This window comes from Rhinatrema bivittatum, chromosome 11, assembly GCF_901001135.1.
Source record: "Rhinatrema bivittatum chromosome 11, aRhiBiv1.1, whole genome shotgun sequence".
In the NCBI taxonomy this organism is placed as follows: domain Eukaryota; kingdom Metazoa; phylum Chordata; class Amphibia; order Gymnophiona; family Rhinatrematidae; genus Rhinatrema; species Rhinatrema bivittatum.
In genome coordinates, this window is record NC_042625.1 from 66,528,053 (window position 1) to 66,816,410 (window position 288,358).

Consider the following 288,358-nt stretch of genomic DNA (forward strand, 5'->3'; position numbering starts at 1 on the left):
CTAGAGAGATGTACAAATAAGGGTTAACAAGGGATTGATCTTCCCTTGAGAAATGTTCAGGTGATGAGGTGTCACTCTGTTCTCTATATAATGTTAACTAGCGGTACCCAGCCACGCGTTGGAGTGGCAGAGTCAGGTTCTTTACCCTCCCTCCCCCTTCTGCTTGCTCATTTACCTCAGTCACTCATCCTCCTCCCCTGTCCCCACTCCAACTCTCTCCCCTGACACTCACCTCTCCCCTCATTCTCCCTCCCCTGACACTCACCTCCTCCCGCCTACTCTTCAGATCAGAAAACCTTTGTCTTTCTATTTCTGTGGGAACTCCCCCCCCCCCCCCCAATCCCAACCCTTTAAATCAAATAATAACCCCCCCTCCCAAGACTTGGGAAATTAAAGTTGTTGGTGCTACATGTGGTCTGTCCCTGGGCGTCTGTGCGCGTTATGTAGCCAAATAGGGGAGTACCTAACCAAATTTGCACTTCCAAATTTGTTTTGTGGTCTGGGGAGGGCTATTTTGGTGCATTCCCAACATCGTGCAAGTTTAGTGTATGTATTTGTGTGTGAACCTCCCCCTTCTCCCAAAAAACAACCCTATGAGAAAAGTTCTCTTAAACTAACCACCCCACACTCTCCTGCCCCCCCTCCCCCAGCCCTGTGAAAACCAGTAACCCACCCCTGCCCCCCCCCCCAGAGTTGCTGAATGAAACCTGCCCCCCCCCCTCGTGACCCCTCCCCAAGATGTTCGCAATAAATTCATTACCACCCTCCAGACCCCCCGAGACCTGATAAAAATGTCAGTCGGTGGAGCGGGCTTTCAGGAGCAGTCCGGGAGCGATGTATTGGCGTTGGTCCATCGGCTGCGAGCACTGAAACGGGTTCCGACGGCCTTTTGCCCTTACTATGTCAGTGGGGTGGAGCAATGGCAGCGGTAGGTCCTCTGACATAGTAAGGGCAAAGGTCCGCTGGCTGCCAGTCCTGAAAATGGCGCCGAGGGGCCATTTTCAGGCAGAGCCAGGGAGGAGAGGCGGCTGAAAGTGAGGGAGAGGATCCAAGAGAGCCGTGAGAGGATAGGGAACTTGGCCTCATGTCTTCTCTGCCGACTCAACCTCTGCTGCAGGCCCCAGCAAAACAAAAAAATAATACTAAACTAAATAGAGTACTGAGGCTTGCAGCCTGGATTCCCATAGCAAGAGGCACAATTTTCCATAGCAACAGGCAGCTCACAGATACACTGTTATCCCAGGGCTTTGCCTGGACCCCCTAACCACTAATATGTGAGTATAAAGTTTTTTTTATTACACTGGGCAACAATGAAAGTGTTACTGACCTAAAAAGGTCCTACTCTGTAGTATCTTGATGTGCTGAACACGAATATGACCATGAAAAGTTTTTATTGGCTCTCGTTTTGAAGATATTTAATATAGTTCACTTTCTATGTTTAGTCATGTAAATTTATCCAGTAGGACTGTAACAACATCCTAAATGAGCCTAGAATGATGTAATATTGCATAATACCATCATGCACACATCATCCAGAGTTTATTACATCATTTTCTGATGCAATGCAGTTCTACTGCCATGCTGCTGCTGAGTAAGCTGACGTCAGCAGTGTACTATATGAAGCCCAGTCAGAAAGGGTGAGCATTTGAAATATTCAAGCTGGTTGACTACTGCTGGACACTCCGCAGAGATGCTCCCTTCGGGAGCATCTCTGCGGAGTGCGGAGGGGAGAGGTGAGTACAAGAGACAAGCAAAGAAATCTAAGACGTAGTCTATGACTTTATTTTTCAAACGGTATTAACCGTAGGTCTCCTACTATTGGCATACAATTCAAGAAGTAATTATATTATTGCATATTACAAAAAAACTAGAGCCAATTTTGCATTATCACAGTTACATTCATGTTTAGCACATGGAAATGTATAAGAATTGACTAATTTCATTTCCGTAACATGACTTTTGTGAAAATTTGTTGCCCGGTGTTATTTACAGCAGCTGCTGCAGCTTTTAAACTCTTGAGGAGGGAGAAGAGAGAGTGCATGAATAACTGGGCATTTGTGTCAGCAGTCACGAGTCTATGTAAGTGTGTATGTGTGACTGATCATATGTGTCAGCATCTGAGAATGTGTGATCATGTGAGTGTATGACTATGCGTGTGGGAGTATATGTGTGACTGATCGTGTCAGTGAGCATGTGAGAATGTATGTATGACTGAATATGTGTCAGTATGTATGTGGGATTGTGTATCAGTGTGTGAGAATATATGTGTGACTGATTATGTGTGTGTCAGCATCTGAGAGTACATGTGTGATCGTGTGTGTGTCAGCATATGAGTGTATGTGTGACTGTGTGTATCAGGGAGTATGTGGCTTAGAGAATGCTTGTATATGAAAGCAAAAAGGGGCAGATTTTCAAAGGGTTACGCGCGTAACCTCCGAAAAGCTGCCCCTGCACGCGCCGAGCCTATCTTGCATAGGCTCGGCGGCACACACAAGCCCCTGGGCTTGCAAAAAGGGGCAGGGCATGGGCGGTCCGAGGCGGGGGCGTGGCGTGGCCTGAACCTCCAAGCACAGCGGCCATTTGCCGCTGTGCCCGGGATCGTGGGCAGGCGTAACTTCTTCAACAAATGTAAGGGGGGTTTCTAGGTAGGGCTGAGGAGCGGGTTAGGTAGGGGAAGGGAAGGTGCAGGGGGGGCGGAAGGAAAGTTCCCTCCGAGGCCGCTCCGATTTTGGAGCGGCCTCGGAGGGAACGGAGGCAGGCTGTGTGGCTTGGCGCGCGCAAGTTGCACAATTGTGCACCTCCTTGCGCGTACCGATCCTGGATTTTATAACATGAGCGTGCATGTTATAAAATCGGGCGTAGATTTGTTCGTGCCGGGTTGAGCGAACAAATCTGCGCCCGCATGCAGGTTTTAAAATCTGCCCCAAAGAGTCTATGCATACTCCCAACAATCTCAAGGTGTTTGGAATCAAAAGCTCCTAGGGGAGAGCAGGGGATTTTTTAGCCTTATTGGTTTTAATTATTGGGTGTTTGATGTGTCTGTTGTTTTGAAATATTTTATTCTGGTTTGGAAAATTTTTAAAAAATTTGTTTTTAATTATTGGATATTTTATTCAGTTGTATTGAAATATATATTCTTTTTATTAATTTGATTTTACTATTATGATTGATTTATATTTCTTGATTTTATTGTTTGCTGTTCTATGAGAAATGGTGGCTATTCTGTTTTTCCACTGTTGCACTGCATACAGTGCTTGTTGAGGTTTCCGGTTCAGTTTTGGTCTGTACATTTCTATTTATACTTTATGGTCTCTTTATTCTGTGTTTGGTGAGGGTCTTTCTGTGTTCTTCACATGTGACCAATATGAGGTATTCTGCTAGCATGTAGGTTCTGTGTAGTTTGCTATAGATTCCTTTCTTCTGTTTTCCTAATAGGAGATGTATTGGTATTTTAGGGCCTGGTGTAATAGTGCATTGTTACTGTTTGAATGCTAACTGTTTTGGTATGGGAGGTTTGCTATATTGTAATTGTAATGCAGTTTACTCAAGGCTTTCTGAGGGCCAAGTCCACACCCAACATGCAAAACAGTAGGCCTAATACCATATGAGCGCCAAGTGTCTTTTTTTTTTTTTTTGCAAGTGCATGTAAATATAATATACACTGCAGTGCTTGTAAATATAATATACATGATACTTTAATTATATTTTTACCTCAGAAGACTCTACTTTGAATGAGATAGATTTGTATGCACTGTGTCCATTATATGCAAATCTCTCTCATGCATATTCATTGTGGATGTCTTGAAAACCTGACTGGCTAGATGTGGCCCAAGCTCTGGAATTTGCTGCCAGAGGATGTAGTTAGTGAAGTTAGTGTAGCTGGGTTCAAAAAAGGTTTGGATAAGTTCTTGGAGGAGAAGTCCATTAACGGCTATTAATCAAGTTTACTTAGGGAATAGCCACTGCTATTAATTGCATCAGTAACATGGGATTTTCTTTGGCCTCTGTTGGAAACAGGATGCTAGGCTTGATGGACCCTTGGTCTGACCCAGCATGGCAATTTCTTATGTTCTTAAGGACAGGGTTGAGAACTCCTATGTTAAAGTGCACACGAACTTCACAGAACAATGATCAGGTACAATACATAAATCATTCCATATACATACTTTTTGATGTTTTCATATGTAAAATGCTCACCTTGCTGGCATTCAGCTTGGCAAGTGTCTAATTAGCCAACCCCTCCCACTGCAATTTCCTATATAGTGCTTAGCACCAACCTTTCAGCTGTAGTGAAGCTAACCTGGATATCAAGCCCCTCTTGTAACATCCTGGCCTACTTCTTCTTCACCAACCATCCCAGATTCCACCACTTGTGGCTCAGCTCATTCACACTACAATTGTTTTGGTAAATTGAATTCACACTGTGGTGAATCTTCTCCCAGATCTGCTCCTTAAGAACATAAGAGGCATTATGACATTTTCCATTTTATTAACCATTCCCTTCCTAATAATTCCTAACATTCTGTTTGCTTTTTTGACTGCTGTAGCACACTGAGCTGACGATTTTAAAGTATTATCCACTATGATGCCTAGATCTTTTTCCTGGGTGGTAGTTCCTAATATGGAACCTAACATCGTGTAACTACAGCAAGGGTTATTTTTCCCTATATGCAACACCTTGCACTTGTCCACATTAAATTTCATCTGCCATTTGGATGCCCAATCTTCCAGTCTTGCAAGGTCCTCCTGTAATGTATCACAATCCGTTTGTGATTTAACTACTCTGAATAATTTTGTATCATTCACAAATTTGATAACCTCACTCGTCGTATTCCTTTCCAGATCATTTATATATATATATATATATATATATTGAAAAGCACTGGTCCAAGTACTAGGGATGTGAATCGTTTTTGAATGATTAAAATTATCATCAGATAATTTTAAAATCGTCCAAAATCGTTTGAGTGCACAATACAATAGAAATGCCCCCGATTTATCGTCAGGGGCATTTGGATTGTATCGTTAAATAGGACGCGGGAAAACCGGCACACCAAAAAAACCCTAAAACCCACCCCGAACCTTTAAAACAAATCCCCCACCCTCCCGAACCCCCCAAAATGTTTTAAATTACCTGGGGTCCAGTGGGGGGCTCCCGGTGCGATCTCCCTCTCTCTCTGGCCACGGCTGCGTTGAGAAATGGCACCGGTGGCCCTTTGCCCTTATCATGTGACAGGGCAAAGGTAGCGCCGGCGCCATTTTGGTTCCTGGCTCCCAACGTCACGCGTGCAGATCGCCCCCGGACCCCCGCTGGACCCCCAGGGACTTTTGGCCAGCTTGGCCTCCTGACCCCCCCACAAGACTTGCCAAAAGTCCAGCAGGGGTCCGGGAGCGACCTCCTGCACGCGTGACGTTGGGAGCCAGGAACCAAAATGGCGCTGGCCCTTTGCCCTGTCACATGATAAGGGCAAAGGGCCCTTTAACTAATAGATCAGAAATTTCATTTTTTAGTTCCTTCAGTACCCTAGGATGCATACCATCCGGTCCAGGTGATTTGCTACTCTTTAGTTTGTCAATCTGGCCTACTAAATCTTCCAGATTCACAGTGATTTCGTTCAGTTCGTCTGACTCATCACCCCTGAAAACCATCTCAGGAACTGGTATCTCCCCAACATCCTCGTTAGTAAACACAGAAGCAAAGAATTAATTTAGTCTTTCTGCAATGGCCTTATCTTCCCTAAGAGCCCCTAATGGTCCAACCGACTCCCTCACAGGTTTCTTGCTTCAAATATATTTTTAAAAGTTTTTATTATGAGTTTTTGCCTCTATGGCCAACTTCATTTCAAATTCTCTCTTAGACTGCCTTATCAATGTTTTACACTTAACTTGACAATGCTTATGCTTTATCCTATTTTCTCCAGATGGATCCTTCTTCCAATTTTTGAAGGATCTTTTTTTGGCTAAACTAGCCTCTTTCACCTCACCTTTTAACCATGACGGTAATCATTTTGCCTTCCTTCCACCTTTCTTAATGTGTGGAATACATATGGACTGCGCCTCTAGGATTGTATTTTTAAAACAATGTCCATGCCTGTTGAACACTTTTAACCTTTGCAGCTGCACCTTTCAGTTTTTTTCTATTTTCCTCATTTTATCAAAGTTTCCCTTTTGAAAGTTTAGTGTTAGAGCTGCAGATTTACTTATTGTCCTCCTTCCAGTTATCAGTTTAAATTTGATCATGTTATGATCACTGTTGCCAAGTGGCCCTTCCACTGTTACCTCTCTCACCAAATCCTGCATTCCACTACGATTGGAGAAGTGTGGTTGTGGTCCCTCTTCACAAGAGTGGTAGCAAAAAGGAAGCTGGAAACTACAGGCCGGTTAGCCTCACTTCAGTGGTGGTAAAATTAATGGAAACTGCTGAAGGAAGGGATAGTGAACTATTTACAATCAGGAGGCTTGCTGACCTGAGGCAGTATAGATTCACCAGGGGATGATCCTGTTAAACCGATCTTATTGATTTTTTTGATTGAGCAACTAAAGAATTGGATTGAGGAAGAGTGTTTGATGTAATATACTTGAATTTCAGCAAAGTTTTTGATATGGTCCCACATAGGAGGCTTGTGAATAAAATTAGAAGCTTGGGAGTGGATGCCAAGGTGGTGGCGTGGATTTCAAACTGGTTCGCTGATAGAATTTACTCTGAAGAGAGAACCATGTTAAACTGAGTGCCACAGGAATCAGTTTTGGGTCTGGTTCTGTTCAATATCTTTAAGTGACATTGTGGAAGGGATAGAAGGTAAAGATTGTCTATTTGCAGATGTTACTAAGATCTGCAACAGAGTGGACACATCTGAAAGAGAAGAGAGAATGAAAAGGGACTGAAGATTTGGCAGCTGGGATTCAATGCCAACAAGTAAAGCGTTATGCATTTGCAGTGTGATAATCCGAAAGAGCTGTATATGATGGGGAGTGAGTCACTGATGTGACTTTGAGGTAATAGTATCTGGCTATCTGAAGATGGCAAAATAATGTAACAAGGCAATAGCAAAAGCCAGAAAAATGCTGGGTTGCATAGAGAGAGGAATAATCAGCAGGAAAAAAGAGGTAATAATGCCGTTGTACAGGTCCTTTTTGGGGAGGCCTCACCTGGACTACCTTGTTCAGTTCTGGAGCCTGTATCTCAAAAAAGATAGAGACAGGATGGAGGCAGTCCAGAGAAGCGCAACCAAAATGGTGTGGGGTCAGTATCGAAAGGCTTATGAGGAGGGGCTGAAAGATCTAAATATGTATACCGTGGAAGAGAGGAGGTGCAGGGAATATACGATATAACCTTCAAGTACCTGAAAGGTTTTAATGATGCACAAACACTGTATCTTTTCCATCGAAAAGCAAACAATAGAACTAGGGGTCATGAAATGAAACTCCAGGAGGAACAATTTAGATCCAATGTCAGGAAATATTTCTTCATGGAGAGGGTGGTGGACACATGAAATACCCTTCCAGAGGAGATGGTGAAGAAGAAAACAGTCATCAAATTCAAAGGTTCATGGGATAAACACTGTGGATCCCCAAAAGCTAGAAGACAGACATTTAGAAAAGAGTGCATGGAAGTTAGCTGCATGGTGCAGGAGTTATTACTCTTAACAGAAGGCATGGGAATTACTACCCTTAACCTTAATGCTTTTGACGCAACTGCAACATCATTCCCCACTTTGGCAGGGAGGGAGGTGGGGAATTGGATACAGGCGACAACCAATATGGGCTCCGACTTTTACAGACTGGGCTACTGACACAGATGTAAGAGATAAAGCACAGGATGGCTTCTATGGCCAAGTCCAAAAGCAAAGAACATCAAGCAGCATTATCTGAATTATCAAGAAAGTTCTTCACCCAGTAAAAATGTTGCTAGCAGTAATTTGTTATGGGTTTGACAGTTGCTTGGTTTTGATTGATTGTAAATATTACTATCCTTATCATAAGGCTTGGGGGTAAGTGCACGGAGTAGCAGATACTACTATAAAAAGCTTACAGAGCAAACTGGCTGGACCATCTGGTGCTTTTCTGCCATCATTACTATGTTACTATAGGGCCAGCACCCAGGATTTCCTGTGACACAGACTGATGACATCAACACTGCTCTAACAAGGAAGCTGTCTCCTCTGGGCAGGTGCATGAGCAGCAGGTTCTGTTTCTTTGTTGCTCTATGTCTGACTGTTCCTGATTCCGACTAGCGTTTGAGCCCTGGCCTGGTTCCCAATTGTGCTTCTGTCTAATGCCTACCCTGATCCTTGCTTGTCTTCTGCTTCTGAACAGATTCCACCTGCCTCAACCTTGTCTGCCTGACCATGTCTTTGCCTCACGAATCCATACCGTGCCTTAGCCCTGTCAGTCAGCAGTACCAAGGTCCATTCTTCCAAGCCCATGACAGTTTGTTCAGGCCATGGTCCCAGCTAACATTCCCCTTTCAGAATTTCTACGGACTTCTCACAGACAGTCCAACAAGATTTTCCACTTGTGTGGGTGGAAATCCTGCTTAAATTGTCCGCTCTGGAGTTCTCCAACTTGGGTAGGTAGGTTGCCTGAAGGATGATGGAGTGATCCTCCGCCCATTCTAGGATGCACACCACTTCCCTGCACAACATCCAGGAACTGGACCCTCTTTCCTTGTTTATTTAGAACATTGCAACCTGACTGTGTGGACCATGACAGTTCTTCCTCGTAGGAACTCTTCGAACGTACATACAACATTTCTGATTGCTCGGAGTTCTAGGAGGTTTATCTGTTGGAGGCTTTCCCAGCGGGACCAGAATCCTTGTGTTCGTATGTGATCCAAATGGGCTCCCCATCCCTTGCTTGATGCATCCGTGGTGAGGATCAACTGATGAGTCAGGGGAGAAGTGGGGCCCTGACAGAGAGAGCTGTGGGGTGTAACTGTTACGCGTGCCGTCTGCGGCAGACCCGCAGCACGGCCCCCTCACCTCTCTATAGTAACTCCACCTCCTAGTTCCTCCTCTCTGGCAGCAGTGGGCCTCCAGCTCCGTCCTCGGGCCTCCCCTGGTGCCTGCGGCGTGGCTGCTGTCCCTGGCGTTCCCAGTTCAGCCACCGCGTCCATTGCTTCACGTCAGGCCTCTCCGCGTGGCCTGCGGAGAGACGCTGCTACTCGGCGCCACGCCCCTCAGGCTCAAGCACGCATCCTCAAGGCTTAAATAGGGACCATGGCGGGAACTTAGCCGTGGCCCCGGATGATGACGTCAGCAGAGCACTGGTTCTGAAGCCCGGGCTCTGCTCCCTAGCTTTGCCTTTGCAACAGCTCTCCTCGCTGGTCGAGTATTTGTTGCCTCCTTAAGAGATTCATCTCGTTCCTGTGTTTCTGTTCCTCGTTTGATCCTGGTTCCTGTCTCCTTGTTCCTAAGTTCCTGCCTTGCACCTTTCTACGGATTGCCTACACGGACTTTGATTCTGCTTCACCTGCATCGCCTGACTACTCCGTACCCTCTCTCTAGACCCAGACCTCTGCATTGCCTGACTATGCTTCTAGATTATCTCCGTGATCAACCTCAGCCTTGCTTGCCATGCTTCCAGATTGCTGCCAGCCCTGATTCAAGCCTGTTCCTCGACGCCTCTTCTGCTTACCTCCTGGACTTGGTCAATTCAGGCTTCGGCCTGCTCTTGGTTGGGCGCCCCCTGTCTGCCTTTGTTCCTTAGGTGCCCAAGACTTCAGGACACTGCCTTGTCCAGTGTAAGACTATACCACCTCTCTCCTGCTGTCTCTGGGCTGAACTCTATCTCCTCATCAACTACATACAGAAGCCCACTTAAGTCCAGCTGGCCCCAGCACCCAAAGGCTCAACCCGTGGGGAACGAGGGCTGGTATTGGTGAAGCTCCAGCTGGCCTCTGGTTCATCAGCCCTCTCTGCTTGCCGACGGTGGGGACCCGTAGGTCCCTGCCTACAGGTTGCGTCAACCCCACCTCGGCCCAAGAGTCCACCTCCAGCGCAACAGTAACCACCAGTCCAGGTCCAATGTCATGCTTCGGGTTAGACATTCTCGTTGGGACAGCGGATGTGAGACCTGTGTCCATTGAGACTTGAGCCCCCATTGCAGGTGCCGTATGTGCAAACAAGTATGTGGCACCACATAGATGGCTGCTGCCATGTGGCCCAGGAGGGTCAAGAGCTGGCGGCCAAGGTGTGGGTAGAGTCTCTCAGCTATACGGCCAGGGTGTGCAGTGTGTGGACCCTGTCTGCCAGAGGGAACACTCTGTCCTGAGCTGTACTTATGTGGGCCCCAATAAACTGCAGGTTCTGTGTTTGTTGGAGTCTGGACTTCTCATAACTGATAATCAAGCCAAGCCCCTCCAGGCACTGGATTGTAGTCTGTAGTCTGATCTGAAGGGTGGCAGGCCGCGGTGCCACTATCAACCAGTCTTCGAGGTATGGGAACCACTGGATTCCTTGTTTCCTGAGGTGGGCCATTGATACCGCTAAGCATTTGATAAAGACTCTTAGGGTAGACAAGAGACCAAAGGGGAGTACTTTGCACTGAAAGTGGTGTTTGTTGACCTGAAAGCACAGGTATTGCCAGGAGGAATGTGAGAGTACATATCCTTGATATCCAGCGATCACATGCAATCGTTGGGCTGTAGGACAGGAAAAATGGACGAGAGATGTCATCTTGAACTTCTCCTTTTTCGGGTATTTGTTGAGAACTCCTAAGTCCAAGATTGGGCAGAGTCCTCCCGATTTCTTGGGGATGAGGAAGTATTGGGAGTAGAATCCCTGGTCCAGCTGTGAGATGGGGACCCACTGGATCGAATCTGCTGAAGCCAGCATTAGTTCCCTGAGGTGGACCGATGCGGACTCACTCAGTGGGGAAGAATCGGCATGTTCTTGAAATGCAGGGAATAGCCCTCCCTGACTATATTGAATACCCAATGGTTGGAGGTGATCGCTTCCCAAGAGTGATAGAAATGGGAAATCCTCCCTCCTACTTGTAGTGGTAAAAATGACCCAGGTGCCCCTAAAAACCCTGGAGTAGGCGCTGTTGCCTTTGGCTTTTCTGTGTGCCGCAATTCTGCTGCGGCTGTGGCAGCTGAGACCGTTCAGAGGGTAAGGCGGCAGGCAGTATGTGGAATATGGCCTGTACAGTTATCTTTAAAGTAGGCCTTCCTGTACGCTGGGTAATACTTCTTAGTCGCAGATTGCTCTGTGGGGGACACCAGCGACAACACCGCAATGTTCTGTTCCTTTAATTGGGCCACAGTCTCAAGGAGCTTGTCCCCAAAGAGTTTGCCCAGGAGACAGGGAAGGTCAGTCAACTTCTCATAGACGTCCTCTCAAATGGTGCTGGCCCGAAGCCACACCATTTGTCAAGCGGCTATGGCTCCTGCAGTGGTATAACTGGATGTCTCAAAGGCCTCATAAAATTGTGCACAGCAAATGCCTTAGACCCTCTTCTAGGTTGTGGAATTATTGCGGTGGGGCTTCCTCTAGAGAAACGGCAGCAAAGAAGGGCTTGTGCAACTGAAGACATTCATAAAGATATTAGGTGATATAAAATTGGTGTTGCTGTATTTTGGTGTTCAGCATCCCCGCCTGGAACGCTCGTATGCTGAAGTCATCCAGGCATTTACAGTCATGCCCTGGAGGGGTGTTCGAATGTAGGTGTGATTTTTTTAGCCTTACTCATGGCCGATTTGATCACTACAGATGCGTGCAGTAGCTGGACTACGCTATAAAATAGAGATTTATGCATCCGGAACTTGAGGTCCGTCTTCTGAGAGGTCGCTTGCCCTGAGAAGGGAGACTCCCAAGCCTTCGTCATGACCGCATCTACATCTCGTGTGAAGGCAAGGCGGTTGGCTCAGCTGGCACTTCAAAGATCTTTAGTATCCCTAAAACTTCAGCGTGAGGGTCTGGCACCTTTCATGTTTCAATGTTGATTCTGGAGCCCATCTTCTCCATGAATTTTGAATAGGAGAGGTCATCCGGAGGGGAGGCTGGCTCAGGTTGCTCCTCTGGTGGGTCACATGGGTACCCTGTTGAGGAACCCGGTGATGTAGGGGGTGAGAGGGAGTGTCCCAGAGCTGGGCTGCTAGATCGGGGGTTGGGACTGATGTCTTCTTGCGGAGGCGAAGGTGGTCTGCCCTGGGGGGAGTACTCACATGGCATAGGGTAGAACTTGCTGCTCCCCTGATCCTCCATGGGGGGACAGGAATTGGGTCAGGATCTTAGAGATTTGTGACATCGCCTGAGAAGCCAAGGTCTCTCACCCAGGACAAGGTGATGAGTCCCCTGCTGAGGGATTTCTTGGCGATAGTGCTGCCAGTATGATTTCAGAGTCAAAGCCTCGGGCCGGATCTTTACCTGTTCTGTTGAGGCAGACCTCGTGTCACTTTCAGAGGGGCTCCTGCAAATGTCCTGCCAAACCCTTTTGCCTGGAGACTGACGACAAAACAGAGTAAATGCAGTCCGAGGAGCAAGAGGAACCCGTGGATCCATAGTCAGATGCCGGCTCATTGTCTGAGAAAATGAAATCATCTAAGTCAGGGATGATTGCCCCATGTGGCTCCCCAACCATGGCTAGATTCTGGGAGGACTTTGGATCCTGCTCATCTGTAGGTGTTTTCTACATCAAGCTGCACAACGCAGTGTGGGCCTGTGTTGGCGTTCATGCCAATGGGCCATCCCAAGTCGATCCCAATGTTTTTCGGCGATGGTGCGCAGAGTGACGAATCCTCCTTGTGCTTCGATTTCAACGCATGTGTTGACAGCACTTCACGCACATGGTGCTTCGTGGTGAGTGGCGCGTTGGCCTCGCGCAACGCATCAGATGGCTGCATCTTGGCTTTGGCTCTAGACGACGCAGAGCGCCTCGGTGCGTCCCTGATGCTTTCCGTGCTTGGATGGTCTGGGGGTGTTGAGGGGTGGGGGGCTGGCCCAACTATTTATCTGGTGGTCCCACAGAGGAGACCCTTTTGGATTTCATGAGGCGATCCAGACGGGGCCCCAGAGAGGAGTGGGCCAACAAGTGCTCCGAACTGGGGGCATAAGACCCGAGTTACCTTCTCGTAGTCGGGCGATATTGGTAGCGCGTTGTCACTGGGCCCGGGGGGACATGCAGCTGCAGTCCCGACATGCCGCCTGATCGTGGTCCGGGCTGAGGCACAAATAACAATAGTTGTGCCTGTCAGTAGCAGACATTATCTTGCCACACTGGCAGAATTTAAAGCCAGGCAGTCTCGGCAGCATGTTTTTCTTCTTCTTTATCAATTTGTTCAGCAATGGTGCTCTCTGAGGAGAGAGAGAAAAGCTCCGCGTGCAGCTTGCAGCACGGAAACAACAGACTGAGGAGAAAATGGGACCGCGTGGGAAAGGATGCACAGCCACACATAGAGCAAAGCTCTGTCATCTTGTCAAGCTCTGCCTAGCCATCCCAGAGGGACATCCCAGACAGCACGGCTAATTCAGCCTGCTTATCTGCAGGAAAAAGTGATTTGTCAGTCCGAGTATACAATCAGATTCTGTACAGCCTAGTGATCACATTACTGCAATGGTATTTTTCATTGAATACAAACACATTAGGAGAATAAAATAATTAATGTTCTTAAATTTAAATAATTTATTGAAAAATATATTTATGTAATTAATAACATGGGAAAACATCAAGTTCTTATGGGGTAATCTGTGAATCTACATTTATTTCTAAAAGATTTGACTTAATCATCGTCTTCATCATCTTCATCCTCTTCTTCCTCCTCTTCCTCCTCTTCCTCCAGTGCTTCTTCCTGGGCAGCCTTCAGTGCCTGCTCTTCTTCTACTGTTGGGTCGCTCATCTCCATGATTTCTGGGCCACTACGATACTCCATCATCACTGCTGGTTGTGGCGTCGGGCTGTAGTTTTCTGGGTTGTACTTCAACCCCCAACCAATATAGACGTTCTCAAATTTCCTAAGAAAAATACATAAAGATTAATGGCTTATTCAGCTGTCCTTTCTCATCTCCTGCTGTCTGCTGCCCCCACAATTCACTCCTCTAATAAATATGAATGTTAAATTCGGAATGGCTAGGCCAGCCTGAAGATCCAGTGGTTAGCATTCTGTACTTGTAACTAGGAGATCTGGGTGTCATTTCTGGCTATGGTCCACATGCTTCAGGCTGGCTGGAACTGCTGCTAGACTAGAGGAAGAGCCAAGGTTTATTTTTGGAGAGGCATAGAGTAACTGTTCAAAGCGCATGCTGTAAGTAGCCCTTGTGAAAGTTTGATCTTCTGCATTACATAATCTATAAAAGAAGGGATATAGGGGAAAATGGAAAGTAGTAGTCTATGCAACATAGCTAGCTTCTCAATGAGAGTCAAAAGGGAAGGAATAATAAGGCAGATCAGACATGGTGACTCTCTGATGAAAGGTAGATAGGAAGGAATAAAGAAAGAGGCCATGCATGATAAGAACATAATAAGGCTTGCCATACTGGGTCAGACCAAGGGTCCATCAAGCCCAGTATCCTTTTTCCAACAGTAGCCAAGCCAGGTCACAAGCAATAGGCAGGATCCCAAGGGGTAGATAGATTCCAAGAATAAGCAGTGGATTTCTGCAACTCTCCCTTAATAATTGTTAATGGATCTTTCCTCCAGGAACTTGTCCAAAACATTTTTTTTTTTTTAATTATTATTTATTTCTCAAAAATTTTTACAAACAACAAGCAGAGTAAAACTTGTACAGATATATGGAGTTTACAAGAAATCAAAAAGAAAAAGAAAAAAAAAAGAAGAAAAGAAACTTTACAAGTATCAATATCATAATTTCTTTCTCCATATTGTTCTAAGTCCACTATATTGGGGGATCAAAGAATAAGAAATATACAAGGCATAATATGTCAAAAAAGACTTTGAAATTATTAACGAACAATCTAGGTTAGCCTTCCATCTATAAGTCATAGAGCATATTGTCTTACTGAGTATTGGTATCTCCCTTGACTGGTTTAGTTTTCTCAGATATAAAGATTTTCAATTGTGACGGTTGAAAAAAACAGTATTTGATCTTTTGATATTCAATGCAACACTTACATGGATACTTTAATTTATACAAGGCTCCCATTGCTAATACTGATGATCTTAAATTAATAAACTCTTTTCTTCTTTTTTAGGTCTCTTTAGTAACATCTGGGAACATCCTTACCTCCATTTGGCAAAATTTTTCTTTTATATTTCTAAAGAATAATTTCTGTACCCATTCTTTATCTGTTGTTAACAAGAAAGAGATTAACAATGTAGAAGGTTGTGCCATTTCTAAACTGGTAGATTCTAATATTTGTTACATTTAGCGGCAAAATTGATTGATAAGCTTAGTCTTTATCCAAAGAAGCTTTCCAAGAAGCAATATAATATACTTGAGTTAAAGGGGGGAGAGCTTGTTGGGGAATTTTAAGAAATTCCAATGCAAACCTATTCCACATTTCTTTAGCTGAAAAATTTGATATTTTGGGAAAATTTACTAATCTCAAATTTTTACTTCTCAACTGATTTTCAGTATTTTCCATCTTTCTAGTAAGATATTGATTTTCTTTTATAACAGATTCATTTAAATTTCTCAACTTTTTTATTTCCTCAGAATGATTTTCAATAGAATGGTCCCTTAATTTATCATCAGTAGTTATCTTATTGACTTTCAACTCTATTTTTTCTATAGTTTTAACTATTGGTGATAATTGCATTGATACATTCTTATTTAACGTTACCAGTGTTTCCCAAATAATTTCTAAGGGGAAATTTGGCGGTCGCACAATTGGCAATAATATAAATTTTTCTTTATCTACACCAAGTCCTTGGGACGATAACAGTTCCTCATCGACTTTCCCCCCTGTGGCACTAGTAAAACTAGTTTGTACAGCTCTCGGGTCCACAGCTGTTCCTGAATCGCCTTCCAATTCACCACTGTTCCCAAGCGGCTCAGACAATTCTTTATTTGGACCAGTTCTTAAATTTGCTGGATTCACAGGGGGGGCTCTATAGTTCGGGGATAATGAGATCTCCAGTTCACGAAGGTTTACTGTGCCTTCCTGCAAACCCTCAAGTGAAATATCACCCGGCATTAAGGCTCCCCTTCTGACGTGGGCATCCATAGGGCCCAACACCGGACTCGCTAAGTCGGATTCAATAGCAAGCCTCTCCTTTGCCCTACGTTTCCGGGCCGAGTGAGGCATGCTATAACTTTAACATATAGTCAAGGAAAATAAATACTTAGCTTGAGATGTTCGTGTGACTTTGTCCCCCAATGGAGAATGAGATACGATAACAAAGAGACTTCTAAATGAAACTTGGAAATCCAAAGGAGTCCAGACGAGGCCAGGCAAAGCCTTACTAGCGTGCGCGCCGCCAACAGCCCGATCTTATAGGGCCCCTTCCGGCTCGGCGTCCAATCACATACGGCAGGTGGGAGGATGGTACTTGCGTCAGGGCACTGACTGGCGTCTTACTCTGAGATTTCCAACCGAGGAAACAGGTAATCTCTTCGTTCTCAGTCCCCCCAAAACATTTTTTAAACGCAGCTATACTAATAGCTTTCACCAAATCCTCTGGCAATGAATTCCAGAGCTTAATTATGCATTGAGTAAAAAAATGTTTTCTCTTATTAGTTTTAAATGTATTACCCATTAACTTTATTGTGTGTCCCCTGGTCTTTGTACTTTTCAAAAGAGTAAACAACTGATTAACATTTACTCATTCCATTCCACTCATTATTTTTAGATCTCTATCATATCTCCCCTCAGCCATCTCTTCTCCAAACAGAAGAGTTCTAACCTCTTTAGCCTTTCTGCATAGGGGAATTGTTCCCTCCCCTTTATCATCTTGGTCGCCCTTCTCCATACCTTTTCTAATTCTGCTATATCTTTCTTGAGATGTGGTGACCAGAACTGCACACAATATTCAAGATGGAGTGATAGAAGCATTATAGTATTCTCTGCTTTATTCTCTATTTCTTTCCTAATAATCCTTAGCATTCTATTTGCTTTCTTGGCTGCTGCTGCACACTGAGCAGAAGATTTCAACGTATGTTCAATGATGACACCTAGATCCTTTTCCTGAGTGGTGACTCCTAATGTGGAACCTTGCATTTTGTAGCTATAATTTGGGTTACTCTTCCCTAAGTACATCACTTTGCACTTGTCTACATTAAATTTCATTTGCTATTTGCATGCACAGTCTCCCAATTTTGCAATGTCCTCTTGCAATTTCTCACAATCCTCTTGTGATTTGACAACTTTGAGTAATTTTGTGTCATCGGCAAATTGGATCACCTCACTTGCTGTTCCCATTTCCAGGTCATTTATAAATATATTCAAAAGCATCAGTCCCAGAACAGATCCCTGGGGCACTCCACTATTTACCTTTTTCCGTTGGGAATATTTACCATTTATACCTATTCTCTGTTTTCTATCTTTTAACATAGGACATTTTCACAATGGCCATTATTCACATGACATCATGAGCTGGAAGGCAACATTTTTGTTCTTACAGGCTACTATTCCTCTTCCTGTTTTTCCCTCTCTTCTCTCACCCCTTCTCTCTTCCTATCTGCTCCCTCTCCCCCCACCCTGTTTTTTTTAATTTCCTCCTTCAGTTATGTTGTAAACCGGCATGATGTACCCACGAATGTCGATATATAAAAGCTAATAAATAAATAAATAAATATTCTTTCCTTGAGTCCGACCAGACCAGACCAGATGAATGGGTATTGATCCCTTAACAACAGATGAAAGCAGAGAAAAAAATTATTTGGTGATGTCATCCTTTATAGGGAAGTGTGCCACCTGCCGCTCCTCAGTATTTTTATATCAAAGCACATCTACACATTAAAATCTAAATTTCACCCTTATGAGCAGGGAGTATCAGACAGAGCCCAGATCCCAAAATATACATTAAAAACTTTCCTAACCAATTCAGCTCTGCAAGCAAATATTTATTTATTTAACATTTTTCTATACAAAACTTCATGACAAGCTTCATTTCAGGCCGGTTTACATCAAACATAGGGATTAACTGAACATAACCATATAACGGGAAGGCCGAAGCGCAGGTACAAATAACAGGGAGAATGAACTTGGGGGCTAGACTAGCCAGGAAATAAAGGACAGAGAAAACTGGAGAATGAGAACATATGAATGTACAGTGGCTGGGTCGGTCATTTAGTCTATTGGGCTAAATGAAAGAACTGTTGCAATGTTAGGCTTAAGGGAAGGCTTGGATGAAAAGCCAAGTCTTGAGTTTTTTTTGGAAGGTAATCAGGCAGGGTTCCAGTCTTAGATCAGTCGGCAAGTTGTTCCAGATGATGGGGCCAGCTGTGGAGAATGCCCGTTCTTTCGTGGAGGTTAGACGGGAGGATTTAGTTGGGGAGACTTGAACGGTTCCTTTGTGTGCCGCTCTGATGGGTCTTGCAGATGTGTATGGTTTGAGTGGGATCTGAAGGTCTAGAGGTAGTTGGTTGTGTATGGATTTGTGGATAATGGTGAGTGCTTTGTGCAGAATTCTGTATTTAATAGGAAGCCAGTGTAGGTTTCTGAGTATAGGAGTGATATGAGTTCTCCGGTTGGTGTTGGTTAATATCCTGGCTGCTGAGTTCTGGAGCATCTGTAGTGGTCTAGTGGCAGAGATCGGGAGTCCTAAGAGGAGAGTGTTACAATAGTCAGTTTTGGAGAATATTGTTGACTGAAGGGCAGTTCTGAAGTCCTGGAGATGGAGGAGGGGTTTGAGTCTTTTCAAAACTTGGAGCTTGAAGAAACAATCCTTCGTAATATTGTTGATTGATTTTTTTAGGTTCAAATGGTTATCGATGGTGACTCCTAAATCTCTAAGATATATACACACAGTAGGACATGCTCCAGGCTATCTAGAATTGGGTGGAATCCTGGACTGGTCTGGTAGGACTCAAAGAAAATTAGCAGGTAAGAACCAAATGTTTCCTTCCTTACTGCCCCACCACACCAGTCCAGATGAGTGGGATGTGCCCAAGCCAGCCTTACTATGGGATATGCCTGCTGTCAGAATGCCCACTCCAAAGGAGGGAGATTTTTGGGATTGAATATCCAATTGTTGCATTTGGTGGTCCATGGGCCCCCTATGAACCACTCCATTTACCTATGGCCTTGAGTCACCTCCATGGCTTCCGACACCGCCAAGGATCCCCCGTGCAGCCATGCAGCAGGCTGCTGCATTCCGTCAGGCCAGATGCTCCCAATGTGGCTCGCAACAGAATGCCGCCAACACTCTCCTTGGCCTCCCCTAGATGCACGTGTGCCCGTCACCATATTTAAAAGGCCCGCAGTGGGAAATACCCCACGGTGCCCACTAATGGCTTCAAAGGCTCTGTCCTATAAAAGTCCCTCACTTCCCTACAGTCCTCACCTCAGCAATAAGTCTTCCTACTGTTTAGTAGTGTGAGTTGCTTCAGCATTCCTGTCTTCAGGTCCTGTGGTCCTTGTCTTCAGTTCCAGCATCATCTTCTTCAATTCTTCATCTCCTTGTCTGCCTACCTATCCTGCTCCTTGCCTATCCATCCCACCTTTCTCTTGGGACAAAGCCCCGGTATTGACCTCAGCCTGCCTCCTTGACATTTCTGAATGCCTTCTGTCACTGACCACTGCCTGCCTCTTGGACATTCCTGAATGTCACCTGCAACTGACTACTGCCTGCCTCCTGGACATTTCTGAACACTGCCTATCACTTCCTGGACATTCCTGAACTCCACCTGCCACTGACCCCAGCCTGTTTCCAGAGTCGCCTGCACTACATTCTCTCCAGCCTTGTAATCTACGGATCTCCTTACCATCAGCAGAGGCCCCCACCTAAGACCTGACAGCCCCAGCACTCAAAGGCTCAACCCGAGGGGAATGTAGGCTGGTAAAGGTGAAGCTCCCAGATCAGTCCAAACAATTGGGATGCACCTACGCTTCCCTAAACTGGGTGTGAGCCCAAAAGACCTGCTTGCTACACACTCTCCCCAAACACTGCTGAATCCGGACCCGAATATCCGGCTTATAGTGCTTGGTAAAAGAATGTAAAGAAGACCAAGTTGCTGCCTTGTAGATCTTCTGCGGTAACACCAACTGACATTCAGACCAAGATGCAGCTTGTGCCCCAGTGGAATGAACCCGAAGGCCTACCAGAACCTGTAGTTTCTTGCTAATATAGACCGAGGCTAATGCCTCTTTAATCTTTCTTTTGAAGCCTTCTCCCTCATGGTACGACCACTAAATAACACAAACAGATGACCTAACTTGTTAAAGCCATCTGTGATCTCAAGAGAGCCATGCGCATAATCAAAACATGAAGCTCCTGAACATGGGGAAAAGAAGAATTCAACTTCCTAAAAACCATCCATTCCATGGATTGGCTCAAAAAGAATGAAGAAATCATCATCGGTAAAAGTGATGGTACCATTCTAATGGAAACCCCATCCTCAGAAATTGAAGAAAGGGATCCCTCTACATGACAAGGCCTGTAACTCCAAAATATGCCTCGCCAAGCAATTAGCCACCAAAAATACCGTTTTCAGATAAGGTCTTTTAATGACACCCTCTTTAAAGATTCAAAAGGAGAGTTGCACAAGACCCTTAAAGCCAAATTTAGATTCCATGGTGGAATCAGCCATCAAAGCAGGTGATGGTACGCTGTATGCCCATCTCACTATAACTGGATAAAATACCAATGAAATCCCATGTATCTTTCCTCCAAAAAAGGCTAAAGTCACCACTTGCACCTTAAGGGAGTTGAAAGCTGGAACCTTTTGTAATTTTTTCTGAGAAAATAAAAGGATCTGAGGAACTGAGGTGGGATGAGTTCTACCTCTTCCTACCAGGACTCAAACACCTTCCAAACTGGCATGTATGAAAGGGAAGTCAAGGGTTTCCTACTTTGAAGCAAGGTTGTAATGACCTTTTCTGAATAATCCTTAAATCTCAACCTTCTCTTAAAATCCAGACCGCGAGACAAAGCAATATACCTGCTCCAAAGTAATTGGACCTAGACACAGCCAACCGAGAATATGACTGAGCTTTAAGGGCCCCTCCAACATGATATTCATCAGGTCCGCAAACCACAGCCAACTGGGCCACTCTGAAGCCACCAGGATCATCCTGCCTTGTTGATTTTCTATGCTCCTGACTGCCTTCCTAGCAAAGGCCAAGGAGGAAAAATGTACAATAGAAACTCTTGAGGCCATGGCTGGAAAAGCGCATTGAGGTCTTCTGAATCTGCCTCCTGTCTTTGACTGAAGACCCACAGGGTCTTGGTATTCAGTCTTGTTACCATCAAATCCCACTGGGAACTCTTCAAGTTGTCTTCATTAATGACCCTGCCTCGTGCATCAATTCCCACTATCCAGGTTCCAGAATGTGCCTGCTGAGAAAATCTACTTGCACCTTCTCCATTCTGGTCACATGAGATGCTGACAAGAACTGCAAATATCAATTTGCTCAACGGATCATCACCACCTCCAAGAAAACTGCCGGTCTCTTGGTTCCTCCTTGTCTGTGGATGTGTGCCACCAACAAAACTCTCCTTGCTTTGCTGTGGTTTAGTGAAAAAAGGAACACCAAAACATTCCTGATCGCTCTAGTTTCCAAACAATAGATGGACCATGAGACTTCTGTTGACGATCACAGGCCTTACACAGCCTGACTTGGACAAATGGCTTCCCAACTCCTCAGACTGGCATCCATGAGTACCATGATCCTATTTGGAACATCCCACTCTGTGCCTCTGGACAAACTGACGTGTAAGAGCCACCGGGGCAGACAATCTGGCATCCCCAATAAGGGTAACCTAACCTTGAACTCTCTCGACTGGGGACTCCACAGAATCAGAAGGGTCCTCAAATGTACAAATACCAAAGAAACCAAGTCCAGTGTAGAGACCATGGAGCTGAGGACCTGACAATCCCAGACCCTGGGAATCCTCAGACACAACAAAGGATGAATTTGCCCCTGTAGTTTCAGCATCCTGTCAGAAGCAAGGAACAGCTTACCGAGCCCAGTCTCAAAATGTGCCCGCAGGTATTCCAACTTGGTGATGGCATCAGCTTTCTCTAGGCAAACTTTATGAAAGACTACCAAATCTTTGACTGTATAATGAAAATGGGGAGATGCTAAGGAAATCCCTAAAACAATGAGGCCTTCTCCTTTTTGAGCCAGCTTCTTAACCCCTGGCCCCACAAGCACTTGAGTAATCATAGAGAGCACCCTTCTCTCTGATAAAGATGGCCCAGCTTTGGCACATCCCTCGAGCCAAGGGATTATATATTCCCTTCCAGATATTCTCTATCCTCAACACCGTCTCGAGGCGGAGCCTCCAAATGCGAATCAGAAAGCCTCCTTTTCCAGGTACGGGGACAATCAAAGGACTTCCCAGAAAAGATCAGTCATCTGGGAAGACCTGCTGGAAGCAGCACTTTTTTTTACTTTACTTAAGGCTTTGTGCTACCAATTCCTGCACTAGTCCAAACTCTTGCAGCTAGGGCCTTCCAGCCCACACACTGTAAACCAGAAACTCCCTGCAACAGGGGGAGATTAGCCCTTTCCACTCCTGAGTTCCCCAGAACCATGGGACTAGGACAGAAAATGGACACCATTCCCACTATGCAAGAAATCCTTGCAGAACCTTTACTGGAGCTCCGGTGCTGCAGATTGTTATAAGCATCAAATATATATATATATATATATTTTTATTTTTTTTTTTTTTTTTTGGGCTGCGGTATCAAGACAGCCCTTCCTACCTACCACCTACATATGCATGATCTAGACTGAAGGGTTACCACCATGAACTGAGCTCTTCAAACCCAAGGCAGGCTTTTCTGTGGTCAGTGGGGGCTGCCATGCTCCCAGCGCTGCTTGGAAATGAAAGAAACCTACTTGGATTCACCTCTCTCCTTATGGACCTAGTATCCCTGGGAATAAATTTACATCTCCAAAGTCCGACTGCAGGTTTTGCACCTCTACCATCTGCTGGAGAGAGAGAATATGGAGCAACTGTAGGTGGCACACTATTAAGTACCAGAAGTACTCTAAAGCTTTTCTTCTCTTTCTCTACCTGCTGGTAGGGAAGAAAAACCAAATTGACTGGTCTGATCTGGAGGACGATAAGGAAGTTTGATTTATTTTGGAAAATAAATATAAAATAAAAATGGCATGGTTTTGGTTTGCATGTGGCACATTTAAAACTAATCGGAGAAAGTTCTTTCTTACTCAACACACAAATAAACTTTGGAATTTGTTGCCAGAGGATGTGGTTAGTGCAGTTAGTATAGCTGTGTTTAAAAAAGGATTGGATAAGTTCTTGGAGGAGAAGTCTATTACCTGCTATTAATTAAGATGACTTAGAAAATAGCCACTGCTATTACTAGCAACAGAAACATGGAATAGACTTAGTTTTTGGGTACTTGCCAGGTTCTTATGGCCTGGATTGGCCACTGTTGGAAACAGGTTGCTGGGCTTGATGGACCCTTGGTCTGATCCAGTATGGCATGTTCTTATGTTCTTATTACAATCGTTTATTGCTTTTATTTATTTAAGTGTTTTTATATACCGATAACCATATGCATATCGTATCGGTTTACACAGAACGTATAATAACGATAGAGAAAATATATAGAACAATATAGTTACATGGCAAACAGAGAAAGGTGCATAACATTATATGCAGAGTGAGCATAACTGTTGATATAAGCATGTATATATTGGGTACTATATACAAGGTTTGGTTAAAAATTTGGTTACAATGCATGCTTAGAGTGCGGTAAATATCAAAGAAACTAGAGAAAGGTGCATTACATTATATGTCGAGTGAATACAACTGTGGATATAGGCATATATATATATATATATTGGATATATATACATTGTTTGGTTAAAAATTTGGTAACAAGCATGCTTAGAGTGTGGTATATATCATTAAAACAAGCGAGTAGATGGCTGTTGGGGTAAAATATATGTAACGGAAATAAGACTTGGTGACAAGGTATGTTCAGAGGGCAGTAAATAACATTATAAGTAGAGCGTAGATGGCTGGGGGTAATGGTAGGTATTATGGGTAGGCTAGCTTGAAAAGACAAGTTTCAATTTTTTTTTTAATTTGTGTGAGCAGGGTTCAATGCATAGGTCCAGAGGCATAGAGTTCCAGTTGATGGGTCCTGCTATTGAGAGTGCTCTCTCCCTAGTGGAGGTTCATTGTGTAGTTTTAGGAGAGGGAATGTGAAGGGTTCCTTTATAGGCAGATTTGGTTGGCCTATTGGAGGTGTTGAAATAGAAAAAGTTGTTTAGCCAGGTGATGTTCTGGTTGTGTAAGGTTTCGTGTATAAGGGAGAGAGTTTTGTAAAGAATTCTAGATGAGATCGGGAGCCAGTGTAGGTCTCTTAAGATGGGTGTGGTGTGGTCTTTTCTACGGGTGTTGGTGAGTATTCTGGCAGTGGCATTCTGTAGTAACTGGAGGGGTTTGATGGTGAAGGCGGGGAGGCCTAGTAGGAGAGAATTACAGTAGTCTATCTTGGTGAAGATTAAGGTTTGAAGAATGGTGCGGAAATCATGGGTGTGTAAGAGGGGCCTAATTTTCTTTAACACATGAAGTTTAAAATCGCATTCCTTTAATGTGGATTTTATGAATGCTTTAAGGTTCAGATGGTTGTCAATGGTAACACCCAGGTTGCGTACTTGTTGAGTGATGGGGGTTAGGAGGATTGATGTGCTAGTAAGTGTGGGGTAATGTGTGGTGGGATTGTGGGAAATAATGAGTTCAGTTTTGTTGGTGTTGAGTGCCAAATTGAGGTTAGATAAGAGGTGGTTGATCGAGTTGATGCAGTTGTTCCAGACTCTTAATGAGATGTCTAGTGAGTCGGTGATGGGGATAATAATTTGGACATCGTCCGCGTATATGAAGTTGGGTAAAAGGTAGCAGAGGGGTAGCAGGTAGATGTTGAAGAGGGTGGAAGAGAGGGCAGAGCCTTGGGGTACTCCTCGGGTAAGTTTAATGGGGTCAGCTTTGCTGTCACTTAATTTGACCTTGAAATGTCTGTTTTCAAGCTATGATTTGAACCAATGATGGGCAGTTCCAGATATGCCTATGTTAGTGAGGTTGTTTAGGAGGATCTTGTGACTGACAGTGTCGAAGGCAGAGGAGATGTCAAGCATCGCTAGGAGGAAGGCTTGACCATTATCCATGCCTTTGAGAATGGTGTCTGTGAGGGATAATAGGAGTGTTTATGGAAACCAAACAGACGGGGATAGAATGTTGAGTGTGTCTAGGTATTCGGTGAGGTGGAGGTTAACTACTTTTTCAGTGATTTTGGCTAATAGTGGTAAGTTTGAGATTGGGCGATAGTTCTGATGGGTCGTGGTTAGGTTTTTTTTTAGGATGGGTTTCACAATTGCTTGCTTGAGGGAGGAGGGGACTTTACCATGTGTGATGGAACAGTTGATAATCTCTGCGAGGGTTGAGGCTATTGTTTTGGGGATGGTTTGTAGCATTTTGGTGGGGATGTTGTCTAGGGGGTGTGTGGAGGGTTTGATTTTCTTTAATAGGGATTCGATTTCTAAAGCCGATGTGGTTTCAAGGTGTTCAAGGTTGGCAGTGGTATTGGAGGGGGAGGGGTCATGGTGAAGGCTGTATCAGGGGAAAAATTTGCTGTCAGTTTGGTGACTTTGTTATGGAAGAAGGATGCTAGGTTGTCACATTTGCTTTTGGAATCTAAAGATGGGCTGTGAGTGGGGGAAGGTTCAATTAGGTTTGATATCAGAGTGAATAGGGCCTTGGAGTCATATTGATAGTCGTGTATTTTGCGTGCATGGAAATCACATTTTGTTTTTAGGATGGTAATCCTGTATTCATGCATGGATGTTTTGTATGATGCGAGTAAAGAGGGGGATGGATGCTTTCTCCATTTTCTTTCCTTGATTCTCAGGTTGTTTTTGAGTTTCTTTAGTTCTGGTGTGAACCATGCTTTTTTATTGCTATGGGACGGGTTTACATTTATTGTTTTTAGTGGGCAGATTTTGTCTGCAATGTCTTTGGTAGTGTCGTTCCAAGAGGAGATAGCTGATTCTGGGTTAGTGTGGTTAATCTTGTTTAAGATGTCAGACCATGATGCGATAAGGTCTTCTCTGGAGCAGGGTTTGCGAAATTGGAAAGAGTGAGTGGGGGGTGGGGGGGGAGTTGGTTTCATTATAGAGAGGGTGGTGTTTTTGAGGGTGTGGTCTGACCATGGTACTGAGGTGCAGGTGGGGGTATCGGTGGTGGCTATGTTGGAATTTGTAAAAATGAGATCAAGTGTGGGTCCTGCTTTATGGGTTGGGAGGTTCATGATTTGCTTATCTCCCATGGCGTCAAGGGATAAGAGGAAAGCTTCGCATGAGAGGGAAGGTGGGCAGGAGTCGACATGTAGATTGAAGTCACTGAGTATGATGGAGGGTGTGTTGAGATCAATGTTGTCGGCAAAGAATTCAATGAGGGGGATGTGTCATGCTCTAGTACACTGGGGGGGGGGTTGTATACTAGGCATATCTGTAGCAGTGGGGATTTGAAGAATCCAAGCTCATATTTGGGGGGTAAATTGACCATTTGGGGGGTGAAGTTAAGTTCTTTTTTGGCTGCGAGGAGAAGGCCGCCCCCTCTTTTTTTGGGTCTGGGTAGAGAGTAAATGTTGTAGAGATGTGATGGTAGTTGGTTTAGTAGCGCTATGTCTATATGTTTGAGCCAGGTTTCTGTGTCTGAGCAGATGTCTGGCTTTGATTCTAATAAGAAGTCATTGAGTATGTGGAGTTTTTTCACTAGGGATTGGGCATTGAAGAGAGTGAGTGAGAATAGTGTGCGTCCAAGGAGTTGTGTGAAGGGGGAAGTCATGATGGGTATAAGGGATCTTGGTTTAAGGGGTGGGGGGTTTTCTATGGTTGCGATATAGGTATTGTATGATGGGGATGGGGAGTGGATGCATCGTTGAGAGTGTGAGGTGGGTGTGCTGTGGCGGTGTGGGTAGGGTGTAGAGTGGAGTGGTATGAGGTGCTGCTTGCGGTGGTGGAGGGGAGATGGGGTTCACGGGGAGATCCAAAAGACACAGGGGTGACACGAAGGGGCGCACTAAGGGGCAGGCCCCTTTGGTCACGCCCCTTTTATTAAGAAGTTTAATTTAGCACTAAGCAACTCATGATAAGGCTAGAATGTATGTGTTTATTTTATGCATGTAAATACCACCATTCTTTTTTTTTCCTGTAATGTGCCAAAGCTTTAATTAATAAATTTAAACTAAAAAAAATAAGATTTCAGACTGATAGTATGTTTTGGAGGGAGTAACTGGTCTGCTTTTGCTTAATTTTTAAATAAACATCTATGAATACAAAGATTTGGAATTGGGTGCTGGTGGGGGATTCTCATCATTTGTAATGTCCTGTAATTGCAGAGCTGACCCTACAGAGTGTGGAGCCCATGATAAATCAGCAAGCCCAGGGCCCCTCCCTCTGACTTGTTCCTTTTTCTCATCCCCTACACCTCCCTCCCCCCCTTGGCATGATCCTTTCCCATTCCCACTAATTTCATTTTTAGTCACTGAGACCGACCGCTGCTATTGGTCGGTCTCAGTGACATAGTGAGGGCATAGGGCCGTTGGCGCCATTTTGTTTACTGGCAGCCGACGGCCCTATGCCCTCACTATGTCACTGAGACCGATCGCTGCTATTGGTCGGTCTCAGTGACATAGTGAGGGCATAGGGCCGTTGGCGCCATTTTGTTTACTGGCAGCCGACGGCCCTATGCCCTCACTATGTCACTGAGACCGATCGCTGCTATTGGTCGGTCTCAGTGACATAGTGAGGGCATAGGGCCGTCGGCTGCCAGTAAACAAAATGGCGCCGACGGCCCTATGCCCTCACTATGTCACTGAGACCGACCAATAGCAGCGGTCGGTCTCAGTGACATAGTGAGGGCATAGGGCCGTCGGCGCCATTTTGTTACTGGCAGCCGACGGCTCACGCCCAGGAGATCGTTCCCGGACCGCTCCTGGACCACCAGGGACGTTTGGCAGGTCTTGGGGGGGTCAGGAGGGTGGGGGGTTGCAGGAAATTAATTTGTCAGGTCTTGGGGGGGGGGGGGGTTGTAGGAAATTAAGTTGGCAGGTCTTGGGGGAGTCGGGGGGGGGGGGGTGTTTGTTAGATTTTTGTTTGGTTTTTTTTTTATATTCGCTCCATAAGACGCACATACATTTTCCCCCCACCTTTGGGGGAAAAAAAGTGCGTCTTATGGAGCGAAAAATACGGTACTTTCCCTCCCCCTCCCAGTAGGTGGAAAGCAAACGTTTTACCTGCATCTGCTTATTTCCTTCTCTGTCAGCTTCATTCTTAAGTCTGAATGCACTGTGCCGACAGATTCCACAGAACTACAGGGCCCTGCGCATTCCGGCTTCAAAGTGAAGCTGGCAGAGGAAGAGAAGACAGATGCAGGGAGGGAAGGAGAGGGGACAGGAACATGTGATGGAGAAGGGTAAAGGGAAGATGCTGCTGCCACTGCAGGCATGCAGCACAGCAGGAAAGGAACTTTGCCACAGTCATTGTACCATTCTGCCAAAACGTGCCAAGGCACAGGGCCCCCCAAAGGGCAGGACCTGTGGCGGGCACTCTGATTCGCTTGGTCTCCAGGGATTGCTCTGTATAAGTGGCAGGTGTGTTGCAGAGTGAACTCTGGAACTACAGAGAAGACTTCTCATAACAGGTCTTCCCTGGCTCAGCTGCAGGGAAAGCTGCCATGAAGGCTGTGGGGTTATAGTTTTTTCATGGAACAGAGCTCTCACCATTGAATGCTCACTTTAACTTAGTCAGTTCTTAAACCACTGACCTGTACTGGATTTGTTTCTTTCCAATTTAGGATGCATTTTTCCATAAGTAGCTTATTATCTGCCACATCTTTCTGACTCCCAGATATATTAAAAACACTGAGACTAGGTTTAGTTATGTCTTTCTTAATAGATACTGAATGCTTACTTGTTAAAGGTGAAGGCATAGGCACCAGGCCAGAGATTGGACCTCAGGATAGCAAGTGCATACTGAGGAATCAGGTGAGAAGAAAGCCTGGCTGTCCAAGGAGGGGTTTGGTTAATTTCTATAAAGAAAAAAATGACATTTAGAAGTGTTCAAAATATACACAGACCATAAAAAAAAACCATTAGGAAAAAGGAGAGGGGACAATGACAGAGAAGGCAGAAAGAAATAGAGCAGGAGGAAACAAGAGAGAAAGCTAAGTTACTCACCTGTAATAAATGTTCTCCATAGACAGTAGGATAAATCAACCACATGAGTGGGTGACATCATCCGAAGGCACTGGGAAGAAAAGCTCTCTGAGAGCTCAGAAATATGTGAATCTCCTTGGTCCTTATAGCAAGCCAGTCATCAACTCTAAAATGGGAGATGGGAGGGACTGTATGTCCTGCTGTCTACAGAGTACAACAGGTGAGCAACTTAGCTTTCTATGTAGACAAGGAGGATAAAGTCAGCCACACAAGTGGGGTTTCCCAAGCTGAAGGTTACAAATTATAACCTTTGTATTTTTCATCATGTCTCATTAAGACTGAAAACATACATCAAGAAACAGAATATAATGTCATCTACAGTGGTTCACAGCCACAAACAGTAACTTGATTCCTGAGTATAATTAAGAAATGACATCCTCTCCAGGCCAAGACCAATAAGGGTCCCCACGCTTCTATGTAGATCTCCTATTGTTCCCGTAACAAACAGGTGAGTTTTTTCATTATATCGATATCTGCTACCTTATTCTCCCAATAGGCCATGGTCGGAGATTGCTTCCACATATGGGCAATAGTAAGTCATGTAGCATATGACCCACCAGTTTTTGGCTTCCCCGAATGCTGAATTTATCAGGCCTCCTTGTCCCAAAGAAAACAAGGAGGGATCTGTCTCCAACTACTATCCACACATTCCAGAAATACAGTCTTTCATTTCTGTCCATACCCCTTCCTGCAATCTTTACCAAAAGCACTAAATTTAGAAAAAAAATGGGAGTGCGGTACATATGGTTCAGTAATTTGTTCAATTCTTTCCCTTTACAACATATTGTAATTTGTCTTGACCTCTTCCATGTAGATTTCCAATCTTTGTTATTGAAATCTTTATTTAGATCTAGATTCCAATGATGTACAAGATTAGGAGAGGTCTCTGGTTCGGTCAATTCAGCCCTAATAGATACTGTACATACAATACAGAAACCAGATGGCATGCCCTTTCCCTGTTGCACAGCACCTCCTCCAACCCCTCACATTCCTCCAAGGCCAGGTCCAATACATGCGCTTTCATAAGATCGTTACGTGGCTGCTCATAATCACTAGGTATCTGGTGGAGATAGGAATCTGGAACTCCTCCAACCAGATCAGTAAATGATTTAAGGTTGCCGTCTTCCGAGAGTTGACCAAGGCACCTCAAACTGGCCATAGCCCATTACTCCATATGTGGGAAGTATAAACACTGAGATAGCTGTGGGTTTTGCACTAATGAGGCCATATATGTTCTAACTTTAACCAATGATGGAATATGACATTTTACCGACTTCCATATCCTCAAGGAATGGGCTATAATTGGATGGTCTCTAAGGATGGACCTGAGTATATTAGAAAAGGGCATATGCACCAGAGATGCTAGGCTACAACCCTTTTCCGCACCCCGCCCCCCCTCCTTCCACATTACCAAGGCTGCAAAGGATCCATACCCAACCAGGCACATAAACGACCAGGCGACATGCCCAATAATATCATTGAAATGCTGGGAGCCCCAATCCTCCCACATCTCTGTGCTTTACCAATGCTATATTTTTCAATCTTTGAGATCTACCTCTCCACAGAAAACTAGTCACCCCCTTGAGAAGCCGGAAGGCTGTTACTGATATATCACAAGAAAGGTGCAGAAAAGAGTATATAAACCAAGGAAGTATAGACATTTTTAACATATTTACTCTGCCAACCTGACATAGAGGAAGGGAGATCCAGCCTCCCAAATCTGTTTTTATTTTTTAAAGTAATGGGGGATAATTAATCTCATAGAGATCCATATTCAAACACAGTCCGGCTAGCAAAGTTAACCAGATAAACTTATCTGGCTAACTTTGGAGATATATTCAATAGTGGAACTGCATTACTGAATATAGCTGGCTAACTTTAGGACAGCTCTTTGACTCGACCGGAGTTAGCCAGTTAACATAGCCGGCTAATTCAACTCTTCCCAATGATGCCCCTGGAGCACCCCTAAGTTAGCCAGTGTCCAATCACTGAGATATACTTTCCGACACGATCTCCTTCCTTTTTTTTTTATTTGTGAAAAAAATTTTTATTTTGTACAACACACGGGGAGGTAGATCTTTAAACAATACACGATCGCGTACTTTTGTTGGCGCACCAGGCACCAACAAAAGTACGCTGGATTTTATAAGATACGCGCATAGCCGCGCATATCTTATAAAATCCTGGATCGGTGCGTGCAAGGCTGCCGATTTTGGGCAGCCTGCGTGCGCCGAGCCGCGCAGCCTGCCTCCGTTCCCTCCGAGGCCGCTCCGAAATCGGAGCGGCCTCGGAGGGAACTTTCTTTTTGCCTGCCGTCCCCTTCCCCTCCCTAACCCACCCCCCCCCGGCCCTATCTAAACCCCCCCTTACATTTATTTTGTGATTTACGCCTGCTAGAAGCAGACGTAAATCTACGCGCGCCAGCGGACTGCTGGCGCGCCGTCATCCAACCCGGGGGCTGGTCCGGAGGCCTCTACCACGCCCCCGGGCCGGCGCCATGCCCCTGCCCCCGAAACGCCGCGTCATTAGGCCCTGCCCCCGACACGCCCCTTTTCAAAAACCCCGGGACTTACGCGAGTCCCGGGGCTCTGCGCGCGCCGGCGGCCTATGCAAAATAGGCGCGCCGGCGCGGGAGGGCCCTGCTCGCGTAAATCCGGCCGGATTTACGCGAGCAGGGGGTTTAAAATCCGCCCCACTGTGTTGGAACTTATTAAATATCTTACAAAAAATAACTTTATAATCTCTTTTCAAAAACATTTTTTTGGGGGTGAGTTGAAAGTTTCATATATTGATATAGGTGTCTCTGCACCACATTGTGGGTATTATCATTAACTTCCATCCACCTCCGTGAGTATTTTTTGAAAATTTTTAAAAAATAAGTTAGTCTCAAAAGAGTATTTTATATAACATTCATTAAGCGATGCATCTCTCTTGAAATAAATTTTAAATATTACCTTCTTGTTTTTGCTGAAATCTTTCAAGTCATAACTAAATCAAGAAGGTAATATTTAAAATGTATGTATTTATTTATTTTTATATACCGACATTCGATCGAAATATCACATCGGTTTACAGGAAACTTAGAGACAGGGCGGGGGCGCCCTATTTTACATTATAACATGGTAGATTAAAACTAAAACTAAATTACATTATAACATGGGAACAGTAACAGGGTAAGTTATAACTATATTACATTATAACATGGTACCATTATAACATGGTAACAATGTTCCCAATAACATGGTAGGCATTCAGATATGACTTAAGTGACAGGAGGGGTTAAATAGTTGAGGAGAGGAAGGGGGTAAGGTAATTTAACATAAATAGTATATAATAGTTGGTGGAGGGTGGGCAGTGGCGTGTAGGGTCGGGGGGGGGGGGGAATCAAGAGAGATGCATCGCTTAATGAATGTCATATAAAATACTCTTTTGGGACTTTAACTTATTTAAAAAAAAATTTAAAAAAATACTACGGAGGTGGTTGGAAGTTAATGATTATACACCTATATCAATATATGAAACTTCCAACTCACCCCCAAAAAAATGTTTTTGAAAAGAGATTACAAAGTTATTTTTTGTAAGATATATAATAAGTTCCAACACAGTGTGTGTTGTACAAAATAAAAAAAATCACAAATAACATAAAAAGGAAAAAGATCGTGTCGGAAAGTATATCTCAGTGATTGGACCGCATTGTTCCACTTTTTTGATTAATTATAATTTCTGAGTTAGCTAGCTAAATGCTTTTGAATATGATCTTCATATAATTTTGAGAAATTCCTGGAAATCTCAAATGGCTAGATATTTAAATTCATTTTGAGCTTTGTGGAACAATTCCACCCCCTTGTATTTCCCCTTGCACAGCCCACCCTCATGAGTTCAGATTCTAAATAATTAACTACGTAGCTTAAGGAACCATAATAATCTAATAATTCCATTACAGAGAGCATGGATCTAGATAGATTAGTTAAACAGAGAAGAGCATCACCTGCATACAGAGATATTTTGTTGCTGTAGCCTCCCATTTTAAATCCCTGAATACTGCAGGATTTACCTAAGCAAGCATAGTAGTTAGCTAGCATAGCAGTTAGCTAGTTAGTAGTCCGCATAGAACCATCCACACAGAAGTTTAAAGAGAAGCTAAAAACATGGCTCTTCAAACAAGCCTTCGATTAAGCACCCTTCATGCCGTGTTAGTCTCTCCCCCCCTCCCCCCCTTATTGGACTTCCTACTTATATTCGCCTCTCCATAACCTTACCTCCCTCTCTTTCTCTGCTTCCCTGCCCCCCCCCATCCTCCTATATGCCCCTCTTGCCCTCACCCTAAACATGTGTTAAACATGCCTTGCAGCCTTAGTCTTCCTCCCTTTTCTACCTTCTTTCTTCCTCGCGCCCATTATAATTTTCTCTCCTCCTTCTCCTCTCCTCTTAACATGACTATAGCTTAGCGCAATACATATACATTGGTTTTCCCTTCATGCTACCAATGTCCTATGTAAATATAAATGTAAAATGTCCTATGTAAATATATGTAAATATAAATGGTTTGCATTATATTTCAGTTATGCTAGACCTCATTACCTCTTTGTTTCTTTTAATCCAATACTATATAATCACAATGTTTATTGAAAATATTTCATATGCTATATCTGTTTATGCGTTACTTTATATTCACAATGTTCCTTGTAACTCTATATGTTATAATCTCAATGTTCCCTGTAAACAGATACGATGTGTAAATGGTTATCGGTATATAAAAACCACTAAATAAATAAATAAATATTGGGAGTTAAATCTTGACCTTGACTGGCTATATCAGTCAAGCCTACATAAGTCTGCAGAAAGCTAAAGCTGAAAACACCTGGCATATACCCAGATTAGTTCTAGTAAACCTTTTTATTAAGAATTAGATTACAGACACAATATAAATTGTACCTAGTATTTACAGGCTATTTTATAGTGATTTAATAGTAGTATTTCTATCTGAATTATTATATGATTGCTTTCATTTATACTAATGCAGTTATTATTTTGATTATAAATTATGTTAAGTTTAAAGAATATTTTAGGTAGTAGTCACAAAACATTTATGAGAAATAGAGAATATAACCAAAACATATAACATTTACCATTTTAGAATGGTCCAGAGAACATATGCAAGAAGTTTTTCTCATCAGTAACTTGGCAATATTTCAGGAAAGTTAAACAAAGAAATCCCTTCTGAGTTTGTGTAGTCCAAAAGGTATATAACTCCAGTACACAACAGAATTTATGAATTCCTGCTAGGCGCTACAGAATCGCATGACCAGCTTGGCAGAGACCCAGAATTCCCTGTGTAGTCCAATCTTCCATAAGAGAACCACTTGGTTACTAACAACTGAAAAGTTTTGGAAGGCACTTTTCAGAAAGGTGGTAACTTTTGCTAGACCTTTGTATATAATTATACCCTATTAATTGGGGAAATTACTCTTACTTATTTTGCGGATATACTGTATATATTCTGTTTTCTTATTTGTCTCAGGTATTCTCATAAATTCTTGTTTTGTACAAATGTTATACAGAAAAATATAGCTTTTCATTATTTCACATAAGACATAGTAAATATTGTTATTTTCTTGGTCTCTCTATGTGATACAGACCACAGGGCAAATATTCCATACTATCAGGGTCCATTACACTGAGCAATGTCAACATTGGCACAAGGTGTCTTGCCTGGGGGTAGGGAGATGGATTAGGTTATCTCTTAATGTTCCCTCCAGCCCCATCTCTCCATAATACTAAGAAAACTAAACAAGAACAGAGGGGAAGAAATGGACAATATGAGAAAATGAATGAAAGGAAAGGAGAAACAGAGGAAGAACAGAAATAAAGCAGCAATGGGAGACAATAAGAAAATACTGTTAAAGAGAGAAGTCTTGAAAGGGAGGAAAGGCGGCGAGATGGATGGATAGATAAGGAAAATGCAGTTTGGAAAATTAGGGTGATCATTACCTGCATCTTCGGAGAGAGGTGTTAGAAGAGGGGGCCCCACCTCTGGTTCCTGTTCTCCTGTCTCATCCTTCTCTTCTTCTTCATCTTCCTCTTCTTCAAGCTCCTCCTCAGACTTCTGGTAAGCATTATACCAGACACACCGACCCTGAAAGCAAAGTGGAAGGAGTTAATGCAATTAAAAAGGCAGAAGAAAATAGTATTTAAGGATCTTCTAGAACACTACATGAAAAAGTTGTAGCACTTAAGGGTATGATATGAAACTCCAGGGGTGTAGACTCAGGAATAATGTCAGAAAATCATTTTTCATGAAGACCGCGGCAGGTGTCTGTAATGCATACTTGAAGGAAGAGGTAGAGACAAAAACGGTAATGTAGAGATCCATATTCAAAAGCATTTATCCAGATAACTCAAACATTATCTGGCTAAATGAAGATTTGGACATTTATCTAGCCAACTGATAAGTTAGCCAACTAAGAACCTGATTCACTAAGGGTTTTTCCCATAGACAAAAATGGGAGAAAAATCTTAATGAATTTGGCCCTAAGTTAGGGGCGTTCCAGGGGCATAACAGGGAGGAAATGAGTTGACTGGATAAGTTCTGCCCAGGCTAGGTGGAGGGAACCCCAGACAGGCTCTAGGCACTATCATACTGGCCTGCTAGCTGCATCCTTCAAAGAACAAATTAGACAGACATACCAAGAATGTTCACCAGCGTTGGGTGAAAAATAGTGAAATGGATGAGAAATGCCAGCCTGCCACTCCTGGCTATGGGTGCTGCTACCACTCTTAGCAGTAGTGGATGCTTTCACCATCCTATAACATAAACTTTAACAATACACTTAACTTCCACCTTCAACTGGAAGGTGAACCCAGGCTGGAGAACAGATGACTCAATCAGCTCCAAGGTTAGGAACCTGGAAGCAGTTCATCCAATTCCTGGGGAGAAAAGACAATTTTCAGGTGTCACACCTCCATGTGGCAGCTTCTTAAAAACAGGTCCAAAAGGCACCAGATGGACAGGTGGCACCCAACCTATAAAGAAAAGGCTAGCTTTTCATGGAAATCAGTTGAAATAAATCCAAGGACACTTTTAATGCTGTTTATGAACCATTTTTTCCAATTTTTATAGCAATAGGTTTTATAATTTTTTAATAAAATCAAACTCAAGCATAAATACATTTTTTTTCTGTTACAAAATACAGAAAACATAATAAAGAGACGGGAGAATAAGGCCATCCAATGGAATGGCAAATGAGATGAATAGTGGCTGAAATTAAAGCCCTAACATTTTTCTGTATTCACTGGTCTTCTTGCCTTCCAGGCCACTTGTCAGGCCAGGTCATCTTGTTAATAGATGATCTTTTAAATAAAAGAAATGTCCACATGATGAACATAATATATAAGTCCTACAATTTTAGGACAATGAAACATAGTGCAAAATGAACATATTAATCCTTTACCAAATTGGATTAGGAAATAAACAACACATGAACTGCAATATAAATTTCTTAATATAAGAATCCAGAAAGCATGAGATGGTGGCTTGATCAGTTCTTGTTCATAATGTACTGGACAGGGCTTATAGATGGTCACCCCATTAAAAGGCATGCAGTTTATTTAATATTCTGTGGGTAGACCCAAAGGATGATTATATACCACTGCATGCTTCTGGATATTCCTTCCCAACTGTATTTGTTTCATTCTTCGGCTGACTTCCTTGTCATAGTCTGGGTGATTTCTCACAACTCCGGGTTGGAGTTTTTAATGATCCTCCTATCCACTTCTTCCCGGATTCATGCTCCATGGTATTCTTCCACATAGTTCATGATATATACAGGCACTTATGGAGAGTACAGGCCAAAGTTGGACCTCACTCACTTCCAAATTAAACGTTCAGCCTGAGATGCTCTTAAGAGGCTTCAGGAGTCAGTGGACCTTGCTGGGCACCACCCAGAATTGTTTTTTACATCAGGATGTATTGCTTGTTCCAGTAAATCCTTTCTTGGCAATATCCCTGTCACTGAGGATGGTAAAGAGATTTCACTGGTGACTGAAGATATCAAGAAAGTGGAGATGGGAGATGCTATTTCTTGTTGAGAAGCATCCCCAGATGAAAACTCAGAGCTGGATTTCACAATATACCCGACCATTGTTTGTTCAGCATACTCTTGATAGATTATGGGCTCTCAGGCATAAATGTTAACTTTAGGCAGAACTACTGAAAATCTTGTGTTGCCGGCACTAATTGCACATTCCATTTCTTGGATTCCACATAACAATCCATTCGCTGGAATGATGGGGAGCTGAAGTAGCTGGAATGAGATGACAAAGAGTCAGGTAATATTCCTTGCCCTCTCCTGGGAGAATCATAGGGGTGGTAGGTTATACGCCTTCTGGGCTTGATACCAGTCAGAGGCCTCCTAAGCAATGATCTACCTCGGATGCTCAAACTCTCAGCCTCCCGCACTTTAGGCCAGTGATGTTCTGCAGCTCTCTCAGGTGGTGTTGCTTCTTTTATAACCAACGCCTGTTCCTCTGCCTCCATTATATCACCCCAAGAGGGGGCTGACACCTCCTCTAGCACCTCCTTTCATTTTCAGGGAGGCCTGGTTTCACGTGCTCTGTTTCTTGTGCTGATGACTGTGCTTCTCTTACTGCCTCTGTAGCCTCCGTAGATTTTATTGGGAAAACCTCCAACAGTTTCTGAAATATGATTATAGCATTTCCCACGCTGGGAAAAGACTAGCACTTCTTTCAAGCTGCTGATTACCAATTATGTACTATGATCCCCACTACTGTCTGACACTTCAGAGGGGGACACGAATTGCTCCCGCTGGGCCACATAGTGTAATGCCACTACCAGCTGCTGACTTGAGATGGGTGCCGGGCAAGTGCTACTTGGCTTAGCCTCTTAGTACAGCAAGTAGGAGCAGCTGCAACATTGGAGGATCACCCGTTATGGATGCTGAAGAGTAAAACATTTGCGCGTTCTAAGGCCCCCATAGACTACCATCTTTGTAGGATATGTTTAATCCTCCCCTTCAGGATGAAGAAATTTGTGGCCTCACTCCCAGTTGATGATCCTTGACTGGTTGTGTGATTCTTTGACCCTCGGACCCCGATGACAGGCTGGGTCCTTTGCCTTCTGGGCACGGCAGCAGAGAGCTGCCTCCTGCCCTAGTCTTCAAGAACTTGGCCATGGTGGCATTGCTCTCCTTCCCCGCAGCAGGTGAAGAAAAAAATTGTTTTCAGCATTCGCTTTCACTCGCAGCCTTACAAGCAACTCACTTCGCTCTATTTCCTCACAGGCCACTCCATGTGCATGGTTTAGAACAGCATGGTGACATGCATACGTACTGTCGCTAGGCCTCTTGATGACATCATGCACCGATGTGCTGCCTTCCCCCATGTAAGGGTTTGGCACGCTCTCTCTTGTTGCTCACAGTTTCAGCGGGAATGGCGGCCATGTTTTGCAATTTCATGGTTTTTCTCCCAAACTCAGCACAAGTTGGTGCAGTCGAAAAACAGCAGTTTCCATATCCAAATCTTCCCAAGTCACTCCCTGCTCATTTCCTAGCCCCATGTTCCTGGGTGCCATTTTATGTAACCCCCACCTCAGTGTGCTTTATCCTGCATGGGTGGAGCCATAAAAGAATTTGTTTCTCTTTGGGGCTGGAAAGACTCACTAGCTAGCTCTTCCACATTCCTTCTTACTCCCAGGGCCAGATCTTTTGTAGGTGTGGCGTGGGGGGAGATATATTTCCAGGGCCCAATGTGACAGGGGTGACCCTTTAGCACATTTTGTCCATTGTGTTCTCTTGGGGAAGGTAAGTCCTTAAGGAGGGTGCAGTTAATATTAAAGAAATATTCTGAAGTCATTGGGATAGTATCCAAAATTAAAGTCTTTACTGTTTAAACAATGGTGAAGAATGACACAATAAAAAACTCAAACTGCAGAACCACAGAATTCTCTTGTTTTCTTTTCTTACAGTCTCTTCCCTCTGTCTGTGCAGGACTCACATATCAGGGCCAGGGAAACATCTTGGATTAGGTAAAGTGGAGCTTACAGGTGGATAGAGTCTCTAGACTGATCAAAAAACCCCTTCTAAGATGATAAAAATGTTAAAGAGACTATGGCACAAAGAGTAAATCTCTCTCTCCCCAGGGTGATGAAACTCTATGGATAAGTGTCCACAGTTATGTTTGACTTTCCTTACTCACAGTTAGCAGATCTTCTGGATCTCTTTGGTTCTTACAGTGTCTCTTTATTTCTCTTTTGATCCCTGGTGGAGGGAACCCCTTGAAGCTCTAAAAATGAGTATGCAGCTCTCTTTGCTTCAAACAGGAAGGAAGGGCAGCCAAAACTTCCTCCTGAATCTTGAAATCAAAGTCTTTTTGTCCCCAACTGAATTTAACACAGGAGTTTCTCCTCACAGTGGGTCACCACCACTTCAGGGGCAGGTCTTCCCTATCCCTGGGCATCACAGACACAAGATTTCCCAATCCCTGAGTCCAAGAAAGGCCCAGAGGCTCCTGCCACTTAAAATCTTAAATTCTGAAAATAGACCCAGAGGGAAAATCCCAACTAGCCAGTGAGTAGTCTGGAAGAGGAAATCCATCCCGACCCTGGTCAGGACTATCAGGCAGGGCTTGCCTGGCTCCTCTGACTGGGCCTGAAAAACAACTTATGAAAAGCTCATAACTACCTCTTAATTCTCAGCAAGCCTAAAGGGACTGCTTCCTGAGCTCTCTGTAGAGAGCTGCTATACAGACTCTCAGAGGGATGGCCATTCCAGACTGCTCAAAGGGAGGAGCTGCATTTGAATGGTAACCTCCCCCTCACACTAACCTGCATTTCTCTAGCTGAACTAGGTTTTACTGGTGACGTAACCGTAGGGTCTGTCACACATAAGGAGAACAAGTACGAATGCTGAAAGTAGAATGTGGGCATAAAAGTTTCTGGATGCAGAAATGGAGCCAGATTATGAAGATAAGAAGGTAGGACCAAGCTCTGGCAACTGACTGATCAAACTGCCTCAATATAAATACAAGTGTTGCACCAAGTCACTGGCTGCAGGAATTTCAGTAGCCGGAGCAGTAGAAGGTAAACAAACAAGGTGCTGGCATAAACTGTGAAAAATGGAAAGACCCCCGTAGATTCACTAATATGATTTTTGTAAGCAATATCAGTCCAGATGAGCAATCTGGCCCAGTCATTCTGATAAGCAGAGACAAAACATCTAAGGAACTGCTCTAGGTCTTGACTGGTCTTCTTTGGAAGGTCATTTGTTTGGGGATGGTATCCTGATGAAAATTGCAAGTTGATAACCAGATCTTTATAAAAGGTCTTCCTGAATATGGCAATGAATTGGGGACCTCAATCCAAGACCACAGCGGTTGGGATTCAATCAAAATGGACTATTTTCCTACTAAAGATGATGGCCATTTGAGAGGCTAAAGGCAGCTTAGAGATGGGAATGAAATGCTCCATTTGGGAAAAGTGGGCCACTACCACCAAGATGTCAGTATAGTCCATGGAAATCGGGAGGCCCGTGATGAAATCTGGGAGAGATGAGTCCATGGTACAGAAGGAATTGGAAGTGGGTGCAATTTATAGAAACATAGAAATGATGGCAGAAGAAGACCAATCGGCCCATCCAGTCTGCCCAGCAAGCCTCACACTTCCTTTTTTCTCATACTTATCTGCCTCTCCCGGCTCCCAGCAACCCCTGGCTCCACTTCCCTTCCATACCCACCACCAATGCAGAGAGCAGTGATGGAGCCGCATCCAAGCGAAACATCAAGCCCAACCAGCCAGGGGTAGCAACCGCCGATTTAGCACGAAGAACCTTGGACCTAGTACATACTGAACAGACCAAAACATAAGTTTTACAGTCCCTGCACTGGGAAGACCACCCTAAGACCTTGGAAATCAATTCAAACGTTTTCTTAATCTCTAGATGTCTGCAGAGTTTCTAATTATGCCCCTATTTTAAAACATCTGGGCAGCAAGTGTCTGGAACAAAGGTATGCCCAATAGGAACCCTTACGGTAGGTTCCTGGACTGAAAATTCCAGGTTAATTTTCTCCATCAGATCACTCTTCACTGTATTTTTGACAATCCTAGAGGCTAGTATAATAGGGCCTTTATCGCAAGATTTTCCTCAGAGAAAAACTTTCGTTTCAACGCATCAGCCTAATCAAACTTTGACCCAGGATGATAGGAGATAGTGAACTGAAAACAGATGAAGAACAAGGCCCACAGGAGTTCAACTGTTTCGCAGCTTTAATATAAAAGTAAATGTTTGTGATCTGTAAGGATTGTAGTGGAAAGTTGGCTCCTTCCAACAGGTGTTTCCACTCTTCCAAGGTCACTTAATGGCAAGAACTTTGCAGTTTCTCACATCATAGTTGTGTTCCATAGAAGAAAACTTTCAGGAGAGGTAACCACACGGGTGGAGCTGAGAATCTGGATCATTGCTTTGAGACAAGATTGCACCTGTGCCAACCTTGGAGGCATCTACTTCTAAGATGAAAAGCTTGGCTGGGTCAGGGTGAAGCAGGATTGAAGTTAATGTAAAGAGTTGCCTCAGCTTTTCAAAGGTCTGCTGAGCTTGAGGATTCCAAGAATTCTTTGGAATCTTACACATAAGAGCAGTAAGTGGAGCCATTATCTTAGAGAAGTTTTAAATGAAGCATTGATAATAGTTAGTAAAGCTCAAAAAATGTTGGCGCGCCTTGAGACCCACAGGTGTCAGCCAATTAAGAACTGCGGTTACCTTATACAGATCCATCTCAAACCATTCAGCCAAGATGACATATCCCAAAAAGTTAACTTGCTTCTGTTCAAACACACATTTCTCAAACTTGGTGTAAAACTGGTGTTGCTGAAGATGAGAAAGGACCTCTGCTACATTCTTCCTATGGGTTGCCAGGACTGGGGAGAAAATAAAGATGTCATCAAAATGGACCACTGTATACTGAGAGGAGGTCTCAAAAAATATCATTGATAGTGGGAGCATTACATAGTCCAAAGGGTATGACTCTGTACTCATAGTGCCCATCCCTAGTATTGAAGGCAGTCTTCCACTCATCACCTTGTCAGAGCCAAATGAGGTTGCAGGCCCCCCCACAAATCCAGCTTGGTAAAAACCTGGGAACCCTGGTGACTAGCAAAGAGTTCAGAGATTAGCAGTAGAGGATAATGATTCTTAACTCTGATCTTAATGCAGCCCTGATAACATTGGTCTACAGCCAAAATGCTTCAGAAGTGAATGTAGTCAAACTTTATTAAATCTGGATCACTGAGAACGAAAATGATACTTAAAATTGTTGCTTGGCTTTAGTTTTCAAGATATGCTACTCAGTCAGTATATACGACCTTTGATTTGGGAATTGCGGAGGATAAGTGAGTTATGAAGGGAAAGGATCTCAGATTAAATAAGAAATGACTGTTGAATCAAGGAAGATATTGTTAACACCCTTTCTCATCAGGCTGGGTCTGATGGAGAGCTTTGTCAAGGCCATGGACAAAATTAAAACAGCTTTCAAATACCTCACTAGTAAATCTCCAAGTGTGAGGCAGTGCCCCTATTTTCCCCCTTAAACCAGTGCAGGACAAGGCAGGGGGCCTGGTCCCCTTTAATTCCCCTTGTGAGAGAGAGAGTTCTGTGGGCAGGGCCCAACAGAGGAGGAACAAAAGCTGGGACCCAGGTGGGTTAATCAGAACAGGCCCAGGTCTCCAGGAAGAAGTCAGCTCCTGTAGAATATTGCTGTCCAAACACTGAGCTGAGACGAAGCTGAATTGGGAGTATTTAAGTACACTGTTCTAAAGTGAAGACAATCTACTGTTGTGTGATTGTGAAGCTATAACAAAGAGAAATGTTTTAAGAAAGGCTGGAGTCAGACTTTACTCTTGATGCCTTGGGAGTGTCTCAGCTTCCTTTTTGCTAAAAACATCTGCAAAAGCATGGTACAGCATTGGAAAGCATGTGTTATTTCTACTACTGAGGCCATTAGAGTGGAAGCTGTAGATCTCGGGTTTGAAATGTAAAGAAGAAGAGACCAGACAATCTGTCCTGAATGCCAGTCAATGAATGGGTTATGTAACTAAAACCATGGTAACCCTAGAAGAACTGTAAAGGAAGATGATTCAAGGACCTAGATTGAAATGGTTTCCGAGTGCCACATACCTACTAGAAAATTCAGGTCTACTGTGATCTGTTGATGCCCCTCCTTGGTTCAGGGGCTGACCATCAGGACATGCTAGAGAGATAAAGTTCCTGGATGGAATAAACGAAAGTTTTATGGAGCAATTGGTTCAGAAATCGATGAAAGAGGGAGAAATTTTAGATCTAATTCTCAGTGGAGCACAGGATTTGGTGAAAGAGGTAACGGTGGTGGGCCTGCTTGGCAATAGTGATCATAACATGATCAAATTTGAATTAATGACTGGAAGGGGGACAGTAAGTAAATCCATGGCTCTAGCGCTAAACTTTCAAAAGGGAAACTTTGATAAAATGAGAAAAACTGAAAAAATGAGAAAAACTGAAAGGAGCAGCTACAAATGTAAAAAGTGGCATGGATATTGTTAAAAAATACCATCCTAGAAGCACAGTCCAGATGTATTCCACACATTAAGAGAGGTGGAAAGAAGGCAAATGATTACCGGCATGGTTAAAAGGTGAGGTGAAAGAGGCTATTAAGCCAAAAGATCTTCACTCAAAAATTGGAAGAAGTATCCAATAGAAGAAAATAGAATAAAGCATAAGCGTTGGCAAGTTAAATGTAAGACATTGATAAGTCAGGCTAAGAGAGAATTTGAAAAGAAGTTGGCCGAAGAGGCAAAAACTCACAGTAAAAACTTTTTAAAATACATCTGAAGCAGAAAGCCTGTGAGGGAGTCAGTTGGACCATTAGATGATCGAGGGGTTAAAGGGGCACTTAGAGAAGATAAGGCCATTGTGAAAAGATTAAACAATGTCTTTGCTTTGGTGTTTACTGAAAAGGATGTTGGGGAGATACTCATTCTGGAGAAGGTTTTCATGGGTAATGATTCAGATGAACTGAATCAAATCACGGTGAACCTAGAAGATGTGGTAGGCCTGATTGACCTGGACCGGATGGTATATACCCCAGGGTTCTGAAGGAACTCAAAAATGAACTTTCAGAACTATTAGTTAAAATTTGTAACCTATCATTAAAATCATCCATTGAACCTGAAGACTGGAGGGAGGCTAATGTAACCCCAAGATTTAAAAAGGGCTCCAGGGGTGATCCAGGAAACTACAGACCAGTAAGCCTGATTTTAGTGCCAGGAAAAATAGTGGAAAGTGTTCTAAAGATCAAAATCACAGAACATATAGAAAGACATAGTTTAATGGAACAAAGTCAGCATTGCTTTACCCAAGGCAAGTCTTGCCTCACACATCTGCTTCACTTTTTTGAAGGAGTTAATAAACATGTGGATGAAGGAGAACTGGTAGATATAGTGTATTTGGATTTTCAGAAGGCATTTGACAAAGTTCCTGATGAGAGGCTTCTAGGGAAAGTAAAAAGTCATGGGATAGGTGGCAATGTCCTTTCGTGGATTACAAACTGGTTAAAAGACTGGAAACAGAGGAAAAGGGTAAACAGTGGAGTGCCTCAAGGATCTGTACTAGGACCCATGCTTTTCAATATATTTGTAAATAATCTGGAAAGGAATATGACGAATGAGGCAATCAAATTTGCAGATGATACAAAATAATTCAGAGTAGTTAAATCACAAGCAGATTGTGATAAATTGAGGGAGGACCTTGTGAGCCTGAAAAATTGAGTATCCAAATGGCAGATGAAATTTAATGTGGATAAGTGCAAGGAATTGCATACAGGGAAAAATAATCCATGCTGTAGTTACACGATGTTTGATTCTATCTTAGGAGTTACCACCCAGAAAAGAGATCTAGGCGTCATAGTGGATAACACATTGAAATCGTCGGCCCAATGTGCTGTGGTGATCAAAAAAGCAAATGGAATGTTAGGAATTATTAGGAAGGGAATGGTGAATAAAACAGAGGATGTCATAATGCCTCTGTATCGCTCCATGGTGAGACCGCACTTTGAATATTGTGTGCAATTCTGGTCACCGCATCTCAAAAAGGATATAGCTGCACTGCAGAAAGTGCAGAGAAGAGCGACCAAAATGATAAGGGGCATGGAACAGCTGCCCTATGAGGAAAGGCTAAAGAAGTTAGGGCTGTTCAGTTTGGAGAAGACACGACTGAGCGGGGCAGGGGCGGATTGGCCTATCGGGGGATCGGGCATCCCCCGGTGGGCCGGTCGCGCTAGTCACGTGGTCTGCTGAGTGTGGCCGTGACAGAGCCGCGCTCGGCAGACCACGTGGCATCTCCTGGGCCGGCCTGGGCAGCGAATCCCCGTGCCGGTCTTTAACGGGAATCCGCCGCTGGAGGGGGGATATTATAGAAGTCTACAAAATCATGAAAGGACTTGAACAAGTTAAGATAAATCAGTTATTTACTTTCTTGGATAACAGAAGGACCAGGGGGCACTCCATGAAGTTAGCAAGTAGCTCATTTAAAACAAATCAAAATTCTTTTTCACTCAGCGCATAGTTACGCTCTGGAATTAGCTCCTAGAGGAAAAATCCATAAACTGCTATTAATAACTTGAGAGGGAGAGAGAGATAGACTATTTGTAAGGCCCTCATAGTAGTCAAGCATTTATATCTCTATAGGAGGTCCAGCTAATACATCGAGGTGAGGTATTCGGGGTGGTTTAGGGGCCAGTTTTACATGCAGAGTGCGATTACAAACTGCACAGTACACCTCGGTGAAGATTTGAAGTAATTTGAAGTGAGGAAAGTCTCACAAAGATGATATTTCTACAATGTTCTTTCATCCTAGCTTGATGGACTCTGTAACAGGGTACCATCAAGCTAGGCCCAGATAAAGTAGAAATCTCCCCAGAGGCTCTCTCTCTCTCACTCTACTTCACTCTTCTTCTCTTCCTCGCCCAGAAATGGCCAAAATGCAATTTGCAAAATTTATCGTGAATTGTGTTACGGCCATTTTGAGCATACTGCACAGCTTAACGCCAGGAAAAAAGGTATAGTTATTTCTGGCACTAAAATCGAGCACTAGCATGCGTTATTCTATCACACGGTGCGCTATTGTCCCTCATTGTAATTAATCCCACCCAAACCCTTCCTTAATCCCACCCCTTCCAAAAATTTGCATTTGCGCAGTGCGATAGTACTATTATCACATGCGTTATGACGTTAACACATGCATAACGCATTTTGATGAATGACCCTAAATGTTAGACCCCAGGGCCATAATTCTCTGCTTCTTTTCCAGAAATAATTTCTTGCGGGTTTGGGTTTCTCTAATCAGATCTGGAAATACTCATAATCTATGTCCCAAGAATGTTTGTTGCCTTAAATGCAGGGATAAATGCAAAATCCATTGCAAATCTGATTTGCAGGCATATTCTATAAAAAGAGTAGCATTGTCCTGAATAGTTACAGCAGAAACTGATTTCTCCAAAAACTATTAAGTCAAAGGAGGTAGCAGTTGGTTTTCCAATAGCAGCTTCATCAGCAGAAGCCTTCTTAGAGTCCAAAAGGTAATTGATCTTAGTAATCACAGGAATTGTTTCTTTGGAAACTTTAAGGAAATCCAAATAAAATCGTTTAAACATCTTCAAAAGCGCCACCATGGGACACCTTGGAAAATTAAGGAATCTGAGATTAAACCTTTTAGCTTGATTACCAAGATTCTCAATCTTCCAGAAAAGAGTTCTCTCAAGGTTACTGAGACAAAGGAAAGTTTATAGAGACTCTTCTTCTGAGTTAGACTAGCCGCAGAACATGCCCTGGCTCTAGCAAAACCTCTGTTGTAAGGAAGGGAGCTTCAATGAAATGGGTTTGCTTCACAAACCTTTAGGTACAAATATAGCCTCAAAGCAAGACTCTTTGGAATATTTATTTATTTATTTATTTAACATTTTTATATACCGACCTTCATGAAAAAAATTCATATCAGATCGGTTTAGATGTAACAAGGGGAATAACATAATCAACCATTTAACAAGAGGCGAAAGTTACATATATGACTATATTAAAAAAAACCAAAAACAACTAAACACCTAACAATAACTAAAGGAATTTCTGCTTCACCATCAGAAAGTCGTCTCATCAGCTGAAGGCAGAGAATATTGACATATAAGGTTCCACACATAGTATAAATAGTAGTAGTGGTGTCATATATTTTAAAAAAACAAAACCTTTGCCTCTATCATCTGGATTGGGGTAGCAGAAAGACAAGGATTAGATCTTTAAGTTTGTCCCATAAGCCTTAGAACAAACCATTGATCAATTTTGTAGCCACCATCTGAACCAACTCTAACCATTAATATCCTTTTGAAGGTGTGGTCCCCAGAATTGTACACAGTACTCCAAATGATCACGTTATCCATATAACTTTATCCTTAATTGGCTATATTCAACTTATAGCCAATTAAGTGAGAAAAAAACCCACACACTCCTGGTCCAGCAAGTTCAATTCCTCGTCCCTATGCTATAAATAAGATGGCTCTGACAGCAATGCTAGATGCCGCTGGGAGTACCAATCCTGGTGGTCTTTGAGGTTTCAGGGTAGGGCAGAAGGGTGTAGATAGGGGTTGCAAATGGGTATAGGAGGTAGTGGGTAGAGTTTAGGAGGCGGCCAAAAGCCAGCCTGGGTTTCTAAAATTGGGGGAAGTAGACAGGGAACGGGGCCTCAGGCCATTATGGTTCACAACTTATTTCTCTTCTTGGGGGAGTGAGGTTTGGAGAAAATTCAGCATTATGACCCGACCTTATTGTTACTTATTTTGGAGGGTGGGGCAGCGGGGCCTGCTGACGCACAAGGTTTTCTTGTTTATTTTTAATATAGCTGATTAAGACTAAAAATATGCAGGCACATGACCCAAACAACTTTAAAACAGCTTTGGCCAGAGAGCGCTGATACTCAGCACTATCTGGCTAGGTTTAAGCCCCACGCAGGAACAGCCCCATCCCACCTCCTTTTTTTTATCTGGATAATAGCTTACTCAGCTAAAACGTATTTGGTCAGTGGGGGGGGGGGGCGGGGGGGGCACATATTTAAACCCCATATTTGTCTGGCTACGTTCCAATTAAACAAAGCTGCCCTCAAAAATGTTCCAACTGCACCGCCAGAATGCCTCTCTCCAGTTTACAGTAAAGTACCCACATAACTGGGTGGGACGCATACTATTACACACACATTTGAGCCCCGGGTTATTTTCTAACAGCCAGTTATGAGTATAAAGCCCAGTATTATGTATGTAAATGGCTCTGAAAATTCAAGCCTACCTGCAGAGTGTTAGGCTAGGGGAATGTGCATAGCATCTGTAGAATGTAAAGGGACAGTGTAGGTAAGGGAAGGGGTCCCCTCACAACACATGCATAGTATTAGGAAGAAGCATCACCTGCATAGTACATGCCACTTTGGCCAAAATCAAGCATATATGTGGTCAATATTCAAAAGACTTGTCTGGGTAGCTTTTCAAGATTTCAATATTTCTCCTGCTGCCCAGCTACATTTTGTCCATGTAACTCATTACCCAGTCAAAATTAACCAGGTAAAAAGAAGCAGCTCTGGAGGCGTTCCAGGGGGAAGGGCTTCACTTTAGTCAATGAATATTAATAGTCAACGCTAATTAGCTACAATGAGCCTGGGAAATCTGAAGAAAAAAAAACAACTGTTTTAAAGTTAGCCAGGTAATTTTAGCCAAGACAAGGAGGAGAGTAACATGTGCAGATTTCATTTTCAAATCTACACATGCTATTTTCAATGAAAAACGTACCCACACAATAGGCAAGCACAAATGTTCACAAGTACTTTGTATCTATACCAAGCTAAAAGCAAATGTGTATTTTTGCTTTGGAAATTGGTGCAAGGTCTGCAGGTAAAAAGTATCACAGACTTTACATCTTGAACAAATCAGATTTTATTATCTTTCCTTCCTTACAATTCCTCATCTGCTGCAGGGGGAGGAGCTATGTGAGATGACAATGGTACGTGAGCCATCAGATGGGGAGCAGCATTTTGGTCACATAAGTGATGCGACTGACTGAATGCCTCATTTGATATTGAAGCGATGTAGAATATAATTTTATAATTTATGCTAATTGTCATCATCCAATATACCGTCTGTCATTGTTAAACTTTATAGAAGGCAGAATCAATTTTATATTGTATCATATATTTTGTCATTGTAAAGTTTGCTTTTGTTTTGCCTATTATATATGTAATAATGTAAACCACGCCAAACAATTTTATAGAGAAAGCAGTATATAAAACTTTTCAAATAAATAAACAAATAAATAAGGTGTATTATCTTTATTGTTACCTGCGGTAGAATATGCTGGATATGGTGTACCCAATTAGACAAGTTCTCCACCATCTCTAGCGAAGAGATGCCCTCAAATTCAGGATTCTCTTCATAGCTGGAGCGGACCATGCCTTCCTCTTCCTCCTCTTCTTCTTCCCCGAACTGGTAAAAGCCCAGAGGGCTTACCTGTGTGCCCCCTGAGATGCGGGCAATCTGTGCCCGCAGGTAGTTCATCTCGTTGCCTGGGAAGGGTGGGTAACTCACTACGGGGGAATCTAGTCGCCCGGTGAAAAACTTGCGGATTTTTCTTGCTGCCACAATCTGTGCTGGTGTGACCATCGGCAGCCTCACCCAGGGTGTCCCTGGCTCACTGCACACCAGGTAGCTGAACTTATTGGTGCCTGTCCGGTTTTCCTCTTTTGGGATGACAGGTGGAGGTTTGTAGGTGGATTTTGGCGGCTCATCTTCGTGCTCCTCTTTCTCTTCTTCGTCTTTCAATTCCCCTTCTTGCTCCAGCTCTTCAGCTTCTTCCTCCTGGTCCATCTCATCCTCCCCTTCCCGGTACTCCACTTCTGCTATGACATAGTTGAATTCGATGCCTAGAATTTTGCCCCAGAAGCGGCATTTCTGGATAGGCTGGCTTTCCACCAGTTGCTTTAAGGCCAGGTATATACGGCAAGTCTCATCTCTGCTGAGTCCCACTCCAGCTTGCTCAAAGTTATAGGCCAATTCTACCACATTGGGAAGGGCAGTCTCCATCTGCCAGAAAAAAAAAAAATTGTTAAGAGCGTCTCATCCACTCAATTCTGCATCTTCCAAAATCAGTACCTTTTGTTGTCAATATGCAATTGCTAAAGCTCTCTTCCCCCTCAGGGATAATGAACACTGTATTCACAGCATACCCAGCTCTGACCAAGTCAAGAACAAGAAGCCTGGCTAAGGATCTTTTTATGGGTGACGTGTTTTGTTCAGCAAAAGTAAAAATTAGAATAATATTTTGCAACAAATGAAGGGGATAGAATTTGAGATGAGAAGGAAGGATGTGAAGGGGCACAGTTACAGTGTGTGTTTTTGAGTAGGGAGAGGATCAGGTATTGTGTGCATTTGGGGTGGGAAGGGGATAAGATATTCTTTTTTTTATTCTATTTTCCTTATTTTGTAACAATACAGCTTTGACACAAAACACTAGAGCCTACATCCCTCCTTAAATTAAAATCTCCAAGGATGCAACGTTACATATATAATATCTATCAAGTCAGTCCACTCTTTCATGATTAAATGAAGTTTTTCACACCAAAAACAGATATTCAGAAGCTTGTAGGCCAGTGGGTATTTTATTTATTTATTATTTTTATTATACCGAGTTTCATGATATGCACTTTGAGAAGATTTGAGAATAAATAAATAAATTTTATTTATTTATTCTCAAATCTTATATTCCGCCTCTTCCAAGAAGACTCTGTTCAGTGCAGATATTTTATAGGGCCTGTATGCAAATTTTCAAAGGGAATCTCCTTGCTAAATTTCTGTATAACAGAACAGATACTATTGGCAGTACCTTACAGTGTCTCATAGATATAACACAAAAACAACAGTGCTCACAGCCAGCATCTCAATTTCTAGAAGTCACCATAACACACCATCAATGAGTTATATGGTAGCCCTTAAAGCTCACCATCTCCTCCTCTTCCTGTTCATCTCCGCCTGCCTTCAGGAAGAGAGCCTTGTGCTTCTCAGCTAACTCGTAAGTTTCTAGTACAGGATACTGGTCCCGCAGGGTGTCCAGCTTCTTCTGGAATAGCATCCACTTCATGTCCTTACTGATATCTTCAAAGATGTCCACCACATTATCTGGACGCTCATTTAGGATGCGGGTCAGTATCCTGGCTAAGTGATCATACCTGCAAAGAGAAGCAAAAACCATAAAAGTCATTACAACAAAGAAATCCACTTGGCATCAAAGATGTACACCCTACTCATCCATGAAACACTTACAGATTGAGGCCAGATTTAGTGCTGGTCTTTAGCAGAAATGCTTTAGCATTCTGAACCATTAACTGGTAAACATTTGGAGCCAATTCCTCAGATGAACCTGGAACAAAGCCTGGAGCCAGAACAGAGGAACCTGGAGGTAAACCCATGCTGGTCCCTGAAGCCTCAGCGGAGAAGACATCAGCTGGGGCCGAGATGGAACTTGGAGACGAAAATGAGACCTTGGTGGACCCAAAAACGGGAGTAGAAATAGAACCTGGGGTCACACGTGGATCTGCTCCAATAGGAGAGGCTGGAGGCAGACCCACACCCGAAACGCGAGGGGAGTCCGGAGCCGGCTCTGGTTCCTGTTCCTGCGCCTGCTCCGGGTCGGACATGCTGATCTCACAGCCGCTTCCTCTCTCACGAGTGGACTCGGACCTCGCCCCTCGCCCGATACAGGTTCAGCGCTGCTAGCCTCCCTGCCCCTCCTTTCTCAGAACCACTTTCACTCCCGCTGCTGCTCTCCAAGGCAACGGTATTCAGACAGGAGGCGGAGCGTCGCCAGGATAAACCAAGCGGTCGCCAGGGGATCACGTGACAGAGTAGGAACACTGCCCCGATCACGTGAGAGAGCAGGCGCTGCAGCTCGCAGATGGCTGGAGCGACCGGAGGCGACGCTCTTTTGCCTCAACCCTACCGACTCCATGGCTTCGCTATGCCAGTATGGAAGACGCAAGTGTACACGGCTCCACCAATGTATCTCTCTTCTGCCCTGCAGCACCTTCCCCTACCAGACCTTTAATCAGCCCCTGCCCCCAGCACAAAATCAGCATTCGGGATGCAGGAGACAGTACTGCCCGAACGCATGCTAGTCCAGTACTAAAACACACAGTTCACTTCACCACGTGATTCCGCTGTCCCTCTCCGACAGTCTAACCTGGTCAAGGTGGCGATGGGTTAATAATCACAGATTTGGATGATTGCCGAGGCCTCTGTATTGCTGAAGCTGTTTTTCAGTCATTTCCCTTTTCCGTACTTTGTTTTGTTTTATTGTTTTTTTTGTTGGGATTTTTTTTTTTTGGCGGGGGGGGGGCGGGTTTAGGCCTTCCAGCCTTCAATAATTTTAGGACTGCTCTATAGTAGTACTACAGCTTGTGTAGTGATCGGAGGCAGAAGCATGTAAAGTTAATTTATAAAACTAATGGGCAATTGCAGTATTTTTACAGTATACTCATACATTAGTGCTTAGTGCATAATACAAAACTAAATTAATACAATTTCACAACAGACACAATAAGTGTTTAATGGTTGGGAGCTTCAAATGTGGTTGCTAGATTTTATTTATTTTTTCCCTGCTCGTGCAGGGGGGTTGTACGCACGTTTTCCTCCCCTTACTGCATAAGGGGTAAGGGAAACCGCGCGTCCAAGAGCGCACTGTACTGTATCTGCCAGTATGTCTGTACTCGTGAATGCAGCCTCCTCCTAATGTACATATTCCACCAACTAACCATACATATGATTGACTCTGTTATGATACTAACTCCGCTTATGTAACCCATCCTATACCGTTTGAATCTTGTAAACCATTATATCCATGTTTCTCGTATGTAATTCGTCCTATACCGATCAAATCTTGTAAGCCGTTATGATGGTGACACCGAATGAAGATATATAAAACTTGATAAACAAACAAACATAAAAATCATGCCATACTGGGTCAGACCAAGGGTCCATCAAGCCCAGGATCCTGTTTCCAACAGTGGCCAATCCAGGCCATAAGAACCTGGCAAGTACCCAAAAACCAAATCTATTCCATGTTACCATTGCTAGTACTAGCAGTAGCTATTTTCTAAGTCAACTTAATTAATAGCAGGTAATGGACTTCTTCTCCCAGTACTTATCCAATCCTTTTTTAAACACAGCTATACTAACGGCACTAACCACATCCTCTGGCAACAAATGTCAGAATTTAATTGTGTGTTGAGTGAAAAAGAACTTTCTCAGATTAGTTTTAAATGTGCCACATGCTAACTTCATGGAGTGACCCTAGTCTATTATCTGAAAGAGTAAATAACCGATTCACATCTACCCATTCTAGAGCTCTCATGATTTTAAACACCTCTATCATATCCATCCCCCCCCCCCAACTACACTAAAGATGCTTAGCTGAGGGAGGGACCCACTGATGTCAACTCAGGTCTGCAAGCAGTATGCTACTTTAAGAAAAAAAAAACTTCCTCTCTTTTTTTTTTTCCCCTCTTTTCTCTTCACACAGTCCCCAATTGGGGAGAATATGGGTGGGCTGATGATGGGGCAGGGCTCTATCTGTGCCATTAGCTTTTACTTTGGCTCCAGCAGCTGGTACAGGTACATAACCCACTTGTGGGGACTGGCCTGACTGAGTCTAGAGGAAATTTTGTTAAAAGACCCTTACTGAAGTCATAGTCGTCTGTTGTCAGCAGCAGAGGCTAGTTTGCGTTAGAGGCTATGTTTACTAACTTTTCAGGCGCTTTGGAGAGACGGACACATCGCACGGGCGAAAGCGGCCCAATTGCACGCACAGGGCCCGCTTTTGCCCGTACAATGCGTCCGTCTTCACGGGCAGCTGGAGGCAGGGGAGCCGCGGTCGTCTTCGCCGATGTCCGTCTCCAGCGGGGGGGCTGCAAAAAAAGTAAGTTGCTTCGTTGCTTTACACTGCCAGTCCTCTCTCCCCTCCTCCCGAAGCAAGGCTGCTTTTTGGGAGGAGGGGAGAGAGGACTGGCAATCCCGAGCATAGGATTGCCCGTCCTCTCTCCCCTCTCTTGCAACTTTTTTTTTTCATTTTTTTTCCCCACTTTCATTGCTTCGGGAGGAGGGGAGAGGACTGGGGCTGCCCCAGAGACCAGCACCCATGGAGGCGGCCAGGGCAGGTGAGCGGGGGCTGGGGGAAAGTTTGCCGCCTACCCTTACCCCTGCCTCTAACGCAGGGGTAAGGGTAGGTGGTAAGTTAGCAGGTTAAACGCGCAGCAAAACGGCAGGGTAAAAAAGCGAGTCGGGGTGCGCGTTACGGTATGGGAGGGAATAGCTAATTCGATCGTTTGCATGTAATATACATGCCACGTGCGGAAGGGGTTACCCGGGGATTTAAGGATGCGGTAAGAGTAGGTTAAAGGGGATTGTGTATCGCAGGAAGGGCTAACGCGGCCGAAAAGTGGGTAGAAAGTGGGTTAGGAGCAGGGTAACCGCGGCCTCACTTTACTGTATTGACCTGTAAGTTTGTTGTGCTTACACTGCTCCCGCAGGATGAGACTCCTGCAACTTGGACCCACCGGAGGTACGCCCTCTGCACCAGACTGCTGCTCACTGCAGCCTAATGGCCACAGCAGAAACCTTAAAAATCCGCTTGAGATGGAGCTCCAACTTTCAATGCTGCACATACCTCAATAGTTTTCTTGGTGACTGCCGACACAGAGGCATCCACCTTGACAGAGACAACAATTCTAAGGTAAAGGATAGAGCTTCGCCATAGCTCCTCCAACTTGCAGACCGAACTCAGGAGTATTCCCACTCCCAGACTTGTGAAAGGGAAAAGCCTTAGCCGGCCTTGTCAGGCCATCCAAAATCAGATCTGCTCCCGCCATGTCAGACTCTTCCTGCGGCACCTTGATTCCAAACTCCTGAAGAAGCTGTGGATTCAGCAGTCCAAGTTACTCTCTGCAAAAAAGAGGCAAACCATCTTGGGATGGTCCCCTTTAGCCACAGGCATCTCCTGCGGATCCTGGATCAAGTCTAGCGCGTCTTGCGGTGGTATCTCCTGGGACTTCCCCAGGGGCCTCCTGCTGATCCTCCGAATCATACCTATCATCCTTTGGGGCCCCAGAAGCCAAGCCAAAAAGATACAGAAGTCCCTCAGTGCACTCTCTCTTAGGAGGATTAGACTTTGTGCTTTAGCCAAGAAGCACCTTACCCCCCAATCCTACCCCCGCCCCCCCCCCCCCCCCCCCCCCAATGCTTTCCTGCCAGAAAAGCCTTGTGCATCAGTAGAATAAACTCAGAGGAAAAAACTTGAGTCCTCAGATTCATGATCCTGAGGGGATCCAACATCCACAGGCCCCATATCCAGAGGGAAATTTTCCCCTTCAAGGTCAGTACCCAGCAGCAGTGGAGCAGACAAGCATTCACCTCATGTTTCTTTGCCATCCTCCCTCAGGCTGGTTTCAATTGTGCCAGGAAATTACTCAAGAATCAAGGTCATGTGGCTGTTCTCATCTCAGGGTAAGCAGTTCCAACACACTACTTTGCTCGCTCTGAGGTGGGGTTTAAAAATGATCCAGGCCATTATCAGCTCTGCTCCATTTCTGCATGGAGCTAATACTGATTTAAATAGCTGGCTCTACTCTGCTTACTGGGTCCAAGTAAAAAGGTGACAGAACACCATTGTGGGTTATTCCACCAGACATGAAGTCCTGGGTAACAGACACAAAAAGAGGTTGAATTAGCACAAGTTTGAACTTGTGAGTTGTAGCGCTTATCAAGGCTAACACTTTTATGATTGACACTATTGCTCATAAGTTTCAAACTTGTGCTAATGCAACCCTTTTCTGTGTCTACTTTTTGTTCATCAGTATTTGCTTCAGTATCACCCCCTTCTCCTCCCGCTCCATGTAGAAAAGGAGAGGGGGAATAATACAAGGGAAGAGGCTGGATTAGGGAGCAGCGTGGCTGTTCTCTGTTGTCTGCTCTAGGCTCACCTCCTTTTTCCTGCAGGCTGCTTGGAGGAGAGAGGCTGGAGTAGAACGCCCCTGCTGCTCTGCCTCATAAGTCTGAAAAGAAGTGGCATAACTGCATGCCAAGACCGTTCCCGCACAAATTATGCCCTAGATGTGCGAGCTTCAATTTTTATTTATTTAAAGTCTTTTATATACCGGAGTTAGTAGGGACATCACACCCGTTTACATTTGAACAGCAGGTTAGAAAATACATTTTAACAGGGAGTAGTAACTGGGAGGGGGATAACAACAGTGCAGCATGGAAGATAGCTTAAAATAACATCATCAAAAGAACCTGGAGATCCTTAGCAGAAGGGTAGTGGTATCTTAGTATATCGGTGCAAGAGAAGACATTAGTTGGGGGTGATTATTCAGGGTATGCGCATTTGAATAGCCAATTTTTTAATTTCTTTTTAAACTTGATAGCACAGGGTTCAAGGCGCAAGTTTGGAGGCAGGGAATTCCAGAGTGAAGGGCCTGCAACTGAGAGGGCACGGTCGCGTGTGGACGTGAGGTGGGCTGTTTTTAGAGAGGGTACAAGTTGAGTGCCTTTATTGACAGTTCTGGAGGGCTGGGTGGAATGGGGGAATTTAACAGGAATGTCTAGCCAATTGGAGTTGTGAACATAAATGGATTTGTGTACAATGGTTAAGGCTTTGTAGTGAATACGGGAGCGGATTGGGAACCAGTGAAGATCTCTGAGGATGGGGGTGATGTGCTCATATTTGCGGGTGTTTGAGATGATTCTTGCTGTTGCATTTTGCAGCATTTGTAGAGGTTTTATCGTGGCATAGGGGAGCCCTAGGAAAAGTGCGTTACAGTAGTCCAGTTTGGTAGAGATGGTGGCTTGGACAACTGTACGGAGATCTTGGGTGTATAGCAGGGGTTTGAGTTTTTTCAGGACATTGAGTTTGAAAAAACCTTCTTTAAGTATGGAGTTAATGTATTTCTTCATGATGGTACATTCAAAAGATTCTGGCCTAACATTTCAGTAGACCTATACATTTTTAAAAGTGAGCTGAAAGATTCTGGGGCTTTAGAACTCAAGACCTTGTGAATCAGCATAAAGACCTTAAAGCTGATCCAAAATTGGTTTTAGAGTCAGTGAAGGAATGCTAGTATAGGCAATATATGATCACTTAATTATGGGCCAGTTAAGATTCTTACAGCAGCATTTTGTATCATCTGTAAGGTGCTGTTAGTCAAAGCTGGAGACAGAATTTGTGTAATCTAATTTAATACAACTCATGCACTACTGTTCTGAAATTGATGGCAAAAAAGGTTTTAGTTTTTGAAAACGACACTCCTAAAAAAAGGAAGTCTTATAACATTCTTTATTTGGGGGGGATGAAAAAATAAGGACCTGTACAAGTAACCCCCAAATTACATACTTGTTCCAAAATGGGAAAATCTTTACCCATGAAACAAAAGGAAGGAATAATCGTAAAATGCAGTAAAATTAATATTTCTGTTTTGCCAACATTTAAGGCTAGTCTGTTTTCTCATAGCCAGTTATTAGTAGATGTCAGGCATGTCATGACTGGAACAAAAATTTGTATTATCTGCATAAAGATGCAGATATCAAGATCTCTGAAAAGTTTGAAAAGCAGAGATATATAAACTTTAGAAAACTTTGCTGATAAGGCAGAGCGCAGACTGCTGAAAATTACCCTCTTATTGGCCAGATTATAAAACCTTCAATATAGGACAATCTTTTTATATTCAAGGCTATAATCACGGTCTCTTCCCCCACCTAAGCCTGGTGGTACTCCACTAAGCCTGGCAGGACATAGTGGCACAGCATTTGCTGCTCCTTAAGTTCACCAGATGCTTTCTCTTCCCCTACCTGGGCCCAGCAGTATGGAACAGCAGTCCAACCTGGCGTCTTGTGCAGCAGTCTTCAACACTGATGGGATGGGCTCCATCGGGGCTGTTGTGTGGCAGTCTTCAGCCCCAGCTCCACCGGGGCACTTGAAAACCAGTCTTCAGCAGAGATTGCTTTGGCTATAATTATAAGACGATGTAGGCTTTCTGACATACATGTTTAAAAAAACAAAAAAAAACCCCCACCTTGTAAGTGGGCCTTTTTTATGTTGTTGTCATCAGACAGCTTCATCTTTGATGATTTGTGATTTAAGTCTGATCTGGCTGTGACTAAAGCAGGACTTTCAAGACTTTTGGCCTGGGACTCATCTCCACTGCTCAGTTTGGATCTCCTATAAAGGTGACTTTATTGGTGAAGAATTTCAATAAGGGCACAATTTTGAAAATTGTCCAGTCAGCTGTAAAGTCTGTGGAACTTTCAACCCATGGAGTTTGCACCAATTCTCAAAGTATAAGCACACCCCTTTGAAAATTCCTAACAAAAACGGAACCACAGAGATTTTTATCTGTCCGAGAGTCCTTTTTCTGGCCAAAACAGTTGTTGCCTCCTCTACAAAAAAGTGGGTAATGTGCCTACTTTTATCTACAGAGTAGGCAATAGCCCTACTACCCCAAACCAAAAAATACCTGATACTTCACTTTCAATGCAAACCCAGCATAACTCTCTGCTTCAACGGCAGGGGAGGAAATTTTGACAATTCACGCATATCCAGCATAGCCCTCTGCTTCAACGGCAGGGGAGCAAGAATGCAAAGCCAGCATAGCTCTCTGCTTCAACGGCAGGAAGTTTGACACTTCACGCATATCCAGCATAGTCCTCTGCTTCAACGGCAGGGGAGCAAGGCTGATACTTCACTTTCAATACATAGCCAGCATGGCTCTCTGCTTCAACGAGAGGGGAGAATGAAGAAAGGTTGATCTATATTCAGGCAACAACCAACAAGGACTAAATTACATAGTCTGAATAAACAGATAAGCATGGGTGTAGCTTGCTTATTGCGGTGGTTAATACCCCTAACTAAATTAAACTATTTCACTTGGATGCAGTTCCAACACTGCTCTCTACATTAATGGTGGGGGTGGAAGGGAAATAGAATAAAAAAGGTTACTAAGAGCCAAGAGAAACAGATAAGTATGTGAGAGAAAAAAAAAGTGTGGAAGCTTGCTGGGCAGACTGGATGGGCCGTTTGGTCTTCTTCTGCCGTCATTTCTAAGTTTCTATAATGGCCTTTTACACAGGCTTTTGAAAATTGCACTCTAGGTTCCCTGTTCTGGGGTAAAAGGGGAACTCTCATGAATAACATCCATTTGGTTTTCGTGTTTGCATCTATATTCCATTTTTTTTAATATAATCTAATTTGAATTTTTCCCGATGCAGGCTGTTTGCCTAAATATGACCATGCTGGGAATTTTCTTAGTTTTTCAGGTTTCATTTTTTGTTGTCTTTAATAAGTTGTTCATTTTACCTTTACTGGCTGTTTTATTATTTTCAAGCTTTTATATCCTTTACTAATAATTTTATGTGGGACTATTTTAATACTTTAAAAAATATTTTCCCTTTTCACCACTTCTTGTATTGCTTCTTGTTAGCTTTGTAGTTGACTTTCAACTTGTTAGCTATCTGTGGAAATATAACAGGCATGTGAATCTAAGCTGGACATTCTTAACATCCAATCCCTCCTCTCAAAGTTCAACAGATATGTACAAAATGCCCCTTTTGCTATACCAGACTAACACGGCTAGCATGTCCCAATGAGAGACTCACCCAATCAATCGGGCCGATACAGAACAGTGCGCTCCATCGGAGCGCACTGTTAACCCTCGATTGGACGCACGTTTTCGACGCGCTAGTGATACCCCTTTATTCAGTAAGGGGTCGAAAATGCACGTCCAACCCTCCCTGAACCTAATAGCGCCCGTAACATGCAAATGCATGTTGATGGCTCTATTAGGTATTCCTGCGCGATTCAGAAAGGAAAATGTGCAGCCAAGCCACACATTTTACTTTCAGAAATTAGCGCCTACCCAAAGGTAGGCGCTAATTTCTTCGGGCACCGGGAAACTGCACCGAAAAGCAGTAAAAACTGCTTTTCTGTGCAACCTCCGACTTAATATCATGGCGATATTAAGTCGGAGGTCCTGAAAGTTAACAAAAGTTAAAAAAAAAAAAAAATTTGAAGTTGGCCCGCGGCTCGAAAACCGGACGCTCAATTTTGCCGGTGTCCGGTTTCCGAACCCGTGGCTGTCAGCAGGCTTGAGAACAGACGCTGGCAAAATTGAGCGTCGGCTGTCAAACCCGCTGACAGCCGCCGCTCCGGTCCAAAAAGAGGCATTAGGGACGCGCTAGTGACCCTAGCGCCTCTGTTTACCGCCGAGCCTAATTTGCATACTGAATCGCGCGCACAGGAGAGTGGCCTGTGCGTTCGCCGAGAGAGCGGGCATTCACCCACTCTCCCGCAGACTTTACTGTATCGGCCCAATAATTGGTAATTAAAATTTCCCATTATTGTGTTATCTAATTTGTTAGCTTTCCACAGTGTCTCTCGTCAGTAGTATATCCCCACTGCTATGGTCTTCCCCATCACAAAGGAAATTCTATCCATAGATATTTCAAAGTGCAATTTGTCTCCTGCACTACCCTTTATCCTGTTTGACTCTATGCCATCCTTAAAAGTTCCTGGGGATTATTCCTATTGCCCCTATCAGGCACAATCCAACTATTTTGTGTGTACTTTTCTTACTCAGATGCATATTTGGCACTGTGCAGATCTATGGTATATATGGCAGAAATGGAATGCAATGGAGAAATTACTTACCTACTTTCGTTTTCCTTAGTGTAGACAGATGGACTCAGGACCAATGGGTATAGTGTGCTCCTGATAGCAGTTGGAGACGGATCAGTTTTCAATCTGACATCAGCCCTAGTACATATACCCCTGCAGGACGCCATGCTCTTCAGTATTCTCACTTCGAAAAGCAATTGTGGATATATGTGTGACTGAATAACTTGATTAACTTGGTTAACTTTGATTAACTTGGTTAACTTGAACTGGTTGATGTGGTTATAGCTGGAGACCGCCAGTGCACTCAACCGAGAAACGCCATCACCCGGTAGGTATCGGTATCCTAATTAGAGCGAAGCTTGGCTTACCCGTGTTTGTCTTACTCTCTGGGATTGTCCCCCAAGGTTTCCGTGATTATCGGCAGCCGTGGGCGGGATGCTGAGTCCATCTGTCTACACTAAGGAAAATGAAATTATCAGGTAAGTAATTTCTCCATTTCCTAGTGTGTAGCAGATGGACTCAGGACCAATGGCATGTACAAAAGCTACTCCCGAACCGGGTGGGAGGCTGCCTGTGGCCCACTTAGTACTGCCCTTGCGAATGCTGTGTCTTCCCGAGCCTGAACATCCAGGTGATAGAACCTAGAGAAGGTATGAATGGAGGACAGATCTCGGCGGGTGACAGCATCTTGGTTTCCGCTCAGGACACTGCCTGGGCTCTAGTGGAATGGGCCTTGACTTGTAGAGGTTGAGGCTTGCCTGCCTCTATGTTGGCCGCCTTGATAACTTTTGATCCAGTGGGCTACAGTTGTCCATGAGGCCGCTTCCCCTTGTTTCTTCCCGCTGTGAAGGACGAAGAGGTGGTCCGTCTTTCGTATGGATTCCGACCTTTCCAGATATCAGAGTAGGAGTCTGCCGATGTTAAGATGGCGAAAGCGGCGAGATTCTTCCAAGTCCTTATGCTCATCTGGCGATGGCAGCGAGATGGTTTGGTTTAGATGGAAGTGAGGAACCACTTTTGGGAGGAAGGAGGGGACCGTGCACAGCTGTATGGATCCCAGTGTGAACCTGAGGGAGGGTTCTCGACAGGACAGTGCTTGAAGCTTGGAGATGCGCCAGGCCGAGCAGACGGCCACTCGGAATGCAGTCTTCAGTGTTAGTAGTCGGAGGGACAGACCGTGGGTGGGTCTGAAGGAGGCTCCTGCTAGGAAGTCTAGGACTAGATTGAGATTCCATAAAGGTACCGGCTACTTCAGGGGTGGTCAGATCTGCTCAGGAAACGGGAGACATTCGGATGAGAGGCTAGGCTGCTGCCCCCCACCTTGGCTCTGTAGCAGGCCAACGCGGCCACCTGCACCTTGATGGAGTTCAGACAACCCCTTCTGTAAGCCGTTTTGCAGGAATTCCAGAATTGTGGGAATTTTGACTGTCCGCGGGAGGATGTCTAGGTCTTCACACCAGGCTTCAAATATTCTCCATATTCGTATGTAGGTTAGCGATGTGGAAAACTTGTGTGCTTGGAGCAGAATGTCAATCACCACCCCCGAGTATCTGCTCTTCTTCAGGCAGGTCCTCTCAATGGCCAGACCGTAAGAGAGAATAGAGTTGGGTCTTAGTGGAGGATCGGGCCTTGTTGGAGCAGATCCCTGTGAGGAGGTAGAGGGATAGAGCTCCCTGTCAGTAGCCTTTGCATGTCTGCGTACCATGGCCTTCTTGGCCAGTCCGGGGCCACTAGAAGTACTGGTCTTCTATCTTGCGGATGATTCCACCCAGTAGCGGCCACAGTGGGAAGGCATATAGCAGGATTTCCTGTGGCCAGGCCTGGACGAGAGCATCGATCCCTTGGGATTATGGTTCCCATCTGCGACTGAAGAAGTTGGGAACTTGGGCGTTTGACTGGCGTTCCCCAGCGGTTTACTATCAACTGGAAGGCTGTGTTAGACAGCCTCCATTCCCCTGGGTCTAGACTTTCTCTGCTGATGTAATCCGCAGTGACGTTGTCTTTTCCCGTGATGTGGGCGGCTGAGATCTCTTGTAGGTTTGATTCTGCCCACGCCATTAGGGGGTCTATTTCCAGGGACACCTGTTGGCTTCTGGTTCCTCCCTGACGGTTGATGTAGGCCACTGTTGTGTCATTGTCCAACATGACCGATTCGCTCCGGAGTCTGTGACTGAACCGTAGGCAGTCTAGCCTGACTGCCGGTGCTTCCAGTCGGTTGATGTTCCAGCCTGACTCTTCCTTGTCCCATTGCCCCTGGGCAGTCAGTTCCTGGCAGTGGGCTCCCCACCCTCGTAGACTCGCATCCATGGTAAGCAGGATCTAGGTCGGCGGGGATAGCCTTACTCCCTTGCTCAGATGGTCGTCTTGTACCTACCATTTCTTGAGAACAATAAAATAGATGGAATAGTGCCCAGTATTTTGTTGTTGCTTGGGTACCGGCATTATGGCCTTTAAGGTGAGCAATTTGGTCAGCGTGGTTTCCACTGCCGTCCTTCTTGGAGAAGTCGTGGCAGGGATATTTCACAAATTTGTCCGGAGGAATGTTGTGGAAGTCCAGATAATATCCCTCTCGAATGATGGTTAGGACCCACTTGTCCAAAGTTATCTCGACCCATCTTTGGTAGAATAGGGCAAGCCTGCCCCCTATGGCTTCTTCCTGGATGGGCCAGCTGATTTTCATTGCGGGGTGTGGCTGGGGCCTGGGCCTCCTCCCCTTCTGTTGTGCTTTTCCAAAAGGACTGGCCCCTGCCTGCAGGGCGAGATGTTTGATATGTACTTTTGTACGGTTTGAAGCACCGTGATCCCCTGCCCTTAGATGTTTGGGGCGATGGGCTCTGGGCTTCTCTTGATCTTGTCCTCCGGTAGCCGCGGTAGTGGGGATTTGCCCCATTTGTCAGCTAACTTCTCCAGTTCACTTCCGAACAGGAGGGTTTCCCTTAAAGGGCATTCTTGTGAGTCTAGTCTTGGACGTTGCGTCGGCCGACGAGCTGGGAGCCAGAGTTGCCTTCTGGCTGCCACGACGGACGAAACACCTCTGGCTGCAGTGCGTACCAGGTCGGAGGTCGCATCAGTGAGGAATGATACTGCTGGTTCTAGTGCTTCTACAGGCATGGTGGCGTTCCTGGTCTTAGATAAACAGGCGCGTGTCACCACGGCACAGCAGGCAGCGATCTGTAGCGACAGCGCTGAAACGTCAAATGAATGTTTGAGGATGGATTCCAGATGTCTGTCCTGGGCATCCTTGAGTGCCGCTCCTTCCTTGACTGGGATAGTAGTGTGCTTAGTGACCGCGCAGACCATGGCATCCACTTTGGGGAATACCAGGAGATCTTTGGCGGCGGGGTCCAGGGGGTACATGGCTGCCAGGGTCCGGCCCCCGGAGACTCCCATTCCAGATCAATCAGCTGTTGGATGGCTTGCAACAAAGGAAAATGGTGGGAGGCCTGACTGAGTCCCTCGAGGAGGGGGGTTCATCTTCTGTTCCCCTGTGGCACTTGTGCCTGGGATAGCGAGCTCTTTCAAGCTGTGCGCCATGAGGTCTGAAAGCTCGTCTTTGGTGAAGAACCGCCTCATGATTCGGTAGGGTTCCATTCCTGGAGGGATTTCTCCTTCCTCCAGGGAGTCTTGATCCTCATCCGAGGTGTCTGTGTCCCCAGTGCTGGGGCTTTTGGGCGGGCAAGGCACTTCTCTGGGTTTAGAGGGTCCCGGGATGTCAGGGTCCTCTGGGGGAGGCTGTGGCTGTGTCATCGGGGGCGCCGGTTGCATATGGACAAAGGGATGTAGGCCTTTGAAGAACTCTACCCAGGAGAAAGATGCTGGGTCTAAATTGAGAGGCGCTGCATCCCCAGGGAGCCCTGTTTGAAGGAGGCTCCCGCTGGGGGTAGCGAGGTCCAGTATACTGTCGGTGTATCCAGATCCCACTACCTGGGGAGGACCTTGGGCTGGATCACCCAGGGCCTCCTCGCACTGTGTACACAAGGCTGTGGCCTCTTCGTGCTGCAAAGCTCTAATGTGGCATGCTGGGCAGAGGCCCTGTGCCTTAAGCTTCTTGTCCGGTGGTGCCATGGTTTGTGTGTGCTGGAAAACTTCGGTTTGTGCGTTCAAGCATACGCCGTGAAGCTGAGTTATGCGCTCCGAGTGCGCCGAAGTTGGGCGTGTAGGTCGGATGCGAGCGCCGCTGTGTCCTCGGGGTTTACTTATGCGCCGGTGTTCGCACAAGTGATTTTGTGCGCATGGCTTGCCTCTGTGCGCACAGAACGAATCGGCGGACAGGGCAGCTATCAAATGGAAAATGGTGACGGCGACCACCTCGGAGGGTCTCCATGTGGGAGGGCCCTCGTATCGAACTGGGTCTAGCCCGGATAGGGCTGATCAACCTGGTAGCACTAATGCCGGCTGGCGATCTGTGCGGCTATTCAAGCCTCTGAGACCGGAGACTTAAGAAGTTTTCTACTTTACCTTGTCTTGGCATTTCCCGGTCTCGTTTTGGGCTGTCTCCAGCTGCGGGGGTAGAGGGAAAAGTACCTTCATCGCCGTGCTCAAATTTGCACCCGCTGCCTCTCAGCCGCACCCGATGCCGAGGGCTAAGTCCACACCGGGGGCCGGCTGCTAGACCAAAGCCTACCTCTGAGGGATCGCGGAAATCACCTCAGGAATCTCAATTGGGGGAGGGACCTGTAGGTATCACCGCAGGAGAGCGGGGCTCATCTGTAGAGGTAAGTTTTCTTTGGTTAGAATACTCTAATGCTGTGCAAGCTTGTATAGAGTCCCGAACTGCTATGGAGACGGAAAATACTTAACAGCATGGCGTCCTGCAGGAGTATATGTACTAGGGATGACTTCAGATTGAAATCTGATCAGTCTCCAACTGCTATCAGGAGCACACTATACCCATTGGTCCTGAGTCCATCTGCTACACGCTAAGAAACATATTAAATCATTTAAAGATCTAGTAGAAAAATTCTCAATCCTAAGTGATGGTGAACTTATTTATAACTCAGGCGAGCTTTACAAAGATTTGTAGTCCTGGGCAGGACCCCTAGAAGGCTGAATATAGTACAGGCTGCTCAGACTTGCATTTAGCTCACTATTAAAATAACTTCTCTGCTGTTCCACCAGCTATAAAGCCACAGCAGTGTGGGAACTATTGCATATGGACAAATGCCTTTAGGCCTTTTCCAGAAGATCTGAAAGTATCTGACTGTTTGGAACCAAGAACACAGATGTGACCTACATCTGACTGATGAACTACATGTCTTTAGAGAAAGCAAACAACTCATTTGTCTCTCCTTTGAAGGCAGATAATAGAAGCATAACCTAGCCATACTGCAAGCCAAACAGGGCAATGCTGGCAGGATGGAGGTGGTTGCATACATTCCAGTAAGGCTCAGGGTCTTAGGAGGCTGCAGGTTTGCACAACAGCCTCACTAATTTTGGTGACTACTTAGATTATTAAAAAGCTTGATAGTAAGACCTGTGGGAAGACTCTAGGTTGGATTAAGAATGAGAACTTGTATGCTCATCTATCCAGGATGGTAGAGAACCTTGGTACATTTCTGGCAAAAATGTGGAATATCAAACTTATCACCAGATGAACATTATTTTTATCAGGATTTGGAAACAAGACTACATTTCTTGTTGCTAATAGCAAGGTAATGCAGTTTTGTGAAATTATACTATCATCCTTTTCTAGGGAGCCTATTGTAGCCAAATGCAGAAAGAACAAAGCCCATAAAAAGTCCAAAGTTGTAATGGGAGCAAAATCAGCCTGGCTTGATCTGTGTCCTGTATCATGGAATCATATGATTCCTTCACTCTACACTCTTATTGACAAGGGGAAACAGGACTGCAGATCTCTACAGATCCCTCTCTAATGCAGTAGCAGAAACCTGAGCTGGGCCAAAATATGCAGATTACTATTTTTTAAATAATAAACACAAGCCTAATGATGCTGAATGTTACACAAAGAGAAAAATATAGAGTCAGATTGAACAAATTTAGCTCTTTATTTGGAAAAATGATACATAAATCTTTTGTTGTGATAGGAGAACAGAATATTAGGGTGAATTCCTGGATGTCATTGATACCGATAGATCCTTTCCCTACCCTACTATACCCTCTTCCATTATCTTATCAGGAAGTGTCCTCACAGCTTACACTTTCTTGCTTTTCCTCTGCACCCTGCTCCATTGGTTCTTCCGATTGGTCGGTTGGAGGCATGCTTTCTGCTGCAGCTTCAGAGCTTTTGACTTCTGCCTCATTTGCAATGCTTTCTTCTGAGGCACCAGTATCACTGGCTTCTGCTTCCTTGGTGGCTTCCAATTCCTGGGACTTTCCGGGGTAAAGGAGAGGAAAAAAATAAGACAATGAGGAAGCAAGGAAGAAAAAAAACCCCATTACTGCGAGAGTTCAAGGTGTAGGCAAATGTATGAGTTCTCCCTGCAATTAATTTTAACTATTAATGTATGGTTCAAAAAGCAGTACTATCATCAAAACTAAGTAAGTTTAATACCTTGCACTAGTCTAAGGAAACAAATTTGCTTACCTGCAAATAAGGTTCTCCATAGATAATGAATTAGCCATAACACATGGGTAATATCATCTGACTTTACTGAGAATGCATGGGATTTCATTCTCTCTAAAACCCCTCAGTTTCTTCCAGAGTTTAAGCTTTAGCAAGGTGTCAGCTCTCCAGAGAAGTGGGAGAATATTCATTATGGCTAATTCATCCTGTTGTCTATGGAGAACCCTGTTAATAGGTAAGCAAAATTGCTTTTTCTGCTGATAAGCAAGCATGTTGAGGACTACAAGTTGAGGACTACAAGTGAAGCAATTACTTAAGACAACCGGGCACCACCAAGTGGAAAGTAGACTATTGGATGAAGAGGCTGTGCAGAACTGTTTAACCAAAGTTAATGTCTCCTCAGGACATGCTGTCCAGACAGCAGTGGGACATGAAGGTGTGAACAGATGATCAAGTAGCAGCTTTGCATGTGTCTTCACCGGAAAAGACACTCAGAGCCACTGAAGTCCCCATAAAGGAAAATTGGTTCTTACCTGCTAATTTTCATTCCTGTAGTACCATGGATCAGTCCAGACTCCTGGATTTATGCATCCCTGCCAGCAGATGGAGACGGCGAAAGTTTCACTGACACTGCATCGTAAACCTCAGTGCCACCTGCAGTTCTTCAGTATTGATCGGTACCCAAGCTGAAAGAAGAAAATCCAATTGTAAAACCAACGCAACAAAGAACTAGAACCAATAAACTGTGGCAACCCAAGACTGTATCTATAATAAACACCAGCTGAGCGGGCGACTCTCCCAAACTGGGCGGGTTCTGGACTGATCCATGGTACTACAGGAACAAAAATTAGCAGGTAAGAACCAATTTTCTTTTCCCTGTATGTATCCAGATCAGTCCAGACTCCTGGGATGTACCAAAGCCCCCCTACGCTGGAGGAGACCTGGAGAGTCTCACTCGCAGAACTCTCTTGCCAAAGGAAGAGGAACCTGAATCTCCCACATCCAAACGATAGTGTCTCACAAAGGTATGAAGCGACTTCCAAGTTGCCACACTGCAAATCTCCTGGGGAGAAACCAATTAAGCCTCTGCCTAGGAGGCTGCCTGAGAATGAGTAGAATGAGCTCTCAAGCCTTCAGGGATCGCCCGACCCACTGCCTCTTTCAACCATCACGCGATCGTGGCTTTAGAGGTTTTGAAACCTCGTTTTATGCCGCTCCACACCACAAAAAGGTGGTCAGATCTCCCGAAATTATTCGTCACCTCCAGATAATGTAAGAGAGCCCAAACATCTAACTGCCTGAGCTCTTTCCTCTGAGGATTGGATACATCAACCGTAGGGGAAGGTTGGAAGTTCGACCATCTGGTTCACATGGAATGCTGAAACCACCTTCGGCATAAAAGAAGGAACCGTCCGCAACGATACCCTTGAATTAGAAATCTAAAGGAAGGGGTCCTGACAGGACAGAGCCTGCAACTCTGAAATCTTTCTAGCCGAACATATAATCACTAGAAAAACCACTTTAAGGGTCAAGTCCTTCAGTGTCACACTCCACAGAGGCTCAAAAGGAGACTTACAGTCTGAGGACCAGATTAAGATTCCAGGGTGGACATACACTCCTAACTGGCGGACGCAAGTTCTTAGTGCCTCTAAGGAACCGAACAACATCTGGATGCACTGAAATAGTGGAACCATCAATCTTGCCGTGGAGACACTCAAGGCCGCCACCTGAACTTTAAGCGAGCTAAGAGATAAGCCCTTAGTGAAGCCTTCTTATAGAAAGGACAAAATTCCTGAATGGAAGACTTGAGAGCACTCACACAGTTTGCGGAACACCAAGACTCAAACACCTTCCAAATGCGAATGTAAGCCATACTAGTGGATTTCCATCTGGCTTGAAGCAAGGTGGTTATGACCGCGTCCAGGTAACTACTACGTCTTAACCGGCGCCTCTCAAAAGTCATGCCACTAGACAAAAGTGAGCAGCCTGGTCTGAAAATATGGGGCTCTGACGAAGCAGGCCCGCTATATGACTGAAGTGAATTGGCCTGTCCACCGCCAAGTTGATCAGATCTGCGAACCATGGATGCCACAGCCACTCTGGGGCGACCAGGACTACCTCTCCACGATGTTGTCAATGCAACACAGCACTTTGCCCACCAACGGCCAAAGGAGGAAACACACAAATCAGAATGCCCTGTGGCCAAGGTAGAACCAAAGCATCGACATCCTGGACACTTCAGCTGAGCGGGTGACTCTCCCAAACCAGGCGGGTTCTGGACTGATCCATGGTACTACAGGAATGAAAATTAGCAGGTAAGAACCAATTTTCCTTTCCCTGTATGTATCCAGATCAGTCCAGACTCCTGGGATGTACCAAAGCCCCCTACGCTGGATGAGACCTGGAGAGTCCCACTCACAGAACACTCTTGCCAAAGGAATAAGAACCTGAATCTCCCACATCCAAACGATAGTGTCCCACCAATCTTGAATGAGTTGCATCGCGGCCTCCAAAATTCCCACTTGCCTGGGTCCAGCTGAGTCCAACTCAAGTAATCTGCCTGAACATTTTCATCTCCGGCTATGTGGGATGCCGCTATGCGCTCTAGATGCCTCTCTAACCAAAGAACCAACTCTTGTGCCTCCTGGGCTACCGTCTGACTCTTGGTTCTGCCCTGCTGATTAATATACACCACCATAGTCACGTTGTCCGACAGAATCTGCACTGACCAACCTTTCACCAATGGCAAGAGCTCTCGCAAAGCTAGACGGAGCGCCCTGGTCTCCACCGGTTGATAGACCAAGCAGATTCTCTTGCAGCCCAGGAACCCTGGACTGAGTGGTGCTGGCAAACTGCTCCCCAGCCAGTTACCACTGATGCCAGCATCACTATCGTCCAAATCCGGGACCTCAAGGTCCATCCCGCATAGAAGATTGGGAGTCTGAAGCCACCAAGACAGTCTCCCTGGCAAAGCCCTCTAGAGGCAACGGCAGATGAATTCATCTGAGACTGGCCTCCCAACGCATCAGGAGCGACCTTTGCAAAGGTCTCATATGGAAGAATGCCCATGGAACCAACTTCAGAGTTGAAGTCATCAAGCCTAGAACTTGCAAATAATCCCAGACCTTCGGAATGCGCAACCGCAACAACCGGCGAACCTGACTCTACAGGATGAGAATTCTCTCCTCCTACAGATATACGTTTCCGAGCAGAGTATCGAACTGAGCGCCAGATACTCCAAGGACTAAGTCAGAACCAAATGACTCTTTGCCACGTTTACCACCCAGCCAAGTGACTGAAGAACCTTGAGCACCTTATGAATCGACTGTTGGCAGAGAGACTCTGACTTTGCCCTGATAAGTCAGTTGTCCAGATAGGAGTGCACCAGAATCCCTTCCTTCTGGAGCACCGCCGCTGCCACCACCATCACCTTGGTGAAGGTGTGTGGGCTGTGGCCAGTCCAAAGAGAAGAACTTGGAACTTAAAACGTTGCCCCAGGATCATGAAGCGCAGAAATCGCTGCGAGTCCGGATGGATGGGAATGTGCAGATAGGCCTCTGTGAGATCTAACGAAGCCAGAAACTCCCCCTTGCGAAGCTGCAGTTATCACTGACCGCAAGGTCTCCATCCGGAAATGCGATACCTTGAGAGCTGTGTTCATCTTCTTCAAATCGAGGATGGGTCGAAATGTTCCCTCCTTCTTGAGGACAACAAAATAAATGGAATAGCGACCCGTGCAAACCTCCATCGAGAGAACTGGAACCACCACCCCCAAAAGCTGGAGACGCTCCAGAGTCTCTCGCACCGCCGCCTGCTTCTCCACTGGACCGCAGGGGGAAATAAGCAGGTTGCGCACTGGATGAGCAAATTCTAAAGTGTAGCCTTTTCTTATCACATTGAGGACCCATTGGTCCTGTGTAATCCTGGCCCATTCGTCATAAAATTGAGATAAGCGACCTCTGGTAAAAGGAACAATGGAGTGGACCGGCCTCACCTCATTGTGAGGTCTTACCTCCAGCCACAGCACTTCCAGTGGCTCAATGAAACGGGCTCCGAGCCCCCCAAAAAGACTGCCCCCAGGGCTGACCCCAAGAGAAAACTGATATTTGGGCTCCTGGAACAACCCTGGAGGGCTGAGACCATCTATTGGAATGAAAACGAGACTGCACCTGGAAAAAACGCTTGGTTTTAGGTTTATCCTTGGGCAGGCGGGGGGCCTTATCTTCAAGAGACTGTATCAGATGCTCGAGATCTTCACCAAACAAAAGCTTACCCTTGAAAGGCAACGAACCTAACTGAACCTTGGAGGAAACATCCACCACCCACTTTCGAAACCAGTGTAACCTTTGGGCCACCACTGCCGAAGCCATTAAACGAGAGGAGATACGAACCAAATCATATAGAGCATCCACCCTGTAAACCACTGTGGCCTCAAGTCACTCACTCTGAGGCCTCCCGGACTTCGGCAGGATCTCATGCATCTGTTGAACTCAGCGAAGACACGCATGCTGCATGAAGCTGGTACAAATCACCGCTCTCAAACTCAAAGCCGAGACTTCAAAAATGCGCTTGAGGTGCACTTCCAACTTACAATCCTGCACGTCTTTTAATGCTGCGGAACCTACCATGGGAATCATGGTCCTCTTAATGACCCCCTAAGGTTGAGACCTCCGCATCAACCTTAGGGAGAGAAAAAAGCTCCAGATCCTGCTCCAGAAGAGGATAGAGCCTCCCCATGCTCCTAGCAACCTTTAGGCCCACATCAGGCAACCTCCACTCAGTTTCCACAAGTCTCTTAACTGCCTTATGGGATGGGAAGAACGACAGAGGAGCTCTTATTCCATCCAGATCTGGGTCTGATCCCTCCAAATCCTGGTCGCCCTGAGGCACCTTGACCCCCAAAACCTGAAAGGCCAAGGGGAGCAGGGCATCCACCTCCTCATGATTAAAAAGGCACACCATCTTGGGGTCATCTGCTACGGGTACGGAAAAAACCTGATCATCGCCTTGAGCAAAATCCCCTGGAACGGGATCAACTGGGCCCATCTGAATCCCCTAACCAGAGTCTTCCCCAGTGTCCCTGGGGGTCTCAGCCTCCTCCAATTCATCCCTGTCCAAGCGACTCCCCAAAGAAGGGCTGAGAAGACACTGAACCGGAGACACCCGTGGTCTGCCTGAGGTACCAGCACCAGAACCAGAGCCAGTCACTACAATGGGCTGGGTGGGCCGAGGCTGGGCCTGTGGGACTCCCACCAGCACCCTTTGCCTGGCTAAATAGGCCTCATGAAGTAATAACATAAATTCAGGGGAAAATGAAATCCCTGCTCCAGCCCCACCTGGGCCCACGGCAGGAATTGGCAGCGATGGGATGTCCTCCCTCCTCCAGCCCCCCCGGTTGTCTCTCAAATCCGACTGGGCTGGAGACAAGCAGGGAGGACCCTCCCTCACTCTTCGCGGGAGCAGGCACAAAAAAAAATCCAAATTGCCATCGCTCCCGCACCATCCAAACTGAAGGCAGCATCCCAACCAAATTCCCGGCATGACCGCTGCCCCGAATTGCTCGACCTCTGTCGTTGCTTCGCGGCTGGAGGGCCCACGGAGGTACCCGCCCCCTCTCAGCACAGCCTGCATAAAGCCCGCCCCAACAGATGACGTGACCGGGACAAACCACACACATGATACACGGCACCGTGGGTTATATCGAGAGGGAAGGAAGCACACGGAGGACCCGGGAAAAAACTTAAAAAGCTACAGAAAGCAGTTCCATGGGAAAAAACAGCTCCTCTTACCGCTACTGGGAGAGTAGGAGGTCACCTGCACCTCAGTGCTGTATTGCTGCCTGAAAGACTGAAAAAGCCTTTTTTTTTAAACAAAAACTTTACTTCAGCTCTGAGACTAAACCCCTAAGAGAAGACTCTGGGTCAGGGGGAGAAACCACGATGAAGCCTGCAGCCGCTGCAATGGCCTTGTGACAAGGAGGGATCTGGACAAAGGACACCTCACTCGTTTCGCTAGATCATTTATGAATTTGCTAAATAGCACAGGTCCCAATATAGACCCTCTAGGGCATGCCACTAAATCTTTCTCCATTTGGAAACTGACCATTTGATCCTACCCCTCTGTTTCCTCTCTGCTATCCTGTTACCAATCCACAGTAGGGTAATGCCTCTGATCCCACGACATCCCAATTTCCTGAGGAATCTCTCAAGGGAATTTGTCAAATGTCTTCTAAAAATCCAAACACACCATATCAACTGACTCACCTTTATCTGCATGTTTATTTACTCCCTTAAAAAAATCTAGTAAATTTGCAAAAACCATGTTGACTCCCCCGATTAAACCATGTCTATTTATGTGGTCATTAATTTTGTTTTTAGGAATAGCATTAACCATTATGCCTGACACAGACGTTAGGCTCACCAATCTATAGTTTCCTGGATCACCTCTGGAACCCTTTTTAAAAATTGTCATATTGGCAACAATTCAACCAAATCTCATCGGGCACCAAGACCATTCTCTCTTGGACTGAACACCTCACAACTGAAGTAAATCACATAAAAATGTTCCACTCCCGCTATATGAGAGACTATCAAGGCTTTAGATTCATTCAGGCTTAGAGAGGAACAAATCTAACTCAACTAACACCTTTCTAGCTCCTTCCAGATGGTTTATTTAAACTATGGCATTGTCGGACAATATTCCGACTGCTTGACCCCACAACCAAGGAGTATGCTCCAGAGGAGTTAGACGAAATGCTCTAGCTTCAAAACTGTTGATTGTCCAATTTGTTTCCTTCGAAATCTATCTCACCTGAACCACTGGTTTCTGTCATCCCTACTACCCAGGCTAGGATCTCCAGAGCCAGACATTTCACCTCCAACCCCCAGAACAAAGTCTGTGGACTGCCTCCGGCACGGGGAATTGAAAGAAAAAGTCTGGGGGCTGAGGATCCCATCTGGACAGTATAGCTCCCTACAGAGGATGCATGTGAGCTCTCACCCATGGCACATGGTGCACTGCTTCTGTGATTGAACTGAGATGTTGGAGAGGACCACAGCGTTGGACCCCTGGCCAACCACAACACAGACCCCCCCAGCATCTAAGACAGCTTCATGTTGCTTAGGGGAACACATCAGCGATATCAACTCCTGCATAAAAATTGTACCATCTTCTGAATGGCCAATGCATTCTGCTAAAAACATCATTCCCTTCATCAATCAATTGCCAAGAGAAGGACTGAACGAAGAACCCTTCCTTGCAGCACCACTGCCAAAAGCACCATTACTTTTGAGCAGATCCTTGGGTCTACACAGTCAGGCTCTGAGACACACAAACAGGTCAGGTTTTTAGGATATCCACAATGAATATGCATGAAATAAATTTGCATATAATAGAGGTAGTGCATACAAATCTATAAATACCCAAAAACAAAGCGGAAGCTGATCCAATTTTGCTGGGTAGCGAAAAAACAAAGATCAGTGTATCAAATGACTTTTATTAGAACTTGCCCACCGATCTTCTTTGTTTTTTTTTGCTACCCAATCTATAAATACCTACAGTACCTGAATGTAATCCACTTTGAAGTGCTGAAAAAAGTGCGAAAAGCGGAATATAAATCTAAATAAATAAAATCTCTCATGCATGTTCATTGTGGACATCCTGAAAACCTGGCCTGTTTGTAGCTTTTGAGCACTGGAGTAGGCCATCTTTGCCCTATGTGATCCTGTGCCTCAATTCTAATCCCATCATGGTCACCAATCTGATGCATGACCCAGAGGCGAGTCACTTTCACTCCCTATGCCTCAATTTTAATCATTGGTTCTACCACAGATTGTGAGATATACTATTACTTAACATTTCTATAGCACTACATGACATATGCAGCGCTGTACAAACAGTCCCTGCTCAATAGAGCTTACAATCTAATAAGACAAACAAAGGACTAGAGACTTGGTTAAAATAAAAGTTAGTTGAGACTAAAAGCAGATAATCGGGCATAAGATTTAAAAGCCGTTTCAAAAAGGTGTGTCTTTAGATGGGATTTAAACATGGCAAGAGAGGGAGCTGATATTAGGCAAATCACTTTATTTTCCTGTTTTTTTTTAATCTAATCCCAGTTCTGCAACAGACAAATGTAATTTTCAGCATATCACCCTTTTCTCTCAATGTGCTTTCTCTCTGCAAAATAACGAAAACAGGTGCAATGTGAAGAAGGAAATGTTTCTTATAAGAGACCACCAGTCTCCACTTTCAACAGTATCTTCACCATTGCCATACAGCAAAAAAGAACCAAACTCCAAAGGCTGCAGAGGTCAGAGCAGTTGCTGCTAGAGAATGTGCCAGCAATATAAGGGGGTAGAATAGGAGAATACAAGATAAAGGAAGGGATTCATTATTAATAAAGGCCAATTTCATTAAAAGAGCACAGTCAAAGCAACTCAGGAGCCAGGAAGCTGGTTAGGAAGCAGCGGACAGGAGTGCATTATAGACAAGACACTTGGTTCTGGTCACCTTGTCTGGTGATGCCGGGGCACTGCTTGGCTCCTCCCTAGCGTCGCCTTGCCCAGCTTCAGGGCTCTCGCTGTCTAAGAGCACGGTGGGTGATGCCGGATGCACAGATACCTTAACTGAGATGGCTCCCTCTTCGCTGGGCTCTGCTGAGCCAGTCTCCTCCTCCATGCTGATAAAAATAGTGGGGGTTTCTACCTCCGGCCCCTCCTCCCGGAAGTCCATGACCTCTTCCAGCGAAGGGGCAGAGGGGACACTGGTTGGTCGGGGCTGTTTTAGCTTCTGCTCCTCCTCCAACTGTCGCTTCAGTGCTTTCTCCTGTGCCAGGCGCACTGCAATCATCTCCTGAGGTGCTGGCCGGAGGGCCACCGTCTGCTCCACTTCCTCCTGTAGGGATACGGGAGAAGAAAACTATGTGTGTTACTAATGAAAAGCAGCACAGTGAGAGGTGCACGAGTCCCCTTAATAATAAACCACAGTTAAACCCCCACCTTACCAATGAGGATAATATGGCTGTAGGAGACATTTTCAAATTGGGTCACGACAATGAATTACAATCAGAATTCTAAAAACAGAACTTCAAAATAAGAGACAAGCTAAATTATCTCCCACACACTGTCCCATCACAGAATAGGAAGTGCACCAATAGCAACAGTGCAAGCTTCTCTCACACTTAGGGCTGGTGAAAGGGTAACTAGATGCCATAGGTGAACCTTACAGTCTTGCGTGGGCATGGGCATACTTCCTCCTCTCTCAAACACCACCTTTGTCACCACAGTCCTCTCTAGACACAATAAAAAAAGGTGAAATTACTTCTTACATGATAATTTCCTTTCCTCTTAATAATTTTCTTTCCTTGATGCTCCACATTCATACCTAGATGACAGCATCGATTCCCAGCGCTCTCGAATCCCTTCTGCGACTGTAGAACTGTGACATCTTCACATTGTTGGACCTCGCCATTAAGTCCAGATATGGCCGACCCCCAATGAGACATTATGAGCTGAAAGGAATTGTTCGCCGGCTCCCACTCTTCTGGGTCCAAGACCTACCTGGCTAAGGAAGTCTGCATACACATTCTCCTTCCTGGCAATGTAAGAAGTGGATATCTCCTGAAGATTTTGCTCTGCCCACACCATGACAGCATCTATCTCCACCAACACCAGATGGTTTCTGGTTCTACCCTGATGATTTATGTAGGTGACCGTCATGGTATTGTCTGACATTATCCTTATTGCTTGACCTGTAGGCACACCAAGCGAACTGCATGTGCTTCCAAATGATTGATGGTCCACTCTTGTTCCTTGGCATTCCACCGATCTTGCGCCATCAACTCTTGACAGTGAGCTCCCAACCCAGAAGAAATCGCATTCGTTGTGAGCACCAACCAGGTGGTCTGCATGTAACCACCATTGCAACTGTTCATACACATCTATCGGCAACTAGAGCCTCACTGGATACTCTTGTGTCTGCGGATTCCACCAGGAGAGCAACGAATGCTGAAGGGGGGTCGCATGTGTGCCTTTGCCAAGGGTACTACTTCCAACATTGCTGCCATAGACCCCAGGACCTGTTGGATGAACAGCCCTCCTCAAGGACTGGACTTGAGTCACCAATTTCTGGATGTGTTCCTCTGGTAGGAATACTCCGCCCCACTCTGTATCGAATTGCATGCCGAGATACTCCAGGGTCTGTGTCGGCTATAGACTGTTCTTGGCTAAGGTCACCACCCAACTTAGCACCTGAAGCAAACAAATCATTTTGCGAGATGCAACTGACTTTCTTCCACAATCTTGGTTCGAATCAATCAGTCGTCTAAATTCGGATGGACTAGAATGCCCTCTTTGTGCAGAGTTGCTGCTCCCACCACCATAACATAAGGCTTGCCATACTGGGTCAGACGAAGGGCCCATCAAACCCAGTATCCTGTTTCAAACAGTGGCCAAGCCAGGTGACAAGTACCTGGCACGATCCCTAGGGATTGACAGATTCCAAGGTGCTTATCCCAAGAATAAGCAGTGGATTTTTGTATCTCTCCCTTAATTGTTAATGGACTTTTCCCTTCAGGAAATTATCCAATGCTTTTTTAAACAAACCTATACTAAGTTTTCACCACATCCTCTGGCAACAAAGTCCAGAGCTTAATTATGTGTTGAATAAAAAATATTTTCTCATTAATTTTAAATGCATTACCCAGTAACTTCATTTTGTGTCCGCTGGTCTTTGTACTTTTCGAAAGAGCAAACTGATTAATGTTTACTCGTTCCATTCCACTCATTTTATAGACTTATCATATCTCCCTTTAGCTGTCTCTTCGCCAAGCTGAAGAATCCTAACCGCTTTAGCTTTTCTTAATAGGGGAATTGTTCCATCCCCTTTATTATCTTGGTCGCCCTTCTCTGTACATTTTCTAATTCTGCTATATCTTTCTGGAGATGTGGTGACCAGAACTGAACACAATATTCAAGATGAGGTCATACCATGGAGCGATACAGAGGCATTATGATATTCGGTTTTATTCTCCATTCCTCTACTAATAATCCCTAGCATTCTATGCATTCTATTTGTTTTCTAGGCTGCTGCTGCACACTGAGCAGAAGATTTCAATGTATTTTCAACAGTGACACCTAGGATCCTTTTCCTGCGTGGTGATTCCTAATATGGAACTTTGCATTTTTTTTTAGCTATAATTTGTGTTTCTCTTCCCTAAGTACATCACTTTGCACTTGTCTACATTAAATTTCATTTGCATGCCCAGTCTCCCAGCTTTGTAGCTGCTACACAGCAATCTTGGATTGGCTTCCGATTCTTTTTTGGGTCCATCCCAGTCTCCCAGCTTTGCATTGTCCACTTGCAATTTCTCACAATCTTCTTGTGATTTGACAACTTTGAATAATTTTTTGTCATCAGAAAATTTGATCACTTCACTTGTTGTTCCCATTTCTAGGTCATTTATAAATATATTAAAAAGCATCGGTTCCAGAACAGATCCCTGGGGCACGCCACTATTTACCTTTTTCCATTGGGAAAATTCAGCATTTAGCCCTACTCTGTTTTCTATCTTTTAACCAGCTGACAGTGTCTTATTGTGGATTGCCATCTATCCCATGACTTTCTAATTCCCTAAGTCGTCTCTCATGAGGGACTTTATCAAATGCTTTCTAGAAATCCAGATACACTATATCAACTGGCTCACTTTTATCCACTATAAGAAAACCTAAGCCTCTATCATGAGCCCCCCCCCCCCCTATAACTAACAACAAATAACCAATGGGGAATCAAATTCCAAACTCTGTTGTCCAACTTAGGGAATAGCCTCTGCTATTACTGGCATCAGTAGCATGGTATTTACCTAGTGTTTGGGTACTTGCCAGGTACTTGTAGCCTGGTTTGGCCACTGTTGGAAACAGGATGCTGGGCATGATGGACCCTTGGTCTGACCTAGTGTGGCAATTTCTTATGACAGCAAGGCAGCAGTCAAGAGATGCAGCGAATGCAGTAACCAACTCTCCAGCCCCTGAAGCAGACAGTAGGTGTTGAAACATGGCCAGTGTCTGGCAGGCATGTACTATTTCAATTAAGAAGTTTTTGTCACAACTATTGCTCACAATGTTTAACAAGGTAAGGTCAAAGCTGTTTAACATTATAAGGAGTCAAACTCACATTGGAGGAGTTATGGCAACAAAAAAACAACCAATTTTTAGTTATGAAAGATTTTAATTGCAAAGAAAATGCTAAAAATAAGAAAAATATAATTTTGATAGAAAATAAAGCAAAAACGGTACAGGTGCACAGTTTGAGTTATAACCTATAAAATGGTTATTACCCTCAAGAGCAGTACTGGACACCAGAGTTTGAATTTGTTTGATTCCCCATTGGTTATTTGACTTTACCTTTATCCACATCAAAACTTTAGAGAAGGTCCTGTCGCCATAACCAGACCTAACGGTAGGGCTTGAAAGTGATAATAGTGCCCTAGAACAGCAAAATGAAGAAAATGTTTATGCTCCTGACAAAAGGGGATATGTAGATAGGCTTCCATTAGACCAAGAGATGTGAGAAATTCCCTTTTCTGTACTGCCATAATTATGATGCGTAAAGTTTCCATTATTAAATGAGTCATGAGCAAATGCCAATTGACTCCTTCCAGATACAGGATCGGTTAAAGGAACACTCTTCCTTCTTGGGAACAACAAAATAAATCAAATAGCGCCCTGTATTTTCTTGCGATTTGGGAACTAGAATTACGGACTTCAGATCTAGCAGCTTTCTAAACGTAGCCTTCACTAGCGAGTTACAGGGAAAGACCATAAAGGAGAAATTCTAGAGCACAGCCTTCTCTTATCACCTCCAGGACCCATTGGTCCGTTAGAATCCGAGCCCACCTGTGATTAAAATAAGATAGACCACCTATCTCTGGATCTGGTAGGTGGGCCCCGCACCTTCACTGCGAAGATCAAGATTCTCCAGGCCTGGAGCTCACATCATTATGTGGCTTCTTAGGCCAAAAGGACAGATCTTCTGAAGGGACGTGACCTTTGAGTCGCTGCTCCTCTGTAAAGACGAAACCAATGGGAATCCCTGAAGCAGGTTTTTGCCCCAAAATAATGCAACAGCACTTTATCCTCCAGCAATCGCAGAATTTTGGATTCACCCCATCTATTTGCCATCTTCTCCAACTCACTCCTGAACAAGAGAGAACCCCTAAAGGGTAACCTTACTAAATTCAACTTAGAAATATTATCTACCGACCAGTTCTGTAGCCACAACATACGCTTTGCTGCTATTATGGACACTACACCTCTAGTGGTCGTACGCACCAAGTCACAACCTGCATTAGTTAGAAATGCGGCTCTTGCTTCAGCCCTTCCTGCCAGGGGGGCACCAGGAACAGCAGTCAGCCCAGGAGAGGCGGAAGGAGAGCTCCCCACACTAAACTTCTCTCTTGGCATCGCTAAGCACTGCTTCCACCACATGACAACGCTCGGGCGGGCGAGAAACAGACCACAGGGAAAGCCGGAGAAAACAATAAATCTACCCCTAAAGCTGCTTCCCTACACCACCAGCGCTGGGGACGGCAAAGAGAGGCCGAATGCTGCCCCTACTTTGCTTCACTTTCTCTTCTCTGCTAACTTTTTTTTTTTTTTAAACTTTATAAAATACAGAAGACAAAAACAGAAAAGGGAACAGTCATCTCCATTCCTCTCCAAGAGGTGAGGGAACTGGACCAACAGCTTTCACTTCCAAAATGGTCCAAAGAGCAAGTTGGGAGTCCCCAATCCCTGCTCATCTAACTCCTCGACCAGGAGGGATGGTCCCACCAGGACCTGCCAACCTCCTGGGAGAATGCCAAAGGAGAAGACGCCTATGAATCTCCTCTTTTTTTTTTTTTTTTTTTTTTTTTTTTTAAAGGTTCAGAACTGCAGATTTTGCACCTCCTCCATCTGCTGGACAGAGAAATAATGAAGGACTGCAGGTGCTATGCCACGTAATGTGCCAGTGGCTGTGAAAATCTGTCTCCATCTGCTGGAAGGGAGGCAAAACCCAGGAGTCTGAACTGATCTGGGTACGTCCCTTCCTATGTGGGTTCCATTACCAGTTGACAGAACAATTCTCCTTTCAGAGAATAGAGGATCTTCCTGCTTCTAAAAGACACCTCAGCTGAGATATCCCTATCAACATCTGATAGATTGAAATCCCCTAACAATAGCATATCCCCTTTCATAGCAATTTTGTCAATATCCTTCGTTAAATCTCTATTCATTTCCTCTGTCTGTGATGGAGGTCTGTATACATTCACATGATGTGGTACAGATTATTAAATCCCATTGGCATGTTTTGACACTCCATCAAGTTTTTGAAACCGTTCCGAGATTTGCGTTTTCCCGTGCTCAAAACATCAGGGATTTGGTGGTCAAATCAGTATTTGACTCCTCTTTTCCAATTTTGAAAGGAGGGGGCACCAAGCTTGTGGAAAGTGCGATTTGTGCACTCAAGCGACAGTAGGTCAGCAATGGACATCTCCTACCCAAGATATTACTATCAAGCTTGTGGCTGCCACATCGTGTGAGTCTGAATGTGTGGTATATATCATTCAATGTCCTTGTGACCTTGTATATGTGGGACGCACTAAAAGAAAGATAAGAACAAGGTTGATCGAACATCACAGCTGTATTAAGAATTCCAAACTAAGAGCCCCCCTTGTTCAGCACTGTGTGTTAGCAAAGCATGATTTTGTGGACCTTAAGTGGTCCATCATTGAGAAAGTGTATCCAGGAACACGGGGGGGGGGGGGGGATATTCAAAAACGCCTGAATCAGCGCGAACAATATTGGATGTTTACCCTGCAGACAGTAGATCCATTGGGGCTTAACGAGAAAATCAATTGGTATACCTTAATATAAGCTACTTCATTGAGTAGGTTCTTATAATCAATTGGTGTTTCATTCTTTACTCTGGTGCCTCAGGGTGTCATATTCTTGGATTTCACATAATGGAATATTTGGGCACCTTGGCTTTCTAAAATGAGGAACTCTATGTTTGTATAAGGTTTCTGTGTTCACCTTATTGAGATCTGTGCAGTGTCAATTTAGACAACCTGATAGAGGACTTGCTTTCCACGTTACATCTCTGTGTTGACCTTATTGAGAGCTGTGCAGTGACAGCATTTTGCAATTTAGACGACTTGATAGAGGACTTGCTATCCACGCTATATTTTTGTGTTGACTTTATTGAGAACTGTGCAGTGATAGCACCTTGCAATTCAGACGACCTGATAGAGGTCTCGCTACCCACGTTAAATTTGATTGACATTGGTTTGACGTCATGTCCGTAGGAAGTGGATATATACCCTGCATGTTCGCCATTTTGAATTAGCGGGTCTGAAGACAGACCGCCAACGAAAGATTGTGGAAGACGCCAGTTTAGTTGCCAGTTTGGGAAGATTTTACTAAAAATTGATTGATGCTCTGCATTGAAGGATTTGGAAGATTTGACCCCTGAAGCAGGACCTGGGTGGTCCGAAACGTGATCACGTCGGGACTTCATCTATAATCCCGGTTTGAGCTAAGTATTTCAATTGACTGAGTGAGATTTCATTGATGGACAAGAGCTTTCTGATGTCTTTTTGAACTTATAGTTTTCAGAGAATTCTCTTTTGAGATATTTTTCCCGTGGCAATATTTATTGTTTATTTGAAACATTACAAATCATATAGTTAATAATAAAGTAATGTGACCTTTTCCACGTTGGGTCTGATTGACATACAGACTCGGTTGGCAGTGGTCCTACATAATTATCTTAATAGAAATTTGTATGTATGTGGCGTGTTAAAATTGAAAAAATTGACCTAGAAACCTTGTTATATTATCCTGTACTTGTACTTCAGGTTTCGGGATTGTGCAGTTGGGCTTATTCTGTTGTGATTTATATCGGTCTGTATATTATGCCAATATAGATAGATGTTCCATTCCCTGTTTCCAAATTAACCCACAGTGCCTCAATTACCTTGTAAGCCCTGCAATTCTGTTGCTTTAACATTTTTTATATATAATGCCATAGCTCCCTTCCTTCCTATCTGGTCTTTCCTGAATATAGTCCAGTATAACTATATCCCAGTCATTGCTTTCTGTGTAGCAATTCTCTGTGAAGGAACTTCCATCTAAATCAGATTCATAAATGACTGCCTCTATACCCGGGATTATATTTCCCATACTATGAGCATTAGTCTACATAGCTTTCCAGATATTGCCCTTTTCCCCATTTCTATACAAGTATTTGTTTTACTTGCCTTAGGGTTTTGTTCACCTATCCCCGACAATTTTAGTAGGCTTGCCAGTCTGTGTTGGACTATCACCCAGAGCACCCCCAAGACTAGTCTATGCTCCACCAAGAACCTGGGCCTAAAGCCTTCTCAGGAGTGGCCTACACATAGCTGCAGCACCAGTCCTCCACATCTGCTGGAGACAGACAAATAGTGGAGAGCTGAAGACAGCAGCAGACCCCTATAAGGGGAGCAAAGTCAGCTTTGAACATTTTTTCTATATAGATCTGCTGGCAGGAAAAACATGACCCACTTGTTTGGACTGGGCTGGCCGGGACAAAAAGGAAGAGCCTAAATTTAGCCTCCTTTCTGCAACTATATCATTGGTACCCACATGTATCACGACAGCTGGCTCCTCAGCACTCTCTAAAATCTTTTCTGTGTGGCACATGAGGTCCGCTACCTTTACACCAGGCAGGCAAGTTACCAAGTGATCCTCATGCCCACAAGCCACCCAGCTACCAAATTTCCTAATGATTGAATCACGAATTACAATGGCTATCTTAACTGTTCCCTGCTGGGCTTGGACCCCTGGAGAGACATCCTTAATGCAAGAAGATAAAGTATCACCTGGAGATCATGTCTCAGCTACAAGACCACTTTCTGTCACATCAAGGTTATGGTCTCCTGCCAGGTGACCTTGCTTCTCCAAAAGAAGCACAAGGCATGCTAGACTGGAGTTGGGACCGCTCTGTCCCCCCTAAAGGGCTCCTCTATGTATCATTGTGTCTGCTTCAGCTTTTCTAGTTCTGCTACTCTGTCCTCCAAAAACTGGACTTATTTTCCAAGAGCCAGAAGCTCCTTGCACTGGATGAATACATATAACCTCTCACCAACAGTTAGATAATACAAGCTTATTCAAGCTGGGCCTTGTTTTCGTTTTTCTTTACAGCCTCTGCCGGGTCTTTTCTTTTCTTCAGCCTCTTACTCATACAAAAATACATGTACTCTCTCACATACAAACTTACCCAGGCTGGGCCTCACTGCTACTTTTCTTCAGCTGTCAGAGGGATGGGGGTTCATTCAGCATGCTGGGCCTCGTTTTTCTTTTCTTCAGCCATTAGTGGAATGGTATGCTCTGCAGGGCCTTAATTCTTTTCATTGGCTGCTGGTGGGATGGGGTCCACTGGCGGCCCAGTCAGGCTTTGTTTTTACTTTGGCTACCTAAGGTATGGGATCCACTGGTGGACCCGCCAGGCTTTGCTTCTTTTTCTTCGGCTGCTGGCGGGACAGGGTCCACTGGTGGCTTTGCCAGGCCTTGCTTTCTCTTTCCTTGGGGAGGCCATGGGACTGTGCTGGTGATTTTGCCATCCTCCAAGGGTTGGTGCTCTAGGCAACCACTTAGTTCACCTAATGGAAGCACCGGGTCTACTTACATACACCATCCCTCCACAGGATAAATATTGCACAAGCAGAAGCACAAACTCCCCACATACACACTGCCCCACCACAAAACAGGCACTCCACAGGCAGTAGTGAATCAAGTTTCCATGATACACTACACCATAGAGAGACTGGTTACAGAAAGAAGTCTGGCATCTGGATTGCCAGATTTCACATCTCTATCCTACTGTACGTATACTGGAATCCCTAATTCATCTGAATCTTGTTGCTCCTTTCTCCTTAAGGTTTGTCAACGTCTCCCCTCTGACTGTGCTTGTAAAGTACTCAGCTGATTTCTGGTGTGAGGGAAGCAGTCCCATGTCTTTGCCTTCCCTCTAAAAGCACACAGGTCTCACCTCCTCCATCTGTGGCACGTCTTCTGCCTGCACTTCCTGCTTGCTACTGGCCTCCAGGATCACCATGATGGAGCTGGGAATATGAGCTTGCTGTGGGAGAAACAGTGAACATGAAGTCAGAGCTATTCACATCCAATCAAAGCAACCTCCTTGCTGTGCATGAGAGAGAGAGAGAGAGAGAGAGAGAGGCTTTTCAAAAGAGAACATTTAGAATGCAAAATATTCTCTTACAAAAATATTCTGAACAAGCCTCAGTGCCCTTCATTACCAGAAAAGGGGAATGTTAGAGCTTTGTGGTGAACACTTTTGTCCAGTATGATGACTTAAGGTTATGGCCACACTTTTGGCTATAACCATAATTAAACTGCTGCACTGATATAATGTAACATTCTTCTTATGACATTTTAAAATTTTTCATTTTTTTGTCTTTTTATATGCAAATAAAATTTGATTTGTAATCATTTCTTTGTAAAAATTCATGTTCATTACTCTCCTGTTGTCAACAGAAGCAGACAAGCAAAACACTCTAGTCTGTGAAGCAGATGATTTTCGTCGAAATGCTGTCAGTATTGGCCACAATACACCAAGCAGGACACTGCAACCAGGATAGAGCAGAATGACACCATTCATAAATAAGATAATTTGAAAATGTATACCTTTGCTTTGACAATAATGAGAGAATAATAAACTTATGAATTTTTTTTTTTTTTTTTACAAAGAAATAATGATTTACAAATCAAATTTTATTTGCATATAAAAAGAAATAGGAAAACTGGTTCTTACCTGCTAATTTTTGTTCCTGAAGTACCACGAATCAGTCCAGGCAAGTGGGTTTTTGCATCCCTACCAGCAGATGGGGGCAGAGAACAAAACTTTGAGGCACTGCTACATAACAGAGTGTGCCACCTGCAGTCCAGATCATGTCATACAGGGCATCATCCACATACGCCACTCCTGCGTATGTGAGAGAGAAGGATATCCAGGATCGGAAACTGGAAATCCTCCTTAAGAGGCTTCTAAGCGGGCAGCCTGAGCCGCCTCCACAGTCATTCCTGACCGTTTACTGTGCGCCTTGTACACCCAACACATACACGCCCTCTGCATCAGACTTCCGCAGACTGCCACACAAAGGCTCAGAGCCAAAACCTCAAAACAGCCTCTTAAGGAGGATTTCCAGTTTCTGATCCTGGATATCCTTCAAAGCAGCAGCACCTGCCACTGAGATGGTCGTCACCTTCTTGACCACCGTGGAAATCGCCATTGTCCTGCTAACCTTAGAACCAGCCTCTGGAGCCTCCCACTCCCGGCTCGCCCGCTTCTTCAGCTTTCTCAGTCGGGCAAACCACTGGAGGACCATGTAGCCCATTCAGAATCGGGACCACCCCTGGAAACTGAGGGATGAGAGGGCACAGCTCCTCCTCCCGAAACAGATGGATTACTCTAGGATCAACTCTTTCCTGCACTGGAACCTCTCTGGGTCTGTTAGGGGCTTATCTGCATCTGACACCTCCTCTGGTGGACCCCAGGGACATCACCAGCACCCCTGAAAGACCTTTGAAGATTCCAAATTAGCGATGGATCTCTCCTCCGCAGAACGTCCAAAGCCTAAATGACAGAGCAGCCCCCCACCAACTTTCTTGCGGCCCTCAGCATGGTGCACTCTGAGAATGAGGCCTGTGCTGTTCGTGCAGCCTTGTTACCTGCACATCAGTGCAAATTGATGAGCTTCCTCATTCGTGGTTGCCTGCTCATTTCTGCGGGCTTCTTAGTAGTATGGGGGCTCGATGGGAGAGCATGCGGTCCTTTCTGCCTGGGTCCCGGTCTTTAAGGTGGCGCTGAGAAGCATGCAAAGAACCAGGTCCTCGGCTCGTACCTTCAGAATACTGCCTCCGTATCACTGGTATGCTGAGCGATCTCCTCATCCGGCTCTTCCCCGCGCTCCCGGTCCTACACCTTCGGATGGGGGGGGGGGGGGGGGGAGGAGTCATCACCTACTCCTCGAATCCATCTGCCTTCTACCGCGAGGAGGCAAGATGGCTGCCGTCTCTCTCTCATCACTGGCGGCCTCAATGCCGGCACTCAAACAGCGGGTAACACACTTGTCTGCTGCCACCAGGGAGCTGCCTTCGTCCCTGGAAACACCATCAGGGAAAGGTGCGCCTGCCGTCAGACATGACCGCTTCTCTCCACTGGCCGCAAGATTTTGGTGTGCTCTTCTACCAGTGCCATGCTGCTCTCACATGCGTGCCAAGCCGACAGCGCTCTGAACGCAATCTTCTGATGCACCAAGCACCCACAATGCCGCAGAGCCCTCCCAGCCCCCGGCTGTGGAAAAGCAGCCTCTGGACACACATTGCACCACCAGCAATAAAACTCCTGGAACTCTGGTGTGCAGCTGCAGCTTCCCTCCTCACCCTCTGTTCCAGCACAGCAAACACTTCACACGCGCTGGCAGCCTACTACTCTTTTTTTTTTTTTTACCTCACAAAAAAAAAAAAAAAAAAAAAGGGAGGCAGTATACTTAAATCAAGACAATAGCAGGAATACTTCCCTGAGTATTGTAGCCAGGAACAGGCGAGGACCAGGAACCGGAGAGGGTGACCCAGAGGAACTGAGGGAGCCAGGACCCCTGGCATTCAAGTCCTCTGATGGCATCAGGCAGAGACAGCCAGGGATTCCTGACTCCTTGCTAACCCGGTTTGACCTAAGGGATGGCCCACGAAGGAACCTAGCTCATTAAAGAGACAAATCTCCTACCTTTTCCTAATTTTTTTTTTTAAACTCCAGATTGCAGGTTTAACATCTCTACCATCTGCTGGAGACAGAGAAACACTGAGGGACTGCAGGTGGCATGCTCAGTTATGTAGCAGTGCTTCAGTTTTGTTCTCTGCCTTCATCTACTGGTAGGGATGGATAAACCCACTTGTCTGGACTGATCCAGGGTAAGAACAAGAATGAAAAATTATAAAACATAAGTCAAAAGAAAAATGTTACATTATATCGGTGCAGCAGTTTAATTATGGTTATAGCCAAAAAAGTGTGGCCATAACCCTAAGTCACCGTACCAGACAAAAGAGTTCACAACAAAGCTCTAACATTCCTCTTTTCTGGTGTTTTGTTATTAGAACACAAGATATGCCAAGCTGAGTAAGACCAAATGTCCATTGAGCCAGCCATCCTGTCTCTAACAGTGGCCAGTCCAGATTACAAGTACCTGGCAGCTCCCAAAAAGTAGATCCATTTCCTGTTGCTCACTCCCAGAGGAAAGTGATGGTTTTCCTAAATCTCCATGGTTAATATTGGATTATGGAATTTGCCTCCAGGAACTTGTCCAAACCACTTTTGAGGGTAATTTTCAAACAGCCCTCACAGTGGTAAAGTTGGCACGTACTTTGTGCAAGCAGACTTTACTGAGTATTTTCAAAGCAAACTTATATGTGTAAGTTCATTTCGAAAATACTTGGGTAATTGGCCAAGTATGTGCACCTATTCCCTCATGTAAAGTTTCATCTCCTCTTTGAGGGCATAGCTTATGCGTGCACACTTATGTGCACACTTTTTAAAATAAAAATAAGTGAGAAACTGCTGACTCCACCCCCTGGAATGCGTCACCTCAGTGCATGTTAAAGTACATGCGAAACTGGGATATGCATATATTGTGCAGGTGAACTACAACCACACAAAGCAGTTGCCTCTTAATAATCTAATCACACAACAGAAAAGAGGCATATCGCTATCGATGTTATTTTCTTAATACTAAATACCACTTTACACATCTATTAATAGCAGACCCAGCATCAGTTCATTTACAGAAGTGCCTTAAGATGTAATCCGCCTCATACCATACAATGGGCTTCAAGTGGTAGAGAACAGCACTGTTTTGTCAATCATTTGCCTAACCAACTAATCAATTTAAAATTGTATTTTTTTTTTTTTTTTTAACAAGGAAAAAAATTGGTTTTACGCAAAAGAATTACTGTTAAAACACAAACATCTTGATTCTTGTGTCTCCTGGGGTCCAACTAACTTCAGGTGATATCAATTTTAAATGAGGGTTAGATGTGTGTTGAATGTGGCACAATACGAGCAGTCAAGACTTTTCTCCAAGTACTTTATTTACAGTGCAGCAAAATACCAACAGTCTGCTTACTTATGGCAATCCACTTCAGGTTACCTCATTTCTACATGAGGCTCAACAGGGACTGCAAAAGGCACGATGACTGGCGGCACAGGAGAAGGATGAAAAAACACTCATCGACCAAGAAGGGGAACCGAAGAGAGACCCAGTGCAGGAAGAAAAAGCAAAAAAAAAAAAAAAAAAAATCGCTTTTGAAAACAGAGCATGAGCTCCACCTCCACGAGACGGTAGCTCTGTGAAAAAAGAAAGGACTGAAGAGACTCCACGTGGACATGTGGATAGTGCCATGCTCAGTGTGCCAGTCAAAGTTTCTAGAACTTTGACATAAGTTTTCCGTGCCGAGTTGCACTATGGCCGAATATGGACCTCCATAAGTTTAGAATGGCAGGTTCTCAAATGTTTAGGAAAGGATGAATGGAAATAAAGAAAAAAGCACATGGGGGAAACTGGGGGTAACTTGCTGGTGTGGCCGTTGCTACCCTTAACAAATAATCCTTGACACTGTCATTGCTCTCTGCTTCAATGGCAGTGGGAAAAGGGAAATTAGATTCACACAGCAACTGAGGGCCCTGACTTTTACAGTTTGGGAAACAAACAAACAGGGGGGGGGTAACTTGCTGATGCGGCTTTTACTACCCTTAATCACTAAGCCTGTTACTTTTGATGCAGCTCTATCATTGCTACTTCCACGGCAATGTTTAATGGAAATTGGATTCAAACAGTATGCGAGGGCCCTGACTTTTACAGTCTGGGAAACTGATCAGCATGAGGGTAACCTGCACAGCGCAGCAGATACTGGCATAAGCTTGCTGGGCAGACTGGGTGGATCATTTGGTCCTTTTCTGCCATCATTTCTATGTTGGGGAAAACTAATGGGCAACAATTGGAGAGAAACGATAAAGTGCCCCTTCCAATAAACAGTTGAGGAAGGAGAATCTTTATAGTGAAGAAATATATAATTTATTGAACTCAAAGAATAATGCTTATGCTGTATTGCTTTTGTTCAGTGAAAGAGAGGAAGTGCAGCTTGCACTGTATTCATTGATAATGCCAGCTTTACTTGTTCATACTGAAATAAGTAAAAAGGAAAATGGTTAAAAATATAAACTTTATATTTTATTTATTGTCGGGAAACTTGCTGATAAAACTTGGGCACATTCTTATCTGTGCCTAATAATGTGTTTTTAGTTGTTTTTGATATAATAAGGTGAAGACTTGTAAGTGTATTGGCATATTTCACTAGGGTTAGCCTTGTATCAACTTGGGAAGGAATCTGGGGCGAATAAGATTTACCAAACTTTCGTCCCCCTCTAGTTTAACAGACTAAGCCTAAAGCCCTCACTCCTTTGCTAGACCATGCATCGTGCACAGTAGCTTGAGGAAAGTGGATGAGTTTCAGCGTGTCCTGCTCAAGGTCTATGTTCTTCTCCACTGCCAACTCCTGACCCCCTGCTTTCTACCTTGCTGCCCCGAATGCCTGGAATAGACTTCTTGAGTTGGTGTTTCCTTCTCCCTCTCTGGTCATATTCAAATCCAGTCTAACTACTCACCTTTTTGAAGCTGCTTTTAAATCTTAACTACTTTTCTACAATAAATACACTTCCCATAAACTTCTGTCTGTCACGTATGTTTGTCTTGACTAGATTGTATACTCCATGAAGCAAGGAGTCTCTCTTAAGTGTATCTGTACAGCGCTGCAATTGTCTTAGCGCTTTAGAAATGATAAATAGTAGCAGTAGTTGTAGAGACTCAAGCTGAGAATGAAAGCCTCACTCCCTTCTCTAGAGTGTGCCTCAAGCAAGGTAGCTTAAGGAGAGTGGATGTATTCCAGCCTTGGCTTGATTTCAGCTCTTTAGAGGTGGTGGTAGCCTTCCTCGAAATAGAGCAGTTTAGAGGCTGCTTTGGGATAGTCTGGTCGTCCAACATCTCAGAACATGTATGTTTTTTACATCACGACCTACACCTAGGAAATACAGGCACACCTTATCTGTGATGGATATTTTCATGTCACTATTAGTACACCACTCCAACTCTGTGGCTTTTTTTTGTGTCAGTCATGCCAAACTGAAGAAAGAAGTTCTCTCTAGAGAGCAGCAACCTGCCAGACAGTGCAGGGACACTGCAGAAAAAGAGGAAAAAGCAGTCAAATTAAAGTGAAAAACCCATGTTTCTTGAGGGAAACTCACAACCAAATGATCAAAGCACTGCAGGACCCATCCTATTCGGTCCATGGAACAAAAAAACAAACTGAGGGGACCTCACTCAATCATTGGGCATGTGCAGCACACCGCACATGCTCAGTGGAGCACAAAAGTTTTTTTTCAGTGCTATGCACTTCTGTCATTGGTACCATCAGATGACATCACCCAAGGGTATGACTGACTTTCCAGCTTGTCTATGAAGAAAAATTATTATTCAAAGACACTGAAATTGTTTTTGTTGGCATAGATCATACCCAAGTCATACCTACTTGCTCCTTATTCCCCAGTCTCCCCTTCCCCACCAGGTTCTCATCCCATGCTCCCCCTAACCAACAGTCTCTCCTCACCCCACCAGCTTCTGTCACTTGCCCAGTTCTCCCTCTCCTATTCTTCTCCAGCCTCTTTATCTCTCTCCTACCTCCTCTCTCTCACTCCCCTCCATCCTCTCTTGAAACTATTTCTGGCCCACACTGGCAGATGCTTTCACTGTCTCTGTTCTGTCTTCCATCAGCTCACTAAGCAGTTGCCAGCTACACAGCTAAATTCTGAGGGAAAATTGAAATTCTGCAAAGTAGGGGAATTATGAACATTTCTATATTGTGTAGTGAGGCAGAATTCCCCCAGAAGTAAAATGCAAAAAGAATACACGGGAAGTATCACATTGTTTGTCAATTTACCCACTCCTAATCAGGCACCACCAGAAAGTTTTCAGACCTACAGCACTAGTTTTCCTGAGAACAGGGTGTTCTTGGATAGCCCTCATGGGCAATGGCATTACCTGATGAGGTGTGAAGGAGCGCACATGGGCCAGCAATGGCTCCCGCAGTTCAGGGCATTTCTCGAAGACAGCAGAGAGCTGCTGTGGGGGCAGCTGCAGAAGAACCTGGAAGGACTGGGGCTTGGTACGCTGGCAACATTTAATGAAACCCTCCCAGACCTTTGGGTATTTCCACACCTGGAACAAGGCAAAAAAAAAGAAAGACATACACATACTGATGATTATTAACCAGCAAAGTGTTCTCAGTATCTGAGATCCCCACTAGAGCAGGTAAAGACAACACCAAAAAGTCTTGAAAATTCTATGAGATTAATGGAGTTGTGTCCAATCCAAATGATGGATAAGAAGGAACCCTTTCTATTAAAGATAATTATCAATCCTGGAATTAACGTCTGCACTATTTCCTATGGAACATAATATAAGGCTTTCTAATTTCCTTCATAACTAAAAGGAATCATGACATCTGCCATAGAATATATATATATATATATATATATATATATAATTTTTTTTTTTTGTTCATTTGTACATATGTATATAATTGCTAACTTTGTTTATAATTTTAATGCAAAACTTCCCATGTTATTTTCCCCCCTCTCGATAATGCCTTTGTTATGTTTTTACTGTTCAATGTAAAGCGCCATGCCGTGCGTTTGTTTTGCGTTACAATGTGAACCGATATGATATCCTGGATGAATGTCGGTATATAAAAATTTTAAATAAATAAATAAATATCCATCCATTCACAACCCCAAAGTACAAATTCAGCTGTTTCTGCCAGCATATTATGCTACAAAGGCACAATGATTTACAAACTGCCTTGTGGCCATCTTTTACTCTTTTCACTCCTGATGGGGCACTTGCAGGCGAAAGTGGGCATCATCTGCCATAAATGTCCAATAACTTTATACAGCAGAATGTCATACAGGCTAGTAGTGGCAGTGATATCACTCCAGGCTGCAAAATCTGTAGGAAGGGTGCCTTTCTCCTCATGTGATCTCACGGCATCCCCATTTATCATATCACAGTCTGTGTTCCTGCCTTGATTGTCCTATGAGGAATGGATGCAGTTTACCAAGATGCAGATCTAGTTTCACAAAAATAAAATGAACTTAGGGATGCAGTTTTGACTTTTCCAAAGTTTGACTAGGAATTAATGAAATTAAGTGGATCTAAAATTGCAGGGAGGATCAATTTGTTTAGAAACAAAACAAAATCCTCAATGCTTACCTGTAATGTGCATTCTCTGTAGATAACAGGATAATTAGTGAAACAAGTGGGTAACATCATCCAAAGTACAGATGATATGGAGCATCTTCTCAAAAATTCTGGAAAAGTCTAAGGGATGAGGCTTTTCAGGGCATGTGTTTGACATCCTGTGCAGGAGTCCCTCAAATTATACAACAGCTTTGCTAAGAAGCCAGTTACAAAAAGGGGAGGAGGGAGAGTATTGTGTGGCTGAATATCCTGCTGTTCAGAGTACACCATTTACAGGTAAGCAATTTAGTTTTCTTCATTAGCCAAAACTGTGGATTCCCTAGATCAGTATTTCCCAAACCTCTCCTGAAGGCACACCTAAACCAGTCTGATATTCAAGCTACCCATGATGCATATGAATGAGACCGGTTTGCACACACTGGGTTCTCCAAAGTATGAAATTATCTCATGCATATTACTACCACTAAACATTTCTATAGTGCTATACAACACACAATAAAGAGAGTTCCTATGTAATACAGCTTACAATCTAATATGATAAACATATTTTTATTTATTTATTTTACATATAGGGCAAGACTTGGGGCATTTCATAAACCAAGATAATTGTTAAACTCCCCCCCCCCCCCCCCCCAAAAAAAAAAAAAAAAAAAAGCACATAAAAAAATAAAATTAGTTAATGAGACTAAAGGCAAACAATCAGGCCTAAGATTTAATTGTTTGGGTGGGTCTCTCTCGTTGGGACCAGAAGTCGGAAGAGTTCCAGGTTTCCTTATTTCTATTTGGTTTTTTCCAAAACCACAATCAATCAGGGAAAAAGAAGCATCCCTGGGACCCACCAAGCACAACAGGAGGCACCTGAGGAATTAGAACATCTCAAGGTGAGAGAGAGAGGGCCGGTCCACCGGTGAATCTCCCTACTTACCAGCAGTCTGGGCTCTGGGAATTCGGCTGTCGGGGTGTCCCACCCCAGCCGAGCCTCCACCAAGGAAATCTTGGGAGGACTGCTCAACCTCCAGAAAAAAAGGATTATCTTATTATTATTTTTATTTTATTTTAACTAGCATGATGTAGCCAAAGAACTAATGCAACAAGGCAAAAATCTTCTAAGGAGAACAAGCTGTCTCTTAAATTTAGATCAACCCTTTTAAAAAAAATTTTTTTTTAAAGGATCAGGACCGCAGGTTGTCACCCTCATCTGCCAGAGTCAGAGAAAATACTGAAGGATCGCAGGTGGCACACCAGTGTAAGAGGGGGTGCCTCAGTTTTTTTCTCCGACTCCATCTGCTGGAAGAGACGCACAACCCAGTGGTCTGGACTGATCCTGGTACGTACAGGGAAAAGAAAATTAGTCAATGAGGCTAAAGGCAAACAATCAGGCCTAAGATTTAAAAGAGGCTTCAAAAAGGTGGGTCTTTGGACAAGATTTAAACAATGCGAGAGAGAGCATGATACACCAGTTTCAGGAAGACTCCAAGCACATGGCACAGCCAGGTAGAAAGCACGGAGTTGGGAACTGGCATAGAGGAGAAGGGCACGGATATGAATGACCTGTCCAATGAGCGGAGCACACAGGAGGGGTGTAGAGAGAGAGATAAGAGGTAGTGAAGTGCTGCAAAGTGAACAGTGAGCATTTATAAGTGAAAAAGAAGAGCTTTAAATATATGCGGGAGCAGATGGGCAGCCTATGCAATGACTTCAGAAGAAAGGTTATGTGAGTGTAGCGACTTTGGTGACAGATAAGTCATGGAACTGAATTTAGGACAGTGGACAGAGATGGTTCACTGGGAGATCTGTGAGGAACAGGTTACAATAGTCTAAGTGGGAGTTGATGAGAGTGGACAAGGGTTCCAGTAGTGTGTTCAGAAAGGAAGAGATTTTGGCAATGTTACAGAGAAAAAACGGCACATTTTAGCAGAATTTTGGATATGGGTGGAGGACATCAGAGAGGAGTCTAAGATGACTCCTAGATTACAGACTGGGGGACAGGGAGGATGACCATGTTATCCACAAAAATAGAGAAAGAACGAAATGGGGAGGTGGGCGTGGGGGCAAGATAAGGAGCTCTGTCTTGGCCGTGTTTGAGTTTAAGGTGGCAGCGGGACATCTAGGCAATGTCAGACAAGCAGGCTGAGACCTGGAACTGGATTTCTGGTAAAATTTCTGGTGTAAAAAGGTAGATCTGGGAGTCATCAGCATAAACATGGTATTGAAAGCAATGAGAGAAAATCAGAGTACCAAGGGAATTAGTATACAGTGAGAAGAGGGCCCAGGACAGAACCCTGAGGCACACCAATTGATAGTGGAATTACAGTAGAGGAGGAACCACCGCAGGAACTGCTAAAAGTGTGGTGTAAGAGGTAAGAGAACCAAAACAGGACAGAGTCCCAAAATCCAAGTGAGGGCAGAGTATCAAGGAGTAGGTAGTTATCCTCAGTGTCAAACACAGCAGATAGGTCAAGGAGGTTAAAGACAGAATAAAGACCTTTGGCTTTAGCCATAAACATTTCATTGGAAACTTTGGCCAGAGTTGTTTCAGTTGAATGTACAGGGCAAAAACCAGACTGGAGTGGATCAAGAATGGCTTGTGATGTAAGAAAGTCAAGACAGCATCAGTGAACAGCACATTCAAGTAGTTTGGAGGCAACAGGGAGAAGGGAGATAGGATGAGAGTTGGCAGGACAGGTAGAATATAGTAAGGGTTTTTTTTAAGGAGTAGTATGATTCACTGTGGAAATCCTGAAAAACTGACTGGCTAGGTGTGCGCCTCCAGAAGAGGATTGGGAAATGCCGCCCTAGGTAAGGGTTGTCTTCCAACAGAAAAGGCAATGAATAAGCTGCCAACAGATGGTGAATTCTTTTTTTGATAAAACTCATTTATTTTTGTGTCTAGGCAAATGTATACAAACATACATATGCACATAACCTGGCTCTTCCTAAAAGCCTTCCCACCAGAAACTTAGCCCCTCCACAGACCCCCACTCCTGCTCAGAAATGATTCGTCCCCAGTCCACCATCAACCACCTGTTGGTTACCCTTGTAAAATAACTGTACATATCTAATCCTCTATGCCACCCCTTTCCTCTATCTTCTCCAATTCACATGTTAAATGTTATTTCTCTAAATTACTATGTTAATTAACATTTCAAAGTTACTATGTATATTTATCTTCCTAATTTATTATTTATCATTTAGTTAAAATGTTACAATGTAAAATAAGCAGCTTCTGCCTTATTTCTGTTCAGTTACATGTAAACCGATGTGATATCTCGATTGAATGTCGGTATATAAAAACAAACAAATAAATATTAAATAAAATAAATAAATGATATGAACCTGTGCAATTTATATGAAGATGCATGCAGCTCATTGTGAGGCAAGAAGCATTAATATCCACAATGCTTTCCTATCCGTTTTTCCATCTTGTTTGGTTCAGAGAGAACAAGTTCCTTTAAGTTATGCTCAGAAAGTGAGGGCCTAAATTATCCTTATATGTAGCTCCTGTTGTCTGTTCCAAGAGAACAATGATGGGGGCCAATCAGCACTTGATCCATCAATGCAGGAATTCAGATCCCAACTGAGTCTATTCCCAAGTGTAAGAAATAAAACACGGAGGAAGGGAGAATCAATCTTAACAGGCCTATCACCCAGAGCGCCCCAAGATTCGGCATATGCTCCATCAGGAATGGCCTACTCCTAACTGCTGCACCCATCCACATAACTGCACCATCTGCTGGAGACAGAAATACCAGAAAGCTGAAGAATGCACCAGATCCCTATAAGGGGAGTGAAGTCAGCTTTGAGCTTTTTTTCTGTCTCCATCTGCTGGCAAGGGGAGATATAGCCTACTTGTCTTGACTGGTCTAGCAAGGATGGTAAAGAATATTTGGAAAATGGATGAGATCTTGTTCCTTACCTGCTTCATGATGAGGCGTGAAAGGATGTTCATGACAAAGCCGCCCAGGCGTGGGTACATGGTTAGGGATTGGATGACTGTCCTCATCAGCAAAATTGGTAAAGGGTTCTGTTCCATCAGCTGCTGCATCACCACGGCCAGCACCTCCGACGTGTACACATTTCGCTCCCCAAAACACAGATTGGTGGCTAAACCAGGGACAAAGGTGACATTAAGTACAGTGTTAGATGACAAGACAGGAGACCATGCTAACAGAGTGCTACCTAGCCCAAAACTGAAGTGGCTCCATTTATTTGTAACTATATGCTGCTTACTGAATCCAGGCATACATGTCAAGCGGGATACATACAAAGGGAATTACAAAGCCACACAAATATAATATAGAATACCAAATCATTAAACAAACATTCTAATACATGACTCAGAGGAAATTTACTATAAAAACTTTCAAATTTCTTCACAACAAACAGAAAACAGAAGCTTGGTGATTTGTTTACATATATTAGCTTTGAAGCACAATACATTAGCTGTAACCAGTTTGCTGAAATACAAATAATCCCCAATCAAACAAGCACACAGCACCAGCGAAACTGGACCTGCGTAAGAAAAGACCCTTTTCATGTTCTATGTAATTTCATAGCCTTTACAGAGGAAAACTGTTAAATTACTTCCTGCTGAATACAATACCCTATTTTGCCTATAAGGTTGTAGCAAGTCTGTCAGATATCATGGTGCTAGACCATGCCCAGTCAAACATAACACTTTAAACTGTACCCTACTTGGAGATCCTGAGGCACTGGTGAAATATGCTCCTGAAAATATTTCCCAGAAATTAAATCGAGCTGCATTATTTTGGACTACTTTAAGCCCACAAAGTGCTGTTCTTTGCAGTCCTAAGAATAACACATTATAGAGGTCCAATCTTAATGTAATCAAATGGAGGAGTAGCCCAGTGGTTAGAGTAGTGAGCTATTCACCAGGGAAGCAAGGGTTTAAATCCCACTGCAAACTCTTGTGACCTTGGACAAGTTACTTTACCCTCAATTCCTTCAGGTACAAACTATACATTGTAAGCCCTCTGGGGATAAGGGAAAAACCTACAGTACCTGGTTATAATCTGCTTTGAAGTGCCCAAAAAGCAGAAAATAGTGGCATCTATATCTATATGCCAATATTCATAGCTTTTTTTTTTGTTAAAGAAACAGCTAAACCTGTTAAAGTGGGCATAAGCAGAAAAGATTTTTTGACTTCTGCTGAAATCTGTTTATCCAGCTTTAAGTATGAATCTATGAAAACACCTAGGATCCAAAACTTGATCTGTACGTGTAACCTGGTGTTACCTTTCACTGGCTATTCCTGTTTAGGATAGGATTTCTGATCCCTAAAATTTCCGCCTAACTGAATTCTATGATTAAGTAAAAATGCAATAAGCTGGGTTACCAAAGTCCTTTCCACTAGTTTCCCTAAAAAGCAATATTACAAGACAGTCTGAAATTAGAAAGAAAAAACCCCTAAGATCTAGACCTGATTTTTTTACTAAGCTGACCAATTGCAGAGCCAAAGAAGCCTCATTGCCGAAACTGCTGAGGGCATCGTGCGTGCAGAAGTACAAAGAAGATCGTACAAAGCATCCGCTGTATAAGCAACCGCCGTTTTCATGTGGTTGGCCTGTTATGCCCCCGCCGGAGGGAGCTTTTGAGTTGTGAGTAATTGCTGAACCCATCTAAGGGTAGCTCTCTGCATGAGACTACTACAGACGGCTGCCCTAACTCTGAAGGCCGATACTTCAAATAGAACCTCCAGCTTTCTATCCTGGAGGTGCTTGAGAGCTGCTCCTCCTGTTACCGGAACGGTGGTGCACTTGGCGAAGGTCGACACGGCCGCGTCCACCTTAGGAATCTTCAGAAGATCCAAGAACTCTTCCGGCAGCGGGTAAAGTTTTTCCATGGCCCTACTAACCATTAGGGTGGCTTCAGGCGCATCCCATTCCCGGGCCATAAGCTGTAAAAGCATCAGATGGAAAGGAAAAGTTCTAGGAGGGGCCCGCAGGCCTGACAAAAAACAGGATCAGCTGAAGAAGGATCAGTCACCGGCTGCGGAGCCTAAATATCTAGTTCCTGTAGCACATGAGAAATCAAAGGGTCTAGCTCCTCCTCATAAAATAACCAGAGCACACGCAGATCATTCCCCTCCACCGGAGCGGCATTGTTAACATCATCGCTCGTATCCACCGTGGAGGGGTCCGGAAGCACGGACCCCGGAGGAGTGGAAGATGCCAGTAGCTCAGCATCAGGAGTGGGACGGGAAGGCCGGGTCCTAGGAGCCCCTTGATGCTCCGCAGGTCTGGGGATCTTAGCAGGAGGAAAATATTGCCCATCCAAGTCTGGGTTCAAAAAAGGTTTGGATAAGTTCTTGGAGGAGAAGTCCATGAATGGCTATTAATCAATTATACTTAGGGAATAGCCACTGCTATTAATTGCATCAGTAGCATGGGTTCTTCTTAGTGTTTGGGTAATTGCCAGGTTCTTGTGGCCTGGTTTTTGGCCTCTGTTGGAAACAGGATGCTGGGCTTGATGGACCCTTGGTCTGTCCCAGCATGGCAATTTCTTATGTTCTTATGCCTCAGCCTCCATATAAGCTTTGTGAAGCAGTAAAATAAACTGAGAAGAAAATGGATGCTGTCTCTTTAAGGCTCCCCCCCCCCCCCCCGAAGCACGGCAGGAGGAGAAGCAGAATCATGCCCCAAATCGCGAGGCCTTTAGGGGCTTAACGTAGGTGGAGAAATTGGCAGGAAATCCCCTCCCCCTGTGCATCTGAGCCCTGCGCAGCATCACGGCCCCGAATTGGGCAAAATGGCCGCTGTTCCCACGCTTGTCGGGGACGGGGCAGGCCTCTCCTTGTGAACTGTCTGACCGCGGCCTAAGCTGCGCGATCGCGGCGACGCTGATCTTTTCCCTGCAATCGGCAGCTGCGAAAGCCCCTCACCCCCGGGGATATGGCGGGAGCAGAGGCCTTCGCAAGAGAGCCGCACTGCCGGCTCTCCACACGCTGCACATCGTGATCCTCGCAGCATGGCAATCTAAGTCGTACATAGAAAATCAGCTGAGTGAAGCAATTCACCCCCTGCGGAGCCCCGGGAGATTTCAACAAGCTCGCTCTGTTTAAAAGGCTTATCATCCTTTGTCTTTTATTTATGTATTTATTTTTTCTTTTTCAGAGCTGCTCAACCAGGGGAATGTACATCCCTGGGCTTAATATACAATTTGTAGCTCCCACCAGAGGAATTAAGTCATCTCTGGCACTGTATGGGGGGGAGGGAGGGACCGGCCCACTGGTAAATCCCCCCCAACTCACTGGGCTGTGTCAATATTCTCCCAGGTATTAAGGCCAAGGGCAGGAGCCCAGCCTTGCCTGCTATTACAAAGTGATCTCAGTCTTCCCTTTTTTTTTTTTTTTTTTTAAATACTACAAGTTGATCTAGTCAAAGGTACTAAGGTTTGGATACCCCCTTCACGAATTTTGCAAACAATCAGGACCGCAGGTTATGGCATCCTTCATCTGCTGGAGTCAGAAATACTGGAGGATCACAGGTGGCACACCGGGTTATCTGGGGGTGCTTTTCAGCTTTTCTCTGACTCCATCTGCTGGAAGGAAGGCATAACCCCAACGGTCTGGACTGATCCTGGTACATACAGGGAACAGCACGGAGGAGAGGCGGAGTTAACAGCACACACATATAGCAAAATCACAACAAAAGAGGATGTGCGGTGAAGTTTACATCTCTTTGGATCATAGCTCTCACTATCTGGAGGCCGCCCCGGCCCGGTTCTAAAACAGCTTCGAAAACATAGAGCACATCTCCTCAGCCCGAGGTTTCGGATGTTACATAAAATTACAGAACCACCACCTTGCTCACTCGGATTATTTGGAAAACAACGTTGACTCCCTCCCGTGGTCTGCAGGAGGTTTTTCAATCTGTTCAGAGATTTTCACCTACCATAGCCACGATGTCCCCAGTGAATTTGAGCTCTGAGCCATGAGCCAATCTAATCAATTTGAATTCTTCCCCTCAAGCTATCACATAAGACTTTGTTAAACTTCAGTCCCCTGACGCAGCTGGAGGCGAAACACGGCTGTGTCGGGGCTCTGTCGCTCTTACAACGTTGTAAATGATATATTAAATTTCTTGCACATTTCTAGTGTGCGAATGTAAAATAAATAATTTTTTGGCTGCTATATTATTGTTCAGAAAAATTTGCATGCCGCACATACAGGGAACAACCAGCACAGGTTTCACCAGAGGAATGTATACATCTCTGGGCTGTTAGGGGGAGGGACCGGCCCACCAGTAAATCCCCCTACTCACCGGTGTGAAGGATCAGCTCTGGGTAAACAGGCTCACAGGGTCCCCAACCCCAGCCTTGCCTCAACCAAGGGGGACAGACTCCAACCCCTTGGGAGGACTTGCACTGCTCACCTCCTGATGATGGTTTTTTTTTTGTTTGTTTGTTTGTTTTTTTTAAACAGAGTGATCTAGCCAGAGGACAATTTAAAGGCACAATAACCTTCACAACCGAAGGCAAAGTGTGTTTCTCTCTCTTTTTTTTAAAGGATCAGGATTGCAGGTTCTGTTACCTTCATCTGCTGGAAACAGAGGAATACTGAGGGATTGCAGGTGGCACACCAGTACAAGAAGGGGTGCCTCACAAGTTTTTCTCTGTCTCCATCTGCTGGAAGGGAGACATAACCCAGCGGTCTGGACTGATCTGGGTACGTACAGGGAAATTTATTTAGATTTAGCTCATGCCTTTTAATTTGGAAACATGCAATGAGTGTGCATTTATGAATATTAATAGAAATAATGCATACAAACTTTTCATTAAACATTTCCCTCTAAAATTTAACAAGACAGCTCTCGTAGCAACTGAGGTTTGCATGGTATGTTTCTGGGGATACTAGGAAGGCAGTTTCGTACCTTTGATTATGGACTTCATGTCACATTTTGTTGAGTCAATATTATGTAGAGCAATTAGTAACTCCCCAGGGTTCAAAGGTGAAACAGATGAATTTCCTTCTCCTATAAGTAGCAAGTGAACAAGTGAGAGAGGCAATGAGGACAGAGCCAGATCAAGGAAACAAGTACATAATTGAGAATAAGCTACCTTTATTTTAGTATCTTAGAAAAGCAAATAAACCAAAAACAAAAACCCACAGATAGTGTAAGTAACACAAAGGGGATGGGATTTTAAAACTACATAAAAGCCTAGGCAGAGCCAGGAGGGACTCCATAGTCAGTTTTACTTTCAGCTTTGTACAGGGTTATAGTATCATTCATTATGCCTGGAACAAACTATGACATAATACAAACCAATACCTTTTTATTGGACTAACTTAATACTTTCTTGACTAGCTTTAAGAGAGCTGACACCCCCTTCTTCAAGTCTGAAGAGAAGGAGCAAAAGATGACAATTACCAGAAAATACAAGTCAATCATAAAATACATGCCAATGATTGTGAGAAAGAGAAAGAGGATTTGATGTGTGAACATAATAAAGAAGGCAGCAGACTCTGTTGAGAATTTTCTTGTCAGTTTTAAGTATCCTGGATGAAGATAAGGCCATCGCGGAAAGATTAATGATTTCTTTGCTTTGGTGTTTACTAAAGAGTATGTTGGGGAGATACCAGGAGAAGGTTTTCATGGGTAATGATTCAGATGGACTGAACCAAATCACGGTGAACCTGGAAGATGTGGTAGGCCTGATTGATAAACTGAAGAGTAGTAAATCACTTGGACCGGATGGTATACACCCCAGGGTTCTGAAGGAACTAAAAAATGAAATTTCAGACCTATTAGTAAAAATGTGTAACCTATCATTAAAATCATCCATTGTACCTGAAGACTCGAGGATAGCTAATGTAACCCCAATATTTAAACAGGGCTCCAGGGGTGATCCAGGAAACTACAGACCTGTTAGCCTGACTTCAGTGCCAGGAAAAATAGTGAAAAGTGTTCTAAGCTCAAAATCACAGAACATATAAAAGACATGATTTAATGGAACAAAGTCAGCATGGATTTACCCAAGGCAAGTCTTGCCTCACAAATATGCTTCACTTTTTGAAGGAGTTAATAAACATGTGGATAAAGGTGAATCGGTAGATGTAGTGTACTTGGATTTTCAGAAGGCGTTTGATAAAGTTCCTCATGAGAGGCTTCTAGGAAAAGTAAAAAGTCATGGTATAGGTGGCGATGTCCTTTCGTGGATTATAAACTGGCTAAAAGATAGGAAACAGAGAGTAGGATTAAATGGACAATTTTCTCAGTGGAAGGGAGTGGGCAGTGGAGTGCCTCAGGGATCTGTATTGGGACCCTTACTTTTCAATATATTTATAAATGATCTGGAAAGAAATACGACGAGTGAGGTAATCAAATTTGCAGATGATACAAAATTGTTCAGAGTAGTTAAATCACAAGCAGATTGTGATAAATTGCAGGAAGACCTTGTGAGACTGGAAAATTGGGCATCGAAATGGCAGATGAAATTTAATGTGGATAAGTGCAAGGTGATCCTTATAGGGAAAAATAACCAACGCTATAGTTACACAATGTTAGATTCCATATTAGGTGCTACCACCCAAGATCTGTCCAGCAGATGGAGCCATAGAAAAACTGAAAGGGCATCCCATATAAGGAGTGTGCTCACCCTGCGCCCCTCAGTATAAACATTAACAAAGCAGATAACCAAACTGAGAAATGAATCCGATGAAGGTCAAACAAGTAACTGATCCAAAAAGGATAACAATGCAAAAACTAGAAACAGTGCGAAAAACCAGCTCTTGTCTAAAAGGTATAAACGTCCGGTGCCTTAAGATCCTTCATATATAATAGTTCTGTAAGGAAAAGGCATTCTCCACAGCTGAAAAGAAAGAAGACAACGAGCGGACTTAAAAATAGGATTTCGGGAGGGAGTCTGGACTGATCTGTGGTACTACAAGAATGAAAATTAGCACGTAAGAACCAAATTTTCCTTTCCCTGTACGATCAGTCCAGACAGTGGGATGTACCAAAGCTTCCCTAACTAGGGTGGGACCACGAAAGTCCCGCTCGTAGTACCTGTCTGCCAAAAGAACCAAGCACTGGCGCCGCTACGTCAAGACGGTAATGCCGAGCAAAAGCATGCAACGACTTCCAAGTGGCTGCTCTGCAGATTTCCTGCGGAGAAACCAGCTGGCTCTCCGCCCACGAGGTAGCCTGTGAACGCAGAGAATGGGCTTTTAGACCTTCCGGGACCTACCGACCCCGGCAAATATATGCCGACGCGATAGCTTCCTTTAGCCAACGAGCTATGGTGGCTTTAGAGGCCTTCTGCCCCTTATGAGGCTCACTCCATAAAACTAAAAGATGATCTGAGATCCTGAAGTCATTAGTAACCTGTAAATACTGCAGAAGAGCTCTTAACATCCAAACGGCGGAGGTCACCCCCTGTCGCACTAGCAATATCCTCCGGAGAGAAGGCAGGGAGCTCGATGGACTGATTTACACGGAAGGAGGAAACCACCTTTGGTAAGAAGGAGGGAACCGTCTTTAGAGAGACCCCGAATCAGAGAACCGCAAGAAGGGCTCCCTACAGGAGAAAGCTTGAAGCTCGGACACCCTCCTAGCCGAACAAATAGCCACGAGAAAGACTGTCTTAAGCGTCAGATCCTTGAGCGTGGCTCGGCGGAGGGGCTCAAAAGACGCCTCACAGAGGACACTAAGAACCAGATTAAGACTCCAGGCCGGACAAGTCACCCGGACCGGCGGATTCAAATGCTTGGCGCCCTTAAGAAAAAGGTACGACATCCGGATGGGCTGCCACCAAGTAACCATCGAGCCTCCCTAAGAGGTAACAGAGGGCGGAAACCTGAACACGCAAGGAATTAAAAGACAAGCCTTTAGAGAGACCATTCTGAAGAAAGAACCAAGGAGACCGAGGCCCTATGTGTCGATACTCCCGCGTCCGCACACATATTCTCAAACACCTTCCAGACTTGCACATAAGCCAGAGATGTAGAGGTTTTACGTGCGCACATCAAAGTGGAGATCACTTCCTCCTTATAGCCCCCTCCTTCTTAGGTGCTGCTGCTCAAAAGCCAGGCTGCTAGACAAAAGTGATCCGCCCGCTCGAAAAATACAGGACCTTGTCGGAGGAGATTGTGGAGGTGACCAAGACAAAGAGGGCCGCCCGACGCAAGATTCACGAGGTCCGCAAACCATGATCTGCGGGGCCACTCCGGCGCGATAAGAATTACAGGCCCGTTGTTAACCTCTATCAGTCTGAGAACCTTTCCCACCAGAGGCAAAGGTGGGAACAAATAAAGGAGGACATCGCTAGGCCAGGGTAGGGCCAGCACGTCCACTCCCTCCGAGCAGTGTTCCGGTCTTCGGCTGAAGAACCTGAGAGCCTTTGCATTCTTTAAGGTGGCCATCAAGTCCAAGTGAGGAGCCCCCCCACTTGTGTAGGACTAGATCCATCGCTTCTTCCGACAATTCCCACTCTCCGGGGTCAAGATGTTGACGACTGAGAAAGTCTGCCTGAACATTCTCCTTCCCTACAATGTGGGAAGCCTGCACTTGGAGTAGATCATAAAGGGCATCAGCTCCATACGCAATTGCGCCTTTGAGTTGCTCCACTTGTTCAGCCTCAGCAGCTGGGAGGTCCTGGGTGCTGAGCAATTGTTGAACCCACCTGCATGAGGCTGCTACAGACCATCGCCCGGACTCCTAAGGCCAACACCTTGAAGAATCTTTTGAGATGAAGGTCCAACTTGCGATCTTGAAGATCCTTTAAGGCCGTCGCCCCACCACCGGGATAGTGATGCGCTTGGTGACAGCGGACACTGAAGCGTCAACCTTGGGGATCTTTAACATATCTAGGGCCTGATCCGGCAGGGGATATAGTTTATCCATTGCCCTGCCCACATGGGGGATTCCCATTCCTGGAGAAGGAGCTGCATGAGCATAGGGTGAAAAGGAAAAGTATGAGGATGAGCTTGAAGGCCAGCTAAGACTGGGTCCATGGTCCAAGAAATAGAGGTACTGGCAGGGTTCTCTGAGGGAACCTCAATCCCAAGTTCATCCAGAACAAAAGGAATGAGTGGATCAAGTTCTTCCCGGTTAAATAATCTTAGGACCCGCAGGTCATCTCCCGCCATGGGCGGATTTACCTAGCGACAGATCCGGGTCGTCATCCAGATCTGGCAGCGGAGCGGGCTGAGGAGGATCAAGTGGGTCAGGACCACCGGGCACAGTCCTAACCCTGGTCGCACCCTGCGAGTCTGGAGCGCCAGAGCCCTGGCCGCCAATCAAACGAGGAATTTTCTCGGGGGGTGGGGGGGGGGGGAATGCCCGAGGAGGCCCCTGTTCCTCCAAGCTGGCCAAAAAAGATCTGTGCAACAGGAGCACAAACTCTGGGGAAAACCCAGGGAATGCTCTGCCAGGCAAGGGGGGGGGGGGGGGTGGTCAGAAACAGGAGCAGGAGAGTCTATAGGACTTAAATTAGGCAGAGAATGGGTAAAATCCGGCTCCCCTCCCCCCTGAGGCTCCAAGTCTGCAGCAAGGTCCAGGCACAAAATGGCCACTGTTCCCGCGGATTTTTTTTTTTTTTTTTTTTTTGAAGAGGACAGCCTGGACACTCGCTTGCCGACCTGACCTCGGATCATCGATTTAAAAAGTGCCATTACGGGTCCCTCCCCTTCGGGCAAGCAGACTGAGCAAAAGGCCATCGCAGGAGAGCCGCAAAGCAGGCTCTCCGCAGGCCAAGCAAAGCACTGATCTCGGCATCGGAAGCATGAGAAAACAAACAGCTGATTTGCCTGCACAGAAGCGCGAGAGCCAGCGAAGGCTGTGAGCTGCTTCTTTCCCTGCCGGTCGGCAAAGTGCTGTAAAGAATAGCCTTTTCCACTTCAAAATTAAACTTGAACTGAATCAGTTGTTTTGCTTTTTTTTTTTTTTTAAGAATTAGCAGGCTTTATTGAGCTCTGACAGCAGAGGAATGTCAAACTTCTCTGCAATGGGACCTGAGGCATACACATCTCAGGGGTCACCACAGGAAAAGGAGGGGAAGTGACTGGTTCACTAGTATCACCCCTAGGCAGGGAAGGCCACCGGGAAAAAGAGCCCTAGGCTGAAGTAATCAAGGGGAAAAATCCCCCCTAGGGCTCCACAAGAGCTAGGAGACAAAAACAGTCTCCTGTGAGAAAAGATACACTGTTTAACTTTTTTCTTTTTAAATAGAAAATACTTGCTTGGCCCAGGAAATGTTGAAGAAAAGAAATCTTTGAAGAGAAGAAATAGAAGATTCACTAAGGAGAGGGAACCGCAGGTTCGTCTGACCACATCTGCTGGAACCAGAGAAATACTGAGGGGAGCAGGGTAAGCACACTCCTTATATGGGATGCCCTTTCAGTTTTTCTCTGGCTCCATCTGCTGGGAAGGAGGCTCAACCCACTGTCTGGACTGATCCAGTTACGTAGGGGGAACCATGCGCTGAGACACCCCCTCACCATATGATAAAAAAAGAAAAAGTTTTGGAACTTCAAGGAAAGATGGAAGAGTATGTGTGAATAATTTATTCTACTGTCCATGAACACCACCAGTTTGTATTTTCCATTTATGTAACAGTACACATATCACTATAAAATGGATATCTTTCATTAGGGGTGGTGTATGCATGAGGTGTGAATGGGAGGGTCTGTGTAATGTGGGATATTTAATGAATATCAATGTTTTGTATTCTTGAATAATAAAAGTTAAGATTGGCTCATTTATATTTGATGATCTGAGTATGTAAAAGAAAGAGCTTTTTTGTATTATGTTGATTTTATGATTGTCCAATTGTAATCTGCGCTGAACAGATTCTTGGAAATGGCAGAATATAACTCATTTTAAATAAATATGTATTAACTGGAGAGTGGAAGAGTACATGTTTCCTCTGAGGTATGGTCTTTGATACCATTCTCTGAGGAGCTGACAAATCTCAGAAGAATGTGTTCTAACACTGCCAATATTGACAATGAGCTTATACAACACATTGCAAAGGCAAGTTCTTTCTTTGGCAGACTCTGGCTTCATCTATGGGATATGAGAGCAGTGAAACTACTTACTAAGATAAAGTATACCAAGCAATAGTGCAGTCCATACACTTTTATGAATGTGAATCTTGGACACTTCCTCAGTTCCATCTGAAATATAAGATGGCAAGAGAGGGTCTCCAATAGAAAAAGTCCTTAAAATGTGCCTCATTTCTAGTACAGAGGGAATGGTGGTGAAAGCTCAGTTTTGGCTGGCAGGCTATATCATAAGAATGAAAGACACTGGAATTCTCAAACTTATGCTCTATGGCTAACTGAAAAGTGGACACAGATCATAAGAAGGATCATACCTCTAAGAGCTGAGTCCATGTTGGCACTGTTGGATGACATCATCCATGTGTTGTGGCTGATTCATGCCTATTTGTTGACAAAAACTAAGGAAAGTCATAAGGATGCAACAGCATCCTTATGCCTCTGCAAGAATTATTCTAGCCTTTAGGCCTTTCCAGAAACTTTGGGCCATTCAGGGCCGAGCACAGTCACATAAGCAACCCACTTGTGTGACTGAGTGACATGCTCATCTTCAGAGAATTTTGGCAATATTATAAATTGCTATGCCTATAAAGTTTCCTGAATCTGAATCAATAAGGACAGAAAGACAAAGACAAGAAAAACACAAGCCGTGACTAGAGAGATAAAAAACAAATAGGTATGGAGTAGCAATAAGTAATGAAATAGAGAAACAGTGAGAGCTGGCTGTCAACTTGCTCTCTAGCCACTCACCATGCTGTGTCCCCAGGAGACGGTTAAATACTTCCTTCACTACTATGGGATTCAGTTTGATCAGTTTTGGCAGAGCTTGGATGATCTCTTTCTGCAAGAGTAAGAGGGCCATACATTAAATTTACACTGCAAATCACACATCTCACAACAGAGCCAGCCAAGAACATAAGACATGCCCATGCTGGGTTAGTCCATCAAGCACAGCATTGTCACCTTCCTGTTTCTTGTACTTTCACTTTATATTTTATTCCCAGTTCTTCCATTTTTCTTTCTGCAAAATGACTATATACATAATTAGCTAGTGGTTTTGTGTTAGTCACTGTTAGTCACGCTGAAAATCCTGTTTCTTGGGGGTTAGGGGACATTTAATGGTAGATTTGGGATCCTTCAGCTCACCTCATGATTTTGCACCCAATCAGGACCACGGGAAAGTGAAATTTATACTTACTGTTATTTCCTTTTCTTATTTCATACCTGGCCAATCCAGACCAGTTGGTTTAATGTCACAATCAGCAGATGGAGACAGAGAAAAATTTTATATGCTAACACTATTCCCTCCCTAAAGGCTGGAGCAGCAGATGGCATTTAAGAATTAGAGCAGTTTATAACAAGTAAGGAGTTGCTACTCACAAGCCTGCAAGAACATTGTGGAGACATTTGTGCCCACAATATACTAGACCAGTTCAGAACCTACCCTGGAAGTCTATAACTCTAGAGCTGGCAAGTGAGTTGCCTTGAATTAGAGTTCTTTTTACTTTGGAAGCACTCACTAGGGGTTGGTTTAGTTGTTGCTTCGGAATACTGCCTCATTGTTTTATACACAAAATATACAGACGTAAGAGTTAACAAATAAAAAAAATGTATATAAGGTGATATCTTTTAACTGGACTAACAATACATTTCTTGACTAGCTTTGACAACTAAAAATTTCTTTTTCAGGTCAAAATTCAAATGAGCAAAAAAATTATGACATAAAAATAAAAGTTGTTTTGCTGCCATAAGTGAATCATAAAAGGCATTCCAGAGAGAAGATGGAGGGGAAAGGGTGAACAAAAGGTGAAAGGCAGTATAATATATTGGCTCATAATGTGAAAGGAAATCTAGGTTGTGTTGATTCCTTTTTGTCAATCTCAAAGTGTTTAATCATTTTAACTTCAAAAGTCTTGTTTTGGATGGTTTTAAATTTCCCTTTGATTATCCTGATCATAAGAATAAATGCTTCACCTCTTTTTGGTCCACTGAACAAAACAGTTTGTCCAAAAAGCAAAAAGAGCTAGTGAACTGCACACATCTCAACAAAACTTTCTGAACATCCAGAGATTGTATAGATATTGCTCTTCACAGCATTCATATAAAGGATCCCAAAAAAAGGAACACAGGGAAGAATACCTGGTGAAGCTTTGGGTGACTAAGATAGAAATCAGGAAAGCAAAAGATCCTCAGTAGGAGAACACCTTCTCTCTTCAGGAGGGGAGGGCTCTGAAGGCAGATCATCAGAATTATGGGAAGAATCATCAGTCCAAGGATCATAAGGTTGATCACCAGCTCCCTGAGGATCTTCTGAAGGGAGAAATGGTGTTAATCCTGAAGGACCAGGCCTAGGCATTGATGGCACCGGAGGTGGCACAGACAGCATTCAATGGTGGGATCGATGGAACCGGTGACACCGATGGACGAGTCTGTGGCAGGACGCCAGACGGCGGTATTGGTATGAGTGTTTCTTCATCATCTTCTGATACAGGTATCGGCATCGAAGGAAGAGGACATACCGGTGTTCTCTGTTCCAGCGGTGGAAGGGCACTGAGCAACGAATCCAGTCTACCCAATAGCAGTGCGAGTGCCATGGGAATCGGATCGGTGACTGGCTCGGGCACCGATATCGGCATCGAAGGAGGCTGGAAGCCCTGTAAGTGCTTTACCGATGGCCTCTTGGATCATCCGATCCAATTCCTCACGGAAGCCTGGGGCATGGAACCCCGGCACCGAAGTAGGAGGCAGCACTGACATAGCCGGAGAGTCCACCGGTGAATGTGGAATTGTGGCTCCCTGCACCGATGAAGGTGGGGGAACGCCACGGTGACCCGGTCGTAGAGGAGGATGGGGCCTTCTCCGGATGGGATTTCTTTGTCGGTGGCTCTGTCGATGCCAATGCCAAGGGCTTGCCTAGTTCGGTGGACTGAGCCTTCCTATGTCGGTGTCGACGCTTTTCAGGATGTTCTCCTTGATCCTTCTCCTGAGGCGAGGAGGAAGAAGTTGACACCTTAGGAATAGTCTAAGCCGGACGAACGGCACCGGTGTCTCGTTGCTGGAGAGAGGTCGATGGCACTGGCTCAGACAAAGTCGACGTGGCCGGAGTTTTGAATGAAAAAGAAACTCCATCTTCTCCAAACGAGCCTTACGGCCCTTCGGCGTCATTTGGGCACATTTGCTGCAAGTTAGGGTATCATGGTTGGCCCCCAGGCACAATACACAAACTCTATGTGGGTCTGTGATGGACATTGTCAGAGGACAATCGGGGCACAGACGAAAACCCATCGCCATGGCCTAGACAAAAATTTAGCTGCGGTGCAGTCGATGGCCGGTAAGCCCCGACGGGGAAACTCGACAGGAATCGACCGCAACAAGGGTAAAACCTTACCTTTCGACCGCGGAGTACAGATATCGATAGGGTTTACCCTATGGGGTAAAATGTTTTGAAAATTTTTAAAGAAGTTCCGTGAGGAAAATTCCTGTCAGGAATCTCAAGAGAGCTCCTTAACCCGCGTGGCTACTGCTGCGTGGAAAAAAAAAAAAAAGAGAGACTGAAGGGGGACCCCTGCTGGATGCAGGGTCAGTGCATTGCTGGGCATGCCCAGTAGGTGCTAAGTCAAAGTTCTAGAAACTTTGACAAAAGTGTTCCGTGATTGGGCTCCATCCTGATGATGTCACCCATATGTGAGGACTACCATCCTGCTTGTCCTATGAGAAACATCCCTGCAGTGACCTCAGCCATTCAGTATTCTCTTCAAAAGCCATTGTGGACATACTATTGAAAAACTTGAATAAAATCTGAATACAACTTAATAACTTGATTAAAAAAAACTGGTGACCATAACTGTACTCAAACAAACAAGCGCTGAATCCCAGCAATATTATAATGCCCAGATCTAGGGATAAGGAGACGGTTTACCTGTAACTCTTGGAATCGAGATTCACCTCATGGGTGACTCCTCAGTTCTGTTCAGGGCAGCCGTGGGTGGGATGCTGAGTCCATCTGGCTACACTAAGGAAAACTAAATTATTAGGTAAGTAATTTCTCCATTTCCTAGCATGTAGCCAGATGGACTCAAGACCAATGGGATGTACAAAAGCTACTCCTGAATGGGGCAGGAGGCTGCCTATGGTCTAGTTAGCTGCCCATGGTCCAGTTAGCAAAGGCTACGTCCTCTCGGGTCTGGACGTCAGGCGATAGAACCTGGAGAAGGTGTGCAAGGAGGACTACGTCACTGCTCGGCAGATGTCAACGGGAGGCAGTTTAGCTTCTGCCCAGGATACTGCCTGGGCCCTAGTGTAATGAGCTTTAACCTGAAGGGGTAAAGACTTCCCTGCCTCTACATAAGCTCCTGTGATCACTTCCTTGATCCAGCGAGCTACGGTAGCTTGCGAAGCTGCTTCACCTTGTTTCCTTCTACCGTGAAGAACAAACAAGCGGTCCGTTCTGCGCACCAGTTCTGAATGTTCCAGATACCGTACTAAAAGCCTACTGACTTTTAAGTGGCGTAGGAGGCAGATGTCTTCTGTGTCCTTGAGTCTATCTAGGCACGGTAAGGAAATGGACTGGTTCAGGTGAAACTGCGAGACTAGCTTTGGCAAGAAGGAACAAACGGTGGGAAGCTGTAATGTTCCTGGTGTAAACCGAAGAAATAGCTCCCGACATGACAGCCCCTGTAGTTCAGAGATGCGACGAGCCGAGCATATCGCCACCAATAATACAGTCTTCAGCATCAACAGGCAGAGAGACAGACTGCACAGCAGCCGAAAGGAAGGCCCTGCTAAAAAATCCAATACTAGATTGAGGTTACATAGGGGAACTGGCCACTTTAAGCGTGGTCGGAGGTGTTTAACCCCTTTTAGAACTGGGCCAAGTCTGGATGTGTCGACAGGTGGGCTCCGTTCACCTCGCCCCTGAAACTAGAGAACCGCCACCTGGACCTTCAAGGAGTTGAGGGACAACCCTTTGTTCAGGCTGTCCTGTAAAAGTTCCAGAATCATGGGGATCTTTGTCATCCGAGGGGGCACCCCGTGTTCCTCACACCAGGCCTCAAATATTCTCCAGATCCACCCGTATGCCAAAGGACATCGAGAACTTCCGCGTGCAGAGCAAAGTGGTGATTACTGTCACTGAATATCCACGCTTCGTCAGGCGAGCCCTCTCAAGAGCCAGACCTCAAGACAAAACAGAGTTGGGTCCTCATGAAGGATTGGACCTTGTCGGTGAAGGTCCCTGTGTGCAGGAAGGCATGGGGGGAGGGGGTGTCTCCACCAGAAGCCTCCGCATGACTGCATACCACAGGAGTCTGCGCTAATCAGGGGCCACCAGGACTAATCCTCTGTGGCGTTCGATCTTGCCCAGCAGAGGCCACAGAGGGAAGGTGTACAGTTAAGTCCTCCTCTGGCCAGGTCTGGACAAGTGTCGATCCCTTGGGAGCACTGGTCTCTTCTGTGACTGAAGAACTGGGGGACCTTAGCATTGTGAGATGTGACCAGCAGGTCGATGGAAAGGAGGCCCCAACGATCTACTAGGAGCTGGAAGGCTCTGGTCAACAACACGCATGCCCCTGGATTAGACTCTCCTTGCTGAGAAAGTCTGCTCTAACATTACCTTTTCCCACAATGTGGGAGGCCAAGATTCCTTGTAGATGTAACTCTGCCCATTCCATAAGGGGGTCTATTTCCAGAAACACTTGGTGGCTTTTGGTTCCTCCCTGCGGTTGATGTAGGCTACCATTGTTGCGTTGTCCAACATCATGCAGACCGCCTGGCTCTGGAGTCTGTGGCTGAATTGCAGACATGCTAATCTGACAGCTCAGGTGGTTTATGGTCCAGCACGCCTCCTCCTTGGTCCCAGCCCAGGACAAATCAAATAAAAGGGATACTTCCCTGTTCCACTGGGCTTAAAGTATAGAACTACCAGCAGATTCCACTGCTGTATCATGGGGTATGAGGGATCTGGACCACCAGATATCCACCCCATGGACCTCTGGACCAAGCTATCAGAAGGGTCACCAACCCCCTGCTCGTCTGCCTCAAACCAGGGGGATGGCCCCACCAGGACCTCAGAACCCCCTGGGAGGATCCAGAAATAGTCTTTTAATCTTTTTTTTTTTCTCTCTCTCTCTCCAGACTGCAGGTTTTACACCATCTACTGGAGACAAAGAAATACTGAGGGACTGTAGGTGGCGCACTGGGTTGTGTACAGTGTCAGTCTCCATTTGCTGGCAGAGAGGCAAAACCCAGGAGTCTGGACTCATCTGGGTATCTACAGGGAACCACAATAAATATGCATGAGGTTGATTTGCATACAATGGAGGCAGTGCATGCAAATCTCTCATATGCATACTCATTGTAGATATCCTGAAAATCTGGCCTGTTTGTGGCATTGAGGACTGAAGTTCGCCATCACTGGCCTAGTGTCACTAATGTATTTGTAGCCCCTGGCTACACTAGATTCTGGAATGAAGAGACCAGATTTTTTTCCATCCCCTGCTTTGGGTGCAAGAAGCACATCTTTATCATAATTCTTGTAATTAAAACATTAGGGATGGCTGGGTTGATATTAGGGGAGACTTCTGAAGGAGGGTGGGGGGTAGGGCCATGGAGGATACCCCCATGTTCTTTAGCCATAGGAGGAAATTCCTCCTCCACTCTTCAGGAGTCTTCCCCAACTCTACCAGGTCAGTCTAACAGTTCCTGGCATCAAAAATGTTAAGCAGCAGTCATTTCTACACTTTTTATGACCACTTTTTTTCTAAAAATCTCCTTTAGTCCATTCTTTCCTCAGACTATTTTTGGCTTAGACTGGATGTAAGATCTAAACTTTGAGCAGAGAATGGTTCCTTTGGCCAGCACTCATAACCTGTATGCTTTGGGGGTTTAACGCCTTGCCATCTAACCTCATTGAGTGCATAATGATGCACTCAATGAGGCCCAAAGCAGAAGGCTTAAATATCCTGTTAAAAAAAATAAATCTAAAATCCCAAACAAACCTATATTAAGTGTCTGTTACAGGTCTGTTAATTTATTTATTTAGAATTTTTATATACCGACATTCTCGATACAAATATCAAATCATATCGGTTTCCATTATAACAAAAGTCGCGGTTAAGGCGTTACATTAAACAAGGTGACTGAACAATAGAACGTAAGTGTTAAATAGCAATAAATAAATCATCGAACAGCGTTAATAGACGTAACAAAATAAATAAAATACAATAAAATAAGATAAAATAAAATAATACATGGAACAGCGAACAAATGTTCATGGGCGTAACGTGAACTAATGCATCTACTAGACTGTTAATGACTGTTATGCCATTTTAAATTTTGTTTGGTTGTTCTGTAACCCACCCCAATCTTATAAATGAAAAAATAGCATATCTGAGATGCCTGCATGAAGTGGCAGAAGGGTCTCATTACTGCAGCACTGTTTGAACCTTTATTGGTTGCCAACTGCATGGCGAGTAAAGTATAAAGTTGCCATAATGCTGCACAATTTGCTACAGCTTAACTCATTTTCATGGGCCCGATGCTATGCTGAAGTTACATAACCTGACTTGCTCCGTTCAGTCCTCACAGCATGCATCAAGCTCATGTGTCAGAAATCAGAAAGGAGGCTCTCTGTCACCACTATTTTCTGAAATACTTTGCTAGAAAATTTGTGTTTAGTATTGTGTACTAAGAGGCAATGCTGAAAACCTTTTAATTCCAATCACCTTTTTATGATTTGTTGTAATTTTAATGTATTCATATATTTAATATTTACTGTTTTTGAATTTAGTCTGTTTTTAAAATATTGTTTTTGTTTTGTTTTTTACAACTGTTTGTAACAAAACATTGCTTAGAGTTTGTATACCTAGCAATTAATAAATATGATAATGTCCTAATAATCTATCACTGAGGGTCAGTGGCTAAGGGGTCAGAGATTTATTTAACAATGTTTATATACCACTTTTACAATATAAAGTGCGAGTTTGAAATTTGACGAAGTGAATATGGGAAGGAATTCCAAATAGATGGACCTGCAACCGAGAAAGCTCTTTTTCGAGTGATGTCCAGCCTTGCAAGACGGACAGAAAGAACATCCAGTAGGTTTTTATTTAGAGATTTTAAGTGTCGTCTTGGTTTATAAATTCGCAGAATGGAGCACAACCAAGTTAAGAACATAAGAACATAAGAAAATGCCATACTGGGTCAGACCAAGGGTCCATCAAGCCCAGCATCCTGTTTCCAACAGTGGCCAATCCAGGCCATAAGAACCTGGCAAGTACCCAAAAACTAAGTCTATTCCATGTTACCATTGCTAATGTCAGTGGCTATTCTCTAAGTGAACTTAAGTTGAAGATGAATTGTGTATGAGTGAATGAATAATGGACAGCATTTTATATTGGATCCTGAATTTAATGGGAAGCCAGTGAAGAGAATAGAGTATTGGACATACATGATTTTTCAATGAAGTACCAGATAGTACACTAGCAGCAGAATTTTGAACTAGTTGGAGGGGACGGATAGTTGAATCGGGTAAATCCAGATAAAGTGCATTGCAGTAGTCAAATCCTGAAAAAAACAAGGGATTGAAGAACTGTGCCAAAGTCTTGATAAAAAGCAGGGGACCAAGTCGCTTTAACAGATGTAGTTTGAAAATTGATTTTTTTTTGTTATAGCAGAAATGTGTTATGTCAACGAGAGATCAGAGTTTATCAATACTCCTAGATTATGTGTGTGACTTAGAATAGAGATGGAAATGCTTATGTAGATCTTATGTAGCCTGTCACTGAAGGGTCTCAGGTCTTCCTGGGTAGTCTGTCACTGAGGGGTCTCCCTAATTTCCTGTGTTTTCGATCACTGAGGGTCAGTGGCAAAGGGTCTCGGGTCTTCCTTATAACCTCACCAAAAAAAAAAAAAAAAAATTCAGTTGTGTCCTACCTTTTCAAGGCCATTAAGGACAGGGATCAGGAAACGGACATCTGGGAGTCGCTTCTGGTATAAGTCTCGCACTTGCTTCACAAGCTCTGGCGATGGAGGTGCTAAGGACAAGAAAAAACAAGATAGGTAGACCCTCAGGTTGCCATAGTAATCAAACTGAATACAGCCCTCTATGCACTGAGAAGCAATCACTCAGTTTTTCATATATACAGAGATCATAATGCATGCCAAAGATTCAAACAGGATTACCAATGAAGTTTATAAGACAGCACTGATTTCTTCACTTCTAAGACTCTTCATACATGAAAGTGGGCTGAAATTACAGCAGATAAGACTTATGTTAGATGTTAGGTAGAATATTCTTACTGTGAAGATGTTAAAGCATAGGTACGAGACCTCTTCGCTTTCTTGAGGGCAGACTCCACCACCACATACTGATGCGGGAGGTGGTGTCGCTCAAACCCCATAGTTGGCTGTACAAGATACACTGCATTGGTCTTTACCGGAGGAACAGAGATTGGGTGTTCCCAGTGCCGGACAACCAAGTCCTTGAATATATCATGACCGGGACTGCAACCACTTCCTTAGGAGCGTCCATGAACTTGAAGGATCTCCAACATCTTGTGTCTGGAGTCTTCCTCAGTCAGAAGCTGGAAGGGCACCGATTCCGCCATAGCTCGTACAAAGCCTGTGAATGTTAAGTCCTCTGGAGGGGAGTGGCATCTCTCCTCTGGAGGAGAGGGCTCAGATCTTCTGAGTCCCCTGAGGAAGAGACGGAAGGCTCACTTTCCCATGTGTCATAAGGGGCGTCATCCTCACTCAGATTGCCTGGGGAAGCCCGAAGTGCGTTCTTGGGCCGGGGCGCTGAGGGCACAGAGAACCCCGAGAACACTGTCGGCATCGATGGACCCAGCAACTTAAAGCATGGCGGCCGCAGAATCGGCTGAAAAAGAACCACCAGCCCCAATGACCCTCTCCTTCACCTGAGGAATAAGCAATGGGGATGGTTTCTTATTGCAGCCTCACCGGTACCCCTCCTATGGCAGCGAGGGCTCCCGAGGCATCAGCATGGGTTGTGTCAGCAGTGCACCAAGAAGCAGATCCAATCGCTCCAGCAACAGTGCAGACTCCAGTGGCGGCGATGGCCCCGAGGGGCTGGTGGCTCGATGCTTTGTAGGACTCGCTCTACCATCAACCGCACTCTGTGCTCGAACTCCTCCTCGAATGCTGTCGATGACAGTACAGCTTGAGGAGGTGGTGGCGAAACCTGGACTCTCGGAACCCCAAGGGAGACCGGTGCCCGGCACCAAAACCAGTGGGGATCACCTAGGGCCCTCGGACTCGACGGGCATCGATGCCTCATCGGCACGGGGCCACTTCGGTGACGTCTTGGACGATGCTAGCGCCTTTCTGAGCTTAGAGCAATGGGAGGAAGGTGACCGAAGTGGTGCTTCCTCACCTTCTTCTGATACTTGGCCCGATATTTCCCCAGCATCGAGGGTGACGATCCAGACCTAGAGAGGGATGAAACAGAAACAGGCCGATCCCCAGCACCTAATTCAAGCTAGGGAACCGGCAAAGGAGAGAACAGGATGGGACCAATACTTACAGGGTCCTCCTTGCCCCGAGGTGTCGATGCCCCCGATACAAACAGAGTGTTCAGACTTTCTGGGCCCAAACAACTTGCCCATCTTATCCAGATGCACTTGGTGACCCTTGGGGGGATCATCTGAACACAAAAAGAACAGCCGCACTTGTCATGTGATCCCCCAGGCACAATATACAGACCTTGTGGGGGTCTGTGATGGACATAGTCCGGGGCACTGGAGGCAGCGGCGGAACCCAGATGACACCATGGAAAAAAGTCACCGCTGAGTGGTTGATGGCCAGCAGTCACTGGGCGATGGCACAGTCGGTAATCGACCACGAAGAACAAGGTACTTACCTCAACGCTTCTAAACTAGGGCCAGGAAAGAATCAAGGGACCCGACATGAGAAAAGAACAAGAAAGAACTTGAAACACAGTTTTCCAAAAAGAAAAAAAAGTGTGAGCTCCACATCTCCGAGATGAATGCTCCATGGAAAAAGAGACTGAAGAGGGATCCTGCGAGGACGCATGGATAGTGGCATGCTGGACATGCTCAGTGTGCTTAGTCAAGCTGATGGCCCGTTGCTGTAGCAAGAATGCCTTGGCCTGAGCCATGTCTTGCATTGCTCCAATGACGTCCAATCGAGGTGAAAGGCTGAGATGGACTTTGGGTGACTGATGACGAACCCTAGAGACTGCAATGCCTGGATGATCGAGCCCATGAACCCTTTTGGCCCTTGCCTTAGAGTTGCTCTTGATCAGCCATATAAGGAAAAACGAACTTCCAGTCTGCGAAGGTGCGCTGCCACCAAGGCCAGGCATTTTTTTTTTTTTTTAAAAGATCCCCGAGGCAGATGCTAGCCCAAATGGCAGAATGCGGTACTTGACGTGCTGTTTTCCCACCATGAACTGGAGATATTTCCGGTGGCTGGGGTATATCTTGATGTGAGTACATGTGTCCTTTAGATAGAGAGAGTATAGCCAATCCCCTTTTTGCAGGAATAGGATCAAGGTGCCCAGGGAAACCATCTTGAACTTTTCTCATTTTAGAAACTTGTTCAAGGCCCTTAGGTTTAGGATGGGATGAAGTCCCCCTGTTTTCTTTGGAATCAGGAAGTAGCAGGAGTAAAATCCCTGCCCTCATTGCCCTGGTAGAATGGGCTCTACCACCCTGGCCATTAAGAGGGACAAGAGCTCTGATAGAAGCACAGCAGAGGGGAATTTGATGGGGTACTCAATACGCTTAATTTGTACCCTCTGCGAATGATGGCGAGGACCCACTGGTCCGAGGTTATACTAGGCCACCAGTTCGTGTACAACCTCAGCCTGCCCCTGACCGTAAGATCCGATTGTCTTGGCTATGCTCCCCTTCAATCCAGTCAAAATCCCATCCCTGGAGCTGATTGAGCTGCCGGCTGTGGCTTTGGGACCCTCTGTTGCCTTGGACAGCTATGAGAAGCCTGCTGTTACTGACAGGACCGAGATGGTAGAGAATTTTGTCTCTTCAGGTAGAAGAAAGACTTCCTGGGGCCAGATCTCGAGTTCCTCCTGGATGGGAGGATGGGTCCAGAGTATCAGTGGAGAGTTGCATGTTGATCACAAGTTTCGGCCACTGTGTCCTTCACATTATTCTCTCCTGTGCATGGCACATCAGCAAGTCTTTCCTACAACCCCTGATGGAGATCTGAGACCTGCAGCCGGGCGAGTCTGTAAGCGCTGATCCCTGCAGCAGAGACACTCGATGCCGCTCAAAATCATCATAGGTGGAGCGGACCCAGTATTTTCCACACTCTAGAATCTTGTGCACCAGTGACTGGAGGATGTCCTGCTGCTGTTGAGGCAGCTGTTCGGCTACTTCCTGACCTACTTCAGTATGTCCCACACATACTGGCTCATGAAGAGCTAGTAGGCTGCTATGCGGGCGATGAACATAGCTTCTTGAAATATTTTCCTCCCAAGAGCATCCATGGCCCTCTGATCTTTCCCTGGGAACACTGAGGAATGGGTCCAAAGGTGCTTGGCCTTCTTGAAAGCGTATTCGTTCACGACAGATTGGTGTGGCAGCTGCTGCTCGTCAATCCAGGAGCCTTTTGGACGAGATATATCTGCTTTGCAATTCACAGTAGCCACAAACAGTTGGTTACACCACATCTTCATCATCAGTTCCATAAGGATATCAAGTTCTGGGACTGCCACAATCTCCTTTGGTGTCTCCATGTATTGTAGAATATCAAGCATTTTGTGCCAGGTATTCTCCGTTTGTAAAGTAAAGGGAATGGCTAATCAACCTGACAAATACTGCGAAGGAGAGGTCTTCCAGAGGAGATTTCCTTCTGCTGTCAGAAGAAGATGGTCAGAGGGGAGGCCATCTGATGCGTCAGGATCCAAAACACCTCAGCAGTCTTCCTCTCCAGGGGACATGGGGCCCTCATCCTCACTGTTATAGACAGGGTACAAGTCCTGAGGTGTTTGGTCCTCAGCCAGTGGTATGGGTACCGATTTGTTTGGTCGGGTGGGCCTGGACCCCAAGGCTGCCTCCAAAGCCGGGGAAGTTTCCTCCTCCATTGAACTGGGGACAACCATCAGACCGGTCAGTGGCATCTTTGATGCCCTGATAGGTATCGATGGCGCCCCAGGCATAGACATTGGTGAAGGCATCTATAGCACTCTGATGAACGTGTGCAGAGATTCGAGCAGAGGCTTGAGAAGGGACAGTGCTGGGCCCAGTGCTCCGATGTTGAGGCCCTGTAGTGCCCTCTCCACGGCCTTCTCTCCCAACTCCTCCTCAAATATCACCAACTTCAAGACTGAATGCAGGAGGCATGGCCAGATCCTCTTTGGAACAGAGAGGAAGATCGGTGGCAGTCACTGGGACTGATGGAGGCTGTGGTGAACCCCTGGAAACCGTGGATGACTGGCACTCCTCACCATGGGGTCACTTTGGGGGGCATCCCACTGCCTGGCACCATGCATCAATGGGGACTGATGCTGATGCTTCTTTGGCTTCCCTCGGATAGGACTTTCCTCTGGGCAGAGGCCAAAGATGACTAACCTGATGTCTTCGACCTGGAAGAGGTGGGCAATGGCCCATCCCTGGCATGCCTGGAAGTCCCTGATGGAGCCAGTGTGGCTCTAAGGTACCTCTAGGTCAATGCCTCCGATGCTGATGCATCAGACTTTCCGGGCCCTAACAGCTGTTCCATCTTGTCCAACCAAGCCCAGCATCTTTTTGGGGTCATCTGTGTGCCCTTGTCACAACACCAGCCATCATACAATGCCCTCAGACAGAGGACACATCTATCATGGGGATCTGTGACAGACATAGTCCTTACATACCAAGGATATTGCTTAAACCCCCATTGACATGTTGCGAAAGAAAAGGGATGCAATGTCAAAATCAATGGCGGCGGCCATCAATAGCTAGGAGACACCAAGAACACCACTGCCCCAGGGGATTGATTGCGAATGGAAGCTTACCGAAAGATCGAAAACCTGATAAATGATAGCGGGGAGAACTAGGGGGTCCCTGAGTCAATTGTGTGATCCCGAAGTGAAAAATATTGCAAAAATAGCAGAAATAAAAACTCCATTAAGGAGAAAAAGTGGAGAGACTACTTTAACGCAAGGCACCGGGCTCCGCGGAAAAGAAGAGACTAAGGGGTCCTTGTGTGGATGCATAGTATATTGCATGCCAGAGCATTCTCAGAGAGGCTCAGTCAAAGTTCTAGAAACTTTGACACAAGTTTTCCATGTCAGGCTCCATCAGATGATGTCACCCATGGACAGCCATCCTGCTTGACCTCTGAGAATTAAATGTACACTGCATATATGAATGCACACTGATAGAAGTGCACTTTTGAGGTGTTTTGGGGGTTTTTTTGGGTTTTTTTTAAGGGCATGTCATGATTATAAGGACGTTCCTGTCTCAAACATGGACAGCCTATGATTTGCTCACTGCTTGCATATATGAAGGAATAATTTCAATAATATGTTAGTGGTTATGATTATTAAAAACAGCTATTAACAATATTTGGAATTAATGGTGACCATTATATAGTTGATTAATTGTCCTAGATTGGTGAACCTATGTTTCCTTCAGTTGGATTGTGCCTGAGTACCTACCTTTATCAGTCAGGATGTGCAAGCATCGAGTGACTAGGGTCTCTGCACCCTTTGGACAATTTTCTACCAGCAGCAGCAGCTCAGGGGAGTTCATCCCCATCCCTCGGATCTGAGAAGAGAATAAAAGGGTACTTTTCTTTAGGAATGTAATAGACCAGTTGAACCATTATGTGGTAGCAAAGGTTTGTGCATTGCTTTCGGGCTCCACTTACTTGACCATTCACTAGCCTTTAACTCTGGTGTCTGTACTAAGCTCTGTAGCATCACTATCCCAGGTGAATTGGAAAGGTGAAGTACTCTGGATAGTAAGATTTATTTATTTATTTTAAAAGATTTATATTTCACTTCATTCAAAAGTAGTGTTCAAAGCATACTATAGAAAATGACATACATAATAAAATCACAATTACAGATGAAAAAGTAAATACATAAAAACATTGTAGAATAATACAAAACTTAGTCAAACAGGTAAATATGACCATGCTACTATAGGGATTTAATAATATGCAGATCTCTAATTTTGAATGCTTGACAAAATAGGTAGGTCTTCAAAGCTTTCTTAAAGGCTTTAGGACAAGCAACTGTGAGGAATGCTTCTGGTAATGAATTCCACCAAAGTGGGCTAGCAACTGAGAAAGCTCTCTCTCATATGATGACAAAGTGTGCTGCTTTTGGTGAAGGGACTTCCAAAAGATGTTTATTGGATGAGAATACAGTTCTTGATGGTTTATAGATTTTCGGTATAGTATTAACCCATGGGGACATATTGATGTTTAGTAGTTTATGAATAAGGGTGGCGACTTTGTAGCGTATATGCCGGATACCAGAAGCCAATGAAGTGGCTTTAATGTTGAAGTGATGTGCTCACGTGGTTTATAGTGCTGGTAAGAAGACAGGCGATAGAGTTTTAGACTACTTGCAGTGCCCTATTAGTATGATCAACCAGATCACTCTCATATCTTATGGGTAACCTTTTTTGGTCCTTCCATCTTTTCTGTATGGGGCTAGTTATTTCAGGCACAGGCAAATCCTTTAAGAGGAGCAGACACCATGCAAAACATGGAAGCACATTCCAGATTGCCAAGTCTGGCTAGCTATGTCGGAGAAGTGTTGAGGCAGAATCTAGTTTTGCATGCACCTGTACTGGATCACAAGAGAGGCTCCTAGACCCTGTTTTTTCCAGCTCATCTTCCTCTAAACCCTGTACCTGTCATGCTGCTTAACCAAAATTCCCTTCATGCTCATGTAACAGACTCCCACATAAAATCCATCAATTCTTACTTCCCCACACATCAAAAGAATGCCTTATACTTTCTTCTCAGGATTCACTCTCTATTCACCCCAGAAAATCTATCATGCAGTATCATGTTTAGCATCAGTACATAATTATGTCTCTATGCAGTTGCTGGTACTGGAGAGAAAAATGAGAAATTACTATTTACCTGATAATTTCCTTCTGTTTAGTATAGACAGATGGATCCAGAACAAGTGGGTTATGCACCTCTACCAGCAGATGGAGACAGAGAAAAGCTGACATCACAGTATATATACCCCTGCAGTGACATCAGTCAGCCAGTACTCTCTGCAAAAGCAAACTGTGGGCAGACTAACAAAACTTGATTAACAGATAACCATTCCAGCACTCAGCCAACAGGACTGAGCTCAGACAAAGAATGTATTAACATTAGTCTAGGGACTGGGCTAATACTAACCAGTTAACCCAGGAACACAGCCACACAGGAGAACAATAGCACAACCCGCAGGCAGCAAAGGGCAGGAAGGTGGATCCACCTGTCTATACTAAAGAAAAGGAAATTATCAGATAAGCAATTTCTCATCTCTTAACGTTTAGACATGTGGATCCAGAACAAGTGGGATGTACCAAAGCTACACCCAAACAGGGTGGGAAGCTGCCCGCAGTCAAGTCAAAACCGCACATGCGAAGGCTGCGTCCTCCTGGGCCTGCACATCCAGATGATAATACCTGGAAAAGGTAAGGAGAACCATGTTGCAGCTCGGCAAATGTTGATGGGAGACAACAATCTAACCTCCACCCTTGACACTGCCTGAGCCCTAGTGGATTGAGCCCTAACCTGACTAGGCAAAGGCTGCTCAGCATCCACATATGCAGCTGTGATTATCTCCTTAATCCAATAGGCTATTGTAGCCCGTGACACCGGCTCACCCTGCTTACTTCCACCATGGAGACCAAGCAGGCGATCTGTCTTCCTGAGAGGTTTAGAAACCTCCAAATACCTCACGACATGCCTCTTGGCATCCAAGGGCCATAACAGGCGATATTCCTCCACATCTTTCCCTGTCCAGAGACGGCAGGGAAATGGACTGATTCAAATAAAAATCCGAAACCACTTTTGGCAAAAGGAAGGAACAGTATGCAGCTGTATCGCCCCTGGAGTCACTCAAAGGAATGGTTCCCGGCAAGACAAAGCCTACAGTTCAGATACTCTACATGCCGAACAAATTGCCACAAGAAACACCATTTCAAGATCAGTAACTGCAAGGAGAGAGCACTCATCTGTCAAAAAGTAGAGCCTGCTAAAAAATCCAAAACCAGATTAAGACTCCACAAGGACACTGGTAACCGCAAGGGAGGATAAAGATGTTTCACTCCTTTCAAGAAACAGGCCACATTTGAATGAGACAAGGGTCCACCATTCAGCTGATCCCTGAAACAGACAAGAGTTGCCAGCTGTACCTTCAATGAATTAAGGGCCAACCATTTAATCAATTCATCCTGCAAAAATTCCAATATGAGTGGGATCTTAACCGAATGAGAAAGAACCCCTCAATCCTCACACCAAGCCTCAAACACTCACCAAACCCGCACATAGGCTAAGGCAGTGGAGAACTTTCTCGCTTATAGCAAGGTGGCGATCACCGTAATAGAATATCCACACTTAAGCAACTGAGCCTACTCAAGGGCCAAACTGTAAGACTTCCTCCTTCCATTGCCTAACCCATCCCCCCCTTTTTTCCTTCTTTTCCCATTCATACTTTCTTGTATTCAGAGCACGAGTTTGTATATACCTTCCTCGTTTTTCGTTTCTATTTTCATTTTCGTTATTTGACTTAAGTTATTTTTAGTTATTTCCTGTTACAACCTACTCCATATGCTATATGCATATACTTTTGTTTCTCAAATTGTTCTATGTATCATTGTTTCGTTTCAATGTAAACCGGGGTGAAGGCATGTGCTAAACCTCGGTATATAAAAGCTTCAAATAAATAAATAAATAAAACTGAGTCGGATCTTTGTAAAGAGCAGGCCCCTGCCGCAGCAGATCCCTGTGTGCTGGAAACCGGAGATGAGAGTCCACTAGGAGCCTCCGCAGATCTGCATACCATGGTCCACTGGGCCAATCTGGTGCCACCAAAAGCACCATCCCCCTGCGACTCAATATCTTCTAAATCATCCTGCCCAACAAGGGCCATGGGGGTTGGGGGGGGGGGGGGCAGGGAGGCATACAGCAGCTTGCCCTCTGGCCACTCCTGCATGAGGGCATCAATGCCCATGGACTTTGGATCTCTTCTGCAACTGAAGAAATGAGGAACCTTTGCGGTGCAAGAAGTCACCAGCAGGTCCAGAAACAGAAGGCCCCAGCGATCCATTATCAGCTGAAATGCCTCATCTGACAATTCCCATTCTCCTGGGTCCAGACTCTGCTGAGAAAGTCTGCTCTTACATTGTATCTTCCTGCAATGTGTGAGGCTGAGATCTCCTGAAGATGCATTTTCACTCATTCCATAAACTGGGCTATTTCCTGCAAAACTTGCTGGCTTTTGGTTCCTTCCTGCCGATTGATGTAAGCCACTGTCATTGCATTGGTCCGACATTATTTGAACTGCTTGACCTTGCAATCGGTTGCTGAACCGCAAGCACGTCAACCACACTGCATAGGCTTCCAGCAGATTGATACTCCAGAAAGACTCTTCTATACTCCAGCACCCTTACCGTTGTCAGCTCTTGACAGTGAGCCCCCTAACCCTGGAAGCTCACGTGTTGTGAGTACCAGCCAGTCCGGTAAGCTTAGGAAAACCCCCTTACTCAGATGATCCACTTTTAACCACCACTGCAGGTGAGTGCAGGTGAAGCTGAACCGAACAGTTGAGACTGTTGGCTTCAACAAGACAGCATGGAGTGCTGAAGAGGACGCATATGGGTCCTTGCCCATGGCACCACTTCCAGGGTTGCTGCCATCAATCCAAGCACCTGTAGATAGGACCACACTGTTTGGCATATTGTGTTCATCAATAAACACACCTGGATCATCAATTTCTGAAATCAACCCTCCGGCAGAATACCCTGCCCTGCTTCATGTCGAATCGAACCCAGAGATAGTCCAGTGACTGAGATGGCTGAAGACTGCTGTTAGCCAGGTTCACCACCCAACAGAGCTCCTGCAACAAGGAGATCATCTTACACAACACCAGGAGGCTCTCTTCCAAAGTCTTGGTCCGAATCAGCCAGTCTAAGTATGGGAGGACTAGAATCCCATCCTCTCTCAACTCAGCCGCCGCCACTACCACCATAACCTTAGAAAAAACTCTGGGTGTGGTGGCCAAAACAAAAGGCAGCGCTCAAAATTAATGACGTCTCAAAATCACAAATCGCAGAAAATGTTGATGCTCTAGCCAGAAAGGAAAATGCAGGTATGCCTGTGACAGATCTAATGACATCAGAAACTCCCCCAACTGCATGGCCATTGTCATTGAGCACAAGGTTTCCATGCGAAAATGATTCACCCTCAAATGGCTGTTGACTCTGTTGAGATCCAGGATGGGACTTAAAGAGCCTTCCCTTCCTGGGCACAATGAAATAAATGGAATGTCAACACATTTTCTTGAGACGTGGGTACTGGAACCAAAGCCCTCAGACTGAGGAGCCTTGACAATGTACATTCCACTGCCTGCCTTTTCTGCAGGGAGATACCATAAACACATCCCAAGGAACACTGCAAAACTCCAGCGCATATCCATCTCGTATCATCTCCAGGACCTGCTAGGTCTGTTGTGATTTTGACCCACCTTTGATAAAAGAAAGGCGATCCCCTATCTCCTGTTCATGGGGATGGGTCGGTACATCTTCATTGGGAGACTCGGGAGGTTCCACTAAATGAGCCTGCACCCTGTCTGGGCTATCTGGGACCTATCAAAAGGACTAGGACCTACTGAAAGGTTGAGTCCTCTGAAAAGCCAGTCCTCTGTAGGGTAGAAAAGGTTTGGATCCCCTAGCACGACCTCCCATGCTAAAGGAGTGCGGCATTTGCTTCTTATTCTCTACAACCAGGGAATCTAGGACTCGCCCCACTTATTGGCCATTTTCTCCAATTTGCTCCCAAACAAAAGAGAGCCTTTAAAGGTTAACTTCGTATGGTTAGACTTGGAGGTCGCATTGGCTGACCAATTTCTCAGCCATAACTGAAGCCTGGCTGCTATTATTGAAACCACCCCTCTGGCCGAGGTGTGGACCAAATTGCAGCCCGCATCTGCCAAAAAGGCAACTGCTGGCTCCATAACAGCTCGGGAATTCACCCTAGACTCATTGACCTCCTGAGAGAGAAATAAACAGGAGTGAGTCACCAGGGAACAAGAGGAAGCTATTTGCAAAGTCATTGCCACTGCTTCAAATGCTTAAGGATGGCCTCAATTCTCCTATTGTGCGCATCCTTCAAGACCACTCCTCCCTATTGAATGGCCTCCATAACAGGGAAAAAAACAAGAGGTTTTACGCAAAGAAATCAAAATGGAGTCTTTCTTTGGCTCAAATATGGATTCAGCCCCAGGTACACTCAGCATCTTTAATGTGTGGGAAATCAGAGCCAGTAACTCATTCCTATGAAAGAACTGCAAATTAGTTCTATACAGTTCCAATCCTGAAGAAATTTCCCCATCCTTCAGGGAGTAGGGATCAGCATCATTCGTACCATCCTGGTCCCTATCGGGAAGACTGGCCACCAATCTAGGTGTACTTCAATGCTTAGCCGCAGCACCAGATGTGCAGGAGTTCACTACCTGCGACATTGACTGGGCAAGATTGGTTGGGGCAGAGGACTGTGCCTGAAGAAAAAAAAAATAAGACTGCAATCCTTGAAAAAATTCCACCTTAGAAAAGGCAGAAGGATCCATGCCAAAACCAGGAGGCACCTGTCCTGTGCCCACTGCACTACCTTCCCCCGCTGATGAATCAGTTAGGGGAGTTCCAAAGTCAAGCCCTTCTGACACTTCCACCATCTGCTGAAGACAGTACTAGGGGCTCATGTCACTGCAGGGGTATATATACTGTGATATCAGCTTTGCTCTGTCTCCATCTGCTGGGTAGAGGTGCATAACCCACTTGCTCTGGATATAGAAATAGACCACCCTCTCTTCACGGAGAGGGTGGTGAATCCCTGGAATGCCCTTCCGGAGGAAGTGGTGAAGACTAAAACTGTGAAGGATTTCAAAGGGGCATGGGATAAACACTGTGGATCCATAAAGGCTAGAGGATGGGAATGAAGAGAAGAGCCATGGGGGGTGGCTTGCTGGAATGGAGGTTACTACCTGGTGATTACTACCCTTACTCAATAAGCCTTTGCATGATTAATGTAACTCCAACATTGCTCTCTGCTTCAACGGCAAGGGGAAATATGGAAAAGAGGATTTGCATTCAGACACAACCAACAAGGACTGAACTTCACATTCTGGGTAAACAAGCATTGAGATAACTTGCTTGATGCGGTTACTACTCTTTATCATTAAGCCTTATGCTCACCTTTGATGCAACTCCAACATTACTCTCTGCATCAATGGCAGGAAATTTGAATCAAACAGTTACCAACAAGGGCTCTGAACTTTGTGGTTGGTGAACCAGATAAGTATGAGAAAATAAGTGTGGGAGCTTGCTGGGCAGACTGGATGGGCCGATTGGTCTTTTTCTGCCATCATTTCTATGTTTCTATACACCTGTCTATAAACGCTAAGAAATTGCCTGATTCCACACATTCCGATGTGATAAGATTTTTTTCCAACAGCTAAATTATAGCAGCCCAATATCTGGAAGATGCAATCTTTCTGAAATCTGAAAACTGTGTTAAATGTCCTTAAGGAACCACAGTTCAAACCAATAGGTTTTCCATACTGTTTGCCTATTAAGTATTTTTGTTCCAATATGCTCAGTTAAGATTGTGAGCAAATAGAAAGTGGTAGCTGCTTGGTGACAATGACTAGTGCTGGGGAGGAATTAGTTCAATGACAGTAAATATGGGACCTATGAGGTTGTATAAATTCTGTTTGCGGCAAACCTTTCTGCAGAAACAAATCAGCACTAATGCATATTACAGTCAAAAACAAGATACATCAATGAGCACAATAAAATAGCAATACAAATACTGTACATATCAAATCATAAATATAACAATATAACAAATCATTAAGTATATAAAATAAAATTAGTCAATATAAAAAAATCAAAGTTCCTTACCTGTAATGTTGGTTCTCCAATGGACAGCAGAATCTCAGTCCTCAATGTGGGTGACATCAACAGATGGAACCCGGCACAGATCTTTGATTTTGAAGCTTCTAGAAGCTATGAGTATGTCCTACTGGGCATGTGCAGCCCTAGCCACATCTCTTCCTCCCAGGCAGGGCCCCTCAGTCCATGATAAAGCTAACTCCAAGGAGGATCAAAGTTACCTGTAACTTCACTTTCTCCAAGGACAAGCAAGATGGCAGTTCTCACATGTGCAGATTCCCAAGATACAGGCTGCCTCAAATCAAAGAGAAAACTAAACAGTGCCAGACAGGGCCCGACACCACATCAAACATCTTTTTTTTTTTTTTTTTGTGGCAATCAAATAACAGGCCATAGGAGGGACTGGAGTTGGGTTGTACACCTCAAACAGACTCTGTAGGTCAGACTGTTTAAAATTGAGTTTTGTGTTGGGAACCTCCGCCAAAACAGGGGAGTGGTGTGAATGTGTGGAGAAAATCCCCTTCACAGCTTTGCTTATGACAGTTAGAGCTCCATGGTGACTGATGCGATTAGCAGGATTATGGGGAGATGAATTCTCCTCCCCATGGGAATGCTCCATCAGGCACCTACCCTGTTCTGAACCCAGTACATGTGTTAAGGAGGAATTGATGACATCGATGCCCTCCTGGATCCCTTGATGTCAAGTCTCCGTTGATGCACATTGGGTGGACTAAGACTTTGAGCTCCTGCCTGGAATGCTAGATAAAAAAGGCATGAGTCTCACTGAGGTTTGGAGGAGGGGAACGTGTGCCAAAGATACTGTAGTCTGTACCCAGGCAGGTCCCCAAATGTCCCTGGGTATGAGGCCTAGCCTGACCACACAGGGGCAATGAAAACTATAAGTCCCTCGAGGTGAACTCACCACACAAAGGCTGGGAAAAAAATGCAACCAGGCTGTGTTGGGCAGCATGCTGGTGCACTATGTGGTCATCAGAAATAAAGGGTAAGAAACAAGAAAAACCTGAAAGACAAAAATCTACCTAAAGGTACTAGAGGAGAAAACCTTCAAAGCCCTGCAAAAAAAAAAAAAAAAATTAGCTCTTGCAGCTCCAGAAACTTTCACTACAGTAGCTGTGTGAGAGAGAAAAGAACCAAAACTTGCAGGCTCTGGAAAAGATGAGACTGAGGGACCTTGCCTGAGAGGTGGTTAGGGCTGCACATGTCTACGAGGGCATACTCAAAGTTTCTAGAAGCTTTGGAATCATAATTCTGTGCCGATTTCCATCTAATATCAATCACATGTAAGGCCAATCCTACTTGTCCTCTGAGAAATACATAGCACAATAACAAATTACATCAACACTGAATATCACCACAAATATAACTACCCAAATATTCTACTCCTAAATCCCTTGAACAGGACCATTTTATTATTTCCTTTATTGCTATGGTTTAACGAATATGCTATTCTGTGATGCTTAATATTTTTAATATGATTCAAATTAAACTAACAGACATGTTTTGACTGATCACTCATGTTTTCTTAAAATGCTACACATCTTATAAATTCTGCCAGGTGTGTGTAAACTTATCACAACTGTATATCAGAACAAATATATTGGGGAGAACTCAGATTGGGAGCAATGTGTGCATGGAACAGATGAGACTGTAGTACTGGGGAGAGTTCAGCTTAGGGACAGTTACTATGGGATCTATAGGCTGTAATTATGGAGGATTCTGCTTGGAGGCAGTGACCATGAAACACATGAGGCTGTAGTGCTGGGGAAGACAGTTTGGTTGGAGTGACCATGGGACCTATGAGGCTGTAGCTCCAGGAAGCTGTGATGGATCTAAAGTATATCCAACAGTCATAAGAGGAATGCCTAACTATAAACCTCAAATATGAGTGCACAGAAGAGCACTCATAATGGGTTAACAAAAAGGAGATAACATTGGTCTAACTATTTGGCTATTTTTTGAGAGTTGGGCTGGGTATTCCAGAAGGCTTCATACACCACCTTGAGGCAGACCTGAAAATCTCCCTCTCATCCCACACTTGTGATAAAGCAGGGGTGGCCAACTCCAGTCCTCAAAAGCCACAAACAGCCAGGTATTCCAGATATCCACAATGAATATGCATGAGATAAATTTGCATGCACTGCCTCCGTTGGCCACCCCCAAGATAAAGGGACTCACCGGCTGATCTATTGCACGTAGCACAGTGCGCTTGATGTCTGCAACAGCCTCAGTGTACACGGATGCCAGTTCATGGATCAATTTGTGGTTCTGTGGCAGGAGAGCCAGGTACAGGTACAGGCATTGTTTCTCAGTCTCCTCTGTCCAGGGTGCAGCCACCTCTGCAAAAACAGGTGCATTTACATTAAGACTGCAGAGACAGGCAGGAGAGCTACAACAATTTGTACAGGGATGTGGAAAACTATTTCTGACCCATGTATAATGGAAGTTTGTACCTTCAGAGGTGCTGCAGCACCCCTAGTTCCAACACCAATGGGGAAAGAAAGTACAACAACTGAAGGGGATACAGGAACATCTGCTGTGAGATTGCAAACAGAGGAAGACGTACAGATGCAGCACAGACTCCTCCTAAGGGCCATCTTTATGCTGGAGCATGACTGTGTGGTAGTGAAATGGGTTTTTCATAAACCCAGTCAATGACACCTTGACACAACTGTGCCATTCTAGCAACCAGTAGCAACCAGGATCACAAATGGCCAGAGCAGCTTCCTTCACTTTGGGAGAGCACCAATATAGGGAGGTGATGAGCCCCAAGTGCCCAACTTAGCTCCTCTTTCCTGCTGCTAGCCCAGGCTATATGGCTGTTTTTAGGCCTATGTAACCAGTGTGTGGTCCCTCTAGCAGTGGGACCTGGTGTGGGTGTACCTTTAGCACTTGCATAAAGAAATACAGCAAAGGCTGTTCCCTGAGGGAGGATGTATTACCCCTATCACACTAAAGTGGACTCTCTTCTAGAAATGATTTATCATCCATCACACACAACTTTGATTTTTCTAGCTAGCAAGAATTACATTATTAAAGAAATTGATTGGGGGTGGGAGTGAGGGAGTAAGTCATTAGAGAGGAGTGCTAGCAAGTCACCTAAGAGAATGGCCATTTAAACATTTTTCCCTTACAGCAGGGGTGGCCAACTCCAAACCTTGAGAGCCACAAATAGGCCAGGATTTCAGGATATCCACAATAAACATGCATGAGATAGATTTGGTTTCCTTGAGTCCAGCCAGACCAGTCCAGATACATGGGTTATGCCCTGCCAACCAGCAGATGGAAACAGAGAACCACAGATTTGCTGATACTACTCCTTATAGGGTCCTGTGCTCCCCTCAGCCTCCCAGAATTCCATGTAACAAGCTAAGTAAGAAACAAGCAACCTCCCTAACCTTTAGAACCAAAGGGTTTCTGCAAAACAACAAATAAGATAAGAAAAATCTCAGAACAAAAGAACCAACCAAACCATGGCTTAAATCTCAGAACAAAGGAAGGAACCAAACCATGGCTTAAAACAGCGACAGCCCAAGAAATTGTACACTCAGATACAGCAGAAAGATTGTTTTTTTGTTTTTAGAATTTATTAATCGCCTAACACTTCAGCCTGAGGCGATATAAAAACAAATACATAAAATTGTACACATACATACAATAACTTAATGAAATTACTTATAATCATAGGTAAAAACAAAAACAAAATAATTTAAAACATTTGCATCATTTAAACTGCATGAAAACGGCCAAATAATTAAAACATTAAAATGTTTTTAAAAAACCTGTTGCAAAAAAAAAAAAAAAAAAAAAAAGTCTTAAGACTAGTCTTAAAAGTCTTACTGCAGGGATTCATTCTCAGTTCAGCTGGCAAACAGTTCCATATAGATGGTGCTGCAACAGAGAAAGCGGATACTCTTGTGGACGCCAGACGAGCCAGTTTAACAAAAGGAATGTCAAGTAAGCCTCACTGGGAAGAACGATTGTATGAATATATTTCTCCTTCCTCTTCATCCAGTCCAGCTGCATAGGATGTACCAAAGCTATCCCTGCTCTCAAATCTGCCAAGCCAAAGGCTGCCTCTTCTCTGGTTCGAACATCAAGGTGATAATGCTTTGAAAAGGAATGCAACGAAGACCAAGTCATCATCTTGCAGATCCTCTAGTAGTAACACCAAGCAGAGTACAGCCCAAGATGTAGCCTGTGCCCTAAGAGTGAGACCTCAACCTCTTAGGAAGAGAAATTCTTAGTGTAGGCTGCACCTATGATCTCTAATTTATTGAGTTATTGATGTCTTCGAAGCTGCTCCACCCTCCCTGGGACCACTGAAAAGGACAAATATGATCTAATTTTCTGAAATCATTAGTCGCCTTCAAATATTGAATAAAATCCTTCTCACATTCAGACAATGTAGCTGAGCATACTTTTCCTGATATGAATCCTTCTAGAAGGAGAGAAGATTAACCGCTTGATTAAGATGACACCACCACCTCGGGAAGAAACAGAAGTATTGTGTGGACATAAACAGCCTCTTCTGAAAATTTCAGGAAGGGTTCCCTGCAAGAAAGCACCTGAAGTTCTGAAACATCTGGCTGAACAGAGTGACAAAAAAAAAAAAAGCTGTTTTAGGAGTCAGATGTTTGACCAAAGCCTTCCTCATTGGTTCAAAAGGTTAACCAGTCAGGAATCTCTAAACCAAATTTAGATTCCATGCAGGGACTAACTCACTAGAAGATAAATATAATAGAGTAACAGTAATTACAACATATAAAGACCAAATGGTCTATCCAGTATTCCCAAGCTGCTGCTGATGGTTGTAACTACCACTTTGAGTAGGTTATCCCCAAGCAGTCTGTTAAAAGTAGTAACTGCCAGCCCATGCCCGTCCCTCCCTGCTTGTTGATGTACCACAAGGCCACCTGGATGTCTGTTTGGATCAGGATGACCTGGTTGGACAGACGATCCGGAAACACCCTGAGAGAGCATATCTGATTGCTCGTAGCTCCAGGAAATTGATTTGGTGTTTGGCTTCCTCTGGAGACCAAGGTCCTTGGGTTTGCAAATTGGCAACATGTGCTCCCCAGCTGAGGTTGGAAGCATCGGTGGTAAGAGCTATTTGAGGATTTTGGGCCTGGAAGGGCAGGCCTTGGAGGAGATTGATCTGATTTTTCCATCAAGTTAGAGACTGACGAAGTGGTCGGTGATGTGGACCACGGTCAATAGTGGTTGAACGGATTGAGTCCATTGTGAGCTCAGAGTCCACTGCATGACTCTCATGGCCAAGCGGGCCATTGGGGTAACCTGCACAGAGGACGCCATGTGTTCCAGCAGGATGAGGAAATTTCGTGCAGTCGAATGGTGTTGAGACTGTAGCTGGTGTGTGACAGAAATGAGAGTGAGAGCTCGCTGTCGAGGCAGTAAAGCCTTTGCTTGAAAGGTGTCCAAGTCTGCCCCTATGAAGGACAAAGTTTGAGATTGGACTAAGTAGAATTTCACGTAGTTGACGAGAAATCCTAGCAAAATCAGTGTGTAAGATGTAGGGACGACAGAGCAGCGTGCTGAGTGGGAGCCCTGATCAGCCAATCGTCAAGATAGGGGTAGACGTGGACACCTTGAGTCCTGAGGAAGGCTGCTACTACTACGAGACACTTGGTGAAAACTTGTGGAGCAGATGCTAGGCCGAACAGAAGCACTCGATACTGATAGTGCTTGGGGCCTACCAGAAATCTGCGATGAGATGGAGTTATTGCAATGTGTGTGTACGCGTCCTGGAGGTCTAGAGAGCAGAGCCAGTCTCCTCTTTGCAGAAGAGGAAGGAGGGAACCCAAGGTTACCATCTTGAACTTTTCTCGTTGGAGGTACTTGTTGAGGGCACGCAGGTTCAGAATTGGACGAACATCGCCTGACTTTTTGGAGATTAGAAAGGTCCGGGAATAGAACCCCAGGCCCTGTTGGGTGTAGGGCACTGGTTCGATTGCTCTGGACTGGAGGAGGGAGACTTCCTGATCCAGGAGTAGTGACTGGTCTGATGTTCCCCATGTCAGCCGAGGTGGGATGGAAAGAAAGTTCAGGTGATAACCTTGCGAGATTATGGTCAGGACCCACTGGTCTGAGGTGATTGTGTGCCATATGTTGTTGAAATGGCACAATCGACCCCCTACCGGTACCTGTGGCAGCGGAAGCTGGCTGCTGCTCTCTATGCAGGAGTCAAAAACCGGAAGCAGGGCCCGGCTGAGGAGCTGCTTGCGGCTTTTGTTTACGGGGCGGACGAGACTGGGCTTTTTGGAAAGGCCTCGTAGAACGACCTCTAGACGGTGGTGGATACGACTTCTTTGGACGGAAGAATGACTTTTTGGTGTCCTTCCTAAATGGTTGTTTAGTCGAATACTCAGAAGGCATCAGAGTTGGCGAAGAGTCTCATGATGCTCCTTGAGTTCTGCCACCGTCCGCTATCTGTTCACCAAACAGATTGTCTCCGATACAAGGCAGATCGGACAATCTGTCTTGTACTTCAGGGCGCAAGTCCGAAGACTTAAGCCAGGCCCATCTTCTTGCAGAAATGGCAGTTGCTGAAACCCTGGAAGCGGTGTTGAAGATGTCATAAGAGGATCTTATTTCATGTTTCCCCCGCTTCAAAACCTTTGTGAACCAGGGTTTGTAGCTGTTCCTGGAACTGCTGAGGCAGGGATTCTGTAAAGTCCTGTATCTGCTTGAATAAGACCCTATTATACTGGGTCATATAAAGCTGGTAAGAGGCGATCCCAGAGATGAGCATGGATTCCTGGAAGACACGTCGGCCAATGGCATCCAGGAAGTGTGTGGCTTTGAGCGTCGTGCTCTCTTTTGGGCAGACTCTACTACCACAGATTGGTGATCCAGTTGGGATTTTTGGAACCCTGGAGCTGACTGGACCAAGTAAGTGGTGTCAGTTTTTCGGTTGACTGGAGCTACCGAACCAGGGTGTTTCCCAATTCTTTTTGAGAAGGTCCAAAAGAACCTGATGGATAGGGATGGAGGTGATTTCCTTGGGAGCATCCAAGAATTGTAACAGCTCCATCATCTGGTGTCTATCATCTTGCTCAGTCTGTAATTGGAAGGGAACCATTTCAGACATTTCCTTCACAAAATTTATGAAGGACAAGTCCTCCGGAGGAGAACGCTTCCTGCTTTCAGTAGGAGAGGGTAGTGATGGTAAATCATTAGTGTCTTGGGAGGAATAGTCAGTCCAGGTGTCATAGGGCTCAACACCGGTCCCTCTAGGAACCTGAGAGGGATGAGACGAAGGTATTCCTGAAGGTCCCGGTCTAGGCTCTGAAGGCATCGATGGAAGGACTGGAGGCACCGATGAGGGCATCGATGGATGGATCGATGGCGCCGATGGCTGCATCGGCATCGATGGTTGAGGCATTGGCAGGACTCCCAATGGGGGAAGACGGAACGGTGTTTCTCCTCCCAAAGACAGAGCAATCGGAGAAGGCACCGGAGCCATCGGTGACCTAGGATCCATTGGTGGAAAAGCGGCTAGAAGCACTTCCATCTTCGAAAGCAGTGGTGCCAATGCTGCTGGGATGGGATCGGTGGTCGGTTCCACAACCGGCACCGATTTCGGCGCTGGAGGAACTTGGAATCTGTGCATTGCCTTATCGATGGCCTCCTGAACCATCCGGTCCAGCTTTTCTCGGAGACCTGGAGCAAACAGCCCTGGCTCTGGAAGGGGAGAAGGAGGCAGAGGCATAGCCGGAGAGACCACCGTTAAAGGCAGAGTTGCAGCTCCCAATACCTGTCCGGGTGAGGGTTGCCTCGGTGACCCGGTCCCAGAAAGGGTCGATGCCTTTTGTGGACGGGGTTTCTTCGATGGCGGCTCGGACGATGGCTAAGTCTATGATTTTCCTTCATCGATGGTCCGAGGCTTTCGGTATCGATGCCGATGCTTCTCTCTATGATCCCCTCGATCCTGAGGGGGGGGTAGAGGTAGTTGATGGCCGGGAAGTTGACGACGCCGGACGCTCACCGGCCGGTGTCCGATGCTGGTGCTAAGTGGACGGCGCTGGTTTGGATGACATCGAAGCAATAGACGGCATCAGAGTTTGAGAATGGAAGAGAAGTTCCATTTTCTCCATTCTGGCTTTGCGACCTTTTGGTGTCATTAAGGCACATTTGGTGCAAGTCAGGACATCATGCTCACACCCGAAGCACATTACACAGACCTTATGGGGGTCTGTTATGGACATGGTGCGAGTACAGTCAGGGTACCGATGGAACCCAGACGCCATGGCCTTTGAAAAATTGAGCTGCGGTGTGGTCGACGGCCAGTAGGCCACAAGGGCCAAACTCAACGGGAATGGACCGAAAACGGGTAAGGGACTTACCGGAGTACCGTGGAAGCAAAAATTTGAAAGGGGGACCCCTGTGGGGTATAAAAGTTTTTAGTAATTCCGTGAGGAAAATTCCTGTCAGGAATCTTTGTGGAGCTCCTTAACCCGCGTGGTTACTGCTGCGCGGAAAAAAGAAGACTGAAGGGGGACCCCTGCTGGCTGCAGGTTTAGTGCCATGCTGGGCATGCCCAGTAGGTGCCAGTCAAAGTTCTAGAAACTTTACAAAAGTATTCCGCGATTGGGCTCCATCCTGTGATGTCACCCATATGTGAGGACTACCATCCTGCTTGTCCTGTGAGAAAATTTTTGTCAAAGTTTCTAGAACTTTGACTGGCACACTGAGCGTGCCCAGCATGCCATTGTCCACATGTCCACGTGGGGTCCCTCTTCAGTCTCGTAATATAGAATTATGAAAAAATAAAACAAACTAAGGGGAAACCTAACTCTGTGGGCTGGCAGGCGGGTTTCCTGAGGACTAGCAACCTGCTGTACTAGGAGAACACCTGTTAAAGGTAAGCAACTCTGCTTTCTCCTAGGACAAGCAAGATGGTAGTCCTCATATATGGGTGAATACCAAGCTACAGGCTGACCCCAGCAACAACAGTGACCAACAGACACCTAACCAGGTGCCAACGGGCACAACACTGGTGCTGTTGGTAACAGAGGGGGACAGCCTTAACCCGAATAAGGGCCCTAGGGTTTTTAGCTGAAAGATTCCGAAGTTCAGACTGGACGAAGCTACTGTCAAGTCGGCCATCACTGTCCAAACAGTAATGGGCAGCCAACGTGTGGATGGAACTCCACGTTGCAGCCTTGCAGATGTCGACTACAGGAACCGTTCGCAAGTGGGCTACCGAAGTCACCATGACTCTCATGGAGTGAGCCTTGACCTGGCCTCCAAGTTGAAGACCAGTCTGCGCATAGAAGGAAATACAATCCACCAACCAGTTTGACAGGGTTTGCTTGGCCACACAACCCCCAATCTATTCTTATTTTTGCCTTTCCGGGTACGTACAGGGAAACATTGTTTGCCACACATTATTTACGTTGTATTTTCTCTATATGTGTGCGCCGCTTACTTCGCCCTCCCTTTGCTCTCTAAACCAATATTTAGCCAGATAAACCCCTTTCAATACCCTTCTCAGTACAGAGTTTAAAGACAAATATTGCAGAGACCCTCTCCAGCTGCACAAGCAGAACTGGGTACCTGTGTCCTTGTCTGCTCCAAAAAGTACAGATGGTGGGTTGGGATGAACCAACAGCTGCAGGTAATTCAGAGCAAACTTTTCCACATAATCTCGAAGTTGCTCTTTCTCATACATGCGCTTAATGAATTGAAGTGCCTGCTGCCGCACCTGAAGGAGGAAAGAAGTGGTCATGAGTAACTCTGAGGAGTCAGAAATAGAGAGATGCAGAGGTGAGCTGAAAGGGGTCATTAAAGCCTGTCATCTTTAGTTCTGGAGAGTGCACGAGATAAGCACAAGGATGCAGTTCTTCGCACCTTTAGGATTGAGTGACTCATGAGATGGACACAGGACAGTGGCGAAAGTTCAAATTCTGAGCACCCACAAAATTTAAAAGGATTCTCTGGAGCAGAGGAGTGGAAGTTCCCCTCCAAAGACAGCAGCAGATGGAAAAGGGTCAGGGACAATGGGCCCTTCACGGGTCATTTCCTGCCTACCCTCTTTCCCCCGTTGCCTTTAACATCCTCTTCCTCCTACTCTTCCCTCCCCAGATCCCCAAAGACCTCCTCCTACCTTACCTCATTTGGCTGCTCATGGGCCTAGCTGTGATCTTCAGGAGACAGTAATAGAAGGGAAAATTAGTGCAGGACAAGCTTCACAGGCTCTGTAGCAGCTGTGCCCTCTGGTAGCAGAAAGCCCCTGTGGTCGAAAGGGGTGAAGCCACTACAGGGCCTGTAAACACATGCCAGCTCATAGGCTCTAAGCTAATTCTCCTTCCTGTTGCTGCTAGTGGCAGAGCACTCAAAGGGCTGCTTGGGTAGAATTTACACCTCTGGCAAAGGGATACAGAGTCTGTCCTTCTAGGACTGAAGGGCTCAAGAGATGGGCATAGAGATACAGAGCTTTTCAGCATTAGGTTGGTGGTTCAAATTAAGCTCAATATGAAAGTGGCCATCAGGCATTAAGATATATTTTTCTTTTTTAAAGTAAGCCAAGGCTGGCCTGGTGGCTTAATGGCAGCACTGTGCACTGATATACAGAGTTGCTAGGTTTGACTCCCGGATCAGATCTTCCACTTCCCAGGCCTAGGAAAGTCATGGGGGAGAGAATACTAGTTATTACAATATGACACTTGTGGCCAGAATTAGGGATTGCAGAGTTCTGGAAAGATGACTGGTACATGGTCTCTATCCAAGAACTGTTGTTGCAATAACTGGCTAGGTGCGTTGAGAACAGATATAAACTAGACAAAAACTATTCACGAGACGACCTAAGGCGTCGTATATCTGGGTGCTGGTTCCAATTGAGCTGGAAGTCCAAAGGAGCAGGGAGAAACTGAACCCCCTAAAAAAAAAAAAAAAGCTGATCATTTCAGTACAGGTCCCCCCCTCCCCTTAAATCTCTTACACCGGGACCACAACTGGCATCCTTTGTCAATCCTTGCAGGGGTGGCAAAGACTTGATCAGTATGGAAACTCATCTGTCCTTTCACCTTTAGAGACAGTCCCTCCAGAGTTAGACTGAAGGACCCTGGCAGGTCAATACTTAACAGTATTCTGCATCAGGGCTGTATAGAGTTCTGAGGACATACTGAGATACTGGGATGAGAGAAGTGGTTGTTGAATCTTCTACCACCACCCAAAATAAAACAGTTACCTGAAAGTAAATCCTGAAGACTTTCAAAGTAACAAAATGCTACTGACCCTCCATCCCCATACCCCAAATACAGTTTCTGATGCTACCCTTCCAATATAAAGGACTGGTGGGATGATGTATCATATACTCACCTTATCTTTCTCATGCGAACAGAGGTCTAGCATCACATGCAGGTATTGGAATTGCCTGGCAGGACGTTTGAAAATCAGGTCACGCAGGGCGGACAACCCAAGATAAGACCGAGACTATGACAACAAAAGATGAAAAACATGAAAAAGACCTGGGCAGTAGCTTCAAAAGCAATGTTATATGGAGAAGGAACTAAATACAGGGGAGAAATCTCTCATGGACATAACATAGTAGATTACAGCAGAAAAAGATCAACAGGCCCATCCAGCCTGCCCATTTCTTCTGGTCTACACTGCCAAACATATTTCAGCTGACAGCTATAGAACAGTTATGCTTATCCAAGTCAGTTTTTGTGGTTTTCCCCTTTGGTTCCCTGCCATCCTGGGTAAATAAGCCTACAAGTTCCTTCACCTCCGCTCGCTGCATTTCTTACTATCTCTGCAGATCAGTCTTTACTCCCCAACTTGGGTCAAGGAATGGTATCAGCAGAGGAGTTTAGATCTGAGGACCAGAGAAGGAATATGGAGATTCTATTTCCTTCAAAGTCTCTGATTATAAAGGACTTTATGGGTCACCCTGCTGTTTCAACTACTTCTGGAATTGAGGAAGACGATGTGACTCCTCAGGTATGCTGACTTTAAAACCTTCTTTGGTTAAGCCTGCTGTTATAACTTTGGAGGCAGTTTGGAATGCACTTGTCTCTTTGGAATCAGCTATTTCTTCTTTAAAGGCTGTTTCACTTGATACTAATTGTTGAGTTCTTGCCATGATGGTCAGGTAGCCACAGAAGAGGAGAAATTAGGTAAGGTGAGGGGGGGGGGGGGGGAGGGCAATAACTGATCACCCACCCTTCTTTAACAGAAACACTGGAATATACAACCCCACCCCACCCCCCGGTTCAGGGATCTGTTCAGAGGGAAGGAGTACACCCTTTCACCTCAGGAGCTTTCCATTCACAACACAAACTACTTCTTCATCCGGCCTAACCAGGCCTCATCTCACAGCACAGGATATGTTTGCCTACCATCTGCTGGAGACAGACAGGCCGATACAGTAAAAAAATGTGGGAGAGCCAGCGCTCCGTGTTGAGCGCCTGCTCTCCCAATGCGCACCCAAGCACCTCTCCTGGGCACGCGATTCTCTATTTAAATGAGGTGTTTCCCCCGGGGGAAAACTCACACCCGGGGGAGGGGGGGGGGAAGCAGGCACCAAGTCCTGAGGCCTTTTAGGGCTCAGATTCGGTGGTGAAAGCTGCGGCAGGAATTCCCCTCCCCCCAAGCCCTGCACTGCTTCGGAGCCTGGAGGATCTAAAATGGCTGCCGTTCCCGTGCCGATTGGGAACGGGACAGGCCTAGGCCTCCGAGCGGGCAGACTCCTTCCTGCACCTTGGGACTGCGTGAGGGATGTTTCCCTGCCGTTTCTAGACAACTCTGACGGGCCTTCTCCTCCGGGAATGCATCAGGAGAAGAGGCCATCGCGGGAGAGCCGCACCGCAGGCAAAGCACCGCAATCCCTGCGGCATTCTGAACGGAGCTGCAATGAGGTAAATAACAGCACAAAAATTATCCTCTCCGGAGGCCAGGAAGACCTAATTTCTTTTTTATTTTCTTTGTTGCTCCCAATCAACCAGGGGAATGAAGCCTGGGTCCAGGCTGAGCAACAGGAGATCCCACCAGAGGAATGGCAACTTTTCTGGGCTGTTAGGGGGAGGGACCGGCCCACCGGTAAATCCCTCTATTCACCGGGTTGAAAAACAGTCTCCGGGCAAAACAGGCTCTTGGGGTATCAACCCCAGCCGTGCCTACTACCAAGGGGGATAGGCTGCCACCCCTTGGGAGGACTTGTACTCCTCTTTTTTTTTTTTTTTTAAAAAGGATCAGGACCGCAGGTTTTGCCACCTTCATCTGCTGGAGACAGAGAAATACTGAAGGATCGCAGGTGGCACACCAGGCTAAGAGGGGGTGCCTTTCAAGTTTTTCTCTGTCTCCATCTGCTGGAAGGGAGGCATAACTCAGCGGTCTGGACTGATCCGGGTACGTACAGGGAGCTCCATTTGTCTGGACTGGCTAAAGAGAAATATTTATTTAGATTAAGCTCACATCTTTTTGTTGGTAGCTCAAGGAAGGTCAAAATAAAATACAATAGGTATTTCCTGTCCTCGGAGAACTTATAATCTAAGGGCCTCATTTACTCGGTATTTTTCCCTTAGACACAACAGGAGAAAAGTCCTAGTAGATCAAGTCCTGAGTTTCTACCTGAGGCAATGGAGGGTGAAGTGACTTACCCAAGGTCACAAGGAGCATGAGCAGGATTTGAACGTGGCTTCCTTAGTTCTCAGCGTGCTCTAACCACTAGGTCATTCCTCCACTACTACAGATATGTAGCTGATTAATTTTTGTGCCCCAAATGCATGATTTTATACTTTTTAGCATTGAAGCTCATTTTTCAGAACTTCCAGTGTCCTAATGAATTGATCTACCACTAGAAACATGAGAAAATTTACTGTAACATTTAACCTAATTTTTCCCCGATATTCTATTTTTGTGATTGAAGCATATCACCTCCTTTGTCAAACGCACTGCCAGTCTTCTCCACCTTACCTCATCTTCACAGTATTTACGGATCACTTCCAAAGCATTGTCTGTGACCAATGGTGCCTCCAGAACCAAACGGGTGAACACCCTGAGGAAAAAGTATACCAGTTCCAAACAAGGTTAGTAACCAATCACAATGCAGGGCTAGGGCACAATCTGCAAAGCCCTCATAGCTCATGAATACCACCACCTCTGTATAACTATTGGATTCAATAAAAGATGTTACAACTAGCAAAGAATAAAGTTTTCCCTGGGACCAATACAGCTACAAAAATAAGGCATGCCTCCTCTCTGCTGGAACTTCCCTTTATAAGAAAAGTACCGGTAGGTCCCAGAGAGCTCTATTCTGAACACAAAATATGCTTATTAATAAAGAGAAAGTGAAAATTGCTTACCCATAACAGGTGTTTGCAGAGGACAGCAAGATGTAAGCCTTTACAGGTGGGTGAAGAACACTATATAGCTTCTAGAAGCTTTTGGCATGCTCTAAGCTTTTGTCATGTGCATTCAATCCTACATCAAAAACGTTATGCAGTGCTCCTTTAGTTTTCAAAATAGCTAAAACTAAATACAGGATCTAACTCCAATAAGATAGGCAAGTTCTGTAGGACTTACATTCCGATGTCCTTGCAAAACATCTGCTACAGGTATGCAACTTTCACTTTTTCCGAGGGCAAATAGGATGCAGTAGTTCATATAGGCAGGGGAATCCCTAACTACAGACTGCCCCTAATGGAAAAATATAGCTAGAAAAAACAGTGCCAATGGGCAGAAATATTTTTGGTGGCAAGAAGCCATTTCTTCTGTACTTTTTTTTTTTTAAGGGGCAACCTGGAAATAACAGCAACAGTCCCTGGGTGAGAGAATTGGACCTTAAGCCACAAATCAATTTTGCAAGACAGAATAACCAAGCCTTCTGCTGCACCAGAGTCTGACTCAATTTGTCCACTAGGACATTCTAATTGCCTGACAGGTAAGTGATTCTTAGGACCACCCTGAGAGGCTACCAATCCAAGAGGTATGATCCTGTACCTACCTGTTTGTTCATGTAGAGCAATACTACCTGACTGCCTGAATGAGGATAATTTTATTGGCCAACTGATCTCTGAAAGCCTTTAGAGCAGTGGTTCCCAACCCTGTCCTGGGGACCCCCCCAGCCAGTCAGGTTTTCAGGATATCCATAATGAATATGCATGAGAGAAAATTTGCATGCACTGCCTCTATTACATGCAAATTTTATCTCATACACATTCATTGTGGATATCCTGAAAACCAGACTGGCTGGGGGGTCCCCAGGACAGGGTTGGGAATCACTGCTTTAGAGTGTACTTAAAGAGATGATGTAGCCATAAAAGTCTCTTCCATGTAAGCTGATCTCAAGTGAGCCACTGACAACTCTTACACTCAGCCCTGACATGCCTATTCAGACCTGCCTGGGCATAACAGAAAGATGCAATCTGCAATCCAATTAGAAAGGTTGTGCTTGGCAAGGGCAAATTCAGGTTTTTGAGGATCAAAAGAAAAAAATTTGGATGAATTTTCTAAGGGCTTCAGTCTGCTCCAGACAGAAGGCTAAGACTCTTTTGCAATCCAAATTGTACAAGGCCTGTTCACATGTGGCCTGGAGGAAAATGTTGATAGAATGACTGACTGGTTAAGGTGCAGGAACTTAGGATGCATGGGCATAACCACACTATTATTTAAAAAAAAAACCCTTAGTATAAGTTGGATAAGTCACTAGGACCTGCAGCTCACCAACTGCATACTGGAAGTGACGGACACCAAAAATATAGTTTTCTAAGTCTGAAACTTCAGTTCTTTGGTATCTAATGTTTCAAAGAGAGCTTTCATCATCTGGGCAAGTATCATATTGGAGTCCCAAGACACAGCAGGAGGCTTCAACAGAAGTAAGCCCACATGAATCCAACAACTAAAGGCTTTACAGAGACAAGTTTAACATGGTGGTGATAAGCACCAACTGCACTGAGATGAACCTTAACAGAGTTAGTCTTCAGATCAGTCTCTGCTTCAACGGCAGGGGGGGAATGAAGAAAGGTGGATCTATATTCAGGCAACAATCAACAAGGACTGAATTACATAGTCTGAATAAACAGATAAGCATGGGTGTAGCTTCTTCTGCCGTCATTTCTATGTAGACAGCATTCAAGTAGTTTGTGCGTGAAACTGTCTTTCCCTGTACGTACCCGGATCAGTCCAGACTCCTGGGTTTATTCATCCGTGCCAGCAGGTGGAGACAGAGAAAGTAAAACTGACACTGCTTTATATACACTGATACCACCTGCAGTTCCTCAGTTTGTCTCAAGCAGTTGGTGACTGATGCATAAACCTGCAGTTTCTTTTTGATTTTGCTCTGAGCTTTCCTCCCAGGGGTCAGGGTTTCTCGTGAGGGACCCCTACCCTGTTTGGTTGAAGGCAGACGGGCAGGGGTCAGTGACCTTTTGTATGCCCAGTCCCTACGTAACCATGAGGTGCACATCTAATGGTCCAGATCCCTCCCCTTTCACGTGTTGGCTCCTTATTTTGTTTCCTCACTTTCCTCTCCTATTTTAATTCACTTGCTGAATTGAGCTAGACAGCTCTTTTCAGTGCTAGGAGTAGGAACTTGCAGTGAGGCTGCTTTTAGAGCAGTAAAGTTGGAAAAAAAAACCCAAACCCGGCAGTGAAGGAGCAGGTAGGAACGACAGCCTAGGTTGGCTCTCCTCCCCCCCCAGTTTCGGAGGTCTTTTAGTCTGTTTTTTGGAGTTTTTTTCTATTTTGCTTTCCCTGCTTGATCGGGCCGCCGGCAAAGCAATGGTGAGGGGGGTGGCTTGCCGCACGTGTGGAGCGACTCCCGCGCGGCTGAATCACATGTTCAGCCTGTGGGTTTTTTTTGGGGGGGGGGGGGGGGGGGGGGGGGTTGCAGTGCCTCCGGATGAGCTTCGAATGGGTCGGATTCGATTTACTTTGTGGTTCTGAAGGAGGGAGCCTTTCGCCCCATTCTCAATTTGAAGCGAGTGAACGTGGCATTGAAAGTTCCCCGTTTTCAGATGGAAACGTTGCGGTCTGTGATATCGGCGGTACGCAAGCAGGAGTTCCTGGAATTGTTAGATTTGATGGAAGTGTATCTCCACATTCCCATTTCCCGGGACCATCAACGCTACCTGAGGTTTATGGTCTTAGGGCAGCACTTCCAGTTTCAAGCGCTCCCGTTCGGATTGGCCATGGCGCCTCATACCTTTGCCAAGGTTATGGTGGTCGATGCAGCGGCGTTACGGCAGCAGGGTGTCCTCGTCCATCCTTATCTAGATGATTGGCTCATTCGGGTGAAGTTAGAGACCAGTTGTCCTACAGCAGTGCAAGCGGTACTTCGGGCCTTGCGATTATTAGGCTGGGTGGTGAATTTGACCAAGAGCTACCTAGTTCCGTCCCAAACTCTGGAATATCTGGGAGCGTTTTTTGACACAAACCAAGGCAGAGTCTAACGGACGAGAGAGTATGCAAGCTACAATCTCAGATTCAGCGCCTGGCGCAGTTGCGAGTCCCCAGAGTTTAGGATGTGTTGCAGGTCCTTGGTTCCATAACTTCCACATTGGATCTGGTGCCATGGGCCTTTGCTCATATGCGTCCCCTTCAGGGGGCTCTTCTGGCCCAGTGGATTCCGTTGTCGGAGAAGTATCACCAGCCTGTTCATCTCCCCCCTTCGACCAGGGACAGTCTTTCTTGGTGGCTGCACACACCCAACCTCATGCATGGGGTAGCCTTGGAGGTTCCAAATTGGGTGATTCTGACTACGGATGTAAGTCTTTCTGGCTGGGGGGCAGTTTGTCAGAGTCAAGCGGCTCAGAGCACCTGGTCAACTGTAGAGGCGTCTTGGTCTATTAATCGCTTGGAAGCCAAGGCGGTGCGTTTGGCTTTGCTTGCCTTTCAGCCTTTAGTTCAGGGGCGATCGGTGCGAGTTCTCTCGAACAATATGACAGTGGTAGCCTACATCAACAGACAAGGAGGCACCAAGAGCCATGCAGTGTCTCTGGAAGTTCAGGAGTTGATCCTTTGGGCAGAACAGCACTTAGTCTAAATATCGGCGTCTCATATCGCCGGAGTCGAGAATGTACAAGCAGATTATCTCAATCGCACGCTACTAGATCTGGGAGAATGGGAGTTGTCGGACGGGGCGACGCAACCCATTTGCGCGAAATGGGGCTGCCCTCAGGTTGATCTGATGGCGACGCGCCACAATGCGAAGGCTCCTCGGTTTTTCAGCAGATGCAGAGAATAGAGTGCAGAGGGTGTAGATGCTCTGGTCCTTCCCTGGCCGGGAGGAATTCTTCTATATGTTTTCCCTCCTTGGCCGCTAGTGGGGAAGATCTTGCGGTGAATAGAGAGGCACCCAGGGGAGGTGGTGCTAGTGGCCCCGGAGTGGCCGCGCCGTCCATGGTTCGCCGATCTGATAAACCTCGTGGTCAAGGGCCCGTTGTGACTCAGTCATCTCCCTTGCCTCCTGCAACAGGGTCTCGTATGTTCCGACCAGGAAGATTGCTTTTGTATAGCGGCTTGGCTTTTGAGAGGAGGTGTTTAAGGTTGAGAGGATACCCGGAACCGGTGGTTACTACCCTCCTCCAATCTAAGAACATAAGAAAAACGGAAGTCCCCCTCGTTCGGGCTTTGCGAGCTTCAGTGTCACACGTTTTATCTTTCCTGCAGGACGGTCTGGTCAAGGGCCTTGCTTTCAACTCTCTTAGAGTTCATGAGGCAGCTTTGGCTTGTTTGAGGGGGAACGCTGGATCGTTACCGTTTGTCCTCATCCTGATGTGATCCGGTTTATTCGAGCAGTCAAGAATTTATGTCCACTGGTGGAGAGTTTGTCCTCCTTGGAACCTCAATCTGGTACTTTAGGGTTTAAGAGAGGCCCCGTTTGAACCTATCCGCAGGGCTACTCTTAAAGATTTAACTTTAAAGGTTGTTTTCTTAGTAGCCATTTGCTCTGTGAGGAGAATTTCGGAGTTACAAGCTTTGTCATGTCAAGATCCTTTTCTTAAAATATCGGATTGGGGGGGGGGGTGTCTTTATGGACGGTACCATCTTTTCTCCCGAAAGTGGTGTCCTTCTTCCACGTTAATCAGTCTGTTCAGCTGCCGGCTTTTCCGGATTTGGCAGTCTCTGAGTCTAATGCTCGTGAGCTTTTATATTATTTATTAATTTTATGGGCAGCTAGAATTAGTCTGATGTTAGAATCTAAATTTACTTAATTGTTTTATAGTAACTATATTTTATAATATGTTTTAGATATTTTAAGATTGTTTTAAGCTTAGTTTAGTCACTGATTATTTTAATGTATGCATTGTTGGATTTGTACAATGACAGTGATGTTAACAGATATGAAGCTCTTACGAATATCGGTATACAAAAAGCGAATAAATAAATAACTTACTATCTTACTACAGTCACAAATGGTTTTAGAAGGTCTGTTCACCTTTTTGTTTTGTGGAGCGGTCCAAAGAAAGGGTCTCAAGCTTCCAAAACTACCATTGCCAGATGGCTTAAGGAAGCTATTGGCTCTGCTTACATTCTCAAGGGTAAGCCAGTGCCGAAAGGCTTGAGGGCTCATTCCACGCGATCTCAGGTGACCTCTTGGGCAGAGGCTCACTTGGTATCACCACAAGAGATTTGTAGAGTGGCAACTTGGAAGTCTCTGCATACTTTTGACAAGACATTATCGGCTGGATGTGGCGGATCGGGAGTCTCGGTCTTTTAGCAAAAGTGTGTTACGAGCGGGACTCTCCAGGTCCCACCCTGTTTAGGAAGCTTTGATACATCCCAGGAGTCTGGACTGATCCGGGTACGTACAAGGAAAGGAAAATTTGGTTCTTACCTGATCATTTTCGTTCCTGTAGTACCACGGATCAATCCAGAGTCCTGCCCAAGTATTGAGGAGGGTGGACTGTCGTCCGCTTAACTGTTGTAAACTACAGACATCAGAAGTGTTTTATCAATTTTTTTCTCAAGTTTATATTCAAGTGTTTTTTTATGGTGTTTTTTGCATTTAGCTTTGGTACAGATCAATACTGAGGAACTGCAGGTGGCATCAGTGTATATAAAGTAGTGTCAGTTTTACTTTCTCTGTCTCCACCTGCTGGCACGGATGAATAAACCCAGGAGTCTGGACTGATCTGTGGTACTACAGGAACGAAAATTATCAGGTAAGAACCAAATTTTCCTTTCCCTCACATCAGAAGAGAAATCCTACATTTAAAACCTATGATTCCTTGTGTAATCATCCTAGACAGGAAAAACAGCAACGCTAACACACCACCACTCAAAATGGAGAACCTAAAATCATCAATATCGCTAGTCACACATGCCAGAAACCATGGAATCAGCATTGACAGCGAACTATCCTTCAAGATCCACATCACCAACAAAATAAAGGAAGGATACCACAAATTACTAACCCTAAGACAACTCAAGCCCTTCCTTTCTCAAGACGACTTCAGAACAGTTTTACAACTACTTATTTTCTCCTAGACTACTGCAACTCCTTACTATTCAGCCTACCTCTCACCATAATCCGTCCACTCCAAATCCTACAGAACGCAGCCGCCAGAATACTAACCTGGAACTAAAAAACACGACCATATTACTCCATCCCTCATATCGCTACACTGGCTCCCAATTAAATATCAAATAAGACTACAAAATACTAACAATACTACACAAAACTATCATAGGTCAGCAAACCAGCTGGTTAACTAAAACAATCGAACTCCACATCCCAAAACAAGACCTACGCTCAAACAAAGTCTCCTAAAAATTCCTTCCACACGAACCATGCAACTCAACACAACCCGAGAAAGAGCCATATCCATTGGAAGCCCCAAACTATGGAACTCCCTTCCATTCAAACTAAGAACACAACCCAACCTAAAAGTCTTCAAGAAGGACCTAAAAACCTGGCTTTTCGCCAAAGCCTACTTAGACACTCAATGGAAACCACACATCAATGAAAACAATCCATCCGGTTACGCAACCATCAAACCAAGAGAGACAAATACTCAATAGCTCCTACAAACAAATTTCACCTCTTGATTCTATCAACTGTAAGGATCATGATAACCAACCTAACCATAACATTCCTGGAACCTTTCAAAGAACATTTTGTACTAACTAACTTATTGCAGTAATTGTATATTGTAATTTGAATCTTAATTCTGTAAATGTATATTGTAATTTGAATCTAAGCATGTTGATTTGCTAACCTAACATTCCCTTTCCCATCAACAATTGTAAACCGTTGTGATGGCAAACCCGAATGACGGTATATAAAACTCAATAAATAAATTAAATAAATAAATAATCCTTTCTAGAGGCCACCAGAATACGCATCCTCAGATAGGTAAAGGGAAATCAGTGCTACCTTCTCAACATCCAGGCTGGGAGGGCTAGGGACCTAATATTGGGATGACAGTATCCCCTGATTCTGAGAGATGAGTGGGAGGAATTTTCCAACCTGATTAGTTCTCAAGGTCCGCCAAAGATGAGCAAAGTGATAAAGGGGATGGAACGATTCCACCTTTAGCTTGGAGAAGAGACAGATGAGGGGAGATATGATAGAAATTTATAAAATAATGAGTGGAGTGGAATGGGTAAACGTGAATCAGTTTATTCTGTCAATAAGTAACACAATGAAGTTTTAAGTTGTACATTTAAAACTAATAAGAGAAAATATTTTATTACTTTATGGTGGAAAAACCCTTCTACAACAAAGGCGGCCTACAAAGGTGCCATGCACTGTTACAGGAACATGATCCTCCGAACAAAGAGAGATTTCTTCGCCCAAAAAATTCACCACTTTATCTTCGATTCTAAAGCCCTGTTCTCATACGACTCATCTCTTACAAAAACCTCCCCTCCAACTATTCCCGACGACCAAGCCTTAACCAAAGCTTCAGAACTAGCTACGTACTTTGATAAAAAAATCACCAACTTAGTAGCGCCGCTCATTTCCAACAATAACTAACCGCATCTCCCTTACAACCCCACAACTCAGCAAAAATCCAGACTCGAAAATTTCGAGCCCACATTCTCATTGGACATAGAAATCCTGCTCAAGAAGTTCAAGCCCTCCTCTCATTCTTCAGATCCAATACCATCAAATCATCTCCATCCCAAAAACCATTGCTAAGCCCATCTCTGAAATCATAAATTGCTCTCTTGCACAAGGTCTAGTACCAGACGCTCTCAAGCTCGCGATTCTCAAACCGCTGCTAAAAAAACCGAACCTGTCACCAAATGATCCCGCCAACTTCCGTCCGTTAGCTAACTTACCGTTCATTGCCAAACTACTGGAAAAAATAGTCAACAAGCAACTCTCGGAATATCTGAACATCCACAAGATACTAGCCCCAGCTCAGTTCGGTTTCCGCAAATCATTAAATACGGAATCCCTTTTAATCTCACTCTCAGACTCCATCATCCTCAGCCAAGAAAAAGACAACCGTACCTTCTCGTGCTTCTAGATTTATCTGCGGCTTTCGACACAGTGAACCACTCAATACTATTAGATCGTCTCACGGACATAGGTATTACTGGTACGACACTCAGATGGGTTCAAGCCTTTCCTTAGTAATAGATGCTTTAAGGTCAAAATTAACAAAGAATCCCACCCCGTCAGTTCCTCACTGGGAGTCCCCCAAGGCTCATCTCTCTCTCCTACTCTCTTCAAAATTTACCTCTTTCCGCTTTGCCAACTTCTCACAAATCTTAAGCTAACTCACTACATCTATGCGGACGACGTGCAGGTCCTCATCCCTATCAAGGACACCCTTGATAAAACCCTCAGCTTCTGGAATAAGTGCCTACAATCTATCAACCACCTTCTCACAAGCATCAACCTAGTCCTTAATGTGGGAAATATGCGCTTGCCAGCAAGCCATTTCATCAGGGTTTAAACACTATCTTCCCTTCTCCCTGACCTTTGCGCTGAATAAAAGCATCACTTGTGCTTAAGCCTCTCTGCCTAGGAAAGGATACCTGACTGTCATGTATAATTAATCCTGATTGCCTGAAGTAAGGGCTGGGTGTTCTCTAGTCAGAGGCAGGACAAAGTCAGGAGGTATAGAATTCAGCAGCCAATGAAATGATCCGTATACACCCCCTGAACCAAGCCAATGGTGTAATGACTCGTCTGTTGCTATGGGGAAAGTAGCCAATCATGTAATGACACATCATCTGCCTTTGTATGAATGTACAATAAAAGAGGGCTCTGAGGTGTGCTCAGTCCTTTTTCTGCCTGCCATGAAAGCTGCCTGATGCGTATTCAATGCCTCTATATTCTATACTTAATACCAATAAGACTGAGATCCTTATCTCCCAAGACGACAATAATGGACTAACCAACACACCAATCACTTCACAAATAAATATCTCCCCGCACGTGAGAGACCTTGGCGTTATTCTGGATAAACAGTTCAACCTTAAAAAATTTGTCAACACAACCACAAAAGACTGTTTCTTTAAATTACAAGTCTTGAAAAAGCTGAGATCCCCCCTCCTCCACTTTCATGACTACCGCACGGTGCTTCAATCTATAATTTTCTCAAAATAGACTACTGCAATTCACTCCTTCTAGGTCACCCAGCAAACACAATCAGACCCCTTCAGATGGTACAGAACTCCGCTGCCAGGATCCTGACCAATACTAGCAGAAGAGAGCACCTCACGCCCATACTTTGGAGCTTACATTGGTTACCCATCAAATTCAGAATTCTCTACAAAGTCCTTTCGATAATCCATAAAGCCACTCACAACCTAACTCATCTTGATCTTAATTTTCCTCTTTGTCCCCATGAATCTTCCAGACCAGTCAGATCTGCCTACAAAGGCACTCTTTATGGCCCCCCCCCCCCCCCCCTCCCAGTAAAGACCACCTTAAGGAAACGCGCCCTATCCACCGCTGGTCCCTCGCAATGGAATGCTCTTCCCGCTGATCTCAGGCAAGAACCATGCCATCTATCCTTCAAAAAAAAACAAACTCAAAACTTGGCTATTCAGTCAGGCATTTCCTTAACCGGATGAATCTCCCTCTAAATCAGGAATGCTCTCCTCTCCTGTCTGGTTTGAACTCTCTATCTGGACTAGAGGGGACTGTTCTTAAAAGCATACTATCGGTCATAAGTTCTATTATATATGTACTCGCATTTATTGCATTGTTAGTTTTTGTGCATTTGACAGTTTCTCTAATAGCAAACTTAGTTCTACCCCATGTTCCGAGTTCTATGTAACCCCTGTTCGATGTAATGCTTTTCGCAATGTTTCTGTTACATTGTAAACCGATATGATATGTAATTCTCCACATGAATGTCGGTATATAAAAGTTCAAAATAAATAATAAATAATTTTTTTTTACTCAACACAATTAAGCTCTGGAATTTATTGCCAGAGGATGTGGTGAAAGCTGTTAGTGTAGCTGTGTTTAAAAAAGTTTTGTACAAGTTCTTGGAGGAAAAGTCCAAGAACCATTATTAATGTAGAGTTATAGAAATCCACTGCTTATCCCTGGGATAAGCAGCATGGAATCTATTTACCCTTTGGGACCCTGCCAGGTACTCGTGACTTGGATTAGCCACTGTTGTAAACAAGATTTGCCATCCTGGGTCAGACCAAAGATCCATCAAGCCAGTAACCTGTGTTCTTATATTTTCTAAATTTTAGCTAGGTTTTTGTCACTTGAGAAATTGGAGGATAAGAGTACAGCAGGCCCTCTCCCAAATTTAGGAAGAAGGCATCTAGGCTAGTTCGCCTCAGAGTCTCTCTCATAAGAGAAGAGGCAAATAGATCCACCACGAGTTTTACACATTTGCTAAAAATATCCAATTTGTTACTCTCCTATTCAAGAGCCATTCATGAGGTTCCAGAATCTGACTCGATCTATCTGCTAGGACATTCTACATATCTGCCAGGTTTCTAACTCTTAGGAACATCCCTGAGAGATGGCCCAGGCCCACACCTGGAGAGGTTACTGACACAGAAGGTACAATCCTGTACCTCCCTGTTTGTTCACATAGAGCTTTGCTACCAAATGGTCTGAATGAGGATAATTTTATTGGCCAACTGATCTCTGAAAGCCTTTACAGTGTACTGTTATTATCCTTAGCTCTAGGAAATTTATCTGATGAAACTTTTCTTGAACAGACAAAAGGTCCTGAATATGGAGTCTGTCTTTATGAACTCCCTATCCTAAGTTGGATGCATCTGTAGTTAGGATGGAGAAATTTGGAAGGAGAATCCTTTGGTCAGATCTGATTGAATCAGCCACCAGGAGAGAGTCCTTGAGCTGCTGGGTTACTTTTTTGCAACTGTTCCTGATGTTGAAAAGCAAACCAAAAACTTCTCAGGGGGCAATTTTGCAGAGTTTCTAAAAGACTTAATCTGTATCCCTTTCTGATTATCTTGAGAACCCAAATATCTGAGGTTATCCTGGACCAATGGTTAAGGTAAAACCTTAGCCTTCCTCTGATAGGAAGGCTGCCCGGCATTGATATTTATACCCTTTAAAATAACACTGAAATAAGGGGTCCAACAGATTTAAAAGAAATCATAGAAAATACTTTTTTTATTCAGTACACAATTAAACTGTGGAATCTATTGCCAGAAGATGTGGTCAAGGTAAACTAGCACAGTGGGGTTTAAAAAGGGTTTGGACAAGCCCCTGGTGGAAAAATCCATAAAACATTAGCCAGGATGACGTAAGCTATTGCTAGCCCTGGAAGTGAGTAATAGGAATTAGATCTACTTTATGCTTGTGATCTGGATTAGCCACTGCCGGAAACAGGATGGTGGGCTTGGTCTAATCCAGCATGGCATTCATGTTCTTATGCTAGAATCGTGGCATAGCTCTCACAGATACAGGCAAAAATCACATCCCAGGCTTGGAGTGGGTGCGGCTTTTAGGTTCTCTGTTGTCTGGGATGAGTGCAAGTTCCCTATTGACGGAGAGGGGGGGATGAAAGGAACTCCTCAGTTCCTCACTAAAATACCTCCTGGTATCCAAGCTACTCCCTTTATGGGGCAGGACAGTGCCCAAACCCCTTGCAAAACTGCCAATGCAAAGGAGGCTTCCCTCAGTCTAACATCCAGACGACAATGCTTAGAAAACACATGCAATGAAAAACAAATTTCTGTTCTACAGATTTCCAAGGGAAATACCAACTGCAACTCTGCCCAAGAAGTAGCCTGTGCTCTCATGCAATGACCTGAAACTGCTTTGGCAATGGAATACCAGATTCCACACAGAGGTCAACTGTACCATATTTTTACACTCCATGTTTACTAGTGCTTCAAGTCATCACACAGCTTTTGAGGAAGCTGCTTTGCTGCTTATTTCACCTTCTTCAGGATGTGCCACATATACTGACTCGAAGAGCTTTTAAGATGCTATGAAGGCATTGGATATAGCTCCCTGAAAATCTTGTCTCCCAAGCAAATCCAGAGTTCTGGACCTCTTGGCTTTCTTGAAAGTGGATTCAACTACCATCAATTGGTGTCACAGCTGCCCTTTCTGGACATGATATATTGTGGCCACGTTCTCGGCACCCCGTAGAAGGTACTCTCCTACATTCTTCAACTGCTCCTCCAGAGGATCTCATGGGCTGAGACTCCCACAATATCCTTAAAGGGCTATACAAATCAGAGAATGTCCAGCATCTTTGTTCCGGACTCTTCCTCCTCCTTCAATGTAAATGGAATGGTATCTGCCACTCTGGATAAAGCCAGAAAAAGAGGACTTCAGGAGACGACCTACTTTCCTATGGAAGACATGGATCAGAGAAGTCCTCAAATCTATTGCCATATTCCCAGGAATATGCCAGCTTCTAGCCTAACTCATAGGTTGGTGGCATGGATCTGGATCTTGCCCAGCTAACAAGGCCTGAGAGAGGGGAGTGCTTACTTGTTGGGTCCTGCATCTTGGAGAAGTTTCCTCCCCAATAGGCTGTAAATAATCACAGTTGGTGCGACAGTAACCAATGTTTATTTCCTTTTGGGAACTGGTATTGGTGCCATTCCACTGGGAGGCAGCGATTCAGTACTGGCTAGATGTCTGCAGGGAAACTGATGCAGTCTATACTGGAGCACCAGTCCTTTGCATCTTTCAATCCATGGCCTCTTGGATTTTCCTATTCAGCTCCACAAAGACTGCATATGCCAACAAGGCCTGGGAGATAGTTGGTGAGGATATATCTTCCTGGGATACCAGAGGTGTATCAGTGGCTGACAACTGGAGTCAGAGACTGATGTGATTCATGGGATTGCACTGAGGATGAGCTCTCCTCACCATGGGAACACTATAGGGCTGTCACAGCTCTCAGCATCATGCATTGATGGAGACTGATGTTGATACTTCTTGGGTTTCACCTGATGCATGTCACTGGAGCTTCGTGATACTGGAACCAAAGATGCTAAATTCTTTGCTCTCTGGATGGGAGAAGACAGAGACAGGTGGACCTGATGCCTTCCCGATGTCAAGGCAGCACCCAGGTTCTTCAAGGAAGATACTAATGGGCTGGACTTACACACTCCAAAGTGCTTTTCTATGAGGTCAAAAAGAAAATTGGTTCTTCCCTGCTAATTTTCGTTCCTGTAGTACAACAGATCAGTCCAGACTCCTGAGCTTTGTCCCTTCCAGCAGATGGAGACAAAAAAAGATTTACTGACACTGCCATCTAACTTAGCGTGCCACCTGCAGTCCCTCAGTATTGATCTGTACCAAAGCCAAGATAGTAGAAATACTCATACTAATCACGAAATAATATCCCCTGAATGACCAGTGGGAAGTGGAACCTTAAAACAGATAACCCGCCCACAGCAAAAACATGTAGTTTTAACAAAAACCTATGCCATTCTTCAGATTAATTATAATAAAACATCGAGCGGAGTCTCCAAAATTCCCTTTCTAAACCTGGCAGGACTCTGGACTGATCTGTGGTACTACAGGAATGAAAATTAGCAGGTAAGAACCAATTTTCCTTTCCCTGTATGTACCCAGATCAGTCCAGACTCTTGGGATGTACCAAAGCTTCCCTAAACAGGGCAGGAATGCGAGAGTCCCGCTCGAAGTACACTCTCCCAAAGTCCTTGGCTTCTGGGGCCTGAACATCCAAACGATAATGCCTGGCGAAAGTGTGCAAAGACGTCCAAGTAGCTGCCCTGCAAATCTCTTGCAGTGACACTTGTTGACATTCGGCCCAGGAGGCCACCTGGGAATGGGTAGAATGAGCCATTAAGCCCACTGGGACAGGACACCCCTGCAGCACCAATGGGCTCCTTCAACCACCACGCAATCATGGCCTTTGACACCTTATGCCCTTTTTTTGCACCACGCCACAGCACAAAAAGGTGATCAGACAACCTGAAGCTGTTTGTAACCTTAAGATATTGCAACAAATCATATTTGACATCCAGAAGCAGCAACTCTTTCACATGCAGCACCAAAGCCTCAAAATTTGGGAAAGCCAGGAACTCCACCAACTGGCTTAAATAAAAAGCCAAGACAACCTTCAGCAGAAAACTGGAACTGTCTTCAAGGAGACCCCCGAATCTGAAATCCTCAAGAAAGGATCTCCACATAAGGCTTGAAGCACAGAGATCATCTAGCGGAACAAACCGCCACCAAGAAAACCACCTTCAACATGAGATCTTTTATGGCAGTACTCTTAAGAAGTTCAAACAGCGCCACACACGTGTCTTTCAGAACCAAGTTAAGGCTCCAGGAGGGGGACAGTTTCTGAACTGGCAGGTGCAAATGCTTTGCCCCTCTGAGAAAGCACACCACATCCGGATATGCAGCCAGTGCCGCTCCATGTACTTTGCCCAGAAGACAACCTAAGGCTGCCACTTGAACTCTGAGGGAGTTAAAGGACAAATCCTTCATGAAACCTCTTTGCAAGAAAGAAAGAATATGTGCTATGGAAGCTCACATAGGGGCAACCTTTTGCTCTGTGCACCAATCCTCAAAACCTTCTAGACCCTCATATACGCTAAGGAGGTGGAAAACTTTCTAGCCTGCAAAAGAGTAGAAATAACCTCCTCAGAGTAACCTCTCTCCCTTGTCCTTTAAAAAGCCAAGCCGGAAGAGAGAAACAAGCCACCTGATCTGAAAATATGGGACCTTGAGGCAGAAGGTTTGGCAGATAGGCGAACTTCAAATGGTCCATCTACTGCTAGACTGAACCTCCACATGCCACAATATCTTGCCCACCAGCGGCCACAGAGGAAACATACAGCAGAATGTCTCTCAGCCAAGGAAGAACCAAGGTGTCAACTCCCTCTGCTTCGCACTCTCTTCTGCGACTGAAGAAGTGGGCTGCCTTGGCATTTCGCTGAGTTGCCATTAAATCAATGTGGGGCTTGCCCCACCTGCAACTGACGAGAACCATTGCCTCCTTCGACAGCTCCCACTCTCTGGGATCCAGTGTTGACGGCTGAGGAAATCCGCTTCCACATTGTTGATCCCGGCTATGTGAGAAGCAGATATCAACGTCAGAAGCTGCTCTGCCCAGTGGATTAGCTCCCGAGCTTCCTGAGCCACTGCTTGACTCTTGGTACCACCCTGTTGGTTGATATAAGTCACTGTCGTCACATTGTCGGACAATATTCTGATGGGATGGCTGCGAAAGAGGGGAAGAAATGCCCTCAGTGCCAACCTCACTGCTCGTTTCTAGGCAACTGATAGACCATGACGCTTCTTCTGCTGACCACTGGCCTTGCACTGACTGATCTTGGAAGACAGCTCCCCAACCGGACAGACTGGCATCGGTGGTAGCTACTGTCCACTCCAGAACTTCCGAGTCCACCCCGCGGCACAACTGGTCCCGACCAAGCCACCAGGAGAGACTGGAACTGGCTAATTAAGTGGCAGAGGAAGCTGAAACTGCTTTGACAACTGATCATACCAGGAAAGTAATGCCATCTGCAGAAGTCTCATATGAGCAAACACCCAAGGCATAAGTTCCAATGTGGATGCCATGCAGCCTAGAACCTGTAGGTAATCCCAGACGCTGGGTACTCTGCTCTCCAACAATCTGCGAACTTGCGACTAACTTGATAATGTGCTCCTTTGTAAGAAAAAACGTCCCCAGCTTGGTATCCAAGCGTGCTCCCAGAAATTCCAACGCTCGAGACAGGACGAGATGACACTTGGACCAATTCACTATCCAGCAGAGTGACTGCAAGCGCTGCAGCACCAGATCCACCACTTGACTGCAGTGGGCCTCCAACTTTGCCCGAATGAGCCAGCATCCAGATATGAATGTATCTGCACACCCTCCTTCCTGAGGACTGCTGCCACCACCACCATCACCTTGGTAAAGTCTGAGGTGCTGTCGCCAGACCGAACGGCAGGGCGCAAAATTGGAAATACATGCCAAGGATTTTGAACCACAGAAATCTGATGGTCAGGTCAGATTCCTATGTGCAAGTACAGCTTGGTCAGGTCTAGAGATGCAAAGAACTCCCCCTTTTGCACCCCTGCAGTAACTGAGCAGAGTTTCCATATGAAAACAAGGAATCTCGAGGGCCATGTTTACTTTCTTCAAATCCAGAATCGGGCAAAATGTCCCTTCCTTCTTTGGGAGCACGAAGTATATGGAGTAATGTTCCGTCCCTCGTTCGTCTATGGGGACTGGAACAATGGCTACAAGACGGTCGAATGTCTGTTGCACCACCCGTCTTTTTTCCACGGAGGTGCAAGGAAAGATCATGAACAGGTCCTGAAGCGGACAAGCAAATTCTAAAGCGTAACCTTGTCTTATCACACTTAAGACCCACTGGTCTGCAGTGATTTTGGCCCACTCCTCATAAAAGAGAGTCAATAGACCTCCAATAACCTCATCTTTTTAAGGAAGCATTTGGGAACCTAGAACCTGTTTAATAATAGTTAATTATAGGTAAGAGAGATAGTTATGTGCTGTTACAACTAGTTAAGGTTTTTTAATTTTATTTGTTTATGTTCTTCTTTCTATCTCTTATTTGTAAGATAGTAGCTAAAGTTTGCTTGGTTGTATTATAGTACATTTCAGTTATTGATCATTAAGTTAAATGCACTTTTATTCTAACTTTATTATTATTTTATTTTCATTTCTTATTTTATTTCTAGTTATTTTAAAAATGTTTGTAATTATTGTAAACTGCTTTGTTCAATCATGTATTGGTAAAACGGTATATAAATGCGTTAAATAAATAATAAATATAACCGGGACAGAGAAGTGGACCAGCCTCGCTTCATTGTGTGGATTTGGCTCCAGTGCCTCCTTGGCCAGAGCCATCCCCGTTCGGCTTTCGGCCTCAAAAGGATTGGTTCCAGGACTGCTGCCATCCTGAGGTCTGTCTCTGAATACCTCCACAGACCTTCCTTGCTGAAACCATCTGCTCCCTCAAAACAGTGCCCAGAGGAGGAAATCCTTATCCCTTTAGGTTTGTCCTCTGGTAACTTATGAACCTTATTCTCTCCAGATGCTTTATCAGCTCCTTGAAAGGTAACACTCCCAATTGAGACTTGGACAAAACATCTGCTGACCAGTTCCTCAACCAAAGAAGCCTCCTGGCTGAGACCACTGACATCATAGTCCTAGAGGATGTCCTGATGAGGTCGTACAGTGCATCAGTGCCATAGGCTACCACTGCTTCCAGCTGTTCAGCTTGCTTTGCCTCCTGGGAGGATATGGCTTTGGTTAGCCTGCAACTGCTGCACACAATGCAGCCCAGAATATGAAGCTACTGCACGCTGCAGCCCGTATGCAGAGTGCCAACACTTCAAATATCTTCAAATGGACCTCGAACTTCCGATCCTTTAAAGCTACAGAACCGGCCACCGAATAGTGGTCTTTTTTGTCACAGCTGACACGGAGGCATCCACCTTTGGGACTCACAGGAGTTCCAGCATGTCCTCGCGTAAAGGATATAATTTAATCATCACCTGACCAACCTTCAAGCCAGTCTCCGGAGAATCCCACTCCCTGACTACCAATTTCTTAACTGACTTATGAAAAGGAAACGCCTTCGCTGGACCCCGTAAGCCATCTATGACCGGGTCCATCTCTACCTGATCAGACTCTTCCTCTGGAATCTTTATTCCTAACTCTGCTAGAACACAGGGGATCGGGGTCCCAACTCTTCTCTGTGGAACAGATGTGCCACCTTAGGATCACCCCTCTTCCGAATCCTGCATCCCCAGAGAAGGATCAACTTGAAGACGACCCAATTTTGCAGGCAAAAGACATTTATCATTGGAATCCTAGACAGATATGAAACTCTGGCACTTGAAGCAGTTGGCCTTCTTTTCTGGTAAGGGCACTGGGTAAAAAAAAGCAAGCAAAATCAAAACTATGATCAGTGCTGCTTTGATGCACTGAACCCTATGCACCACATAGCCACTGAAAAAGAAAACGTATAAACCAAGATTGAAAAACCTACTTATGTGACTACTGGGGATAAATACAGACTAAGGTCCTGTAAAACAAATCCTGCGCCCTCAGAAAGCTGAAGGTTCCTTTACAATGAATCAAAAACAAAAAAAATAACCTTACTTAATTACTAATAATCAACGTTTTTAGAGGCAATATTGCTTAATTAATTTAAACGCACATCAAAAATATGTGAAGATGGATAGTGATCATTTCATACATACATTCTTCAGGTACCCATACAGGTTACCAATGTATTATTCTGTGTAATCATTAACCAACCACCAACAGCCTTATTTACTTAAATGCAGCGCCACAAAAACGATCATATTCTCAAAAAAGAAACACTAGCATATATTGGCACCTCATGAGATTAAGGAGCCTCCCTTAATAGTTACATCACGTGGGTTTAATATACAAGACCGTATAGTGCATTCTTATTTTTCAGGAAGTGCAATTAACATATCGGGCAGCCATGTCAAATGTAATTGGAGCAGCGTTTGTGACAACACTGTAGAGGGAGAAACATGGGCTGATCCCACTGCCTGAAGATATACGTGGGGAGGACTAGTTGCTGATTAAAGTGAGGTTGATGGAACACCGTTCTAGACTTAACACATCCATTATGATGGCGCCAATTGTGGCTCATTGTGTTGAGAGACTATATACTTTTGAACAATTACAGTGGACAGTGATAGAACAAATTACTCCTACGATATGTGGTGGCGACTATTCAATGCAATTTAATTATCAGGAACAATTTTGGATATTCACTTTACAAATGACACATCCTAAAGGTCGGAATGATGATTTGGATTGGTCACGCCGGCAAAAAGGAGCTAGATTGGGAAGGAAATGAATAATGTAGGAGAGGGGGAAAAGTGTACCACTTCCCTACACACAAAATTGCACACACCCAACCTCATCATACTTACCCACCCCTTCCTGACTCCTCCATACATACCACCCACCACAAACACACACACTTTGCCATTCCTCCACCCCCACATGCAGGTCATGGAGTCATAAAACATGTTCTTTGAAGTTGCAAAAAGTTCTAAAACTTGTTTTATTTCCCTTAAAAACCATGTATTATATAAAGAACAGTATACTAACAGGACATGCTTCAGGAGGCTTTGAAAAGGCACTCACCCATCCTTCTGGTCTGGCCTCTCCTGCAGGCCTGCCAGTAGCCCGATGAGACACTCATCATAGTCATCTGGGGAGCTAGCAGGGAAATTGATGAGGTAGGCGTTATATTCCTGGTACAGCCAGGCGAAGGCCAAGTCAATGCGGTTCCGCATGTCCTCCAGAATATATGACAACACCTCACTTTTCAGTATCTCATCAAACTGAAGTACCATGCGAGACAGGATCTTCACACGCATCTGAGGAGGAAATTGGAGGTTGGGGAATTAAGAGGTTGGAGAAAGTAGGAAATCATTGTTAGTAAGGTTTTGACAAGTGGCTGTCATAGCAGACACTATTAAAAGTGGATCCAAACTTTCACAGAGACACAGAACCCTAGAACCATGTATTCTGTAGATAGGATCTAAGACCCAAATTCCTAGAACTGTTCTTTGTCTGAACTAAGAAGCATGATGTTGAAGGAAAGGATTCACTAGCAAAGACTGGACATTGTCTTATCAAACTGTCTACATTGCATAACAGTCAGGCATGGTACCAGTTAGCCTCATCTTTGTCTAACACAATCTAGCTTATCAGAGATTAATGTCTTTATCTATAATATATCTCTACCAGCCATGTGAGTACTGCCTGAGCCGAGGCCTCCCCATCGAATTCATCAAGAGGGTCCACCGGGAGGGGGACTCCCGGGACCACCTGCACCCGGACAGGGCCTTGTGGATCAGGAACCGCGGCGGGAGATGGCGCGGGCATCTGAGGGAGCTTCGAAAGGGGGGGGGGGGGGGGAGAAGAGGTAGGGGGTCCACCTCCTCCTGTAGGCTAGCTAAATACGATTTGTGCAGAAGCAGCACAAAATCTGAAGAGAAACAGGCCCGGGACGATTTTTCCGTGAGGGGGGGCCGTGTCCCCCCCCCCCCCCCGAGAGTGCACCTGGCTCAAATTGGGGGGTAAAAGCAGCGAAATCGGCTCCTCTGCCCCTGGAGAAGCAGAGCCTGCATCGGGTGAAATACCCAAAATGGCCTCCGTTCCCGCGATTTCTCGGGACAGGAACAGCCTGGCCATGCGACGAGGAGCCCAACCCCGGGCTCGAGTTACCTGCGCCACCACAGAGGAGCCCTCCCCACCCGGGAGGCATCAGGAGCACACCCCGTCTCTGGAGAGCCGGGAGGCCGGCTCTCCACAGGCCAGGCACAAGTTAGAGCACGGCATAAGCAAAAAACACACAGCTGCGAAGAGACAAAAAACAGCTGATAGGGGAGTCCCAGAGGAGAGGAGCAAAAGATCGAACACCGTTCCCTCTTACAAATGAAAATCTTGCTGCCTTTTTTTTTTTTTTGACTTGCACAACAAAAGTACAAAATTTGACTGCTTCCCTTTTTTTTTTTTTTTTTTTTTTTTTTTTTTTTTTTTACAGTCACAGGGGAATGCGCTTCCCTGAAACTGCACCCGAGGAATGGATGTCACGGGGCAAGGCAGCAGGCTAAGGGGGAGTGACTGACACCACCAGTATTGCCCACAAGGTGGTCACCGGGAAGGGAACCTAGGCTGAGCAAATCAAGGGGCCAAGCCCCCCTAGGAACCCCAAGAGTGAGGGAGACCAGGCTGTCTCCCTGACACAGTCAATAAAAATGACAGAAATTTAAAGGTTATTATTATTATTATTTATTTATTTATTTTTACAAAGAAATCACTTGAAAACAATACTTGCTTGAGCTTGCCCCAGAGAAAAGAATCAAAGAAGAAACCCTGAGGGGAAAAAGGGCAAGCTAACAGGGAACCACAGGGTGAGCTGTTCCACCTGCTGGAGACAGACAAATACTGAAGGGCTGCAGGGCAGGCTCTGTCCTGATATAGGACACCCTTTCAGTTTGGTCTGTCTCCATCTGCAGGACAGGAGGCTCAACCCATGGTCTGGACTGATCCAGGTACATACAGGGAACTCGTCTTGTACTTGTGACTGACAGGGCTTGCATCAATAACCGACAAGGCTTACATTAATACTCCTTTCTTTCTCACACACAGTTAAAACACCTCAATGTCAGGTAAAAGTAACAACAGATTTATTATTAGTTTAGAGGAATAATTAGACAAAACTGCTACAAATTACATTAAACGGTTGATTGCAATAATCAGACAAGGAGAAAAAAAATCACAATAATTAATACAAAGTAGCATATGAAGCAAAGCATACATTCCTTACGACCCATGGTGTCATGCAACTCCTCATGTTCTGTCCATTTATAGCTTTGTGTTCTGTCCCCAGCAGTGGGTACATGTTTGTGTCTGTATATACTGTAGCTTAACTGCGCTTAGTACAGTTCTTACTTTCTGTAACCAACGATAAAAACCTGTGAGCCTTGCCTTTAAGGGAACGTGCCCTTAAGAGAAGTTCCCTCCCCCTTGTTTTCTCTCACTTGGGAAGAGCTTGAATGCCCTCTCAATCTAACTTGAGTCTTCTTAAGTGCCTCATAGGCTCAAGGAGTTGTCCTTCATGCTCCCCCTGTGTCACATGGGTCCTCGGTTCGTTGCCATTGGACCTTGCTCCCCCTGTCCCCAGCTTGTGGAGGCGTTTTCTGTAACAGCTTTCTGGGAAACTTTCTGTCTAGTCTAGTCCATGCGGCTTCAAAGCCAGGAGCACCTGCAAGCTCTGTGAAACTATTGGCTTTTTTACATTCCTTCTTATCACTTTATTTCTAAAGATTAAATCGCTTCAGAACCCCTTTTTGTCTTCTCACCTTGCATCCCAAGAAACTCCGTTCTCCCCCCTCTTACCTGTTTCCAGCTACAAAGATCATTGCCTGGGGGCTACACGTTTGGAATGCAACAATTGTAAGTAATAAAAAACTACTTGTACAATAAGTACTTTCAAACTTAAAGGATCTTTGTCTGAGGACTGATTGGGAAGGAAAGTTAGCTGTCTGGATGAGAAAAACTCTGATTTTTTTTTTTTATTGAGCCAGCACAGTAAAAAAGCCATATCAAACAGAAAATTGCAAGAAAAGCCAGCCAGTGGTCTGAAAGTAAAATCTGAGATCATACAGAAGATAATAAAGTGAGAAGCCAACCAGTAGAATCTCAGTCAGTAAAATTCGTTTGAACGGTCTGTGAAACTTGTTTGAACAAAGCATTTTTGAAAAGAACTGTATCTCATAGCACAGCCTGTAACAGGGAAGTCTGCATTGAATAGAAAAGGTAAAGGACTGCCTTGCATTTGAATAAGCCTTTCATGCCCTCAGCTGTGGAGAGAAACCAAGCATAAAATACCCTAGATTGTGAAGATTTACACTTTTAGAACTAACTTTGAGTCTGCAAGGCATTTAAGAAGCAAATGCAGATATAAAAGTCAGCCTATACTGCAAGAAAGTATTTAACTTCATGTAACTGAAGCTCTGAAACTCCACACAAAAGACTTAACGACGGCACTTAAGCCTATTCAAATCTCCCTCTGCCACTACCAGAAGCAGAGAGCAATTAGTTGCTATAGATACCGGAGTCCTGCTGACTACTGACTGAGCAGCAAAAACTAACAAATAAAGAACTGAATAATTGTGAAGATTTCATTAAGAATTATTAAAGGGTTCTGAAATAAGAGACTGGTGAATGTGTAGAATCGAACTGAGGAAAAAGGACTGAATTCAAACTCCAAGCTGCTCTGCCCTTCCCCCCATCCCTTTGTTATACACTTTGCTGCCAAAAGGTGAGAAGCTCCCCCCTCCCCTTGCTGGGCTCCAACAGGAAGCAGAGAGCAATCAGTTGCTATAGATACCAAGATACCAGGTCTCCACTGACTCCAGGGACAAGAAGCAGAAAGCCCGAGGTGTTAACTAGCCTAGTCCTCCTGCTTCTAAAGAAATTCAAAGTTTATTCCCTTTAACTCAGTGGCAAAAGGAAAGTGTTTGCTACTGGCATGACTAAATCAACAACACAGAAAAACAAAGACACCTTAGAACAGCCAGCCGAAGCCATTGAATTAAGAAATGACATAGAACAAAGAGGGGAGAACGTTGAAGGGAGGGATGAAAGCAGTGGATCAAAGAGGTTACATGTACCAACAGAGAAAGCTGCGGAGATATATGAGGCAAGGAGACAGAGGCATGAACACAGTATAGAAAGGGAGTGGCATAAGATTAAGCAAGAAAGAGAGAAGGTCTCAGGAAGACCCACCAATCTTAAGCACCACGTAGAGCAGCTGAGGCTTCATTTCCAAACCTATCAGCTCATCACAGAAGAGTATGTTGAGTTCTTAACACAAACCAACACTGCAGAAAGCCTCGAAGAAAAAGGCCACCAACAGAATTCATACCAAATATGCCAGAAAATGGTAACGGATACCATTAACAGTGCAGAAGCAGATTACCCAATGAGTGAGATAGGCTCCCAGCACTCTCGAGCCTCCAAATGTACATCAAGGTCTACAAGGTCACACGGGTCAAGGCACTCGAGCCGCTCTCAACTCGGCTCTATCATCCTCCGAAAGAAAGCAAAGTCTGAAGCAGCTATGACATGCTTACAGTACGTTGAACAAGAAGCAGCCCTTAAAAAAAAGAAGAGCTCAGAATAGAACAACAAAAAGCCGCTGCTGCTACAGTTGCTACCACAGCTGCTACACCTGCTGCTGAGGTACGCAGAAAGGCCGAATTAAATATCAACCTGGACTTGTTGCGGCAGCAAAGAGAAGCAGCAGCTCTTGAAGCCGAAATTAAGAAATTGGGTGCGGCCATGGACCAAGGCGATGGGGAGGACTTACTCAACTACATGGCCCGACAAGACGCAACCCAGCGGACGCTGGAATATGTCACAGCTCACCCTCTAATTCACGCTGGCGCCAAAATGTCACCTGCCCCAGAGCAACCCTCATACCCGAAGAGAGCACGCTCCCCTTCACAAATAGCAGCCTCTAACAAAGAAATCGGACTTGAAACGCAGGACACCATGGATACCAAACCCCAAGGCAACAATCCACCGGCTCTAAATCACACAGACGCACGGCAGCCAACTCACGAGCTGAGCACACTCCCCAAGGTAAACACTTCCATGCAGCCATGGATCCCAACGTCCCATGGGCATCGGGAACGAGAAAGAGCTGGGCAACCATACTCAGGAAGAGTCCTAGCTGAATACCCTGAGCCTAAACAGGAGACAGTTGACCAATCACAACCCGAGCCAATGCACAACAAGAGTGATGCTCATAGTCAACCACAGGACATCCACCCATCAAGGCCTACTACCTTTCAGGACGAGTCTTCAGAAGAGAAGACTTGGCAAGGTACATGACTCGCCGAGAATTCATAACTGCAGGGCTCTATGAGTTCAACGACCGCCCTGAGAGTTACAGGGCATGGAAGGATATGAGACTGACCCCGAAGGAAGAGATGAACTTGATGGCGAAATGGTCGGGGCGTGAATCAGTCAAACACGTGAGAAGATTAAAAAACGTCTACCCAGATGATCCTTCTACAGCGCTAAAAGAGGTATGGGAGAGACTTGAGCGATATTATGGGGACCCAGTCGCTATAGAGAATGCGTGGTTCGAGGAAGTGGAAAACGTTCCAGAAATATCCAGAAGAGATAACCGAAAGTTACAAAAATTGGGAGATCTCCTCCAAGAGGTGGAGACAGCTAAGGCCAGACTAAGGTATCCAGGTCTCAATCTTCTAGACACATCACTAGGCATAAACACCATCATAAATAAACTGCCACGTGATATACAAGATAAATTGGCATCTCATGGTACACAGTACAAAGATGACAACAAAGAGTACCCACCTTTCTATGACTTCACAAAGTTCATACGAGACTTTGCAAGGCGCAGGAACGACCCTAGCTTCTCATTCAGCACACATGAGATACACAGAATCAGCCACAGAGTGGGCGAAAGGCCAACCAAGGAGTATGGCGGCAGCAGGAAGCCCATTTCCATGCACAAAACGGAAGTGTCGCCTGCAGCATCTACATCAGATCAACTTCCCAATATGGATAGGGCAGAGGATCCAGACCAGCAATGCCCAATACACAAAAAACCTCACCCACTCAGAAAGTGTCGAGGGTTCAAAGGGAAACCCTTGAAAGAGCGCAAAGAGAACTGTTGAAAAAGTACAGAATTTGCTACCGGTGCTGTTCTTCATTTAATCACATGGCTAAGGACTGTGAAATAGCCATTAAGTGTTCAGAGTGCGGGAGTGACCAACACGACAGCGCCCTACACCCTGATGGAGCAAGATTTCATCCTTCGGGAACCTTACACCCCAGTCCAAACCACGGCGGGGAGGAGAAGGCCGAGCAAATGCCAGAACCTGAAGTGATCCCCAAATGCACACAAGTGTATGGGAGAAACAGCAACGAGAAATCCTGCACAAAAATATGCTTGGCTAGAGTATATCCCGAAAAGCTACCTGAGAAGGCAGTCAAAATGTATGTCATCATAGATGAGCAGAGCAACAGGTCCCTGGCAAGGCCAGAATTCTTCGACTTGTTCAGTATCCATCACCACTACTCTCCATACAACCTCAAAACCTGCTCAGGGGTCACCTGAGTGACCAGGAGGAGAGCAAGCGGAAAAGTAAGAGGCGATAAACGGCAGCAACAAGTCAAACTTGCCCACGCTCATAGAGTGCAACCAGATGCCTGACAACAGAGATGAGATTCCTACACCGGAAGCCGCTCGGTACCACTCATCTAAAACCCATAATGCACCAGCTCCCACCACTAGATCTGGAAGCAGAAATCCTGCTGCTATTGAGCAGAGACGCACCAGCACTGACCAAGGTCCTGGAGATGCGTGATGGCCCACCAGCCGCGCCCTACGCTTACCGACTCGCACTGGGATGGGTAGTAGTCGGCGAAGTCTACTTGAATCGAACAAGGAGACAGAGCGTTCACGCATACGCTACGAGTGTCCTAGAGGATGGACGTCCTACCCTATTTGAACCACCTCCTAACCATCTAAGCACCAAGGGGATCTTGAGCTGTGAGGAGCTGAATCTCAATTCAGCTACCAGTCGGATCACCCCCCCATCAGATGTAGAAGAACATCTAGGGGACTCAATGTTTCAAGTCACCAAAGATGACGACAAACTTACTCTCCCGGTTGACAATAGTCCATCACCTGCAGTGGCCACATATGGGCTCAGGACAGCCCAAGAAGGAGAAAAGGAGTATGACGCAGATGCCTTGCAGAAAAGGACTTCTATGTAGATGACGGACTAAAGTCCTTACCTACTGCAGAGGAAGCAATGCTGACAAGCACAAATCTAAGGCTCCACAAAATAGCTTCAAATAGTTCCGAAGTAACGAGAGCATTTCCTTCAGACGATCATGCTAAAGATTTAAAGGACATGGACCTGAGTGGACACACCTCCTCTCTCCAATGAAGCCTTGGGCTAAATTGGGATCCAAAGAGAGACATCTTCACGTTCTAAGTCCCAACCCAAGATAAACCGGACACTCGCTGAGGTGTCCTGTCCACAGTCAACAGCCTGCACGATCCACTGGAGTTTGTGACTCCAGCCACGATACAAGGAAGAGCCTTGTTAAGAGAGCTTTCATCAAGTGCTACCAAGTGGGACACCCCACTACCTCCAGCAAATGAAGCCAGAATGGGAAAAGTGGAAGAGCTCCCTAAAAGTGCTTGAACAGTTCCACATACCACGCACTCATGTCCCAGTACCACTCAAAACAGCCAACCACAAAGTGATCTGCATCTTCTCGGAAGCATCTGTGAAGGCCATAGCTGCGGTAGCTTTTTTGAGAGCGACAGACGCAGAAGGAACAGTGCGTAGGGGCTTTATCTTTGGCAAAGCCATGCTAGCACCACCGCCTAACCACACCATACCGCGTCTGGAATTATGTGGAGCAGTGCTAGCAGTGGAAACAGTGGAGTTAACAACAGCCGAGATAGACATTCAAACTGATGCTGTCCATCTTCACATGGACAGCAAAGTAGCACTGAGCTACATCTACAACGAGACAAGAAGGTTCCATGTATACGCTCAGATCTGAGGTTCAGCCACTCTGACCCGCTCCGACTGTGGAACAGACTTAGTTGACGGCGGGGAGCTTTACAGGCATCAATGGTAACAAGTCCAACAGCTTCCCAACTCCCTTTGGATCCATCGGAAGAAAGAGTACTTACCGACTCTCCAGTATCGAAGCAAGTGGCAAGCTAAGATCTTCTACAGGCCCATCAATGAGGTGGTGCTCCTCATGCTACATGAAGAGACTTGAACTTTGTGGACCGTTGTCCACTCCAGAGACTCACTCTCTCTGTGTTGTCTGTCTCATTTCAGCTTGGTGAAACCCTTTGAAGGAGACATCGCCTACTGCTTGTACAACTGGATGAACGAGATGATCGTGAACTTCCCTGAACATCGAAAGATCCAGTCATAATGAACTTTGCACTGGCATGATGATATAAGAACTGATATAGTGATATCTTGTGATACCAGACGGGGAGTGTTCTGTCCCCAGCAATGGGTACGTTTGTGACTGTATATACTGTAGCTTAACTGGACTGATCCGGGTACGTACAGGGAACTGCGCTTAGTGCAGTTCTTACTTTCTGTAACCAACGATAAAAACCTGTGAGCCTTGCCTTTAAGGGAACGTGCCCTTAAGAGAAGTTCCCTCCCCCTTGGGAAGAGCTTGAATGCTCTCTCAATCTAACTTGAGTCTTCTTAAGTGCCTCATAGGCTCAAGGAGCTGTCCTTCATGCTCCCCCTGTGTCACACATGGGTCCTAGGTTCGTTGCCATTGGACCTTGCCCCCCCAGCTTGTGGAGGCGTTTTCTGTAACAGCTTTCTGGGAAACTTTCAGTCTAGCCTAGCTCATGCGGCTTCAAAGCCAGGAGCAGCTGCAAGCTCTGTGAAACGATTGGCTTTTTTACATTCCTTCTTACCGCTTTATTTCTAAAGATTAAATCTGCTTCAGAACCCCTTTTTGTCTTCTCACCTTGCATCCCAAGAAACTCCGTTTCTCCCCCCTCTTATCTGTTTCCAGCTACACGTTTGGAATGCAACAATTGTAAGTAATAAAAAAAACAAAAACAAAAAAAACTACTTGTACAATAAATAATTTCAAACTTAAAGGATCTTTGTCTGAGGACTGATTGGGAAGGAAAGTTAGCTGTCTGGATGAGAAAAACTCAGATTTTTTTTTTATTAAGCCAGCACACTTTGTTTACTTTTATACTGTTTGTGAGAAATCTAACATTGGCAACTGCAAGCAAGCTGCCTGAGGCAGAAGCAGGTCCCCCTCCTCTGTGTTATCAGTCCTGGCCTCTTAGTTCAGCACCTGCTTTCTTGGACCTTGGTTTTGCTTTGTTGTCCTGCTTTCACACCTGGGAGTGGTTCACAGCTCCCAGTTTCTCATTTGATAGGATTTAAACACTTAAGTATTTACATTTATGGATCCTCAAAAGCAATAATAGCAATAAATAGTTTGGACAGCTCTAATCAACAGCATTTTCAGCATATATAAGAGATATCGCCCTTCTCTGCGGCTTTCTTGCCTGACAGTTTTTACTCATTTGAGTTTACCTATTATGGGGTCAGGTCAGTGACCTTTGTATTGTTCCTTTAATTATTAGCAAATGGTTGCATGGTTGGGTTAGTGGCACTTTTTTTTTTTGTTTTGTTTCTCTGCCCCTCTCTCCCTCAGCCTAATCAGAACTTTCAGGCTGCTGTAAACATTTAGCAAAGAGGCCTTATGTCTATAGGGTAAGGGTGGTAACCTCTCTATTATCCCTGCAAACAGTAATAAGGAGATGTTGTGAATTTAAAGTCAGTGTCAGTCCTGCTCAGGCCCACAGGTGTCACTAACCCTAATTGATCTGAGTTGATCAGGCTCAGATCAACTCCATAACAACTAGAACCTCCAAAGAGCCCTCCAAGCACAGCACCAATCCAGATGTGTTTGCACTTACTGGAGACAAAAATATTCACAAGGTTTACTAATGCACTAGTTTATGTACTGTGAGTGACATCAGGGAAAACTTAGTTCTCTGGACTGGTATGGCAGGATAAGGAATCATATCCTGAGCATCATATTCCAGTCTGAGCATCTGTCAGTCACATGTGTAGCGTTACAGACCTGCCAATCATATTGCAACAGTAGAAGCCTTTTCATGCAGAATGGTACCTGTGCTGCACCACTGCACGCCACAGCTTTTTCAGACCGCAGAATCCTTCTCACAGCACTCAGCTTTAAGTTGTCAATCTGCACTTCTGTGAGTGCCTTAATTACATCATTCAGCCGGAATATCTTTTTACGGACCCCTGTACCTGCCATCCTGTCAATTAGAAAAGAGAAAAATCAGCCAATGGGATTACACTAAGAACCATGAATTCCCTTCAGTTAGTGCTTCTACATCAGTCCTAACAGCAGGACTGGTGTAGAAACACCGACAGTATTAGCTGGGAGAGGCTAACACTGCAGGAGCTGTAAGCTCCTTCATAGCTACCAGTTCTGTACTATTCCCTACAGCAGTGGTTCCCGTGGACTCCTAGAGGTCTGAGAGACCATCACAGGCGTCTGCCAGAAGAGATGCAACCAAAGTGCAACTGCTGAGAAATAGAGCAGGCTGACCTCACCTCTAATAAGCTATGATCCAAGGCTTCTGCTGCCTAATCCTACCACAATGCCATGCCAAGGAAGGTGAAATTACTACTTAACTAATAATTTCCTTTCCTTGAATACAGCCAGAGCAGTCTGGACAAGTGAGTTATGCACACCAACCAATAGATGGAGACAGAGATCAACAGGCTCGCTGATGTCACTTCTTATAATACTTCTGTGCTGACACCAGCCTATCAGTATTCCTGAATCAAGTCAACTGAGGACAACGTTAAATGTAATAATGCTATTGTGGTTCTATTATCATAAGCATTAACTGCAAAATTAGTGTACTTCCAGAAAAAAATAAGAAGCAACAAATGAAGAATGTTCAAGAGTAGCATAAGAAACCACTCACCTGCAGCAAAGCATTGGAAGCCATAACACTTTCCAACGCTGCTTATTTACCTGTGAAAAATGCTTGCTGCGAGGCATACAGTAAAAGACATTAAAGATAGCAGTAGCATGGGAAGGGTCCCAAACTGGTCTAATTGTATTCAAAGAAAGGAAATTATCAGGTAAGTAGTAATTTCACCTTCTTCATCCAGTCAGACCAGTCCAGACAAGTGGGATGTACCCAAGCTGCTCCTAATATGGTGGGACACTGTCCAAGGTTGCCGCAAAACTGCTGAGGCAACAGATGCTATATCTACAACCCTGAGAACCATACTGCAACATCCAGAAAGGAATGCAATATAGACCAAAATGCTGTTCTAAAGATCTCCAAGAAAAGTTCAATTGCAACTCTGCCATGAAGAAACTTGATCCCTTGTTGAACAATCCTGAATCTAGTTCAGACTCCACATAAACCTCTGTAAACATCCCTTTAAACCAGCATGCCACCATAATTCTAGTGGGTGCCCCACTTCTCTGCACTCCCAGGGCTGGTACAAGGGTATTAGGTGCCCCAGGCGAACCTTACAGCTTGGCATCTTCCACTCACCCATCAACCGCCCCATAGTTTAAAATTATACATTTAATAAAGATTTTACATGAAAACAGACAGGCTAAGGTAAAAATATATTATACATGTTGTGATAGTTACATGCAGTACTGTGGTGTCAACCCAAAAACTGCAAAGACGACTCTTGGAACTCATAATAGGCTATTGTAAAATGTTAGGTGTGGGTTTGGCCCTCCCATACCAAAACAGTACCAATTACCAGCATTCACAGTAACAACCCTACCTATGAAAAGGCACAATGCAAATATTACACAGACTATAAAACATCAATGCACCTTCAATCAGAAAAACAACAAGCCAAGCTGCTATAGATCACTATAGAGAAACCACATGCTAACAGAATGTTTCACCTCGGTCATACATGCAGAACACAGACTGACCCTCACCAAATAAAGAATAAAGATACCATAAAGAATAAACAGAAATATTCAGACAAAAACTGAACTATAAATCGCAACAAGCCAGACTCTGTATACTGTGCAACATAAAAACAATCACAATTGCTCATAAAACAAAAAAAAAGTAAAATCATACTAATAAAATATTTCTGAACAGATGATAAACAGAATAATATGCAATAAAGACTTGTCCACATTTTGAAAACTTTCCCAAACACCAATATTTCAAAATAGCAGACAAACACCACCCAATAATTGAAAAAATTGTTAAAAAAATCCCCCACTGTTCATACCTGGTAATTTCTAATCTGAACTTGTCGTAGATTAGTGGGGGGGATGGTAGCAATACACAAATTTTCTCTCTCTCTTACATACACACTCTCCAACACATATACACACTCTTGTTTCTCTCCCCCACAGTCCCGCTCCCTCCCATACACACATGCTCTGTGTCTTTCCTCCACATTAATCACACACATGCTCTTCGGCCATGCGTCCCGGCCTGCCACTGCTCCTCCTCTCTTCGGCCACACGTCCCGGCCTGCCGCTGCTCCTCCTCGCTTCGGCCACGCGTTCCGGCCTGCCGCTGCTCCTCCTCGCTTCGGCCACGCGTCCCGGCCTGCCGCTGCTCTTTGGCCAGGAGGGACTGCCAATGCTGCTTCTGCCTTTGGAAGCCAGGTGGGCCCAATCGTGATATAAAGTTTTTTCTTCTGGCCCCACAGAGTCAGGAACGGAGAAGGCCCAATCTCTGTGAGTCAGTGGAAATAGTCTGTGCCACCACCAAATCTCTGGCCCTCTAGACTGCCTAGTGCTTCCCAAAGGCCCTGCACACTCCACTACGCAGAACAAAAATTCTATCAGATCTCCCAAAAAAAGCTAAAGAACCTGAGATTTTATAAAGGATATCCCCTTATGTCCAAGGATCAGAAGCGATAGTGTCAACCTACTAAACAAAGAGCAGGAACGTGACTCATAAGAACATAACAACATGCCATATTGGGTCAGACCAAGGGTCCATCAAGCCCAACATCCTGTTTCCAACAGTGGCCAATCCAGGCCATAAGAACCTGGCAAGTACCCAAAAACTAAGTCTATTCCATGTTACTGATGCTAGTAATAGCACTGGCTATTTTCTAACTCAACTTAATTAATAGCAGGTAATAGACTTCTCCAAGAACATACCCAATCCTTTTTTAAACACAGCTATACTAACTGTTGAAACTGCTTTTGATGGAAAGGAAGGAAACAAACTAAGATGGACTCTGTGGCAAAACAGGATTTGCATGTTCTGTGGTTTATTGTTTGGCATGTGACACTTTTCCCCAGAGAGCTAATTTCTTCTATGCTGGCTTGGAGGTGTTGTTTAACCTCTACACTATAATTTAAGCACATGCTTTGGATGATGCCTTGTTTCAGAAGGAAGCTTGAATTGCATACACATCCCAGCATCCCTGAAGAAATGTAAGACAAACATCTTGCAGTGCCATTGGCCAGAAAACCCTTGTCAGCCAGAAAGCCACTGGTGAGAAAACTTTGTATTTTGTTCTTTCATTGACTCTGCAGACAGGGAGATAGCCCTGAAGGTACTAGAATTCTCTGGTCTCGACTGGGAGTACAGAGGGAGCAGATCTCTGTGCTGAGGTCCTGTTCAGCTTAGGTAGACAGCAGTTTTCCTGATCTTCCCAGGCACTACTTAAGTAATGAAAAGTGTTTACATAATTTTTGCTATTCAATCCTTGTTCTTTATCTGTTCCTGTTTGCAAATTTATTGATTTTATGTTCACTGCTCCCACCTTTTGTTAATACCAAATCTAAGGAAACATCAGTGATCCTTCAAGTTTGGAAAATGAAAATAAAACACCCAATAGATCCACAGAATATCTCAGAAGACTGTACTATACATGTACTTGTTCATGTAAAATCTATTATAAATGCATCATTTTGAATTATGTGAGGGGAGGAGGGGCAGCAGGCTGTAAGTTTCACCTAGGGCACTCAATATCCTTGAACCGGCCCCTGGGCAGGAGAGAAGTGGCCATACTCAAAGATGCGGGGAAGGGATCACTGAGAGGAGACAGCAAAGACAGAAATCACTTGGAAACAGCCTTAAGAGGGAGTGCTATAAATTGTTTTAAGAGTGCCTTAAAAATGTTGTTGCAACCTGTTTTACTAAGATATTTGTATTAATATGAATGCCTTGATAATGCTGTTACAACCTTACTGTTGTGTCGAGAAGTTTGTATTCTTATCTAAATTAGTCCCATGTTGATTTTACTGAGATGTATTGTATTCTTAGTCCACTTGACTTATTTCAAGTTTAATCTTGTTCTATATTTTACCTAGTTTTGTCCTTAAGTCTCCTTCAAACTAGAATTGCTAAGTTAGACTGTATGTTACCTTTCGAATATGGAGGTACCCCACACCTTGGGAGAATTTCTTTCAAAAAGGTGGGTAATAAATCAGAATTAATAAAAGAACATTTGAGATGAGGCTGTGGGGACAGGAAAGGGGCAGAGGCCAGGAAGGAAGACATTCAAGAAGGGGCCATGGGAGAAGAAAAGAAGAAACGTGCTTGGAAAGGAGCCATGGGGTGGGTGGGAGGTTTCAGCACTCAGAAAGGGGCAATGGAGGAAGCAGCACAAGGAGGGAAAGCACTCAGGAAGGAGCAGGGAAGAAGACATAGGAGGGAAGGACAGAAGGGAGGGTATTAGGGAATGTGCCATGGGTGGGGACAAGGAGGGCAGGAAGGAAGGCACTTGGGAAGGGGAGAGGGCAGGAGGGTAAGCACTCAGGAAAGGATCATAGGAGGAAGGCAGAAGGGACAGAACCAGAGAAGGGGCTTCAGGGGAAAAAACCAGGAGGGAGAGTGCTCAGGAACAGTCCCGTAGATGGAGGGAAGCCGAGGAGACAAGAAAGCTCTTAGGAAGAGGCCATGGCGGAAATGAAGAGTAGAAATCATGAAGAGGTAACTGGAGGGCAGGGGGGAGAGCAGAGTTTATGTCAGAAAACATTCCTTATTTAAGATTTATACATTACAAATTATTCTGGAATGCACAATATTGTTATATTAATCAGTTTTCTGTATAGCATTTAACTACATATAAAAATTAAAGAGAGATGCATGTGAGAGGATCTATGAAATTTCTGGAGGGTGAAAAAGGATCCACACTCCCCAAAAGATTGGGAACAACTGCCTAATCTTATTGTGAAAGCCTGGAACTGCAGCAACTTGAGTTCCTCCCATCCCCCCATTGTGCTTCCACAACCAGCAGTCCTACACCATTCCTTAAAGCATTTCCTGTTGAGGGAGGCTAGAACTGCAGGAGCTGTGAACATTCACAAGTCAGAGCTCCTGCAACAACTCCCTAGAGGGACTGCTACACTTCCTCCTGGCAGGTTGTGAACATCTTGGCTATCCCTCACCTCATAGGTGCTGCAGGTATGATGGGTTCTGGCCTTCGTTTGGCTTGCGGTGTCTCTTCCTGTAGGTTTACTGTCACACCTGACCCCACCACAGAAATGGCCTGACCCTGAGACAGTGAGGACATGCGGCGCTTTATCAGCACACTCTCAGGTTTGAAGGCCTTCTCCTCTTTGATTTCCCCCTTTTGCAGCTTCATTTGTTCCACTCCTGAAAAGAAAAAAATTTTTTTTAAAAAGATCACAAATCATTCACTTCTCAGTGACCCAAGAGTGGAAAAATACTGAGGAGCTTTTTTCCCTTTGTCTAATTTGTTTTTTAGTTTTTTTTGTTTGTTTGTTTTTTTTACTTTTTTCTGTCCTTTGCACTATTCCTTTTCCAGCATTCTCCATACTTTACTTCCCTATCTCCCCCCCCCCCCCCCAGTATAGTCTTCCCTCTTTTCCTCTCCCAGTTCCAAGCACATCCTTGCCCTTTCCTCCCCCCTCCCCCCTCCCTCCAGGAACTCCCACATACAAGCTGCCTCCCTTTCCTCTCCTCCTCCCCACACGCCCCTCCTTGATCTAGTAATATAGCTCCACTGCAACAGCCAACTCGTGCCCCAAGTAGTTCCTCATTTCTAGAAGTTCTGACTCTAGTGAACATCCAAATTTTGTTAATTATGTTTTTTTCTAATTTTTTTTGTATTTGTGTCCATGTACATTAACATTCCTTTTATAATGTTAATCCTCAGTATTAACAACAATACACAGCCCAGCATCTGAACTTTGTACCCCCAGCTATCCATTAATAATGATAAGAATCTACTGCCATATGGAACAACCCTAAAGGTTGCTGAGCGTAACAGTATGAGACCTCGTGGTGAGCAGCTGGAAGCTAGTTTTACACTAGAAACATTTAGCACTGGCAGGCAGCTGCAATAAAGTGTGTGCAGAAAATGTGTGCTGCAACTGAGTGCCGTTTTCCTAATGCATGCGCAGCCATGTCCACTGTGCGCGGCATAAAAATGGGTGCACTGAGGGAGAAATGTGCATCTCGGACTCTCAAAGGAGTTTATTGTATCTGGCATCTAAATTGCGCATTCATAACAAAAGTGTGCTGCTTTTCGGTTATGTTACGGTGTTGGAAAACACATTCTGAAAACCATGCTTTCACTCTCATATGGTGCTGTGAGCCTGCAGACTGTATAAAGAGTGCAGGGAAACAAAACCATAGTAAATCAGGCCCTTAAGTCAGCAGTTACCTTTTCCTCATGCTATACATTAGAAATCCTTCAGCTTTGCTAAAACATTTTTAAAAGCAGCCCAGAATCAAATTCATGGACCTTGATAGACAGGTAAAATGAAAACGCCCTTCAACCACATAGGAGCTGCCAGGTTCCAGAAAGTTCCTTTTGTCTTGGGCAGGACGCCTTTGAGGGAGTAGTGTAGTTTTTGCTATTGGATGACATTCTCTTTCCAACATATGAAGGAGTACATGAGAATCTGTTTCTATCTAACAAACAGCAGACCATTCTCATCTCGCTTTTGCTGTTTATTTTAAGAAATCTAACTGCCTCTCAAAGGTTGCTTATTAGAACATGCACTAGCACCTGGCTACAGTATTTTGTGAAATTCGCACTCCACATAAAAAGTACCTCAAATGTTTTAACACACCAAGTAATGGCTCTTGAAGCACTTATTAAATTAGTTACAAGAAAAACAAAGTGTAAAAAAAAATACACTGACTTGATCAGAAAAACCAAGAAGCAGTAAATTCAGTCTATTTTCTAGAATCAGGTTAGATTAAACCTAAATTGAATTATTTGCTGTAAAATATGTTTATTCCCTGGAAGGGAATTAACAGTGGCAAGAAGCATTTCTATGTTCCTATCATAAGTTTATACAATACTGGTATGCCAGGATGATACTAAGGAGGACACATTTATCGCAACAGAGGACCAATTTTTTTAATGTTGTTTTATGAGCTCTTGACTGTGAGTAAACTTTCCTCCACCTCCAGAGCTGGAATTTAAAAAAAAAAAAGTCTGTTGGGCACCCTGCATCGGACAGTAATAGTTTATGTCTTCACTTACATGTGCGTGCACTATCCGGAAGGTGCTTGTTACGACGCACATTTTAGGCGCAATTAATCTCTTTGCTGCATCGGTGGTTATTATGACACGCATAAAATGCACGCTCAACCTCAAGTAAAACCATGCGCTCAGCTGGTCACACCTTATTGCAGTGGCCTGTGGATGAGATAGTCTTAACTGCCAAATGGTCTTTTCATTTTTGCTGTCATCCTATCCTATGGAAGAGCAAAGCCAAACGAGAGCTAGCCACAGAGGGCTTTCACAATGGCTACTGCAATTATGAATATGAATTGCGGTCAGTCATCCTAGTTATGTCTTCTGCCAACAAACGGATCTTTAAATGTCAGGGGCTACAAGGCCACGTAGGTCAAGGTGTTCAGACTGGTAAAGTGAATCAGATTTAAGGAGGCAGGGTTACAGTTGTCCAAAAAGGACACAGATGGAGATGTGACATAGGTGCTGGCACCACAGTCCATGCACTGTGCTGAAGTAAACTTTTATTGATAATTTTAAATAAAGCATAGCTTGTCAGATAATGCTGCTGAGGGGGGATTTATAAATAAAAATTAAAGTTGTATGAACACTGTCAATATAAGCATTTTTTAAGCCACTTAGGATATGATTTTCTAGTTTTGTAATATGCTGTTTGTGTATATCAAGTACATTTACATAAAAGTTTCTAGAAAACAATTAAAAAATGGTTTAAAATGAAATAAAAGCACACCTGGTCCAATCCCAGCAGAGGTCATCTGGGTAGCCATGAGCCTGGCAAGGTGTTTGATCTGTACTTCAGTGCCAGCTGATTCCACTGGGGTGTAGGTGGCCTGGAAGGAGGCAGGCATAGTTTCTGGAAGGTACACCATACTAATCAAGACCTGGTATGAGATGAAACAAATGCAATTAGAATCATCAGAACAGCAGGGAAATACAGTCTCAACTCCCCCACTACTTGATCAGTCCTGTGATCAGGGTGGGCAGCAAAGAGAAACTGATGTCCACCTACTGCCTCCATATTATATGCCTGCAACGACACCACTGGACCACATGTCATGGTTTTGCCTGCCGTGCAGTCTCACCATGCCCTGATCCAGCCTGCTGCGATACCTCTACACCAGCAGAAGTCTTCAGTGAGCTCTATTCTGAGCTACCCAAGCCATCTACTCACTGGCCACCTCTAGCCTTGCCAAGCTCTGCCTTGCTGTCTGCACCACACCCAAGCTCTAGCCCCATTTAATTCTGCCTTGCCAGAACCTAGACACAGTTTCATGAAGTCACTCTTGGCTCGCTGATCTGGCCTTTCTTACCTTGCTATCTGTCTTGCGGCCTCTGGGCCTTGCTCTTTGCCTTGCAGCCTTCTCTAGGCCTTACCTTGCCTTGTGGCTTCCAGGCCTTCTGGCTCTGTGACCTACTCGGGCATTACCTTGCTTAGTGGCTTTCAGGCCTCTAGCCTTGCTTCCTTCGGACTTTTGTGTTCTCTGCTCTTTGTCATCTTTGTCTAAGTCCTGGTCTTGTCTGTTCCAGCATCCATGCCACTGCTCCTTGCCTGTCCTAGTATCCACGCCACCACTCCTCACCACTCCTCACCTTTCCCAGCATCCAGTTATCAACTCTCTACCTTTTCCAGTCAGACTCTACCCACAACCTCCAGCCTGTATCTGCCCTGCTTTGACCAGTTTATCCGACCTGTCCAGCTAAGTCCTACTGGCCCCCAGAACCTAAGAGCTCAACATGCAGGGAAGGGGACTGGCTAGGCAGAAGACCCATCCAGCTTCTGCCCTGCTCATGAGAGAGTATTTCTGACCCCAGCACTCATGTCACCATATCATCACTCCCTTATTGCCAAAACCAAGGGTACCATTTCCAGGGTACTCCTGCCCATAAAGACAGTCCCTTCTATGCCCCAGCACCAGCCTCCAAGTTACTGGACCACTCCACTTTATAATGGGCTTCCTTTAGTCAGCCTCTAGTGCTAAGATGTAACCAGAGGTCACAAGACTCACCAGAAAATGAATACTAGGACAATAAGGGGAGGTCGCAAATACTAAGAATTAACTCTTTAAAAGAAATATCCAAGTCTCTGGGTAGAGATATAACACAAGCTTTCCCGAGCACTTTGATCCCCTTCCACAGGCTCCAAAAGCTTGTATCATTAGGTTATGAGCCTCATAAATCTCTCCCTTCTGACTCTGCTGCCTTAGCTAACTAAGGAAAAATTAGGTTTCTTACTTGATAGTTTTCTTCCTTGTCTTTAACCAAACTAGTCCAGAATGCATGGGTTTAGCCCCCCTGCTAGCAGACGGAGAGAAAAAACAATGGACTTGCTGACAACACCCTACATAGGGCACTGTAAAGCCTGCAGCACTTCAGTATAACAGTATCAAAGCAACACATACCCAATTTTTCCTCTTATGAGCAGAGGAATCACAAAATGGATCCTTCAACTAATGAAGTCCTTAACTATTATCTCTTAATACTTTGAAGAAAAAATTGTACAGCAGATTGTTAGATCAAATTGGGCAAAATCCTGGACTGGTTAAACTCAAGGAAAGAAAATTATCAGGTAAGAAACCTAATTTTTGCTTCCCCATCATCCCACCAGAACAGTCCAAAACACACAGGATGTACCTAAGCCCTCTAATCTAGAAGGGAGCCCAACACACCTACCCCTCAGCACATTTGCCCCAAAAGAGGTTACCTCCCTGCCTACACATCTAACTGATAATGTTTGAAGAAGGTATGTATAGATGCCCACATGACCACCCAGCATACCTCCTCTGGCGATAGCAAATGTTGCTCAGCCCATGAAGTCACCTATCTCCTTGTAGAATCCTTAGACTCTCAAAAACTGATAACCCCTTAGTAATAGCCTCCTTGATCTACCTGGTTATGGTGGCCTTGTACGTTGCATCCCCTTTCCTCTGACCACTGAAGAAAACTAACAAATGATCAGATCTTCTAAAGGAATAGGCACTTTAAAATATGTGAGCAAGGTTCTCTTAATAAAAAAAAATGAAGATTCTTAACTTCTTTTTCTCTTGAACAGCAGCAGTTCCAGAGACTGATTCAAATGAAACTGAAAAACCATCTTAGGCAAAAATGAAGGGACTGAATGAATGGAAACCCCAGCATCTAAGAATTTCAGAAAAGGCTCACTACATGACAAGGCTTGTAACTCAAGCTGAACAAATAGCCACAGGAAGGAGAAATGTGTTCATACTTGAAATTTCTTTCCTTGAATCCAGCCAAACCAGTCCAGATGCAGGGACTCAAATGGGACCCTCATTAGGTGGGCTAAAACCACGCTGAGGTCCCAGGAGACCGCCGGAGGACAGATCCATGGCTTGAGTTGGAGCAGTCCCCGCATGAAGCGACCCAAGAGAGGCAGCATGGAGATGGGCAAGCCATCTTTTTCCTGTGATAAGCCCCAATAGCACTGAGGTAGACCCTCACGGAGGTAGTCTTCAAGCCAGCCTTGGAGAGGTGTACCAGGTAGTCCAGAAGTTTCAAGATGGGACAGGAGAACTGATCCAAACTGTGTCTCACACCAGCATGAGAACCTCTTCCACTTGAGATTGTAAGATTTCCTAGTGGAAGGTTTTCTGGATTCTACTTGAACCTGAACCTTGTCCGAGAGGCCCCGGTTCTGCAGGATCATCCGGTCAACATCCAAGCCAAGAGAGCCAAGGATCGGAAGTTGGGATGGCATAGCATAGCCTGCCTTGATCCTGTGTGATCAGGTCCGGAGAGGTCCCCAGAGATATCGGGGCCCAAGAGCACAGATCCTGCAGAAGTGGGAACCAGATCCGCTGCGGCCAATACGATACGATCAGGATCATGGTCCCTTGATCCTGCTGGAGCTTCAGAAGGGTCTTCGATACCAGCGGAAGCAGTGGGTACACATATAGGAGGCCAGTGCTCCAATGGCAAGCGAAGGCATCAGAGGCTGGCCTGCCGTCCATCCTGAACAGGGAGTAGAATCAGTGCACTCTCTTGTTGCACAGGGATGCGAACAGGTCCATGTCCAGGGTTCCCCGAAGGCGGAAGATCCGATCCGCAATCTACTGATTTAGGGACCATTCGTGCGGGAGCAGACATTCTAATCAGCCAAGCAAGGCAGTTCTTGCGGCTTACCACCCTCTTCATCAATAGGAAGAAAGGTTCTGACTGCTCTTTCAGTCTCTAAATAGTGCACCAACAGTCTCCTTCAAACTTTATTGTATGCACCCCAAGTAGGAAGAAAGTAAATACTTCCCTGAAGGAGGAGGGGACCCAGTCATGCAACTGGCTCTCTTCATCCCCACCAAAGACTTGAAATTCTCTGAAAAGATGATTTCAATAGCCAACAGGAGAGGAGGGGGAAAAAGGGAGTCAGCACCACTGGCTTTTAGATCGCCTTCCTCCAAGGAAAACCAAGCTAGAAAAGGGCCACCAGCCCCACCCCACCCCCACTGCTCGACCCTACTCAACTGAGAGGCAATTTCAGTGGCCAAAATCTTCCCAGGAGTGATTTGTCTCCATATTCTGGAGATGAAGAAATACTGAAGGCTTCACAGTGGAGTGACATCAGCAAATCAGTTCTGTCTCCATCTGCTGGCAGGGAGGCTAAATACAAACATTCTTGACCATTCTAGTGAGTCGATGAGGAATATAGCATGTCCCTTTCCAAATCTCATATGGAAGCAGCACTCACCAGGTTGGCCACATTCTCTGGTGTCAGCAGTGGTTGCAGGAATTCAGCTGTGATATCCATGTCAGTCTGGGCACTTTGGGCAGATGATTTAGCAGACACTGCTGGCATGGCCTCCAGATCTTTATCTTCATCATCTTCCACAAGAGGGGTGTCTGCAGAAAGCAGGACAAGATTGGGCGAGTGGGGGGAATCAGGCTGTGTTAAATAGGGGTAATAGGGCAATGCCATCAAACCTCTGAGTGTCAGCACAAGAAAGATGTTGCCGCCAGCAAAGCTCTGAAGTTTCAGCACTGGAAGAAAACCACCTCCAGTGGTGCAGAGCCCTCCAGTACTGCTCTATATTGTCAACACAAGACTATCAGCAATTCCAGCAGCTAACATGACTGAGGAGAGATATGATAGAGGTCTATAAAATAATGAGTGGAGTGGAACATACAAAGACTAGGGGAAACAATGAAGTTACTAGATGACATTTAAAACTAATCACAGAAAATATTTTTTTTCTCAACACAAACTCTGGAATTCATTGCCAGAGGATGTGGTGAAAGATGTTATTGTAGCTGCATTTAAAAAAAAAAAAGGGTTTGGACAAGTTCCTGGAGGAAAAGTCCATAAGGTGGAGTTGCAGAAATCCACTTCTTATCCCTGGGATAAGCAGCATGGAATCTACCCACCCTTTGGGATTCTGCCAAAAGGTGGGGTACTTATGACCTGGATTGGCCACTGTTGGAACAGGATACTGGGCTTGATGGACCATTGGTCTGACCCAGTATGGCGAATCTTATGTACTTTTACAGCAGACTGTTCTGCCCTTTTACTTTCTCAATAACTTAAGTTTAACAGTGCCCCCTCCTCTCTGGACCTGTACTAACAATCCTGCAACTTTTACTCTTACCCATCTTGATCTTTTTCAGTCCCTGCTCAGTATCATCCCGTGGACGCTTGCGTGGCTCCTTCAGATTGGGCATGTTGCGTGCAATCTCCTGCTGCTGTGTGCCCAAGTCCAGCAGAAGGGTGGTAATCTGGGTGTGAAACTCCACGGAGGATGGGTGCTTCAGCACACTCAACAAGTGCAGCTTCAGATTCTTCCTCACACTGCTCACCTGCGACTTGGCCAGTGTTGGGGGCAAGTTCGCTGGAAACACAAAAGGGTAAAATACACCATTTAATCACCAACACAACTCAAAGAAAAACAAACATACTGCCATTCCTTGCTTACCAGGGTGACCACATGGATGTGAAACCTCCTACTGAAATGTGCTTTTCACACAGATGCCAAATATTTATGGTAATATCCATAGTGGGAGCAATCAATAGAGAGGCCAGTACATGGAGAAGAGAGATCTATGGAAACACTGACTCTTACCTTACTTTCTTTCCTTGAGTCCTGCCACATCAGTTCAGACAGATGGGTTTTTCTCCCCTACTAGCAGATGAGACAGAGCAACAAAAAAAAAAAAACCCACCTTTACCATACTTAAGTTGCTGTGCTTGCAGTCTCAGTAAACCTGTAAAAAAGCTAAACCAAATCCCCCATTTTGTGCACCATCAAGGAGATGCAAATAGTCTACTGAAAACATTCAAATTCTGAAAACCATATAGACACACAAAAGAATAGTCTTCAGTTTAAATAGGGTCGGACTCTGGCTTGGTCTGGTAGGGCTCAAGGAAAGAAAGTAGCAAGTAAGATCCAATTTTTCCTTCCTTACCGTCCAGACAGATGGGATCTACCCAAGCCACCCAAAACTGGTAGGGAATCCAAAAGATCTGCCTGCAACACTCCTGCCCCAAAGGCAGGGGCAACCAGAATACAAACATCCAATCTGTAATGCATGAAGACAGTGTGCAAAAAATGACCAAATTGCTGCTCCACAAATATCCTGAGGCAACACCAACTGATACTCCGCCAAAAAAGCTGCTGGAGCTCTAGTGGAATGAACTTTAAGGCACTAAGCCTTTGCAAATATAGGACAACACAATTGTCAACTTAATCCACCTTTGATAGAAGTCTTAGATGCCTTCTGTCCTTTGTTGAGCTCACTTAACAAATTTTGGTCTGACCTCCAAAATTCATTTGTAACCTTCAAATATTGCAGAAAGATTCTATCATTCAGAACATGGCGCACCTGAGACTAAATGGAAGAGCCAGAACCTAAGTTTCTAAAAGCTGGCATCTCTATAAACCTGACCTAGATGAAATGAAGAAACCACCTTGAGTATAAAGGATGGAACCATCTTAACAGTGACGCTGTCCCTCTCTGCATGACAATGCCTGTAATTCAGAAATGTGTCTTGCCAAACAGATAGGCACCAAAAACACCGTTTTCCCAAGTTAGGTCCTTCAAAGACATTCACCTTAAAAGCTGAAAGGATTCCACGGTGGGAACAACCATCTAATCGGTAGCTGCAAATGCTTCATCCCCTTTAAAAATCAGAGCACATCTGGGTGTGAAGCTAATGAAGATCTCCACACTTTACCTCTAACAAGACAAAAGCAGCTACTTGTACCTTAAGAGAATTCAGGGCCAAACGCTTTGCAAACCTGTTTGTAAGAAAGGATCGCAGAAACCAAAGCTTGGAATGGAGACAAGCCTGACACCAGGTATCGAACACCTTCCTTACCCGAACATATGCCAAGGAAGTCGAGGATTTCCTGGCTTGAAGCAACCACTTCCTCTGAATAGCCTTTAACTCTCAACCATCTTCTCTCAAGAGCCAAGCTGCGAGACAAAAGTCATCTGCCTGATCCAAGAAAACTGGATTCTGATGCAGAAGACCAGAACATGAATGAGCTGTAAGGGCCAGTCTATATTGAGATTTATGAAATCTGCAAATCATGGCCTTCTGAGCCACTATAGAACCACAAGTCTAATGCCTTTCTATGTGCCTTATCATCCTTCCCATCAGAGGCCAAAAGGGGAAACACATACAGTAGAATTTCCTGAGACCAAGGTTGAGACAGGGCATCCAGGCCCTCCAATCCAGCTTCTTGCTTGAGAATGAAAACCTCAGAACCATCAAATCCAGAGGAGTTCCCCCATCTGGGCTTGATGACAGCAAATGCTTCCTCAGACAGTCCCACTCTCCGGGGTCCAGTCTGTGTCTGCTCATAAAATCCACCTGCACATTCTCTACCCCAACAAAATGAGAAGCTGAAAGTGCTCAGAAATGCTGCTCCGCCCACCAGAGTAAAATTTCCACTTCCAAGGAAACCACTGTGGTCCTGGTTCCTCCCTGCTTGTTTACATATGCCACAGCATTGTCTAACAGCACTTTTACCACCTCGCCACTGAACAGAGGCAAAAAGAACAGCAAGACTGAGCGCCTACAACTCCAAATGACTGATCATCCAGGAAACTTCTAACAGTCAACCAACCCTGTGCCATCTGCCTTGACAGATAGCTCCCCAACTGCTCAATCTGGCATCTATGGTCACTGTTGTCCAATCTGGATAAGTTGTCTTGTGAGAGCCACCAGGAAAGTCTCTATATGGCCTCCTCCAGAAGGGGCAATATGATCTTGAAATCCTGTGACTGAGGATTCCATCATGAAAAAAAAAGTCTCCTGCAGTGACCTCACAAACAGCCACCAAAGGAATCAGATCTAGCATGGACTCCTGAAGATAATCCTAGACCCTGGGAGCCTGCAAAATCTGATGAACCTGACCTTGAAGTTTTAGTTTTCTTTCAGCTATATAAGCACCACCTTTCCTATTCTTGCGACGAACCAGACATCTGAGGTACTCCGGGCTCTGAGATGGATCCAGTTTGCTCTTGGCAAAATTGACCACCCAGCCTAGAATCTGCAACAGAGACACTCTAACATGGACTTTGCACAAATTACCCAATCGTCCAAGTAAGGCTGCACCATGATTCCTTCTCTTTGAAGAGCTACTGCCACAACCACACCATCACCTTGTAAAACATGTGAAGAACTACTGCCAGTACAAAAGGAAGAGCTTGAAACTGGAAAATGCCACCTCTCCTCCTCAAGAACAGCTAATGAAGTACCACTGATCTCTTGGAATAGTAATGTGCAGGTAAGCCTCTGAATGATACAGAAATAGCAGACATTCTCCTTTTCTGTCCACGCAACCACCGAATGGAGAGTCTCCATGTGAAAATGAGGTACACACAAGGACATATTCACTCGAGATCCATAATGGGCTGAAATGTGCCCTCCTTCTTGGGCATCACAGGTATATGGAGTAGCAACATAGACCTCTTTCTTCCTCTGGGACTAGAACTACCACAGCCTAAAGGAAAAGATGATTTAATGTGGATCTTACTGCTTCCCTTTTTACCGGAGAAGCACATGGAAGGAACATGAAGGCCTCAACTACTGGATGAGCAAAATTAAGGCATAACGAAATCTCACAATGGGCAGAACCCAATGATCTGCTATCTTGGTCCACTCTCAATAATAGTGGGCTGATTGAGCGTAGATAGCCTGAATTTCAGTGAGCACTCTGCTGTCTCCCACATGTTTGTGTCACGCACCCCCCCCCCAAAGAAAAGGCCGAGATTTACCACATAACACATGCTGCAACAAAGAATCACCCTTCCCAGGGTGATAGTCTATCCTCCCTTAGGCTTATCCTCTAGCAACCTATGAAACTTAGATTCCTCCAGTGTTTGACCAGTTTCTCCAGATGCTCTCCAAACAGCAATCATCCTCAAAAAGAGAAGTTACTAAGCAGCGACTTGGACCACACATTTGATGCCCAATTGTACAAACAGAGCAGATACCTAGCCTACACCATATCCCTGGCCACTATGTGGAACAAATAATACAAGACATCTGCAATGAAAGCTAAACCTGCTTCTAGATGCTCCACGTCCTTCTCTGAACATGCCTCCTCAAAAAGTCTGGCACCAGAATCTGCTGCACCCAGCATAAACAAGCTCATACCATAACACAGCTGCCAACAGCCACTCTGAGCGCCAAAGCCGAAACCTCAAAAATCCTCTGGAGATTGATTTCCATCTTCTGTATGAGAGCAGCCCAGCCTTCTACTGAAATAGTGGGGGTTTTTTTTTGGTTTTTTTTTAGTTACTGCAAACACCAAGGCATCCACCTTGGGCACTTCTGACAATTCCAAGGCTTCTTCCGGAAGGGGATACAACTTCGACATGGCTCTATCTATCTTCACCACGGAGAAGCAGAAAAATTAATTCAGTCTCAAAGCATCCAAATTTTTGAATATACAAATGTTTTTATTCATTGAGTCGGCAACTCCATTGCTCAAAAAATACAGAATTTACTCAACACCGGGTCCCCCGACACGGACCCGTGTTTCGCCAAACGCGGCTGCGTCGGGGGGGAACAGTGAATTCTTTATGGTATTCAAACTAAAATTAAAAAGAAAAAACTATTAAGAGTATTTAAATTAGAGACTGACAACAACAAGGATCCTATATTATTAATATAACACTGGTAATAGCCTTTGTAATTTATACCCGCGAGAAAGAAACAAACAGTGCTTATATAAAATAGTAGAAAAATTCAAACGGAGTTTAACTTAAATTAAATTAAGAGGCACCCACTCAGACACACAGATCAAACCTTGAATTCTACAGGGAGCTATCCTTGAAATGACACACAGATCAAACCTTAAATTCTGCAGGGAGCTATCCTTGAAATGACAACAAGTTATATTGTGTATACATGTAGAAAAACAACGGACTTCAAAAAATACAGTAAAGAAAAACAATCTTAAAAAGTAAATTTTTAGATTTCAACAGTCTGAGTATATCAAGAACATGAGCAGGTTACCTTTAAAACTTCAGAGATTTAGACGGCGTTTTCGGCAAGGAGCGCCCAGAACGCCGGCATTACTCGATATTTAAAGTGTCAGAATTGGCGCCAAAAATCTAACCAATCCAAAACGAGTTACCTAGGTAACAGTCAGCCAATCAAAATTAAGCACGTCCAGGGGACAGCAGCAATCTGTCAGAGAAAATACTGCCACTCAATTTCATTGTTGAGTCCCACAGGGGTAAGACTATTCAATTTAAAAATCCATTTTTGTTCCCTGCGTGCTAATATATCAGAAAAGCAACCCCCTCGTGATGGTGGCAGAACTACATCAAGAACATAAAATTTAATATCAGATTCAGTGTGTCCCATAGACGTCCAATGTGCAACTAAAGGGGCTGTTTCTCTGCTATTTTTTATGTTCGAACGATGTTCGATGATACGAGTTCGAATTTGGCGGGACGTCTTGCCCACGTATAGCTTTGCACATGGACATACAATTGTATAAATCACACCTTTAGTTTGACATGTTGAATTAAAATTCAAACTATATTTAGCATGAGATCCAGGATGTTCAAAAACAGTTAAATTGGACGTTAGGGGACACACTGAACAGTGTCCGCATGGACCATGACCCAAATTTTGTGTTGCTTCAGTTACATTAAGCTCCAACAATTGAGAATGTACCAAAACATCCTTAAGATTACGCCCCCGACGGAATGAGAACCGAATTGGAACATCAAAAATCTTATGGATAGATAACATTGGCCAGTACTGTTTAATAATATTTGTGACACGGTATATATGAGTGGAAAATGGAAGGACACAATTGAAACAATCAGATGATCTAGTTTGCGGTAAAAATAAATATTCACGATTAGCATACAAAGCTCTTTTAAAGGCTCTATGCAGGATTCGACGTGGGTACCCACGTTCCTGAAACCTAGCTATCGTCTGCTTAGCTTCAATAATGAATTCATCGCGGGTAGAGCAGATCCGTCTTAACCTGAGTAGTTGGCCTGTTGGAATATTTGATCTTAAGGGAGTGGGATGATGACTATCGAATCTTAACAATGTATTCCTATCTGTAGTTTTTCGAAAAATGGATGTGCTAAAACTGTCATTATCAACTGAAACAGTAACATCTAAAAAGGCAATAGATCTAGGATTAATCATATAGTTAAATTGCAGATGTTTATTACATGAGTTCAACCAATCATAAAACATGTAGAATTGAATGTCAGAGCCTGTCCATACTAGGAAAATGTCATCTATATACCTTAGCCATATAGATATAAAAGGGGCCCAAGATGATGTATAGATAAAATCATCCTCAAATTTACTTACATAGAGGCAAGCCAGGCTGGGGGCCATAGTGGCCCCCATAGCTGTCCCCTTGATTTGTTGGAACATGGTGGTTTGAAATTGGAAATAATTTCGAGTTAAAGCCAATCGTGTAAGTGTAAGAAGAAAAGAAGTGGAGATGCGTACTGGTTCCAGACGTTGGTCCAAAATATCCTCAATTAAATTCAGAGCTTCCTGTTGGGGAATATTTGAGTATAGTGAGATAATATCTAGGGATACCAAGAAACAACCCGAATCACGAGGAACTCTTAAAGTTTCCAAAATCTGAATAAAGTGATTTGTGTCCTTGACAAATGAGCGTGCTTTACATACCATTGGTTTAAGAAAGATATCAACGAATTGTGATAATGGTTCTAAAACCGACCCGATGCCCGAGACAATCGGGCGACCAGGTGGATTCTGTAATTATTTATGAACTTTAGGTAGTATGTAAAATGTGGGAATGATGGGAAATTCAGTCTGTAAAAATGAAGCCTCACGTTGTGTGATTTGGTGAGATAAGAAGGCTTCCTCCACTGCATTTTTAATGATCTCCTGTAACTCTTCAGTAGGGTCAAATGTAAGAGGTAGATAGAATTCTGTATCAGATAATTGACGTCTAACCTCATTGGTGTACATATCATGATCTAAGACAACGATGCCACCCCCCTTATCTGCAGGCTTTATGATGATAGATGGATCATTAACTAAGGAGGTGATCGCCTGTCTTTCTGCCCTTGAGATGTTGAAATGTTTCACAGGTGGTTTTGGAGATAAACCCTGTACTGCAGTTTGAGTCAATTTTTCAAAAGCTAATAATACAGAATCTATCGGTCCAGGAGGGGACCATCTAGATTTTTTCTTAACTAGTGACATATCAGAAGTGTCTGGAGAATCTGCAAAAAAATGTTTGATACGAAGAGCACGGAAAAATTTGTAAAGATAAATTTGAACCTCAAATGCATCATACAATATAGTGGGAACAAATGATAGTCCTTTTTCCAATACCGATACCTCCCATCTAGAGAGATTATGTGCTGATAAATTGAACACTAGTCCTGAAGAGGCAGGTGTTACTGCCAAGGGTTGTAAGGTTGTTGTTGTTGTTGATATTGTTGTTGTTGGTATCGAGTGTTGCGGGTGACTCGCGACGTTGGCAAAGTCCGTGCTCGACCTCAGAAACGTGTGTTTTTTGAGCAATGGAGTTGCCGACTCAATGAATAAAAACATTTGTATATTCAAAAATTTGGATGCTTTGAGACTGAATTAATTTTTCTGCTTCTCCGTGGTGATTCGGACATTGATTGTGGAGAGCAGCACTCGCTCCTATTTGATGTTTATGGATCTATCTATCTTCAGTCATATCCCATTCCTGAGGCTTAGTTGTCTGATAAAAAGGAAAGGCCTTTGTGGAAACAAACCCTGTAAATGGGATCCTCTACTTCCTGCTCTGGTTCCATTCTATTTTCCTTAATACCCAGCTCCATCAGAGACTGCATAGTGTTCAATTCGTCCCTCTTAAAAAGACAGACCAACTTAGGGTCATCCCTCTCAGAAACAGAGATATCCTCCTGGAAATACCTAGAAAGCTCTTCAGGAGGCTCTGTTGGAAATCTTCCTCCGAACCACCTGACTCCATGCCCCAATCAGGCTCAGCGTTCAATTTCCTCTTCTTGGGATGAGAGAGGCCACCTGGACCCTCAGGGAGAGCACCTTCGGTAGATTACTAACAGAACCAGCACTTTTCTTAGTTAAAAGTGCCTTATGCATTATAATCAAACTCAGGAGGAAATGGTTCCTCAGGATCCTTTTCCCTTAAGTCTTGCATTCCAGAGGCGCTCCCCTGCCTTACAGTGCTGAATGTTAGCTATCCCAACTACCAGCAAAGCTTTTGTTTTCTACCAGACCGACTGAAGGAAAAGGAAGGATGCTAAATATAAAGAGAGAGATTTCTACATGAAAAGTATTTACATATTACTAGTCTGAATTTCACAGAATTGGGGGGATAATATAGAAGAACATCCATAATTTAATTTATGACGTATTAACAGCAAAGAAGTTGCTGGAGTGGCCAGAACTTGGAAGTTCACAAAATTATCTTAGACCTATTAACGATTAGACATGTTACTCTGGAGCAGGCAACTCTTATCCTCGAGTGCTATAAGCCAGTCGGGTTTTCAAGTTAACCACATTGAATATTCATGAGATGTATTTGCTTGCACTACCTCCACTGCATGCAAACATCTCTTCTGCATATTCATTGTGGCTATCCTGAAAACCTGATTGGCTTGTAGCACTTGAGGAGCAGAGTTGCAGACCTCTGTATTATGCCAACGTAAATTAGACGGTCCAAGGAAGCAAGGAAGCAAACCGGTAACCGATCCAATGTGACGAACAACAGAAGAATGAAAGGATGGATCGGTAAAAATGGACTTTTATTGGAACTTGCCCGACTCTGGCCGAGTTTCGCTCTGCCGAGCTGCCTCAGGGGCTTGTTGAGCCAGAAACTTGGCTCTATATACTTGTGCTGATTTCCTAGGATGAAGGAATATGAGTGAACACACCGAATCCGGGCTTGTCACTTGTAATTCATCAATCACTTGTGTGAACAGTATTGAAGCAATTCTTTGTTGAACTTGCACCGGTCACATACTGCTCTGACAAACTTTTGCAGTGTTTGTCAGAGCAGTATGTGACCGGTGCAAGTTCAACAAAGAATTGCTTCAAGTTTCTGGCTCAACAAGCCCCTGAGGCAGCTCGGCAGAGCGAAACTCGGCCAGAGTCGGGCAAGTTCCAATAAAAGTCCATTTTTACCGATCCATCCTTTCATTCAACGTAAATTAGACTAAAGCATATGTATACATATCAATGTATCTCTCAGACTAGTCATTGGCTGGGCTGCACTACATGTTGCAGCAAGGTTGTCAAGCCTCTGACAGAGAAGATACAGCAGTATCCCAGTACCAAGTAAATTTTGTACTGAAGCACCAATGATCAACTATGAATATGCCATCATTGCCTCTGAATTATGTATGATGCTATTTTGGGCACAGGCCCAGATTTCTTTCATTTTTTATATAGGATACACAATTCCAGAAGCCAGCCATCAAGGTCACCATAATCCTTACAAGACACAGAAAATCAGGAATCAATTCTGGCTGTCATAAACGCAATTACAGGTGCCCTACATACCATGCAGTGTCTCATAGGCCTGGATAACCTCAGACATAAACATGGGTCTCTGCCGTGCGATGGTCGCCAGGGACCCCAGCGCTGCTGTAAGATTGATGCTGGAGATGGCAGGGTGAACCATGAACTTCAGTAGCTGTTCCAGAGCAGCCTTGCCGTACTCACACAGGATGTCTGTAAAACAGTATAAAGCACAGGACAGCATGGACTTTTGGCTTTGTATGGAAGAAATTAGACGGGCCAGGTAACACATACGTGAAGTGAGGCAAAAGGTGGTATATAATTGGGGCCTTTTGTTGAAAGAGTGCTGTGAGCAAACTTCTCTTGTAAAAAAATGCTGGGCCAAAGAGTAGAATGCCTTCCAATACCATACTAGAACAATGGGTCAGTGCTGGCTCAGAAGGAAGAACATTCCCTAACACCATGATAGGACATTCGGTCAGTACCTGCTAAGAAGAATGTCTCTTAACACATACCAAATTATTGGATCAGTACTGGCTCAAAAGGGAAGAGTTCTCTACCATGCTGAGCCATTGTATCTGTACTGGCTTAGAGGAACGTGTGTTCCCTAATGCTATGCTGGGACACTTAGTCAATACATACCATATTTGATATAGGGGTGATCTCTGGGGACGCGGTCTAAGCTTATGTCATTCTCTTGGCGTTTCGGCACGTCCGAGTCAGGCATACGAGGGGACAGCGTAATGATCAGGCTCTCCATGAACTTGATGGCGTGGGTGCGGATGCCATCGTTGTCAGAATCCAGCAGCTGGTTGATATCATTCACCATATCCGACACCATATCCCAGCAGGAATCCTGCTTCTCACTGATGACTCTGGACCTTACCATCCACTGCCAACACAACCAAGCATCACAGAACCAAATGTAAACATGGCAACATAACCTATAGTGAACTCATTTGTATAGCAGAAGAGTCTCAGAACAATGGTGAGGGAGGCTTTCACAATGCCTGATGACATCAAAATCTGCTTTGCTACACCAAAACTGAAATACTTTGGACCAAATTTTCCAAGTCTTGGATACTTTAGTCCAATACCATGATCCTAAATTGAGGAACCTAAAAATTGGAATAAATATTCACAGACCACTAGCACTGTTCCTTTTAAATTGTGCACACAGCTAATGAACTCCACACACAGCAAAACACAGTGCGCACAAGAAATCCTATTATTGGAATTATACTGGCTCATAGTGCACAAATTTAAACTCAGTTTTATAAAATATTGCACAAGAGAAACATTTTTGCACACGAAGCCTTTCCAAAATTAGAGACAGCATTGAACACTAAGCATCCAATCTTCTGTTAAAACAAAGGAAACATTTAGTTCTCTTACCTAATTTTCTTTCCTTGAGTCCTACCAGATCAGTCCAGATGCATAGTTTTTTCTACTCTACCAGCAGATGGAGACAGAATGAAAGCTTTGTTGGAAACAGCCTACATAAGGAACTGTGCCACCTGTACCCTTTTGCTATTTAGCTCCCAAATCAATCCCCCCACTGCAGAGAAATTAAGAAACTAAAGAAAAACATTATGTGAATCCTCAAACTCTCACCCCCCACACCAAATGGGCCAGACACCAAAATACAACAAAACATGGATACTCTGCAAAGAATACACACACAGATGAGCAGAAACCTGGGACTGGTCTGGAAAGGAAAGAAAATGAGCAGGTAAGAAAACAAGTTTTCCTTCCTGACCATCCTTACCAGACAAGTCCAAAAGCAAAGGATGTATCTAAGCCAACCCTAATCTGGGAGACCTGCTCTCAAAACACTCACCCCAAAAGAAGCTGTATCATGAGTCTACAGATTCAGACGATTATGTCTGGGAAAAGAATGCAATGAAGACCAAGTTGCCATCCTACAAACTTCCTGGGGCAACACAAACTGATACTCAGCCCAAGATGTTGCCTGGGGCCTGGTGGACTGAGCCCTATGTCGCTCAAGAACTGCTATCCCTCTGCAAATATAGGCAGAAGCAATAGCTTCCCTAATCAACCTTACAAATCATAGCCTTCTCTCCTTTATTGTGTCCGCTAAATAGCATGAAGAGATTATCTGATTTCCAAAAGGAATCTGTCACTTTTAAAATACCTCAACAGTATACAGTGCATGTTCAAAATGTGGAACTACACAGACCTATTGCTAGAACTTGACCTCCTAAAGGCCAGTAACGCCACCGTTTGGTCCAACTGAAAAGGGATATCACCTTTTAGAATCAACACCCCATCTGCTGAAAATCTCAGAAAAGGATCGCTACCCCACAATGCCTGTATCTTAGAGATATGCTGAGTTGAACAAACCACTACCAGAAATACTGTCTTCAAAATAAAATTCTTCAGTAAAGCCTCTCGAATGGGTTCAAAGACACAGAAGCCAAGCTTTCATCACTAGACTGAGATTCCAAGACAGAACCTCTCTCCTAACTGAAGGCCATAAATACTTAATTCCCTTCAGGAATCTAACCACATCTGAATAAGCTGCCAAAGAACTCCTTTGCATTTTTCCTCTAAAATATGGCAGTGCTGTAACATGCACCTTGAGAGAATTCAGAACAAGTTTTGTATGAGATTGATGCTTTTAATGGTAAGACTCATCTCCTTACGCCACATCTGAAAAACCTAAATCCAGACATGAGCCAAAGAAGTTTCTAGCCTTTTCTAGCCTGAAACAATGTGGAAACCACTTCCTCAGTCCTTAACCTTCTCCTTTCAAAAGCCAGACCATGAGACAACAGCAAACCTGCTGTTGACAAAACACTGGACCCTGACATAGCAACCCCTGCATGTTGTCAGATCTTAGAGGCCCCTAAAACCTGAGCCTCACCAGATCGCCCAACCATGGCTTCAGAGGCCATTCTGGAGCATTGAGACAAACCCGTATCATCTTTTGATCCTCTAGATGACACACCCTATTAACGGCCAAGGTGGAAAGACAACCAGAAGAACCTCTGAAGGCTATACTTGCAATAGAGTGTCCAAACCTGATGACCTGATTTCCCTTCTCACTGAAAAAAATCCATAAACTGCTATTAATCAAACTGACTTAGGGAATAGCCACTGTTTATTACTGGCATTAGCAGCATGGGTTTATGCCAGGTATTTGTATCCTGGATTGTCCACAGTTGGAAATAGGTTACTGGACATGATACACCCTCATTCTAACCCATATGGCAACTTATGTTCTTAGGCATTTGGCAGTCCAATTCAGGGCCATCAGATCCATATGAGGTTCCCCCAACTTGGATCGAATCATGGAGAATGCCATGTGCAATAGCTCTCCATTCCACCAGATCCAAAATGCGTCTGGAGGTTCTTTACCCCGGCAATGTGGGAAATGGATATCACTAACAGATGCTTTTCTGCCCACTGGAACAAGTTTGACCTCTGCCAACACCGCTGCACTCCTGGTCCCTTCCTTGACACTTTATGTAAACTATCACTGTAGCACTGTCCAAAAACACACTCACTGTGAGCTTTAATTACAAGCTCTTGGACTACTTTTATTATTCGTGGAACTTCTCTGTTAGGATGCCCTAACTCTAATGCTTCATTAGTATCCTTTGAAGATACCTCCCTCCGAACCATGCACTGCTGAGCGACTGTCTGCTTTTCCCCTTTGTTCTAGTTTAAAAGCTGCTCTTTCTCCTTTTTAAAGTTTAGCGCCAGCAGCCTTGTTCACTATGGTTAAGGTGGAGCCCATCCCTTCAGAAAAGGCTATTTAAAATAAGTTTAAAATAAAACACACAAACTTCTGTTTGTTGCCTGACTTTCTTACTACCGATTTAAAATAAAACACACGAACACACTAAATAATATACCCAAATAGTTTAGTTCTCCCCAATACATTTACGTTTTAAAAAATGTCTTCAAGCGTTATTTACTGATTCTTTCCACCCACCAGCAAGGTGATCCTCTCTTCTCAGTGCTCCCCATTCTTGCCCAAGGTAGTCTCGGAGTTCCATTTAAATCAGTCCATTTCGTTGCCATCCCTACATAGGCACAAGGACGCGGAAAAATACCGCCTCCTCCACCATTTAAACGTCAGTAGGCTTTTAGTGCAGTATCTGGAAGTTTCAGGACCAGTCCCGTAAGACGGACCGCTTGTTTGATCTTCATGGTAGGAGGAGGCAATGCAAACCAGCGTCATGGGCTACCACAGCTTGCTGGATCAAGTAGGTAGTCACGGGAGCCTATATGGAGGCAGGAAAGTCAATACCCTTTCAGGTTAAAGCTCATTCCACTAAGGCTCAGAAGTCTCCGGGGCACAGTCGACATCTGCTGAGCAGCAATGTAGTCCTCCTTATACACCTACTCCTGGTTCTATCACCTGGACACTCAGGCCTGAGAGGAAACAGCCTTTGCAAGAGCTGTGTTAACCAGACCACAGACTCACTCCCACCCTGATCGGGAATAGCTTTTGTACATCCCATTGATCCTGAGTCCATCTGGCTACACACTAGGAAATGGATAAATTACTTACCTGATAATTTCATTTTCCTTAATGTAGACAGATGGACTCAGCATCCTGCCTACGGCTGCCCAAAAACGGTGCTAAGGAATCGCCCGTGAAATGAATATCGATTCCAAGAGATTATGGATAAGCCATCGCCCAATCCCTAGATCAGAGCATCTATAATCTTGCTGGGATTCGGCATTTGGTTAGTTGAGTACAGTTACAGTTATCCGTTTAGTCAAGCTGGTTTTAATCACGTTTTAATCATTGTTTCAATAGTGTGTCCACAATGGCTTTTGAAGAGAATACTGAAGGGCTGAGGTCAATGCAGGGATGTATCTAGGGTGACGTCAGCTTTGAAACCTGACTCGTCTCCATCTGCTAGCAGGGGAGCATATAACCCATTGGTCTTGAGTCCATCTGTCTACACCAGGGGTCAGGAACCTTTTTGGCTGAGAGAGCCTTAAACGCCACATATTTTAAAATGTAATTCCATGAGAGCCATACAATATGTTTAAAACTAAATACAAGTATGTAAGATCACACTTTTAAAGTACAATAAGTCTCTGAAAATATTACACCAGGCCTTAAGACACCAATACATCTCCTATTAGGAAAACGGACCAAGTCAGGCTGCTATAGAGTCCTACACAGAAACTACACGCCAGCAGAAAACCTCACCTGAATCACGTGCTGTCCCTCACCTAACATAGAATAAAGAGACCAAAACGCATAACAAGAAGCATGCAGACAAAAACTGAATTGGAAACTGCAACAAGCCAGAGTCTCTGTATGCAGTGTAACAAAGGAAAAAAGAAACATCACACATCCTTATAAAACAAATCAAGAAATATAAAATCAGCAGTAAAACTGTACTAACAAAAAGAACATATTTCAAAACAGCTGATGAGTGGAATATCCAATAATTAAAAACTCATACAAAACATTTCCAGATACCAACAAAATATTTCAAAATAGCAGACACAAAGATCCAGTAATGAAAAATAATAAGGATACAAAAATTTTTTTGCTCTGCATACCTGGGAACGTTTGATATCCAGGTGTCCTGAGATTGTTCTGAATTAGCAGGAGGTGGGGTGGTTTGCTTGGAACTTTCTCCTCTCTCAGTCACATACCAGCGCTCTCTCTCACACTGGCTCTCAATGACACACCTATACACACATGCTCTCAGTCACTCACATATACAAATGTTTTTTCTCTCTCACTTATATAGGCTCTTAATTACACATTTACACACATGCTGTCTATCTTTTCACGCTTACACACACACAGGCTTTCAATCACATAAATACATGCTGTCTTTTTCTCTCACACACAGACTCTCATTCACATGCTTACAAACATGTCCTCTCTTTCTCTCATTTACACACAGGCTCTCAATCACATACTCACATGCTCCCTCACCTAAATCAGCTCTCAATCACACACAGACACACATGGTCTCTCTCTCTCATTTAAACACAGGCTCTCAATCACATACTCACATGCTCCATCACCTAAACCAGCTGTTAATCAGACACAGACACACATGATCTCTCTCTTACTTATACACACAGGCTCTTAATCATACATACACATGATCTCTCTCACACACAAAGGATCTCAATCATACACACATACTCTTTCAAACAAACAGGTTTTCAATTACAAACTTACACATACAGGTTCCCAATGGTAAACTTACATTCATGCTCTCTCTCTCACAGGCAGGCTCTCAATCACAGACATACTCTCTTTCACATATACAGGCTCTCAATCATTCACATACATGCAATCTCTCACTCACACACACAGGATCTCAAACACACATGCTTGCTCGCTCATTCACTCTCTCTCTCCCCCTCCCCCACCCCGGGAACTCGCGGCAGCAGCAGCCTCCTCCCAACGCTAACCTCCTTCATTTTCAGCCCTCGCGGAGGCGAAGGCGGAGTCCCATCGGCCGCGGTTGAAGATCTTCATTTTCCTCCGAGCCGCGCTGCAGTCTTCTTCCCGTCGGACACTAGCGTGGCCTCTTCTTCCCGCGCAGGCACCCGATGCTCTCCACTTCCTCTTCCGGGCCGCGGGAAGAAGAGAGCACGCCGGTGCTCTCTTCTTCCCGCGGCCCGGAAGAGGAAGTGGAGAGCATCGGGTGCCTGCGCGGGAAGACCCGCGCAGGCACCCGATGACTCCAGCGCTGGCACCCGGCTGACACCCGATGACTCCCGCGCAGGCACCCGGATGACTCCAGTCGGCGTGCTCTCTTCTCCTCCCCCCCCCCCCGCGGCCCGGAAGAGGAAGTGGTGAGCATCGGGTGCCTGCGCGGAAGAAGAGACCACGCTAGTGTGGTCTCTTCTTCCCGCGCAGGCACCCGATGCTCTCCACTTCCTCTTCCGGGCCGCGGGGGGGGGGGGGAGGAGAAGAGAAGAGAGCACGCCGGTGCCGCTGACTCCAGCTGTCCTGCCGCGTTCCGCCCGGGCTGACAGCATTTTAAGCCCGGGCGGCGGAGGACCAGGGAGCAGCTGGGTCAGCGGGGAACCGCGAAGTATGGCGACACTTGTCTGCGAGCCAGATGCAGCCCTCAAAAGAGCCATATCTGGCTCGCGAGCCATGGGTTCCCGACCCCTGGTCTACACTAAGGAAAGCGAAATTATCAGGTAAGTAATTTCTCCATTGGTCTACTGTGCTCTGTCATGGCTGTCGAGGTAGATGGATTAGCAGTCTAGATCTTAGGGGGACAATTGCAGCTATCTTTAAAGAACTGCAGTGTTCTAGCCCAATAGATGCTAGGAAGTCACAGGAGATGTGAGGGTTCTTGAAAATGTAGCATGTGGCCTAAAGCAAAACTAGTCCTCTGTATGTACCCAGATCAGTTCAGACTTCTGGGTTTTGCCTCCCTGCTGGTAGATTGAGACAGAGAATGTTTCACTGACACTGACCATAACCCAGTGTGCCACCTGCAGTCTCAGTATTTCTCTGTCTCCAGCAGATGGTGTTAAAACCTGCAGTGTGGAGTATGTTTAAAAAAAAAAAAGAGAAGAGACATCTCCGGTTCCTCCCAGGGGGTTGTTAGGTCCTGGTGGGGGCATTCCCCCTGGTTTGAGGTAGACAAGCAGAGAGTTGGTGATCCTAGATGGCAGCTTAGTCAGATTCCGTAAGAGTATATATCTGGTGGTCTTGATCCCTCATCCCCCACAAGGCAGTGTTTGTTGCGCTGGCAGCTCTGCATTTTGGGTCTCGTCGATGCAGGGAAAATGTTGAGTTTCTGTTCCTCCTTATTCTAAGGCTAGTTACAATAATGGATGCAGTTTTAAAGCTTACTTTAAAAAACAAAAACACAAAAAACCAAGCCAAAGCGAATGGGAGGCAGTGGAATCATACCGGTCACTCTAGGCCTTGATCGCTGCTTCAGAGCTGGTCACATGGGGGTTTCCTGAGGTTCAGGTAAATGGGATGCTGATAGCGGTATGCTGCTCAGACTGCGTGGCGATGGCGCGAGGCATATAGTGCCGTTTGCGTGCGCACTTGCGGTCACTCCTAAATTCAGCCATCTTGTATTCTGTGCGCATCCTCTGTGGGGAAGGCATTGGACTGATAGCACTCTAACTGTTGCACCCATCTTAGGCTCGCCCGCAGCATTTAACTGCTGCAGAATGCTGCTCATATGCCTAGAGCAGAGACTTCAAACATTTTCTTGAGGTACACCTCCGGTTCCTGATCTTGAAAATACTTCAAAGCCGTCGCTCCAGCGACTGGCATGGTAGTTCTCTTCGTGACTGCTGAAATGGATGCATCCACCTTAGGAACCTTCAACAGCTCCAGAGTGTCTTCCGGCAAAAGATACAGCTTGTCCATCGCCCTGCTGACCTTGAGACCTGTCTCAGGAGTATCCCACTCCCAGACCATCAACTGCTTCACCACCTCATGAAAGGGAAAGGTCTTAGTTGGACCCCGAAAGCCTGTGATGACAGGATCCACCGTGTCTGGGCTCGGTTTCGCTTGCGGGGCACAATCCCCAACTCCGCTTGGACATGTGGGATCATGGGAGCCAATTCTTCGAGATGGAACAAGCAAACCACCTTAGGATCATCTCCTTCCATGGGAGGTCTGGCCAGGTTCTTCCCCTGGGTCAGGACCACCTGAGGGAGGTGAGGCTTCACCAATGCTATCCCCTGGATCCAACTCCTCCGAGGAGATATCTTGAAGAACTCCCGCACCACGGGGGCTTGAACTTTGCGGATTCTAGTAGCCGCCAGCGCAGTAGTCTTCCTGGATGCCTTCTTAGGTGGTCCTTCAGGCCTCCTGGTCCTGGGAGCCCCCCCTCTTACTGGCACTTCTGGCCAAGAAGGCCTGGTGCATTAACAGCACCAATTCTGGAGAAAACCCAGAAGGACTCCCTAAATCCCCTGCTAGGGAATCAGAATCCTCCACAAAGAGTGGTCCCCTGAGGTCCCCCAGGCCTCATAGGGGCTCAACTCGGCAGGAGATAGCGCTGGAGGGAGATCCACCCCCCTGCTGTTCTCTCCTCAGCTGCGCAAAAAACGCTCAAAATGGCTGCCATTCCTGTGCTGAGGGGAAACGGGTCAGCCGTAGGCTCTTTCACAGCCAGCACCTGCTCGGTGCTGCGCTGCTTCAACATTGTTGCCGCAGTGCTGTTTGAGGGCCCTCCCCTCCGGGAAGACAACAGGAGCATTGGTCTGCTTTCACGCAGGTCAAGAGCCACTCACCACACTGCGAACACTGGCTCCCCCGAGGCATGATACAGCAGAGGCAAACCACTCGGTAGGTGCCGACAAGAACGAGGAGTGAGGTAAGACAGCCCAAAAACACAGCAGCAAATTCACCGCCCTTTGTGCAGTCCTCCCCCATTAAACAGCCCCTGCTCCGCTCCTCGACTCGAGCCTAAGGAAGCCTCTTTTTTTTTTTTTTTTTAAACTTTACCTGTTAAAGAGAGCCCCGAGAACAGCAAGAGACAAAAAGGATTCTTCCCTGAAGATATGGCAGAGGCTGCTCGCTGAAGGGGAGGGAGCTGGTCCCCAGAAGAGCAAATTTGGGATTCCGAACCCCTACTCATTCTTCACCTACAACCAGGGGGAATGGTCCCACCAGGACCTAACAACCCCCTGGGAGGATAGATTCCTGAAGAATTTTCCCTTTTTTTTTTTTTTTTAAACTTGGGTACAGAACTGCAGGTTTTGCACCACCTCCATCTGCTGGAGACAGGGAAATACTGAAGAGAAGCAGGGAGCACACCAGGTTATAAGGCAGTGCCTGTGAAACTATCTCCATCTGCTGGGAGGCAAAACCTAGGAGTCTGGGCTGATCTGGGTACGAACAGGGAACAGAGTGTTACCGAGACTTTTTTTTTTTTTTTTTTTTTAAGAGGAAACAGAAACATTGGGGGGTGGGGAGGAAATAAAAACAAAACAAACTGGTAGACCCCCTGGCCCAGGCCTGCTCCACTGAGAACCCATCTTTCACTTCAGCAGCTGCCAGAAAAATAGATTTACCAGAATCCCCCAGAATGCAATCAACTGAGGGAGGGAGAATTAGTCTTTCTCCTCAGGAGCCATCCACTACCACCAATCTTTCACTAGTCTTTACCTGCTGTAGACAGAGAATACTGGCAGGTTGAGATCATGGATGCCTATAATGGGCATCGCCAACTATCGTATATATTATTGTCAACCGTTTGCCAAACAATGTGTTGTTCAGATAAATATTATCTTGCCATAAAACATCCGAAGAGAAAAAAAATCAACAGAAAAGATTTTTTTTTGAAAAACAGGACTGCATCAGCAAGCCAGAGCCAACGTGCTCAGGGAACCCTCACTGAGCCGTCCGGTGAGGGTTCCCTGAGCACGTTGGCTTTGGCTTGCTGATGCAGTCCTGTTTTTCAAAAACAATCCTCTGTTGATTTTTTCTCTTCGGATGTTTTATGGCAAGATAATATTTATCTGAACAACACATTGTTTGGCAAACGGTTGACAATAATATATACGATAGTTGGCGATGCCTTTTGTGTCGACATTGAGTTCTTAGATAGGTTCGCAATAATTGCTCTTTGCGTTGTTGTTTGTGCCTATAATGGGCAACATCAGTAAACCTGTTAGTCTCCACCTCCATATGATGGTCGGTGGGCATAACTCATTTGTCTGGCAAGTCTGACTGGATGATAAGAAAAATCAGATTTCAAGAAGGCCTCGCTTCTCCACCACTCTGTGGTGGAGAAGCGAGGGACAGTCTCAGACAGGTATAAAAATCCTCAACAGTGGGGGAACAAAGGGTAAAGCCTGGGAGGAGCACTGAATATCTTTAGCAGCAGGGAGCAAAGGGAAAAGCCAGAGAATAAGCAAGGGCTAAGGTCTTGCAGCAAGAAGGACCAGAGGTCTTTATCCTCATTCTATTCATAGAGACAAACAATCAATAACAGATTCTATTAAGCCTTTGTGTGGAAAACCCCAGGTCCCTGGGACCAGCCTCGCCAAGGTTCCCACCTGCAGTGCCACCTTGTAGAGCTGAGTCATGGTCAGGATGGCCTTTTTCACCACATTCACGTTCTCGTCCCGCAGAAGCATGTTCAGGTTGGCAATCAGCTTCAGCAGAAGCTCGTTGTCCCTCTTGCTGTGGAGAAGAGACAGGACAGGAGAGCGGTCTTTACCCCCTACACCCTCACCTAGCAAAGGCATATACAGTCTGTGGCTTCCTAAGACACTTCCTCCAGCTGAATAATCAAAGCATATTTTATTATTCATGTGCCAATGGCATATGCACTACATGCAATTCAAATGCTTATGATCTCAGACTCTAATCTGGAGCTCAAAACGTTTAGTGACCTCAAGTTTCTGCAGTGAGAGGTTGACGGGGAGATGGAAGCAGGATGTCCAGTTTCACAGGTCTGCCTATGTCTGCTAGCATTTCAGTAGAGAATAGCATTTTGCATCTTGCCTTCATCACACTCTTAGCAGCCCTCATCCCCAGACAGCTGATCTGATAAGGCCAGGAAATAGATTAGAAAACCTCTTTCCCAGCCCTATGCTGATACGATTTGTATTCTACTTGAGAGAACTAATCAAGGGAATTGCTCCAATCCCCTTCCTGAGGTCATCAAGGATGTCTTGACATAACAATTTGTGAAAATTCCACTGGGTTTTTGCCTCACTCTGACTTCTCTTCTTCATATTATGCCCCTTCTTTAAACTAGAATCTTTCAGATTCTTCTAATTGCCCAATAAAAGGTACTACAACCTGCAAAGAATCCAAATTCATTAACAAAAATGAATGTGACTGAAGAGGATCAGTCAGTATTGCTTTAGGAATTTTAGGACTTAGATTTGGGGTATATTCTTTTGTGTATGTATGTGACATAAAAAGCCAGCCAAAAAAGTTAATTCTAGTGTCTGTCTTTCTCTCCCTCCTACTGCTCGCCACCCAACCCCTAGCTCATCCTTTGATTTATAGACAAGAGACACTTTTCACATTTAAAATCAATTAGGCAGTTATCTAAAACACAGGATTGTTCCAGCCCTTATCAACAGATTAGTTATCCCTTCCCAGGTCACTTCCAGATTAACAGAGAATACACCAATTTAAAGGAATATAATTTACACATTCCTATTGGCATAGGAACATAACCTTAACTAAGAACTCATCAAAATTAAGATGAAGACAGGAGGTGGTGAAGTTAAAAACAGTCTAAGAATTCAAAGAGGCATGGGATAAACATTGTGGATCTCTAAAAGGCTAGAGGATGGAAATGAAGAAATGCGTGCAGAGGGGTAACTTGCTGGTGCGTGGTTACTACCCTTGGCAGAAGATTGGCGATTACTATCCTTAAACCAATAAGCCTTGATGCATTCAATGCAACTGCAACATTGCTCCCCACTTCAATAGCAGAGGGAAAAAGGGAATTGCATTCAGACAATAACCAAGAGGGCCCCAACTTCTGTGGGTCTGGGGTACTGATATGCAGGCATAAGGGAAAAAGCACAGGACTGCTTCTAAGGCAAAATCCATAAGCAATGCACGTCAAGCAGCACTGTGTGAATTTTCAAGAATGCTCATAATCCAGTATAAAATGTTGCTAGCTGAAATGTGTGTGTGTTATCATATGGTTTGAGATAACTGCATGGAGCGGCAGTTACTAACCTTAAGGGAAACATGGGGGTAGCCTGCATGGAATGGCAGTTACTACGTAGGGAAGCTTGTTGGGCAGACTGAATGGAGCATTTGGTCTTTTTTTTTGGCCATTATTACTATGTTATTATGTTAATTGAGCAGCAAGAAGGGGGCCTTCCAGTCTTTTGTATCAAGAGTCACATGTATCATTTACTACCCACCAGTGAGAGGTTGTATGTGTACACCCGATGCAAAAAGCTCCTGGCTCTCAGAGAATGAATCCAATCTCTGGAAGCTAGAATGGCAGACCTGAAGGTGCTGATGCAGACAGAGGTATATAAATGGCTACTGTATCCCTGAAGGTCTTAAGTCCCAACTCCAGTCTGGCAGCTCTGGTGCTGCCTTGGAGGAGGGTGGTCACCTGGTTGTAGAGCATCACCCTGGTATAGTAGGAAGTAATCCTGAGCAAGAACTTGCTCTCCAGATGACACTGTGTTCTCACACTAAGGACAAGTCTCCCAGGACTACTTCCCAGGAAAGAAGCTAGATCGGCCATCAAAGTTGACAATTCGATTATTAGGAATGTAGGGTGACTGGTGATTGGTGGACATGAGGACTGCCTGGTAACTTGATTGCCTGGCGCGAAGGTAGAAGATCTCATGCGTCACCTAGATAGGATTTTAGACAGTGCTGAGGAGGAACTGGCTGTCATGGTACAGTGACATAGGAAAACGTGGCAGGGAGGTTCTGAAAGCCAAATTTAGGATTTTAGGTAGAAAGCAGAAATCCATAATATCAAAAATAGCATTCTCTGAAATGCTCCCTGTTCCATTCGCAGGTCCCCATAGGCAGGTAGAACTACGGAGTCTTAATCCGTGGATGAGATGATGGTGCAGGGAAAAGGGATTCAGTTTTGTAAGGAACTAGGGAACCTTTTGGGGAAGGGGGAGACTTTTCCAAAAGGATGAGCTCTACCTTAACCAGAGTAAAACTAGGCTGCTGGCATTGACTTTTAAAAAAGGTGATTGTTCTAGTTTAAAAACCGTTCTAAGGGGAAAGCTGACAGTCACTCAGTAGCAATGGTTCGGAGGGAAGTATCTTGAAAGAATACTAATGAAACAGAGTCAGAACATCCCAACAGAGAGGTTTCAATAAAAGCAAAAGTAGTCCATATGCCTATAAAGAATCACTTGAGCTAAAAGATTCCAAATTATCCCTGTCAACTGAAAAGCAGGCTGTTAATTCAAATACAAATCACACCTTGAAACATCTGTATGCCAATGCCAGTAGTCTAAGAAGTAATATGGGAGAGTTAAGAGTATATAGCAGTGAATGATGAGACAGACATAACTGGCATCTCAGACACCTGGTGGAAGGAAGATAACCAATGGACAGTGCTATACCAGTGTACAAATTATATCACAATGATAGGGAGAATGAACTTGGTGGGGGAGATGGTGCTTTATGTCCAGGATGGCTTAGAGTCATTGTGTGAAGCTCTGTCAACCCTATCTCAAAAGCAGCATAGCGGAACTGGAAAAGTTGCAGGAGGAGGACAACAAAAAAAAAACAAAACAGGATTGAACAAGAGGCTATGGTGAGAGGCTATGCAGATAATGGCTTTTCAGCTTGGAAAAGAGATTGCTGAATAAGCACATAATAGAAGTTTACAAATCAAGAGTGGAGTGGAATGGATAAATAAACAATGGTATTTACCCTATCAAATAATAGTAAAATAAGGGGAAAATTCAAGCTATGGAATCTGTTGCAAGAGGATATGGTCAAAGCAACTAGCATAGTGAGGTTTAAAAGTTTTGGACAAGTCCCTGGAGGAAAAGTACATAAAACATTATTAGCCAGGAAATACATTTACTTTATGGGATCTGCCAGATACTTGTGACCCAGACTGGCTACCGTCAGACAGGACTGAAGTGCTTGATGGAACCTAGTCTGACAGAGAATGGCATTTATTTAATTTATAAAATCGCTTTCCAGATTTAAAATTGCTCGAAGCAATGAACATATGCTATAATGTTCTTATAATTCTACAGTACTCCAATGCAGCCAGCCCGCCTCTGTGCCTTTAAGTAAGTGGGTCCAATGGGACTCAAAGGCTGAAGAGGATTACGGGAATAGGCTGCCTTGCAGAGGCGGCAGCATCCCTAGACATAAGCTTGTTCTGTTATTTCTTCTAATTTTAGGCAAAGCCATGGCCAAGCAATTTGACACCTATGGCCAAGGGAAGAAGTGCACCCTCACCCTGCCACTGCTGTTTCTCAAGTCAGTCCTAGTATACCCCCTCACCAGTCTGGTTTTCAGAATATGCACAATGAATATACATGAGATAGACTTCCATGCAATAGGAGCAGTGCATGCAAATCTATCTTATGCATATTCATTGCTTATATCCTGAAAGCCAGTCCCATTCTTTCGCCAGGACAGGCTTGAGAAAGGGTGGACTGCACAATACATGACACCATAAGCTGTAAGGCTGTTAAATATTTGTCCCATCCATCTTACAACAGGCACTGCCCTCTCCCTTCCTTGCCAGTGTCCCTTCTCCATTTCCCTAATCAGGATCCCCTCCCCTCCTACTCCTCCCCCATGAGATACCCAATAGGTGTCCCCTCCTCCATTAAGCACAAAATAACTCCATATCATCTAAATGCCACAAAAATGAAAAACTGCCCTATGGTTTATCTAAAACCCAAAAAGGTACAGAGAGGTTTAGGCAACTCTCCAACTGCCACTTTAAAGCTGGGTCTCTGTACAAGTGAGCCCCCCCGCTTTTCTCTTTTCTGTACAAGTGCTGTAAATCAAAATGAAAGAGGGGAGGATGGAGATTTTAGCTAAACACTGAACTATCTAGAAGTAAAGGTCCCTAATACTTCTGCAATGAGAGGAGACTTACCAATTAAAGGAAAATTAGTTTCTTACCTGATAATTTTCGTTCCTGTAGTACCAAGGATCAGTCCAGGACACCTGGGTTGTGACTCCGCACCAGTAGATGGAGACAGACTAAAACTTGTGGGCAGAGCCATATATGCCCCTGTGCCAGTCACAGCCCCTCAGTCATACGTAATGTCAAAGTAGAAAATCCATAAAACAACCAGAGCTAACCATACAAACATGTAAGTAAACGAAAACAACTCCAACACCCCTACAGGGACCAGACTCCCCAACCGGGAGAGCGAATAAACAAGGGGCAGAGTACTGAAAACCACAATGAGCGGACTCTCCGTTACGATAGCGCAGCACTGCGGGCGGGATCCTGGACTGATCCTTGGTACTACAGGAACGAAAATTATCAGGTAAGAAACTAATTTTCCTTTCCCTATACGTACCAGGATCAGTCCAGGACACCTGGGATGTACCAGAGCCAACTTACCGAGGGTGGGAAGCAGAGAGTCCCGCTCAGAGTACCCTCACTCCAAATACCCTGGATCAGTAGCCTGAACATCCAACCAGTAGTGTCTAAGGAAGGAGTGGAACGACTCCTAGGCAGCCGCCCTGCAAAGCTCCTGAGGCGACACCCGAGAAGATTCCGCCCAAGACACCTGAGAAGATTCCGCCCAATACACAGTGTGGGAACGTGTCGAGCGAGCTCTGAGACCCACGGGAACGGCTGGCCCAGTACCACGTACGCTGAGCCAATGGTCTCCTTGAGCCAGCGGACGATCATCGCGCGGGACCCTGCGGCACTTTGGCTTCCCCCCGGGGAGAGCCTGCAGCTCCTAAACACACCGTGCCGAAGCTATCTCCACCAGGAATACAGTCTTCATCGTGAGCTATCTCCACCAGGAATATGGTCCTCCCCATGAGATCAGCCAAAGATGACCGCTCCAAGGGCTCAAACGGCGCCGAGCATAAGGAAGAGAGAACCCGAGAAAACTCCGGGACGGACAGGGATGACGCAATGGAGGACGGAGATGCTTCGCTTCCCGAAGAAACCGGGAAAACCCCCGGTGCAGGGCCAGGGAAACCCCCGGAGCCATACCTCGCAAGCAACCAAGCGCAGCAACCTGTACTCGTCGGGAGCTGCACGCCAGTCCTGTGACACGAGCAGCCTGGAGAAAAGCGAGGATAGTGGAGACGGAATCTGACGTGGGAACCACCCCACGCTTCACGCCCCAGTCTTCAAAAAACACCCAGACTGGGACATACGCCAAGACGTAGACCGCTTCCAGGACCGCCACAGCGTGGCTACCACCGCATCCGCGTAACCTCCGCGTAACCCTTCCTTTACAAGGGAGCCTTCTCGCAAACCATGCCGCGAGCCAAAAGGGATCCGCATCCTCCAAACAGGATCCGCATCCTCCAACCAGACGGGGCCCGGAAGTGCAGCTCTATGCGTCGGAGGATCTTGCCTGTCATCGGCCACGGCGGAACCAGGGACCGCAACCCGACTGGCGGCCAGGGAGGAGCCAAAGCGTCGACGCCTTCGGTCTCCCGCTCTCAGCGTCGGCTGCAAAAGTATGGGGCCTCTGCAATGTGCCACGTGGGCCTCCGATCCATGTGGGGAATTCCCCACGTCCGGCCGATGAGCATGAAGGCGTCCTCCGCCAGGTCCCATCCTCCGGTATCCAGGTGATGACGACGGAGAAAACCGCCTGGACATTGTCGACTCCGGCAATGGGAGACGCTGCGATGTAGCTGAGATGACGTTCCGTCCAGCCTATCAACAACTGCGCCTCCTCCGCTATTAGTGGACTCCTTGTCCCGCCTTGGCGAGTGATGTAGGCTACGGTGGTCGCCGTGTCTGACAATATTCGCACTGCCTTTTCCCCATAACAATGGCAGGAAGGACTGCAGCGCTAGGCGAGCCGCTCTGGTCTCTAGCTGACCGATGGACCACTGCGCTTAAGTCGAGGGCCACCGGCCCCGCACAGACTGGTGGCCCTGCACCGACTTGCCTAGGCAAACCGCTCCCCATCCGGAGAGGCTGGCGTCCGAGGTCCCTACCGTCCAGACGGGAACTAACAGGGATCCCACCACCAGTCAGGCGATCCGACACTAGCCACCATTGTAGGCTGTCCCTCGCCTGGTGGAATTCCTCCGATACTGGCTCCCAACGGGATAGCACAGAGGATTGAAAAGGACGTAGATGATCGAACGCCCAGAGGAGCAATGCGAGCGTTGACGCCATAGATCCCAGAACCATCAGGGAATCGCAAATCAGCGGTAGCTGAAGAGACCATAACCGTTGGACTTGAGACAGCAGCTAGCGCGCGTGCCCCCTGACGGGAACCCCCCGGCCCCTTTTCGTGCCGAAGCCGGCTCTCTGGATGGGAACGAGAAACTCATGCAGAAGTTGACGACCCAGCCCAGGGACTGCAGCAGCTAGAGGACCCTGTCCACGGCTATCCGACACCGGCTTTCAGACTTGGCCCGGACCAACCAGTCGTCCAGCGGAACTGATAAAGTCTCCCCAGGATGCAAACCTGAGAAACTGTTGAAAGATGGCTGGATAGCCACGTGGAGGTACGCGTCCGGGAGAACTAGCGAGGCCAGGTATTCGCCGGGCCGCACCGAGGCAATTTACTGAGCGAAAGATCTCCATTTTGAAGGGTGGGACGCGAAAGCACCTGTTCACCGCTTTCAGCTTCCAAAACTGTCTGGACGTGCCGTCTTACTGTGGAACGATGAAGCCAATCGAGTAACGGACCGTGCCCTGCTGCCGGACCAGAATAGGTGAAATGGCTCCCAGTCTTTCCAGGCGCCCGAGGGTCCCTAGCACGGCCGCCCTGTACTCTGGATGTTTGCAGAGCGACACCAGGAACCTGTCCGATGGGATTCGCACAACATCTAAGCATAACCGTGTCTTATCACGGCGCGGACCCAGAGATCCGACTTGACCTTGACCCATTCCTCGAAAGTAACCTCGCCCCGACGTTGGAAAATACGGCCTGGGGTGGAGGCGAGGAATGGGTCAACCTCATCTCAGTGCGAGGCCTTGGACCCCGCACCCGACGGGGTTCCCCCCCTGTCTTCCGGATCTTTGCCCACAAAAGAACTACGACCACTGGACGACCGGTATGGGGAACCCGAAATCTCTGAGGACGCGACTCCCTGCTTCCACGAACAACAGGGCCTACTGGAAACGGCGGACCGGAACCTAGACCTGTCCGCAGGCAATTTAAAAACCCTGTTCTCCCCCAGGAAAGCAGCAAATCATCCAATTCCTTACCGAACACCAGCTTTCCCTGAAACAGAAGCGAGCCAAGGTGAGCCGTGGAGGAGCCATCCGCCGCCCAGATATGAAGCCAAAAGAGACGACGCGCGGAGACAGCCACGACCAAGGACCTCGCAGAAGTCCGCAGGAGATCGTGGAGCGCATCTGCTCCATCTGCTCTCGCCGCGTCTAAGCGGTCCTCCTGTGAGGCTTCCTCTTCAGAAAACCCGCATTTGCCTGGCGGACCAGAATCAGACGCGAACTGGCTTTCATAGCAAAGTTAGTACAAATGGCGGCCCGGACTCCTAGAGCCGATACCTCAAAGATCTTCTGGAGTTGTACTTCCAGCTTCCGGTCCTGTATATTGCTGAGGGCCGTGGCTCCTGTGACAGGGATCGTCGACCGTATGGTGACCACCGAAACCGCAGCGTCCACCTTCGGGATCCTTAACAGCTGCAACGCCTCCTCCGCCAGAGGAGAAAGCGTGTCCATGGCCTTGGTCCCCTTCAGGCCTAACTCCGGTGTATTCCATTCCATAAACAGGATATCTGGTGATGAAAAACGGCAGGGCCAGAGACCTAAAAGTGCCGGGCAACCCCCGGCGGAGCCTCGATCCCCAGCTCCCTGAGGATCGCTGGGATAAGCGTGGCCAGTTCCTCGCTGTGGAAGAGGCGGACCCCTTTAGGATCAGCGCCTTCCACGGCTTGCACCACTTTGCCCACTCCGGGCGGGGTGGAACCGCCCCCTGGCATCTCCTCGGTCCCCCGCGGGGACTCCTCGTGGGAATCCACGTCATTAGAGGCGGAAGATCCACTATCCGTGTCCTGTGGGGCACCTCGCGGAACCCCCCTCGGGGATCGTCGCTCCTTGGAGGAATCACGTGGGAGGCCCAAAAGCCCCTGGACATTCTGCTGCTGAAGACACTGAACCACCTGTGAGCCCCCGAACCGACCTCAGACCCATACCTACGGCCCTGCGTAAGGACCGTGCGCAGCAACAACGCGAAGTCATCAGAAAGAAAAAAAAAGAACCGGAGGCCGAAAATCCTCACTGGAACTAAACCTCCCCAGGGGGCGCTGCCGGGAAGCGCGGAGGGCAAGGCGCCATCTTCCACCTGCACCCGCGTGATTTAGAGGGCCGAATTCAATATGGCCGACAGGGGCGCTGCCCCACCCTTCCCGGAGGTGTTCCCCCCCCGCCGGAACCGGTCGCGGGGAAAGCGGGGGGCAAGGCGCCAACTTCCACCGGGACCCACGCGAGTTCGCGGGCCGAAATCAAGATGGCCGACACTCCGAGTCCCGTCCCCCCCGCCGGAATCGGTGGCAGGGAAAACGGGGTGGGGGGGGGCAAGGCGCCCGCCGGAAACGGGCGCGGGGAAAACGGGGGGGGGGGGGGGGGAAGAGAGGAGGGGGCAAGGCGCCATCTTCCACCGGCAGCCGCGCCAGTTCACGGGCCGAAGCAAGATGGCCGACACTCCCGCGCGAATCGGGAAGAGCTCCTCTGGCCCCCCCCCGATGCTGCTGCAAACGCGGCGGCGCACGAATCTCCCGAAGGCGAACCCCCCGACGCAGCCCGGACGGTCCTTCGCCCCCCCGGACCACAGGACGAGCAAAGCCCTCCCACGGGAGGCGCGCGCGCGCCGAGCCGCCTGCACGGCAGGCCGACCCACGCGTCATGAGGATCAATCGCAGGAAGAAACAAACGGCAGGGAACCAAAAAACAAATTTAAACCATGCCCCCCCCGGCAAGCGGCCCCCCTCCCGTGAAACGAGACGGAGCCGCGAGGAATAGAGGGCCGGCAGGCAGAAAACCAAGAGCCACAAGGAACAGAAAAACCCGCAGGCAGAAAACCACAAACCTTTTTTTTTTTTTTTTTTTTTACTTGCCGTTGTCCACAGTCCTGAAGCCCTGTTCCAGCGGGGGTGAGTGAACCGGGCTCCCCGGTGTCACCCCCGACGCTGCCACTAGACCAGCCGGGTCCTCGACCCTGGCAGCGGCCTCAACCGGGGGAGGGTAGTCCCCTCAGGACCTCTCAACCCCCCTGGGAGGCAGAGCACCCGGGACTCAAGAATTAAAAACAAAACCCAATTTGGAATAAACACAACTAGGCCTAACCAAAAACTAGCCCAAAATCAAAACCTGACCAACAACCAGAAACAAGCAGGCCAGGCAGGGCTGTGACTGGACCTGCACCATCTACTGGAGACAGAGTAAGACTGAGGGGCTGTGACTGGCACAGGGGCATATATGGCTCTGCCCACAAGTTTTAGTCTGTCTCCATCTACTGGTGCGGAGTCACAACCCAGGTGTCCTGGACTGATCCTGGTACGTATAGGGAACTGAGATTGTAATAAATGGGAACGGTATTTATTTATTTATAGAATAGCTCTGATCAGATTACAGACTTTTTTTTTTTTTTTTTTTTTTTTACAGAGATGTAACCGTCTGGTCTTACCAAGCCTCTTCTATAAAGCCAATCACAAACTTGCGCACCTCGATGGACTTGTCTGCCTGGAAAGCGATCATCTCCTACACGGTGCCACACACAGAGAAAAGGAAAGTTAGATAGGAAGCCACACAGAAGGTAACGTTGCTTACTTGTAACAGGTGTTCTCCATGGACCACACAAGTGGAGGATATCATTCAAAGGTGCCAACATGGGAAAATAACTCTTATTGCTCTTACTGACCAAAAAGCTTTTTAGAGCACGCTCGGGAGGTCCTGTGCTGCTGACACACTCAAGCCGCTTCAGTCTTTCCCAAGCTTTAGCTTCAACTTCAGGAAGGTGGGTGGGATTGTGTAGTTGATTTGTTCTGCTGTCCACATAGAACACTTGTTACAGGTAAGCAACTTTGGTTTTTCAATGGATGAGCATAAAAAACAGCCAAGAAGCTTCCAAGCAAAAGGACTGCTGAAATTTTTTTTTTTTATAACCACCAAAATGGAAGGAAGGAAGTTGAAGATATTAATGAAATAGGTTAAAACTATCAGTTCTACAAAACGTATCATCTTTACAGGAATCCTGGTCCAAGCAGTAGTGTTTAGTGAAAGTGTGGACAGATTTCCAAGTGGCTGCTTTACAAATCTCTAAAAGTGGTCGCCTGACCCATATGGGCTGCTGAGACTGCAGTAACTCACTTGATGAGCTTTTACATTTTAACTTCAAAAATTACTGAGGGTATATAAAATAGTTATAAAATGTATATTTGTAACCTGCAGTGAGCAGAGAATCCCAATTATCCTCTTTCAGAGACTACTATGGGCAGTCTTCAGAGTGCAAGCATACCTTATTTTGATGGAAGCCATTGTATTTAGTCCCCTAGTAAGGACAAGTGGCTTATACAGGGGAAAGTGGAGTCCTAATCAGGAATAAAACTTGGCCACATGAATGATGGCTCACAGTGCCTGGCTCCAAACTCCACAAACCCTAGCCATGAACAGCAGTGAAGGTGTGTGACTAGGTTCTCACCTCAGGTATGAAAGAAAGCAAGTCAGGCCAAAAACAGATACAGTGAAGAGATTTTGTTTTCACTTTGTTTTGATAATCTGAGTCACAAAATATCCAAAGTTAGGTTAAGTTCACTGTGCTTCTGAAATGCTGAGCATCTAACATAATGGAAAAACACAATGTACATAGCGTGAGAGGAAGGGGGAGAACCTTGGCCAAATCTGAGGCTTATTTTCTATGCTGCTGAAAAAACAAGGAGAGAGACAGAGCCCAAAAAGGTAAGTGAGGAACATCAAACTGTGCACTTAGCGGACAGGTGGTATCACATCGGACACTGCTTTCATTCACACCACTACAAGTCGTCTTATTGACATTTGTTATTGAAAAGCAGCAGTCAAAGCTATAAAACGATTGAATAAAGTAAACTGGAATTTACTTACATCCAGAAAGTTATCCAAGAGACTGGGATCTTTGTTTATAATCAGTTCTTGAACCTTGTAGAGCAAGTGAAAAAAATTCAATCAAAAATATCCCGTACAAGTCAATAGATTTCATTGTATAGCTGTAAAGCTGTTTCAGATAAAATTTGCATAAAAGGTGTATGTCCCCCTAGATTTGGAAACATGCTTTGACATACAGTTTATATGAAAAGGCGCTGTGCGTCTGTCTATATAAAATACTTTGGAATAGATCTGGATGAACAGCATTGTGTGTTTAGAGCAGGAACTTTGTCCGCACCTCACTTTTCACTGAAACTATAGTGGATCACTGTGTTATTTACAGTACATCCCACCTTCTCCCCAGTCCTTGCCACACTTCCCTTACCTGCTTCAAGAGGGTCAGTTTGGCCTCAGTGCCGATCAGTCCTGCCTGGTTTAACAAATCCACTACCTGGAAAAGAAAACAAATATACAGAAGATTTATAGAAAAGAAGCCTTGGCTTACATTGGTTACACATTCAGGTCAGGTCATGTGACCTGGGAAACAGGCTGCTAAACTTTATGGTGTTAATGAAGATTCAAAGGTTAAATGTCTTGCTGACTCTGAATCACTCCTAGGTTTTTGGAGGATCTTTTGGGATGCTCTCTTTCCTCCTACTCCATGAACTTCCAAGCTGGGCTAGAACTTGCCTTAACCCTGCATACTGTCATTAATATGTGGAGCAGTAGCCTAGTGGTTAGTGGCACTTCTGATCTTGGACATGTCAGTTAACCCTCCATTGCCTCAGTTATAAACTTAGATTGAAAGCCCTCAGGACAGAGCTAAGATCTGAAGAAAGCAATTAAAATCTAAAAAAATCCAAATTAAGTGACTGGGGTGGAGTGCAGGTGTCCAAGGCTGAAGCACCATAGGTTTTTCGCTTGTCCAGCTGTCTTCCCTATAGCCTTCTCCATCACAAAAGCAGTATTCTGACTGACAGGCATAGACTTGTGATGGCTGGTACTCCCCTGCTTGGATAGTCAGGAGCAGAAGCTGGGTTAGAGATTCTAACTTGTGTCTGCAACAGGGTAGCAGTCTGTCTGATGTGGTCCATCAGACCAGCCCAAAATCCTGGTTTCTAATGGCATGCAGCTGGAAATCTGCAACAGTCATCCACCTTCAAAGTATCAACTCCCAAAATCAATGCCTAAAATCCAAAATATTAAGGACAGGATGCAACCTGGGAAAACAAAATTAATTCTATGCTTTCACTAGTAGTGTACTGCTGTATGTACTCACTCGTTCTGTAGTGGTCATGTTTTCAATACCATCATCCTGAGTGAAGAATTGCGATGCCACGCTCATGCGCACAATGTTCTCGCTTCTGCCCGTCATCTCTCAACTCCACGTTCACAGCAGCAGTGAGAATCAATGCACCAGTGTGCCCTTTCAGACCTATCCCTGTACCCTTTTCACAGGGCTGAAAGTCGGGAATGGAGGTCGTAATCTTGGTTCTGGCGCAAATACCCTGAAATACATTAAGAACATATGAAAGTCCTTTTATATATAAAGGGTCAGTTCAAGAGCTGCATGGGTGACAGTTCTGTAACTCAGTTCACAGCTGTTCACTTTCCTGATTACAAAACATAATTCTTGTAAACATACCTAGCTGCTTCTCAGAAAAAACAAAATGCAAAACTGGGACGTGATGCCATGGTAAATGTCATCAAACACCATTAGACAATGGCGGACCTGTTGTACAATGAAATCAGTTCAACATCTGATTATCATATTCAAATTCTGCTGTGCAGACCTTGTGTTAAAAATAATTTAAACCAGCAAAACTGATTAGATATTAATTAATTAAAAAGATAGAGATGGGAGTCCTAGGATTCATTTTGCACAATGACTTCTAAACAGAGAGACATGTGCATCACTTCATAACCTCATAGTTCAGTCTAATCAGAGTAACACTATTCTGTCTCACAACAGCTGCACTGCAAATAAAAACCAAAAAGTTAACAAAACAAAAAGCCAATTAAGTATGGAAATTGTACTTACGAATGCAGCAGTTACTTTAGTTTGATTTATATTGGAAAACCACAGCTTTGTAAAGCAAAATTAAAAATAGAGCTCCTAGAGTCCCTTCAGGGGTCACTTAGACAAATAGTAATAGAACCCATGAGAGAAGAGACAACATTAAACCTAGTACTTACAAATGAAGAAAGTGTTTCTAGGAAGGCCACTTTCAAAGGGATTCCCCATAGGTAAATAACAGCTAAGAAAGTTCCTTTGAAAGCTGCTTCTCCCTTCTCTGTGCCTCCTCACCCCCCAATCTAGTGTAGGGGGAAAAGGGTGTCAGCGGGGGTTGTGCCAAGAGCCAGGACCATTCCAGCAAAGTACACGCAGGAAGTTTAATTTTCAACTCCCTGCACTTTCAAACTGTCATAAGAACATAAGATATGCCATACTGGGTCAGACCAAGGGTCCATCAAGCCCAGTAGCACAAGTACCTGCCACGTACCCAAACATTAATCTCAAGCTCCTATTGCTTATTAATTAATAGCAGTTTATGGATTTTTCCTCTAGGAACTTATCCAAACCTTTTTTAAACCCAGTTACACTAACTGCCGTAACCACATCCTCTGGCAAATTCCAGAGCTTAACTATGCGCTGAGTGAAAAAAGAATTTTCTTCAAATTTGTTTTAAATGAGCTACTTGCTAACTTCATGGACTGCCCCCTAGTCCTATTATCTGAGAGAGAGAGTAAATAACCGATTTACATTAACTTGTTCAAATCCTTTCATGATTTTGTAGACCTCTATCATATCCCCACCTCAGTCGTCTCTTCTCCAAACCGAACAGCACTAACTTCCTCAGCCTTACCTCATAGGGCAGCCATTTCATGCCATTTATTTTGGTCGCCCTTCTCTGCACTTTTTCCAGTGCAACTATATCTTTTTTGAGATGCAGCAACCAGAATTGCACACAGTATTTAAGATGTGGTCTCACTATGGAGCAATACAGAGGCATTATGGCATCCATCGTTTTATTTGCCATTCCCTTCTTAATATTTCCTAACATTGTTTCCTTTATTAATCATCACAGCACACTGAGCTGGCGATTTCAATTTATTATCCACCATGACACCTAGATCTCTTTCCTGGTGGGTAACTCCTAAGATAGAACCTAATATTGTGTAACTACAAAAAGGGTTATTTTCCCCTATATGCATCACTTTGCAGTTGTCCACGTTAAATTTTATCTGCCATTTGGAAGCCCAATCTTCCAGGCTTGCAAGATCCTCCTGCAATTTATCACAATCCGCTTGAGATTTAACTACTCTGCTTAATTTTGTGTCATCCGCAAATTTGATAACCTCACTCATCGAACCCCTTTTCCAGATCATTTATAAATATATTAAAAAGCACTGGTCCAAGTACAGATCCCTGAGGCAGTCCACCGTTTACCTTTTTCCATTGTGAAAACAGACCATTTAATCCTTCTGTTTCCTGTCTTTCAACAAACTTGCAATCCACAAAAGGACACCATCTCTTATCCCTTGATTTTTAGTTTTCTTAGAGGCCTCTCATGAGGGACTTTGACAAGCACCTTCTGAAATTCCAAATACACCACATCTACCAGTTCAACTTTGTCCACGTTTATTCACCCCTTTTAAAAAAAAAAAAAAAAAAAAAAAGGAGATTTGTGAGGCAAGACTTCCCTAGGGTAAATCCATGATGGCTGTTTCACCATTAAACCATGTCTATTTAAATGTTTTGTGATTTTATTCTTTATAACAGTTTCCACGATTTTTCCTGGCACTGAAGTCAGGCTCACCGGTTTATAGTTTCCAGATCACCCCTGGAGCCCTTTTTAAATATCGGGGTTTCAATGGCCATCTTCCAAACTTCAGATACAACGGGTGATTTTAATGATAGGTTACAAATTAATTGAAACAGGTCTGAAATTTCATTTTTTAGTTCTTTCAGAACCCTGGAGTGAATACCATCCGGTCCAGGTGATTTACTACCGTTCCGTTTGTCAATCTAGCCTACCACATCTTCCAGGTTCACCGTGATTTGGTTCATCTGAATCATCACCCTTGAAAACAGTCTCCAGAACGGGTATTTCCCCAACATCCTCTTCAGTAAACACCAAAGGAAAGAAATCGTTTAATCTTTTCGCGATGGCCTTATCTTCCCTACCAAAGAAATTAGTTTCTCTTTAAAAATGTTTGCAGGTCCATGGCCACAAGAGAAATTAGTTCTTACCTGAATTTCCTTCCATCAGACCAGTCCAGAGAAATGGGTTATGCTCACTGAACAGCAGATGGAAACAGAGTTACAAGTTTGCTGAGATCACACCTTATATGCACTCGTGCTGACCCTCAGCCTGCCAGTATTTACCTGTAACAAATTGTGGGTACTATAATATTAATACTCAACATAAAAAAAAAAATCTGAGGTTTTGTTCATTATTATTTTAACACAGAGGGTTTGCAAACCAAAAAACAGGCAAGCAGAGAACTTACCTGCTTCACCAATGTCACAGAGTACACCATTTTCCCTACTATAAATGCAGAATGGATACCAGTTTGGCAGCATAGGGAGGAATTCTGGACTGGTCTGACTAGACTCAAGGAAAGAAAACCATCAAGTAAGATTTACCAGTACCCACATACGCTGCTGAGATGACTTCCTTGTTCCAATGCACTATTGAAACCTTAGATGCCACCTCACCCTTTCAAACTCAACCAAACAAAATAAAGATGATCTGAAGGCATTACAGGCCACAAGATCTCTCACACTCATCACAGATTCAAATAAAAGGACTCCTGGAAGACAGTACCTGTAACTCCAAGATTCTCTTCTCTGAACAATCACCACTAGAAATACTGCCTTCAAGCAATGAGCCTCAAATTGCGGACCTGACCAAAAGGCTGAAAACTTGAGAATCCATAAACAAACAGGAATCCTAATTGGATGCCAAATATACCAAAACTTCCTTCATGAAAGGACAAAGGGCTATCAAGAGCTTATTTGCTTCCACAGCTGCAGCTATCACATGCATCACACAGAGCAGGCTTCTTCCCATGCTCTGCCAAAGCTGCCATGTCTCCCTTGCAGCAAAGTCAAGCCTTAAGCAAATAGCCCCACTGCCCAAAAAAAAAAAAAAAAAAATTTGTGTGCACCAGCTAACGACTCAATCATTCACTCCTTGGATCCAGCCTCTATAGGCCTTAACCTTGGGTCAGTGTTAGGAATCTTTTTTTCCCAACTTTATTAGAGACCTTGTTTTCTTAAAGAAATAAGACCGCTTGCAGGAGACAAGGAGAGCAGAGGTGGGGAAAGGGGGTGGGAAGTAAAAATGTTGATTTCCCCCTTCCCCAGTCTAGGCCTTGCTCAACTGAGGGAAAGAGTGCAAAACTTTTACCTCAGGAGCTTCCTAAATAACAGAACTCCTCTCAAACCTGGGCAATTCTCCTCTGAGGGAGGGAGGAATGTGCCTTTCACCAAAGGAGCTGCCCTCAATTTTCTTTCCTCTTATTCAGCTTAACCAGGTCTCAGATCTAGCACGAGATGCTAGCCTTCCATCTGCCTGAGACAGAGAATACTGGCAGGCTGAGGTCAGCACGGATGCATATACAGGATGAAGTCTGCAAACCTGTTAATCTGTTTTCATCTGATGGTCAGAGGCATGACCTATTCATCTAGACTGGTCTGACTGTGAGGAAGTCTGAAAACTGGCCCCCTAATGTACAGGAAGTTGGTCAACTGAGCTCCAGTGATCATCAGACAGCATGGTTTAAAGACAGGAAACAGAGTAAGACTAAGTGGTCAGTATTCCCAATGAAGGGAGGCAAATAGTGTCATATCCCAAGGATCTGTACTTGGACAAGTGTTTAACTTTTTCATTAACAATCTGAAAAAGGGAGCAATGAGAGGTGATCTCATTTGCAAATGCAACAAAATTATTCAAAGTAGTTAAAACATATGAAATTCATGAGAAATTGCAGGGGGACCTTGGTATGCTGGAGAACTGGGCATCTAAAGTAACTCTGGTTTACTGGAAGTAATTTTATTTATTGGGTTAATGTAAGCCATGAGTAAGTAGATGACAGTTATTCTGCAGGGAAATTAACTAATTTGTATTGTTATGGCCTGGGTTAGCAAGAAAAGGGATCCTTGTTGGAATTTAAATAGGTATTTCACATTTTGATGTTTTTAATTTGTATAAACGTATGTTATGTAACTGAATTGGGATTGAAGTAATGTTTGTGTCATGGAGTGGGGCGAAGGTAAAAGATGAATTCCTTGGTTGGAAATTTGATAACTGTATTACCACTTTATTATGTTTAGTTGCTATGAAATGTTATGCCTTGTAAACTGCTTTAAAGTAGTTCTGGCTAAAAAATGCAAACTTCTGTTAATTTACTTTCCTTTATTTATTCATTTATTAAAGGTACTAAAAAAAAAAACACACATATATCAAATATTGTTCCATGCCAGACCTGGACAGATGAGTGGGTTATGCCCTCCTGCTAGCAGATGACGAGAGAAAAAAGCTCAAAAGTTGTCTTCACTCCTCCTAAAAAGGTTTTGTGCTGCCTTCAACTCTTCAGTACCCTATGTAAAAGCTAAGATAACCAAAAGCAATTGTTTGTTTTGGTTTACAAATCACCACGGCAACCAAAACTTGACAGCCAAAAATCTTCACTCCATAGTTATTAATCCAGGAATAAGAATCCCTACACCAAGCTCATAATTAAGCCAGCTGCCTTCAAAGTGAACATACTCGCTGTTAGATTTCTAAACTTATTAGACTAAGATCCCTTGATCATCTTGAGTGGATTCTGGACTGGTCTGGCAGGACTATAGAAAAGGAATTTTCAGGTAAATTTAAAAAAATTTTACCTCTCTTATTGCCCATGCAGAGCAGTCCAGATGAGTGGGATGTCCCAAAACTCCACCCAGTCCGGGTAGGAGGAAGCCACAATAGCTCTCAGAGTTCCTGCATCCAAGACACAGCCTCTCCCTACCTGCACACTCATACTGAGGTGCTTGCAGCAGCAATGGAAGCAAGGGCCCTACCATTACCTTGAGACTCTGCCTATGAGCAGAAGTAGTAGAGACAAAAACAAAATCTGAATTCAAGAAAGCATGGGATAAATACAGGGCATCTCTAAAGAAGTGATGGGAATTATAAAGCTAAATTAATTGGGCAGATGGGAAGACTAGAAGAGCCATACGGTCTTTTTCAGCCGTTATGTTTCTTTGAGGATTCTTGCACCCTTATTGAGCAGAATCACTGGTCCTCTGAGACCTTCAAATTTTTGCTGAAGCAGACCGAAGTGTTCCTCTTTGATTTCACCTGAAATTGATGTCTGAACTCACTGTGCTTTTACAGGACACATTAATAGACCAAAGAACCAACCAAGAAGCTTCTGGCCACCTACAAGCATCTCAAAGATGACTTACAATGGACCTGGACTGGCCATCCCTGTCCCAACCTACATTCCCTGACTCATAAGTGAGAAAAAGCCCAATTCTGACAGGATTGAAACACTACTCGCAGACACAGAGATATCCTTTCCTTTATAAATTACCAAAGGACCGCCTTCAAAAACAAGACTCAAAGAGATGCTACCCTATGAAGTTCAAGAGGAAGGGATGCTAGATTCCTTCAAAACTAAGCTTATTTACAAATTGAGAAGACCTCCCACAGTGAAGGATTTGAGTTCCTGACTCCTCAGAAGAAAGTATGTAAACTAAAAGAATAGCAAGAGAGCTTCCATAACTATCTCTTGCAGCAAAGTCAGCCCTAGTCTCTGCCCTCTGAGAAATTTGCCAAATCATCCCAATCTCATCTGGTGGAAGGATAAGATTGAAAGAATGGATACCTTAAATGGAAATTTCTCCTTTTGTACACTGACCTCGTAAAGATTCAAAACTCTCAGGTCCGTTACGTGGTCCTCTTTAGTGCCAAAGGCTGTAACCCCTGCCCTTAGGTATCCTCACTATGTAGCCTGGTTCTCTTAACCACCAAGACTGTAAAAGAATGGAAGGGATCTTCTAGGGAAGAATCCTCTGACTAAGGGACAGGGCGAAGAATCATCCCTGCCTGCATCTTCAGAACTCAATCCAGGGATGTCCAGACTTCTGATGGAAACATGCCAAAGACCGAATGCTGATCATGATTCTACCAGGATATCCAAACCCCCGGCTCCTGCTTTCCTTTTTCAGTAAAAGAATTTGATCATCTTGGAGCTTCCCCAGGCTAATCTAAAATCCATTCGCAGAAAACAGCCCATCTGACCTCTAGTAGGGTAAAGGCCAATTTTGCCAGTCCTCACAACAATGGCATTAGCAATGGGAGTTGCTTCTAGGTAAGAACATGCCATACTGGGTCAGACCAAGGGTCCATCAAGCCCAGCATCCTGTTTCCAACAGTGGCCAATCCAGACCATAAGAACCTGGCAAGTACCCAAAAACTAAGTCTATCTCATGTTACTGTTGCTAGTAATAACAGTGGCTATTATCTAAGTCAACTTAATTAATAGCAGGTAATGGACTTCTCCTCCAAGAACTTATCCAATCCTTTTTTAAACCCAGCTACACTAACTGCACTAACCACATCCCCTGGCAACAAATTCCAGGTCCTGCAGAGGAATGCCGTTCCAGACCAAATCTGACTCCCTTACCGAGTACCTGAGGGCTACTTGCTCCCTCAATTTGTTGACATCAGTTAATGGCATTACATTGACTGCTACCACCAGGACTGCCTTCTGGGCTAGAATTCAGGATTTCTGGAAAGCTAGATAATTTTCTCTGGCCCTTGGGCTTCAATTGAACCTGATCATGCTTCACTAGTTTGATTCCTCTTCCCACTTCAGCTGCCCAGGATCATAACCTGTAAGGCACAAAAGAACCATGAAGGAAATTCCAGGTTCATTCACTGCAAACGACAACTGTGAAAAACCACCTGTGTGGGGTCCTTATAACCTTGATAGAGGGCAAAATAGCCTTGCAACCCTGGGCTACTAAATATGCCTGAGAAGAGAGCAAACTGAGTGAGATGACTATGAGTCTGTACTTAACATACTACATTCAAGTCCATTGCTCTGGAGCCTAGGTCCTGCAGAACAGACCATACTCAAGGTGGAAGTGGAAACAAAAGAAATGGACACCAGGGTTGAGGGGTGAGCTCATGACATCCAAGGCCATCAGGTCACTTTCTTCTTCAGAGATGCAAAAACCTCCCTATACTCCAGACATCAGGAAGGACTAATTGCTATTAAAGATAGTCAGAAAGCACAGGGTTTCCACACTCGAAAAATCCTTGGCTTTCCTGCTCCACATCAGCCCTGAATCGTCAAGACATTTGACTAAAAGAAAGAACAAGATTCCCTCCATGAATAGGGAGGCTTTTACTACTCCTTGACAGACAGGTATCTGGAGTCTTGGATAGCACAGCCTGATAGCTGCCAGTGAAGGAGCCAAGATAATGCATCAGAAATATCTGGTCATAAGCCCCTGGTGGGTATAAGAGGGAATGCCTAATGGATCTATGTGGGGAGCTGCCTAAAAAGATCTGTTTTTCTCCTTGGATTCCCAAGAAATAGGAGAACTTGCACCTCTCCTGGGGATCTCTTCAAGGAAGAAATAAAACTCCAAAACCTGTGACTGATCAAACTGGCCTATTTATTTAAAATATTTATAACCTGCCTATCACCACGACCCCTGAGACCTACATTGTAACCCCCATCCCAGTGCAAAAGAGTAAGTGTTGCTGTGATAGAGCAGGCCTGAATACAACAGCACACAAGGAGGGGACTGACCCAACCAAACCACTGTGCTGGAATACTTCCCCAAGGCATAGAGAGACTGCCTAAGTAGCTTTCAGCATCTGAAACAGCCCCCCAAGTAGGCCAGGCATTGGTTGGGAGGGAAGGAGGGAAGTGAGAAGTTCCAATAAGCACCCCTAGCTGGCCTCTAAAATCTTTGTTCCCTGATTTTCCAGGACCATTACAAAAGACAATTCTCTTAGAAAAGATAAAACTGTACAACAATGTCAAGATTGCCATGGTCATCACTCTGTGGGAGAGCTCCCGAAAAGCCCAGCCATAAGTTGTGGCCCCATCTTGAACTAGTCTTGAATTATTAGAAAGGGAATGATGAATAAAACGGAAAATGTCATAATGCCTCTGTATCGCTCCATGGTGAGACCGCACCTTGAATACTGTGTACAATTCTGGTCGCTGCATCTCAAAAAAAGATATAATTGCAATGGAGAAGGTACAGAGAAGGGCGACCAAAATGATAAAGGGGATGCAACAGCTCCCCTATGAGGAAAGACTAAAGAGGTTAGGACTTTTCAGCTTGGAGAAGAGACGGCTGAGGGGGGATATGGTAGAGGTGTTTAAAATCATGAGAGGTCTAGAACAGGTAGATGTGAATCGGTTTTTTACTCTTTCGGATAATAGAAAGACTAAGGGGCACTCCATGAAGTTAGCATGTGGCACAGTTAAAACTAATCGGAGAAAGTTCTTTTTTACTCAATGCACAATTAAACTCTGGAATTTGTTGCCAGAGGATGTGTGGTTAGTGCAGTTAGTATAGATGTGTTTAAAAAAGGATTGGATAAGTTCTCGAAGAGAAATCCATTACCTGCTATTAAATAAGTTGACTTAGAAAATAGCCACTGCTATTACTAGCAACAGTAACATGGAATAGACTTAGTTTTTGGGTACTTGCCAGGTTCTTATGGCCTGGATTGGCCACTGTTGGAAACAGGATGCTGGGCTTGATGGACCCTTGGTCTGACCCAGTATGGCATGTTTTTAGGCTAGATGGAGAGTCTGACCAAAAGTGCTCCCAATATTATTTACTTCTGCTGCACAAGACAGGAAAATTGGTTCTTACCTGCTAATTTTCGTTTCTGTAGTACCACAGATCAGTCCAGACCTCTGGGTTTTGCCTCCCCTCCAGTAGATAGAGTCAGAGAAAGTTTTACTGACACTGCGACATAACCAGAGGTGCCACCTGCAGTCCCTCAGTATTGAAAAGTACCCAAGCCAAGATGGAAAAAACACCAATCACAACAACCAAGTTATACTCCCCTGAACAAGCCGTGGGAATTTGAAAACTCAGAACAGATAACCTTGACTTCAATAATAAAAACCATGCAGGACTACATACAAAACTTGCACCATTCTTCAGATTGATTACTATAACAGACTGAGCGGACTCTCCAAATCCAAGACCTCCTCTGGGCAGAAACGCTTGCATTGCCCATCTCACTGCCCTCGTTTCTAGGTGGTTGACGGACCACAACTCTTCCTCTGCCGACCATAGACTCTGAACAGATGGATCCTGACACACCGCTCCCCATCCAAAAAGACTGGTACCAATGTAACAACTGTCCAGTCTGGAACCTTCAAATCCACCCCTCGACTCAACTTGTTCTGAAAAAGCCATCATGAGAGGCTGGACCTGGCCAACTCCATTAAAAGGAAGCAGCAGATGAAACTGCCCCGAAAGATTCCAGCAGGAAAGCAACACTGACTGTAAGGGTTGCATATGAGCAAACCAACTCCAAAGTGGAGGCCAAAGAGCCGAGAACCTGCAAGTAATCCCAGACCCTGGGAACTTGCTTCCGCAGCAAAGTTTGGACTAGTAGCTTAAAGCCTTCCCAGGAGTTTTCTGCTCCTAGCTGAAACACCAATCCAAATGTCTGAACTAGAGATAAATTCTAAAGGCAACACCAGACCTTTACAGGGGAGTGAAGTCAACTTTCAGCTGTTTTCTTTGTCACCATCTGCTGGGCAGGAGGGCATAACCCATTCATCTGGGCTGGTCTGGCTTGGACGATAAGGAAAGGCAAAATATAAATTTTATATTAAATATCTCAACAAGTGCAAAGTGATGCACATAGGGAAAAATAATCCTAACTATAGGCACACAATCCTGCCTTCTATGTTAGGAGTAACCAGCCAGGAAAAAGGCCTTGGAGTCACGTGGACACCACATTGAAACCCTCAGCTCAGTGTGAGGCAGCAGCTAAAAGTAATAGAAAGTTCTGCAGTCTGGACTGATCTGGGTACATACAGGGAATGTAATTTGAGTAGCATATGCAGTTCTCACCACCCCATCTCAGAAAAGCTGCCAAGAAGACCAACAAAAATGATAAAGGGGATGGAACAACTCCCTTATGAAGAAAGGTTAAATGGATTAGGCCTCTTCAACTTGAAGATATGACAGATTTTATTGTATCTGACATATATAAATATGATAGAAATATATAAAATCAAGTCATATAAAAGGTTAACAAGGAACCATTATTTATCCTTTCAAATACTACTATAACTAAGAGAGGCATTCCACAAAACTAACTGGTAGCAGATTTAAAACAAATTTAAGAAAGTGTTTTTTCAGAAAACACAAACAAGCTGTGTAATTTGTTGCCAGAGGATGTGGTGAAGATTAATGGTATTGCTGGGTTTAAAAAAAAGTTTTGGACAAAGTTTGTGGAGAAAAGGCTGGGAATTAGCAACAGGGAAGGGATCTTCCCATTAGGATCTCCAAGGTACTTCCAAGCAGCCCTGATTAGTCACTGCCTGAGACATGATGCTAGGTTCTATAGACCATTGGTCTGACCCAGCATGACACTTCTTACATTCTAAAGAGCAAAAGTAGATATGGGGCACAAAAAGGTCAGGCGTGCCTTAGGAGGCACTGGCAGGATGTGAAGTTATTTGTACAATATACAAACAATGGGCTAAACTAAAATAAGCTATAGTAAGTGCTGCAAATCTTTATTAGGAAAGTAAATAAAAGTAAGATAAAAAGGAAACCAATTTGGTTTTCAAAGGACATGAAAAAATAGACAAAAAGATTAGCACTGGAACAAGGGATCTCAGAAAGAGGACAGGGAAGAACATCTGGAAAAACTAAGAGAAGCAGGAACTTAGGACAGCAAAAGTGACAGTGGAAAAGGTAGCTAAGAAAGGTGACAAGAATTTTTCCAGGTAGATTAGTAAAAGGGGAACATGGATTGTATAACATAGGAGAAAAGGAGAAGTGTGTGCAACGTGTGGAAGAATACAAGGAAAAAGCAGAAATTCCAAACACCTTTGTTCAATGATCAAAGAAGAGGTTGGAGGAGGATCTCAGATAGCTGGTATATATGGCAGTGCTGTAGATGTCATACCATTTCCAGACTAGTGTGTTTACATTCAATTAGCAAAACTGAAAGTGGACAAAGCTATAGGGACACATGAGATACATCCCAGGTCAGATATTAAAGAAATTCAGAGAAGTTCTGGCATTGATGGACCTGTTCAATCTTTGGAGACAGGAGGGTTCCACGAGACTGGAGAATGGTAGATGTTGCCCCTCTTCATAAAATACAGCATTTTTGCTTCACCTAAGTGGTGAGTAAATGAATGGACATGCTACTAAAGGAAAAGATGGCAAAGTATCTTCAAGTCCAGTGGGATGAAAGATTTGAGGCAACATGGGTTTACCAAGGCAAGCTTATGTCAGACAAATCTGTTCAATGTCTCTAACTGAGTAACCACAGATTTATATCTGGTGTATGCCCTGGATACAATGTCCTTGGAGTTTAGCAAAACCTTTTATACTACCTTGCATATGAAGCTCACAGTTTAGCCATGATTTTGTTAATTGTTTCTTGCTTTTATATTTTAAATGTGTGTTTTTTTTGTCATAAATCACCTCGAGCTGTGTGAAGGGCAGCATATAAATGCAAGAAATAAACTGAGCAGTGTAGAGGTGGGTCCCAAGGTGGTGGACTGGATTAGAAGATGGTTTGATGGACAAAAGAAGGTGGTGGTAAATGAAGGCCACTTTGACGAAAGAAGGGCAATTAGTGGAATGCTTCAAGAATATGTCCCCAGGTCGGTTCTATTCAATAGCTTTAAGTGATACTGTAGAAGAGCTACTAGGTAAAGTTTCCTTTTTTGCAGATGACACTAAGATCCACAACAGAGTGACAGAATAAGAAGTGATCAAGTGCATGGTAGCTCAAATTCAATGCCAAACGTGCAGAATCACTAACTTGGGCTGCAGAAATCCAAAGAAGCAGTACATGATTGGCAAGGAGAAGGATATACACCAGTGATGGCAAACTCCAGTCCTCAAGGGCCACAAACAGATCAGGTTTTCAGGATATCTACAATGAATATGCATGAGAAAGATTTGCATGCACTGCCTCCACTGTATACAAATCTATCATATGCATATTCATTGTGGATATCCTGAAAACCTAGCCTGTTTGTGGTGAACTCCAGTCCTCGAGTGCCATCATTGATATACACCAACCAGGAGCAAGACCTTAAGGTGATCTCTCATGATCTCAAGGTAGCATCATGGCAAAATAGTACCATAAGATGATGGCCAAAACCAGAGGAATGCTACAGTGCATAGGGAACAGCAAACCTTTTTCAAAGAAAGAATGCTCTGGAACCAGAAGTGAAGTATGGGGCTTCAAGGGAGAAGAATCAACACCATCAGAAAAGCCCCTCGGGGCAGGGAGTAGATACAGAAAACAGTAACATAGGTTTGGAAAAATCTGAGGTATCAGGATGCTTAAAAATTTAGATCTGATGCTACCACAAGCCCAAGAAAAACTGGTATTGTTACTTAAGGCAAAGTGAAAGATGCCCCCCACTACTGCAGAAAGATGTGGTGAGGCTGGAGCGAGGTAGGAAAGAGGAACTGACAGACAGGCTAGAAAGAGGGAGAAGAGAACAATGACAAAAAAAGTGAAATGAAGTAAAAAATGACATTTTAAAATGAGCAAAATAGACACAAGTTGACTTTTTTGCTTAAGGCACTGCACAAGTAATGAAACTAGGTAGGCTAGATACACCTAATGGCCCTTTCTCCAAAACCTGTTCTGGTGTCCCCACAGCCAGTCAAGTTTTCAAAATATTCCCCAAAAATATGGATGGCATAAATCTGCATATACACAATGAACATGAACAAGGGAAGAGAGGAGATTTCTTAAGAAGGAAATGTTTATCTAAAATAGTAATGACAGCAGAAAAAAACCAAATGACCCCATCCAGTCTGTCACTCCATGGAGGTTTCCCCCAAGCCTTATGTTAAGGGAGGTAATATTTACAATCAAAACCAAACAAACTAGTAACATTTTTACAGGGTGAGCAGCCTTCTTAATAATTCAGACACTGCTGCTTCAAGCTTTGCTTTTGGACTTGGCCATAAAAGCAGTCCTGTGCTTTTTCCTTAATGTCTGCATATCAGAGCCCCGGAGCATAAAAGCTGGGGCCTATCATTGGCTGTTGTCTGAATCCAATTTCCCTTGCCCCCACAGCAGAGAGCAATGTTGCCGTTGCATCAAAAGCATCAAAGCTAATTGGTTAAGAGTAATAATTCCTATGCTGTCAGTTGATGGAACTGCCAAGGGACTCAATCTAGCAAGAGATTTCATTTAAGCCCGTTCTAGGTTTAGCATCAACATCCCAGTGCATTGTAGGAGCTATACATGAAAACACTATAGAAATAGGTGGAGATAGTATTAGACAATCATAGAGCTGTACAAGTAAACAAGAGACAATCTCTGCGCCACACAGCTCATAATCTTGGACAAAGTCATTGAGGAATTCATCCCCAGAGGAGAATTGCCTTACATACCACCCTCCCATCCCCCAAAATTGCAATATTTATAATTATAAAAATAGTTTTAATAATTCCGTTTATGCCAGAACTTTCGAGTGATAATAGATGTTTCCTTGTCAACCGACATGATGTTTCTTACTAATGCCGGTATAGAAATAGTTATAAATAAATAAATAAAAATTTCTCTTCCCCACCCCAACAATTCGTTTCTGCACGCAACATTAATCAAAATGCATAGAGCAAACACAACAAAAATAGGCCTGAACAATCAGTTTCCAAATCCTGTTCTGGAAATCAAAACTACTTCACCCCAAACTATCTGGTACTTGAGGATAGCCACACATTGATTAACATGCATTCACAGTCGGTTGATTTAGATAGTTCAGTGACCCTGAAGACAGGTGTTAAGTTTTTCTGTAAAAATTGGGTCACGGGGCAAATAAGTAAACGGAAACACAAACACACCTACAGCTACAATGAATGTTAAGAGATTCTGCGATACCCGGAGAGCGAGGACAAATACTCCATCCTGGCACGCGCTTACCGAGACGTCACTAACCGCCACTGCGGCTTCCTTCCACTCTCTCAGCCACAGGCACCACACTCTACTTTATCGCTCCCAACCGGCAAACTCCACCACGGCCGCCATGACACAGAGAAAACCGCTCTGAACATGCGCGGGCTGGAACACATGATCCGTCTCTCCGCTATCAGAACAGGGGAAACCGTTCTGAACATGCGCGCGGCGTTAAGGCACGTGATTCGTCGCTCCACTTTCAGGATGCTTTGAACAGGGGCGCTGGAAAATGAGATCTTACGCGCTCTCTTTCTTCCTCAGGAGACCGGGAACGATGGGAAGCGTAGTTCGGCATGAAAGCGGGTGAGTCCACGGACTTTGGTTTCATTTGAGAGTATTTGAATTTTTTGGTGAGTTGTCGTTTGTGGGACTTCTTAACAAAACCAATTCTAAGTACCACTACTTAATAGTTCTATAGCGCTACTCAGTGCACACATCGCTGTACAAAAAGCATAATAGACCTTACAATCTAATCAAAACAAACATGCAGGGCAAAGAAGACTAGGGAATTTAATTTATTAATACGATCAAAATAATTAAGTTGTAAATAGGTCAATCGGATTAAAAATTAAAACAGCCTCAAAAAGGTAGGTTTTTAGATTGGATTTAAATAAGGCAAGAGAGGGAGCATGATGCACCAGTTCAGGAAGTCTATTTCAAGCATATGGTGCAGCTAGGAGGAAAGCAAGAAGTAGGGAATTGGTGGTAAAGAAGAACATAGATCAGAGTGATTTGCCTGATGAGCGGGAGTGCACGGAGAGAACTAACAAGACGTGATTGGACGTGTGTTTTCCACGTGCTAGCTTTACCTCTTATTCAGTACTTTGGGGGCCTCCGACTTAATATCGCCATGATATTAAGACGGAGGGTGCACAGAAAAGCAGCACATTTTACTGCCAAAGGCAGGAGTTAATTTCGGCCAACACCGGGAAAGTGTACAGAAAAGCAGAAAAAAATGCTTTTCTGTACACCCCTCCGACTTAATATCATAGCGATATTAAGTCGGAGGCCCCAAAAATAAAAAATCTTTAAAAAAAATACAAAATCTGCCCGTGGGTTGGAAGACAGACGCTCAGTTTTGCTGGCGTCCGTGGGTTCAACAACTGATGCCGGTAAAATTAAGCATCGGCTGTCAAACTCGCTGACAGCCGCCGCTTCTGCCAATAAGGAGTCGCTAGGGACGATCTAGTGTCCCTAGCACCTCCTTATTAGCGCAGGCCCTCATTTGCATACTGAATCGCGCGCCCAGGAGAGTGGCACGGGCGCTCACCTCGGAGCGCCGGCTCTCCCGCGCAGATTACTGAATCGGCCTGATGGTAACGAGAACTACATACTATGGAGTGATACAGAGGCATTATGATTTTTTCTGTTTTATTCTCCATTCCTTTCCTAATAATCCCTAGCATTCTATTTGCTTTCTTGGCTGCTGCTGCACACTAAGCAGAAGATTTTAATGTATTATCAACGATGACTTCTATTTTTATTTTATTTATTTATTTATAGTTTTTATATACCGCGGCTTTTTTCTGAATGGCGACTCCTAATGTGGAACCTTGCATTGTGTAACTATAATTTGGGTTACTCTTCCCTAAGTGCATCACTTTGCACTTGTCCAATTAAATTTCATTTCCCATTTGCATACCTAATCTAGTTGTGCAAGATCTTCTTGCAATTTCTCACAATCCTCTTGTGATTCAACAACTTTGAATAATTTGATATCATCAGCAAGTTTGATCATCTCACTTGTTGTTTACAGCTCCAGGTCATTTACAAATATATTAAAAAGCATTAGTCCCAAAACAGAACCCTGGGGCACTCCACTATTCACCTTTTTCCATTGGGAAAATTTACCATTTAGCCCAACACTCTGTTTTCTATCTTTTAACCAGTTCTCAATCCACAACAGGAGACTGCCCACTATTCCATTAATTTTTTATTTCTTAAGAAGTTTCTAATGAGAGACTTTGTCAAATGCTTTGTGGAAATCCAGATACACTATATCAACTGGCTCACCTTTATCCATATGTTTATTTACACTCTCAAAAAAATGTAGTAAACTGGTGAGGCAAGACTTCCCTTGGCTAAATCCATGTTGGCTGTCTTCCATTTATCTATGCCTATCTATATGTTTAACAAATTTGTTCTTTATGATAGTTTCTACCATTTTACCTGGAGACTTAATTGGAGATTCAATTGTACTACTTGTGACTTTGAAATAATATGTGAGTGGTCACTACATGTGTTTTAAATTGCAAAAATTTAAAACTTAATTAGTCTGTAGTTTTCTGGATCACTCCTGGATCCCTTTTCAAAAATTGGCATTTCATTGGCACCATAGACAATGTTAATAGTTTACAGATTTTCCTATAGCAGGTCCGCATTTTCATTTCTCAGTTCTTTCAGCACTCTGGGATGTATACCATCTGGTCCAGGTGATTTGCTACTTTTTAGTTTGTCAATTTGCCCTAGTAAATCCTCCAGGTATACTGAGATTGGATTCAGTTCTGCTGAATTATCACCTTTGAATGTCATTTTTAGCATGGGTATCTATCTTTCTCAGTAAAGACCGAAGCAAAAAATTAATTTAGTCTCTCTGCTATGGCTTTGTCATCCCTAAATGCTCCCTTTTACCTCTTCATCTTTAATGGTTCAACTGACTCCCTGTAGTGAGCGGCATATGTGTGAGCCCCTCTTGCAGTGGCGTAGTTGATGCAACCTTGTGGACTGACCCCAAAGGTCTGTGCTGATGGGGGCGAATGAGTCTTTACAAAGGCCAAGCTATGACAAGGTCCAGGATTCTGTGATAATGGTCAAATCCAGAGGGCAGGCTAAAGCTGGGAGACCAAGTGAGGCTGAGGTTGAAGATTGTGGCAGAGGCTGAAGCTGAAGATTGGGGCAAGGCTGAAGCAAAGAGACCTTTTGCTGAGGAGAAGAATGAAGGTTGGGAAAGCCCTTTTATAGGGCGAAGAATCATAACGTCATCCAAGAATGCCGCAGGCTTTCCCACTGCGGTCCCTATAAAAGAGCTAACTTTGAGTGCGCGTACCTAGGGGGGAAGGGGGACCAGAGGCAACGATCCTGGTGGCGGCCTGCTATGGCAAAGCTCGCCAGTCCCAGATTGAGTGCAGCTGCTCTTGGGCCATTCGCGAGCAGCAAACGTTTTCTACTTCAAATGTACCTGAAAAAGTTTTTATTATGAGATTTTGCTTCCACAACAAGTTCTTTTCAAATTCTCTCTGTGCCTTCCTTATCAGTGCTGTGCATCTGACTTTCCAGTTTTTATGCTGTTTTCTTCATGCGGATCCCTTTTCTTTTTCTTGAAAGATGGGTTTTTTTTTTAGCTATTATAACCTCTCTCATCTCCCCTTTTGACCAGAATAAAGAGTCCATAAAGTATAAATAGAAATGTGCAGAAAAAACTGAACTTGAAATATCACCATCCTTGTTAAACATCAAATACATAATATGCTAAATCACAAAATGGGTATCCAAAAGTATTGTGTAATAAACCGTGCAAGGCGGCCAATTGTATCGGCAAATGCTTGGTCTTGTAATCATTTACCAGACTTGAGTTTTATGAGCCAAAGATTTCTTTTTTTTCTTTTGTTTTTATTTTTGCAATTTAAAACACATGTAGTGACCGCTCACATATTATTTCAAAGTCACACGTAGTACAATTGAATCTCCAATTAAGTCTCCAACTTGTAAGTCTATTTGAACCCCATGCATCAAAATCAATGCTATTGAAATAAAAACAAGTTCTTCAGATACTTAGCTCTGTATTTTTCTTGAACATGGGAACCGCAGCCCAACACTGTCAGTGTTTCGACGTGATTTTTATCTGCTTCAGGGGCCAATTATGTCGATGTTGGAGACAATTTGCAGTATAAGAATCAATGTAGTCTTATGCACTGCTTTTGTTTGATTTACTTGCAATAGTAATATAGTATGTGTTCATTTCATTTTATGTATGTTGTTTTTATTGTCTGTTCCAGCCTCTCCTCCCCATCCCTGGGAGACTCTTTAGTTGTGTGGGCATGTTATACATGCCCATTCTAAATCACACAGCTGAGAGGTGGAGTTATTTATGTAGCCTCTCCCATAGGTGCTGCGGGTTTACAATAGTATGGCTTCAGAAGCTATACATAGAATATTGGTTGTATCTGCTATGTCTTGGGTAATTTTGTTTTTTTAAATGTTACTGAGTTAATCTGTTTTTCAATGGAAAAAGGTCCAATTAACTTTTGGTCAGGTTTGGTTGAAGTTCTTAATGTTCTTAAAAGTTGCATGGAGACCCCAAACTGGTAGGGATGTGCATTCATCACATTCGTTTCGGCGGGTACAAGCGTAACTCACTGACTTCTAGTACACATGGGAAACAGAGAGTATGCATGTATTTTTTATGAGATTGTAATGGAGTGACCCTATATTTCCCCTTTAACCTGTGCGGGACCAAGCATTTAGCCTGGTCCACCTTAAATCCTACAGAGGGAGAGAGCTCTGTGGATGGAACCCTGCTGGAAGGGGACTAAGAATGTGAATCTAGCTGGCATCAAGAGGACCCTGTGTCTCCAGGAGCAAGAAGCTCCTAACCCTCTCTGAAGTTGTGGTTGGATGTATACTGCAAAAGGTAGTCTGTTCTTGTTAGTGTGATTTTCTGTTTGTTAATAAAAGTTGAGTTTGCATTAGAAAAGGCTGGAGTCAGTGTGCTTTTGTACTCTAGCCCAGAAGATTTGCTCAGTCGTCCTCACATATGGTGTTAGAAGTGGGATTTTTCTAAACTTGGCAAAGGAAAAAAAAAATCTCTAAGGGAAGAACAGAAAGAGAAAAAAAAAGGTTGTGCAACCCTGCCTAAGGAAGGGGCTGGGACAGAAGAAAAGTGCTGCTAGACCTGCAGAGCACTAAAAGTTTAAAGCTTGCTGGCTTAAAGAAGAGCACAGAAGAAGAAAAAAAGCTGAATCACATTTAAAACAGAGAGCGGCCTATGGGGCCTGGAGAGAAGACTGGTTTAGATTTTCAGCAGACAAAGAAGGCAAGCTCAATCTGAAGTTAAAGCTTCTACTCAGTGAAGTTAGTGCCGGAAAGGCGGGGGGGGGGGGGGGGGGGGGGGTTAAGGGTTTTTTACCTTTGAAGGGAAAAAAACTAAAGAGAGAAAAGCAATTGTGAACTGTGTCTGGAACAGAGCATGGCCCTGGCCGAAAGTATAATTGCTAGTGGTTGCATAGAGTGTAGCCTCCAGCAGTAAGCTCAGACTCTGCACTAAGCACCAGAAGTCAATAAGTGGCAGCATGACTGAAATAAGATATGCAAGCTTTGATTCAGAGCCTCCTTTGATTCAGACTCTCCTGTAACCACAAAGGTTGTTACAGGAGAGTCTCATAAAGAGCAAGATATCCTGGGCTAAGGAAAAGAAAAGGCAGGAAACACAGCTTGCCCTCATCACCTCCTGTGCAGAGGAGAGCTTGTGCTGCCTGGGAGCAGAGAGAAAACTGGCACTGCAGTGAAGCCAGTTGGAGGCGTTGCAAGGAATGCAGAGAAAGATACTGCAGGAAGTCAAGAAGGAAGTGCTGAGGAAAGCCCAGGGAGAGAGACAGCGGAGAGCCCTGAGAGAAGCATCACAGAGAACCCAGAGGGAGCACAGCAGCTGAGTGAGTCACTAGACTGCAGCTCAACCTTTCAGTGAGACTCCACTCCAGAGAGAGTTGAAAGCAGCAATGGGACTGAAGCCAAAACCGACTCTTGAGTGGCAAGAGCCAACAGAGAGGAAGGCAACTGAGCAGGAGGAGTGCCAAGGGATTGATCCTGCAGTGACTGAGTTGGAGAAACCAGAAAGCTCATGGTGGAGCTTCATAGCCTGGCCTGGAAAAATCAAAACAGACTTCTCAGAAAGGGGCAATACAGAATGGGCTGCTGAACGCAGCACCGATTGGACAATGGGAAGCAGTGCAGAGGAATTATATGCTGATGCTGCAAAGAAACTGGATGGAGGCACCTCAAAGAGACCAGACAGAGGCGCTGTTGTGGGGCCTGTGAGAGGCGCTGTCAAGAGGCCAGATAAAAGTGCCGCAGAAAAACCAATGGAGTCGCTGCCGCAGAAAACCCAGAGAGATGCCATGGAGACCCCATTAAGAGGGGCTGCAGAGGAGCCAAAGGATGGCACTACAGAGGTGCCAGGGACTGGCACTGTAGAGTGGCCAGAGGGCGCTGAGAGGAATGCCAGAAAGGAGGCACCAGCTGCCGGAGAGCACCCAAAACTGGTACCAAAAGAAGCGCATGATGGCTCACAGCCAGTTCAAAGAGTCCATCCGAGGCAAGATTGGAACCTGGATCCAGCAAGGGACTCAGTTAAAGGACTGAGGGTACACATTGGGCGAATTTTATAGTGGGTGGTGGTTGTAGTGCTGTCTGGGGTAACCCTGATAGGTGGGGGTGAGCATGACCCTAGAACCTCAACCCCAAATCTAGCTGGTGGGAAGCGAGATGAAGGGGAGTGGAGATGTGAGGCACTCCCCCCTGGATGGGATCCAGGGGGAGTGAAAATGCTAGGACCAAGCTGATGGGGGCTATATGATGGAGTGACCCTATTTTTCCCCCTTTAACCTGTGCAGGACCCCAGGCATTTAGCCTAGCCCACCTTAAATCCTACAGAGGGAGAGAGCTCTGTGGATGGGACCCTGCTGGGAGGGGAATAAGAATGTGAGCCCAGCTGGGATTAAGAAGCTCCTGACCCTCTCTGAAGTTGTATTGGAAGCATGTTACAAAGGTGGGCAGTTCTTGTTAGTGTGATTTTCTTTTTGTGTTAATAAAAGTTGTTTGCATTAGAAAAAGCTGGAATCTGTGGTTTTCTTCTCCAGCCTAGAAGATTTGCTTGGTCATTCTCACAGAGATACATGCATACTGTCCATTTTGTCACATGTACTAGAAAGTGGGCAAGGTATGCTTGTACCTGCTGAAACAGAAGTAATGAATGCACATCCCTACAAACTAGTCTCTTACCCTCATGAAAGGTGCCTATCATTCGGGCCGATACAGTAAAGTCCGCGGGAGTCGCGGGCACAGGCCACTCTCCTGTGTGCGCAATTCAGTATGCAAATTAGGCCGGAGGTAAAAACAGGTAAAAGGAGGCGCTAGGGACACTAGCGCGTCCCTAGCGCCTCCTTTTGGACCGGAGCGGCGGCTGTCAGCGGGTTTGACAGCCGACACTCAATTTTGCCGGCGTCGGTTCTCAAGCCCGCTGACAGCCACGGGTTCGGAAACCGGATGCCGGCAAAATTGAGCGTCTGGTTTTCAAGCCGCGGGCCGACTTCAAATTTTTGTTTTTTTTTACTTTTGGTAACTTTCGGGACCTCCGACCTTAATATCGCCATGATATTAAGTCGGAGGGTGCACAGAAAAGCATTTTTACTGCTTTTCTGTGCACTTTCCCGGTGCCCGAAGAAATTAGCGCCTACCCATTCAGAAAGTAAAATGTGCGGCTTGGCTACACATTTTCCTTTCTGAATCGCGCGGAAATACCTAATAGGGCCATCAACATGCATGTTTGTTTCAGGCTTCCGTGTTAGTGGATGCACATAGCTGGTGGGATAAGGGACTGCAGCTTTTGGGTCCGATCTGGAAAGATTCAAAATCAGAATTTGGCATCCTTGTTCATGCTCACTTTCTTTATCTATAGCTACGTGTAGGGGTGCTTTTAAACTAAGACGACATGAAGACTCTTCGCAGCACAGATGATTTTGAAAAAAATACTTTTACAACAGAGCTTTAAGAAGTCTATTTCTTGTATATATGGTTACATAATTGCTGCAATAGTAGCAAATGAAACCAGTGCTTTGTTGATAGCTAGATGGAATACTGATTTATCCTTGCAGCAGAATGCAGATGACTGGTTTGCCATATAGTGTCCTGCCTTGAAGCTGTCTGTCTGTAATAAAAACAGGGAATTGTTATATAAGTTATTATATATAGCTAGTACATATAGATATCCTTTGTACTTTCCTAAATTTAGCACATCTAGTCTTTTTTATGTTGGAGGGGCTGTGGAAGAAAGGCTTCCTACCTCCATATGTGGTGGGATTGTACATTTGTAGTAGAGTTCTGGTCTGAGGTCCATGACTGTACTCAACATATCACATCAGTCTTCACAGTTTTCAGCAGTTATGTTTGCTGAACAGATTAGGGGCAGGACAGAATTACAGCCAGAATGTGTATTCTTGTTTCTCGTGTACTGCAAGCTGCCCACCTGACCTTAGCTTACTGCTGGAAATCTGCACCTTGTTTGGATCATTGGCAGAGCCTGATTCCATGGAATGAATCACATATTTTTGAAAGAGAATAATGAACGTTATGATCAGATTTGGGGACCTGATTGGGCTTGGCAGAGGGCTACCGTTTAATTCTATCTGGAGGTCACCATATAGGGTAGCATAATTGTTTTTGAGTACTTGCTGAATGAAATGATGCTGGCTGCTGTGCACTCCTCCTGCCTGCAGGGACCTTCAGTGGGTTGCAGTCTGAGCTGTGTCGGCTTGCCTCCAAGGCACATCGGCAGCCCTGCCATGCTTTAAAAGCCTGCCTCACTCACAGCCCACTGCCTCATCAACGAGTCTCCCTTGCTTCTTGCTGTGGCCACCCCTGTGCTTTATTCTGCCTTGTCCTTGTTCCTGTTTTCACTATGGCCTGGTAGAGACTTCTTGCCCTGTCTTTGTTTTTCTTTTTTTTTTTTTTCTTTTCTTTATTTATTGTTGTCTTTGTTTCTGTCTGTTTCCTGTTTCCTGTGGGCCTTCCAGTAGCCCTCTTGCCTGTTTGTTCTCCCTGTTTCCTGGGTGGTCTCCCAGTGACCCTCTTGCCGATTTTCTGTCCTTGTTTGTCTGATCCTGTCTTCCTTGGCATTCTGTTTCTATTGTGTCTTGTCCTTGCTCTGAGCTTATTTTCCCTGTTCCTATTTCCTTGTCTGCCCTGGTTCCTTCCTGCTCTACTGTTCTTCCACCTTGGACTGACTTCTCGTTCCTGACCCAGCCATACCTTTGACACTACTTCGTTTGCTACTTGGCCTGCCTTATCTCTGCTTGTACTCCTGCTTCAAGTCCTGTCGACCACCAGAACCTGCGGGCTTAACCTAAGGGGAAGGTGGCTGTTCAGACAGAAGACCCCGCATTGCCCAGCTGTTGAATCCTACTGCTTTCTACCTGGGGATTACTTTTAAACCATCTTGCACAGCCATGAGCCTGAAAGTTTTATGCCATCATTTGGCCTGTTTCTTTATGTATTTGCATGTAAGATGACACTATTGTGCATTTTGTTTTATAAAAATAGAAATAAAGTAAAACAAAAAAATCTGATGGAAGGCAGAAGTTATGTCCAATTGTTTTGATTAAAGTTTCAAAAGCCATGTAGGTATTTTTCTAACATTTGGTTCATCCTTTCTGTTTGTGCATTTGTTTACAGCTGATATCCCCATGACGATCGGATTTGGAGCCTGGTAGTTTCATTATCCACTATAGAATCATGTACAAATCCATCAACATCATATTCAAGACCATTAACCAACACACGCATCTCGATCTACAAATACCATTCAAAAAATACACCTCCACCAGACCCATCAGGGAATACTACAAAGAGTCACTCCAAATTCCAAAAGCCAAAACCTTCCAACATAAAGCCTTGAGTCTCAGAGCCTTCTCGTCAGCTGGTCCAGCGTTGTGGAACTCCATCCCTCCTGATTTGAGACAGGAGCCATGCGCTCTAACATTTAAGAAAAGACTTAAAACTTGGCTTTTTAAAAAAGCATTTCCAAGCCTTGAATAAAACCCTTACTCATCTTCATAAACTTGTTTACAATAACTGGATCTAATCAAGAATCCACCTACCATAAACTTATACTCATCTTTACCTGCTGAGGACTATCGTCTTTACCTGCTGAGTATTATCATATCATTACCTTGCACTACTGTGTCTTATTTATTTATTCTCTTGGTTACTCACTACCGTTTCATTTTATTATCATATCTTTCCATGCACTACTGTGTCTTATTTATTCCCTTGATCACTTATTTTACCGTCTCTTATTTATGTACCATCACATGTATCCACATAGGCTTATTTATTTACTCTACTATACTATTTCATTAATTGGAAGAAATGTATATATTGCATTGTTCAATTTTCCCCCTATTCCAGCTCCAAGTTAATTTTCCCTGTTTTATTGTAACTTTCTCACACACGGTATTGATACACTGTATTTAAAGTTTCACAGTTTATTGGGAATATACGTTACGCTATGCTTTACACACATTGTTAATTGTAAACCGGGTTGATGTGATATCTGTCATGAAACTCGGTATAACAAAAATAATAAATAAATAAATAAATAAATTATTTGTTCGCAAAAGTTGGAGATGAACTGAGATCCTGTGCCTGAAATGATCTGAATAGGGAGTCCATGTGGTCTAGGAATTTCATCCTACAAAAAGTGGTGCTTTAGTACTTGCTGAGGGGAGACCAATGGTGAGGATGAAGTGTGCTATTGTGGAATAAACGTCTACTGCTAGCAGTATTATTGAGTTCCTTCAGGATATTATGTATAAGATTACAAAGTGACAGCAAAACCTTTAGAAAAAAATTTAAAAACCTGGCTCTTTAAACAAGCTTATCAAAAAGAGAAAGGAGAATGCAAGGTACAAACAATTGAACAACCATACACATAACCAAAATCAATATGTGTGTAATTTTTATTTGTAATTTTAGTTTAAGCTTCATTTTTTTTCGTTCATCAATAAAGGATAAAAGTACAATGATAAAACTAATCTTGTATCCAAAACTGATATAATGAGAAATGTTTCTTCATCTGGTTGCCTTTGCATCAAGATCCTTGTTGGCATCTGAAAAGCGTAACGTCCAAACTGAAAAAGAGGCATAAGAAATTACATGAGCATGCAAATCCTACTGCTTTCTACCTGGGGAAAGGGGGGGGGGGGGTAGTTTTTGATGTTCATGTAAAGGGAAGGATTTAGAGATAGGGTGGGACTTCCAGTTGTACTGGAAGGGGAGCCCCCAGAGAGGATCTACTTTGGAGGAGTTTTATTTCTGATGGGAGGGGATATGTTTGGGTGGTTGTTTACTTTTGCAGAGAACTGGGGCTAGTTGCTTTTTAAAATATAATAGTCAGGGATGGCTGGAAATGCACATTTCCATGGCGGGTAGCATGCAGACATGCTTCAAATCGTTTGCCCGCTCTCCCGGCGCGCGCACAAGCCACTCTTCTGTGCATGCGATTCAGTATGCTAATTAGGCCCGGCGGTAAAACCAGGTAAAAGGAGGCGCTAGGGACCCTAGCGTGTCCCTAGCGCCTCCTTTTGGACCGGAGCGGCGGGACGCTCAATTATGCCAGCGTCGGTTCTCGAGCCCGCTGACAGCCATGGGCTCGGAAACCGGACGCCAGCAAAATTGAGCGTCCGGTTTTCGACCCGACAGCCGCGGAACGACTTCAATTTTTTTTTTTTAACTTTTGGAAAATTTCGGGACCTCCGACTTAATATCACCATGATATTAAGTTGGAGGGTGCACAGAAAAGAAGTTTTTACTGCTTTTCAGTGCACTTTCCCAGTGCCCGAAGAAATTAGCGCCTACCTTTGGGTAGGCGCTAATTTCTGAACGTAAAATGTGCAGCTTGGCTGCACATTTTGTTTTCTGAATCGCGCAGGAATACCTAATAGGGCCATCAACATGCATTTGCATGTTGCGGGCGCTATTAGGTTCAGGGGATTGGACGCGCGTTTTCGGCCCCTTACTGAATAAGGGGTAAAGGAAAACGTGCGTCCAATGGCAGGTTAACAGTGCGCTCCGTCGGAGCGCACTGTACTGTATCAGCCCATATGTTACTGAACCTTAATGGCACCTGTGAAACTTGATATATTTTAGCATCATTTTTATGTGCCTTACTGTAAACCGTTGTGGTGATATCCACTAAACGACGGTATAGAAAAAAAGTTTAAATAAATAAATAAATATTTCCAAACATTTGAGAAAATATAAGAAGTTGTCACACTGGGTCAGATCAAGGGTCAGTCAAGCCCAGCATCCTGTTTCAAACAGTGACTAATCCAGATTACAAGTACCTGGCAAGTACCCAAACATTAAATAAATCCCATGCTATTAATGCCAGTAATAGCAGTGGCTATTCCTCAAGTCAGCTTCATTAATAGAAGTTAATGGACTTCTCCTCCAGGAACTTATCCAAACCTTTTTTAAACCCAACTACTCTAACTGCCCTAACCACATCCTCCAGCAACAAATTCCAGAGCTTAATTGTGTGTTGAGTGAAAAAGAATTTTCTCCAATTTTGTTTTAAATGTGCTACTTGCTAACCTCACGGAGTGCCCCTTAGTCCTTGTATTATTGATTCGCATTTATTCGTTCTAGTCGTCTCATGATTTCATAGTTCTCAGTCATCTCTTCTTCAAGCTGAACAGCCCTAACCTCTTAAACCTTTTCTGATAGAGGAGTCGTTCCAGCCCCTTTATCATTTTGGTTGCCTTTCTGCATTCTGTATTTTTCCACTATAAAATCCATCAAATATGTTTCCCATGGTCCTTCTGGCACTGGCATCAACAGCAGTAACCCTTGAGGTTTTGCTCTTGTTTTTTTGCTCTTGCATAAACTTCTTAGCACTTAGCATATTCCTGAGCATTTTTGTTAGTTCCAGACTGTCAGAAATTCCTCTTCACTCGTTCCATTGTTTTCCTTTTCCTGAAATGTCCCAACCAGCAGTTGTTGGGGTATGAGCTAAGTATTTGCACCCTTAAAGTGCTTTTGGGTACATGTAATCTCTGTCCTTGAGAAAAGTCACCCTTCTTTACAAATTATTTCCATCATATTGTCTCTCTATCTGAGGGGGGTCTAACTTGGAATGCTCTTCGATTTAGCAGATCCTTCATGACTGTAAGCTTTGCAACATTCTCTGGTCTCAACCTGCAGGGTGGTTCCTCTTCCTTTCATCCTCTGTCATCCCTCCATCACAAAACATGTGCCTTTCCGTTCTTTGACCCTGATGTATATGTCGAAGTAAACTGAAATTTGGGAAAAATTATCAATGAATCTATCAGAATCGTGGCTGTCTTCAGGTATTCCAGGAGGTCGGTATATTGGGAGTAAAGCTGTACATATGTGTACACAGCTGAGAGACATCATTGCATCCTGGCCTTACTAAGCTAAATAGTATTTGTGTTAGTATTAGGTTTGGTCAAGAGAGGGCACCAGTGCATACCCAAACAGACAGCTGCAACAGGAAAAACATGCAAAACCTTTCTTTACTTCATATTGTAGGATTTCTTTTGGATGTTGAATTACCAGGTACCCTCTAAACCCCCTCAGGTCAGGGTTGTGTCTGGAAAGATTTTTGGAATAAAGAACACAGGGGCTGAAAATACGGGAGAAACTCCAGCAAAATGCAGAGAACGCAGGGGCAGAAAATGTTGGAGGAGATGCCAGTAAAATGCAGAGAGTACAGGGGCTGAAAATACCAGACTCCAGCAAAATGTAGAGAACGCAGTGCCTGAAAATGCCAGATTCCAGCAAAATGCAGAGAGCACAGGGTTTGAAAATACCAGAAGAACCCCAGCAAAATGCTGAGAACGCTGTGCCTGAAAATGCCAGAGAGACTCCAGCAAAATGCAGAAAGCTAGAATGTCCAGGAAAGTATAGAAAGCACAGGTGCTCAAAATACTAGAGGAGACTCCAGCAAAATACAGAAAGCACAGGGGATGAAGATGGCAGAGGAAATGCCAGTAAATGCAGAGAGAACAGGGCCTGAAAATGGCAGAGAGGATCCAGCAAAATGCAAAGAATTCAGGAGATGAAAATAAGAGGAGACTCCAGCAAAATGTAGAGAGCATAGGGCTGAAAACAGTAAGATATATTTGGTTTGCATATCTGTATCTTATTTTATAATATTTACTTAACTGCTGTATATAACACTGCCAAGCACCTTCAGTGCTGCACACAGATAAATACTGGAAAACTGATGCAGCAATATAAGGAAGATGAGATTGGCTATACCAAGGTGTCAGCCTATAATCTTTCAGTGGATCATGGGTTCCAATCCTCAGATGAATGTGGACCTTTCATTTTTCTAACAAATAATATGAGGACCTGTGGTAATTATATTTTATGGCGGCATATGCGGGGTGGATGCTCTATTTAAGATTTGCTCTTTCGGGATTATTCGCATTACTCCTGGGCTCTGGTTGGAAGTCGCGGTCTGGCGCTGGTGTGCCTTACAGCGTGCCAAGGGTTAACGCTGACCTTTGCGTTATCAGCAGGGTGGGGCGGGGCTCGGCCAAGTACCACCATGGGCCCCCGCAGTCTGTTGCTCCCTTATCTCCCCATGTCCTTGGCCCGCAGCTGTCACTGCCGGGCTGCAGATGGTAAATGATTTACCAGGACTTCCTGTTTGCAAAAAAAAATCCTATGAGCAGCAGGGAGAAAAATATATAAAGTGTGTGTATATAGACATATTAAAATTAAAGCAGAGTATTGTGCTGAAAAAGATATAGGCTAAAACCAAAACAGTGAGAGTGTCAGAAATGATCACTTGCCTAATGGAAACGGGGTAGTGAGACAGGGAGAGCTCACAGTTGTGAGTCTGACACCCCTGCTGCTTGTGGTGTGACTTTCAAAAAGGCACACTCTCCTCAGGTTGGTCTTACTGTAGGCTGTTTGGCAAAGCAGAGGCAGCAACAGCAGAAGCGTCTCCCTCTCTCACACACACCTTACATACACTGCCCCACTACACAACATGGGCAGCAGTAACACACCCTCCCACTCTACAGCATTGGCAGCAGTAGTGCAAGCTCCTTCTCCAGCTGCCCTTTCCTCCACATGCGCACACTTCCCCACCACAACATGGGTAGACTTTCAAGGCCAAATCCATATAACTGAGACCAGTAGCCATGCTGGGTACGAGAAACAGAGGCCTCCCAAATTGAATGAATCAACCTTTGACTCTGTGTTCCCTTGTCAGGAACTAGTGATTGCAGTCTATTTATTGACCCTGTTACCAAGTAAGGTGAAATTTTAAACTTAAGCTTCTGTCGAAAGGATGAAGGTGTTTTTTGAGTAAGAGGGATACGAGAAATTAGGCTTCTCTGCAAATATTACATCATTATCCCCAACCCAGCAAAGCACTGCCATGTGGCCAGTCACCGGAATAGGTTGCAGATCCTTCCCTCCTCAAATCTAGGGGCTTTTGAAGGACAATAGTAACCATTATTGCCTTTGTGAAGTGGTTTAGATTCTGGTTCTGCTTTCAACACTGATTGGCTGACACTGAGTTGCTGATGAAAGATGTTATTCCCCATCCATAATGCCCATTGGGTAAGACAACAAGAAAAGGCACAACCTTCCTTTGCTAAATCCATCCTGGCTCTTCCCCCATTAAGACATGTTTATCATATGACCAGTAATTTTATTTTTAACAATAGGTTCTACCATTTTACCTGGCACATTCAACTGGCTTACCAGTTTTAATTACTCTGGTTGCCTCTGTGATTACATTTGCTGCTCTTCAATTCCCAGGTCTGGAGGCAGATTTGAATGATAGGTTCTAGATTACCAGTAGCAGGTCTGCAAGTTTATATTTGAGTTCTTTTAGACCTTTGAGGTGAATATCATCAGGTCCCAGTTACAATGGAGTTTGTGATCAGAAGCAGGTAGAGATAATGAGAATATTGGGGGGGGGGGAGTCCATAAGCAATTATTAGCCAGGTAGATTTGGAGAAAGCCACCTCTTATCCCTAGGAATGGACAACATGAAATGGATTTACTTTTGGGTTCAGCCGGGTACTTTCTAGACATCTGGATTGGCCACTGTTGGAGACAGGATGCTAGAGTAGATGGACTCTTGATCTGACCCAGCATGGCACTTATGTTCTTACTGTTACATTAATCTACAGAACACTTATTAAAACAAGGAATGAGACCGAAAAGTTGTCAGTTCTTTAGTACGCAGCATCTACCTAAATGTGTAGCAGGAGTAAAGTTATTTTTATTTATTTTATCTGAAAATGTATACCTCGTGCCATCCTCCTCTCTAGACTGGTAACAAGATGGATGAAGCAAGATTCAAACACAATTTAACAAAAACAATTTCATAAAATAAATTTACCTGAGAAAAGTAAAAAAAACCCAAAACACTCAAAGGTAGAAAACAAGGAGGTAAATTATCTGTTGGTTTTCTATCAATATGAAAGAAAAAGACAATTTTTATGGAATTATTTTGAAAGCAGAGTAATGAGCAGAATGCCAGCATTAGTGTGAGGTAAAGAGCACCATTGTCTGGTCTCTGTGTTTACTCCTCTGACATTGTTGCAAGGTGTGCTTAGCTGACCATGCTGAGAAGGAGAGAACGAGAGAGCACGAACAGTAAGCAGAGTCTTTTGGACTATTGAACCTTTATTAGGTCAAGCCTGCAGAAACTGTTTAGACCAGACAGCTCCAACCTGTGAGATCTGTACAAAACCATGCTTGCCACAGGCTGCTGCTAATGGAAGTTCCCCCTGAATTATTTTTTTTAACCCTTTATATCATTTTACAGAACAATTACAAGCAATACCGCTTGAACAGCAAATAAAAACATTGCAGATTACAAAGACTAAGGAAAAAAATAAATAATATAAAGAAAAATAGTTTAAACTGCAGGGGCAATAAACTAAAAAATATGAGGTGAAGGCCCCAATGGGACATTATCTCTTCAACGGAAAAAAAGTAATAAATGACTGCAAAAAAAAAAAATTGCCAGATCCACATTCCAGCAATCTTGAAGCTAAGGAGTAGATGTGAGGTTTGCAGTGATCTTACTATCCAATAAGGATTTTAACTGATAGGGTTCAAAGAAAGATGGAAACAGATATTCTAACTTAATTAGACACTTGAGGGATAATGCAAAAAGAATTCTCCCCCAAGACCAAGAACTCGACTGGAGAAAGGCCTTTCACTGGTTTTGAGGCTGTCTTGAGACATCTGGGAAAATCCAAATTTTTTGACCCATGATCAGGACATTCTTGTTGGTAAAGAAAACAATTTCAAGATCAAATCTTTATCTAATGCAGAGGAACAAGAAATCAACAGAATTGCCCATTCATGAATCACTTCCTTAGATTGTTCTAAAAAGTTAGTCAAATTTAGAGAGCCTGAAGAAATTTGTAACATATTAGAATTACTCTTATTATTATTAGAATTACTATTATTGACAGCAACCAGAGAGAGAGCATTTTCCATCGCCTGCCCTAAAATATGGAACTCCCTCCCAAAAGATTTAAGAACCCAACCTAACCTCAAAACTTTCAAAAAAGATCTAAAAACGTGGCTGTTTTACAAAGTCTACATTGACAATCAAGCATCACAACATCCAAACACCCAACAGAATTACCAACCGAGTCCACGAAAAAACTTGTCATCAACCAGCACCAAGCAAACCCTTCTCATTCAAAAATGATTTTATTCTAGACTATAAAAAAAGATTAACTTTACGTTTATAATATGTATCCTGTTATACCCTTAATTCACAATTGTTAAGAAAATACCTTTTGAATCTTGTAAACCGTTTTGATGGCTTCACCGAATGACGGTATATAAAACTCAACAAATAAATAAATACTATTAACTACGTGCTTTCCCCCCTTATAACAGGAACATATATCTTAGTCAAAGTAGGTAAATGGTCTTCAGACATACCTAGAATCTCCTTTAAATATTTTTTAACTAACTCTTTAGGACCAATTAGGGGAGAACAAGGAAAATTCAACAGACAGAAATTAGAACACCTCCATCTGTTCTCAAACAACTTGAGATGTCGATTAATAGAACAATCACCAATTAAGGCTGATCTAAATTCCTGATTACTAAGATCATGAACTTCAAGGTTCTTCAACCTTTTATCATATTCTAAAGATATTATTTGGGAAACTACGAACTGTCCCTTCAAGGAATCCAATGAAGATGAGAGAGAATCCATTTTCTTAGTCATAGCACTTTCCAAAAGCACTAAAGGTCATTACACATCTTCAAGCCCAATATTTGCTGGCCTTTGCAAAATGGGTTCAGAGGGGGTTTTCACAGTATGATCCGGTGATGAAATACCATGGACTGGGTCCCTCTCTGTCTCCTCAAGAGTAGACCCACTGGAAGGCTGAGAAACCCTATTGAACCCTGGAGCAGAAGGGGGAAAAGCGGAACTCCGGGCTTAAGGATGTTTCCTTCTCAGGCTGGTTCTGCGTAGTCCCATTAACACTGCCAGCAGTGAGAAGCTCACCTGAGTATAAAGATTCCTGATGTTCTGGGAATAATAGTTTGCTAAAAGGTAGCAAGAAAGGTATGGACCAGTCCTCTCCTTTTCCCCAAGCCAGGAAAAATGACAGAGAACAAAAATATCTCAAAGGACAGAGGAGAAGTCAATCACAGTGGCCTCCACAAAAACAAACCCAGGGGTGTGCCGCTTTGACGCATAGCTTTGGCTGCACGAGCCAGCGGCAGCACCCCGCAGGGCACCTCTTGATCTGGTCAAAAGGCACCTCCCAATGACGGCAAGCTGCAGCCAGGGATCAGGCAGATGGCGATGTTCTGGGTGTATGAGCAGAGACCCCAGGTAGGAGGAAGTCTTCACCCTATTCCCTCTGTATTATAAAGTATGAAAAGTTATGATGCTGTACATTGGAAAGCAAAAACATCAAAAAATGTTCACCATGACTTGAGACCTTCATTTTCAGTTTATTTTTCCAGGGAATTTCAGTGCTCTAACCAGAGCCCCTGGTCTCCTGCTGCAGATTTTTCAAGATTCTGTGGCAAGACTTAGTAAATTCTGTGGTAGATTTTTCAAAATCCTGGAGCAATTATGTGGAAAATTTGCATACTTTTGCATATAGTTGCAATTTAAATAACATTTTTTTTTTACTTTATAAAAGATATAGTCATTTTAGAACATTTCTGTGTCCAGTTAATTTGTTTAGTTCCTTACTGAAGGAAAAGGGATCTTAGTGATGAGGGCTGGAAAGGAAGGAAGGGAAGGGATCTGGGAATGGGGAGAAAGGAGAGAGGAGACAGACAAGGGAAAGAAGATTTCAGAGGACGGGAATTAAGGAATCTTAGGAGGTATAGATGGAGAAGGGATGGAGAAGAATAGAGGCACCGAGGGAGAGGAGAATGGGGGAATCAGGGAGGATAAAGAAGGGGAATGAGAAGAGCAATCAGGAATGGGGAAGAGGATATGAAAAGAAGGGGAGTATTGTGGAAGGAGGGAAGATCAGGATGAAGAAGAGAAGGAGAACAGGGAATGGAAGAGGAAGGAAGATTAGGATGGGGTACAGAAAAAAGGAAGCTGCAACCCCCCAATCACACTCTCGACCCTCTCTCTTATACCATCTTCAAAGCCTTTTTTACTCCCTCACACCCCAATAGCCCCTCCACCCCTCTCATTCACATCCTACATCACCTCCAATCTCCTCCAGCCACTTGCACACATGGTGTTCCCCTCATTCACTCTCCATGCCCCCTTCAATCTCTTCACTCTCTCCACCATATCTTCCCTTACTTTCCACCCTCATGATCCCCTGATTCACTCCATGATCTCCTCACTTACCCTACTGTCAGGAAGGATGAAGACTACGGCAGCCTTGCAACACCTCAAGCTGCATCTTCCTCCTCCGCTGCTGGGACCTGAGTCACATTTTGAACCACCAGGTTCACTCTGTACAAGGTTGAAAGCATGACTCAGGCCCCAACAGCAGAAAAGGAGACCACTGTCCTCATCATCTTTCCCGATAGGAAGGCGATTGAAGGGATTGGGGCAGCAATGAGGGTGGGTGGGCACTGGAAAGGAATCAGTGCATCGTCCCACTACCACTAATGATGCTTCTTTTTGGGGGGGGGGGATGGGGCTGGGCCAGAAGAAGAGGAATATGCCATGTCCCACTGCTTCCAATGCCAGCTTCCTTCTGGGTAGGACTTGGCCCCCCTACCGGTCTCACGCATCAATTTGGCTGGGGCTGGCCAATTCTGGGGGAAGGGCCAAATTTTGTGGCCCTTACCATGGCCAAGGAATCACAGAAAACTTTTCCCACTGATTTTTCTCCTGTAATAACAAAGACATTTTTCCACTATAACACTGAAATTCCCAGGAACAGTAAAATAAAAGCTGAAAATGAAGGTCCCTAATCATGACCCACAATGTCAACATACAAGATCTATACTAGGTCATGCTCCCTACAATCTGTGCTAGCTGAGGTTCCTCTGTTATACAGTAAGAGGCATGATACCTAACTCTAACAAGCAAACAACAAAAAGCTAAATGTATCATGTTCTCTAATTACAGCATGTAGGGCCTAATCATACTTTTAACACATGATACATGCACGGAGTTCCATAGGTTTTTTTTTTTCCACTTTTAACTAGTTCAAAGCCAGCTCAGCTGCATAAAAACAAGTTATGTTCTTCCTTCATTCCATGCCCCTAACAGTATCTATCAAGCAGCAACTATCCTGGAGCCAGAATTTTGTTTCTTCCTGATTGAGGATAGGCGAAGGTGAAAACACACAGTTTGGACTTCCTCAGCCAGGTCAGCTTTGATATATTCCATATTTGCTGTGAGAAGTGACCCGATTAAAGTCAATGTCAGAAGGGACAGATTGAAACCCTGAAGATTTGAATGGCTAACTCCCAAAGTTAGCCGGACAAATCTTTAGAGTTTTGACCTCTGTTACGATGATATGTGCATTGCCTTTTAAATTGTTATTGTTTGAGAAAATCAGTCTTAACCAGAAAAACCCACACATTATCATCATCATCACTAACCATTTATTTATATCATTCTTTTCCAGCTATTGAGTTCAACACATGTTACAATAGATTTGGGTTTGCAGCATGTATAAAATACAGGGAATAGAGTAGGGTGTGATGGAGCATAAGAACAACTAATGAACAGAGTAGGAAACAGTTATGTACACTACAGGGAACTAGCAGCATGTACAAAACAGTGAGGGGAGTAGAGTAGCTTATGATGTGCATAATGTAAGTACAACGAATGACTAGAGTAGGAACAATCCTGAACAGTACAGGTACAACTGTTACCATAGATTTGGAGCTAGCTAGGGAAATAAATATTCTAAAATAAAATAATAGTTTCATTTCTGGCATCCATCTAGTGAAATGGGACCCTATTCCCAGAGTCACATATTATCGTAACATAGAGTCGAAATTCGAAAGATTTGTTAGCTGTTGAAATCTTCTTCAAGATTTAAATTGCCTTCCCCTCCCTCTCCCCACCACTGCTAAGTGGGTAAATTTTGTCTTGGAAAATCATTGCCTGTACTAAAGTTACCTGCATAAAAAGAGGCAGGCTGGGGGGGGCTGATGACGTCAGCGGCTCGAGTGGCAGCCTAGCCTGGAGCTCCTGGCTATGCCGGATAGCATCCAGATAATATCGTAGCCATCCCTCCACCTTTTGACGCGGCTCCAACACCAAGCTCACCCCCGAAGGCTGCTGATGGCGAATCGGGCCCCCAAACCCGACTTTTGCAAGTTTTCCTACCAGAAATCGGCCCGGGAAAATTCTCCTGAAAAAAACAAAATGGCCGCCGTGACGGGAGAAGCGATCTCTGAGGCCTCAGCTGCAGCACCGGCACTCCCCGATTCGGAAATCCCTACTCGGGGTGAGTTTAAGGCTTGGTTTGGGGAGCTCAGCCACGATCTCAATTCTTTTAAATCTGAGATCCGTGAAACGGTGGGTGAAATGAAGGAGGAACTGTGTGAAATGGGGAGGAGGCTTTTTGAGTATGAAACCCTCACTGAATCTCAGGCAGATAAAATGAGCTCGCTGCAGAATAGCCATAAGGAAATGGCTAGTGAAATTCAGCAACTCTCCTCCAAACTGGAAGATTTAGAAAACAGGAATAGGAGGGCTAATCTGCGCTTTCGGGGCATTCCTGAGACCTCTGACTTTGCTAACTGTGTGCAAGTTATTACAGAGCTTTGCACTGATTTATTACAGCAAGATGCAAACCAAAATGCTGCAGGCTCTGGAGGGTCTCTAGTGGTCAAGCTGGAACGGGCTCACAGGGTCCAGGGTCAGAGGGCTCCTAATCAACCCAAGGATGTGATCGCTTGCTTTCATGATTTCCCTGTGAAAGAGAAGATCCTGGCCCTGGCGCGCCAGAGGGGGAAGGTGCAGCTGCAGGGACATGATGTGCAAGTCTATGCTGATGTTTCCCCGACTACTATGAAGAAACGCCAGGCTATGAAACCTATTACTGCTGTTTTGATTAAAGAAAACATCCGGTACCGCTGGCTCTTCCCCTTTGGCCTCAGCTTTACTGTGCAAGGTACAACGCACAAGGCACAATCCGTGCATGAAGCGGCGGGCATCTTGAAGGACCTTGGCTATACTGTGACGGATTTGCCGCCATCTTCCTCGCCACGTGCCGACCGCAGGGAGGAACCTCGCTGGCAGCGGATGGGAAAGGGGGGAAAGAGACTGCGACGCACCCCGGATCCAGATATCGCGAACAGAGCCCCTACATGATCTGGCTGCTTTGGCTCTGAAGGCTTTGACACTGTTTCTTGTTAAGCCGCACCGGACGTGGAGGGTTTGGTTACTGGTTATATGTTTGATAATATGCTGATGCTGCCGGGTGGGACGGCACCTGGGACGCTGTCTTCACTCACCCCTAGATGATGGGGGACCCAAGAGATGATTGTGGTTCCTTTGGGAGGGGGGGAGGGGGGGAATGGGGAATAGTGGGGATCTCCTCTCTGGGAGTGCATTGCCTTGTTGTTTACTGCCCGGCTCACTGAGGGCTACGTGCTGCTCGGTACTATGTTTAGTTGTCTCTTGTTTCATGGGGGGACCTCTCCTGCTCTTATCTCTGTCTGCTCTATATACGCTGGGGCACTTGAAATGCACCATCACTTGTCCGGATGGCTACCTTTAAGGTACAGTCCTTTAATGTTAAGGGACTGAATACGCACCATAAGCGTAAATTACTATATAAAGATCTGCAGCGTGCTGATATTGCGATTGCTTGTCTCCAGGAGACACATTTAAAGCGGCGCTATGAGCATTTAATGAGCTCTGCCCTTTACCCGCATCAGTATTGGGCGGCTAGCTCTAAAGCTGCTAAATATGCAGGTGTGGGGATTCTATTTCACAAGGACTTTGCTTTTGAATTGCTTGACAGTGTTGCTGACCCTTTGGGTAGATATTTATTGCTGGTCCTTAATATTGCTGGGGTCTCGTATACATTGCTTAACGTATATGCCCCCAATGTTCACCAAGCCAAATTTTATGATGCGCTGGTGAAGCTGGTCCTCTTGAAAAAAGTGGGTCACTTGATGGTGATGGGAGATTGCAATCTGCCCTTAGACCCTGGTCTTGATTCCTCGGGGGGGGGCGATGTTCTACTTTGAAAAGAGACCGCAATAGCCTCCTTGCTTTTTTGGACCACTTTCAGCTGGTAGATGTGTGGCGCTTTTTGCATTCCACCCAGAGGGATTATACTTTTTTCTCGAACCCCCATAACCTATACACTAGGATAGACTATGTTTTTGTGGATAGGGGAGTGATCCAAAATGTGCGCAAAGGGGTTATAGAGTCGATCACGTGGTCCGATCATGCTCCGGTGTGGGCTGAGCTGACTTTCCCTAATTATGACAAAGGCCAACGCTTTTGGCGCCTAAACGATAGCTTACTTGACAGTGACTCCTTTGTGGATCAATGTCGGCGGGGTACTTACAGATTACAGTTCTCATAACCTTCACCCTGACATCTCGCCCATCACTTACTGGGACTGTTTAAAGGCAGTGCTTAGGGGGACTTTTATAGCTCGGGCCTCTTGGGTTAAAAAGGAGACCCAGCGGGAACGTTCGCTCCTGACTGCCAAATTATTGGACTTAGAACAGCGCCACAAGCAAACCCCCACTGAAGTGCTCCGTTTGGCCTTAGCTGACTACCGATCGCAACTTGGGGCGCTGGATGCGGCCAAAATTGCGCATGAGCTGGAGCAAACGGAACAAGTATACTTTGAAGGGGGCAATAAAGCGGGGAAGTTGCTTGCGCATAAGTTGAGAGCCAAACGCTTACAAAACACTATTTCTAAAATTGTAGGTGCTCATGGTGCACCACTTACCTCCAATGATGCGATCCGTGACTGCTTTTTACAATTTTATTCTGCACTGTATTCCCATAACCACTCTATAGAGTTCAGGGACATACAATCCTTTTTACAGGACACTCCCTTATCCCAGTTATCAGAGTCCGCCAGGGATACGCTAGACAAGGATATCTCAGAATCTGAGGTGTTATTTGCCATTAAGCAACTTAAGGCTGGCAAGTCCCCGGGGCTGGATGGGTTTACTGCCCGGTTTTATCAATGCTTTGCCGGTGATTTACTTACCCCACTTACGGCCATGTTTAATGCCTTGCGACACGAGGGGGTTTTGAATCCTAATTCTAATGTGGCGGGTATAACGATCATTGCAAAGCCGGGACGGGACCCTACCAAGTGTGGCTCTTATAGGCCCATCTCATTGCTGAACATAGACCTCAAGCTTCTGGCTAAAATTCTGGCTAACAGGCTTAACGGTTATGTAGCACAACTCATTCACCCGGATCAGGCCGGTTTTATCCCTGGTCGCATGGCGTCCGATAATGTGCGGAAGTTGTTGGATTCCCTCTGGTGGGTTAAGCGCCATCATATCCCCTTTCTTTTTATGGCTATGGATGCGGAAAAGGCCTTTGATTTGGTTCACTGGCCTTTTTTATTTCAAGTCTTGCATACCATGGGTTTTGGGCCTTTTTTCATTACCTGGATTCAGAAATTATATGATAAACCGAGGGCCTGCATTAAGGTAAATGGGGGCTATTCCCCGTTCTTTATTGTTGAGCGGGGCACCCGCCAAGGTTGCCCGCTCTCTCCATTACTATTTGCCCTATTTATAGAACCTTTGGCCCAACGGATCCGGTTGTCGAGGGATGTGATGGGCATTAGTGTGGGGTCATATTCCTCCAAGCTGGCGATGTTTGCTGATGATGTCATTCTGACCCTTGCGGACCCTCAGCAATCGTTGCCAGCCGTGGTAGAGATTATTAAAACCTTCAGTCAAGTGTCTGGCTACTCCATTAATTGGGACAAAACCGAAATCCTTAATATTACGTTACCGGAGGACCAGGCACGGGATCTGAAAGCCCGTTTTGCTTTTAAATGGGCAAAGGAGAAAATTAAATACCTAGGTATATTTATAGGGGCTCATTCTGATGTTTTTAGGCTTAACTATCCACCTCTTCTCGCTAAATTGTACAGGGAAATGGAGGAGTGGAATCGATACCACATTTCGTGGCTGGGACGAATTGCTACTTTTAAAATGAACATCCTGCCCCGGATTGGATACCTTTTCCAGACCATTCCTTGTGTCATACCAACTGCACTGCTTCTCAAGTGGCAACGCAGGATTATGAAATTCCTGTGGCAGGGGAAGCACCCCAGGGTGGCCCAGAAAGTATTGTTTCAACCTCGGGTGCGGGGGGGCCTTGCAGTGCCTAACTTATTACGGTATTATGTTGCGGCTCAATTACGAGCTGTTGTTGATTGGCACAGAACCACCGCCCGCAAACCTTGGGCGATTCTGGAGCAGGAACTTATCGGGCCACACCTGCTGACTAATATCCTCTGGCAACCTCCTAGCTCTGGGCCCAAATTGGAAGGCCTACCGGACACGATTCAGTGTACCTTACACCTTTGGTATAAATGGAAGCCTCAGGTGGTGGGGTCCAAGGTGGGGTCGGTCCTTTTTTCCCCCTTTCACTCTGGGTCATTCTTGGGGGGGTACAGCTCCGCAGGTCTTTGCAGATTGGTTGGCTAAGGGTCTTTATAATTATAGTCACTTCTGGGAGCACTCCTCGTGGGTGACGTTCTCCACTCTCCAGGCCCGGCATGACTTACCTCAGGGGGATTTCTATCGCTACCTCCAACTAATGAGTTACGCAAGAGCGACCCATATTTCCCGGGATTTACTCCAGCCAATTGGTCTCTTTGAGAATTTCTGCCGAGCGGCTGACAAAGTACAGCACTTAATGTCCAAAATTTATAAGCTGCTCCTTCAGGGTATGGGAACGCGCCCAACATACCTGTCCGCCTGGGAGGCTGATCTGGGGTCCCCGCAGGGTGACGACTTTTGGGACACTATCTTTACAGTGGGGTGTAAGGGTCTTATCTCAGCCTCCTACTTGGAAAATAGTTTCAAACTCCTTTATCGGTGGCATTATACCCCCGCTAAACTCCATAAAATTTATTCCACGGCCTCGGATCGGTGCTGGAGGGGTTGTGGGGAGCGAGGTTCCTTTTATCATATGTGGTGGGAGTGTGCTGCTGTTTCCCAGTTTTGGCAGGGACTGGCTGTGTGGCTTTCAGACATATTGCATGTTTCTATTACTCTAACCCCCATAGTTGCCCTGCTTAACTCAGACTATCCACAGCTCGACACGGCCTTACAGCGTTTTGTTAGATTGGTGGTCACCTCTGCTCGATGTGAGATAGCTTTACACTGGAAGTCTCAGGGTGTACCTACATTATTGCAGGTTCAGTCACGGGTGGCAAAGGTTTGTACCCTTAGTAAGATTACGGCGCACCGTCGGAAACAAATAGGGGCTTTTCAGCGTACCTGGTCTTTATACCTAACATGGCAACAACAACAGAAGAAGATATGATTTCCTTTTATGTTTGATTTTCTCTTATGTTATTTGTTCATACTACCTTTGCAGGAGCTCCCAGGGATGGTAGGGGAGAAGGGTGGGGGGTGAGGGGAACAGAAGGGGGGGGGATATGTTTACACAATAACTGAGAAAAGCAGAGAATCTGTTGTAAGTCTTTATTGCATCTATTCTACTGTCAATTTTGTTATTGTACATGCTTCACAGATGCTGTATGGTTTTGTATTGTCGGTATTATCTTTCTCTAATAAACCTTAAATTTCAAAAAAAAAAAGAGGCAGGCTGGAGGCTTTGCCAGGGCACAGTTCTACTTCAGCCAATCAGTGCTAATATTCAGCACTGCCCACCTAAAGTCAGGCCCAGAAATAAAGGTTAACAAATAATAACACAAAAATATATATAAGGTGATACCTTTTTGTTTGACTAACTTAATACATTTCTTGACTAGCTTTTGAGAGCTAATACTCTCTTCTTCAAGTCAGAATTCAAATACAAAGAAAGGAAAACCACAGAGCATGGATCCCCTTTGTAGTTACATACAACCCAGAGCTGGAAGAACTAAGAAAAATCATAAAAGACCTACAGCCACTACTCCTGGAGGATAAAGCACCAATTTTTGACCTTCAGGCAAACATCTAATCTGAAGCAAAAATTGATGCATAGCAAGTTTCTAAGAGAAACTCAGAAAGAAGAACACGGCACAAACCCTTGCAACCAGGCCTGGAGCTACCTGTTTTGCTGCCCGATGCAAACAATTACAATACTGCCCTTCCCAAAGATTCTAATGGAGCCATTCCTGAGCTTCTCTTTTTTTCCCAACAATAACGTTATGGTTCTCGGAACACCACCTTTAGTTGCACTGGGGCTAAATGTAAGATTACCAGATTTCTAGTGGAGGAATCTGGGACACTTGTTCACAGTAGTGCCAGTGGTAATTAAGTAGGTTATTGGGGTGGAAGGAGTTAACTGGTGGGCTGTCTCTATGAAAAATTATAGAAATCTACTCACAATTCTCCTCGGATAGCTTTTATTTCAAGGCCCTTTTGCATTGACTTAAGTACACAACCCTTTTCCAGTCCCTTTAATCTGGATTAATAGCAGCAATAATCTCACTGAGAAGCAATGTGGTTTCCAGCTTCTTTACTGATTCTTGATAAAATGACAGAAATTTCTTTACAGTACTTAAGGTGTTAAATGAAATTGATGAAAATAATAATGAAAAAGATGAATAAATTTGTGAACTCAGTCTTCTAGTAAAGTTTTGAAATCTATATTCAGCCACTGGGAAGCTAGATAAATTAGCTGGATATGCCTATCTGGCTAACTTAACCAGGATACTGAGCAGTGCAGCCACATCGCTGAATATACCCAGCTATCTTAAAAGTTAGCCGATAGGTACATCCAGCTAACTTTAGACCTGCCTGTGGCACAGCCAGTGTTAGCCGATTAGGTTCACCAGCTAACCTAACCAGCTAACTCCACTCCTTCCCAGAACACCTACCACCCAGCCCAGGAATGCCTCCAACATCTCTGGCTAAATTCTAGCTGGATAAAGAGTTTCAGACTAGAATTCAGCCGTATAAGTCACCAAAAATCACTGTTAAGCCATTTAGATGGATAACGTTTCAGTTATTCTTCTAAATGGCTTTTGAATATCTACCCCATTGAATTTTTGGAAGCCAATTTCTTAGCAATTTATCTCCTTCTCCTTTTCAATTACTCAGACTGAAGAAGGGGTAATCCTTCTTCCGAACCCCAAATTTATCCAAACTTTCTCCCCACCTTTGACTGGTTAGAATTTAGACCCAAATAGGTATCAGAGTACAAGAAGTCCCATGTCTCATAGCCCTCCTGCATTCTTCTTGAATATCTTAGATCTTCTTCCTGTAGCTCCGAGTTGGCACTTTAGTCCCAAATGTAAGGCATTTGGGCAAGCAAAAACTGTTGAACACTACCTTCAACTCCCTCCCTCTGGTAATGGATGGGAATCTATGCCTCACAGATGAAATCGCTACTCCTCAGGCTCTTCCTAGGCAACTAGCTACATAAAGGAGGTACTTACCATCTTTGAGATGTGGCATTCCCTTGTGAGATTTTGATTGAGTTGAACCCTGAGGCTTTTTACAGATTCCTTAAGGTTTTAGGGGAGTTCCTGATGGAGAAGGCAGAGCTCAAAGAGGATGACTTCAGTAGCTGAGCTAACAGAGTTCCAGTTTGGAGGGATTTCATTTTTTTATAAAACAGCCAGGACAAATCTACAATGCAAAGAAAGGAAAACCACAGAGCAAGTACCTCTTGTAGTTACTAGTTATATACAACCTAGTGCTGGAAAAACTAAGACAAATCATAAAAGACCTACAGCCATTAATCATGGAAGATGAATCACTGAAAGAAATATTCCCTGCTCTATCGATATTGGCGTTCAGACAACCACCTAATCTGAAGCAGAAAGTAGAAAAAAGCAACAGCAGCTCAGAAAGAGGAAAATGGTATGTATCCTTGCACGTACCGTGCTACAAACTATGCCAACACATCACAGGACCCATAATCACCCACAAGGGAAAATCATTCATCATAAGCAAATCCTACTCAAACTCCTCATTTAATGTAGTATATATTATTCAATGCATAACATGTGAAGATGCATGCTACGTTAGTGAAGGAGGCTACACGTTAAAGGCCAGAGTAAGATCAAACACCACAGTAAAGACCAGGCCGCCACCCCATGAGGGAGCACATTTTGGAACCAGACCACTACAAAAATGACCATATAATCAGGATATTGAAAGGAACTTTTAAAACAATCGAGAAACATAAGACCTTTGAAGCTAAAATAATCAAACACTGGAACTGACATAAAAGGACTCAACAAAGGCCTCGGTTTCCTATCACATTATGAGCCATAAAATTATATTGCCTGTTATCTTCTGATCACCTATCAGTTCCCCCCCCCCCCCCCCCAACACTACCTCTTCATCCTATCACTGGCATGTCTTCTATGGTTCACTTAATGGTAGCCTCACTAGTAATGCCATTTTTTTCTCATTTGAACTCTGACCTGAAGAGAGTTTAGCTCTTGAAAGCAAGTCAGTAAATGTATTAAATTAGTCCCATAAATAGGTATCACCTGATATATATATATATATATATATATATATCTTTTTTGTTTTTAGTTAACCTTTATTTCTGTGCATTCAGGAGGACTAACATGGCAACCACACTTCTTTATCAAAGATGTTGAACAGAACCAGCCCTAGGACTGAACTCGGCACATAGTTAGGCTCTGGAATTTGTTGCCAGAGGATGTGGTTACAGCAGTTAGTATAAATGGGTTTAAAAAACGTTTGGATAAATTCCAAGACGAGAAACTGCTATTAATTCATAAGCAATAGTAGCTTGAGATGTATTTAATGTTTGGGTACTTGTGACTTGGATTGCCACTGTTGGAAACAGGATGCTGGGCTTGATGACCCTTGGTCTGACCCAGTATGGCATGTTCTTATGTTCACTAATCACCTTTCTCTCCTCATTGTGAATTCTGTTTATTACCACCTTTATTGTCCATCATGCAACCACTTTCTAATCCAGTTCAGCATCTTAGTATTCATTCCCAGGCTGCTCAATTTATATATGAAGAATACATGACAGTTATTCACATTAAATAATAATTTATAGACAATACAGGGTTTAGAAGTCATGCTGGGACCTGAAGAAAAGTCGACACCTCTTACTGGACTAAACTCCAGGCATGTCCACAGATGTTTTAGTTCCTTTCTCTAGACAAGTGACTGGATTCTTATGAGAAGAGGAACCAAAAAAGAAGCCCAGGACACAGAGGGGTATCAAAATTAGGCTGGGCTATGTGTTTTTATTTGCAGGTATGGATGGATGGGATGTGTCTGGAGGTCTTTAACTGCCATTACCATGTCCTTCCAAAACAATGGGACTCTGAGGTTTTTGCCTCCTTTAGAAATTGCTCCTTACAAGTGTATCTCCTTTGCAGCTGTCAAAGGTCATCACCCTCACCACCGGCATCCAGATGTGCTACTAAGGGAGGTCTTATCCATTCTGTGTCCACTGCAGAAAATAACTTCTGCAAAGCATTGTGAAAAGCCCACTAGCCAGTCTGCTTCCATAGTTATTGACACAGGCTATTGCATCTATTCCCCAAAGATTTAATTTTCTGGAAGAGAAAAAAAATCCACAGATAAAGTTCATACAAGGACAAACTAGTGTAGACAGTGCTGTAGGACGTTTATCAATTAGAGAGGATCTTGAAGGAGTATACACCTACTAAATTGTTTTCTATTTTATTTTGTGTTTAAATTTAAGTTGTTCCACTGACATTGTTGTGATTTCTACGGGCAAATAAATGCAGAGAAAAACCTTTGTAGAAAAGAAAAACACAGTGGAAAGAGGAAAAGAAGAACAGAGTAGAGATAGGAGTGGGAATACATCAGAGGATAAGGATGGAAGGAAAGTGCGGAGCTAGGAGAGGTGATACATCAGCGGAGGCTGAAGGACAAAGAGGGCAAGGAGAAGGGATATGTCAAAGGAAATGGAGGGAAGGATAGAATGGTGTAGGAGAGGGAACATAGCAGAGAGGGTGGAGGGAGACAGAATGGAGCTAGGAGAGGGGACATAGCAGAGAAGCAGGAAGAGAAGAGCAGAAGCAAGCTGGGTGAGGTGACAAGGCAAAAACAGCAGAAGAATCAGCAGTGTATTGGTGTGTGAAGCAGTGCCCCTAGTATCCCCTTGTGAGCATGTGCAGGACCAGGCTGGGAGCCTTATCCCTTTTAAATCCCCATAGAGGGAGAATGTCTATGGAAGGGACCTGCTTGGAGGGTGCAGTGCAGTGGAGGACAAGATGCTGAGCTGGAGCTGGGATCAGGAGCTCCGGACCTCTCTCTGGGAGAGGGTAGGCAGATTTCTGGGAAGTGCCTAAGGATCTGGGAAGGTAGGCAGACTTCTAAGAAGTGCCTAAGAGTTAGAGTGGAGAACAGGCAGACTTCTGGGAAGTACCTGGGTAGCTGAGACTAGAGAGTAGTCTTTGTGTTTGCCAATCATGACTGTGTTAAGTGTGGCACTGTAAATAAACACATTGAAGTTACAGCAGAGTCTGAATGTGATTCCTCTGGCTGTCTCCAAGTCCTTAATGTTCAAGAACCACATATGGTGTTCTCGTGGGCCCCCTTTAAGCAAGGCACAGAGGGAGGAACCAGTCTCCAGAAGAAAAGACTAAGGTAAAAAAAAATCTTTTTAAGCAGCACTGCTGAGGGAGAGTGTGGCTCTGGGAGCACACTCCAGAAGGCAGTGAGAGCTGCTGGGTAGCTCTGGGGATATGCAGAGTGGAAAGGAAATGTTTGTTTTAGCATGTGGCTTGGGAAGCACATTACAAAAGGTAGTTGATTTGGTGAGGATCTGGGATCACACAGATGGTTAATTGAGCTACCTACCAGAAGCAGCTGAAGAAATGGGTGTGGCTCTGCAGAGCATTAGAGCTCTGCAGCACTGCTAGTCTGCAGAGCACAGGAAAAAAACCCCCAAACTGCTTTAAATACAGAGAGAGGTATAAGGTGGCTGTTAGGGAAGCAGGTTGGGTTCCTTTTTCTTGAGACTAAAGGGGCTAGCCCTGACTCGAGGTAGGGGTGCCACAAACGTTTAGCTAGAGCTGGTCAAGTAGAAAAAAACATGAAAAGCAAGAGGAAACTGTTGTGCTCTGGGCTGGAGCAGGATGTGGCCTAGCAAAAGAGAAACTGCTAGAAGGAGCAGCTGCTGGAAGCCTAGGCAGTATCCCTGTAAAGCCTGATTGGGAACCAGTGGGAATTACTGCAGCACAGGGAAAAGGGGAAAGAAAGAAGAGCCAGAGAGCTGAGAAGGAAGTGAAGTCTGGTTTAATGTACTTCTGCATAGTTGGAGTGCCCCATGCCCAGGAGCTGGGTGAGAGGGAAAAAACTTGGAGTTGCAGGTGTGGCAGCTGGAGAGGAACCTACTCCCAAGAGGCCAGGCAGGAAAGTGGATGCCAACAGTTCTTGGAAGAGCTAGATTGACTTATTGGCAGAAATGACCGCTGAACTGACCAAGCTGTGGCAACAGCCTGAAGCAAGAGGCACTGGAGAAGGTACCACTGTGACCTCAGAGGGAGCGAAGAAGAGCCCAGATGAAGTTACCATCGAGACTACAGAGGGAGCAGCCCCTAGGGCTTCAGAAAGAGGCACGGCAGAGTTCCTCACAGATGGAAGAAAGGAGAAGCAGCAACCACAGTACCCAGAGGAGGCTACAAAAGTCCTGCAACTTGGAGCTCCAGAAGAACTCAAGAAAAGGGCTGGGGGTGCAGTGGGTGATGTTTGGTGTACTTTCTGGTGTGACCCCAGTGAGTGGGGGTACACAGGTCCCTAGAGTTTCACATTTCCTCCTCCCTAGAGGGGGAGAGCCTGGCTGAGGAGGTTGGGCAGTGTGGAATACTATCCTGGGTGCATCCCAGAGTGAGTAAGGACACTTGACCTGATGGGCCTAAGCTGAGGGGTGGGAGCAAGTAAGGCAGCACCCCTAGTGTGAGTATGTATAGGACCGGGCTGAGTGCCTGGTCCCTTTTAAGTCCCCTAGAGGGAGAATATCTATGGGCAGGACCCTGCTGGGCAGGAGATGCTTGGAGGGCATGCCCATTTCAGTGGTGGATAAACTGCTGAGTCAGTGGAGAGAGGATGGGCCCCCATGGATCTGGGATCAGGAGCTCCAGATCTCTCTCTGGGAGAGAGGGTAGGCAGACTTCTGGGAAGTGCCTGGTTAGATGAGACTAGAGAGTAGGCTTTGTGTCTGCAACTGTTTGCCAATCCTGACTGTGTTCAGTGTGGCACTGTAAATAAACGCACTGAAGTTACAGCAGAGTTTATGTGATTCCTCTGGCTTTGTCCAAGACCTTGACCGCTCGAGTGCCACAGTGTGTAAGAGCAGATGCTTAATATACAATTTCAGAGAACTTTGTGCTAATTTCTTCTGTCATTGATTTATGAGGGGGCTGAGCACAACGCAGCATCGAGGATGCGCCAGGCAGAAAGTGCCCTGACACCCGGAACAACCGGGGCAAGAGGGATCATCAGATAAACAGGCAAATGCCCTGAAGACTTGCAGTGTGTCCTACGTAAGAGACCTGCAGTAGTCCAGGTAAACAACATCTTTATTAGCTCTTCTGTGCTATGAAGCTTGCTGCGTGAGTGTGTGTACTGCTGGGGGTGCTGTTGATCAAAGCTGATGGGTTGTCCATGGTGGAATAACAGGGGGTGCTGCAGGAAAAGAGCCATTTGGGGTTTTAGCTCTCCCCATGGAGTTTCCCCTTGAAAATGCTGCAGCAGCTGGTGCTCGGGAGGGGAGGATTTTTTAACCCTGCATCCCCACTGTCACCCCACCCCTGCTGCCATTCCTTTTCCCTGCTGTAGGCAGCTCACATGTTTTGTCCTGAATAGGGGGTGGTCAGTTTTTTAAAGGATTTTTTTTTTATGCAGATAAACTCTGATTAATTCACAGAAATCACTTTAAAAATTGCCCCAGGGAGTACTGTTTTTCTGAGCCTAAAAGGTAACCACCAGCAGTGGTGGACTGTTGGCAAAGACATGCACTCTCATATGTTCTCCTGCAACGGTTGAAGAGCGGGGGAGGCCACCCTCCATCCTGGGCCCCCACGAGAACTGAACACCAAACTGAATGGCAGGGGGAAAAAAAGATACGGAACCAACAGCAGGAGGTGAGGGAAATGAATGACTGCGATCTGTGACCACGCTTCTAAAAAAAATATCTTTTATATTTTATATTTTTCTGTTATTTAACCTTTATTCCAATTCTTTACCTTTTCTTTTCACTTGTTAACAATTTTAATTAGAAATGTTCATTGTATTAGACTATGGAAATTTATTTCCTGCTATTCTGTTTAATGTAAACCGGTATGATTTACATCGGATGTACCGTAAGAATGTCGGTATATAAAAATTATAAATAAATAAATACATAAATAAATGTTACTCAATATCATTGCTGATGTTATTGTCAAGGTAGCATAGGAATCTCAAGTAATTCCAATTGTCTTCTTGGACCACAAAACAATAGAGCATCTTTTAGATGTCGGCGGTTACAGCTACAGGCTCTTTTCTGAAGCAGATTAAGACTCCTAAAAGGCTGTTACGTCTGGATCAGTCAAAAGCACATCATTCAGAGAAACTCCTTGAAACAGAGTATTTGAAACAAATACAATCCTGGTTTGGCCAGGTTTCCAAGGATGATATATGAGAGAAGCAGGAAGATACCAGCACTCTTCACCTTCCTTCAGTGGCAGAACTGGCTCGGCATGACCGCTGTCAAATATATTTTTCATGAAGGCCACCAAATTATCCTTTTGTTTCTGGTTTTCTCTCAAGAGTCCAATGCAAAAGAGCAAGCGGACACCAGGCCTGCTCATTGTTATCGGGAAGCCAAGGCCTCGGTGAGCGGAATGGAAATATTGCCACCCAGTTGTTTGACTCATCTTTGAATAATTCCTTATTCATTATTTTCAGGAAATCTTTGTCTTCCATTGAAGGAGCAGGTTTGTCATCTCTTCTAATCTGGAACCCTGTGCTTCCAAGATCCTTCATCACAGTCCTCTGTTGTGAAAGTGTTCAGGTAGATCTGTGCAGCATGACCTGGTTGTTCTTTGTAGCCAGGCATTTCTTTAATGATGACGTGATTAGGACATGGTTTGCAAAAAGATGTACGTCCATTTTCTAGCACACTGGTAGTGAAAGCATCAACATTATTTGGCTTGCACACTAACATCACCTACTATAGCCCACCAAGCTCCAGTCTTTGGCCTCAAGGAGTGTTGTGAAGACAGTTGCATTGCTGATGAACTTTGCAAAGTCTCAGCATAACCCTATCAATTTAGAAGCAGCATCTGTGCATTGTAGTCTAAAGGTTGGATACAACTGACTCTAGTTTTCAGGTGGGCTGATACCATGAAGCCTCTGGAGTAGGGATTTTGTTTCTCTTGTTGGGTAAATGCTTCCATTCTATAAAAAATAGGGAGAGGTAGCTCAATGCTGCTATCTACAGCTTTTATCACGTGACCATTCATTCTCCTCCCAGTGGTCTCTATTGTCTCTACACGTGTACTCAGTAAATAGGGCAAATTATTATCCTGTATGTTTATTTATTTAAGATTACTTGTTTCCCACACCTTCCATCATTCAGGGTGGAGTACATCATTACATACATAAATTAGATAAAATAAAATGATATAATAAAACAATAGGACAGTTGAACTAATAGAACATAAGACTTGCCATACTGGGTCAGACCAAAGGTCAATCAAGCCCAGTATCCTGTTTCCAACAGTGACCAATCAAAGTCACAAGTACCTGGCAGTATCCTAAGAGGTAGGTAGATAGTTGCAGAAATCCACTGCTTATCCTCAATAATAATGGTTTATGGACTTTTCCTCCAGGAACTTGTCCAAACCTTTTTTTTAAATGGAACAACACTAATAGCTTTCACCATATCCTCTGGCAATGAATTCCAGAGTTTAATTATGCATTGGATAAAAAAATATTTTTCTTATTAGTTTTAAATGCATCACCTAGTAACTTCATTGTGTGTGTCCTGGTCTTTCTACTGTTTGAAAAAGTAAACAACCATTAACGTTTACTCATTCCACTATATTCCTTATTTTATAGATCTCTATCATATCTCTCCTTAGCCAACCTGGCCAGTGATTATATTACTCTGATCATCCATGATTTTGCACATCCTCACTGATCTCTCAGGTTGTCCCTTAGGATGTACCTTAAAGAGTCCCATTTGATTGGAGCACAATCTGCCACTTGTCCTTCTCCACAAACTTTAGTGCATTTGGGGATGGCTTCTAGCAATGCTGTCTGTTCTTCCTCTCCCTCCCTGGTGTCCTTTGAAACAGGGGTAGAACAGAAGATGATGCTTGGTAGAACTGTGAATGTGGGCCTCTATCCTGGAATAACATGGGTGCTACGTTGCAGGACTGAGGTTCACTGGCTGAGCTGTTTGTGTGGGTGATATGGTAAGGTGGGGATGTTTCTCAGTACTAACATTTCAGGGGTTGCTGCAGGGCAAGTGTGGGGTGCACTGGCAGCATTGTTTGTGTGGGTGGAGGGTTGTAGTATTGGTATAATTGGGTATATGGGCCTCTGTACTGGAATAGTAGGGGATGTTATAAGACAGGAATGATATGCATTGGCTGAGTTATGGGGGAAAGGAAGGTTTCTCAGTACTAGAATTCTGGGGTGCAGTAGTGGGTATAGTGTTTAGTTATGTAGGGTGGGGGTGGGGTCTCGGTACTGTAACTTTCTAGTGTGACCAATTTTCAAATGCTATTTGATAGACACTTGGTGCTAGGAGTGATTAAGAAGCAGATTTTCTAAATATATTTATTTATTTTTATTTATTTATTTATTTAACAGTTTTTTATACCGACCTTCATAGTAAATAACCATATCGGATCGGTTTACATTTAACAAGGGGTATAACTGGAGTAACAATTCAAGTAAACGAAAGAAAACAATAGGTAGAATAAGTCAAAGTTACAATCAACAGGGAAGGAGAACTTGGAAGCTTGCAACAAGCTGGAAAGAAGATAAGGCAGGAAATAACTATAAGGGAAATAACTATAAGGCCCATATACCCAAATATAGTCTCAACTGCTCAACCTCCTTAAATACATATCTATTATCTTGAAACACTATGATACAGCGGCACGGAAATGAGGATGTTTGTCGATATGATGCTATGTTTTTCTTATGTTTTAGTAAAGTATACTGCTCAATTGTATCTTGCCTCTCCAGATTACTTATAAACTTTATTTGATATTGTTACAAGCTATATTAAAATTGATGTAAGGAAACTTTATTTTTCTTTAGAGAAGTGACAGTAACATTGTCTTAATGTAACAATTTGAAAATAAAAAAAAAAAAGCAGATTTTCTCTCTTGCAGGGCTTACCACTAGTTGGTGCCCTGTGGCTTTCAAGAAACGGGCAGTTACGCATCAAGTCATTCCATATTTTCAATTCTTGCATGTAGTGTTTAAAACATGATAAAGAAAGCTTTAGAGAAATGTCAGTATTCAAAGGCATTTCTGCAGAAACTTTCAGATTTATAATATATTTTAAAAAATGATATACCACATAACTAGTGAAATACAATAAAAGCAGTTTACGTACATTCTAAAATACACTAACACACATAGCCCACTGATTACTAACCCTCCAAAAAATTACAACAACTCTCCCCTCTAAGTATCCTCAAAAGGGTATAAATAAGCTTTGGCTAACTTCCAGAACTTTAAATGCAGATAAACTGTCTGTCTGATAACAGCTTCCTCAGATCGGCTGAAACGTCTGGGTGGGTTTCACAACCCGCAGTTTAGCCACACTGAAAAGGGGCATTCTTTTGGGTGTTCTTAGAGCAGGGGAGTAAAAGAGTCCCATACCTGCTATTTTCAAAAGAATGTGTGCTATTTTAAACACCTCCCTAATCCCTGACCGTCTCCACAAATGCACTGCAAAGTCCATGTCATATAACTGCAGCTATGCAGGCTCCTCAAAAAGCCCCCACAATACAGAATTATTTAATACAAAAATCCACAGCGGTCCATATTCAGACGCTGGCCAGCTAGCAAAGTTAGGTGGATAAACTTATCTGATTAACTTTTGGGTTACTTTTCAGCTGTACTAAAGTTAGCTGGCTACATTAGCCCGATAAAACTAAAGCTTGGAGTTTATCCAGCTAACTTAACCAAAATGCTGGCTCTACCCCAGAACATCCTTGCCCCATGCCCGAGCTAGCTGGATAATTGTTTTGCCAGATAAACAGTTATCCACCTATCTCAGGGGTGGTCAGTGCAGCAGGATTTTCAAATTTTGCCATTTCTCCAACTGGGTCCAAATTTAGCCAGACAAATTGAACCTCACATATGGACCTCACATAGTCCAAAACTTCTGAAAATAGATTTTTTTTTTGTACCCATCGTGTCTGGTTTCTCCGACCTATGCCATTCCCAGTCTCTCCTCTGCTCTCACCTTATCATCTTTCTAACACTTTCTGCTATTTTTTTTTTAGCTCACACCTTTCCCTTGATAGCTCAAGGTGAGTTACAATCAAATACAGTAGGTGTTTCCCTGTTCCCAAAGGGCGTACAATTTAAGGCTGTGTCTGCTTCTGTTGACTTTTTCATCTAAGGGTAAAGTTATCCCTCCCTCCCTCCTGTACCAGCTTTCTCTTTCATTTGAGTTCTGCTTTGCTCTCTTCTTCACCGCTGTATCTCCTTTCTCCTGTGTCTCACCTCCCTCTCTAATTCTGGGCTTCCTACCAGACTATATCCATCACCCCCTACCGGTACCTAATTATCTCCATCTTGCTGCTATGCCCCTCTTCAGGTTCTCTCCCCCATCTTACTCTTCCTCACTTTACTGCTTTGCCCTCCATTCACTTGTTCTTCTTGACAGCCAGCGGGCCCAGAGCAGTGGAGCACCTCAACCCAGGACACGAAAAGAGGGCAAGAGAATATCATTTGGGGAGAAAAGCTAAGTTTGCTGTTTTCACAGCTGCTGCTTCTGCTCTATGGTGGTCACTGACTCATCCCTAGCATGCAGGACATCCCCTTGCTAAAACCTGTACTAAACACCTTTCTCCACCTCACCCCTTTCTTCCTGGCAGTCAGATCAGCAGCATTGATAGTTAGCCAGCCATGAGTAGACACTGTAAGCACACCCTCCCAATCTCTGAGGCTGCTCCTCCATATCCTGTCCTTATTACAAAGTAAGTGTGCAGGGGGGGAGAGAGCAGCTACAAGGAACTGCTCACCTGCCCCTATTCTGGTCACAGTACCGTGTCCCAAGAAACTTTAAAGGAGAGGAGCAGGAACTTGTAAATGGGGTGACCGAGAGGAATCTGAGGAGGAAAATGGAAAGGAACCGGAGGAGAGAGAGAGGAACCTATGAGAAAGCAGGGAAGGGATAAAGAGGCATCCAAGAGCAAAGGGAGATGAAGATGAGCCTCTTGGCATGTGAGGAGGGGATGTGGAACCTTGTGGGGGAAGTAGGATATGAAAGGTAACTTAAGGGGGTAGGGGTGGGAAATAGAGAGAAATGGGAGGGAGTAGGTGGAGAGGAATCTGGAAGGAGGAGAGAGAGCAGGGCGGGGGAATGGGAGTAAGCAGATTTAAATCCCAGATCTGCCCATGTATGGTATGGCCATATTGAAAAACAGGACAGTTGTTTGTCCTATTCTTGCTTAAGAAGGACATAGGACAACTTCTTAAAAAGAGGACAGTCCTGTGGAAAGCAGGACATCTGGTCACCCTATGCTGCACCCCCATCTCTCTGCAGCCTAAGACAGAAATGGCCTGACCCAGTAGTAGCACTTGAGGGTATGTGTGTGTGTTGGGGGGGGGGGGGCTTGTAGGCACAGTTTTCTGCTCTGATCCAGGGCCAGGAGACCCGGCAAGGGATTCTGGTAGTGGGATGGATGTCAGATACTTCTGAACCTTCAGGAAGATTTGGGCTGTCTGTTCCTACTGTCCTTCCATCCCAAGCCTCTCTCCCATATCAATTTATTGAAAAAAATGATAAATCCAGATTAATAGGTGTGTTTTTTAACAGGATCCAGGAAGCTATAGGAAACATAGGGTGAAACAGAGGCTTATCCCAAGCTCACAGAGCAGGAGATTAGAACTGAGGCACTGGGGAGATAAAGTGATTCACCTTCAAGGTCACGCACAGAATCGGAGATAGGTTGTGAACTCAGAACCCAGGACATCTCCTAATCCATCCACTGTTAGTCTTCTGTTCACTTTTATGCCAGGAGATTTCATCCTCCTGCTTTGGCAATAGTCCCAGTTGTTTTTTCAATTGGGTCAAGTGGTAGGGCACTACTGCCCCATATTGCTCTTAGCACAAACCTTACACTTGGATTGTAGCCAAAAGGCTGAAAAGCTAGTACACATCTTTGATTACCTCTGGATTATTTGGCAATGGCACGAGACTACCCAAAGATCCCTATTAACAGATTTAACATGAGAGACACATCATTAAAAAAAATTTTTGCCAGTGGTTTTGTGGACATTTCAGCTTCCTCTTTGCTACTGCTTTTGATCCTGCTTCACAAAGGTGGTAGCAAAGAAGAGGCTGGAAACTACAGGCTGGTTAGCCTTACCATGGTGGTTGGAAAATTAATGCAGACTGTTGACGAAAAGGATAATGAACTATCTATAATCCAATGGAAACAACATGGTTTTACCAATGAAAAGTCATGTCAAAGAAATCTGATTGATTTTTTTTTTGATTGGGTGACTAGATAATTAGATCAAGGATGAGCTCTTGATGTGCTTTATCTGGATTTCTACAAAGCTTTTAATACTGTCTTGCATGGGAGGTTCATGAATAAAATGAAAAAGCCTGGGAGTGGGGCCCAAGGTTGTGGCATGGATTACAAACTGGTCTGCTGACAGATGACAGCAAGTAGTGGCAAATGGAGCCTACTCTGTGAGAAAAGAGTAATAAGTGGAGTGCCTCAAGGATTGGTCCTGTTTAATATCTTTGTGAGCAATATTGTGGAAGGTTAGAAGGAAAAGTTTCTTTTTGCAGATGATACTAAGATCTGCAATAGAGTGGACACAGTTGAAGAAGTAGAGAGACTGAGAAGCAATCAAGAAATGCTCAAGCTGTTGTTGCAGGCAGCTAGGTTTCAGGGCCAAAAAGTGCAGAGTTATGCATTGTAGGTGAATAAATTCAAAGGAGTGGTATGTAATGGAGGGGATGAAAAACTGGTGTACACAAACCAGGAAAGAGATCTTGGGGTAATAGTGTCTGACAATCTGAAGGCAGTGAAGCAATGTGACAAAGTGGTGACTAAGGCCAGAGGGATCCAGGGCTGCAGCGAGAGAGAGGCATAAGCATCAGGAAAGAGGAGGCGATAATGCCCCTATACATATCTACGGTGAGGCCTCACCTGGAGTACTGTGTTCAGTGCTGGAGACCGTATCTCAAAAAGGATAGAGACACGATGGACGTGGTCCCGAGAAAGGCGACCAAAATGGTGTGCTCTCTCCATCACAAGCCATAGGCGATAAGGCTGAAGGATCTGAATATGTATACCCTGGAGGAGAGGAGAAAGAGGGCAGATATGATACAGATTTTTAAATACAAGAAAGGTATTAATGATGCACAAGAATCAAACCTTTGGAAAGAAAGCTGTAGAACTAGAGATCGGTATATGAAACTCCAAGGGGGTACACTCAGGTACAACATCAGGAAATATTGCTTCACAGAAAGAGTGGTAGATGCATGGAATGCCCTCCTGGAAAAAGATAGTGAAGACCAGAACCATAATGGAAATTAAAAGGGTATTGTCTAAACACAGAGGCTCCCTACTGCCTAAAGAATGGAAATGAAGAAAATAAGCAACCTGTGTTAAGTGGGGTAACCTGCACAGAGTGGCAGTTAATACTCCATTACATACAGCTCCTTTGGATTTCTTCACTCTACCCAGCAAATATATATATATATATATATATCTATACACACATATATATACTGGGTAGAGTGGATGCTACTCATCCCAGTAGAGTGGATGCTCCACTTGGGTCTTTTCTGCAGTCATTTACTATGTTACACTGTTACTTTTTTTTTTTTTTTTGTGGACCAAAACGTTTCCTCCTTTTCCTTTGAACTTCCAGCTCAGTTGGGACCAAGGCTAGGATCTGGACCCATGAGCCTTCATTAAGAATGACCCAGGGATTTTTTTTCCCCATATTTTATACCCTTCCTTCCCCCACCCCTGTCCCCAATGTACCTAGTCTGGTCATTGCAGTAAAGGTCCTGGACCAGGGCTCCTTCTAGTACCTTGCAATCATGGGTCCTGAATCAGCCACTAGGTGTCACTGTTAAGCAATAACTACAACTCCCTACACCACCCCTTTCACTCCGCTGGGGCCTGTGAACGCTGCCTCCACCGTCCCAGCAGACCTGGGGAGTGGAATATCCAATTTGAGAATTGAACTTGGGACCTTCCTCATGGGGGCTGAGTTTTTTTCTATCGAGGTTGGCCTTGTTGGTGCTTCTGTTCTGTTCTAGGGACTGTAACTCTGGCCTTTCAAGCCCCAGGCCTAACAACTCAGACCAGTAGCTGCCTGGGAAAGCAGAGCTGGGAGAGGGGAGTTCACTCTCAGCTAATCCTGCCAGGTAAATAGGAATGTGTACTCAAGATAAGGGCCTGCAAGGTATTAATGCCAGCTCCTCCTTCCTTGTCACAGCCCCAGGGTGGAGGATGAAAGCCACTAGTGCTTAAGTTACAAGAAATCTGGCTAAACGCCGAAAGTTTAATCATTAAACCCTGCCCTGAGCCTTCTTGCCAGTGTGACTTGATACGTGCGTGTGCTTGGGTGCTGCCGGCAAGCAGCTTGTTGGTTCGGGGTGGGGGCAGGTGAACTGTGTTGGCAGGCCATGCCCTGGATTGCCTCCCAGGGGACGGGGGGGGGGGGGGGGCTGTTTCATGCCACCATGTCTCAGCCTGAACCAATACAGTTCTGGGAAAGGAGCTGCCGAGTTCACAATGGTAGCCTGGAGTGAGATCGACCCCACCCAGTGCGTAAACAAAAGCAGAAAGAAAAGTGAGCCGCACTTTATCCTGATCTAGAGTTGCAGGACCCATGTTGGTCCTGGAGAAACCAGGGTTCCCTGCAGGCTTTTATCATACCAATGCAAGAATTATCAAAAGACACTGTGCAATAAACTGATATCAGCTGCAAGTGCCCAGGAACCAACCGGCTCAGTGTTGGCAAGTTGGTGGTGGCCAGATACTGTCCTGCAAGGCCACAGAGACCTAGACAGGCTTGGATTTCTGCACAGGCAATGCAACTGCAATTTTGAAGGCACTTTCTGTCTCTACCACCAATGCCGGACCAGTACTTAAACAAACATGTCCGCCGGGATGTTTAAGCAGCACTGCACCTGTATTACATATTGCTGAAATTCTCCACAGCCCAGGACCAGCACCAGCCAGAGGAGTAAAGATGACAGTGGAGGACCTGGGAAGAGGCCATGGCGGGGGGAGACGGGGAGGACATCCCCCTCCTCTTACAGAGGGCACTTACAAAACTAGTACTGATGGGTGCCAAAGTGTTACATTCAGCCCTGAGCAGAGGCGGCCAGATGTTTGGGCACTGGGATGACTGGCTTTGGTGGCTGCTTTAATTGTTATAAGGCTTGACGGTGAGATAAGTGGGGGATGCTGAAGGGTGTAGATCAGGTGTGGGAACGTGTGTGTCTATCTGCCTGGAATGGTGCAGAACAAAAGAGGAAGACATGAAAAACTGACTTGGATAAGGAACAATATGTGACTTATGAAATCCATTTTGTGAAAATAGAGCACTCCATACAGGTACTACATACATAGGAATATTTTAATGCACAAAAATAGCATGCACGCACACTCTGTACAATTATGTAATTTATGAGTTAATCTTATATGGGTTTTATCTTTTTCTATGCGTGTATTTTATTTATTTATATTTATTATTTTTATTATTTATGTATGTGATGTCTCAACACCTATATTTGCTTTCAAATGTTTTTATGCTTGCATTGGATGTATGTTTTAGTTGTAGTAGCCCCTGAGGCAGCTCTACTTATAGAGCGAAACTCGGCCAGAGTCGGGCTGATATACTGTGAGAATAAAGCTTCTTGACTATACACAGATTTCATTCTTCTTGGTCACTACACAGCTAAATTGGATTGGCTTCCGGTTTGTTTTTTTAAGGAACAATATCCTACATAAGGTCAGGGTTCTACAAATGTTTTTTAGCATATGTCCTTATTGCTAAGGATCAAAATAACTGGCAGACTTATCAGACCGCTTATTTTTTTTCTGCTGTCATTTACTATATGGTCACCAGTGATAGTCCAAGCTAAATCTGGTTTTGCTCCCATTGCAGCTATAGGTGGTCCCTTATTCTGTATTTAGCGATTACATATTAGAATATTGATTCTCTAGGTGTAATGCTTGGCCAGCCTCACTCACTCCTGGGATGCTGCTGCCGCTGCCATGCTGCTTCCTTGCAGCAGGGACCTGGCGCATTAGTAGGCCCCGCAGTGGGAGTCCTGGCCATGGTGCCTAGAGATGACATCACCAGCCCCAGACATTTAAATCCCAGCAGTGCTTCCAGCCGGTGCCTCAGCAACAGGTCCTCCTGCCTTACCGATGTTAGTTGTTTCACTACTCGTCTTGATTGTTCCAGGACCTGCCTGCTCTTCCTTTGCTCCTATCTCGTTCCTCGCCCCCGTCGTGCCTCCAACCTCTTCTGTCCTCATCCTCCACTCTCCTTGCCATCTGACTGGTCTCTCATGCCTGACCTGTACCTGGATACTAATTCTGCCTGATCGCTGCCTGCCTTGACCCGTGTCTGGATACCTACTTTGTGTGTTTGCTGCCTGCCCTGACTTGTGGACCACTCTCTTTGCTGTGGACTCCCACCTAAATCCTGCCAGCCTCTGAACCCAAAGGCTCAGTCTGTGGGGAAAGAGGCTGGCGTAAATGAAGCCTTCTCCCAGTCCCAGCCTGTAGTGTGCCCACCTGCTGTCAGCATGACCTAGCCTGTACCCATGTGCTGGGTAGCACCAAATACCCCACAGCCCAAGGACTCACTCCATGACAGTAGGTTCTGTGAAGGGATCTGTAGCAGTCCTGCTTGTTCTGTTTTTCCATTAGGAGGTGTATTGGTGTTCTAAGGCCCATTGTAATATATTATTTACAGTATTGCTTTTTCATAGGTAGGGTTGTTGCTATTTGAATTCTGGGAGTTACTGCTATTTTTTTAATACTCTTTATTTTCAAGATTTTTACACATTTCCAGTTATAAATACTGACATTAAAGAACTACGACAACCAACCATAAAGGCAAAGATGTTTCACTAAAAAAAAAATTAAACAAAATATTTTGTCAAGTAAGACCACAAAAGGGAACTGAAACTAAAGCAAAAATAAAAAAACAAGAGCTCTACAATAATTTTACACTCCTATTTTATCATAAAATCCAATGGAAATAACACTAAAGGGGTACAATTGAGGGTCTGTCCCTATTTTGCAAGAAACCTCCTAACTGGTCAGGATCAAAGAAAATATACTTAAAAGTACCGAGTTTAACAATACACTTAAAAGGAAATTGGAGAAGAAATGATGCTCCTATATCAATCACTTGTCTTTTTAATAAAAAGACTTTCCATCTCAACTGAGTCTCTGTAGTAACATCAGGAACTATAGCAAGTTGTTGGCCATTTAATTGTTCCTCTCATGTTTCCTTCGCTAGCTCTCTACTTTCCTTCTTTCCTCTCCCTCCTTCTCTTTCTAGCCTTCTCCCACTTCCCCCTTCCCTGTTCATTGTAATTTCTCCAGCTTTAATTGTTAATTGTAAACCGGCGTGATGTTTCGTACGAATGTCCGGTGTATAAAAAACCTTATAAATAAATAAATAACATTTAGCAGTAGCATGAGAAAACATTTTCATAGACCATATTTTGTCAGGTTCAAGGCAAATACAAAATGTAAAGTAGCAAAACCAGAAATTTCAATCTGAGAATCCTGCAACATAGCTGTCAAATTATCTATAGGATTAGGTTATGAAGAAAGACAAGGAAGACAAATAGAAAGCTTTAGTAATAGGTGGAATTGAAAACTGAGAAACTTTAAGAACCTCAATATAAAACTTCCTGAGCAACTCAACAGGAGAGAGTTACTGCTGTTTTGATTATAGCAGATTTGCTGTATAGCTTCTGAGTGATGCTTTTACAGGGTTTTGCGTTACTTCACAAAGTGTCTGGTAATGGAGGGAGCTTCGATTACTGGGGTTTTTTTTGTTTCCTATAATGAGTAGTAAGGGGAAACATCCTAATTCAAGCCAGCCAGCCATTTCAGAGACTACCTTCAACTAATGCTGTATAGATATTTGTTAGCAGAATAAGTAGCACTGCCCAGTTATGTCCACTGCCCACCCACTGACTATCTAGCTAACTACTTAGCTAAGTGGCAGCCGCTGATAGATATTCGATTGCTGCCATTTAGCTGATTAAGTCCAACTTAGTACAAACTTAGGGGGTCATTTTCCAAGTGGATCGCATGCGATAAGGGACGTTTCGCACGCGAAAAGTCCCTTATCACGTGCGATACCAAGATGGGGGCGGAGTCGGGGTGGTGTCAGCCCCAGAAGAGGAGGAGTCGGGGCGGCACCAGGGCTGACGCTGTGAAGACTGCACCGACAGCGAAAGGTAAGCACCTTTATCGCTGTCAGTTTCGCGCCGAATATCTACACCTTTTATGGTGTAGTTATTTGGCGTGACGCCAGCAGCGGTCGCACCGCGGAGGTGCGATCGCTGCTGGCTATCGCAGGACCGCCCCCCGTTACCGCGGGATTCATTTCACTATGTCTTGCGGCATTAGTAAATCCAGCCCTTAGATTGTAAGCCCTCTGGGGATAGGGAAATACCTACAGTACCTGAATGTAATCCACTTTGAAGCGCTGAAAAAAGTGCAACAAGTGGAATATAAAAATCTAAATCTAAATAAAATCTAAACTTAACGGCTAAGTAATGTTTGAATTTGAACCCCTATGACATCTAATTATGTTTTTTACAGGATTGATCTGAGAGGGGTAGTGGTGGAGTCATAATGATTGTTCAATTATAATTTCAAAATCTCAGAGGGACCTAAAGGCCAGAGAGTTAATTGGCGAGGGGCGCGTCAGACAGCAAGGCTGAAGGGTCACTTGTGATGCCTAATGTCCTTACACTAATCTTGCCCATAGAACAAAGCCCTTATCAGTGCCCCCACACCAGGAGGAAGACATCTCACGCTGCACATGCAGGGGCCCGCGTTGGCTGGTAGAGGTGTGCTTGGGTCAATCCATGAGGGCCAGAAGAGGAAGGCAGCGCGTGGTTGCCCTGCCATCAGCTAGTGGAAAGGTGGAAGGCTGCAGCAGATGTAGAGGATGAGGGAAGCAGGAGATTGCTAGAATCCGAGGGAGGAGAGGGAGAGTGGCAGACAGCATGGAAAAAACAAAGTTTGCTCAGGACCTCTTAAGTGGTTACCGCAGTCCTGGACTTGTATGGCTCCAGCCCCACTAACTTTTTTTTTCTTACAGTCCCGATCTCTTCCTCTCACTGCTGGGCTCTGTGTCCCTCTCCTTGTCTTAGTATCTTGCCGTCACTGTCTCCTGCCTCCATTCTGTCACTCCCTCTTGCTACATCCCCTTTTTTTTCCCCTCCTTTTCCTTTCCCCCCTTCTTTCCCTCTCTCCCCTGTCCCTTTCAGAGCCAGGGGTGCTCTCTTCCTCTCTCTCTCCCTCCTCGCCCTGTCTCACACCTTGGAAGGAAGCTGGCAGACTTCACAGGACCATCTTTCTTTTCAGAGGCTGAGGGTGGGTTCTCACACCCAGAGCACCAGCTCCAACACAAAGACCCCAGTGTTCAGGCCCTCCTCAGTCTCCAGGGATCCAACTGCCGCATGAAAAACACACAGAGAACACTTATTAATAGCACAGGAAGGGATATACACTGAGGAGGAGGTGGAGAAGGAGGCACGGCCACGGATGTTATGAGGGAAGCTGTAATAGGCCTGATCCCAGCAGCAAAAAGAGAGATTCCAGTCCCTAATGTAAGAGCAGGGTCTTTTCTCATCATCTCTTCCTCCCTCCTCCACACTCCCCCCAGGCACACAACCTCCCCCCCCGCCCCCCCCTCCCCGGCACAGAATAGGTACAGCACAGGCGGTGGCAGTGCAAGCTGCTTCCACACACACCCAGAACAGGTACAGCATGGACAGCAGCGGTGTCCACGCTTCCCTGCCACAGAGCATGGATTCTGATGTGAAGATTTGTTTTCCAGCTGTCCATGCAGTATTCATGCTTTATGCTTATCCATGTGGCGCCTTCAGGGGGTTCTGATGAGGATTCTGCTTTTCAGCTGTCTGTGCTCTGTTCATGCTTTACATGTACAGTATCCTCGGTATATGACATCTAAATGGGACTCTGCTAAAGATCTGCTCTTCGGCTGTTTGTGCTGTATTCATGCTTTGCTTGTATCGCTGTGATGCCTACTTCAGCTTCTGCTAACAACCAGCACAACAGCCCGCCCTCAGTTTACTTAGATTCATAACAATGCCAGAGGAACTTTGCAAACTTTTGAACTCTAATATTGCCTCAGCAATGAAATAAAAAGTCAGAGCAGAACATGAAAAAAGATAAATATTAAACATTTTATCACTCTAGGTCACTTCAGAGGGCAGTTGGATCGGGAAGCTCAGCCTGTGTTCTGCCTGGCTATGCGGTCAAGCCCAGAGTGATTCTGAATTAACAAACTAAGGCACACGCAAGATCTTTTGCTCATTCTATTCTGACCTGAGGAAGGGAGCAGTAACTCCAAAAAGGTAGTAAAGAAATGTTTTTTATATTAGTCCAATAAAAAAGTATCACCTTATATTTTTTAACCTTTTATTTCCATGCAGGGAAGTCAGAGAGTAGCACTAGCTGCCATACTTGCTATTATGCAAGATCTTGATGGATTAGACTTTGTGGTTGAGGGGAGTTTTTGTATAAAACTATTAACTGGGCATTAAATGAAGGGAATATCTTGCTGATAGGGCACTGTTGTACTGAGGACCAGGAAAAGTAGTAGCCGACAGACATATGCATGGCTCACAGACTGCAGGGAACTAGCTGAAAGGAGGCATTGTGAAACTGGCCAAGCTCGCGGGAATAGCCTGTGAGGACTGTCAGCAGGCACGCTGCACCAACCTCTGACTTATTTATAAACCATCTGTCTGTATGTCTGTATGTGTATGCCTCTGTGACTATATGTGTATATGACTGTTTCTATGTATATCTAAGTGACTGTACCTGTATGTGTATGTTTTGTGTATAACTATGTCTTTGTGTATGCATGGCTGTTAGGGTTGTCAACTGGCTCCAGATTTTCAGGACAGGTTGATCCAGTCCTGATTTTACTCCGTTGCATGCAAGGACTTGTTCTCATTTCCCTAGTGCGTTCCCTAAGAAAAAACAAGACTACAAGTCTCTGCATGCAGGAGAGTAAAACCAGAACTGGATCAATCTGTCCTGAAAATCTGGATCCAGTTGGAAACCCTAATGGCTGTATCTGTGTGTAACTAAGTCTATGGGTATGGGATGCATGTCTCTCTTATTTCTAAGCACTTGCGCAGGGACTAGTCTCCTGCTCTCTCCAGTAATTGTTGCATAATTGGGTCTTGGACATCTTGTCATCTGTCAATCCCGGGTGTAACTTTATCCCAGTCAGGAGGAGCCTGCGGCAGGAGATGTCCTGTGGGTATGGGCATAGAATCATAGAAAGATAGGGACCTCGAGGCACAGTCTCCTCTTTCCCTCCATCCTTGGTTCTTCTCCCCACTCCTTAATCCCCATATCCACTCTCTCTCTGACCCCCATCCTAGGTTCAACTTGTGCTCTCATCAAATGCACACCCCCACATTCCCTTCCCTCGACACCCCCCCCCCCCCAGAAATCTCTTCCCACAACCGCCTCCCAACCTTGGACAGCTCTTCCCACCCTTGGAAGGTACTTCCCATTTTCTCATCCCATCCCTAGAAGCGTTTCCCCCCATATTCTCCTCCTCTATTTCAGGACTTCCAGCCCGATCGATCCCAAGTACTCGGCGGATTACGATAGGAACATGCATAATAAAAGTCCAAATAAAGTAAAAGTGAATTAAATTAAATCGAAATTGTAAATCAGTTAAAACCATCTTATAAAACATAATTGATAAAACAAAAAAATTACTATAAAGACAAAACAAGCATGCCGCCAATTTTAAGGTGTCATAGTGCTAAATGCTTGTGAGAAATATAAAGCTTTTAGTTGCTTTCTAAAGGTGACGTAACAAGAGATTTAGCTGAATTTCATCTTGTAACTTGTTCCAGAGGACTGGACCTGCTCCATAGAATGCCTCCCCCCCCCCCCAAAAGGCTCTCACACATTCCCCTCCCCACTTCCTTCTGATTCTCTCTGCTCTGTATTCACCTGTGCAGCCTGATTCCCCCCTGTTTCCCCCTGTTCTGCAGAAGGAGAGGCGCTCACCTTCCTGTGCTGTTTGGGTTCAGTTTCATGGAACGAGTTGCATAAATCCAATAGATCTTGTGCCTCCTCCCATAAGACTGGCCCTCCCAGCAGGGGAAGGTGACGCTGTGTTAAGCACCATGCCTGACACCCGTAGAGGGGTGTGGTGGGGCGTGGATAGGATAAGCCAGGTTCTGCACTACTTATAACCATAGGCAGGTTGGCTGTGCGATATGTCGCCCTCTCGGAGCTGCTGCCATGTGCAAGTGCACAGTGGGTCAGGCTCGCCCTGGTTCTCACAGTCCCTTCATGCAGGGAGTCTCAGTCATTATTCAGTGGTAACCTCCAGTGGTCAGACTTAGGATCCACATTACCCGGGTTCTGGAAGTTGCTGTGATCTGTAGTACCTGGCTGGAGACTGTCCCCGCACTGGCTGGGCTGAGTGAGTTGGGATATAAAATAGGAAAAAAATTCCTGGGTTGTTATGAGTGAAGGCTTATGGCACCAGAGGCCAATAGACACTGGTTCCAATTGAGCTAAAAGCCCAAGGGAGCAGGAGAAAACTATTGGGTCATAAAAGCAAAAAAATTCCTTTAGTCAGATTCCACCATCAACCATGTCCAGTTATTCCAAGGCTGATCTCCAAACCTAATTACAGCATCCCTCACTTTATAGACTCATTATGGAGAGGAAATTATATACCATGGGGTTTCCTTATAACATACCTTACTTACTACGTTATTATATACCATGAGATTTCATTATAGAAACATAGAAATGACGGCAGAAGAAGACCAATAGGCCCATCCAGTCAGCCCAGCAAGCTTTCACACTTATTTTCTCATATTTATCTGTTAATCCGACCGCTGAGTTCAGGGCCCTTATTAGTAACTTTTTTATTCTAATTTCCTTCCACCCCCGCCATTGATGCAGAGAGCAGTGGTGGAGCTGCATCAAAGTGAAGTATAAGGCTTAATGTTTGAAGGTAGTAACTGTCGTATCTAGCAAGTTACCCCGATGTTTGTATACTCATACTGCTCAGTTCAGTGCCTTGTTAGATGTTGTCTGGATGTAAATCCTATTTCTTCATTCCCCCCTGCCGTTGAAGCAGTGCGCTGCGCTGGATATGCATTCAAAGTGAAGTATCAGGCTTAATTTGTTAGAGGTAGTAAACGCCGCAATAAGCAAGCTACTCCCACGCTTATTTGTTTACCCAGACTGTGCAATTCAGTCCTTGTTGGTTGTCTATAGAATACCTGATTTACAAATTTACCTTGGATATAAAGTTATTATATACCATGATACTTCATTGTAACATCTTTCGTTTACAACTTTACCCTGGACATAAAGTTGTTATATATTGCGAGGTTTCATTATAATATTCCTGGTTTATTGTCACAGGGAACAGCAAGTCAGAATTCCCCCAGTGATGAGGGCGTTCTGGCGTATTGCTGTA

At 44.7% G+C, this 288,358-nt stretch overlaps 2 protein-coding genes across 5 annotated transcripts; both read right to left on the bottom strand.

The window, feature by feature from the left end:
* Positions 1-13,609: 13,609 nt before the first annotated feature.
* On the bottom strand, positions 13,610-52,796 carry RSPH6A (radial spoke head 6 homolog A). Its single transcript, XM_029571582.1, has 6 exons — positions 51,701-52,796; positions 51,381-51,606; positions 49,724-50,464; positions 35,309-35,453; positions 29,013-29,130; positions 13,610-13,952 (listed from the first exon to the last, which is right to left on the bottom strand). The coding sequence occupies exons 1-6, from the start codon at positions 52,072-52,074 to the stop codon at positions 13,721-13,723; spliced, it is 1,836 nt and encodes a 611-aa protein (XP_029427442.1). The 5' UTR covers positions 52,075-52,796; the 3' UTR covers positions 13,610-13,720.
* A 14,284-nt stretch (positions 52,797-67,080) lies between these two features.
* SYMPK (symplekin) lies at positions 67,081-236,147 on the bottom strand. 4 transcript variants are annotated; one of them, XM_029619579.1, is made up of 27 exons: positions 235,991-236,147; positions 221,080-221,308; positions 220,186-220,251; positions 219,801-219,854; positions 218,368-218,441; positions 208,120-208,246; positions 197,752-198,001; positions 197,152-197,322; positions 187,754-187,993; positions 186,859-187,010; positions 182,893-183,043; positions 180,097-180,304; positions 174,838-174,988; positions 164,710-164,945; positions 145,112-145,193; positions 142,514-142,627; positions 140,750-140,897; positions 133,349-133,509; positions 123,682-123,790; positions 117,972-118,072; positions 109,791-109,881; positions 102,913-103,014; positions 97,938-98,125; positions 92,804-92,980; positions 85,687-85,776; positions 76,240-76,512; positions 67,081-67,424 (listed from the first exon to the last, which is right to left on the bottom strand). In XM_029619579.1, the coding sequence occupies exons 2-27, from the start codon at positions 221,173-221,175 to the stop codon at positions 67,227-67,229; spliced, it is 3,810 nt and encodes a 1,269-aa protein (XP_029475439.1). In that variant the 5' UTR covers positions 221,176-221,308; positions 235,991-236,147; the 3' UTR covers positions 67,081-67,226. The 4 variants fall into 4 exon arrangements, with proteins under 4 accessions (XP_029475439.1, XP_029475436.1, XP_029475437.1 ...); XM_029619576.1 differs by having other exon boundaries at positions 76,129-76,512; XM_029619577.1 differs by having other exon boundaries at positions 76,129-76,512; positions 235,912-236,109.
* Positions 236,148-288,358: the final 52,211 nt, after the last annotated feature.

What these genes read in the sequence shown, in the direction of transcription:
- RSPH6A (XM_029571582.1), bottom strand. Translation starts at nt 52,074, where the DNA reads ATGTCCGACCCGGAGCAGGCGCAGGAACAGGAACCAGAGCCGGCTCCG. An exon ending in ACTAAATCTGGCCTCAATCT is followed by an intron (nt 51,607 to 51,700) that starts GTAAGTGTTTCA and finishes TTCTCTTTGCAG; the next exon opens with GTATGATCACTTAGCCAGGA. An exon ending in AACAGGAAGAGGAGGAGATG is followed by an intron (nt 50,465 to 51,380) that starts GTGAGCTTTAAG and finishes TTTTTCTGGCAG; the next exon opens with ATGGAGACTGCCCTTCCCAA.
- SYMPK (XM_029619576.1), bottom strand. Translation starts at nt 221,175, where the DNA reads ATGACGGGCAGAAGCGAGAACATTGTGCGCATGAGCGTGGCATCGCAA. An exon ending in ACGTGCCACAGATGGAGGAG is followed by an intron (nt 76,513 to 85,686) that starts GTGAGACCTGTG and finishes GTATCCCTACAG; the next exon opens with GAGGAAGTGGAGCAGACGGT. An exon ending in CCCCGGCATCACCAGACAAG is followed by an intron (nt 67,425 to 76,128) that starts GTGACCAGAACC and finishes TACCCCGGAAAG; the next exon opens with TCCCAGGAATTGGAAGCCAC.